The sequence below is a fragment of the Anastrepha ludens genome, chromosome 4 (assembly GCF_028408465.1).
Source record: "Anastrepha ludens isolate Willacy chromosome 4, idAnaLude1.1, whole genome shotgun sequence".
Lineage (NCBI taxonomy): Eukaryota > Metazoa > Arthropoda > Insecta > Diptera > Tephritidae > Anastrepha > Anastrepha ludens.
In genome coordinates, this window is record NC_071500.1 from 60,962,274 (window position 1) to 61,200,150 (window position 237,877).

Sequence of the window (237,877 nt, forward strand, 5' to 3'; positions counted from 1 at the left end):
GAAAATACGGATATAGGAGGTGGAATAGTCTAGCCACTTGCAAAACCGAGAAAATCATGTGTACACAGAATGCAGACAAATACACCAGATACACCCTGTCTAGAAAGTAGTAGAACTACCGTAAGTATGCTGACAGGCCAAAATTTGCTAGCGACACACTCATACAAGATGGGAATTACAAACAATTATAGCTGCCGATTTTGCAATGAACTAGAAGAGAGGGAAACTCTTGAACACCTTCTATGTTCTCTCCCTGCATTAGCTAGAACTCGAATAAAATGTATATGAGCTCTACAATATGAGAGATTAGAATGTCTCCCGGGGTTAGAGCTTCAGAGCTTACTTAGATTCGCAAAAGACACAGGCTTATTACAAAAAGCCTACTACAAGGAAACGTAAGGGTCAAGCTGCATCTGGTACCACTAAGGACCAATAGGTCTCTGTGATGGCTTTCAGCCAGCCAACCTAACCTAACCTAACCTATCCTAACCTAAAAGCAGTTTTTCTTTTAGCGCATTTTTGGCGCTGCTGGAACCCCTTAAAGTAGACAATTTTTGTTATGCAAATAATCGCTCTTCGCGCCCACTTCGATCGGAGCTTCGAATGTCAGAATCTCGAGTAGTCAGTTAAGATAAGATAAATGTTCTGTATCACAGAAACATACAGGCACTGCTGCTATTTTATATCTCCAGAGATATTGAAAATATTAAATATTTGTTACTTAACCTGCAGAATTTCAATTTACAGAATCTAAAAATTTTAACTGATTTGAAAATAAAAAAATGCAGTACCTTTTTGCCATATACAACAATTCTAACCATTTTCGGACCATCCTAACTAAACAAATGCTTAAAATATTTCCTCTAGCACCACAAATTTTGTATTGAAAGAGTAGTTTGGCCATATCCCAGGTGTGCGGTTATTTTATGCAACCTTTGTTGCTAAGTGGCTTAGCGGTAAAGATGGAATTGCAAATAGGTAAGCAGGATGTGCGTGTATGTGTGCATACTATACATATATGTATGCTAATAAAAAAATTCACACCCTTACTTACTTCATACTTTATGGCTTATAAACGGCGCCGAGTGCTAGATTTTTTTCTTTCAAAGATGTTCAGCACCTTCGACAGTATTTCGGTTAAGTTACGACTTACGCACAACCCTTATCTTCTAACAAATAGAAAAGTAAAATATCTTAACGATGAGCAGTTTATAGCCGACCTTTGCAAATAATCAAAGAACACGAAAATATTGTAATAAATCCGCATTAAGTAAAATCTTATCTATGTATAACAATCGTAAAGAAAATTTCAAACTGTTGCACTAAAACAATATGAAAACTAGGCAAATAGAAAATAAGCTGGAAAGTTCACCAAACATGTAAATTTGGGTTTATTTACCTTTATAACTTCATATTAACTTTTAAGCATAAATTCGAGTTTATTGTTTCAATAGTGGAACAGTTGAAGCTTGTTTACATGCCTGTACATGTACGCGTATGTGTAGGTATGTGTGCGAATATTTATGCTTCACAGCATATCACATGACCATTCTCGGATATTGTTTACAGTCAAAAGGAATGGCAAGAAAGCCACACCGTACGTGATTCCATTTCAGACATTAACGCGCTACACCACGCCACACATGCATACAAACACCCACACAAACAAAGTGTTACACAACAAATACCAGTAGTAATAATCGGTGAGTGTAACCTGCAGGGAAAAATACTGGTTGTGAACTGGAATACTACCAGTACACTTCTCAGCTCAACCAGTTTGTGCTCTATATTTTCTCCATGAGAGGAAGTGGCACTTCTCACACGGTGATGTCCTACGAAACGTCAATTGTCCGACAATGCATCGGCTAAATATCAGTTTATACTAGCTAAAAATTCTAGTCGAGTATATATTTCTAAAATAAAAGTTTTTGACCAGTTAAAATAAATAAAAAAATCATCCAATCCATTCCATTCCAAACTTTTAAAACAAAATATTAAAAGTGTAGAGATTTTGTTTTTTCTTCAAATTAAATTGAACTTTCTTCAGGTACAGTCATTGGTTAAACTTTCAAAAATTGGTTCAAACTTACTTCCTAACTAAATCCTAGAAAAATTAAAACGAGTTCTTAAAAAAACTAATTTCTAAAGGGCGTTTAAAAAGATGCCTAGGTGGCTAGATGTTATTTTAAAATAAAAGATGAAGGAATTTTATATTCTTTCAGATTTCACTATTTTTATTCAAAATACAGCTTTTAACAATTATTTATGAAAAATTATCATTTAAAAATTCACCATGAGCTCAACTACAGGTAAAATCCGCTAAACAGTCGATTTCGATTCCTGAATGCCTAATAAATGAGAATGTCTTGATATCGCTGCTGAAGGTTGTTCAGCAATTTGCGGTCCTCCAGTCCTTTTTCTATCCTCGACAGAACCAGTTTCTTGAAATTTTTGCCCCAACCTCTGAATTGTTGACTCATTCGGAAGATTATTTCCATCATAAAAATTACGCATTTTCACATATTTATATCTTAAAGATCGACCATTTTTTTATATGTACTTTCATAAATTTTCAACAACGCGTTGTTCTGCTTCTAAATCTGTCTACTTTCTGTCAAAAAAATAACGGGAATTGTTCATTTAGCGGGCGTTACACATATGTCTACATTTTTTTTGCTGGAATGCTGGAACAACTGTCCTCTATAGTGTCACAGAGCTTCAGCTTGATCTGTCAATTAGCTTGTTTTTGGCATTTAATTATATCAGTCAACCGCAGATGTACTCTGCGATTTTCACTATGGATAAAAATATCTCACAAAGAACTTGTCTTCAATTTTATGTTTTGAATGGGATTTCGTATGCCAAATCATTGAAAATGTTGCAGAAAGCCTATGGCGAGTGTACTTTATCAAAAACACGGTGCTACGAGGGCCGAGAAGTTATGAAAGATTTGCCTCTATTTGATCGCCCATCAACGTCTTCAACGGATGAAAATGTCGACAAAGTCAAGGAAATGATGCTGAAAACCCATAATTTAAGTTTGGGCATGAGACGCGTGGCTGCTCGACTCGTTCCAAGAAAGTTTAATTTCTTTCGAAAAATTCATCGGAAGAAGGTGATTTAAGACATTCTTGTGCAAGTGAATTCGGACCCAACGTTTATCCAGCGCATCATAACAGCTGATGAGACGTGGGTATATGAGTTTGACATGCAAACCAGTCAGCAGGCGGCTGAATGGCGTTATCCGAGTGACTCGAAACCCAACAGACCACGTCAGAGGCGGTCAAAAGTGAAAGTCATGTTACTCGTTTTCTTTGATCATCATGGTGTTGTGCACTCGGAACTCGTTCATAATGGTTCTACGGTAAATAGAGAATATTATCTGGAAATTTTACCACGTTTGAGAGAGAATGTACGCAGGAAGTGGCCCATTTTGTGGAATGAAAACTCATAGATCTTGCACCATGATAACGCACCGTCTCATAAGACTCATATTGTAAACACTTTTTTGAACAAAAACTCGACTATTTTGATGTTTTCTGTTGTTATCGTCTCATTTGATACCACTGCGTTGTGCATCATTGGTGTCTCTACGACCACATTTGAAGTCAGCAAACAACCGTTTTATTGTTGTTTCTGATGAAGCGGAGTCCCCATAATACTTCTCAAGCCAATGCTTCGCTTGAACGGTGTAAAATTAAAACACGGAATTCTTTTTGATCCTTTGTGTTGAAAATAACAAAAGTAGCGACACTCTTAGCATAATAACTCACGAAGTAATGGATACAATATCATGAAATTTTAGCAGATATATTTTTAAGCCTAGTACTAACTGAAAAAGTGGTTAATGCTATAAAAGAACCGTCATACATGTGCTAGATCCGGTTAGGTTAGGTTAGGTTGGTATGGTTGCCCAAGGAATCAGCACACTTGAACGAATATAAACGGATTCGTACTTTGTGATACCATTGTGAAGGAGGTGAGTTGAAAGAGAAAAAACCGATGGGATGCAAGGAGAGGGCGGGGAGAGGTGGTGGTGGGATGCTTAGCAGGGTGGGTTTAGAGTGTGTGGATTACGAAGCGTTTGCGTCAACTGCTTTGTGCTGCTGATGAAATTCATCAGAATTTTAATGTCAACGCCAGCTATATCAGCAGGCGCAGCAAATAAATAAGATCAAAGATGCCTGGATCTTAACCCCGCCAGAGCAAGGCAACTAAGGAGAATGTTCTGAGATGATTCCACCTCATCCTTCATACATCCAGCGCAAAACGGACTCAAGGTAATTCCAAGTCTCACAGCATGCATTCCTCGCGCATAGTGTCCTGTGAGAAAACCTACAAGATTCGAGAGCTGATATTGTGTCAACCTCAGAAGCTCGCCCGAGCGTCCCCGGTCCACACGTGGCCAGGAGGATTTCGCAGCTTTACAAGTTTGTGTACTTGCGCAACGCTCGCTGAGTTCGAAGCCCATCTTTGCAGGAGCAGACCGCAGGTAGTCAGAGGGATCCCAATTATCTCCCTTCGCGGGGAAATTACCTCACATGTCCCTTGTCTGGCCAGCTCATCCGCCTCACAGTTTCCCACAATGTCGCTGTGATCAGGAACTCAGATGAGGCATATGTCAAAGAATTCGGACGCAGTCGAAAGCGAGGTCAGACATTCCCTGACCAGTTTCGAATGCACCGTCACTGACCCGATGGACTTTATTGCCACTTGTCTGTCGGCCCAGAAATGATCCTGCTGTTGTTGTTATTGCTGCATAAACATTTCCCGCACATGTTTGGACGTATGGAGTGACAGACCGCACTCAGTTCTACATCAACTTCGTCATCAAAAATTTATAGGAAGATTGTTTGCTCTGATAATATACCGCAAGCGCTTACTGAATTTACTTAAAACCCACTTTAGAAATCCACTTGTCAAATGTTTCATATTTTTTCAGAGCACTTAAAAAACGCAAATTTTGAGTTGGTGCTGTTGCCGCCAAACTACATAAAAGCCAGGGTTCCACATAAACTGCCAAAGTGAATAAATAAACATCTTATCGCCCTTTTTATACTTAATGCAAATTTTTAATGCAATCAAAAACCTAAACACTGGATGCAGTACAAAAATTAGGGCAGACGGCGAATATATTTATGACATACCACGTATGTATGGAATTCGCCAGGACGGTTCACTTATCCCCGTCCTTTTCAGTGTTGTGATGGACCACATAATAAATGAGGTCAAGCAAGTAGAAGGTTACCGAATGCAACACTCAAGCATGGCGAATGACGCCAACCAGAGGATGACCTACAACGTCGATGACACAAATTTGTAATCATTCTAAAAATATTTAATATGAAAGTATCGCCTGAAAAAACAGAGCTTAGTGATATCAAAAATTCACTAAGGTACAAACTGGAAATAGATCGAACTGTTGCTGTACAAGTGGCGAAGTTTAAATACCTTGGGGTGGATACCTCCAGTGACCAGTCACTAAAGAAGTCCGACAGAGATGTTCTCAAGCGGGCACGGTATCAGGATGTCTTAAGGACATAATATGGAGGAATAAGTACTTAAACACGGAAGTTTAAAAACGAATATTCAAATCTGTGATAAGACCCATTCTGATGTATCCGAAAAGGCAAAAACAAAACTACGTACTATAAAAATGCAAGTTTTTGTGAACGTTACAGAGTCTTGTGAGTATATAGCAACATTTCATACGTAAATTGTTTCAAATAATAACTTCTTTTTCCCCTTTAAATCTTAAACTGAGCTGGTGTAACGATTATGTAAATCCACTATTCTAATCTTACTGACTTGTGATGCGAGGCTACACATAAATTGAATAAATTTCAGGCAAGTATTAATTAATTGATGACTTTATAAGTTCACCTTGGATGTGGTGTTTTTTAAATAAATGCTTTTATTTGTGCCTACTTTCATATAATCTTTAAGCATCGACTAACTATCAAACACTATTTTTGAACTTTCTTACCAAAACAAATATCATATAATTCGCAGACAAGTTTATCATTTTACTACGCGCCATGAACATCAAATAAAGAAAAAGTTAATTTCTAATAGCGATCGCCCCTCGCCAGGCAATGCCAAACTTCCGAGTGTATTTCTGCCATGAGAAAGCTCCTCATACAAGGTGAAGTCAAAATAAACAAGACTGGCGTTATAAAAATGTTTTTGATGGTGCCGTCTTTTTAATGAGCTATTGCGTTGGAAGTTACTCCCTAGCTGACCTCCAGCGAAAACTTGGTGACATTCGGTTCAGTCGGCGCGAAGTTATTGCATCTAAAGTGTCAGTATGTTTGCGTCATCGGTTCAAAAATAAGTTTCGAATAAAGAGCTAATATCAAATTTTGTTATAAAATCGGTAAAACGTTTACCAAAATATTTGAATTGTTTGATTGTCTATCTTGAGCCAGAGTTCATGAGTGGTTTACACGTTTCAGAGATGGTTGTGAGGACATAAATGACAATGAGTATACGGGCAGTAATAACCGAAAACTCCATCGAAATTGTTCGTAAATTTATCAAAAATGAACAGAAATTTTCTATCTTAGCATTTTCAAGCGTTTATTGCATCGCATTCGTCGAATTCGCCCTGAATACCGCGAAGGAGGAAGCTCGTACTTATTGTATGACAATGCACAATCTTATCGCTCTTGTGATTTATTTTTTGACTAGAAATCGCTTTTTAACAATCTTTCACTCACCGTATTCGCCTGATATGGCTCCCTGTCACCTTAGCCTATTTGGAGAATTGCATTTGGGTATGAAAGAAAAACGTTTTGCGTTCGGAGAGGCCATCCAAAAGGCTTGTACCGAATAATACAAAACAGAAATATTGTTGGAAAGAATTTTTTTTAATCTGCTAGACAGTTTAATAAATTTAAATGAGCCCAGTCAGCAAAAAGGCTATGCATGTCAGCCAAGATTCCTACGCAAAACTTTCCACGTAGTCGAAGCACAACAGCCAACAAGTTAAGAATAACGCCGAATCAACATTTCGGCGTCTTTTTCAATACTTCGCTCTATGAGGTTCGCGAACAGTTTTTTTTTTTCAAAGTAAATTTCCTCAATTTAGAAGCGATTACTATAAATATGAATGGTTTAAATGTTAAGGATGCACTCAATGAGGATCAGTTATATAGAAATGGATATATGACTCACACTTTTTCTTCTTTTTGTCCTTGATCAACTAGTTCATTAACTGTATAAGCCGCATACATAGGCTGTCAATTGACTTTTCATCGCGCACATCGCCCTGTTGAAAATATCAGTTGCTAGCATTGCAAAAATACAGAAGACGAACTGCTTCTGGGGCAAAGCAAACTGGTGGTGAGATGGCTCAGAACTAGTAAGTTTCTCTACAGGGTATGTGCATGTGCATGCATGTTTGTATGAAGGTAGTGCAAAGTGTACGCTGACGCACCACAGCTCTAAATAGAGAAGGATACATTCTCATCTAAATGTAGTACACCGCTAGAAGGGAACATCCACATACATATATACATACACATGTTGATACGTTGGTGCATAGAACCATACATAAGTCGTACAGTCTCTTACTAGGTGGCAAATTTATGTGTCAGCAAATGTGAGCATCTTCCGCAGGTATCTGGTTATGGATATGTGAGCAAACTTTTTAGCTCAACTATTTTTAGAACGTCTTCTTATCCTACTCGCTACCTATTTTTCCACATCCGGTTGTTGTTGCTTTTCTTCTTCTTTTTTTACGTGTCATGCTCGTAACAGTTGCTTTGTAGATTGGGTGTTACTTTATGGATTCGTTGTTTGGGTTACATGCTCGGTTGCTTTCCCACTTACCTGCTTGCTTAATATCAGGTAAAACTGCGCTGTCATCACTAGATCCGATTATGTTGATTATGCAATAAATAAATTAAAGTATAAACATACGCACGGGTACACGCATTTTGTGGCTATAAAGTATTGTATATACATGGAAGCATATTTATAAGTATATATTTACACATGTAAGGGAAAGCGATGTAGCTCGAAACATGGAAGCTCTCATGCCACGCGTATTGGTAAGAGCAAACCTGCATCGCAAAGCTTTGCTACGCACAATCAATACTTTACAAGATGCGTACGTATATAATAATGTAGGTGCACATTTCACTTAATAAGTGTGCGAGAATGGAACTGATACGAAACCTACGCTTCAAAATGAAGAAAATAATTCTTTAAGTATATAATATTGATTTTATTAAATCTATTTTCCACAGGATAATACAAATGAAAAAGAAATTGGCTTACCACAGAATACACTCAAGCTAATATATCTCTTACCGCCAAATACTTAGAGAAGAATTTTTCTCTTTTTGAGGTTGAATTTTACATTGCAGCATGCAACAGGAAAAACGCCAGGCTCTGATAGGATCGCCTATACAATGTTTTCCAATTTGCCAGAAATAGCCAAACAAGGACTGCTAAAACTTTACAATACTATTTACAATGTATCTGTATTCCAACACGTATGGAGGTCTGCCAATTATGTTCCAATAGCTAAACCCAAAAAATCACATCACTTTACAACACCTCACTACTAAGCTGCTTGAGTAAAATACTGCAAAAATTGGTGGCTGTAAGATTAATGTGGTTCATAACAAAAAATGGCTTTAACAGCCATAATCAGTTAGCTTTTAAACGCAATCATAGCACAATGGATTCTTTGACACCAATTCAACGCTTTGTTTCTGATTCACTAAGTACTACACGTCATATTACCATTGTAGCAACCGATTTTTAAAAGGCATTTGATCGTGTGGGAATACATGCTGCACTGAGGCAGCTTCCTACGTGGAAGATTTGTCAAAAACCCTTTACATTTGTAAAGGCTTTTATGATACAACACCGGTTTTGTTTTTTTTTAAGGAGGTTGAAATCAAAATGTCAGAAACATCTCAAAGGGGCCATCACACCAATGGCATGTGGGGCACGCTCCCACTAATACTATAACAGTCCTCGGCTAATTCTACCCTGGGACCACAAAAGTATAACTTCTGGGTAGAGCCGCGTTTATGTCCGAAGACACAACAGGTACCTGCCTGTCCAGGTTCCTCTCCTGTAGGCCTATGAAGGCTATACACCGTTGATAGTCCCAATTACTTCCACTATGTTTATAGGTGGTTCCAAAGTAAAGGAGGCATCGGAAAGCTTGCAGTATTGTTATCTTAACTCACTATATCCTGTATGATGACACTTGTCTTCTGTATGATACTGTATTGAGTGTTTCACTCAAACGTCTGTGCTTGTGGTTCGTCAGAGACTGTCCGCCTTCTCTGTTGCTGAAACACTTTGCGTTCCCAATCAATATGGCCAAGTCGCATCATAATCTTACCTTGCGCACATATCTCGTATGATGGTGCTGGAGGACGGTTGATGATCCAGGGCTTGCTCCAGTATAGCTCGTTTCTCTCTAAAGCGGTCGCAATAAAACATGACGTGTTCTGCGTTTTCGTCTGTATTCGGGCAGTTTGGACAGAAAGGGCTATCTGCCAGCTTAAAACGGTGCAGGTATTCCTAAAAACAGCCATGTCCGCTGAGCAACTGTGAAAGGTGATAGTCGGTGTATTCATGTTTTCTCATTAACCACTCAACACGTGGTTTGAGTTTGTAGGTACAACGTCTGCTTTGTGACTCATCCCACCGTTGCTGCCACCGGCCCATTGTCAGCAGTCGCTCCGCTGCTTTTTCTCCTGGTGTGGGCCGCTGCCAAGAGGTTTAGGGATATCTTTCTCGCTATTACGCAGATTGAATCTTCAGACACCGTTCTATATGCGCAAGCTACAGGCAGCGCGCTTTGCCTGTATGTCTGGGTGGCTTCCCATAGATTAGACTTTTTGGACAGCACCGGTTTCGAGTTCGTGTGCACAATAATTTATCTGAATTCTATGATATGTCGTGAGACATTGTCACGTCATTGATCCAACCAACATTTTACATTCCTTCCCTGGTAGTGACAGAATAAAGTTGGTTGTTGCCATGTTGCAAGTTCGGAGCATTATTTTGGCAATCCTGTGGGAGCTAAAGCCTTCCCATATAGACAGTGCTTCCAAAGTTAATTCCTTGTCTAGTTCCGTCTTCGAAACTGAGAATGAGGGTGCCTGCCTTAGCAAGCTCGTCAACCACTCTCATTTCCCTCTAGTGCCCTAGTACTCGGTAAACCTGTGACTATCTGTCTGTTCTCGCAGGGCTCGTCTATTTTGGATCTTCAGGGTTGCACGCATTCCGAGCTAGCTTTATAGCCAATATTGCTTTAATAGCCGTTTGTGCTAGTGTCAAGGAAAGTAATTTCCAACGTTGCTGTGGTTACAGCATAGTTTTCAGCTTAAAATATGCTACAGTGAATAGGAAGCCTAAAAGGTTTTGGAGATCGAACTACGGGCATTAGACAGCCGCCTCTACTCCTTCCGTCATTTTGGATCCATCGGTAAAGAAATTGCATCTGCCACCAGCCATTCTGTTCTATTACAAAACCAGGTTTGTTACCAAAGCTTACTTTTAGAGTAACGTAGTCTGACCCCCATTTTATATGCTGTGACCATAAAGCCTCTGAGAGAATTGACCAGTCATCTTTTGTTTTGCTGCAGATCTTTCGGCTGAGTTTCTTACTACTAATTTGATTGGATGCCAGTCGAGAAGTCTCTCTGTTGCCGCTGCTGGAGTTGTCCTCATAGCGCCGATCGATTGCACAAAATCGATAGAGAAAATAAAAAGTAGAAAATAAAAAATAGTTTAAAAAAACTAAAAAACACGCTTTTATTGCCAATCGAACTAAAAAGTATAAAATAAATTTTAATGACAAAGAGACCCATAATGAAGTAATAGCAAATCGAACGATCAGTCATAGTCAACTACCTCAGAACAGAATTATAACAAAAATTAAGATACAATTAGAGTAATACAAATTAGAGTTAAAAGCGTGGGATGCTTGATATAGTAAATATTACAATCATTCTATTGGCAACTACCTATGTACAGAAGGTTATGAAAGTGAAGCAAAATGCATCCCACGCTTTTAACTTTAATTTGACAACAACAAAGGAAGTGAATAATATTAGCAGAATTTTGTAGGAGTTTTCATTCAAATTTCATAATGAAATAAAACAAATAGTTTGACTTTTAGGTGGCTACGCAGCCGAAGGGGGGCATTCCTAAATGAGCGCGTTTAGAGCGGCAAACGTCTCACGACTCCTGCTTTTGTTCCTCAATTCACTCACTGCTTTGAATTCACGGTGCTTTGGATCCCTTGGGTTGCGAAGCAAAACAACGACCGCCTCAAATCATGACGCCTAAGCAGCACCCATTTTTTTTAGTTTTTCGGATTACAATAAATTGAGCACAACGCAAATTACTTTGTTACATATCTGCCAAAAATAGTAATTCAAGTATTAACCCGCTCTCGGTGTTTGTGTTTACGCTCTTGAATGGCAAACTGTACTAAGTACTTTTGTTTTTATTGTACCAAAATAGAAACAAACAAAAACTGGAAGGCCTTATTTCAGCGTAAGCTGGTAAAAGAGTCAAGTGAAAAATTGAACTCGATGCAAGAAGATCCAGGCAAAACAAGGAAGCGGTTGGCCGAAATGAAACTGAAGAAATTGTGTATGGGGTGTTAGCGCAACTATTTCTATTTCATGTTATTTTGTTTGTAATGTGATATCGCTCAAATTCCTGACTCTGCTTTGTACAATGCTAAGGATCGAAGACGTCCTATTGCAATGAGTCTCCTGCATGTGCTGCTTAATTTTGCAATTAAATAATAACCCACGTCATTGCTGATAGTTGCTGAGGTTATTAGACACTTCGTTTATTTAGGAACCAGTATTAACACCGATAATCATGTCAGCCTTGAAATCCGTCGTAGAATCTCTCTTGTCAACAAGTGCTACTATGGACTAGGTTGGCAATTGAGTAGTAAAGTCTTCTCTCGACGAACAAACCTAACTCTCTACAAGACTCACATCATGCCCGTCCTAACGTATGGCGCAGAAGCGTGGACGATGACAACATCCGATGAGGAATTACTTGGAGTGTTTGAGAGAAAGATTCTGTGGAAGAATTTTGGACTCTTGCAGTTGGCGATGGAGGAATGAGCTGTAAGAGCTTTACGACAATGTAGGCATAAAGATCCTACGGCGGATAAAGATCCAACGACATGGGTTATGTCAGCCGAATGGAAAAAAAACGCTCCGGCAGGAAAGCCTCCTCTATATTGGAGAGATTCAGTGTAGAAGCACTTGACTTCACTTGGTGTGTCCTACAGGCGCCAGTTAGCATGAGAAAGAAACGACTGGCGCGCTTTGTTAAACTCGGCCAAAATCGCGTAATCGGTTATCGCGCCAATCAAGACGAAGAAAAAGATTAAATAATGAACAACAGATTTGACAGATGCTGCCACAACAAAATGGCTGCCACAACCTTTCAACATCAATGCGTCGTTATTAGAAAACCCTTTACAAAATATTAATCACCCTTTCTGAAGATTTATAATTTAAAACAATGGCGTCGTACGTCAATCGCATTTGAACATCTGAACTACTTATAGTATGCGAGGGTTGTTCAATAAGTACCCGTGTTTGATGACAGATTGCGTTCCCGAAAGAAGTTGATGTTAGCATTGGGTGCTGCTATCTATCAAACGACGGGAAAACAAATTTCAGACTTAATGATAGGTTAGTTTGGATTTCACAGCTATTCGAGTGAGAAGTGTTTCGTGATTTTCGCTAAGCTGGAAAAAGAGCAGTATCGTTCGGTATTTCGCTTTTTGTTTTTGGTGTTTCTGGATGGGAAAAAATGCGAGCAGATAAAAACAAAGTTAGATGCTGGCTATGGGGACGCTGCGCAATCTATGACCACAGTTAGATTATGGTTCAACGAATTTTAACGTGGCCGAACATCCGTTTTTGATAGGGGCGGCAGACGTGGTTACTGAGGAAATCATTCAAAAAGTTCGCGACATGATTCTCGCGCTGATCGGCGAACAAAAGTGCGTGAAATAACAGAGCCCATAGGTGTGTCCACCGGACAATTAAAATTTTACATGAAAATTTGGCGATAAAAAAATTGTTGCCACGATAGCTCACAAGCAACAACTAGCGGATGCTGCTGTTAACTTCGAAGCAGTGTTTGGAGCAATTTAAGCGAGATTCGAAGGCATATTTGCGTCGAGTTGCCACCATTAATGAAACCCTAATTCATTATTACACACCAAAAACAATCCAAATCATGGATTTTACCCGGTGAATCAGCTCCAAAAAAGGTGAAGACAGTTCCATCGACGGTAAAGTCATGGCGCCGATTTTTGGGCGTCATCCTCATGGATTTTTTAGAAAAAGGAAGAACGATCACTGAACAATACTACAGTGAGTTATTGGGCTGCTTTCACAAAAAATTGAAGTGGACACGGCCGCATTTGGTGAAAAAGGAGGTGTTGTTTCACCACAATAACGCGCCAACAACTTCATCTGGATTTGTCGCCGCCAAACTGCATGAATTGCGTTATGAATTGCTGTCGCACTCCACGTATTTACTCGATGTGACTCCCTGCGACTTTTTCTAGTTCCTTAACATTAAAACAAATTGCTCGCGGGAAAAAAATGTTGTTCAAACGAGGAAGTCATCGTCGAGACGGCGGCGTATTTTGGAGAGTTCGATAAATCCTAATTTTTGGGATGGTTAAAAAAAAGGACAGGAGCGTTGGGAGAGGTGTATATTTATAAAAGGCGACTGTGTTGAAAAACAAAAAAAAAAATGTTTGAAAAAGTGGTGTCCCCACGTGCTGCAGTATATACTAGGTAAGGTAAAAATAAAAATTTGCATCATTCAAAGTAAGTTTCAGTCTTATTTAGTAAAAAACTTTTAAAATAAAATTTGATTAATTTTGCGCCACCAAATATCACGTATACAAAGGGATGTTTACTCACGCCACCCAGTACGTATAAGCAACGGTAAGGCAAGCGTGCGCATGATATTTGTATTGGATTACTAAAAACCTAGCATAAAAAGAAGTTTAGTTCGGGTCATCTAAAATATGTTCACTGCCAAGTCAAATAATATGTAACACATGCAAAAAAGCAGCGGTTAGCCTTAAAAGTTTTCCTTTTTTTGTATCCTAAAAGGTCAATGCCTGCAAAAGTGTGAGTGTGTGTATGTGTATGTATAAAATGGCAAAACTAAATGGTTTTTGACAGCCACACGGCTGATAAATATTTGTATACATTAGTGCATTGTCATTTTTTGTTTCGCTCCTCTTTAATGGCCCATAGAGTGCTCAAATGACGGACAACAGTTGAGCTTTATCCCCGCAGAGTGTAACTTATTTGCCACAATATACAACATTGCATAAATGTTTTCCCCTTCGGCAACTTTTGACTACCCTTTGGATATTTTCCCTTTAGTAAATTTATTTTTTATACCAGCGCGCAGTTGTACACAAAGGAAACCAAATGTTTTTCACATGTGTTGTGTGTAATGGCATAAAGGAATCGAGATAGATAGAGGCAAATATAAAGTGCACGAGTATATACCAAAATGCCATAATGAGAGCAATCGATTACCCGTTTATCGGTTTGTACGCAAGATGGCTGGAGGAAAAATTAAAAGATATATTCAAACTTGGTTCTCATTTGACTATTTGTCTAAGTTAGGTTGATATTAAAAATGGGCGAAATCGGTCAGTAAGCACACTCATCTACCATATAGCGGTAATTTTCCAAAATAAGCAAAATACATGATAAATGATATAAAGTTACTTATATTTACTACAAATTATGAACTAAAAAAAGGCATTGCGAATGTATGACTGGCGATATCACGCCCACTTTTAGTTAAATGCATGTATCTCGATAACGACTTAATAAAACTTATCCGCCATCGTCGACGCATTGCTCTCCACCTCATTTCTACTCATTTCGACCTGAGTATTATTGAAATCGGATAAAAGCAATGCTCACTTTTTTTACGTTAACAATTTTCGTCCGTCCATCTTGTGTTAACCGCAACAACTCCCATTGTCTAAGAGTTCGTTTGATTCCAAAAATTAACAGCCAGCCCAAATGAAATTTTACCAATACTAAAATGTGCGCGGGTATATAAAGTTCGGTCCGCGTCGAATTTTCCTCTTCTTTACTTGTTTTTCTTTATTCTATTTTTTTTTTCTTTTTTTTTGTGATAAGCCAAAGGTCGTCCTTGGTTGTCCTGGCTCGAACCTCTTTTATATGCATTAATGTTTGGAATTTGTGTAAGGTTAATGGCTGTCAGAAACTTTTTGACAACATACTTGTATGTGCATGTACGTTTGTATGTATGCTGGTACATAAATCAATCGCAAACAAGTTGAAAATGACAAGTTGACTGTTAGCATCCAGCACATGATTGGCTGTGTGGTCCATTTAGCAGTCGGGCATTGTGTCTGCTAACTGTCGGCTTTAATTTTTTATTAGCAACTTTGCCATCAACGATCGTTAAAAGTGGTTACTTTAGCCTTTCTGCCAACACTCATTTGACAGCTAACCAAATAAGCGGCTCCAGAGTGATTGCTAAGCACAGTAGTTTGAAAAACACAATAGCACTCGTGCATTATTGATTGACCCCTCTTTTAATTCATAAATTCTGTGAAGGCCGAAGTGTTTTCGTAAGAATTTATTGATTCTACTTTTTTGTAAATATTTTTAAATTGCACTTTAATTGTCCACGCAAATTGGATATATGTAAATGTTTAAGTAGTTCGATGTCTATCTATTTACTTATTTATTCTGAAAACCTATAAATCACTGTTCTTCCTGACTACTTACTGCAACTACTTACTTCGAGTGCCGAAGTGTAACCAATTAAAAAGTCTATAAATTTTGTTTGGAAAATTACTTTTGTTCAATTCAAAGCAAAAAATTTGTGAAAACAATACAAAATTAAGAATCAATTTACTTTTGCTCCATATTACCACCTTCTACCTTGACCATGGTTTTCAGATGGTCCAGAAACGAATCGCAAGCTGCTTGAATATGACTTGCAGCTACTTTGGCTCACACGCGGACAATGGCTTTTTTCAGCGCCTCCAGACTGGTGAATCTTTCTGGTCGGACCTTTCTCTCCAAAATGGTCCGAAGATAGTAATCTCTCGCATTCGCGTCTGGTGAATTTTAGTGCCATTGTGCGGACGTTGTACGAACGTTGTTTTTTAGCCCTACTTGGTTCACTCGACCTTTGTAAGACGGTGCCAAGTACTGTCGAAACGTCCATAGTCTCCTACTGAAGTACTTGTATGCCCACGGCTTCAAAGCAACCTTCAGAGTACTGTCCCAATAACATTTCGCATTTACTTTGACACCAGGCTCGATGTAAACAATTGGAGAGCGTCCATCTCCGATTACAGCGGTTCAAACCATTACCTGTGGCGGGTGCTGTCTCCTGGTGGCCAATCGATGACTTAAATTTTCGTATGAAGGGTCGGTCAAATAAACCTTATCGTTTTGGGAGTTAACGAATTGATTAATTCGAATTTGCTCAGAAAACACAATGTTCGGAAATTGGCCGCTTTCGGCCGGTCAAGCAAAGCAACTTCGTCGTTCTCTTAAGCCTGACTTGTTGCTGCTTTGGTGTGAGATCATGCGCCTTTTGGGTCTTGTAAGGTTTGACTTTCAGATCATTTTTCAGTATGCAGCGGATGCTACGGTCAGATATTTTCAGTTCTTTCACCATTTGATTGGCACTTCTTCGGGGATTTCGCCTAAGTGCCAAGTCACTTATTGAACTATTTCACGTGACGTTGTAGCTTTTTGATGACCACCTCCATGGCCTTTGCGATGCTACCAGTATCATTGTAACGAGTAATGGTGCGATAAATAAAAACTTCATTTACTTTAATGTGATCGATCTCAGGAACAATCGCTGATTGTGATTTTCCAGCCAAATATTATGCAATCACACTATTACGTTTGAAATTCATTACTGATTTTCTTTTTTCGCGTTTACTCTCGGCAAAATGCTGCCGCACGCTTGTAACAAATACTCTGGACTGCCATTTAGCCAAAAAATTGAACTGCCATGTACAGTTTAATTGAGTGTGTGAGTACGGAGTACGTTTTAGATGGAATAAAGTCTGTATGATTACGAAATGTAAAACATGCATAAAAACGAAGCCTAAATTTTATTTATTTTTGCGTTCTACAGTTTGAAGTATATCATCACCGATGTTATAAGTTACATGTAGGAATAATATTAGGTGTTTTTCAATACATGAGTTTAAAAGTTTTTTGAATATTAAGCGATAATCGAGAGTTTCTGCCCGTTTAACTAATCTCTTAACATCAGCTTGGAGTTTGTGTAAATCTGCCGAGTTGGAAACAATAGAATATACTTTTAAATGATTCCGATAAAGAAAGAAGTTGGTAAAAGAAAAACAACATCATTGATAAATGAAATAAGCAAAAGATCCAATGCACTTCCTTGATATTTCACCCCTCTAAATAAAATGAAAGGAATTACTAAAGAACGACTGAGCATCAATGCTTAGGCCGATTTTAAGACCGCCATTTTAAAGGGTCCAAGTAATAAACATTCTTCTACGTACTTCTCAATCGTGTTAATTTTTTAATAATTAAAAATTATTAAAAAAATATTACATTTTTAGAAAAAAATTGTTTTATATGTATATGCAGATGCTCATGTAATAATGTTTTCCCGGAGGCAATCACCAGGTCTCTGGGTAAACTAGGAGTCGGAACTGAACTTATAAGGCTTATCCAAATGATGCTTAGCGATAGAAGGGTCGTTGCAGAATGGGGCGACACCTCTCTCCGCCGGCATGTGAACAAAGGCACTCCGCAAGGCGGCGTTCTCTCGCCACTACTCTGGATTGCCATACTTAACGGTCTGCCGGAGGAATTGGAGATGAGGGGCTGTAAGGTGATTGCCTACGCGGATGACGTGACACTTATTATCAGAGGCAAGTTTCTAGATACTCTGATGGAACTGATGCAGGGTTATCTGAATCTGGAGCTCGTCTTATTTACGAGGAAATACAAAATACCTAGAGTGTTTCTCCCCTCAATAGCGGGCGCTCCATTGGTGCTCTCTGACAAGGTGAAGTACCTGACACTTATCTTTGACAGAGGTCTTACGTGGAAGCCAAGCATTGAGGAGAGAATTAAGAAGGCAACAGCCGCAGGGTTGCAGGGGCGCTATCGGCAAAAGATGGATCCTCTCGCCTAAAGTCACTTTTTGGCTATATAACACGATTATAAAACCAATCTTGCTATACGGAGTCCTTGTCTGGTGGGACTCGATAGAAAGGATGGTATCCGTTAAGCAGCTGGAGAGGGTACAAAGGTCTGCCCTCATTGGAATCAATGGGGTGCTCCGTACCACTCCTACTCTAGCGCTTAACGCTAGGCTCGGCTACTTCTGCTGGGAACACACTATGGCGGTCCGGTAACCTGAACCTGAACTTGATTCTCTTCTTATAATAAGGAAAAATTTTAGGTAACAAAAAACCAGCGTAATGTTTTTATGGTGCTTTAATCGTGATTAGGCTCTACCCGTTAATATTCTTACGACCGTCAGTGTTCATGTGCTGTATACACTGCTGTTTCTATTGTTGCACTTACATACAACTGACGTTTTAATTGTTAACTTTTATTTGCATTTATCCTTAAAAGCATTTTATTTGTTTTATTTTTCCAACAAACTGCATTTTCCCTCTATTTATATGTTGCCGCTCCAGCAGCGCCATCCACCCTCGCACACAATGACACTGTACATACAAACGTACTGCTATACATCACTTAAAGCTCATAAATAATGAGGCTGCGCTTGGCCAGCTGGAGGAGTGTTTATCATAGGAAGTGTTAACATACGCGACAATGAATGTGAGGTGGCAAAATGTCATGCAATTTGATCCAGATGTCAGCGGTGAACCGCAGTAGTGTCAATAGTGTATCGGTGGCAATAAACAAAAACTGGATGTGTTAGTCGGCTAGCAAATTAAAAACAACAATGTGAGTGTGAAAAAAAGAGCGAATGAAACATGAGCACGAAATAAACAAAAATAATTTTTTATTGCACTTTTTCTATCCTCAAGCGTCCGATTCTATCAAATTGGAAAATGAACAAAAAATTACGAATGTGATTATTATTTTTAACTCGCACATAAAGGTTTGACCACATAAGTGATGTTAAATTAGTTTTAAAAGGTCTGACATTTTAATTTATTGACCCTTAACATTGTAATTTAGTGTAATTAAGGGTAATTTTTAACTGACGTGAACATAAGCCCAAAATATATTTATGCCCGCACATTTTTAACACTAGATTTAGCAGTGCTTTGAATAAACATTTTTCTGTTGAAGTCAATCAAAATGACTGCTCTTTAGAAGAGGTGTTCAGCTTTTATTCACCTTTCAAAGTGGCAAAATATGGTGAATAATATTCATTGTAATACATAAATAGATGCATTTATTTGTTTACTTGACTTGGAATGGATACATTCATACAGACTATGCTAAGCTAATGTACAATAGTTCAGTAATTCCTAAAAAACCGCTTAAATTGGTTGACTGAGATACCATACGGCCATCTAAAACAGCACCAAAAGAATTGAAACACAAATTTCAATCTACTCTAGAAATCGAAGCATTCGCCGGCTTCTCGGTGAAACACCAAAATTAAGAAAATGTTTTTTCTATTAGAGGTCGCCACTCGGCAGGTAATGGCAAACCTCCGAGTGTATTTCTGCCATGAAAAAGCTAATTGCCGTTTGGAGTCGGCTTCAAACTGTAGGTCCCTCCATTTGTGGAACAACATCAAGACGCAGGAGGAGAAGCTCGGTCAATCACTCAAAAAGGGTGTACACTTCAATTATATAAATGGTGGTTAAGTTTTAATTGTCCTTTCTCTTTATTATGATAATATTGGTATAGCTCAATTACGTATAGAACAAAATATCGGCCAAATGGCCGTCCATCCGATGGTCAAAATTTTCGATGACGCTGAGGCATAATTGAGGTTCAATGCCGTTAATGTGCCGAATTGTATCATGCTTTAGCTCTTGAATTGTTGCTGGCTTATCGACGTACATCTTTTCTTTCAAATAACCCCAAAGAAAGAAGTCCAACGGTGTCGTTGACATTTAAGTGTGGTTCACATTGAACATCGGCCCTGAAATTTAACCACCCTTTATAATAAGCATCGAGAGCGGTACGATGGTAAAGGCTCAGAAAAGTTTAAGGATCGGAGCAAAAACCAAAAAAAAAACTTTTTGAACTCTCTCAATCCGGTTAGAGATTGGTCTCCAAATAACAGCGGCATACTCTAATATCGATCTAACAAAAGCACAAAGAATGGTTTGAGAGTGTGTGGGTTTGAAAATGCAGAACACTTTCGGCGTACGAATGCTAGCATCGAATATGGCCGTTTTATGATGCCATTAACGTGGCCAGTGAAATTCAGTTTAGAGTCAAAAATAAAGCCTAAGTCTTGAATTTTTTCAACGGATTGCAGGAGTGAGCCAGCAATATTACAGGGTGCGTAATCTTTTATGTCGGCATGAAAACATTGAATAAATTTGAAAACAAAAAAAACAACTGAATAAGTGAGGTATTTGTATTTGGTTTGGTTATTTACAATTTATTAGAACTATTTTTTGAATACAATATCAATCAAGTGACCACCTTTATTCTGGAAGGCTGAAATTGGTGACAATAGATCGGCTTGCAACAAAACCGTGCCGGTTGGTAGATATTAGGCCTTTGACAGCAAAGTTATATTCATAGTTATTTCAAAAAGTTGTGAAATAGACAATAGCTTCGAAATCAGTCTGTAATTGCTAACATAGTTTTTATTTTCACTCTTAAATATAGGGGCAACGGATGTTAATTTTCAGTCATCAACAAAGATACCAGAGAACAATGATTTATTAAATACAGCAAGGCAGAGGCAGCTCTTAAACAAGATAGCTGAGAGGCCTTGCGAACCAATTTACGATGTAAACTGGAGCTTCATAATACCCTTGACAACATCAGTAACAGAAGACAGATGTGGGCTTGGGCTCCATAACACCCTTGGTGACATCAATTTCATATACTCAATGCTGAAGCTTCCAAGCGTGATAAATATAGGTATATATATTTATACCAAAAGTCGAAGTGAACTTAAGAAAAATGTTTACGATGCAAATAAAATGTTGAAAAATGGGCGGTCTTTGGTTGAATAAATGTGGGTAACTCGACGCAATGACGCAGCATACATATTATTGATATCGGATAAAAACCAAGCTCACTTTTTACATGTTAAGGTCTAGTTTCCATCCATCTTCTCGCTCTCATCTAGCTTTTATTCTTTATGAGTTGGTTCGATTCCAAAAATTAACAGTTAGCCGAAATTAGATTTTACCAAAACAAGCACAGATATATAAAGTTCGAACCGTACCGAATTTAGACTCCGTTACTTGCCTTTGTTGATTGGTTAAAGAGGTGATTGATCCATAATTCAACTAGAGCTTCCGCACTATTTTGTAAGACTATATCCGGTCTGTGCGATTTAAGAACGTAATTAGGTTGTTGACGTCTAAGCCAAACAATTGTTCGAGACTCCCGAACAGCGGTTTGCCCAAGGTTAACATTTGGTTCTTCCATTGGGCGGGCATTCACAGAGGAAATGAAAGATTGTTTCCTTTTTCTCCGTTTGTTTACAACTGTGACAGTGTGTGTTGTGAGGTATGCCCATTTTGGCTGCTTGTTCTTCGATAGACCAAAAGTCTATGACTGCAGTTTGTCTCCAGGCGTCCCGGCGTTTCATGTTTACTAATATTGACGATTGCTTGAGACTGTAGGTGGGCCATAACGTTCTGCCAATTATGAATTTCGTCCCGTCTCTCTATCTGCAATCCGCGATTGTCTTAATTAAAAAGAAAAAATTAAACGCAGAAAAGATTATTCAAAATATTATTTTTTTTTTTTTCAAATTGCCGATCCACATTTATTGGCGCAGTTTTAGTAAACCTTGGTGTGCTTGATTTGTTAACATCAGAGCTGGGCGATGCAATTAATGAAGTTTAGGACAGCCGAATGGGTTTGTGTCTGGCTACCATCCATTCAGTGGGACTACTCTAAATGATGACTAAGACTATTTGATATATAGATCATTAATTACAATTACAGTAAACAAAATCTTGGAATCGTAATTAGATATGTTGATTGTAATTTTAAAGTCTTCGATGAATGATTATAAAAATCTGAGTATTGGGACCTTCGCTTGAGATATCCTTTGTGAGACTTCGCCAGAATTTGGATAAAGATTAAAAAAAAAATTTATATCAAGGGGATTTAGCTAAAAATATACATTTTTCTACTTTTCTTCAAACTTTCTCCATATTTATGTTTGAGTTTTTTACTAACGGTGACAGGCATATACTCACGCGAAAGATCCCTAAGACCCCTTAAGATCCCTTATAAGATCTTTCTGATTTCTTTGTTTTAGACTTCCCAATCTGGGAACTCAATTTTGGCACCCTATATAAAATATTAAAAAAACAGAATCGAAAACTTTTGCACTTTCAAATATTATAACCTTATTATTGTAAAAAAAATCAGAGTAGCGCTCAAAAACAATTCTTGAATTTGGGTTTTGGATCTCTCTTAGAGTAATAAGTAGTATCTTATGGCAGATGGTAGTTTATAGATGGATGCATTCTTTAAATATTTTTACATAAGTTTACGTATAGGAATATCCGTCAGATGGGACATTTTTCTCTTATTTATATAAATTTATTGTTGACCAAAAAATACTATAAGTAATATGAATCTACAAACTAGAACTCATGAACATGTATATGAATTTCTGATAGGACCAGATTGATGTTATAGGGGGCTCACCTTGTTTGTGTTTGTCAAATTTATTTATTTCCAGTTCAAATACTGATATCACGGCGGCACATGCAAACGAAAAATCTTTATTATGAACGATTTAAGGGAGTGGCTACCTCTCACGGAGAGACTAGAATAGGCTGGCGATGCGTGCGATTTGACCCCACCAGATCTCTCCATGTTTTATTTTTGGAGATGGCACAAAGTCAGCATAACCAAGGCCATTGTTCAAATTCAGCCTAATCTATTCTTAATCTAAGCTTGGGCCTCTGGTATCCGTACCTCCACTTCAACATGCAGCAGCTTTTTAAGCAATATCTACATGCACATATACATGTAAGCAATTCTACCACCTTTATCCAAAAGTTCCCGGAATGTATTCTGAAAATTTAAAATACAAATTTATTCCTCAAAAGTAATTAGTACTTAATTCCTCCTTCAAAGTACTCGACAGCAACTGCAACGCATTTGATCCCACGTTTTATCCAGCTCTGGAAACATTTCTGGAACTTCATTTTCGATGTAGCCATCAGAGTCGTTTTCGATTTTTTTCATTTCCATTACTTCCTTTCGGCTGTTAAAACGCGTTCTCCATTGTGATTGACTTGATCGAACAGAAAAAAATTGCAAGGAGCCATATCAGGTGGGTTCTATGACTGTTGGATGGGATTCGTTGTGTTTGATGGTATGATCAAAAATTCACGGATAACGATGGCACTGTGCGACGGAGCGTAATTATGGTGCCCTTCGCGTGAGTTGTTTACCCAACTTTGCAGCAACTCGACGCAAAGCCAAATTATTAATTACAATGTCCTGAACGGATCCATAAGCAATGTTCAAGACCACTTTTCCTTCACTTTGGCTGTTCTCTTTAGGCTATCATTACCGAAATAGTTTTCACATATTTGTAAGGCTTTCACCCAATTGAATCTACGTCGTATTTTTAACGCAAAATTTAATACAGACTCCTTCTTGTAAACTCAGATCCACTATTAAAATTGTAAAAAATCGAAAACAGGTGTAGATTATTCAAGACGACGTAACTTTTATAAACGTTAAGCAATGGCTTTAAAATTTACGAATGACAACCTAACAAAAATTCCGAACTCAAATCAATTGTGTTAGGCGTCACTTGGCGATTGTTCCGGGAACTTTTTTACAAAGTGGTACATATAAGGCAAGTATGAGCCTGAATTTTTCTTTAGCAATAGAGGCAGCGGATAGAGGAAACTAAAATACATTTCGATCAACGTCTTTTTTGCACTTTTTGAAGAACTAATAACTCTAACACATATAGGTAAGTATTTATAAAGAACGGACGCATTTCAACGGAATAACATTTTTTTTTTTAGATTTTTTTTTTTGTCTAATCTTTCATCATTTACACATTTTATGACTAAAATTATTTCTGTTAGAAAGGACAACAGAGGTCACCAATTCTATCGTCCGGGATACAAATGCCATTAGCCGTGCACAGTAAGATGGTACGTGCACTGAGCAGCCCATATATGTCATCTTCGGCGACCTCCAAACGATCACGCAACCAAAAGAGTAAATCATTCGCGAATTCAGGGTATGTCGGAATATTCTGTGAAAATAGAGGAAATAAGGTTAAATGATAGCATTTTATGTTTTTTATAATATAATATTTAAATATTTGTGAAGTTCTATCAAAGTTTTATGTACAATGGCGGATATCTCCGCATAGAGGACTGAGTAAAAAAGTTAAGCTTTCTAATGCGTATGAAATAATAATAATAATATAAAGAAAGCCAGATCTGCATAAAAGTTTTCGTGGATAAGAATTCGATTTTCAGATGAATGATGTTTGGCCTCTTTGAAGGAGTAAATTATATAAATATGAAATCAGATAAAGATTATGGGGTGACCAGACGGAAAAAATTATTCAATATTTTTGGTATTTTTATTATCACTTTTGTTATTCTATTTATTATTTGTTAGACTAACTCACCGGAAAAGTGTTTAAAGTACATTTGGACGTATGAAAAAGTAATAAATTTAAATGCTAAAAACCCAAAAACTTTGTATGGTTCATTTGTGCATTTAAAAAATGCGCAACTGATTTCTTTAAAATAGCTCGGTAAAAGATTTTATAAACAAAATTCTGAAAGTGAAGTCAAGAATAGTAAGCCTTTTTGGAAAGAAAACACTGGCCCCTGTCAGACATACCACCAGTTGTCGGAGCGGTGCGCACTGTTCTCGATGCCAGTGGTCAATCGGGTGCCTTTCGTTAGCTGCGGTAGGAAGTAAGATGTTTTGATCCCAGATAGAGATCAAGACATAAGTCCAGGGAACCTATTAACGGGATATCAGCACACTTTCTTCGACAGCCTGGGGCAGTGCGCCAACCTAAATCCGGTCAATCTTCTCCATTACATCAACAGCTCTGGCTGACTGTAGATATCTTCCTGTTAGAGGTCTAATAATGGTATTAAAACGGTGCAATATTGGGGAGTGCCAGAGTGGTACTTCAACCATTTCACCTACACACATTTCTTAGGTAGACCTAGAATATAAATATTTCGGCTATATATCAAAAACGAACCTAAATTGGTGCTTTTAACACTTTTTTAACGAAGTACCACTTTTTAAGAAAATGTTTGTATGATAGTGTAATTGAATGTAAAGTTAATTACGTCACAGTAAAATACAAGAAACATTGTTTTATTAAAACTAATCCAACTAGCTTTTTATTTAAATGTCTGTATTTAGCACAGACAAGTTATACATGCATAAACTCATTTAAAATTTAGCTCTGAAATATTTGGCAACTAAAATTTCCTCAGGCATTTTTAAAATGTTAAGGGTTACGGATGTAAAAACGAAACGAAGGATTCTGAGACTTTCTAAATATTTAAGAAAGTACTAGAAAGTATTATGTTGAAATTTTGAAAGTGAATAAGGATCAAAAGGGTCGCACATGTTTTAAAAATGGGTGAAATATGATACATAATATTTTCGAAAAACTGGATGAACTCCAAAAATTCTCCAGTTGCGAAAAATTAGTAAAACTGATGGAAATTATGTACAAATAAAATTTAAAAAAAACTGATGCTAATGATGGCCAAATGAAAGAACTTAACTTACTCCAAAAGAAGATGGTTTGAAAGCCTACTCAGGCTGGGAGTATGAGAGGGGAACCATATATTATTTGTATGCATTTATGTATAATTATTCCTTCCGCTCCACAGTGAGGCATAGGGCACGCATGTAGTACGTACGTCGGTACAAATGTGTGAATAAAAAAACTATTATTTAAGAGCGCATGGAAAAAATTGCATAGTCCAATGACTGGACGTTGACTTTGCAAGCGTCAATACCAGTATATGGTTAATAGTGAACAAAGAGAGAAAAAATACGCATTGACTCACAGATAACATATGTATACCAGCAAGCTAATATAATATCTTCATAGATGCAATTAGTTTAGGAAACTTGATTGTCTTTATAGAGATATTTATAAACAACGCTATCATCTTAACCAAATAAATATTCATCGACATAGCAAACATAAATCTTCAATGTCAAAAAACACAACACTAAACGAAAGTAGAGAAATTTGTATTTTCAATAAAAACTATTTCAGTGATTTTTTGATTATGGCGTGTATACGTCTGTGCGCTCTACAGCCGCTTAATACTCGCTATCTATGTAATACTCATTATAAGCATTGCGCGCATTTAATGCTCTTTCAGCCGCTCTCTGCTATCAGCCACGTGAGCGCCATAGCTGCTGATGACTACTTTAGTGACCAAGCAACACTATTAAGAGTCAGTTGCTCAGCAAGTGCTGAATTAGTGAAACGTTTTCGAAGGTTGTTGCGCTACCACTCGCTCTTTCAACGAACAGCAAGCAATAACAAAAATAGTTTGAATACAGTGCCAATACATGAAGTGCTAAAAGTGTTAAATTCGCATAATTGTGTTGAAGAAATTGACAACCACAACATCACACATAGCAACGGCATTAAGCACAAGAATATTTGTGAGCGATCAAGCGAAGTGACAACTAAAGAGAACGTCATGAAATCGGCAAGAATTGTTGTTATCGGTGCTGGTGCAGCGGGTATAGCTGCAGCGACACGTCTCTTACAATCTGGCTTTGAAAATGTATTACTACTTGAAGCCGAAAACCGTATTGGTGGGCGCATACACACCATACCCTTTGCGGATAATGTGGTCGATTTGGGTGCGCAATGGTGTCACGGTGAAAAGGGTAATGTAATCTTTCAGTTGGTGAAATATTCAGATATGCTGCAGCGGACTGGTACAATCTATGATGACTACAAATGCGTGCGTTCCAATAAGGAAGTGCTCTCCGAAACAGTCGCTGATACGCTCAAATCGGTGGCTTTTAATTTAATACCAGCACGCCAAGAAGGTTTGAAAGACTTCGAAGGTTCTTTGGGCACATATCTCACAGAAGCATTTTGGCACGATCTGCAGCAATCACCGGAGATCGATAGGACTGTGGCGCGTGAATTTTTAGAGAATTACAAGAAATTCGAAAGTTCCATTGAGGCATCAGATCATCTATTCGAAGTTTCTGGTCGGGGTCACCTTGAGTATTGGATATGTGAAGGTGATTTGCTACTCAATTGGAAAGATAAAGGTTTCCGCTCCTTTTTGCAATTCCTTATGAGAGCTAAAAATGCGGAAGATTTTGGACTACTCGAGAAGCGTATACAGTATAATTCACGCGTCCAAAACATTGAATGGAAAAATTCGAAAGCGGGTGTGCGCATACGCCTTTGGAATGGTGAACTGATTGAAGCAGACCATGTTATATGTACCGTATCGCTGGGCGTGCTAAAGGAAAGGCATCAGCAAATGTTCACACCTGCGTTGCCACCTGCCAAGTGTCGTGCTATTGACGGCCTCAAATTGGGCACAGTCGATAAGTTTTTCATAGAATTTAAGGAACCTTTTCGGCCAACTGATTGGTCGGGCTTTTGTTTTCTTTGGCGTGAAGAGGATTTGGCAGAATTACGAAACTCTGACTACTTTTGGTTGGAAAGTGTTTTCGGCTTTTATCGCGTCTCTTGCCAGCCACGCATACTACAAGGCTGGATAATTGGCCCACATGCGCGTCACATGGAAACACTACCCGAATCAGAGGTGATCAAAGCTTTACTATGGCTTTTCGAGAAGTTTTTCACATTTGAAGTGCCTGAGCCGGTGAAATTTTTACGAACGCATTGGCACATTAATCCCAATTTCCGCGGCAGTTACTCGTTCCATTCGATGTATACAGAAGAGCTTCGCGCAAGCAATGGGGATTTAGCTGCGCCGCTCATTGATGAGAAAGACGGAAAGCCATTGCTACAATTTGCCGGTGAAGCAACGCATTCACACTTCTATTCGACGGTGCATGGTGCGGTGGAGACTGGATGGCGTGAGGCGGAGCGCTTAACTGCCTACTATCTGGGCTATACGGCGCAACTGTAAAAAGGGTGTTATACAGTTACTACGAAGGTGGTTTTATAATGATATTATAGATATTGATAGCTTTAAGGCACCTAATTAGTTTATTGCATGAAAAAAGTTTATGAGCTTACATTTTTATGATGTGTTGCATTTGATGTTGTATTTGCTTTGAGCCAGAGAAGCTAAAAAAATGCTACACTCGGTTAGCTAATTGAATAATAATAATAAATATGTAAAATTTAATTTCATAAACATTTTAAAGTTTGTTAATTTTTTCCACAGATTAATAGTACAAACATTCATAATCTTCTATTGTTTTCATGAAACTAATGACTCGAAATAACGGATTTGAACTAAGAAAGGGGATCTCAAAAGTAACGCCTAGATGTCAACAATGAATAATTCCTAGACGGTAACTTTTCTATGTCTTTTTTGATATTCAAGTAGAGAGATGCACAATTTTACGCGATAGAACAACTCGTTAAAAATATTGAAACTTATTATGAAAAGGATCGATCTTTAAGAGCAACATATCGCAAAATTCGAGATTTTTTTTTGTGGAAATAATCGACCGAATGAGTCGATAATTCAAAGGCTGCTGAAAAAAATCAAGAAACTGGTTTTGCCGAGGATAGAAAATAACTGGCCGACCAAAACCTGGACGCTCTGTTCAGAATATTGCTGCTGTATCGGAAAGTGCTGCTGAACAACGTTCAACCTCGACATCGCAACGCTCTCAACAATTAGGCATTCATGATACGAGTCTTTGGCGAACTTTACCAGTAGAGGTGCTTATGGTGGGCATTTAAATGACATCACTTTTCACATATAATTGTTAAGATCCGTATTTGAAATAAATATAGTGAAAACTGAAAGAACCCACATTTTTACATGTCTTTTTTTAATAGCCCGAATCAAAAAGGATGGTCGAAAATTTCTCATCTGAAAGAACTGTGGTGCTTAGCACCCATATTCGGAGGAAAATATTACTGGTAGCGTACAGCATCTCTACAATATCGAAAGATCAGGCATAAGAGTGGTAAAGAAAGTTTAAAGCGAACTCTAGACAAACATCCAGAACATCGCAATTGTTGAGAAAGTGGTATTCGTATGAGCAGCAGAGAAATACCAGGCGTGCGAAACAATAAGCTTCGATCAGTGATCAGCCCTTTTTAGATAATTTTTTTATATGATAATAAATCCAAACTCACAGTTGTAGACGCATCTATTCGTTCTAAAGCTTTAAAGCTCATTTGAATATCGTAAGCTTTTCTTTTGCTTGGTTCTTTCGTTGCATTCTTCAAATGAAACTTCTTTCTTACAGTAGAGTTATTCATAACTACAGGATTTATTGGAACGAATTTTTAACAGAGAGATGAAAATGAATGTTGAAGAATATTTCATCCGGTCATTCAATTTTTTCCAATTTTCATACGACGTTCTAATGTCATCTTTCATTTCTTCACGTAGGTTACGGTGGTTGCCACTCTCCATAGGGGTAAAGGCCCATTCCAGTTCCTTGTTTAATTTGCAACGTGGTGAAACCACTTCGTCTCTACGATAAACGGTAAAATACTGTAGATAGTTGCAGATGTTTGTCATACTTCCAAAGAAGTAAGAGTTTAACTAGCGATATCGCGTTCTGGTAAGAGCCGAACCTTAGCAGAGGAATTGTTCAACACAATACGGTTCGTTCCTGCAGCTGCGACAAAAGTCATTTGAGAGAAACCACATTCGTCCACCTAAAAATTTAAATTTAGCTTTGAATTGGTCACAACCAGATTTTTTCATCAGTCCATAACCACCATTTTAACCATATTAGCTCATTCCAATGAAGAAAAGAATAATCATTTTATACCTTTGAAGTCATAGTCATTGTCTGTGTACCCGTTTACCCTATATCGTCTAGTTAAAATCCACCATCACCATCGTTATGTCGATTCACCACACGTGACATTTATGCATCGAAAAGCAACATTATAAGCAAAAACAAACGTCACAATTAACACTAAAATATGCAATCTCAATCTTCATGGTTTCACACATACCCTATAAAATATTATAATATTACAGAGATGCTAAGAATATCAGACTATTAACCGGTGAAAATTCTGCACGAGTTTGTGAAGATATTTTAATGATTTAATAAAAAAAAAATTTACTTGGAGAAGCGCGAAATTAATTTTATTGCCTGTGGAAGAGAAATTAGAAAATTAAACCGCACTCGTCCGATTAACATTCAAAAGAGTCTTTATTTTCCATGTTCTGTCCTTATATTAGTCCTAAAACTAAGATAAAAGAAATAGCGGAAATGGAAGAACAGTACGTGGAGAGTTAGAGAGAGTATGTAATTAAGTAAATAAAAATAGAAAGAACGGAAAGTAAAGCTGTAGAAATATAGTCAATGCTCGAAAGTAAATAGAAACAGGTAAAGAAGGTAACGAAAGCGAGAAACAGTAATGTAAAAATAGAAAATAACTTAATATTAAGCTCAAAAATAATTTACATTTACATATTTTATTTTATTTTTATCAATTATTAATTTATTATTAATTTTCATTTATTAAATTCAATTTTAGATTATTTTATTATATTAAAGTAATTTGTCAGAATCTGGCTTGATAACCGGGTCTCAGCGATATTGAAGGAATCAGCTGATTTGCTGACGTAAGCGGGGATATAACAGCGGTTTGTCCAAAAACAAAACTTAGATTGTATTGGTGATATACGGAAAAAATTGACGCAGCCAACATTAATGATATTTCATTGCCTTCTAAACAACGACTGAATAGACGAGTGTATGTGTGAAAAGAGGGGACAGAATTCTGCCGCCGAGACCCCGGTGATGTGGCAGTCGAAGTTACTCTCACAGATTTGCTTTGGACGGCCCAACTTCGTAATCTAACAGCCTTGCACAGCACTCAGCCTACTCTTAATGAAATACGTGTACACCTACCTAATTGATATGCCGTATGTAGAGTACAAAATGAACAATCAGTAATTGAGCAAACAACAAAGACAATAACAATATAATTTTCTTGTTTGTTTTGTACTTAGTTTGCACTTGTTATATTTGTTTTTGTTCTGCGTCGAGAATTTCGAGTATAATTCACCAACAAGGTTATAGTTATTAGACGTATATGAATCGATATACCTATGTATGTACTCAAACAATGTGCAGAGATGCTTGGACTCTGTTTTGGTTTGAGAATACAGCTATAATGCCTATGGCGTATGAAAATTTAAAGGATTTTGCTTAATTTCAAGTATGTACTTTGCGACTATATAAGATTATTCCGTAATATTCATTAGATGAGAAATATTTTTTCTTTCGCCAAAAGGGGTTATGTTATTTTCCTATTTATTATTATTTTTCTGTTGCCAAGTAACAGTTATGACGCTGGATAACTACTAACATGCAGAGGTATTCAGTATTAGCCACTATCAGTAATATCAAGTGCTAGCTTTACTTAATCCCACATTGCAATACCACATACAGTTTGTCAAGAAAATGTTTGGGCATACAAAATTCTAGTTATTTACATTTTTTTAACTAAACCCATTGGCTTAATAGGTAGGTAGGAGGGTATAGTGGTTGACATTGTGATAGTACCAGGGCTGTCCCCTCTCCTCACTCTACATTGCTTTCATTGACCCAGCTTGTGGCTTAATATATCTACCAAGGCTTGGTATTTTTATATTGACTACTTCTACCAAGTCATTCAGGAATTTTTTTCCTTAAATATTGAACCTTCTTCTATACAGAGCCATGCACCCGCATAGAAAGGGTTCTGTAGTCTCTTCTTCTTCAATGCCGTTACAGCTTCTGCAATAGGGGGCTCCCAATCTACTGGCATGCCTGCCAATCAGACAATGCCCTGTTAGGACCGCAAGAAGATTTCTCATGTTCTTCCTGTTCAGTTTCAACAGTCGGTTTGTGCGGCTCATATTCCATTCTGACCACGTCATTCTACTTGTGGCACAGGTCAGGAACTGAGACCATAGCCTGTTGGCAACACTGATAGTGTGTTTGTCTGTAAGCATCTTACAGCTTGCTAAAGTTAGAGGTACGTTCGCTTTGTCTGATTGGATCGGTAACGTAACCCAGAGCGGGCATATTACAAAGTACTGTGAGAGTTCTGTCAGAACGTCGATACATTCTTTTATTGCCTTCGAGTTAATATTAGGCGATTGTAAAGCTTTCAGGGCCGATTGGCTATCTGAATATATATTTGTATCTCTTGTGGTGAGAACACTTTTATTTAGGGGTAACAGGCTAACCTGAATCAAATTTATGGCATTTCCATATTCATATTACAATTAGTTAGAAACTAGCGATTATAATGAAGAGATAAAAAAAATGCTATCAGCAAATAGCAAATGTTAGCAACAAATTAATAAAACCTTTATCTCTTTGATAACACATTACTTACTCTTTTTACTTGAAGATAATACAATTCAATATTTACGCATAATTTTAGAGAGAACTGTTTAGGAGATTACTGGGAATATGAGTATGCGTCGATAATTTAGCACTTTCTGAGATATTACTACATAAGAAGGAGTGGACGATATAACGGAGTGCAAAGTCATGTTATCGACCCCCGGTAATGCAACTATAGTTAACAGAAGAAGAAGAAGTACAGTACATGGGAATGTTTTCAAAAAAGATAAGGAGATAGTATTCAATAACTTTGGACCGCCAGTCAAAGTGTTCTTAGCATCTTTCATCTGAAAGCCTGACTTAAACCAGGTATACTACATACGAGTACATACTTTTTTTCTGCGATGACGCCCGTGAAGAAAGAACTCTCCTGAGTACGGCTACATCAGCATAGCAGTGTGCACGACTTGTAGCCTCACAGCTGCACCCTCGTACTAAACAACACTCCACAATCCACTACTCTCTCCGCGGAACTGCCAAAAAGGTATTAAATCACGGGGCTGGTTAGCTCAAAGCTCCTAGTTATTGTTGACGCCTACGAAGCTCTGCGCATCTTATGTTGTTATTAGTCTCTGTTACATGCACGCAGATTCTCTCCCAGTTATTAGCTGATATCAGCATAAAATCTGCAATATTTTCTTTGCATAAAATTTCAAAGGTTTTGTGAGCACAGCGTAGACTTTGGAACAAGACGTAATTAACATATTCTTTCCTCTCCTTGCAGATTGGGCAATTTCTTGAACTATCAGGGCCAAATCTATGGAGGTTTCCTGCCCAGAAAGGAATTGGATTAGGTGGTAGTTTACCCCTATGGTTCCTTTCTAGCTACGTCGTAAGGATAGGTATTAGCTCATGCGTCCATCTACCCTTAGGTGACCTATTCCCACCAGCCAGTGGGTGATTGAACGACGCTTTTTCCTCTGCTGCAATTTCTTTGCGCCTTGTTCGGATAGTCTTATGTATTGTTATGTATTGAACGTATGATATTTATTAAAGTGAAACTGTATAATTCTGGTATACATATGTATGTAGTGTATGTGTAAAATATTGGAATCCGCGGGACAACTTGTTCGGTCGGTGTCTCAATTACGTCTGTCTTTTTCTCATACATGACACCCCTTAACACCCAGAGGCGGAGTAGAATTGTGGGGCCTGTCGGTCGCGCTTCGATCTGCGTGGTTCTTCTGGTGTAGGCGATGACGAGGCGACAGGCTGTAGATTCGTTGATGGCCCTGGCGATTGAGTCTCCACGACGTGACCAGAAGTACTTGGATCAACTTCATCAGATGATTGGATTGTGCTGGCTTCGACGTCTTCGGTTGACAGTATTTCGCAGTCGGAATCTTCTGATGCCATCCGACTACGAAGCTGGTCCTGATGTCGTTTGATGACCCTAGAGTCGTTCAACCGAACCTCATAAGATATAGGCCCAGTCTGATTTTCCACCAGGCCTTCGATCCATCTCGGGCCCGTCGAATGATTACGAACCCATACTGGACTGCCTGAAATAAAAGGTTTAGTACTGACAGGGTCGGTGACCTTACCGTAAACCATTTCGTGAGGTTGAATTTTGTCGAAATAAGTTTTCAGCTCACGATTGAACAGTAGCTCTGCAGGCGAGCGGTTCGTTGTTGAATGCGGGGTGGTGTGTTGGTTGAACAAATATCTAGCCAGGCTGAGATCGATGTTTATGCCAGGCTCTGCTTTCTTCAAATAATTTTTGGTACTTTGAACCATTCGCTCCGCCTGCCCGTTTGTAGAAGGATGGAACGGTGCAGAACGGATATGTCGAATTAGATTGTTCTTCATAAAGTTCTTAAACTCCTCAGATGTGAAAGCTGTTCCGTTGTCCGACACGAGCTCATCAGGTAGCCCATGCGTGGCGAATATTTGGCGTAACACCTTAATAGCGGCCGCTGAAGAAGTTGAATTGACGACGGCCACTTCAAGCCACTTAGAGTAGGAGTCGATGAGTATGAAGAATAATTTGCCTCGAAAAGGACCTGCGAAATCCACATGCAGGCGGGACCATGGACGTTTTGCAGATTCCCAGTGGTGCGTTGTTGTTTGGGGTTGATCGTTGCGATTTTGTTGACATGAACTGCACTTCTTCACAACGAGTTCGATTTCCGCATCGATGTTCGGCCACCAAACATAACTTCGAGCAACGGCCTTCATTTTGACGATGCCAGGATGTGGTGCATGAAGAGTTTTCAAAATAGACCCTCGAAAAGTAGACGGGATTACAGCGCGGTTTCCCCAAACTAGACATCCTCTATTTGCACTGAGTTCAGTTCGACGGCAAAAGTATTGATACAGCTTATCGGAGCGGTTGATTTTGCTGGGCCACCCCCTTAACACCCAGTTGAAAACTTTGGAGAGCTCCGGATCCTTAGAAGTTTGAGAGGCAATCAGCTGCGCGCTGACAACTGGTTTTGCCGATATTTCTACCATGAGAATGTGTTCGGTCGTCGTAGACTCTGCTTCAGACAGCATTGGACAACGGCTCAAAAAGTCTGCATTGCCCATTCTAAGACCAGCGCGGTGTACCAAATTGAAGTTGTACGCGCTGAGAAAAATTGATCGACGAAGCATTGTGTTCGAAATTACGTTGGGGACCGGTTTTGTTGTGGTGAAAATTCCCAAGAGTGGACGGTGATCGGTGACAAGCGTAAAAAATCTGCCATATAAGTAGTTGTGGAATTTCTTCACTCCAGAGACGAGGGCGATTGCTTCCCTATCTATCTGTGCGTAATTTCGTTCTGCCTTCGACAGCGTCCTTGAGTAGAATGCAATGGGTTTCTCCGACCCGTCTGCTAACCTGTGGCTGAGAACTGCTCCGAGTCCGTACGGCGATGCGTCACAAGTGAGCACTAAGGGCAATTTCTCATTGTAATGGATAAGCACATTATCTGATGCGATCAGCTTTTTAAGCGTATTGAAAGCTGTTTCGTGTTGCTCTTTCCAAGTCCATCGAGCACTTTTGTCGAGCAAGCGGTGAAGCGGCTCAGCGATTGTTGCTTTGTTGGGTAAAAAGGCGTGATAAAAGTTGAGTAAGCCCAGAAACGCTTGGAGTTGCTTCTTGTCCTTTGGCGATGGTGCTTCATGAATGGCCTTGATCTTGTCATTGAGGGTCGTATACCGAGATTGTCCAGTTTAAAGCCTAAAAATTCTATGGATGACACACTAAACTGGCACTTGTCCTTGCGCAAACGTAGTCCGGCCTTGTCGAAACGTACAAATATTTGTTCCAGTCTGTTTGCCAGCTCATCTTCCGATTTACCCATGACCACGATGTCATCAAAGTACGGCAAGACGCCAGGAATGTTTTGCAAAACGTTTTCGATGCAGCTTTGGAATATACCGGGTGCTGATGAGATGCCAAACTGCAGCCTGGTTACCTTGAATGCGCCTTTATGCGTTGACACGGTTTGCAGGAGTGATGAACGCTCATCAACCACGAGCTGTTGGTATGCCTGTGCCAAATCAATTTTTGCATAAATCGATCCACCTTCAATCGAAGCCAAAAGCGTGCTAACGGCTGGAATTTGATGACAGTGTGGCTTAATTGCCTTATTCAGCGTCGATTTGTAGTCACCGCATATACGTATGGAACCATCTTTCTTTACCACGGGCACTATTGGCGTTGCCCAATCGGAGTATTCCACAGGCTCCAAAATACCTTGACAACATAAGCGATCGATTTCTTCTTCCACGAGGCCCTTAATGGCGAAGGGTATACGGCGTGGAGGCAGTCTCACGGGCGGCACCGCCGAATCGATTTGTAAAGACACTGGTGGTCCTGTGTAGCGACCAAGATCTGTTGAGAATAAATGATCACATCGTATTTCTTCAGAATGGCTTTGATGCTGAGACCACTGTTGACGGCAAAAACTCCTTCTATACGTATGCCCAGTGCATCGAACCAGTTACAACCAACAAGATTAGAGCCACCACTGTTTGCGATGATTAGCGGCAAGTTGTCAATTTTACGGCGGTTGTAATAAATTGACACATCGATGATCCCCTTGACTTGGATGTGGTTGCGTTGGTAATCGCTAAGATCCAAATCACACTTGGAAAGATCTGGCCTTCTGTTGGACCAGACGCTATTGAACGTAGATTCCGTCATGATGGTCACAGGCGACCCAGAATCCACTTCAAAAATACATGTGCTGCCATTAATCGTAACTGAGATCGACTTCTTCTGATTGACCAAGGGCGTGATCTGATTGACATTCTCTCGACGAGATGATTTTTTCCGCATTGAAACTGAACGAGCATTTGTTGAGTTGGATGAAGACGCTCTGTGTGAATTGACATTCGACGCGCTCCGGCAGGCTCGCTGCAGATGCCCCTTGACTCCGCATGCGTTGCATAGTGATTCACGATATGGACACTGTTTACGAGGGTGTGATCCACCACAACCATTGCATGACAGCTGCTGGTTTCTGTTGACGGCGTTTTTTGTTCGTGTACGAAAACGATTGTCGTTGACAACATTAACTGGTTCGCTGGGGTGCCTCATAGCCACAGCACTGATGGCTGCTGCCTCATTCGAAAGTGCACGTTCGATAACCTGTTAGATCCTTTTCTGCCAGTAAGCTTTTCTGCAATCCTTCGTCCTTCATGCCACACACAAAACGGTCGCGAAGCATGCGGTCGAGCGCCGTACCGAAGTTGCAGTCCACTGCCAATGTGCGCAATGCTGCGATGTAATTACTGACAGACTCGTCCGGATATTGATCACGTTTGTGAAAATGATAATAGGCCGCAATTTCGGATGGACGTGGTGAAAAATGGTTGGTTAGAATCGTTTTTATATCGGGAAGATTCAGATTACTAACCTGCTTTGGTGACGCCAATGATGCCAAGAGGTCGTAGAGTGGCGCTCCGGCCAATGTGAGGAATGCTGCCTTTTGACGACCTTCCTCTTGTACATCATTGACCAGAAGGAACAAATCGAAACGCGCCATATACTTTGACCATTTATTTGGATGATTTAAATCAAATTCCCAACTCCAGCCATGTTGACTCGTTTGACCTCTTGCAAAATAACTCGTTCAGTCTTCACAGTGAATGTGCTGCTATCAGTTGAGGAATGCGAATCACCGCTACTTTTTATTTGTTTGCCGTTACGATCCATGTGCTCTCAACGAGAGCTGACTTGCGACTTTTTGCCTGATCCAATTTTTATGACCTCAAAATATTCTTTGCGAATAAGGCGACTTAACACAAGGTTGTGTGAATGTCAGTGCATTTTTGTATTTGCAAACGGTTCCTGCACATTCAATGTCCTTGTTGTTGTGCGCGGGTAGGTTTTGTCGTTATACTTTGTTTCACTTTTCGAGTGACTTACGCGCAATACGTACGTATAGTATATATGTATGTTGTTTTTTATTATATTATATTATGTATTATACTATTCTACACATCCCATCCTCGTCGCCAGTGTTATGTATTGAACGTATGATATTTATTAAAGTGAAACTGTATAATTCTGGTATACATATGTATGTAGTGTATGTGTAAAATATTGGAATCCGCGGGACAACTTGTTCGGTCGGTGTCTCAATTACGTCTGTCTTTTTCTCATACATGACATGTATACTGACTTCATTTATTTTGCCCGAATATCTATCGGAATTAGTCCTGCTATGAGGAAGGAGGCGGCATGAGATATTGTCCGGAAGCCACAAATATTTCGCAAAGGGCTTAGCCAAGCCTGCTTCATTGCTATTTATATACAATGCATCAGCCCAGATCCGTGCCGCGTACAAAAGAACCGACTGTATAGAAAGTGTATGTCTCAAAGTGCTATTGAAATCAAAAATATTTTGATTGGAGTGCCCTGGTTTTTCATTTCACACGCAAAAAAAGAACAGTGAAAAGTAATTATTTTCCTTTAAGACTGTTCATATTAAACCTATCAAGTGTTATAGTAAAGCGCATGAAAGGCTCACATTTTCATACTGGGCCGAATGCCCTGAGAAAAACGATGCCTGGTATTGCGCCACCCAGGATAGGCCTCAGGATATCAAGACTAGATCGTCATTTTACTATGGGACTTTTATTACAAATATCTGCAATACCAACATAAGACTAACTTGAGTATAGTGTAGGATATTAAGAATTGGCTTGAGTCACTGCAAGTTGGTATACAGGGTTGCCAATATTCGACTGACCCATCTAGCAACCCTGTATCTTTTGACAGAGGCGTCAGATCGCTTAACGACATACCGCGTTGGAAGCGTCAGTCCAAGCAAATTTTTAACCATGGAACAGTACACGCCACGCGAGCGCTCCCAAATTGTTGAAATTTACATTCAACAAAAGAAGTCAAGTAAAAAATTAAAGATTGTGAAAAGTGCGCCTTCTAAGAACACCATTAAACGTTTTTACGAAAGGTTTTCGACTGGTGATGCTCTTTCTAATCCAAAAAGGCCAAAAAACCGACCAAGGCGTCGCCAAGGACATCCCAAAATCGCCGTTCTCAGCAGTTAAGCATCGCTCGGACCACTTTACAACGAGTTATCCGCCTGCGGACAAGCCTCGTCGATTGGAATGGGCTCAAATAGTCATAGAAATCCGTCGGGTCCGTCGAATATGGGAAATCCTGTAGTTTAGATCACTGAAGCTGAAGAAGTCGTCATCGATTCGATTGCAAAATCTACAATTGGCAAATGATTGAAAGCAATGAAAACACGATTGAGATATTAAGAGGAAGATTGGCAAACGTCTCTGTTGGGTTGGATCCGTTCTAGGATGGCGGCATGAAGGAGACCTTCATGGTCGGGTGGACTTGTGTTTGAGTACCCTTTCGTCCACCTGGGTTTGAAAATCACTGCGGGCATAAAGTATTCCATCATAGAAAAAACTTTCCCTAAAATAGGTCTCCATTGAACAGCAATGCCAAAACTCCTAGTCCAAGACATACAGCGCAAGTGAGAGGAGAAAGTCGGGCAAGCCTGTAATAAATAAACTGCAACGACATCCACAACAAGCTTATTGTTTTATTGTCTTCAAATTTTACATTATTAAAAATTAATAGATAAATAATTGGCGCGTACACTTCTCTGTTAGATGTCTGGCCGAACTTCTCTTTCTATGTGTGGCGTGGAGCCAAATGGAAGAACCTACAATTTTAAGCCAATTCCGAACTGCAAATGGTTTTCTATGAGGGGCTTTTTCACTTGGGTGTTTGCCATTGCCTGCCGAGGAGTGATCTTTACTCTCTTGTGATCTTTACTAGAAAACACTTTTTCTATCAATTATGATTTGATATTTGAGGCACGGAGATTCGAACCTGCGCACATCCGAATGGTATTGGAAAAATAAATCCATTATTTTTGCGTAAAATTTTTGCGCAAATGGTTTAAAACTCTTTATGGTCGATCTTTAACTCCTTGGCGTTGCTATGACTACGAACACACCGGTCAACTTCGATTTTTCCCATGATTTTATCGACATTTTCTTTAACATCAAAAACACCCGAACCGAATCGACGAAACCAAAATTGCACGGTCTTAGCTGATACATTATCGACACCAGCATCTTTCACAATTTCAGCGGGCTGGCTTGAATCTTGAACTTTATTAAAGAAAAACTGTAAAATGTACCGAGTTTTCTCATTGATGCCTTCCATAGTTAACCCCCTGTAACTCACAACTGAAACGAACACACAAGAAACAGCATTTTTTTAGTAGGAAATGTCACCTTGACAACGAATATAAACTTTAAATTTTTTGATCGATACTTTAGGAAATATCGATCACTACAGCCATCTACCAAAAAATAATGGATTTATTTTTCCCAAACTTAATATGCACTTTGCAAAGAAAACAAGAGATGATGCTCGTATTGAAATCGACGGACGGTATATAGAGAGTGTTGACCAGTTAGGTACTTCATTAGTACGTATCAGTAGGAAAGCGGACTTATCTGTAGCAATAAATAAGCAAGTAAACGCGCCAAATAAAGTTTTCTTCGCTCACTTTCAACTATTCAAATCTCGGTTACTATCAAAAGTTCAAAAGATGAAAATGGATAAAGCGCGAAAGGCCTTTACTATCGTACAACAGTGAGAAAGGGATACTTAAGGCGGCAGACACCGACCGAATACTGAGATTTTGCTTCCTTGCGACTGGTTGACGAAATATATCGAATCAGATATAATGACGAGATCGGTGCATTGATGCATCAAGGAAAAGCGATGGTTTCATCAAAAGTCGAAGCGTAAGCTAGTGCAAAGTTCAGAATGCCCAAAAACAGCGTAGTTCAATTATAGCGTTCCATGGACTACCGGTTGGACGCAGAGGACGAGGGAGGCCAAGAAAATGCTGAATTGAAGAGGTCGCAGCTGTGCAGCGGAAATTACGAATCACAAACTGATTAGACGTAGTAGAGGATCCACTGACCAGGAACACTGTAATTCCAATGATGATGCATATAACATACAATACAAAAAATTTTAAATATGTATTAATTTGAAAAAAGTGGAAAAAATCAGCTCATTCGATTTGTCAAAAGCCGCATTAAATAAAATCGTCCGATAACTGATCGAAAACAATATTCGCAGTCAAAGTTTATTTAATTAAACAAACGTGATAAATTACAAACACAGCAGGCCCAGGCAATTTGTCGGCTCGAATAAATTAAGAAATAAGCAAGTGATTAATTCAGGCACGCAATATAGACATTCTAAAGTACTGGTAAGCATTTATATCCAAAGCCTGTAAGTACTTGTGTGTGCTAAGACATAATGGCATTGACATATACCTATATTTTAGTGGGTATGAATTATTAAATCCATCTTGCTAAAATGCGCAACCAAGGCATATCACAAGCATCTAATTTATAGCACACATATTTGTACACCAAAGCGCAAAGGTATGGTTATGAATATTTATGAGGGCATATATGTATATTGTTGAGGACGACAAGCACAACAAATCAACTATGAGCGGCAGCGTTTACCTTTTAGGTGCGGAAGTAGCGCAAATCACGTTAGTTAAAAGCAATAAATCCCGTACGCACAATCTAGTCAAATGCATGGCATCATTACGTATACGCCGTGACAAACCGTTAATGGCACATCTACCTATTCACGATACATCGGTAGACATGGCATGCGTGTGTTTGCACACATACAATTTCATTGGAGTGTCTGTGATTTTATATTTCGCATCAATTGTTGAGGCTTTATGCACTTTTAACCAGGATAACCAGGCGAAATTAATAAATTATTTGTTTGTGCGTTCATCTGTTTGCACGCTGTCATGATATCTATATAGAAATGATAATATATTTTTCAGTTATTGTCACTTATTTTCTTATAAAAAGGCTATACAAGGTGGGGCAATATTAATCACCCTATCGGAAGATTTATAGTTTTTGCAAACGACGTCGTACGTCAATAAGAATGATCGAATAAGAGATTGCGTCTTCCAAATTCGAAGTGTCATCAGACTACGAGAGCATACAAAAAACAGAAAGGGGAATTACTTGTTTGTGAAGGTGAAGTAGCTTGGCGGGTCATCAAAGAAGTGTGACGACGAGCGTTGTCCTGGTGGAACACAACACCATTCCTATTGACCAATTCTGGCCGCTTCTGGTCAATCGCCTGTTTTAAACGGTCAAGTTGCTCACAGTAGAGAACCGAATTAAGGGTCTGGCCATAGTTGAGCAGCTCATAGTGGATAATTCCTTCCAATGCCACCAAACACACAGCAAAACCTTCCTGGTGCTCAATCCGGGCTTGGCGATGGTTTGGGCCGGCTCGCCGCTTCTCCACCACGACCTTTTTTGCTTGGTGTTGTCGTACGTGATCCACTTTTCATCGCCAGTCACCATCCGCTTCGTTCCGTTTTAGCAGAGAATCGCAAGCGTTGATTCGGTCCAAGAGATTTTTTTGCGTCAACACGTGTGGCACCCATTAAGATTTTCGTTCAGCAGTAAACTCATCAACTTACTTCACGTTTGGCGTTAAAGCACCACACTTATCCACAGAGAAACGCTGGTACAAGGGTTCCACTGTCTATCTTGCAGAATGAATTTCGTTAAGGCCGTCCAAAAACTGTCGTTGTGCCAGAAGCAATCGATGCAGTGCGCCAATCGATAATGCGAGATCATCACGTAACATATTGCGGGAGAGAACCATCTGTGGGCTTTAATGGAACCAGTATATTTTTAATATTGCATGAGCATTTGGTCGTCAAGAAGAATTCTTCTCATTGCATGCCGCATATTTTGTCATTGCCCAAAAAGGACTCCTAAAGAAATGCTGAAGAAATTAAGCGGATGTACTTCAAAGCACGTCTATAACTGCGTAACAGGTGACGAATCTTGGATCTATGCACATGAGCCGGAAACAAAACAGCAATCGATAGTTCCCAGTTGTTCCAAGACGAACGTAATCCTACAAAATTTGTTCGCTGAAGAAGCACCTCGAAGCAAATGGTCGGCTGTTTCTTCGAAAAATCTGCTCATGTGGCAAACGTATCACTAGAGACACTAAAAACAGTCAACTCAAAAGAGAGTTAAGGAAAACCAACGCCAGAAGACGCATCGTCCTTCACCACGACAATGCGGACCCTCACGTATAAGCTCACACAAGAGAATTTTTGCACATTCAGAAGATCTAATAAGTGAATCATCCACCTTACAGCTCTGATTTGGCACCCAGTGATTTAATTTGGTTATTGAACATCAAAAAACCTTCAAACCAAATAGCTTCGTCGCAAGTGGTTGCAGAATCTGATTGGTGTCAGAATCAGAATTCAAATCGAGAAAAAATTATTGTTGGTGTAATGCAATCCAATTTTCTCCGTTTAGTTTATGAATCGCAATTAATATCGATTCAAGTGTCACAATAATTGACCGATGAGGGAATCACTTACAGAAGTGCACAGTTTTTAGTTTCAAAGTCGGTTTTAAACATTTTTATATTGAAATGAAAGTGAATTTTACTTTCCTTGGCAAAAAGTGTTGATTGGTGTACATCAACTTAAATGAGAAAGCACAAAAAAAATTTATAATATAATTGACGCTTACACCATGCAAATAAAGAGACCTACAGTTTTATGCCGCCTCCGAATGCCAAATGGTTTTTATGAAGAACTTTTCATAGCAGAAATACACTCGAAGGTTCGCCAGCCTGCCGAGGAGTGACCGCCATTAGGGGTCTCGAACCCGTGCACTTCCAATCGGAGTTCCATACCAACCCATTCGGGTACGGCAGCCGCCTTCAATTACAAACACAAACAGAAGCAAAGATATACAATACAAAAGAAAGTACTTTTGGAATTTACGGAACACAATCCGGATACAGCAAAACGATTTACAAAAATGGTGGAATTATTGTGGCAGCAGCTGGCGGATTTTTTGCACCTGCACTAGTCCGTCATAAAAGGATCAAAATGCTTGAAGGAGAGTAAGTTTGAATATGAATATTGAAATAAAATGCATCAATTTTATATATCCTCTTTATTCCTTACCAAGCCAATATTGGATAACGACGCTTGGAATCTACGCCCTTTCAAAAGATTAGCGAAAGATAAACAGCAAAAATCCAAATTAGGAATGATTCTGGCAGGTTGAAAGGATTGTTGTGGTATTTTTTTTTTTTTAAAAAAGATTAGTAAAAGATAAACAGCAAAAATCCAAATTAGGAATGATTCATGCAGGTTGAAAGGATTGTTGTGGTATTTTTTTTTCATCTTCTCAAAAACTTACTCCTCTATAAAGACAATCTATTATTGCAACAATCAGTATTGCGTTTTTTTTCTTTAATTTGTATTAAAATATGTATTTTTTAATGTTGTGTTAAAGTAATATTGATATGAAGGCAAGATTGACGAAATGTAAACACATCATTTTTTTATTTACGAGCAGAACCGCTGTTTCGAGCTCATACGCGGCTAGCATCCGGAAGTGCCTAGGTTCTAAACCTCGGGCATGGCCACCAACCAATAGAACAAGTTTTTTCTGTATGGCGGTCGCCCCTCGGCAGGCAATGGGAAACCACCGAGAGTATACCTCTTATGAAAAAGCTCCTTATAAAAAATCATTTGCTTGTCGGAGGCGGCATTAAATTTGTAATCCATCTATTTGTTGCAGGATGCGCACCACAAATAGGAAGAGAAGCTCGGCCAAACACCCCATAAAGGTTGTAAAGGCCAATTATGTATAATAAATACAAGTATAAAGTAGTATGTGCTGAAACATTTTATATTTCTCTATCTGCCAGAGAGAGTCTCATGCAATACGATTTAGCTCGAGCAACCAGACAGACAAAAATAAAATTATGTTTCTGGCGCAAAAATTTAGATTAGAAATAACATTTTTCTTAGTAACGTCCATCCAATTTGTACTGAAGAATAACTCTTTAATATGGGTTGAGGTATTTTGGAAATTTGTAAACTAAATTACTTTTGAAATCACAGTGCAACACTTAAATTTTATTAAGTTCTAAGCCTGATTTTCGCGCATTGCCTTTAGTTCGATTTTAGTGAATATTTTCCTTCCCTTTCTTTGCGAAGCCACGGATCACCACTACTTCCCAGTTTAATAACCATCTAAGTCGTTACTGTATGCGTGGCTGTTGACGGGAATACAAAAGAAAAACAAATTACAAATCCTGCTCATTTAGCACTCAAAGGCGCAGAAATAAACAAGACAAGTAAGTGGCTGCTGAATGGTACTTGAAGATGGCAGAAAATTAAATTCAATTAACGGCAACTATGAGATTGAGCACCGCCACACAATAGCAGTGATGAGGAAAATGAAGAGGATGTATTCGAGACCGGCGCTTCCGTGCCACATACAGAGCACACTGAATAATTTCTCAATTTAATGGCAACTTCCAATGTGACGCTTGACGACAACATGCAGTAAAATGTTGAAACATTGAAGCAGCACAGCAATGAAGTCTGCTGTCGAAGATGGCGATACAGGGGTGGTGATGAGATTGCATTTATACGTTCACGTGTTTGGTGAAGAGTCGGCAACTGTAGCTGGCGTATTATTAACTATGACAGCGCACAATGATAATAACAACAACTATCGCATGCCACACAGTATACCAACACCTAGATAGTTAGCGGAAACGGAATTTCTCAATGTCTACGTAATTTGATACGTTTCCGGTGATATAAAGAAGAAACTGTTGATGGCGTCGAGATGACAATAATGACGATGAGCAAAATGGAAAGACAACAAGAATAAAACGGGATTTAAGGGATGATAGTGAAAATGCTGAAACAAGAAGGTAGATGTGGCAAGGTGAAAGTACAGCAAGTGGAGTAGCTATATAACGAGAAGTGCCTGCTGATGTCGCGAAAAGCGAGACAAATGAAAACGAAGATGTCTCTAAGATGAAGCCACAGGAATGCAGAAAATCACAAACGAAACTGCTGACACATTGCGCGAAAGCATCGAAGCGATAATAATTATCGTACATATGTATGAATTTACCTGCAGTTGTTGATGGATATAGGTATGATTACTTGAGCAGAAAGCGATTGCTGGCGAGCAGAGCAACAGGGCAGAACTCCCACTCAAGTATCGCTTTAGATCATTACAGCCACTCAAGAAGTAAAGTTGATTATAAGTGAACAGGTTGAAAATACTATAATGTATTTTTTCTTTTTTTTTCTTGAGGTAGCAAAAAGCATTAAAAGCCGATAAGTGTGTGAAATGTCTTTCGACTCACCCACTAAAAAATCCAATCCAGCCCCGTTGCTCTCCCGTGGGGCAACCATTAGGTAGTACTTCACGGGAGGGGTAGCGGCCAATTGCCTCTTTATGAAAATCTGCGCTACTATGGGATAATGTATTTATATGAATGTGCGTGTGCGAAAATATGTGTGTGTACTAGGGCGGGTCGATTTAAAAATCGCTCATTGCTCTGTGAAAATCGTATTCTAGGGATCAAAATAAGAAACTTTGCCGAAGGAACCATACCTCTAAAACGAATTCTGATGTCCTCCATCAAGACGCACGCCACAACTATAAGGAGGAGCTCGGCCAAACACCTAACAGAAATTTAAGCGCCTCTTGTTTATTTATTTTTTTAAACTTATACAAAAATTTCACATCTTAGCAAAACAAAACATGTTATCCCTACAGGCATACATATGTGTATGTATAAGTATGCACGTGGATATCGCACTGGAAAATATAGAGAGCTGCCATAGCAAAAACTGCCTCTGGGCGAGATGACATTTAATTTCGATGCTTTCACCAAACGCACAAAGTGCTGAAGTGAAGAAAATTATGAAAACAAAAAATTTAACTCACACAACTTCATTGTAAGATGAGCCCACACATACAAGTACCTACGAATTTGACAAGTCAAGATGCTGGAGCGTAACGAATTGGAAGAAAATTACATGTGTAACAGGACTTGTGTGGAATAGCTCACGACTGTCCAATCTCAATCATTGTATGAAAAGCACAACAAATAACACTGGTCAACACCGGCTTTAGTGCCATGTGATCTTAGCTTAAGGCCCTATGTTGGTAATGTTGGCTAATGTAATAGAAAAAAATGCACTTTCTAGGTATAACTTTTAGTTCCCGATTTTAATATACAAAAGTATTTATACTAAAGAAGTAAGGAAGACTACATTTAGTCCGGACCAAACTTTATATTGTCGCGCACGTTTTGGTAAAAATCAATATGACCAGGCTGTTAATTATTGGAATCAAAAAATACGGGTAAAAAAAACGGCATTTATTACCAGATACCGAAATAGGCATTAATTTAAAATTTCCAATAAAATAACAAAACATTAAAACCTTCCAATGTTTTTACGAATATTGTACGAATTAAGAAATCTTTTTACGAAGTCTATAAAAAATAATGGAATTTCCTATAAGAGGTGTTATTTCGATAAAAGATCAAAGGCTTCGTTGCTTATGTGACCCGTAGCGCCGTCTTGTTAAAAATAAATATTGTCCATCCAATTCCGGCCATAAAAAATTGTTAATCATCTCTCGATAGCGCAATCCATTCACCGTAACTGTTGCTCCAGCTTTATTTTCGAAAAAGTAAGGTCTAATGACTCCAACGGAACATAAACCGCACCAAACAGTCACACGTTGAAGATAGAGAGGCTTTTCAACAATAACTTTTGGATATTCTGAGCCCCATATCCGACAATTTTGCTGGTTGACGAAGCCACCAAGGTGGAAATGGGCCTCATCACTCTAGATGATTTTTTGATGGAGTTCCGGATCATTTTCATACATTTCAACGACCCAATCAGCAACGACGCTGTTGATGATCGGCCGGCTTAAGTTCTGATATTACCTGGACCTTACAAGCCTTAAGACCCAAATCTTTATGCAAAGTACGGCGTTATGACGTTTATGGAATGCCTAATTCCAAAGAACGACGAGGAATGGACAAACCTGTGTTTTCTTCAACACTTTCAGCTACAACAGCAATATTTTGCGCTGTTCTTGAACGACGTGCATGGGTTGTATTCTTCACATCACTAACTTATCCCAACAGCTCGAATTTTTTCACCAATTTCTGTATTGCGGTCCGACAAGGTGCTTCACGATGACCCAAAAATGTTCGAATTTTACGAATCCTCTCTGCTAAATTTTCACCATTTTTATAGTGAATTTTAATAATTTCAATGCGTTGTTTAAGCGCCTATCGTTCCATTTTTTTTAATGACGTAGTTTCTACTGTCAAATATCAAAAAATGACAGCTTCAAAAGTGACATCTACCAAAATAATGGGCTATTCAAAATAACACCTGTTATTGGAAAACCTTTTATTATTAAGAGTCAAATGTTTTGATCAAAAACAAAACTCATTTCTTGAATGCTAAATTTCTTGTCAGAAATAATATAAAAATTAATAATTTTTTTACTTTGAATTGAATAAAAGTAATTTTCTAAACTAATCTTATGGCCTCTTTAATTGGTTACGCTTCGAGTGCCGAACCCTGGACATTTTGTCAAAAAAATATCGGGAATTGTTCCTTAAAAAAGCGCGCGCTACACATGTGTCTAATTTTTTTTGCTGGAATGTTGGTATAACTGCCCTCTATAGTGTGGCAGAATTTGAACGCGATTTGTCCAGTAGCTGGTTTTTGGAATTTAATTATATCAGTCAACCTCAGGTGTGCTCTGCGATTTTCGCTATGGATAAAAATATCTAACAAAGAATTTATCTTAAATTTTGTGTTTTAAACGGGATTTCGTGTGCCAAATCATTGAGAAGTCATGAAAGATTTGCCCCGATCTGAACGCCCATCAACGTCTTCAACGGATGAGAACGTCGACAAAGTCAAGGAAATGGTGCTGGAAAATCAACATTTAGGTTTGCGGGAGGTAACTCATGAGCTAAGCGTACCTCATGAACCAATTCGCAACATTTTACACCATCGATTTGGCATGACACGCCTTGTTGCTCAACTCGTTCCAAGAGCGTTGAATTTCTTTCAAAAAATTCATCCGAAGAAGGTGGCTAAAGACATGCTTTATCCAGCGCATCATAATAGATGATGTGACTTGGGTATATGAGTTTGACATGCAAACCAGTCAACAGGCGGCTAAATGGCGCTACCCACATGAGTCGAAACCCAAAAGGCCACGTCAAAGGCGGTCAAAAGTAAAAGTCATGCTACTCCTTTTCTTTGATTCTCATGGTTTTGTGCACTCGGAGCTCATTCCAAATGGTTCTACGGTAAATAAAGAATATTGTCTGGAAGTTATGCGACATTTGAGGGAGAATGTGTTTAAGTAACGGCCCAATTTGTGGAAAGAAAACTCATGGATCTTGCACCATGATAACGCACCGTCTCACAAGTCTCATATGGTGAACACTTTCTTGAACAAAAACTCGACAAATATTATCAAATAACCACCGTATTCACCGGATTTAGCCCCCTGTGACTTTTTTCTTTCCTCAAAACTTAAACTCCTCGGACGCCGCTTTGAGTCGGTAGAGGCCATTAAGGCGAATTCGCTGAAGGAGCTGTAGAAGATCTGTTGAAACGCGTTTAAGAGGTGATTTTAAGACTTGCTTTGATCATTGGCATACGTGTATCGCTTTGAATGGAGCCCATTTTAAAGGCGACAAAATAAATTTTGATGATTAAATAATTATTTTGCGTTTTATTGAACAATTCCCGCTAGTTTTTTGACAGGATGTAAGCAGGGAGCTCGCAAATGTAGTTCGAACTTTTGACACTCGTTTACTATAATCTACCGTATTAGAATCGGTGTACCGTTAGAATCTGTGGTGCTGCTGTGACAATATTTTGTCGCTAGCATGACTGCGACTATAGTAAACAACGAATATGATGAATTTATATTTGTAGTGAGCTCACCGATAGAATTTCATTTAAAACATTTTTTCTTTGAATCGGAGAGGCATAGAATTATTACACACAGTGCATGTGGGAAAATGCGCAGAATGATGATAGAAACCACTTTAGCCATGTTTGTCTGTCCGTCGGACCGTCAGACCATGAGTACGACAACTCGAAAATAGTTTATAATATATATTTCAATGAAAATATCTAATATAACTAATAACCACACTCCCCTCCTACATACCGGTAGTTTTCAGAGAAGCAAAAATTGTGAAAAAGTTTTTTGTTGACCTGTGTAAATGTTTATTCAATGTAACATATAAGTATATTATTTGCAGGTGCGCACACCATACTCAATGGAGTCCTTTCGATTACAGGGCGGAAATTATACGCTACAGTTAATCGGGGCACGTAGCCACTCAAACAATCGCACTTCGAGTGCGGAAATTAGCCAGCGACATGTCAGAGTGCTATAAGTATGTATGTGCACGTGTAAAATATATTACCACTTGTGATGAACGCAATACATATGTAATATGATATTTTTTAGTAGATCCATAGGAGTTGTTTCTTTTGCTCTTATCTCATGAGTAAAATTAAATTGATTTTTGCAATAAAATTTCATTAACATGTGCAATAATCCATGAAGCCTGAAGGAAGATAAAATAGGCAGGTGCCATTGAACAAACAATAACGTAAAGCGAACAATAATAAAAACTATGGCAGCGAGAGTCATAGGGATCATTTTTTTATGGGAGAAGGTCGACTGAATAATGGCTGAAATATGGTTCGTTAAATGGTTAAATAAATCATAAAATTATTCAGTTGGCTAGTATCTAGACCTGCTATATTCGCGGGCATAGTAAAGAAGTGAGTGCCAAAATTCCTAAAACTTAGCAAAACCAGCATAGCTACCGGGAAGATGATGAGATGATTCTACCTCATCCACCAGATAGCTGCCGCAAAAAGAACTCGAAGTAATGCCGACTCTCACGGCATGCATACGTTGTGAACAGTGTCTTGTTCGACATTCGAGAGGTGATACTTTTTTAACTTTAGAAACTACTTCGGGTGCCTTCTATCCACACCTGGTGCGACCCAAGCTTGTGTACTTCCCCATCACTCGAGAAAAAACCAGCCCGAAGGTGCCCTGTTTATTTAGTTCATACGCTTACCAGTTTCCCGAAATTTTCTTGTCACTAAGAATTCAGATGTGAACGAAAGTGAAGGGAGGCATTCGCCAGTTTCATTGGCATTGAGTCGAGTGCCCTAATTGCCGCTTGGCTGTGGGAGTAGATACTTATGGTATATATTTCCCTTAGACAGAATAACAGCCAATCAGTTGCTTCTTTGATTGCGGCTACCTCAGCTTGGAACAAACTGCAGTGGTTCGGTAGACTGAGCTTGAGTTGAATGCGGAGCTCCTAGCGGAATACTCCTCCGCCTTTCATCCTATTTTAAGCTATGCGTGAACAGAACCACGAGACCTGTCTCATGTCAATTTAATATACTCACAGTTTTAAGCAGGGCAAAAGGAGGAAATTCTGTTTTCCAGTAAGTGTGAACCATAGAACAGGACAAGCCGATTCATTAACGCTTTTGTGCTAATTGTAATGTCTTGTCAACGACGCTCTCACTTAAACCATAAACACATCTATAACAACAGAAGTAAAGCATTTCTTTCTGATAACCAGGAAGGAATCGAGGGCATCAAAATTTGTGGCAGGGTGGTTTTTTAAGCTGAATACATAAGGCCAATTAGGTATGTATTCTATGGATTGAAAGGCACATAGAAATTACTGGGAGCGAAACCGTAGATAAATTTGCCATGAAGAGAGCGACCAACCCATTTATAGATCCTGTGCCATTTTGTGACCTGGGAAAGAATAATTTCTCCACTCTCATTCAGAAATTGGAGGAAACGCAAAGAAGATCAATTTGTGATAATTTACCGGACTTATCGCAATGAAAATGAATGATAGGTAGCTTTAAACTTAACTGATTTGAAGGTTATATGGAATTAAATAGGAATAATTTTAGAATCATCACAGAGATTTTAATAGAATGGGGTGGCAATAAAAATATTAATATTAATAATATAAGATTTCAAACAGGCGTGTGCATAAATTTATATATTGGGTTGGGGAATAAGTTCAGAGCATCTTTATATTTTCTTTCTTTTTACAACGATTTGTTTGCTATTTCGCAAAGGGTAAGCATTAGGGCGGGTCGATTTTGCCTCGACCCGGCCTAGTAAGCATTCATTCGATAAAACTCTTTCGGCTCTGCAAAACTATGTGAAATGTACAATATATTTGAGTTATTTAATCTTTTATTAGTTTTGAAGCTCAGTAATGGATTACCCAGGAGGCAAAAATCAACATTTTCGTCACCTGCTCTTCTTTGCTTTTCATTGAGGTCAAAAAGCTGCCGATGCAGTCCGTGCATTTGTGACGTTAATGGGGAAGGTATCATAGGCGAGTCGTTTTTTTCCGCTCTGTTCACACCTTTCGGGAGCATAGCGCCTCGACAAGACTCTTCCGTCGCGCACGGTTCTGTGCTGTTGTTTTTGCACCCTTCATGAGATGTCGGCATCTGCTAGTTCGCGCAGCATCGACCTTCTCCAAGTGTCCCTTGGTCGCCCGCGGCCTCTGCTCGCTTGCGGGTTCCAGTCCAGTGCCACTCTCGTAATGCTATCTGGTGGTTTTCTCAATGTGTTACCTGTCCATCGCCCCTTTTTTGCGTTTGATTTGCCTAAGGATAGGTTCCTCGTTCGTTAATCTCCACAGTGCGTCGTTACTGATGGAGTTTGGCCAAAATATTATGCAGATGATACGGAGACATTTGTTAATGAAGGATTGTAGCCTCTGTAGGATGTTGTTAGAGACCCGCCAAGTTTCGCTCCCGTATAACAATACTTTACGCATGGGCCGAATATTTGTAGTTTAGTGCGCCTAAAGATTTGCGAACTCCCCCTTACTGTGTGCATTCGCCCGAATGCCGCCCTTGCTTTGTTTAGTCTGCAGTTGACATCTTCATCTGCTCCACCATCTGCCGTGATGATGCAGCCAAGGTAGCAGAAGCTTTCGACAAACTCAACAGGGCATCCGTCAACTAATACCTGCTTTGCGTTATTACGGTTAACTCTCATAGCCTTGGTATTGGCGATGTTGACCTCCAGTCCGACAGTGCGTACCAGCGCAACTAGTCTGTCCACCGTCGCTTGCATGTCAGAGAGTTTGTGAGAGAGGAGGCAGATGTCATCGCCGAAGTCCAGGTCTTCAAGGTGTCTGGTGAAACTCCATGTGATGCCTTTTTTGTGAAGGATCAGTTGGCTCACTACGTCATCAAGAACGATGGCGAAGAGAAGGGGCGACAGGGGACAACCTTGCCTTAAACCTGCGTTTGTAGTGAATGCATCGCTGATATCGCCTTTGAGAAGCACTGTCACTTCGGAGTTCTTGTAAAGGGCTTTGATGAGGCGGATTATCTTGGCGAAAATTCCCTTTCTGCTCTCTTTCTGCTCGTCTCGTTTGATAGTGTCGAACGCCTTCTTAAAGGCTATGAACAGCATGAAGAGCGCGGACCGTCACTCAACTGATTGTTTTACTATAATCCGAAGTGTGTCGGCTTGGTCAACACAGCTTCGGTGAGGACGAAAACCAGCTTTCCCGTCTCTTAAGGAGCGTTTGATATCTTTGAGCCTGCTTTGTATGATTATGGCTACAATTTTGTAAATGATGTTAAGTAGGATTATTCCTCGCCAGTTGCCGCAGTCACGCAGGTCGCCTTTCATGCGCAGCTTTACTATGATGCCTTTTGTCCAGCATGGAGGCAGCGTTTTATTGCTCCAGACGGCGGTGATGTGGGGATGAAGAATTTCCGCAGGATGAAGAATCGCCCGCCGCTTTGTTGAGTTTCAGCTTCTTAAGTGCATCCTTAATCTCCGCTAGGCTGGGGCAGGATGTTGTTATTGTATTGCTGGCTGTAGTTGTGCTGCCCACTTCAAAACTAGGTATACTGTTAAGAGCAATGTTGCGGATCTGGTCATCATTGGAAGTCAGCAAAGCACCATTCCGATCTCTGATCGGCTGGTTCCTGTTACTCTACGGGTTGGTTAGGAGGCCAACTATGCAGTACAGCTGTCTCATGTTGCTTACTCCTGATGCCGCTTCAGCATCGCTAGCAAGGTCTTCAACGATCTCCTATTATTTCTGGCCGATTTTTTTACTTGTTTCGCCACCTCTCTGTAGGCTGGCCGAAGGGAGCCATCGGTGATAAGTAGCCTTTAAAGAATGATGCCCCAAGTGGTGTCAGAGATCCATGGTTTGCTGTTGGTGGTCTTTATTGTGCCTAGTTTTTCCTGAGCGATCTGCCTGAGCGTGGCGTTAGTAACGTCCCAATCAGTGTTGTTGTGGTTGGTCAGCAGCTTCTCGCGAAAGGCGGTAGTTGTTTCTTTCTTAGTCATGGGATCGTTGAGTCGCGAGTCTATTGCACGAAAATGGCAAAGTTCAAAAACGGCGACTTTGACGTCGGTGATACATCCCGCAGCGGAAGGCCTTATAAATTCGATGAAGAACTTTTCAAGTCACTTTTCAAGGAAAACAGTTGCTAAACCAGCCGTTAATTGGCGGAAAAAATAAACTGCGATCATAAAACGATTCTCAATCACCTTCATTCAATGGCATTTACCAAAAGACTGGGAGCCTGGGCGCCTCACGAGCTCAACAAAAAACACAAAGCAGATCGCCTTAAAATTGCTTCTCAGTACCTCCATTGAGCAACACGTGGTCATAAACAGCGTTTCACAACAACGCCAGACCCCATGTTCCACAAGTCGCCAAAACTCCAAGAGCTCGAATGGGTAGCATCCGCGTATTCTCCGGACCTTGCACCAACCGATTATCATCTTTTCCACTCCCTTTCAAATCATATGCAGCGGGCTACTTTCGATTACAAAGAGGTCCTTAAAAACTGGCTCAATAACTTCTTTGTTAAAAGACCAAGCGATATTTGGCAGAACGGCTTCAACAAATTGATCAAGAAGTGGACAGAGGCCGTAAACCGCAACGGCGAATATATAATTGATTAGCTTATTGGTATAACTATTATTCTTTGTTTAAATAAAAGTGTTCGGCAAAAGCGCTACGAACTTATTCCTCAAACTAATACTTAAGATATGGAGGCTAAGAATAATAAAAGTGAGGATCTCTGTAGAATTACACGCCAAAAAAGCATCGGAAACGAAATTAAGAAGAGGAAATATGAATCGATAGAGCCAACTCAGCGGAAGTCTTAATATGAAATACCGCGTATCGCCTTGAATTGGAACCCGCAAGTAATGAGAACAAAGAGCAGAACACTGATGACAAAGGACTATTCGCATTGAAATTGAAATATCGTTTAATGAACTGAGACTTATGGCTTAAAATAGAAATGTTAGAATCTGACACCAGCTCAAAAACTTAAATCTTCTTCTCACAATGTTTATTTATTATAATTTTTTTTTTTACTGTTCTATTCGAAAAAAAGTTTGACATGATTTACTTACATTATCTTTCAGTGCTATTTTTGCTTACCTGCTTATGTACATATCTATGCATTTAAGTATTCTTAGTTTTGTTTCTGTACAGTTCAAACGGCTGTTAGAATTTTCGACATCATCACCAAAACTACCGTCTGACACTCTAATAAATTTTGCTTGGTACTTTTAGCCTAAAATTGTTTTGTAAAATTGTTATGAGTATTTACCTCTGCATTTTGTAATTAAAATATTAACGATGTGTATCTTTCCCAAACATACCTACAAACTAAAAACATTTCTGAGCACTATTGCTTGCAACCTGCAATTGCTACTTGCATTTGCTGCTTGCTTTTCCATTCAGTTGGTCATTTGCCAGTAAAACTATAGCAGAAGAAGAAGAAAAGGGACGACTGACGTCTGGCTGCATGCCGTTGTGCCTAATGACCTTTGTGCCAGAGCACAGTTTACCAACTAATTATGAAAATGACTCAACTTAATTGAAACTTTTCAGCAAAAACAAAAACAAAAAAAAGCGAGCAAAAAATGTCGCATGTCTACACAGAAATAAAATTCCAGTTACGTCAAACAAAGCAAAGAAGTACCTACCGACTATTTGAAAGTTAGCAAATGGCAGAAAATTGCAAATAGAGAAATTACGTGAATGACAAGCGGAAATGAGTAGTTGTGGAAATTGCATGACCTTAACAACGCAGCAGTCAGGTGAAGGAAAGTAGGGAAACGCATTCAGGAACGTCGCATTATTTGAAAAAGAATTTTGCAATATTTATTTTTTGCTTTATTAGCCGTGTTGATATGCCAGGTGGATAATTTTAATTTTATAAATGAAGTGGATTGTTTAATAGTTTATTTACACAAGTTTCTCGATATGGGGCGGGTTTCCGATGTGCTTTTTGTGCGGTACAAAAGTGCCTATCTCGTCATGGTTTTGAGAAAATTGGAGGAAAAAGCCGATCAAAACGTGTTTTCTTTTAAGCAGCGGAAATTTTACACTAATAACCCAATATGCAAGCTCACCAAAAACAAAAGAATAGAATCCTGTTAACCCTTTAATTTGCAGAGATTACGACCAAATGGCACATTATTATTAGCTAAGCTTTTAAAAACGACTATTCGGAAGTATTTGGGGTCACTGATTACAAATCCGACGCCAATTTTTCAAAGTTAAAAAAGGAGCATAAAATGAAAATTTTCTTTACCTGAGGATCCCCGGGGGAGCCTGTAATCCCTAGAGGGTGCGTGCCCAAGTGGTGGATAGGGGAACACCTTCGTTAAAAAAAACTCCCTCAACCCAAGGTATGATGCGACACATGCCTATTGGGTCGGTTTGGCAGCCGGGAGACTACATAAATAAGGCTGTTTTCGAACGGAGCTCTCCTGATATCAGGCCGCCTCAGGCTGTAACGGTGGTGGTCAACCGGATATTTCCCCTTCATCCTCTTTGGTCACCTCACATGACGACATGCGCAGCTCCCTTGGCGGGGCAGGTGACCGTACGAACCAGATGTAATGTTTAAATCAAAAAATTAAAATTGGGATAACGGAAAAAAACCATGAAACAAACGGACAAAATTACGGGAAAATATACGGACGCATTGACAGCACGGACTGATATATAAACAAACACGCGGACAAAGCCGCAGGACAAGCAAAGAAATAGACGGGAAAAAGGGGCAGATGCACTTAATAAACAGTCGGACAAATGGACAAGACGTACGAGCAAGGACGACCCATCGCAAAGAGTTCCCGTTATTTTAAATTTTTCAGTAAGGCGGATTGCAAGCAGACTTTTTCGCGTAAAGGGTAAAATATTTCTTTATATTTTTTTGGTATATTTTTAGCAAACAATTTTAGTGACAAGTGTTTATTAGTGCATAAGTGGGTTAGTAAGAAAAACATAAAAAATTGTGAAGTTTGCTTCATTATCAAACATTTACTGTAGTATTTAGTTGTGGCGTCCGATATATCGAGCCTTATGCATAGCAGGCTCTAAGTGGTTTGGTTTTTTGCGTTTTCCAGATTTACTGTAGATGAAATTTTGAGCCTTTTGGAGAGCGATGATGGAAATATTAACAATGACGGAAAGCACTACGCTAAACAATTTATAAGGGGAAAGGTTTGGATTTAAAAATTGCGCAAGCACTGGATATATGGTTGCCTTTAGTTTATATACAGGAAAAAGTGCTGAGAAAAAAACCTTTGGGCTAGATGGAGATGTAGTCCTCACCCTTTTAGACCTTGCAAAGTTACCATCTAATAATGGGATCAAAATGTATTTCGATAATTTCTTTACATCTTTAAGTTAGTTGAAGCACCTCTGAGAAATAAGATTTTATGCAACAGGTACTTTATGAGCCAATCGCACAGAAAATTATCCTCTGAAAGATGTAAAACTGTTTAAGAGTGAAGACCGAGGCTACACCGATTTCAGGACGGCCGACGAAGTATTTGTGTGTCGCTGGAAATATAACAATGTAGTTACGGTCGCAACCAATTTCGAAAACATAACAATGACAACTGCCACGCGGTGGTCACACGTGAATAAAGCAAAAATTGCACTCCCCCAACCGTCTTTAATTTCTAACTATAATAAGTATTATATATGGGTGGAGTGGATAAATGCGATCAGGCGATTGCAAATTTGCGTACAAGGCTGCGGATAAGGAAATGGTGATGGCCAATTTTTGCCTATTTCGTTGATGTTTCATTTGTAAATGGATGGTTACTTGCGAAAAAAGTTGGCTGTAATAAGGATACTGAGTCCTTGTTCGCATTAGGAGGCATGTGGCTCGAACTCTGCTTGTGACACACGGAACACCCCCACATCAAGGACGAAAACCAGCTACACCATTGTCCACTACACGGTTTGATTACCTCAACCATTGGATTGTTCCAATACATTCCGAACGCCGTTGTGCAAATAAGTGTGGTGGGAAATCAAAATACAAATGCCAAAAATGTGAAGTAGGCCTCCATCCTAAGTGTTTCATGGAGTATCATGTAGAGCCCAATACCTAAATATATTTTATATATAATTAATTTACTTGTATTTCTTCATTTTCAGTAATATTTTAAATACATTTTGCTAGAAGCATTCGGTTGTTTTTATTTCTCATGAGATAGCTTGGGGTGCCGGTATGCATAACGTTCGATAAATCGGTCGGCTTGTTTACAACAAACTACAGACAAATGTGTAACTTTTCTTTCACCACTCGATTTATGTGATCTCCATAACCCGAAATTTTCACAGAAATTCAATATAAGTATAAGGACAAACTTTATGCAGTAATGGGTTAAGCAAAAATACAAAATTGCCATTTTTAATTAAACATTAACAGAAAGGAAACGATAACAGTAACGCTAATTAACACTTCATAAATTTAACGCATCCGAGAAAGCGTAAATTGAACATTATCGTCAGGAAGGGCTGTATGCACATATGAGACTTGCCTGAGTAGGTGTGGACATACATACGTACAAATTAATACATATAGCTCACATTTTGCGCACTAAACTCAAACAGCTCATAAATGAAGTTAATTAAAATGCCATAAAATGTTTATCGTTGCCAATTAAGGCGAGAAAAAGTCAAGAAAAGTTTCAATTCGACTACATTTATAAGACAATATCGCGTGCTGTATTTATGTGCGAAAGTCAATACTTAGAGACGCTGCTGTTGTAGAACCCTTGCCAATATATAACGACCGCTGGGTGAATTTAAAATCTTTATATCGGCCCCCCGGCACTGAAAATGTAACCAACTTCAGGCCGCTCGCACAGCTTATGCCGCTGGAAAATCACAACCAGCGATTGTTCCTGGTTGGACCGTCTCAAGGCCATGGACCGTCTCAAGGCCGTCAAGGCCATAGTTAAGGCAAAAGGTGGTCATATCGAGCAAAAGTAAATTGATTTTTAATTTTGTATTATTTTCACACATTTTGTTCTTTGAATTGAATTAAAGTAATTTTGTAAACTAAATTTATGACCTCTTTAATTGGTGGTTACACTTCGAATGCCGAACCCTGTAGTTCCTTCTGGTGATATCTTAAATCCAGGAAATTTTGCTCAAGTAGCCCTTCCGTTGTCCATTGTAATGAAACTCTAGCGAAGCTTTGGGCATATTTTTCCGCTCAAATTTTGAAGTAGACTCAGATTTGATTCATGAGTGCCAATTGATCAAAAAATCCTCAGTTAATATTGGTTCGTTAATCTTAATGCTTTCTGATGTTGAAGATGGAATTCGGCAACTGAAGGCATCAACAAAATCTGATTAGAAGCTTAACTTCGTAACTTTTTAAAAACTGCTCTGCCTATCCAATTTTATTAATGTTCTACAAATCCGTTGATTGAGGATAGTTTATAAATTCCCGGAAAGTAACAATTTTTAATCCAGTATTCAAAAGTACCAATATTGCCAATTATAGACCAATCTCCAAACTATCCACTGTTTTAAAATTATTTGAACTTATGGAGGGGCCTACAGCTTTAATGCGAGTTGCTGAACTGCCTTCAACATCGGTATCTCGACTTATTCAACAATTAGGCATTCATGAATCGACTATTTGGAGAATTTTATGTGTAGACATGCTTATGGTAGGCATTTAAAATATGCAAATTTTCACCATTCAGTTTTCCATTTTCCATTTGTGGAACAATAACAAGACGTTCGCCACATATAGGAGCTCGGCTAAATACCTAATAGAAGTGTACGCGTCAATTAATTATTTACTTTTTAATTTTTCACATATAATAATTAAGAGACTTAGGTAGGTTAGATGGCAAGAGTATCACACTATAAGTAGCACTTACATGCCATTTTGATACCATAAGGTGGACGACTACCTACGAAAAAATTTAGGGAAGAGAAAACCGTTTACAGCCATCCAGTGCTGTCGAAGTAGTGGAGGAGAGAAAAGGAATCTAGGCTGGAGAATTTCATTAAGCCATCCTTAAAGGGCACGCTAAGGAATCTCAAGCGCCTAGCCGCCAGAGCCGGGCAATTGCAGAGAAAGTGCTCAACAGTATTTTTCTCTGCAGGATCCCCACAGCTTCTGCAATATGGATTGTACAGACTTTTAAGCTTCTCCGCATGTGTACCGATCACTCAGTGACCAGTGAAAACCGGAAAGAGTTTCGAAATTGAATGATCCCCCGCCATAACTTTAAACGTTCCGTTAATATCGTATTGAGGCCATAGTATTTTCGAAATAGCACACGACGAGACAAACCTCCATCTGTTTTGCGCTTTTTTAGAAAGAAATTCTGTAATTTCCCTTTAACAATAGTCAAGGGGACACCAATGTCTGAAAAGCAGACAACTCAAACCGGTTCTGTCGACCCTTTCCTGGCACGCTAATCGGCAATTTCAATTCTCTCTATATTCCTGTGCCCAGGAACCCAGATAAGGGAAATGTTTCCTGCACGCTCGAGACGTTTGAGCTCCTCCTTACAGGAGTTTACAAGAATAGAGCTGCAATACGGCGACGACACGGCCTTAATCGCAGCTTGACTATCGGAAAAAATATTTATGTCTCCTTCCCAACAGCGATCCCTAAGCATTTTTTATGCTTACAGAATGGCGAAGACCTCTGCTTGAAAAAAGCTCCTCGTTTCCGGCAGTTTAAAGGAGACCGAAATATTGGCTGGTTTAGAGAAAACCCTCGCTCCCACTCCAGATTCTATCTTGGATACGTCAGTGAAAACAGAGGTACTTATATCCGTGCCGACTCTCCCCTCTTTCCAATTTTGCGTGCTCGGAAAGATAGCCCTAGCACAACCCTCAAATCCCAGTTTGCGGGTGGAGAGATCAGTGCGAAGTACAGAGAAGGAGTTCATGCAGTTCTCTGCACTCTCTCTAGTTTAGTGGTGTTGTAGCCCTTCTGAAGAGCTACCCACCAAACTAGACAACCATATGTCAAAATTGGCCGAACCACTAAGCTGTACATCCAAAGTACGACATGTGGCTTGAGACTTCATGTTTTGCCGAACATAGATTTCCAGGCGTAGAAGGCTATACTGGCCTTCTTAACTCGATTTTCTATGTGCAGCTTCCAGTGGAGCTTGGGGTCAAGTATTACACCAAGATACTTGACTTCCAATGAGAATGTAAGACACTGTTTGTTTAGTTTTGGAAGCTTAAAAGGTGGAGGCTTGTATTTCCTGGTGAATACAATCAACTCCGTTTGTCAGAGTTGACTCTGAGACCGCAACAGGCAGCCCAACTACAGAGTGTAAGAGACGTATTTTGAATAAAAATAGTGAAACCTAAAAGACTCTAAATGTTTACTAGTTTTATTTTAAAACAACGTTTAGGCGTGTCGTTTGAAATGCCCAATTCTTCTCAAGAATTTTGAGTGCCTTAAATTGATTGCTTCTTTGGCAGTGTGACTGTCTTATGGAAATTAAATATCGTTAAAAAACATTAGCAAAACATTTTTCATTTCACAATCTGTTAAACGTAATACAATTTCAGCAGACTTCTGATCTTCTTCAATGTTTTCTCACACAGGAGCGTCATTTTCAGTGGTCCTGAATGAGCAAATAGTGGCTTTTTATGTCCTGTACCGAGCCTGGACTCAAAATTGTAATTTTGATAAAAATTGAAAAAATGTTAATGAGAAAAACGCATTTATATTGTAGTTTTAGGAGCACTTACTAACTAACTGGGTGAACAAGAATTTCGCTTTTTTTTAGTATGGCCTTTTATTTTTGAATTAATATGACAAGCAACACATTACACTCACCTAATTTTAAATAAAAGTAGAAATTTTAATTTCAGACCAATACCCAAAAATACGTTTAAAACAAGTCCTCTTCAACAAATGCAAGCGATTATGCATCCATCAACCTGGCATATTAATTACCCAAAGTGTCACGAAAAATTCGCTTCGCTAAAATAAACGATTAAAAATATCACAGAGTTTTTCATTTTAGATACGTACAAGCAAACAAACCAACATAGAAAAGCAATACCTAAGTACCACAGACAGCAAAAGTCCTGCGCGCGCTGCTATCATTTTAAAATATTTTGAAATTTATTTATAAGCCCCTGCTGCTAGTGGGCTGGCAACAATTACACGAACAAGAGTAACACCGCACTAGCACACGAATTAATCATAAAGCAAAAATGACATCAAAGCTTTTGAAGATGTCGTCAGCACAAGGAAGTTATAAAAATTGCTGCAGCTTCCCATTAGCAGCATCGTCAGCTCCCAACTTACAAATGCTTGTAGTTTGTCTGCATCTTAGCTGTGTGTGTGTGTTGTTGTTGTTAGCAACTGTTAGGCAATGATAAATTCCTGCTTTATAAGACACAAATACTTGATAATAGGACAATGGCAATAGTAGCAACAACAACAATGGCAATGGTATAACATCCACAGCTGTAAATAATGACTGCAGCAATAATGAAGAGTTGCCGCGAAAGCAAAATTTCTGTAGTTAGAAAAGCAAGCACTGAGTACATCCCTACGAGTACCTATAAGAAAGCAGCGCGGCATGAATACAGGTATGTTTGTATGTGCTTTATTTTCCTGAAATATAGCCATTTTCTCTCACTTTGTCACATGTTTCGTTTGCTGTATATAAATGCGAAAGAGAATAATATAGACTTTGCAAAATTTAATGAAGTGTCCGAGCTGCGGAAAGCCAATTAAGCATTTGTTTAAAATGTGGCCCACCTGGAAAAATTTAAAAAGCATTTTTAAGCATTTGAAGATTCAAGAATTCAATTTAAGATTCTCTTAGGGTATTTAGTGCAGCTATGCAGCTAAAGAGGAAACATTCTAGACTTGAAGTAGCAAGCTCGCAATTTCGAAATTGGAAAATTATTTTCGAAAACTAACATTTGTGAGCTAAAAGACTAAACACATGTGAGCTAAACAGCTGCAGTATCCAAGGAAAGGCGTAAAGGTCAAAATAAAGATTTCAATATCTCAAAATCATAATTTTTTTATTTAGTAAAAATAATTTTTAGTTGTTTTATTTAATAGTTTTTTTATTTATAATACTACAATATATTTATATTTAGTAAAAAAATGATTGGAAATCGAAATTAGGTGATTAATCTCGCACCACCTTGTTGAAACGGGGATATGCTACCTCGAACGCAGGCGACATTTTTATCGCGGGAGAAAGTTTAATTTCAGATAAAAAGAGGTGGTCTGTAAAGTCGGTTTACTGACGATAGTTTAACGTGATAACGTCATAAGAAAATACTGATTGAATGGTTGCATTTTTCAAAAGAAAATTTTAATTTTATTTGTTTGATAGATATTTTGTATGGATATAGAGAATGAGTTAACATTAACATAACATAATATACTTTAACATAACATAACATAACATAACATAACACAACATAACACAACATAACACAACATAACATAACATAACATAACATAACATAACATAACATAACATAACATAACATAACATAACATAACATAACATAACATAACATAACATAACATAACATAACATAACATAACATAACATAACATAACATAACATAACATAACATAACATAACATAACATAACATAACATAACATAACATAACATAACATAACATAACATAACATAACATAACATAACATAACATAACATAACATAACATAACATAACATAACATAACATAACATAACACTCTCATGCTGCTGCTGGTGATGCGCCGCTCTCTTATAGCGCTGCTGTTACTAATACAGCTAAAGTGAAGCTGACGCCAATTGCTGCTGCTGCTGCTACTACGTCCGTTCTCCCATCAACATCAACTTGCAGAAAAGCGTCGGCATTGCCGACTTCTCTTGCACCTACATCAAATCGTACACGTGAATGGAAAACCGTAACTAGAGCTAATAAGAAAAAGCTTAAGCAACCTTTAGTTATTGGTTCAAACCAAAATAGTGAATTAAGTGTAGTTCCTAACATGAAGTGGCTGCACATATCGTCCTTCTCAAACACTGTGACAGCTGCCGATATTGTTGATTATGTTGCGAAACATGCAGAAATTGACCGCAAATTTCTTTCCTGCTATATGCTTATCAAAAAGGATACCCTCGTAAAGGATTTCAAGAAAATCAACTTTAAGCTAGGCGTATCTGAATTTTCCTATGATAAGCTTTTAAATGCGGATATATGGCCTACGAACGTAAAAATTCGGCCATTCACTTTTTTTCAAAAAGACGTCACTCCACCTCTAATTCCGTAACTTCTGCAGCTAACTCCATCGCTAGTAATAAGTTATTAAAATTGTATTTTCAAAATATATCTGGACTTCGGACTAAATGCTCCACGGTATATATGAAAAGTTCTTTCTTAGATTTTGATATTTTTGTATTCGTTGAATCTTGGCTGAATGAAAATTTCTTCGACTGTGAAATTTTTGACCTCAATTTGTACGATGTTTTCCGTAAAGACCGTGACCCTGTCAAATCTGGATGTTCCAGAGGAGGTGGTGTTCTCATTGCTGTTCGGAGAAAATTTCGGGCATCATTGGTTACACTTACCAATTCTGACACACTCATCGATCAGCTTTGTGTACGTGTTTATGGCTCATCTGGAACAGTTTATTTGTGTGCATCCTACATTCCGCCGAATAGTCCGGATCATTTATACTTTGCACATTCTGACAATGTTGTGTCATTAGCATCAAGCATAGCTGGTGATAGTCATCTTTGTGTCCTCGGTGATTTTAATTTATGTCGCCTGAATTGGTCCCCACTTAGAAACTCGGCTGCTTTTATGGCTTCTAATGTAAATTCTTCAGCCGAAATTCATGTCATTGATAGCTTTTTAAGCATTGATTTATCACAAATCAATGGTTTTTATAATAGCCTTAATAGAATCCTAGATCTAGTGTTCATTTCAAATAACATCAACTACACATTGTCTGAAGGCATTGCTCCCATATCTTTAACTGATAAACATCATGTTCCTCTTTCTCTTGAGTTGGAATTTTATGAGTTTTCTGAGGTATCCGATGAGCCTAACATCAAATTTAACTACAACTTATGCGACTTCTCAATTTTTAACGAAATTTTATTAAGTATTGACTGGGGTAATGCCTTCCACGACAATGATGTTACCTCTTGTTTTCATTTTTTTAAGACTAAGGTTTCTGAGCTCTGTTTGAAGCACATTCCTATTTATCATAAGAAAGTATATAAGTCACCTTGGCATACCAAACGGCTTAGGCACCTAAAGAATCTAAAAAACAAATTCTCTAAACTGTATAAAAGGTCTGGAGACCCAATGCACTTCTCAAAATTTCAATGCCATTTAAAAGAGTTTAACTGTTTGAACAAGTTCTTATATAGAAATTACATCTTGAATTTCGAAAACAATATTATTTCGGATTCGAAGGCCTTTTGGCAATTCATCAAATCAAAAAAGTCTTGCTCAATGGTGCCAAACAATGTTTTTTATAATGGTAATATAAATATGCAAATTCTGCCATAGAATCTGCCAATTTATTTGCTGACTTTTTTTTGCTCTAATTTTGAACCCGACCTAGACTCCGATTCTAGTTTGCCCTCTAATAGTTTTTCACCTCTAAATTTTGGGACTTTGTACCTATCTGTTACTGATGTCATCAAGGGTATTACGAAGCTTAAGTCTACAACGAAAACTGACTCGGATGGCCTTTCGGGCATTTTGCTGAAGAATTGCTTGTGTCTCGCTGAGCCTCTTACAATTATATTCAATAAATCGTTGTCCTCTGGTATTTTTGTTGACGACTGGAAATTTACTTCCACTACGCCTATATTTAAGAGTGGAAATAAAAACGATGTTAGCAATTACAGACCGATTTCGAAGCTTTCGTCTGTCTCAAAACTTTTTGAGATAACAGTAAATGATAAGTTATATTTTGCTGTCAAAGGCCTAATATCTACCAACCAACATGGTTTCGTTGCAAGTCGCTCCACTGTCACTAACTTGTCTATTTTCAATGATTACTGCATTTCAGCCTTCCAGAACAGATCTCAAGTTGATGCAATTTATACAGACTTCTCTAAAGCGTTTGACAAAGTATCGCACCGAATACTCTTGTCGAAGCTTGCATCATTGGGTATACACTCCACTTTTTTGTCTTGGATCAAATCATATTTGTCCAACAGACACTGCGTTGTAGCCGTCGATAATACGACATCCCGTGCATTTATTGCATCCTCCGGTGTCCCACAGGGAAGTATTCTAGGACCCCTCCTCTTTATACTCTTTATTAACGATATTGGTTCTTGCTTTTCATTTGCAGAACACTTGTTGTATGCTGATGATCTTAAAATATTTGCGGTGATTAACAGTGTTAGGGACTCTGAAAAGTTGCAAACCGACTTGCACAATGTCCGGAACTGGTGCTATTTAAACCATCTGTCACTAAATATTAGCAAATGCTTTCACGTAAAATATGCTAAATCAAACAACACTTTGCATACTTCGTATAATATTGCTGGCTTACCTTTGCAATCCGTTGAGGAAATTAAAGACTTAGGCGTTATTTTCGACTCTAAGCTGAATTTCACCAGCCATGTTAACCACGTCATAAGACGATCATATGCGATGCTAGCATTCGTTCGCCGAAATTGTTCTGCATTTACCAACCCACACACTCTCAAAACATTGTATTGTGCTTTTGTTAGATCAAGATTAGAGTATGCCGCTATTATTTGGAGACCGTACCAAATAGGTCTGTCTAATCGGATTGAGAGAGTGCAGAAAGTCTTTCTTCGTTTTGCGCTCCGATCTTTAAACTTTTCTGAACCTGTACCATCGTACCGCTCTCGATGTTTACTAATTGACTTAAAACCACTTGATAGCAGACGGTCTATTCTATCGTGCTCATTTATTATTCGTATTATTTCTGGATCTATTGATTGTCCTTCCCTCTTAAGTAAAATTCAATTTAATATACCCAATATGAGGCTCCGACAGTACGAAACCTTTAAAATTGGCTTCTCGAGAACCAACTATGGGATGAATGCTCCGATTCCTAGGGCATGTTCAGATTTAAATATGTTTTTCAATTCTTCTGGTGCTGATTTTACATGGCCGTATGGCATCTTAGTCAATCATCTTAAATCGTTCTTTTCTTAGTAACTAATAAACTATTGTACATTAGCTTAATATAGTCTGTAAGAATGTATCCATTCAAAGACAATAAATAAATAAATAAATAAATAAATAAATAAATAAATAAATAAACATAACATAACATAACATAACATAACATAACATAACATAACATAACATAACATAACATAACATAACATAACATAACATAACACAACATAACATAACATAACATAACATAACATAACATAACATAACATAACATAACATAACATAACATAACATAACATAACATAACATAACATAACATAACATAACATAACATAACATAACATAACATAACATAACATAATATAACATAACATAATATAACATAACTTAACATAACATAACATAACATAACATAACATAATTGGTTTAATTCGGTTCAAAGACACGGCGGGTCCACGTTTTGGCATATATTTCGAGACCCTAGTCATCAATAGGTATGAAAATTACCCCGTATTAAAGCACTTATCAACAGCTTTCATTTGATATCCATATTGTACAAACACATTCTAGGGTCCACGTTTTGGTCTCTATCTCGAGACCCTAGTCACGGAGCGGATGCAAATACTCTGAACTAAAGCATTCACCAACAGCTTCCATTTGAAACCCATATTGTACATACACATCCGAAGGTTACCCGGGTCCACATTTTGACCTATATCTCGAGACCCTGTCTACCAATAGGTATCCAAACTATACGGAAACCATCTTCAATACCTCCTTAACAATGTGTGTAAGTTTGGTTTAATTCGGTGCAAAGACACGGCGGGTCCACGTTTTGGCATATATTTCCAGACCCTAGTCATCAATAGGTATGAAAATTACCCCGTATTAAAGTACTTATCAACAGCTTTCATTTGATACCCATATTGTACATACACAGCCAAAGGTTACCCGGGTCCACGTTTTGACCTATATCTCGAGACCCCAGTCACAGAGCGGCATGAAAAATACTCTGTACTAAAGCATTCACCAACAGCTTCAATTTGATATCCATATTGTACAAACACATTCTAGGGTCCACGTTTTGGTCTCTATCTCGAGACCCTAGTCACGGAGCGGCATGAAAAATACTCTGGACTAAAGCATTCACCAACAGCTTCCATTTGGTACCCATATTGTACATACACATCCGAAGGTTACCCGGGTCCACGTTTTGACCTATATCTCGAGCCCTATTTCCAAAATAAAATATAATCCATGTTACTCGTGGAGGATGTAGCTTTCGAATGGTGAAAGAATTTGCAGTTCATTCAATGCAATGAGCAAGGTAACTACATATGAGCAAGGTAACTACATATGAGCAAGGTAACTACATATGAGCAAGGTAACACTAATGAGCAAGGTAACACTAATGAGCAAGGTAACACTAAAGAGCAAGGTAACACTAATGAGCAAGGTAACTACATATGAGCAAGGTAACTACATACGAGCAAGGTAACACTAATGAGCAAGGTAACACTAATGAGCAAGGTAACACTAAAGAGCAAGGTAACACTAATGAGCAAGGTAACTACATATGAGCAAGGTAACACTAATGAGCAAGGTAACTACATATGAGCAAGGTAACACTAATGAGCAAGGTAACACTAATGAGCAAGGTAACACTAAAGAGCAAGGTAACACTAATGAGCAAGGTAACTACATATGAGCAAGGTAACGCTAAAGAGCAAGGTAACACTAATGAGCAAGGTAACACTAAAGAGCAAGGTAACACTAAAGAGCAAGGTAACGACACATTTTTTCGTGCGTGCAGCCTGTTAAATCGAATTATAAGACGTTATCACGTCAAAAACCTGTAAAGTCAAGCTTGAGAAAGTCAAATGCAAATTGGATTGAGTTTGGCAAAGTAGTTTTAGAAATATGCATATTTGCAGAAAAGAAGTCAGTGGCACGCCCTTTTTTTACTGTAATCGAGTACTAACTTTCAAGATCATTGAAAATGTTAAGTCACTTCGCCCAGTTCAAGTGGCAATTTTGAACGCATTAACCGCGAACTCAAAAATGTTGACGGTACTATAGTTTTAGATATGCAATAATAAAAAGAAATCATTTGGTGCCCAATCAGGACTATAGAGAGGATAATCCAATAATTCAACGTTTTGAATGATAACAAATTCAGTTGTTTTCTCGTGAGAGCTGCCATTTTTCCGAACAATTCTGGTTAACAAGTTCAACATTCTACGTTGAACCATTACTCACATCACTACATTACTCACATCGGCTACATTTCCAATTATTTCGAAGAAACAGGACAACTTTTTAGTCACTTTCAATTAAGCTAAGCGCTTCGCTGCTATAGGACTTGCACCATAGTTGTCACCATACGATCCAACAAACGCTGCATTCCACTAGAAATGAAAAAGAACAAATCTCGCCCGGTGCTTTCGTCATTGTTTGGTTTTAATGAAAACCTTGTTCAATCAGCAGCTGTGTACCAAAACAGAATAGAGTACCAAAACAGCTGTGTACCAAAACAGAATTTACTCTCCACCATTCATTATACCAAAAATTGTGAAGGAGAAGCAAAAAACCATCGACCATTGTTTATTATAATGCACACAAAGCTGGTGTCGATTGTATGGTCACACATTTCGCATCAAAACAGCCAACAAGTTGTTGGACCTTTGCTTTCTTTTGCAACATGCTGGATGTCATGTCATTAGCAACGTTTTGTATTTGCACGGAAGTTGATGAGCTCAGGAAAAATGATGCAAGACGAAATTTTTTAATCACTTTACCGAACATTGGTTCTTGCAAGCATCGAAAATCGTATGAATAGTCCACCTATTATTTCTCAACCCGCTACTCGTTTGGCAATGGAATCCTTTTTCAACAAACCAATTACTATCCCTAGCAATATTGTAGTCAACCAACCAACTAGCGCCACTCACAGTGAAGATAGATTGTCGTCTTTGTCGGACGACATGACCCAAGCCAGCGTAGCCGCTGGATCTTTATTCGCTGCGCTCTGTCTATGTCGTCGTAAAGTTCATACAGCTTATCGCTCCATCGCTGTTGCCAACGTGCAAAGGTTCAAAAATCTTACGCAGAATCTTTTTCTCAGACACTCCAAGCGTCGCTTCATCGGATGTTGTCATCGTCCACGCTTCTGCGCCATACGTTAGGACGGGCATGATGAGAGCCTTGTAGAGTGTTAGTTTTGTTCGTCGAGAGAGGACTTTGCCTACTTAGTCCCAAGTAGCACTTGTTGGCAAGCGAGACTCTACGTTGGATTTCCAGGCTGATATTAATATAGGTGTTACGTTCTATTTTTACCTATTCAAAACGATTGATCAAAGAACCTGTATCAAATTTTGTGTGAAAAACGAAATTAAGTGCGATGCATTCCGAATATTGACTGTGTCATACGGAGAAGCTACTTTAAACCAAAGCAACGTTTATCGGTGGTATAAAATGTTCTCAGAATGCCGAAAAGATGTGAACGACGAAAAGCGCACCGGACAACGGACGCCCGAGCAACTTAACAACAGACGAAAAAATTGATGACGTGAAGAAAATGGCATTGACCAAAGGTCGAATCACCGTAGAGAAGTTGTTGAGGACCAAGACATATCAATTGGCTCGTGCCATTCGATTTTTTTCAATGATTTGGGTATCAGACGGGTCGCCGAAAAATTCGCACTGCTGAACTTACCAAAAGTAGCATCGCATGAACATTGCTAATGGGATATTGGACTCTGTCCGCGACGACCCAAATTTGCTCCAAAGGGTCATAACTGGAGCCGAGTCGTGGGTTTATGGTTATGTCGTGGAAACCAAAGTTCAATCATCTCAATGGAAGCTGCCGCACGAACCAAGATCGAAAAAAGCGCGTCAAGTCCGGTCGAATGTTAAAGTTTTGCTTACTGTTTTCTTCAATTGCAGGGGCGTTGTGCATCATGAGTTCTTGCCACAAGATAAAACGGTCATTAAGGAATATTACCTGCAAGTCATGCGCAATTTGCGCGAAGAAATCCGCCGGAAGCGCCCGGATTTGTGAAAGAACAAAAATTGGCTCTCGCATCACCATAACGCCCCTGCTCACACATCGTTGCTTGTGCGCGTCTTTTTGTCCAAAAACAACGCACTAATGATGCCACAGCCACCGTATTTCCCAGATCGGACCCCTGTGTCTTTTTCTTGTTCCCGAAACTAAAGAGGCCTATAAAAGGACGACGCTACGCTCCGATTGACGATATAAAGTCGACATCGAAGGAGGAGCTGAACAAGATAAAAAAAATGGTATTTTGAAGTGCGTTGAAGATTGGGAAAAACGTTGGCACATGTGCATAATATCTCATGGGGATTACTTTGAAAGGGACAAAATGGATATTAATGAATAAATAAAAAATTTTTGAAAAAACACAAAATTCGCGATACTTTTTAACACACCCCATATGTATATGTTTTGCTTGCCTCCATCGAGACCATAAATAAATATCATTTCATATTTTACCATAAATTTCATTATAATCACCTTTTTTTTCTTCAGCCTTCTTCAAAATCAGTCAAAATATAGAATAAAACAAAAAAAACTCTTTTTTCACAATCAAAAATATTTTCAGCTCAACGCATGCAAAATACAATGAAAAACTTAAGATATTAAAAATATATATACTTGCGGTACTTAAAAATGAATTATAAATATAGCGCATTTGCCACATATTCCCATACGTGTGCATGTAAATACATATAGTCTCCTACCGAAGGTTTTAACAAAGGTTTTCAACGGAGGGTTAATTATCTACGCACCTTTCAATTCAACAAAGTTCGATAATCGAAACTAAGAAGTTTCCCTTCTGGCACTTCAAAGAATATTCTGTCGTTGCGCTAATGTTCTTTTCAAACCATCGGGGTGCATAATAATGCAGTTCTCCTTATTTACTCATATTTTTAATTTATAACCTCAAGGTCGAAAACTATATTAAATATTCGGAGGCCAGGAAAGCAGTTTAGATTAAATTATGGGTTCTATTTCAATATGGGTTCGGATTTCAATAGAAAAATTCTCTATGCCATTGGTTTCGGATCACATTTAGCACGGCCGCTGGGCATGACTTTATAACGGCTCATGTAGCACCTGCACAAGAAGCCGTCTGATCAATATCCAGATATTATATGACTGATCCAGTGTCGGTCACTAAACGAACCTGCAATGCGTTAGAATTGGCTTTATTATGGCCGCTTACATAGCACGTTCAGTACTTGTTGAAGATCTTTCTCGATGCGAACATCTTCCAGTTTATCTTGGTGACCAGAAATGTCCAACCAATTCACCTCAGATACGAAAAATAATGTGAGAGTATTTTCATTGAGGAAAGTCCTATTATTTTCACCCCTCATGAGCCCTATTTTTTCCGCCACTCAATCTCTGGAAAGTTCTCTCTAGAATTTCACTAATCCCAGAGAGCATATCGTCCTATTGTCCGGAACTACTAATTGATTAAGAAGTATAACATTTTAGAGCCTTTCAACATCTTTTTAATTCGCGTGTGTATAATTAATGCTTTTTCCCATAATCGCCAACTAATTTTTGCCCGTCAGAGTTGAATACCATTCGATTGATTGTTCGTAGCGTCTGGGAAGTGCCTTGAGAAATTTTCTAAAAGCCGTCTACCGTTTGGAGGTGGCATAAAAAGAAGGGAGAGACCCTTATTTGTAGCACATAAAAGTACAGCCAATCAAGCACCAACCGGAAGGATGTATGTGCCAGTTATATGTAAAGGGTTTTCGAATAACAGGTGTTAGGTGTTAAACAGGGAGATGATTAACGATTTTTTATGGCCGGAATTGGGTGGTGTTGATCTGGACAACGTTTATTTTCAACAAGACGGCGCTACGTGCCACACAAGCAAAGAAACCATTGATCTTTTGCGGGTTTCCGGACCGAGAAGGTCTACGCCAACATCCCAGAGTCACTTCAAGACCTCAAAGATGGAATTCGTGAGGCTATCGAGGGCATAGGGCAGCCACTTTGCAATTCGTTTCAAATTTCATGAAAAGGATATTGTCCTGTAAGCGTGGCCGTGGTGGTAATTTGCCTGATGTTATTTTCCATTATTAACGGCATACCTTCATCTTTATAATGAAATAACCATCCGATCATTTATATTAAAAAATAGCATTTTTTTTTAATATCAAAATAACATCTCTTATTGGAAAACCCTTTATATGATATATGCGGTTATATGCATTTTCTTTCATACAGTTTCTTTATTTTAGTTTTATAGATAAAGCTTGATAATTCACTTATTTCAAATGGAAAGGCGCTTAATGTGAAGAATGGCATAGCCACCACAGTTATGTTGAGATATTTTAATTTTACTTCTGTTAAGGCCTGATTGTTGGATGGACAACAAGGGCCAAATTGATTTTTCTCGGCACTCTTATTTCGAGATAAATGGTATGAATGTACTACAGTCTTTAAAATTTTAAAGCATTCTACTCTAAAGCGGTTTACTGGCCAGACTACCTAACTAGTATAACTATATTCACCCATTTGTGGATATATGTGTCTGTATTATATTTTTCTACGAGCAGCATAAACAAGATTCCCTCACTCCCTCATTGCCTTGTTCGGCATTCATGTGACACGGTTTCCCGATTCGTTCCAAGGGAGTTAAATTTCTTCCAAAAACTTCATCGGAAGAAGGTGACTGAAGACATGCTTTATCCAGCGCATCATAACAGGTGCGGAGACGTGGGTATATGAGTTTCACATGCAAACCAGTCAGCAGGCGGCTGAAGGGCGCTATCCACATGAGCCGAAACCCATGTTATGCGTAGAGAAAATGTGCGTAGGAAGCGTCACAATTTGTGGAAAGAAAACTCATGGATCTTGCGCCATGATAACGCACCGTCTCACAAGTCTCATATGGTGAACACTTTTTTGACCAAAATCTCAGCAAATATCATCGAACAACCACCATATTCACCGGATGTAGCCCCCTGTGACTCTTTCCTTTCCCAAAACTTAAATTGCCCCTCCGCGGATGCCGCTTTAAGTCGATGGAGGCCATTAAGGAGAATTCGCTGAAGGAGCTGAAGAAGATCTCTTCAAACGACAGAAGAAATTTTGATGATTAAACAAATATTTTGCGTTTTATTGAACAACTCCCGGTACTTTTTTGACAGAATGTATATAAGTGCTGCGAGGATCTCGATTTGTTTCCATACAAATGTATATAATATGGAATATGCACCTAGGATATGTAACCCATACTACTTTTGACGGTTGAAAGCATTTACTGAGCAATAAGCGCAGTCTAGTCTCATCCTGGTATGGTCTAGAGCTGCACTGGTCCTCAAATGTATAGTTCCTTATGTGCATACTAGCTGTGCTGCTGGCATTTGAGTGTATTAAACTGAATGATAAGCTCGGTCTAGTGCTGTCTCAAAATGAACTAGTGCTGCGCTTTCTAGATACAATTTCATATCTACAGCTGGTTGTGTTCCTAGATATGCTGTTGACTTAACACAGATTGCTTATAATCTGGTTACATATATAAATCTGTGCGTTTATTTTATTTAATTATTTATTTACTTTTAAAGAAGTTAGGAAAACATAATTTGAAACTCACTACTAAAACTAATTCAGTTACAAACTTATATTTAACTAAAATATACAAGCTTACCTCTAACTAACCAAAAAATAGAGTTTAATAGTACAGAAAATTCTTTCTTAGGAACTGAGAAACACAGAAAGTTAGAAAGTTGGAGATCTCATTAAAATCACGAAGAGCACTTCAAAAGGACCATGGCAAGCATAATTTGTATTGAGCTTATTTAAATAGAAAGGTGGAGCGTTACGAAGAATTCTGCGAGGTGTAAGAAAATGAATGCATTGAAGTTGAAATTGGCAATCAATGTCGTCTTTGATAACATTGAAAACAAACGAGCGAGTAAGAATCGATCTACTACTTTCTAAAAATCAATGGTAAGCGTGATGTGTCAGATTAGACAAAAAATACATTTGTTCATACCTCCAAATAAAGGTGGCGTATTCCAACCTGAAGCGAACGAATACAGTAAACAGATATTTCCCGGTATAAGGGTCCGGAAAATTTGAGCTATTCCGTCGTAGAATAGGATTTTGATAAAATGAAAGTAATTTGGCTATTAACTGAAAAACGGCTGTCAAAATTTACGCCCAAATCTTTAGGTTCTTAACAGATTGATTTCACGTACCTACCCACCTACCAAGGCATTTGCTGTATATAAAGCTCAATTTACTACGACCCTGAATTGGTATGTTGCTGTGCTTAGTATTCTGTTTACATAGCACAGACTAACTTTGACAGCTTAAAATATTTACTGAACAATCAGCTCGGTCTAGGCTCATTCTAGAATGACGTAGTACTACATTCGTTTTGGCATAATAAAATAATTTCCCACACAATGCTAAATGTTACCACAACAAAATTGCGTGCCACTTTCCTATCCTCTCCAGTTGATTTTCTGCAGATCTACAGGTAATTTTATTCATGAAAGGAAATTAGCTCCTATTACTCTGGCCAAAAACGATCTATTTTGAACTATAGACCTATTTCGACTATAGACCTATTTCGAAGTTTTCGACAACCTGTAAATATTGGAATGCATTGTGATTCTTGTGGCCAAAAACTAAATTGGTTCCAACCAGCACGGCTTCATACTTGAAGAATCTAATATTTCAATTTTGGCTGTTTCAAGGTTATTTTATATATACAGATTTTTCTAATATTTTATATATACAGATTTTTCTGACAAAGTTTCGCATTCAATCTTTGTTAGGAACTTAGCGTTTCTTTCCAAATGTATTCATCGATTGGAGTCTCTTGAATCGTAGGTGTATGGCTGTCGATGGCAAGCAACAGTCATAATATATTATTTATTGTGTCATCTGGAGTACTCCAAAGTAGTGTTTTCTCTTGTTTATCAATCACATAATAACTGTTTTTCATGTGGCAAAGTTTTTACTTTATGCTGCCGAATTTAAAATCGATTATATCGAACGCTTCAAAAAAAACTGAATAAAGTTCTTACTTAGTGTGCTAGTATTCAATTGCTTTTAAATACGAGTATGTCGCCAACCTACTTTCGCCAAGTGCTTTTCTGATTTGAATATATCTTATTTTATCTCTAAATGTCATCTGAGATTGGGCAGGGAAACTTTCGACTTAGGAGCTTCTTTCGGAAGTAAAAAGGATCGTTTCGAAAAATTAATTTGAAAAGTACGACCCTAGTCAGAGAGATGACACTACTAGCGCTTATCGAGATTAAATTTAGTTGGTAGCATTTCTTGAAAGAACACACACCAAGTTTTAGTCAGATTGATCCATTTCTGTGTGTTTGGCATTCCTTTGAAACGAGGAAGTCGAGAGATTTCCCTTTTCCAACACGACAATGCATCAGCTCACGCCTCGGTAGTATTGATCGCAAAATTAATAGAAATAGGTTCCAACTCGTTTCACTCAGAATTGCTCTACTCAACACAATTCGAAAAAAATGGCTGGCGAGAGAAAGATTTTATTCAAACGAGGAGGTATTTGCAGAAACGAATAGCTATTTTTCAGACTTGGACAAATCTTTTTATTCGAAAGTGATCAAGTGAAAGAAGTTAGTAGACGTAGAAGTGGAAGTAGGAGTAGAAGTAGAAGTAGAAGTAGAAGTAGAAGTAGAAGTAGAAGTAGAAGTAGAAGTAGAAGTAGAAGTAGAAGTAGAAGTAGAAGTAGAAGTAGAAGTAGAAGTAGAAGTAGAAGTAGAAGTAGAAGTAGAAGTAGAAGTAGAAGTAGAAGTAGAAGTAGAATGGAAGTAGAAGTAGAAGTAGAAGAAGAAGTAAAAGTAAAAGTAGAAGTAGAATGAAAGTAGACGGAAGTCTAAAAGGAGACTATGTCGAAAAATAAATAAGGTCTACCCGAAACAATTAAGTAGTTTTTAATTTTACAAGGGCTATTCAAATGGCTCTCGTATATGTATTTTATATCTACAAATTAAGAATCAGCCAAATATGAGTAACTATGAAACAATTTTTAAATTTTTTGTATTAGAATTTAAACTTAAAAAATGGAATAAAAATATAAGACAATACTGATGATTAATTTGAGTTAAGATAACTTCAAAGCGTTTTGCCCCTCAAAGACCATTCCTAAATAGTTATAATAAAATATGGAATAATAAAAATGCAATTTTATAATATTTTTTATACCTGCATAAGGTTCCTAAAAAACGGTACATATATTCCTAAACATAAGTACATACATACCCTATGATCAGAAAGTACCGGGAATGTTTAATTTAAATGAACCGCGCACGTGGGAACCGATCCAATTTTTTTTCTTATGTTGGTAGGACTGTAAAACACACATCAGTCACTATTTATACGTTTTGAAGCGTTTGAGAGATGCTGTGCGTCGCTAACAGCTGGAAATATGGGTGAATAATTCTCCGATTTTGCATGATGATAACGCGCCATCACACCGAGCCCAAATTGTGCTGGATTATTTGACCAAACACTAAGTAAATACCATCGTGCAAGCACCGGCTTCACATGATATGGCCCCGTGCGACTTCTTTTTGTTTCCCAATTTGCAGTTACCACTTCGTGGAAGAAGATTGCAGTCGATACAGGAGATCAAAGAGAATGCAACAAAGGAGCTGAAGGCCATCACTTCGTCGACCTACCAGGGGTGCATGGAGGACTGGGTTAAACGTTGGTACATATGTGTTGCTTCAGACGGGTCATATTTTGAAGGAGATAAAAAATTTTGCCTAAAATTTAACTCTGTTTTTTTTTTAACATACCCGGTACTTTCAGATCATAGGGTAATTACACCTAATAATACGAACACGCTTTATTTTCCTTGCCATTTTTTCTTCTTCATTGCTTAGTTAAAATTATAAGCATGCACAATATTCACGCCTGAAACTCAACTTAACACGAAAGTTTGGGGAGAATATAAATTTATTTCGGGAAAGTTAACCCTTTGCAGTGCAGAAGTATTATATCAACAACAAAACAATAACGAAAGATTATTAAGTAATTTAATCCATTGGAAGCTGCTTACCTGCCAAGCCGCTTGAGCAAAACGGTTCATTTAAAGTTTTTTGGTTTTTTTTTTTTTTTTGTGGGCCGATTTTCTTGCCATAATGTAAGTGAGTGCAAATTTGTGCCGGTTTAGCAAATGTTGCATATTTCAAATTCCAAGCATATTTTCAATTTAATAGGTTCATTTGCTCAACCAAAGCTACGAGCATCTCCGCTCGCTTTGCAGTTGATGTTTGCTCAATTTAGCTGAGATGCTGCAAATACCAACTGCGTAACAAAAATTTCAAGCAATGTATATTTTTTTACATATCAGCTTCCAATTTGCTTAGCTGAATATATTGTTGTTTTTGTTTATTTTTCCTTTTTTTTGTGCTGTCTAACAACGTCACTAGCTGGCGTTCCATGTGCGCTCTTCCAGTCAAGCACTTATGAATTTTTTGCTTCTTTCGGGGTAACAGCAAACAGCAGAGTGTGTGATTTTTTTTTTTTAAGTACGCATATATGTGTGTATATATGTATGTAGTATTTTTGCCACAAATATATTTGTCTATACTGCAGCCGCATTCGGCTTTGCTTTAACTGTTGCAGATATATTAAAAACGAGCAGCCTAAATACCAGCCTTACTGAACTCAGTGAATTTTCTGCGAAAACCGGCTGTTGGAATCCTTGTCAACACGTCAAAGCTCATGACTATAACATCCACGCAGTATGAATAGAAAGAGGACGTGGTGCAGAAAAATACATTGATCCATCCATGCATGTATCCCTAGAAAAAGCCTGTTGATGGGGTTAGAAGTGGAAATTATTCAACTAAGGTGAAACTAATTTGGAAACTAAATTGTAATCGCACACAGCCTATGAGATACGCTGCATGCAAATTATGATACTTCCATTTTACAAACAAATCGCCGAGCTCTAACCGAAACCTGCCTATAGTGCTGCTCTTCGTAGTATGTACGCAGTGTGCGCTTTCAGTTTTGGGTATTATTTCATAAATTGGTTGAGAGGTGCTGACATGTGGCTAGTCGAATGAGATAATAAGGAAACAAGAGCAGCTTGGGTTTGAGAATAGCATAGGTGAGGTTGAGTGGTCATCATCCGACACGCTGAATAGCCTCATTGTGATACCACTGGAGCTCGCTTTTACACTCCTGAGTCTCCTCTGAAGCAACCAATGGTTTTAATGAATTTTGCTTATTCTGGCAACCCTATTCGAGAGACCTCTTCAATGCTGTAAAGAAAGCCGAATCCGAACATGGGAAGACTTTTTCTGTATAGAACACATAGACCGGAAAGGTTTCTTCTTTTTCAATGTCTTGACAGCTTCGACAAAAGTCATTATATGGCACAGCTAAGACACTGCGCTGTTAGTACGCCTATCGTATTTCCCATATCCTGTCTATATCTCTATCTCAAGTTAACCTGCTTATTTGGCAAAAAGATGATTGCCTCCAACTGGTATTCGCAGCATTGTTGTAGTGTCTATCTACTAATAATTTGCACATAGGGAATCGGTAGTGGTGCATTATCTGGGTGAATATTTCGCGTTGTACCTTCCCTTGCAACCTCATCTGCTTTGCCATTACCTTCTATATTTCAGTAGCCTGGTATTCAGATCAGATATATTTTAGAACACTGCGATACCTCGCATGATACTTTGTGGCATTCAACTACCGTTTTTGATGAATGTTTTACTGACTCGAACGATTTCAGAGCTGCCTGACTATCCGAGTCGACATATACTTCCTTCGTGGTTAGGAGCCTCTTCTTTAAGAGCAATCAGCAATCTCTTATGGTTATAACGTCTGCTGAAAGTCGCTACAGTGATTAGGCAAGCGAAAGGATGCACTGATGCTCAGCCTTTCAGAGTAAACTCCTCCGCCTACCGGTTGATCAAGCTTACATCCGTCAGTAAATATACTGACTCTATTTTCATCATCTACCGTACCACTGTCCCAATCCTCTATACCTACATGCGAATGAAATAATAAGCGCATGAAAAAATAACGTTCGCCTTCCGGCAGAGAATTTCCATGAAAAATTTTCTCGTAAAACTCATCTTTCATTCAAAAACTACATACAACAGTAGGTTCTTCAATGAAGACACAAAAAAAATGGAGTAGAAGTTCGAGTAAATTATTTGGAGACCTTATCACCAATTTTCCATCACAAGAATAGTACAAAAGACGTATCTTAAATTTGCACTAAGATCTTTTAAATTTTTCTGTGCTTTTTGACTAAAATTAAATAAACAAAATAAATGCCTCTCGGAGTCGGCTTGAAATTGTAGGGGAGGATTTGTGGAACAACATCAAGATACACACCACAAATAGGAGGAAGAGCTCGGGCAAATACCCAAAACGACTGTATGCACCAATTATTTTTATACATACCAATTGACTTTACTTTAGCAAAAAAAACATGAATTTGTATTTTATTTTAGCTATAATAATAATTTAAGATCAAGTAAAGGAACTCCATTCCACTGTTCAAATCTTTAGCAGGCTCTTAAGTCCGCAATCAATGTGGCGCAAGAAAAAATTCGTCTCGTTAAGACACAATTTTTCACTTCCATGCGTAAAAACTCGTAAATGAATAATAGCAGCACGTACCGACGGGCGACGAAAAAAGGACAAAAACCTAACTTTTCAGCCTTGGCGACTAAACAAACTCAAGCAAAAACGGAGCAAACACATACAGGCACCCAACAACGAACAGAAGGATCCCGCTGCGAAATTAAATTATTTCATAAAATATATGCACGTGCAGATATGTACATACATGCATACATACATACATACGTATTATACATATTCATATGTAATATAGATGGCATGCCGCAGCAACGAAAAATCAAATCCCAAATATCCTGAATGAAAAGCACCGAAATGAGTTGCATGGGAAAATTTATAAAGATTAAAAATGCAGAAGAGCAGCAAATACATGTCAGCAATAAGAGGAACCAGCGAAAAGGATGAATACCGCAGCGACTGAACATTAAATGGGGTAGACGCTATTAAGTATTCCTACACACATTTCGTAAAAAAATGTGCTAGAAGCCGGAATACCCGAAGGTGTAAATGCACGCGAGCGTACCACACTCGTACACTTGGTCATGTATGTGTGTGTAGCTGTGTAGAAGTTGGGATCGTTGATGTGCCAGTGCTTTTTAGCGAAATTGAAAAGCTATTGCCAGACAACATTGAAGTGTGTGCCAATGTGAAAAAGATGGATGGAGTACTTAAAGCAGTGGAAATCAGTTAAGCAACATTGATTTTCGCCAACATTTGCCGCTTCGCTACACCAGCTTCACTGAGCTGTGGGAGTGGCCATTTGCCGGTAGGTAAATTGGAAGGCGCTTACATATATACTATTCGGAAAAACTAAGAACTCCAACCCAGTGTTCCTTTAGAACTTGCCTCTGAATTTGAGGTTTAAGCTAAAATTTCAAGAAATAAACCAAATAACAGAATTTTTTTTTTTTTCAATGCAGTCGCCACTCGACAGACAAAGGCAACTCTTCGAATGCATTTCTGCCATCAAAAAGTTTCTCAACATAAACCATCAGCTGTTCGGAAGCGGCATAAAACTGCAGGTCCCTCGGTTCGTGGAACAACCTCAAGACGCACACCGCAAATTGATGGAGGAACTCGAACGAACTTCTAACAAAACTAACGGGTGATTTTTTAGCTACTATTTTTTTAAACTGTTGGTTCAAACAGCTGACGCACGTTTCGTGTCTTGTTTCACTGTCAAACATCTGCAGTTTGGTCTATAATTTAACCATGAATCGTCGTACAAACGAACAACGCTTGCAAATCATTGAATTTTATTATAAAAATTCGTGTTCTGTTAAGAAAGTTTATCGCGCGTTTCTTCCATTTTATGGTCAGTTTAATCGACCCACTGAAGCGGCTATTCGAGCTATTGTGACTAAATTCAGAACCAAATTTACATTATTGGACATCAAACCCCCAACACCCTTACGTAGAGTGAAAATTGAAGAAAATATACCAGCTGTATCGGCCAGTGTTCATGATGACCATCAATTATCGATTCGTCGCCATTCGCAGCAATTGGGTCTCTGTTACTCAACAACGTGGAAAATTTTGCGAAAGGATTTAGGTGTGAAGCTTTTCAAAATACTGCTGGTGCAAGAATTGAAATCGAACGACCTACCGCAACGCAGAATTTTTGGTGAATGGGCTCTTGGAAAACTGGTCGAAGATTCACCAGAATTGTCGATTTTGGAGTGAAGATCAGCCAGAAGAATTGCAAGAGCTAACAATGTATCCAGAAAAGGTCACTGTTTGGTGCGGTTCATGGGCTGGAGGTGTCATTGGACCGTACTTCTTCAAAGATGTTGCTTATCGTAACGTAACTGTGAATGTTGAGCGCTATAGTGAAAGGATATCCTACTTTTTTTTGCCCAAAATGCAAGAGCTTGACTTGCATGATATGTGGTTTCAGCAAGACGGTGCCAAATGCCACACAGCACGCGTAACAATGGACTTGTTGAGAGGCGAGTTCGGTGAACATTTTATTTCACGTTCGGGACCTGTCAGTTGACCACCCAGATCGTGCGATATAACGCCTTTAGATTATTTTTTGTGGGGCTATATTAAAGCTCACGTCTATTCAGACAAGCCTGCTTCAATTAACGCATTGGAAGACAACATTAAAGCATTTATATGTGAGATACCGGCTGAAACATTGGAAAGAGTATGCCAAAATTGGACTAAGCGGATGGACCATTTGAAGCGCAGTCGCGGTCAACATTTGCATGAAATAATCTTCAAACATTAAATTATATGGACTGTACTATGGATTTAAATAATAATTTCATGCATTTTTCTGAATTTTAGGTGTGTTTTTTTTTTTTAAACTTTACTACAGCTCTTAAAAAATCACCCTTTAGTTCCCGGAACAACCACTAAGATGCTCTATGTCAAATTATTTGGGCCATGTTTTTTTAGTTCGGTTGTCAAATCTGTGATTAACATTTCTACTAAAACTACAATATATCACCATTGCTTGATATTTGTAAAAGTTACGGCGTCTTGAGTAAATCTAACTTTGTGCGTGTTTTCGATTTTTTATAGTTTTAAAACAGGATTTGATTCTGCAAAAACGATTTTGTACATTTTGCGCTAAAAATGAGTTCGATGTTGGCAAACTGTTTCGGTGATGATATTCTAATGAAAACAGCCACTTACGCGGGGCATGAACGCTTCAGAAGAGAGAAGAGAGTTCATCGAGAAAGATTAACATAGTGGCAGGCCGTCGGCATCGAATACTGATAAAAATATCAATAAAGTTAAAGAAAAGTTAATTAATAACCACAGATCAATTAATAACCATCAGGGAGGTGGCAGAGGACTTGAACATTGTTTATGGATCTGTGTTGCTGCAAAGTTAGTCGTGAAGGTCCTGAATTTCATGCAAGAAAGAGACCGCGCTGATGTCGCCAAAATAGGATTTCCAAGACTGCATTCAACTCAAAATATATCAAACGTATCATTACAAGAGATGAGAAGTGGATTTATGAGTATGACATGCAATCCAGGTATCAGGCAATTAAGTGGAAAACTCCGCATAAACCAAGATCAAAAAAATTACGGTGTTTTTAGTCAAAAAAGAAAACGATGCTCACAGTGTTTATGGATTAAAAGGTATTATACACAACGCATTTTTGCGAGAAGATCAGGCAGTTAAAAAGGACTATTAAGACACGTTTACGTTAAGTAATTTGTCAAAAAAGGAAGGATTTTTTTAAAAAAACCTCTCGGCAATTTTGCACTATCATAACGAACCGTCGCACAGTGCCATCATTGTCCGTGAATTTTTGTTCAAGGACGAAACAAATATCATCCAACAGCCATCAAACTCACCTGATATGACTCCCTGCTAATATATTTTTATCTGTTTGATCGAGTAAAAAATCACTACGAAAAACGCGATCTAACAGCCGAAAGAAAAATTAAGGATGAATGATGGCTATACCAAAAATGTTTCGAGAGCTGGATCAAACGTTGGCATAAGCGCATTGTCGCTGATAGAGAAGGCGCTATTATTACTTTTGAGGGATAAATTTGTATTTTAGATTAACTGGATATAAAGGGCGGTTAAATTTTAAGGGCCGATGTTGAATGTGAACCGCACCTAAACGTCAAGTGTTTTTCACTTTCAGACTAACTCAATTTGAACCATGGAAAGATACATAATGGAGCAATGCGTTGAAGTTGTTCAAGCTTATTGTGAAAACGGTAGTTCAAATCAAAATGCATATCGCGCACTTCGTGAGGCACATTTTCACCTCAGTGGATTCGTCAATAAGCAGAATTGCCGCATTTGGGCGAATGATAATTCAAGAGTGATTCCCGAAAAACCAATGCACCCACAAAGAGTGACTGTTTGGTGCGGTTTATGGGCCGGCGGCATCATTGGGCCGTATTTTTTTCCAAAATGAGGCCGGTCAGGCAGTTACTGTGAATAATGTTCGCTATCGTGAGATGATAACGAACTTTTTATGGCCCGAATTGGAAGATATGGATGTGGACGATATGTGGTTTCAACAGGACGGTGCCACTTGTCACATAGCTAACAAACCATTGGCCCTTTTGCGCGAAAAATTTGATGGTCGAATAATCTCACGAAGCAGCGATGTCAATTGGCCACCAAGATCATGTGATTTGACACCGTTGGTCTTCTTTCTTTGGGGTTATTTGAAAGAAACGGTGTACATCGATAACCCAGCAACAATTCAAGAGCTAAAGGATGAGAAATTTGGCACATTAAAGGCATAGAACCTCAATTATGCCTCAGCGTCATCGAAAATTTGGACCATCGGATGGAGGTGTGCCGCCGAGATCGCGGCAGCTATTTGGCCGATATTGAGCCATACCAATATTATCATAATAAAGAGAAATGACAATAGTTACCTAAAAAAATTGTATTTTATTCAAAACTAACACCAGGCCTTGAAACTTAACCACCCTTTATTTCGGGAACTTTTTAATCAATGTGGTTTGTATACATACATATGTTCTAAAATGCTTTAAAAATCAAGACGCATAAGCCTTTTAACTTGGAAATATCAACTATTTAATAGAAGTTTAGAAGTTGTAAGCGTAGGGTGTCTGATATCAATTCAGTAGTAGATTTGCTGTAGTACATTGCTAGTATAAGTAGATACATAGGATACCTCCATCTAGCACTTAGAAGTTTATCCCTTAAGTGCAGTTAGTTATCGCATTAATCACAATCAAAACTCGCATTGTATAGCTGGAGCTCATAAACTCTCATTCAGAACGGTGACGTTTACAGTGATATCTGTATTCAACAATTATTATAAGGCACTTCCAGAGATATCATCCATTGGTAGAGTCGAACTTTTGTACGGAAAGTAACTTCTTCCTTTTTTTAGCATAAATAATTATTTTCTCTAATAAATGAGATGAATACTCTCAAAAAAGTAGACAAACAAGGCAAAAACTAACAGGTGGCCCTCTTAATATACAGACCCCGGCAAAAGATAGCACACCAATATTTTGACTAGTTTTAACAATTTTTCTTCCATATTTTGAATATTCATTATTTTTGTATACATTATTTTTGTCTAACAAAACCTATATAAAAAAAATTCACAAATTTATAAAAATTTCACCAATTCCACGGTTTTTTAATTATTGTAAAATTTCTAGAAAAATTTTTCGTATCCTGTTTTGTCAGACTTTAAGCTGTATTACAATATTTAGTAGTATAAAATCGAAGTTACTGAAGAATCTCGGGTGTGACTACTCATCGGAGAACGTCATGTTGGAACGTCCATGGTCTGCCACCGAAATGTTTGTCTGCCCACGCCTTCAAAGCGACTCCTAGAATACTTTCCCGATAGTCGGTCAAATAAACCCTATCGTTTTGGAAGTTAACGAATTACTCAATTTGAAAAATTTCCTCATCAGAAAAACACAATGTTCGGAAATTGACCGCTTTCGGCCCATCGAAGCTGCTTTGGTGTGAGATCATGCGCCTTTTGGATCTTATAATGCTTGACTTTGAGATTATTTTTCAGTATGGGGCGAATGCTACGGTCAGATATTTTCAGTTCTTTCGCCATTTGATTGGCACTTCTTGCCACCCCGTGCATCAGATGCGCGTGCGGTCTGCAGTTGGTACTGTATTAATGCTTCCCTTCGATGCTAATATTCTATCTCTTTTTTGTAAACTTTTGCGAAAGTCTCTCTGTAAGGTCTCCTCGGTCTACAATTTGACTTATATTTCAAGAACTCGTTGGCATATCAAACCGTCTACAAATTGTGTCGAAAATACAAGTTGGCCGATCGACTAATTGCCGAGTTTTTTGGGCAAAAAAATATGCTGAATTGTTTGCTGAAATTAATCTCTACACGCACCGAGCAGATTCTAAAGAAACTTCACTGGTAGAACTTGTAATACCTCTTGGTGTATTATATAGTCTATAATACTTTAATATTGGGGGCTTAGAGCCCGGAAAGCCAAGCGGTTATCAAGTGAAAGATATTTAAAAATAGGCTCATTAGGTTTTTCTAAAACTCGTGGTTGTATTTCGGCTCATACCCAAAACATGTATGAATTCTTGAACATAATAATATTGCAACGGGGTGAAATTATATATTAAGAGATATATGTACCTAGATAATTTAGAAAATATTCGACTGAGATTTCCAGGCAGAAATATATTATATCATCCACAAATGTCGAACATTCGCTAAATGGAGGAAAAAATGCAACTCAGTGCATTCTTGAAATTTGTCTAAAAATACTGTTTAAAAACGTCGAAATTTTCATAAAATTTCTAGACATTTCAAATTTATACAGATTTGTAAGAGAATGAACTATGTTTTTATGAAAAAACATCTTAGAAGTATTAGGTGCGCAACTAAGTTCCCGCTGTTTGTCAATAGATGTCACCAGCAGTGTGTGCTAGTCGATTCTAACATAACCTAAACGTCATAAACCAAGCTTAAACATATGTCAAACAAACTGCTTCGACACATTAGAGATTTTGTTTTGGTATCATATGCTTTTGCTTTGTGAAAATGTCTGATTTTGTGCCGAATAATCGTCATTTGCGGGAAGTGTTGATTTTCCTCTTTCATTCGAAAAAAACGGCGGCTGAAGCACATCGAGAGCTACAAAAAGTTGATGGAGATGCTGCTTTCAGTGAAACAACAACAGCCGAGATTGGTTCCGTCGCTTAAAAGACGGTGATTTTGATGTTGACGACCATCCGCGTGAAGGAAGGCCAAAAACCTTCAAAGACGCAGAAACAGGGGACTTGGGTTCATTATGGGTTAAAACCAAGGGATGTTGAGCATCGTTTTTTTGCCTGCGAACAACTGCTTCAGCGGCAAAAAAGGAAGGGTTTTCTTCATCGCATCGTGCAGATGGATGGATTCATTACAGCAATCCAAAGAAAAGAAAGCCATGGGGACTGCCCGGTCATGCTTCCACGTCGTCGCCTCGGTCGAATATTCACGCGGCGAAGGTTATGCTATGTATTTGGTGGGAACCAGTTGGTATTATTTTTTATGAACTGTTAAAACCAAGCGAAACCATCACTGGGGATCGGTATCGACTTCAATTCATGCGATTGAGCCGAGCACTGCGCGAGAAGCGGCCGCAATAGGCGGAGAGGCATGAAAAAGTGACAACGCTCGGCTTCACGTTGTCAAACCCGTTAAAACCTACCTGGAAACACTGAAATGGGAAATCCTACCCCATCCCGCCTTATTCTCCAGACATTGTGCCGTCCGATTATCACCTGTTCCGATCGATGACACATGGTCTAGCTGAGAAGCAGTTCCATTCATATGAAGACATCAAAAAATGGCTTGATCCGTGGATAGCCTCAAAAGATGAACAGTTTTACTGCGACGGTATACGAGATCGACCAGAACGATGGGAAAACGTAGTAGCCAGCGATGGGCAGTACTTCCATTGATTCACTCGTAACCATTTTTTCAGAATAAAGTTGTATTTTCATCAAAAAGCAACAGCGAGAACTTAACGAATTTTCAAAACTTGTCAATATGACCCCATGCTGTAGTCATTAAACACACTGCATTTGCCTACGTTTATCTCGATTATTATTGATGTTACAAACGCAAATGTTAAACACAAACAAAATTATATTATCATACCTTTGTGCACAACTGCGCGATTATGAAATAAGAGAAACAGAGTGCTAATTTTCGTCATTACCTATACTTCTCTGGCTTTAGAATTTCACTTTGAGTACAGAAAGCAATTTTTTTGGAAATTTCACTCTGAGCACAAAAAGTAACTAGTTCCAAGTACACCTCATTTCCTACAGGTTACTTTTCCAATACACTTGATGGTTATTGTAACGCTTGAATGCATCGATTGTCTAGGGCCTATAAGGCAGCCGTTACTTACAATAACGCGCAAGAATAACACTTCGATTTTACCAATTTTTTTTGTTCCCCGCTTATTTTTCTGTTGGCTGCCTTGCGCAATTCATTTGGGATTTTTACCGAGGAAGACCAACGCTGGCAGTAGCAAACACAAACGAGCATATCCTTGACGCAAATTCTTATGTTGAAACATAAGTACTCATACTTTATACATACATTTCTATCTAACTACGTAGAAGTGGTAAAGAATAGTAAGTTAGTTAGTTACTGGCGCAGTATGCGATTCTTACGCAGGAGTAGGCAGAACGAAACAGTGAAGGTGAAGTGAGATAGTTATCTTGCACCATCAATGAGCAGAAGAAAAGCTTTACCTATTCACACAGCAGTTTAATGCTAAAAGCCGGCACACAATGATAGACAACACTTCCACTGCATCAGTGTCTAACACCGTGTTGATACTAAGGGTGCGTGCATGTCGGAGCTGTGATAAGCGATAAGAGCGTCGATAAGAGCGAAGCGTAGAAAATTAATGCATGTATTTTAATAGAAGTGTGCATGTCGGAGCAGCGCGCTAACTCACTCTTCGCTCGCTATCATCGATAAGAGCGTAGAAATTGTAGGCTAGTAATTTCTTCGCTATTATCGATGATGGACACAGAAGATTTTATAAGTGCAGTATTTTTAAAACCTGCAATTTGGGATCAAAAAGATCCAAATCACCACAACAGGTTCATTTTGGATAAATTGTGGCAAAGTATTGCAGCTGACACATGAACTGGTTAATAAATCAATACCTATTCATATTGAATGTAACACTGAAAACACCACGGCTAGATGTGATGACAATGCACAAAACAATGAATATCCGATTTAGATTCACAATATTCTAAATGTTTAAAGTATTTCTTTCTTTTGTTATTTACCAATGAATACGTTAATTTTTCTCCAATAAAATTATTCTTAAGTATTTACCTTATTGTAAGCATCAATCGCTCCTCTTGCAAGATTGGTCTGTTGTGGCAGTTTTGCCAATTATGCTGCAGTCGATCCGAAATTTGAGACAGAATATAATCGAATGTATCGCTTGTCATTCTCATATATTGGAAAAATTTTTTTTGATCCTGTCTCAAACTGTTATAAAGATGGTGAAATTCTCCGAGTTCAAGTCTTTCTTCGTTTATTGGATGCGCTGAAAACTGAGGTTTTTCCCTTACAGCATTATTTAGATGATAATATGCAGCAGTAGGCGTCAACAACAACATAGTTTCTTCCTCTGAATCACTCATTCCGCTGGTCGTCTTTAAAAAAATCTAGATTAATTAATTAAACGTGGTTTTCTCTGGAGAAAAAATACTCACTTGTTGTTTGCTTGAAAATCAGATCAGAAAGAAAGTTTGAGCGCGTCGTTGTTCCGTTCTGCATTTGCATAGATGCGCTCCCCTTTACACATAAACAACAACATCAATCGTATGATACATACACTTCGTCGTGTACGAAAAAGCGGAGAAGGAGCAGATAACTGTTCTATTCCCCTCCGCTTTAACCCAGCTATGTGTTCAGGTGCAAATGACTTTTTTGCGTGAAGTCTGATATAAAATAAGTTCTATTTACTCTTCTTAAATTTATATAAACTTTTCCAGGCGAAGTAAAAAAACTGACATATATTTGCTTCAACCGTATATTTGTGAGTACACAGGTAATACGTAAATATATGAATGATATAGGTAATATCTCATATTAGCATAACCTTTCTGCAAAAAATTAAGGAAACGATCACCAATCACGCCGGCAATGATACAATGAATTTTTCACTATAGCTGACTGCAGATTAACGTTTATATAATAAGTGTATATGTAACATTTTAAAATTTTTTAGAATTTTTTTTTTAATTTTTAATAATAAGTGGTCTTCCTCTTTCTCTTCCTCTTTCGCTTCCCCTTCCTCTTTCTCTTCCTCTTCCTCTTTCTCTTCCTCTTCCTCTTCCTCTTCCTGTAGCTATTCCTTTTCCTCTTCCATCTCCAGCTCCATCTTAAAAGCTTTCATCAACAGCTTCCATCTGATACCCATATTGTACAAACACATCCAAGGGTACCTTGGTCCACCTTTTCGGCTATATCTCGAGACCCTGGTCACTCAGAGATCTAAAAAAACTTAAATTTCAAAAGCAACTAACGCTCTTATCGCAGCTCTGTTGTATACACCACACAAAACTAAAGCTCGACGCTATGCTTTTGTCGCTGCTCTTATCGACGCTCTTATCGCTTATCACAGCTCCGACATGCACGCACCCTAAGAATTGACGCCTTAAAGTATGCTTCCTGCCGCCATCTATGTTCCGCTCTTGAGATTTTTCTCGTTGTTTTTTGTTTTGTTTTTTGCTTCCTAGCTGCTTTGTCTTTTTCTTTTTATTTTTTAACTGATAGCACTTTCAGTGAATGAGTCCTCTCACTCACTTCACTTCTATTGTTAATGAAGCATAACATCTCTGAAGCGAAGTTGTGTTAGAATAGCGAAGAAGCCAAAAGATAAGTTGATGAAAAAACAAACAGCTTGGGAATGGTTAAACAAATGCAACTGGTAATCAGTTTAATGCAGGCATCACGTCTTATACATATGTACATACTCCAGCTCCGCATAACTAAGGAGCTGCGTTAAAACAGAGAGCATATCAGCTATTTGAGGTTATTTATGCTTGTAGTTATGAAGCAGTGATCAAAAAGAAAAAATATATGGCTTTAGGACTTAAAAACTACTAGAATGTTCTACATTATGTTCAAACTAAAATTCATTCTGTTAAAAATCCGTGCAACATTTCACAAATATTATCATCTATTGGCTAATGCACTCCATTATGGATTTATGTGTAACTTCCATTTGGTTGATCAGCGAGCTTGAAGCCCACTGTGGGGCAGTAAATAAAAAGTATTTTTAGTAGCGCTTGCGCCTCGGTCAAATACATGTATGCCCATGAAAAGACCCTGCATGAAATAAAATCATCAGGCAATCGGAGGCGACATAAAACTGCAGGTCAACATCAAGGCGGCCAGCACAAATTGGCGGGGTCCAAAAAGTTCGCGATATGGAGGTTTCCTGCACTATTCGGCGAAATCAGTTCCCAGGAACTATTCAGGGAAAACAATAATGTATGCACAAGTGGGAGAGTCTATTGGCGCAAAGCTTCAGTTATTATTGAATAAGACAAAAATGTATTTCTGAAATATGCACGTTACAAAAAAATCCGAAAATGGTTATACTAATATATATTATTTCAAACTTCCTACACGGCCAACTTGCTATCTCCAATGTCAACGGCAGATGGGTAACAAGACGCCCACACCAACTCAGAAGCAACAGCACGTCGAGTGTCTCACAAGCTTTTGAATCTGTATATCGAGAACAGAGCTGAATTCACGAACTACAGTGCTACTGATTACCAAACTTGGGCTCATCACTAAGAACCTCAGTTGAGGGAGAAATCGATGGCTAGAGCTAGAATACGGTTGATCGATTATAAGGAAACAAAACTCACTATTAAAGGAAAATATATTATCTTTGGTCTAAATTTTACCTCTTTAAATTATTATTTTTTACCGAACTTAATATAAGACTTGGAGGAAAACAGAAGATGTTCAAGTGAGGTGGGTTAGGTTAGATGGGGTCATGGTGGTAACCACTCTCCAGTAAAATGTAGAGGGTTACACTGAAGCCTGGAGGTTTCTTGTAATACCACTCGTTTCGAGCTGAAACAATTTGTGCTGTTACAATGACAAAAGCCCCAATGAAATCTCATTTTTTAAAAAAGGCCCAATACTCCCGTGGTCTTTGCTGAAGTTAGAAACTGTACTTTGGTACACCCTGCGCTTTGTAAGACTCCACAAATGTGCGTAGAATCAACATATTTTTCGTCCTTGAAGAATATTGCTGACAAAAGGCTGAAAGGCTTGTTACAAATCGCAAAGACGTCCATTAAGAATTACACAAAAAGATATCTTCTTCTTCTTCTTAATTGGCGCTATAACCGCTTACGCGATTTTGGCCGAGTTTAGCAAAGCGCGCCAGTCGTTTCTTTCTCGTGCTAACCGGCGCCAGTTGGACACACCAAGTGAAGCCAAGTCCTTCTCCACCTGATCTTTCCAACGCAGAGGAGGCCGCCCTCTTCCTCTGCTACCACCAGCTGGTACCGCATCGAATACTTTCAAAGCCGGAGCGTTTGTATCCATTCAGACGACATGACCCAGCCAACGTAGCCGCTGGATCTTTATTCGCTGCGCTATGTCTATGTCGTCGTAAAGCTCATACAGCTCATCGTTCCATCGTCTGCGATATTCGCCATTGCCAATGTGCAAAGGTCCAAAAATCTTGCGCAGAATCTTTCTCTCGAACACTCCAAGCGTCGCTTCATCGGATGTTGTCATCGTCCAAGCTTCTGCGCCATACGTTAGGACGGGCATGATGAGAGTCTTGTAGAGTGTTAGTTTTGTTCGTCGAGAGAGGACTTTACTCCTCAGTTGCCTACTTAGTCCAAAGTAGCACTTGTTGGCAAGAGAGATTCTATGTTGGATTTCAAGGCTGACATTGTTATCGGTGTTAATGCTGGTTCCTAAATAGACGAAGTCTTTTACAACCTCGAAATTATAACTGTCTACAGTGACGTGGGTGCCGATACGCGAGTGCGCCGACTGTTTGTTTGAAGACAGGAGGTACTTCGTTTTGTCCTCGTTCACCACCAGACCCATTCGCTTTGCCTCTTTGTCCAGTTTGGAGAAGGCAGAACTAACAGCGCGGTTGTTAAGGCCGATGATGTCAATATCATCGGCATACGCCAGCAATTGTATGCTCTTATAAAAAATTGTGCCTGAGCGATTAAGTTCTGCGGCTCGTACGATGCTCTCCAACATCAGGTTAAATAAGCCACACGACAGCGAGTCACCCTGTCTGAAACCTCGTTTGGTATCAAACGGCTCGGAGAGGTCCTTCCCAATTCTGACGGCGCTGCTGGTGTTGAGCAACGCCATCTTACATAGCCGTATTAGTTTTGCGGGGATACCAAATTCAGACATCGCGGCATACAGGTAACTCCTTTCCGTACTGTCGAATGCAGCTTTGAAGTCGACGAAAAGATGGTGGGTTTCGATTCTCCTTTCATGGGTATTTTCCAAGATTTGGCGTATTGAGAATATTTGGTTGAAGGTAGACTTTCCAGGTCTGAAGCCACACTGATAAGGTCCAATCAGTTGGTTGACGGTGGGCTTCAGCCTTTCACACAATACGCTCGCTAGAACCTTACAGCCAATATTTAGAAGGCTAATCCCGCGGTAATTGGCACAAATTGCAGGATCGCCCTTCTTATGGATTGGGCAGAGCACACTTAAATTCCAATCGGCAGGCATGCTTTCATCCGACCATATTTTGCATAGGAGCTGATGCATGCACCTTACCAGCTCCTCGCCGCCATGTTTGAATAGCTCAGCCGGCAGTCCGTCGGCGCCCGCGGCTTTGTTGTTCTTTAGCCGCGTTATCGCTATTCTCACCTCGTCATGATCGGGTAGCGGAACGACAATTCCGTCGTCAACGATTGGGGTATCGGGATCTTCACTTTCTCGGTGGCATGCGCAGCTGTCACTGTTTAATAAGTTCGAGAAGTGTTCCCTCCATAATTTAAGATTGCTCTGTACGTTAATCACCAGTTCGCCGTCTTTGTTCTTACAGGAAAACGCCCCGGTCTTAAAACCTTCTGTAAGCCGCCGAACTTTCTGGTAGAATTTTCGGGCGTTGTTCCTGTTGGCCAGCATCTCAAGCTCTTCGCACTCACGTATTTCGGCCTCTCGTTTCTTCTTTCGGATAATACGTCTCTCTTCCTTTTTCAGCTCTCTGTAGCGATCCCACATGGCTCGCGTTGCGCCCGATCGCAGCGTGGCTCTATAGGCGGCATCTTTTCTTTCGGCGGCAGCATGACACTCCTCGTCGTACCAATTGTTTTTTCGGGCTCGCCAGAATCCGATTTCTTCTTCGGTGGCGGTACGTAGAGAACGAGAAATGTTGCTCCATTGTTCGTGGATGCCGGTTTGTTGGGCAGTACTCTCTGAGAGCAGGAGTGAGAGTCGAGTGGCGAATCTTCTGGCTGTCTGTTGTGATTGTTGTGCTTTTCGATGTCGAACATTCTTTGCGTAGGTAGATGCACGTTTTTTGCTGCACGGAAGCGTGTGCGTAGTTTGGCTTCAACAAGGTAATGAACCGAGTCAATGTTGGGTGCTCGGATCGTACGTACATCTAATACACTAGAAGCGTGTCTTCCATCTATCACAACATGATCGATCTGGTTTCGTGTTTTTCGATCAGGAGACAGCCAGGTGGCTTGGTGAATCTTCTTATGCTGGAATCTGGTGCTGCAGACTACCATGTTTCGGTCCCCGGCGAAGTCGATCAGCCTCTGTCCGTTACCGGATGTTTCGTTGTGCAGGCTGAATTTTCCGACTGTGGGACCAAAAATTCCCTCCTTGCCCACCCTGGCGTTGAAGTCGCCAAGCACGATTTTTATGTCGTGGCGGGGGCAGCGCTCATAGGAGCGTTACAGGCGCTCATGGAAAGAATCTTTGGTCGCATCGTCCTTCTCTTCCGTCGGGGCGTGGGCGAAAATTAGCGATATGTTAAAAAAACAGGGCTTTGATGCGGATTGTTGCGAGACGCTCGTCCACCGGAGTGAACGACAGTACTTGGCGACGAAGTCTCTCTCCCACAACAAATCCGACACCGAATTTGCGCTCCTTTACATGGCAGCTGTAGTAGACGTCGCAAGGTCCTATGGTTTTCTTACCTTGCCCCGTCCCTCGCATCTCTTGGATGGCAGTGATGTCAGCCTTTACTCTCACGAGGACATCAACCAGCCGGGCAGAGGCACCTTCCCCATTAAGGGACCGGACATTCCAGGTGCATGCCCTCAAATCGTATTCCTTATTTCGTTTGCAGGGGTCGTCATCAGTATAGGGAGGTCTCATCCAAGGCTTTTTCAAACTTTTCATTGGGGGGAGATTTTTAAGTGGCGGGTCCCAAACCCAACGCACAACCAGCTATCCTGGAATGTTTCGCCTTCTCACGTTAGCTCACTCCCGAACGGGTGTTCTGAAGCTACCCAGAGGATACGTGGGCTAATCCCGGACGTTGTGAGCTGCTTGAACCATATGCAGAAGAATCGTCCTGGCCATTCCCAAGTGAATGGCGATCAGTAACTTTCCCCACTTGCGTGGACTTCTACACAGGGAACCATCCTCCAGCATTGCCAAAGTAAGAGTTAGTATAATTCTCTCATTGTACATAGCTTTTTTTTTATTTTTTGACAGACATTGTATATGTTACCCCATGCAGTAAATGTGTGAGTGCCTGTACATCTTCCTTTGCCAATTTAAAACTGAACCAAATTCTTGTGCTCGTTAATTTTTCCATTGTTTAGAGGTGTTTGTTTGTATCCCAAAGGTGTTTTAAATTAAATTCATTTCTACTTTTATGTTTGCATCTAACTTTACTATCAACTTTTTATTTTAATCATTTGTTTTTGTGCGCTTATATACAAAGGCCATTTGATTTACGAATATTTGATGAAAAATTTCACATAAACTGATGCGTATCTCTCTCTGAATTATTCGCATTCTGCTTGCTGATTCTTTCCTCTGCACTTTATTATCTCTCATTTTCCTTGCTGGTAGAATAAAACGGATACTGTTAGCTACAATACCTGAAATAATGGGCGCAGGGACTGCGGTTGCTGTTACTGTTAAGATTCATTGAAGGTTGGTACAGATGCTCCCTCGAGGCCTTCGCGTTCCTTCGAGATTTAAGCTTTTCTTTTTCAAATGCATGTTTTAGTTGGAAACAAAATAAAATTACACTTCATATTAACTTCATAGAAAGGTAAAATTAAGTCATACAAAATACTCTCATTTTGCACAAGTGCACGCTTGGAAGTCATTCCCTTCGTGTTTTTGCAATTACCTTTTGCCATTTAAGTTTTCATGTAGATGATGCCTTTGGGAGCTTTGTAAGGCATATCTAAAATATTCAAATTTATTTTCAAGTGTGAAAGTTGTGGAAATAGTAGAAGGTAGAAGAACACTCAACCCAAACAAGTTGGCAAACTTGCGTACAGTTTTTATGGCATTTTAGTTGCCTTTTTGACGACTCCACTTGACCACGTATGCCGTCCAATATTTTATGTGTCTAGCCTTTTATCACCCCACCCAAAACCACTTGGTATGGCACGCGCTGTCCAACGATTATAATGTTCTTGTTCACTTGTGTGTTTTTACTTATTGTTTGTGTCCACTCTTGCCCCGCTACCTCTCTCAGCGCTCAGTATTGTATTAGCCAATCCCTGTCGTCTACACCTTTGGGCGATCCTTTGGAGACATTGTCGCACCAATTGTATAACTTTGTGCGTCAATTGTGCTTTGTAGCGTGCGCCCTTTTCGAACTGCACGTGTCTTCAAACGAATTGCAAGTCACTCAAAGAAATTGTATCCTTACGCTAACCGTCTTGCTGCTGGCGACATGTGCCAGGCGCTGTGCGTCAAGTCTAGTTTATTTAGTATTCCGTATGTTGTGTGGCGCAACGCCCACAAGAATGTTTGGCATAAAAAATATATACCCAGCTATGTTAAACATGTGTACGTATGTAAGTATGTATGTGGGTACACGCAATGCCAATATGTCAATACACCCACAGAGCGTGGGCAAGGATAAGTTTTGTCAAAAACATTGTATTTTAGAAAGCTCGTAAATAAAATCAACACTTAAGGAAACAGAAATTGCCTGTGGGCATGTACGTGTGCGTGTGTGTGGGTGTATATGAAGAAGTCGAAAGGTGTTGCATAAATTAATTTTTTTTTGCCATTCTCGGCAATCCATTTGGGCGCATAATGGTCAATTTCGTAAATTGACAAGCAAATTGGTTTCATTTTATCGTCAGTACTACATACAGGGTACATACGGTATTTGAAGACATGCTTATATGTATGTGGCTATAGCTTCGCGAAACTTTTATTTTCTTTTTGCTCTTTTTCAGATGAGACATGAATGACTATCGGACAATTATCGTTGCTATTTGTACAAATCACGCCGATTTATAAATCTATAATTTTCTTAAGTGCGGCCGTTCATTCGTTCACAAAATTTGCCGTGAATTGGAAGCAGCAGACGGCGACAGACTCCCTGTTTCAAAAATCAAAAACAAAAAAACGAGAAAAGTTCTGGCACTTTCCGATCTATAGAATTTATCCAATAAGCGCAAGCGATCATTGACGAAGACACTTCAAAATCAATGAGGACTCTTTGGAGGGAGTTTAATATTTCTTAGGATCTTATCTGTCGAGTTGTCCATGAAGATCTCCGGAACAAATACTACGTTATACGCAGGAGACTGTTTATGTCGAAGCAAACACGACAACGGCACATTGTCCGATCAAAACGACTTCTAAACAAAATTAAATACCCTAAAGTGGCTCAGAAGATATGATTTTCTTCTGACTAAAAAATGGACGCAACACCAAGCGCAGAAATAACCAGAATGACATATAGCTTTGTTCCAATCCTACAGAGATTCCTGTTGTCATGCACATGAAGTTTCCAGCCGATATTATGATTTTAGGTGCTGTGAGCAACAAAGGATATGACATGCCACCACACTTCTTTACTCAAAGATTTCGTGTGAATTCTGTTGCACTTACCGAGGTTCTAGGGACAGTAGTGAAACTCTGAATTGATAATGTATGCGTTGATAGCCCATACATCTTTCAGAGAGAATCTGCTGCTTCACATAAAACGGTCAAGATACAAGAATGACTGGCTAAAAAATTTCCATGACCACATAACACCGAACTTATGGCTCTTAACTCTTCAGACCTTTATTCACCTAGAATAAGTAAGTATGAGGCGTAATGGAGCGTGAAACCAATATCTCCTTAACACCATTTCTTCTTACTTCTTCTTCTCTTCTGAGGATTACTGTCAATACCGTAATGGTCAATATGAATAAGGAGCAACACATAGTTGTTGAGCTGGATCGTGTTTAAAATACCACTAAAAACTGAGTTTTTAATAAAACAAATACCTTAAATTTTTTAAATAAAAAAAATCGTTTCAGTCAATGAACAAAAAATGTAAACTTAAAAGTTTTTCAGCAAAATAAAAGCAAAAAAATGTCCTCTTATTCCAAATTATGAGATCTTTAGAAACACAAGTACTTTCAACACGATTCATCTCGGAGAGAACCCTACATTGAGCAAAATGTCACTAAATATTAGTTTAGGGAAAAAGAAATCCATTATTTTTGCGTAACATTTTTGCGCAAGTGGTTAAACCACTATTTTATGGTCGATCTTTGACTCCTATGACTACTAACAGTTGACCGGCATGCTAATTACTCCTACAGTATCGACACCATAAATATCATTCACAATTTCAGCGGCCTAACTCGCATTTTCGCCTCTGTCAAAGAAACACTGTTAAACGTACCGAATTTTCTCTTCGTTGGCTTCTATTGTTAACACCTTGTAACTCACAACTGAATGGAACAAAAAACAAATGACAAATGATTTTTTAGTGTGAAATGTCATCTTGACATAGAATATAAACTTTAAATTGTTTGATCGATTCTTTATGAGATATCGATCACTACAGCCAATTACTGAGAAATAATGGATTTCTTTTTCCCCAAACTGAGTATAAAGTTGTGTGATGGGGTTGGAAAAACAGCAACGTTTGAATGAGACACCAATGCATCCACTACCAGAGTATAAATCATACTTAATTAAAAACTGCGCCACTTCGACTTGGTCCATTTTCCACAAAAAATTTTATTGAATTATGCAAAAAATATTACTAAAATCCGGTTATTTGGAATAAATTGTGAAATAATTTAAAATCATAGAAAAAAAGTAAGTAAAAAATTTATTTCTCAAAAATATAAGCTAAATTTGGTCCGGTCGAAACTTTATAAACCTGAACACATTTAAATAAAATTTCATTTTGGCTGGCCGTCCATTTTTCTATTTAAATAGATTCACAGACAATGCGAGTAAAATGAGATTAATGGGCGAAAATCTAACCTTAACATATATATGCCATGTCGAGTCTAAATGAGATGGAGGTAATACGTGTATAAAGTTTGGGCGAGTTTTAATAAGCCATTAAGGAAATAAATGCGGTTACACAAAAATAGGCGTGGCATCGATCATTTTTTTTTAAATTTACTCCCGTCGCATTTTTTTAGTTCAAAATGAAGAATATATTTTGAGTAATTTTGCATAGAAGAGATATTCCTGACTAATTGTTGCACTTGCAAGGGAGAGCTACAGTGACGCAAGTTGCTACGTCCTTCATAAAGGAAAACTGCCGGACCCTTTGCGCGCACTAAGTGATGTACAACAAGGCGTCCTTCTGTCACCAATTCTCTTTCTTCTTGTCATCGAAGACGGAGCTGGTACAATTCATAAGCATACTTAACAATCAATAGACAGCGTAGGGTGCACAATAGATCAATATGGTCGCAGTGCTAAAGGCACATACCTTAACCCTTTACTACCATTAACCATTATGATATCATACGAGTAAAATGAATGCCAGTTAACACTTGCATGCTGTTTAATTTAAATTTGCTATGAAATATGTAATTGGCGTGTAGCTCTATTTGGCCGAGCTCTTCCTGGCGAGCGTTTTGATATTGACTCACAAATGGAGGAACCTACAGCTTTATGCTGCCTCGGAACGACAGATTTTTTTTTATGACCAGTTTTTTCATGGCAAAAATATAAACCCATTAGACAACGAATTGCCATTTCGATGTCATAGTAACAAGATAATTAAATGCAGAAGATTGTGTGAGTTTTGGAACTTTCCTGCCAATAGTGTACTTAAACGCCCTCAGAGTGGTATCCACTTTCTTTTTAATGCTGGTACTCTATACAGGAACTGCCCATCTAACTTCTGTTGAGTGACTTCTCTATAAACTTTTTATTATTCTGTAGGCTACACTCAGCTTTTTAGCATAACTGCGATAGACGAACTCCCAGTATGTACGCGTGAAGCCTTGCCACGTCAGGTCGGTGCTTCACTAACAGTTTCGACTCTATCTTTGGTAATCTCCAATCTAAAGCAGGATGCTTTGATGTATATGAAGGTTTATCTGAAGGCTTATCTTCTCTGGCAATCATATTGCGGTTGGAATAGATTCGTGGATTAAGATCATTAATTAGTACATGTTTGCCAACCTTTCAGAAACCTCATTTTCTGGTTTTAAATAAAGTATACCGAGAACTATTTATAAATGTTATCTAAACTGACCCTGTATTATTAAAGGGTGTAGATTTAACTGTGTAAGATGCCAGAGTCAAAATGGTAGACCAACTATCTGAAAAAAATTCGCGGCAATCGGAAATACTTCTACCTATAAAATACTCATTCAAAATCAAGCAGATGCAAGGTTCCACTTTCAAGGATTAAGAGAACCTCCTGCTCCAAGTACATGTTGCTTCTTGGACCAACATTGCGTTGTAATTCAAGGCAGACATATCAAATTCTCTATCCAAATCAGCTATTGTTGGAAAAAGAGCGTCAAGGGTGAGTGGTAACTCTGCTAAACGCCCCTGATAGTGGCGACCAAATAATTTAATTATTCCGCTTCATTATTTTCCTCTGTAAACCCAACAATGGAAAGAAATGTGCTATACGTTGAGGGCAACTGATCACCCTAATATACATACATTAAATTTCATACTCTTCCCCTAAAATGTGCTTTTTCCAACATATTTTAAATAAATTTAATCTGGTATTACTAGTCCCCAGCACAATGTAAGGCACTTGCATCAGTCTCAGCGCATTGACAAATCCCCATAAATTACGTAATCTTCCAATGCTCAATTCTCCTAATGCTTAGCTGTTTTGAGTGGCAGAGAGTAACGCAAGCATTTTACGCAATCGAGAGCGTTTGTCAATGCATTTCACTTTAGAAAATGCTGATGAAGATGTAGTTGCACTAAGTGAATTCGATTTGAGAATTGCAAGCAAATTTACTTATGCAATTTACTGCTTACAGCAATTCCCATTCCACAACTTTGCACAAAATGCCACACAAACATTTTTTTACAAATTGACACAAAAAATTCCAGCTTACCTCGAATATCACTAATTGGGTGGGACTCAGTAAAATGTTGGGATCCAGAAAGAAACGTGGATTGATTGCGCGGCCAGTGCTATTGTTAGCAGTAAAATTAGAACGTTGCATAGCCTTAGACAGTTCATAGCGAATAAAAGCGGTGCGATCTGGAAAGATGTGAAATTATATTTGAAATATATTAAAATAGGGAATAAAATTATTGTGAGTATTGTTATGCTCATATATAGGGTTATTCAATAGGTGCGCTTCAACCTTTTTCCGATAGGGAGGGCGAACGACGCAATATTTTTTATTTTTCGCTTGTCATTTGTAAACTTCATTAGTATACATTTCATCATGGAACGCTACACACTTGAGCAACGATTGCAAATCGTGCAAATTTTTTATGAAAATAATCGTTCTGTTGCTGCTACTTTAAGAGCATTACGGCCATTTTACGGTCCATTTAACAAGCCGTCCCGTTTTGGGGTTATGTGAAGTCATTGGTCTACAGTAACAAGCCGGCGCGGATTTGCGAGCTCAGAGCCAATATTGAACGCGAAATTGCTGGAACGCGGTGGTCATGCAAAAGAAATCGAATTTCATACTTAAATGTATATGTTCAAACTCGATAATAAAAAAGAAATTAGTTAAAAAAGTCAAACCGTTTGTGTTTTATTCAAAAAAGTTCAAAAGTTGAAGCGCTCTTACTGAAAAACCCTATATGTGTGCTTGCATACACTAGTGTATATAAATATATACCATATTATGGAATTCTTTTTATAAAGCTTTGATATTTTTATAACAAAAAAATTATTTTTGTTCTCAAAATATTATTTAAAGTTTAACAAATATTCTGTATTTTGCTGAGATCATTAATATTTGAAATGAGCTGATATGCGGCACGTAGATAAAGTAATTGGGGAACTATCGTTTGAAATTAAATTTTATAATGTGATTTTCCTTTAAACGAAAAGCGAAATGAAAGCCGACCGATTCCCAAAGGTTAAGCTACAAAACCAAGCTCTGAAAAGCCTGCTTGTGGGGAAGCGATTAATTCAGCACTTATTTTAATGATTTCACCTTAGCGCAAAAGAAGCCAAAATTAGATTTCCCCTCCTTTATTAGGTGTTTGGTTGAGTTTCTCCTTTGGTGGTCTGCGTTTTGATGTTGTTCCACAAATGGAGGGGTTTACAGTTTTAAGCCGATTCCAAACGGCAGATGGTTTTTTATGGCAGAAATACATTCGGTGGTTTGCCACTGCCTGCCGAGGGGCGACCGCTGTTTGAAAAAACATGGAGATTCGAACCTGCGCACTTTCGAACGGCAGTCACGCATCAACCCATTAGGCCACGGCGAACTAACTACTACTTTATTGAAAAATCACGTAAAAAGCAGGCATGCAGGAAAACAGGGGACGCAGTCAATTGTGCGATGAATATCTCCATGACACACAAGTTCAAATGACATGAAATACCTATATGTTTAAGTGGCAACAACTGGCACTTTACCTTCACCAATGCTCTACAGCAAATCTTATATGCCTTCTTATTCGTGCAAATCGTATTCGTTTTTAATGTAAATTTTCGAACATGTCTTCCAAGATACGCTGCTCTAACTTATCAGCTGTTGCTGATGTACAGTATGCAAAATTCGTATTAGTACACCCCCTTATAAATAAAAAAACCACGTATATTCTCAAATTAATTTTAAAACAAATGCTTGAAACCGCTTTATTTTATAGATAATTAACCAAAATAAGGCCAAATAACAAAACCGTTGTAAGAGGGTGTACTAATACGAACTTTGCATACTGTGGGTATCACAGGAAGAGTTTGTTGTTTGTTTGTTGTTCGCTAGATAACAAAATAACAACGTCAAATATGCTGTTTTTTCACTATCTAATAGTGAAGCCACTGCACCAGTTGAAGCAAGATCCAAAGTACTTTCCTTGTAAGACCGAAGGGCAGCCAAATCAAATTAATAAGAAATTTGTTTCCAATATCGCCAGGCACATGAAAGAAGGGCAGACCACTTCTGATATATAACACCACATTTGTAATTGTGTTCTAATTTTCGGAAAGCAAAAGCTTTGCGCATATGGAAGTCCTCTCTTCTGCCATTCAATCGCGTACATCCAACTCCGAGTCCCAATCACCTGTCAGGACGAAATATTTTTGTTCTTTTTTCATGGCACTAGACCTTTATATGCTGCGAGCAATTCGACTAATGCATCATCTATCGAAATTTTAACCCGCCTATATTTTTCCCCAAATAAAAATAATAAGTTGACAAAATTTCATCGAAATCAGATGAACGCTAGGAAACAAACAAGAAAATATTAAGTCTAAAATATGAGATATCTGGCTGATGCTGAATATTTTTTGCAATAATTTGTGTAAGTTAAACTACCCGGCTACGGGGCTTACCAAAAAAATGGTTCCGGATCTTTCCGGTCTTTATTGGTTGCTTGATATTTTACAACTGAATTAAAAAATTATTTTATTTCTAAGTCTAAAAGTTAAGCCCGTATGCTTGCGACGTAACCGATATTTTGCTGAGTAAGCGTTTCCCACGGGAACGTCAATAGGCGTATTTTGGTATTTCCTCAATGACTTTTTGGTTGTGCTTGTGAAGTGTTAGGTTACCGTCGTATTTTGACTGGGTTGTGTGAAGTATTCAGTTAGCTTATAAATATAACGTTTGCCAGTCAAATATATAGGTATATATAATTGGCGCGTACACCCTTTTTGTGTGTTTGGCCGAAGTTCCTCCTCCTATTTGTGGTGTGCGCCTTGATGTTGTTCCACAAATGGGGGGACCTACAGTTTCAAGCCAACTCCGAACGGCAGTTGTTTTTATGAGGAGCTTTTTCATGACAGAAATACACTCGGAGGTTTGCCATTGCCTGCCGAAGGGCGACCGCTATTAGACTTAAACTTTTCCTGCATTTTGGTCTTTCACCGAGATTCGTTCTCTCTCTGAAATCCGAATAGTAATCACGCACCAACCCATTCGGCTACGGCGGCCGCCGTCAAAAACGTACTAGTAATAATAATTGGCGCTTACACTCTTCGTTTGGTGCTTGCGACCTATAGCTTTATGGCACCTCCGAACGGCAAATAGTTTTTTATGACGGGCCTTTTCAAGGCAAAAATACGCTCCATTGCCTGTTAAGGGGCGACCGCTATTAAAAAAAAACTTGTTTTGTTATTTGGTGTTTCTTGTACGAAACTTCGAACCAAGGCACAATATAATGGCAGTTACCCATACTTTACTACCAGTAACCGGTACAACGCGTGATCTCCAACCGGATAGGACGCTGATACCCATGCCTATAGCCGCTTGTAAATTACTTATAGACAGGGAAACCATCAAAAAGGTAAATACGAGACGGAAAACCCTCATAACTTGCGAACTAAGCAGACAGACATGGCCGAAATGGAACAGTGGTCGATCAAGAATCTTGTTAAGATTTAACAGAGAAGCTATTATATAATAAAAATGATAGGGGTATTAACTAGTCATTGTTTAATATGCAGTCACGCTAGAAGGTTAGGACTCCCATGCTTCGATTTCTGTAGAAGCCGTCTTAATACAGAAGAAGAGGAAATATCCAGACACCTTTTATGTGAGTGTGAAACCTTAGCTATGAGCAGGCTGCGCACTCTTGATACATCATTTTTAACCGATGTAGCGGACATAGCGCATCTAAAACTAACGAAGCTCTGCTCGTTTATTAAAGCTACCGGGTGGTTTGAAAAGGTATACGTAGGGTAAGGATAAGTGGTATCACAATGGACCTGCGAAAGGTCTAAGTGTGTCGGTACGACAACCACCCAACCTACCTACCTACCAACTGCTGAACAAGACCCTTTTCATTCCAAAGTATTATCTTTAAATTATTTTTGATTTCATCAAATTCAGTGATAAGAAGAGTTATATACCTGAGCTCACGCTGGACATGTAGGATAATTTAATTTTAGGATTTTAAATAATTTATTGTTAGATGTACCATATAATTTTGCATCCGCCGTTGCTTGGTTGATAGCTGCAGTGGTAAGCGCTGGTCGACTGGACATTTTTAATTTGTTAATATAACCCCAATAGCACACGAGTGAATTTCTGTTTCTTCATAAATTGACTCTCAGACACCTTTTCCCCGAAGTTTCTTCATTTGCGAGAAGTTTTTCTTTTCTGCTTCTACAATATTCAATCCTACTCTATCACATTCAAAGAGAACTGCGGCTGAGTTGTGTCGAATGTTTTTACCTACAGTGAGACCGAGTGAAATCATCACAAAAGCCAGTAGGTAAGGTTAGGTTAGGTAAGGTTAGGGTAGTAGTCGGTTTGTATGCCCAACTCACTTACACCTTATAGGTCCGTTGTGGTACCATTGCGCTGAACGGGAAACTCATTTACTTTCCTTCGTGGAACCATTTTGTTGCTCTTATGAAGCGTAGAATTGATCCTTTCCCAACACCAGACAGCTCCGTAAGAGAATTGAAAAAGTATTTACCTAGAAGAACTGCTCTGATTTTAGCTAGGGCAGGACAATTGCAAAGGAAGTGCTCAGCTATTTTTTTCTCTTCCTCATCTCTACAACTTCTGCAATATTCATGGGAAAAACTCCTAATCTCGAGAAATGCCTGCCAAATAGCGAATGACCGGTTATACAAGCCACGACCTTCAAGATATCATCTCTTCAGAGGCTAAACAATTCCTTTGTCTTTTTCTTGTTTATTTGCGGCCATAATAGCCTACCAAAAACCAGTAACGAATTTAGTTTGAAGAGTTTGACTCCAGCCCTGAAGGAAAAGAAAGGTGCGACAAAGTTATCCACCACAATACGAATAAAACGCTCATTCCCATCCGATCCTTATTCTTTCTGATCATGATTTATAATAAAACCAAAATCATAAAATATATATAAAATAATTTAACGAAGCTGGCAAATTATATTACGAAGCTGGCAAATAATACAAAATTTTGTCAAAATATTTATACCTGTTTCGGGGAAAATAACAGGTATTCACTGCGCATTTATGCTCAAAATGATAACTGAAAAGCATCCTACGAAATTACGCAACTTGGTCGCATAAGCGATAAAAATCCTTTCAATCATTTCAGTCTGGAAATCAAGCGTATGAAATTGCGCACGCGGAGGTGTAAGACAACAAAAAAATACATTCAGAAGAATTTGCTTTGAAAAAATATCTGCAAAGATCATAGCCGCCGCCACAAAATCAAAAAATAATTCACTCAGATTACATTCAAGATGCACAATGCATTAGTGCACAAACAATATCTGGAAATCTCCTTCACAACAAGTAAATAAAAGTAAAATGAACATTGAAAGTGTTTTGCCATTTTCTCAATGCTTTGGGTATAAAATACTGATTGTGTGATATTCACTAAAGTACCCTTCAAAGCTCCACATTTCACAGTTACTACAAATGGTTTGTATTTTTGTATTACTAGCGCTTCAATGTCACTGTTTACTTCAGTAAATGATAAACATCTATTGTACCGTTTAAACATACACACACATAAAGAAACTCAATTGAAATGCTGTTTAAGTGCATAGACTTTTATGGATTCTGTGCCTTATTTTGCCATCAAGTGTTTATGAGTTAGAAATTTATTGGCATTAGATACCTGCTAGCAAAGGATTTTATGCTGCATGTTATTAAGCAATCAGGTGCATAAATACGTTTACAATAATTGATTGATGGCTTTAGATTATCTGTTGCTGACATAACAGCCGTCCGGAGGATATGGTGAATAAGCATAGCCAGACTACCGTAAGACTTCAACAATAAATATTTAGGAAATAAAGGATTGGAAGTTTGCTCGAGAGCGAAAATTTGAACTCCAGTATTGGATCCCATTTTGAAGAGAGTACGAAAAAGAAGATTATTAAAATGCAACTGATATATATATATATATAATTGGCGCTTACACCCTTTTTGGGTGTTTGGCCGAGCTCCTCCTCCTATTTGTGGTGTGCGTGTTGATGTTGTTCCACAAATGGGGGGACCTACAGTTTTTATGAGAAACTTTTTCATGGCAGAAATACACTCGGAGGTTTGCCATCATTGCCTGTCGAGGGGCGACCACTATCAGAAAAATGTTTTTCTTAATTTTGATGTTTTCACCGAGATTCGAACCAACGTTCTCTCTGTGAATTCCGAATGGTAGTCACGCACCAACCCATCCGGCTACTGCGGCCATTGATTTAAGTTACATAACTAAGTTGATTGATTTAAGTTACTAACTAACCAACATCGGCTCGGATCAGAATTCCATTGTCCACAATTGAGCCAAAATACCTGCAAGTCACATTCGGACAGCCTGCGATTCGTTTCTGGACCGTCTCGAGGCCATGCTCAAGACAAAAGGTGGCCATATCGAGGAAAAGTAAAATGTTTCTTAATTTTGTATTAGTTGCACACATTTCTTACTTTGAACTGAATAAAAATAATTTTCAAACTAAATTTATGGCCTTTTAAATTGATTACACTCCGAGTGCCGGACCCTGTACTTGCATGCACCTCTTTATGTATTATGCACATGTAATGAAACAAAGTAAACAAGTAAAGCAAAAGGAAAAATAATTTACATACGTTAACCACCCCTCTTCTATTTCCAAACCGGCGTAGCGTTTTCGTCTAAAAGATATTCCAACTTGTTTTTGCTGTTATATCAGCTCGAACTCTTTCTAGCTGGCTCTGATTTATCAGTATTTTCGATAAAATCACAGCTGCAGCTTTTTACGACTACTTTTTTTTATGAAAATACAACTTTATTCTGAAAAAATGGTTACAAGTGAATCACTGAAAGTACTGCCCATCGCTGGCTACTACGTTTTTCCATCTTTCTGGTCGATCTCGTATACCGTCGCGGTAGAACTGTTCATCTTTTGAGGCTATCCACGGATCAAGCCATTTTTTGATGTCTTCATATGAATGGAACTGCTGGTCAGCTAGACCATGTGGCATCGATCGGAACAGGCGGTGAGGTAGAATTTTCAATTCCACTGTTTCCAGGTAGGTTTTAACGGGTTTGGCGATGTGAGGCCGAGTATTGTCATCCTGTAGAATCAATTGTTCATGCCTCTCCGCGTATTGCGGCCACTTCTCGCGCAGTGCTCGGCTCAATCGCATCAATTGAAGTCAATATCGATCCCCAGTGATGGTTTCGCTTGGTTTTAACAATTCATAATAAATAACAGCCACTTGGTCCCACCAAAAACATAGCATAACCTTCGCAGCGTGAATATTCGGACGAGGCGACGACGTAGAAGCATGAACAGGCAGTCCCCATGACTTTCTTTGCTATCTTTGGATTGCTGTAATGAATCCATTTTTCATCCTTCCTTTTTTGCCGCTGAAGCAGTTGTTCGCAGGCAAAAAAACGATGCTCAACATCCCTTGGTTTTAACCCATAAGGAACCCAAGTCCCCGGTTTCTGAATCATTCCTAAAGCATGCAATGGCTTGGAAATGGATTGGCGGGTAACTCCTAATACTGAAGCAAGCTCTTCTTGCGTTTGACATGGATCCTCATTGAGTAATGCCTGCAATTCCGCGTCTTCAAGGGTTTTTGGCCTTCCTTCACGCGGATAGTCGTCAACATTAAAATCATCGTTTTTGAAGCAACGGAACCAATCTCGGCACGTTGTTTCACTTAAAGCAGCATCTCCATAAACTTTTTGTAGCTCTCGGTGCGCTTCAGCCGCCGTTTTTTTTTTCGAATGAAAGAGGAAAATCAACACTTCCCGCAAATGACGATTATTCGGCACAAAATCAGATATTTTCACAAAACCAAAAGTATATTATACCAAAACAAAATCACTAATGTGTCGAAGCAGTTTGTTTACCATATGTCTAAGCTTGGTTTATGACGTTTAGGTTATGTTAGAATCGACTAGCACGCACTGCTGGTGACATCTATTGACAAACAGCGGGAACTTAGTTGCGCACCTAATATATAAAACAAGGAAAAAAATTACTCTGGAGGGTTTGAATCAAGCGATCTTGCAATTCATAACACAGATGCGTTCTAACCATCTGCGTGGAAAAGTTCGGTGTAAATTCCCGCTACCGGCAGTCGCTAAGCTGGCACCAGATTTGTTGCCTTTGGTCCAAAAGAATGTCATTTAAAAGATCAGAAAGTTTAGGTAAGCAGCGCCTGTTACACTGGTTCAACGGCTAGCTTGTGAACTCATAGTTACCAAGAGTTGTTTGCTGCTTTTGGTCCACACGATTATCTCTTTAAATATTTTATATTATTTTTAAAAGTCTGTATAGAAATATTTTAATGACTGCAGAAACGTGCTGATATATATAGCAATGTGCTCGTGTAATGATGCCAAGAGTAAACTTGACTAAAAATATAAATTTTTGAGGACGAAGCGAAGAAACAAACAAAAACTTTCCACTTCTTTAGTTTGCTGTAGCTGTTGTTGTTGTTGACAAAACAAGTGAAAACAGCAATAAACATGCGTGGCAAAAATAATAGTTGCACTTTGCCACACTTGGCTCACATGATGCCAACAACGTGACGAAGGCAACGACAACGACACAAGTGACAGGCGACAAATGACAAATGACACTGTAGCTGTAACAACTACACTACACAAAAGTTGTTTTCTGGCTGTTCGCATGTTTGTGGGTGTTGGTACATAAGCAAGTGAATATTTGCACAACCACATACGCAAATGTACTTATACTTGCACATACATACGTACATATCTGCTTATGGAAGTCAATGTGTGGGGCGTGTCACTTTGCTGACGGCAGTGACATACAATTTGAAGATATGCTCCCGCTGCTGCAGCAAAGTATTGCACTTGAACATTACAACGGCAACAAACATATGTATGTATGTATGCACGAGTGCAAGGGAATTGAGATGGGAAGAATTTTATCGAAAGGAGCACGCGCTTTCTTCAGTAGCAAAAGTTAACGAGTACGGCAAGGAAAATGACTGCGTTAGCACGCGTATGTGTGGTGAGTCATCAAGACCAGAACGAAAGTGTTGGCAAGCGCAAAATGTATTTTTGTCGCTGAAGTTATTGAGTCAAAATGTGCTCAAGCGCTTGGTTTATGGCGTGAGAAGAACACATCGTTGGTGCGCTATTGATGCCGCCATTGGCGCAGCAGCGACACGCAGTGTCATCTGAAGTGTGCCAGCTATAACGGTTTGATGTAACAATTTTGTTTCTCCTAATGACTTTAACATAAATGTGAAAATTATTCAGAAAATCGACATGCATAATTTCAGGCGCACAAGACGTTCTGATGCGCCGACAAATTTTCAAAAGAAAAAAAACAAAGAAGAAACTTAAATGATTTAAAACCGGCGAGGAGAAACGAAATGGTTTCACTACTTAGGTAAACTACAAAGTTTTAGCAATGCATTTGCAACATAAACGGAATTGAATTATTTAAGTATATGTAATTCAGAAAAATAATGACTACGATTGTTAAGGTATTCTTAATGAATAAGTAATTAAATTTTAGCCACAGCCGAAAGGGTTGGTGAGTAACTACTACGTACGTAGGTAGGTAGGTTCGAGTTTCGGTGAAAGAAAAGGTTTTTTCTAATAACGGTCGCCCCTCGGCAGGCAATGGCAAACTTTCGAGTGTATTTCTGCCATGAAAAAGCTCCTCAAACAAATATCTACCACTCGGAGTTGGCTTGAAACTGTAGGTCCCTCCATTTGTGGAACAACATCAAGACGCACGCCACAAATAGGAGGAGGAGCTCGGCCAAACACTCAAAAGAGGGTGTACGCGCCAATTAAATATAAAGCGTGGTTAAATTTCAAGAGCCTATGTTGAATGGGAACCACACCTAAACGTCAACGACACCGTTGGACTTCTTTCTTCGGGGTTATTTGAAAGAAAAGGTGTACGCCGATAAGCCAGCAATAATTCAAGAGCTAAAGGATGAGATAATTCGGCACATTAACGGCATAGAACCTCAATTATGCCTCAGCGTCATCGAAAATTTGGGCCATCGGATGGAGGTGTGCCGCCGAGGCCGCGGCGGCCATTTGGTCGATATTTTATTCCATACGTAATTGAGCCGTACCAGTATTATCATAATAAAGAGAAATGACAACAATTTCTTAAAAAAATTGTATTTTATTCAAAATCTACACCGGCCCTTAAAACTGAACCACCCGTTATATTGGATTTGCAACTAAGTAATTGCGGATTTTCTTTAGAAACTCAAAGACCATTTTTTCATGGAACTAAAAAACTGTATTCTGTAGTGTATTGCCCATTTTGATCAATGACCTTTGGCATCTGTAGGCAGCATTATAATCCCACGTTCATAAAAATTTTGGTTTTTATTAGCAAAAAAAGTGAATCACGTACGATTTCAAATCATTATCATTATTGAAATTTTTACCATTCAAAGAGTTTTGTAAAGATCGAAACAAAAAGGAATCAGCTGGTGCAAGGCCAGGACTATATGGTGGATTTGGCAAAACATCCCAACCAAGCTCCAATAATTTTTGCCAGTGGCCAAAATATGTGTAGCCAACCTTGCATTGTCATGATGGACTACAATACCTTTCAGATTTGTCGATTGGGGGCGCTTTTCTTCAACTGCATTTTTTAATTTCGTTACTTGTTCAATGTAGACATCAGAATTGATCGTTAGGTTGCGTGGTCATTTGGATAATTTTCATTACGTTTCTTTAGCAAATCGCAGCTGTTAATGCGTTGCGTTAAATGCGTTTCCTTCAGTTGGTGAGGATCCAATGCAATCGAGTGGTTTTAACTGATTTTTCACGTGTTCTAATGTGACGATCCGAATCGATTATTGCTTTGATTGGGGCGTCATCAACTTCAACTGGACGACCAGAGCGTTTTTCATCTTTGAGTGAAAAATCACCCGAACGAAATTTGGCAAACCAATTTTGACACTGCGGTTCTTTTAGGGTTTCGTCACCATAAGCAGCACATAACGTTTTATGAGCTTACGATCCGCAAAAACTTAGTTGCCAAGCCAATAAAACTAAATTTTAGTGGAATTCTCTTCTACATGGAATTATTTTCTAGAATTCTTTTCTACCTCATAAAGTGCTTTGTCTCGTTGTTCTTTACTTCCTTACGGCTTTCTAAACATATACATATCGGGTGTCTATTTATCTGCATGAAAACTATCGATATCGATTGACAGCTGATAATGGCAAACTGTGTTGACATTTATATTTAGTAAAGCTTGTCAAATCATCATGACTCGTTGAAATTCATAAAAGCGCTTCCAGGTTATAGAACTTTACTGTGAAAAATAGGAATTTGTTGGCGAAATTCATAGAGCGAAGTATTGAAAAAGACGCCGAAATGTCCATTCGTCGCTGTTCTCAACATGTTGACTTTTGTTTTTCGACTACGTAGAAATTTTTGCGCAAGAATCTTGGCTGACGTACCTATAAACCACAGCTCGTGCAAGAATTGAAGCTAAATGATCCTCGTTTTCGTCGCATTTTTGCTGATTTATTATTCAGGTTTATTAGAAAAAGCAGTCGAAAAAAGGGCTAATCAAGTGAACAATGTAACGCGTAGCCGCGGCCGGATATCATATTCATACAATAATGCCAAGAAATTATTCACCAGATTATAATAAAAAAATTCATTACAACAATATTTCTATTTTGTATTATGATTTCAAAATTTTAAGCTTTTAAAAATCACCCGATATACCTATATACAAATTTTTGAACATTATAAAGGGGGGTACGTGGGTACAAAACTCTTAAGTACACTAAAAGAAACCTTAAAGAAAATAGCGTGATATGTTATATATATATATATAAGTATATGTATGTGTTAGCAGTAATAGCGACCAGCGAAAGCTGTTCTACTATACTGTCAATTACATACATAGTCCTGCAATTAATATTATTGTTTGTATATATATACATATGCATATATGTTACCAGTAGTAACGACCAGCTCATCACCAATCTATTACACTGTCAACAACACAGTATATATATATTAAATATTACCAACAACAGTAATAGCGACCAGCGAAAACTGTTCTACTATACCGTTGTTAGTTGACTTACCTCTCGAGTGGACGTATTTCGCAAAGTGGACGACGATCACACGAGAGCGCTGTTTTATACCTTCGGGCATAGAGCTTTTGCCTACAGAGCTTTTGCTTACAGCTTTTGTGGATTACATAACATCGTGTAGAATGTAATGCTTATCTCTATTTACAGTGTTGCCATTGCTACAAAAGTAATACATACTTAATGCTAAATTATACGTATGCTACAACATCCTTTTATATTTGATTCGCCCCTTCTGTATACACTGAACGAAAAATTTTAATGTAAAAATTTTGCTGCTAGCGAGAATCGTTATACATCATAAAACTGGTACAACTAACTTTTCAATGCCGCCAAATCTCTTTTCTGATATTACGAAATAGACGAAGAGTAAGAATGATAATATTATAGAAAAGGACGCAGAGATTTGTAATCAACTTTTAAGAAACCAATATTTCTATTCATTCTTCATCTCTAGCACTAATTTTAAGATATAATCAGCCTTCTGGGGTTGGATATCTACGTCTTTCGCCCCGAGTAAAAAAAACTTTATGCAGAAGTAAGGTGTAAGGTGATTTTCTAACTCTCAACTCCCTAAAAGCGGGCACTGTAGCAATAATAAGCAAATTATTTCCACCTAGAGGCACTGGAGTTATGCGTTTTTTTTTTCCTTTGAGCAAGCGTGCACTTATTTGACTGCACATAATCGAAATTAAATTAAATTTAATTAAATGTAGTTTCTCCAACATGAAAAAAATTATTGCACACCTTTTTAAAACAGAAGCACAAGTGAGGGAGAAATTAATCGCACCTGCCTGATCGCCCGCCCTGCGTTGAGTCAATGCCATAAGGCAGTAATTAAATGTTTTAATTATTTTTATTTGAATGCACATCAATAACATAAATTAGCTTTCTTTATATGTAAATATACAGTCCGGTTCACTTGGTTAGAGGCAATAATTTGTATGGAATAAAATGGTTATTAAAACAGTGGATCTGGTAACACAAGGGATTCCAATAATGAAAGCGAAGACTGTACTTTTCTTACATGTTAGCTTACAATATTTATGCATAAAAGCTGTTGAAATGGATCATTCTTTTTAGTATTCATTGTGCTTGGTCGAAAACGTCTTATTTCTAATAAAATTGGAAATCAGAAAGGTTTAGCAGATTGGGAAAAAGGACAAATCGACATTTTGACCTGAAGGGATTTTAAAATCGCCAAATTGCCAAAAAATTGGTAAAAGTCTAAACATTGTGGATTTTTACGTGAAAGAACGTGTCTTCTATGGTGAGAACTACGAATGCAGAACTGCAATGGCTTTGACATCGAAGAAAACCCGAAAAATTGCAGGAAAAATTAGGATTGCATCGAAGTCCGTCTTTTGTGCAATAAAAATTAAAGAAATGGCAAACATTGCAGCCATCAAGTCCAGTGTTCGAAGGGCTATTCTAAAAGCGCCAAATCTGAAGCATAAATAATTCTAAAAACATAACACGAATAAATTTCGCAAAGAATGGCGCTTCGATTTTGCAAGGTACCATATGGCTTGGAGTTCTGTTGCAAATAACGGCCCCAATTACTATTTCCGTGACTTAAGAAAGAAGGAAAGATGCTTGAGTCGGCATCACAGCTGTAAATGTGGTGTTATGGTATGGAGAGCAACATCATACTATGGAGCGTTCGAATTGAAATTTGTGGACTACAAAATTACGGAAAATAACTGTAAAGCTCTGTTGGAATCATCATTTTTTGCGATCCATGAAACATTTGGGCCTATCAGTTGGATCTTTCAGTAGAATAATTCACCTTCAACTGTGGTGAAAATTTGGATTGCGTTCAAAAGTGATAGAACTTGGGCACCGCATACCTCAGATCTGAATATTATTAAAAATCTATGGAGATGGCTTGCTCCTAAGGTTTATTAGGTTAGCTTAGGTTAGCCAGGTTAGCACTAAGTCATGCATAGACCTTTTGGTCCCTAGCGATACCAGATGGAGACCGACTTCTATGAATACTGAAAGTAAACATTACGTAGGATGTCAGCGCTTTTGGCGAATCTAAGCAGAGCTGGGAGGTCCACTTTTGGGATGTCCTCCAGACCCTCAAACAGTGGGACTCCCAGCCATTTTAAACGTGTTGTTAATAATGCTGGACAAACGCACAGTTTCCTCAACATCCTCTCATTCCATTTCGCATTTCCTGCATTTGTCCCCGTTGGCAATCCCTATCTTGAACGCATGTGCAGCCAACAGATGATGACCTGTCAGCTTACCTATGATAGTTCCGCAGTCCTTTCGCGAGAGTGTACGAATGAATTGAGTCATTTTTTGTCCTTAGTTCTACACATAACTTTTACTATTTTGCATGTGGTCAGATTACTCCACATAGCTCCACTCGGTTTTTCATGTAGTCATCCATTTCGTTGTATATACAATAGTATTTAGCGGTTTTAGTATGTCATATAACAGCACTTTTTGCTATTTTCCCAAAGAATTCAAAAAATGTATACAAATCTATAAATTTTTTTTTTTATTATTATTAGCTCCTTCAAAAGCGCAAACATTCCCTTTAGACATATATGGAATACGATTTCTTTCATGTAAATACCTTGGCTGGCATCGCAGTAGCGTAACCTGTTAACCCAGTCTTCCAATACATTTGTGACAGTTTTTGGCTATACCCCAAATATGGCTTGCTCGATATTTCCCATATGCTTATACTTATTATTCTAACTCAATTTTTTCATAAAAAGGGCAACTTCAGATATTGCTTAACAGAAAAACTTATAACTTAATTGCTGAAACTTAATCTGATTAAAAAAAAAACAATAGGCTTATGAAGAAATAATAGCAGAATTTTAAGATAATAGTACAGATGTCAGGACTTTGTGGAAATGATAAAATCCACAGCCAATTTGCAGCAGTTTGGATTAGATTCCAATTTTAAATTATTAGGCAATGAGTTCCACAACTGTAGACTTAAAATAAGGTACAATAAATTGCATGCACGAAATGACTACGTAAACATTAAATTATGGAAAACATAATTTGGGCACCGGGTGTACGTTAATTTAAGCATAAATATAACTAAACGCGGCCAAAGAAATTAGATAAACTGCAGTCCATAATTTGAGTCGAAAGCTGAGACGTTTAAGGTCCCGGCGTGGAATTTCCCAAAGCTAGGCAACACGGTACTACTTTTCAAAGATCATGCAAGGTACCTCGGAGTAATACTGGACAACAAATTGCTGTGCGAGTACAATGTTGAGCAAAGGGTGAAAAAGACCAGTAATGCGCTGTACGCATGTAAAAGAATGCTGGGTGTTGTTTAAGGTCTATCGCCCTCACTGATGCATTGGTGCTACACGGCAGTAGTTAGACCGATATTGCTATATGGGGCCTTAATATGGGGGACTGCAGGACAAAGGTGCACTTTGCTCTTGGAATGTATGCATCTGTGTTTCAAGCCGAAGTGTATGCAGTTCAAGAAGCAATGAACTTTGTTGTGGAAAACCGATGGAGAGGCAGATCTATATGCGCCTGGAGCGACAGCCAAGCTGCGCTCATGGGGGTACACCACATCAGGGGTAGTCGAGTCCTCAAAATCCGGGCTGAACTGTCTGGAAGCTGCACTTGCTAGTTGTCCCGAAAACAAAAAACTAAAACATGATGAACTGCGACAAGAAAACTGACATACTTAATGCCACTGGAAAGGATTCAGCGACTCGATGCTCTGTGCATACAGGAGCGATGAAAACCACTCCAACGGCGGCACTGCAAATGATACTCAGCATGCCACCTATTCACCTTTTAGCGGAAAATTTTGCAGCGACATCTGCGGGAGGTTAGTGGCTGCTGGAGTATTCACTTGTAGACCCTTCGGACATAGCTTAATAGGAAAGAGGAGTTCAGGTTGCACAGACTACATGACTCCGTACTTCAATTGGGAGAGAAGGTTTCATACTACACCTGAAGAGAAGGGACTTTTTACATCTACAAAGATGGATCTAAAACTTTGGACAGAGTGGGAGAGGGCGTTTATTGCTGAAAACGAGAGCAGTATTTTCCAGAGCAGTATTTTCTAAGCGGAAGTTTTTACTGTGCGGAAAGCCGCGGAGCTAGCCTACACAAGAACAAGAAAGAACTCAATAATTAATATATACGTGGACAGTCAAGCAGCAATAAAAGCAATAAGCTCATATTTGAACAAGAGAACGACATACCAAAACCCCTTAATCCTATATACAACGAAATGGATGACTACATGAAAAAACTAGTGGAAGCTAAGTGGACTAATCGGACCACATGCAAAACAGCAAAAGTTATGTGTAGATGTAACGACAAAAAACTGACTGCAGAACTACCATAGGTATGCTGACAGGTCATAATCTATTGGCTGCATATGCGTACAAGATAGGAATTGCTAACACGGAGAAATGCAGGAAATGTAGAGAGGATGTTGAAGAAACTTTAGAACAACTTCTATGCATTTGTCTGGGATTATTAAAACGCGTTTAAAATACCTCGGAGCCCCAGTGTTTGAAGGTGTGGAGGTCTGGAGGATTCCCCAAAAGCGCTGACATCCTACGTCATGTCGACTTCCAGTAATCATACTAATCCATTAACATGATCTGTACAGACAAGGGTTTTAACAACTTTCTCAAATCTTGAAGAAGCATCAACTAGTTTGTAGGCAAAATGTCATGTGCCTATATTTTGGATCCACTAAGGTCAACCTTATTATCTCATTAATGGATTGCTGGCACAACATTGGGGGTTCATCGCAACCTACAAACAATTCCAGCTGGCAACGCCAAAACGGCTGATAACACGATCACCGAACTTGGCGCGCAAATAATCCACTGTACCAGAAGCTTTATGGCATCATACGCCATCCTACTGAAATCAAGAATATTTCATGTTCATGTCGACGTTTATAATGCATCTGTAGTCCTCAGCGCTGACCGAAACTGCGTTCCCAACAGCATTTGCAAAGAAAACTGGGCTAATGAAGGCAACAAACTGCCACTCTCTGAGGACGCCTTAGGCCCTCGACGATCAAGTGCGGATTTGCCAATCCTCAGATTGTGCCGTTTTGCCTATTAACATATCGGCTGAGATGAAATTGAGCATCGTATAAAAACATAATTTCGACTTTTTTCAATAAACGCTCTTTTTGGTAAACACACCTTGACTTTGGAGATAAGTTTGCAGATTAGACCAACGTTATTCAATAGTAAATCAATTAATTTCGTTTTGCGGGGATACGACACTGACTCTCTATTTTCCTTTCCTTTGTGAAAGAACTGTCACTGTCAAAATAGCATATAATTGAACAAAAAATACTACATGGACTACCCTGTATATGCATGTTTTTCAGTTGCCCATTAAACGTTCATTACACACACCACCTACTGCTACTACTATCCAACCTCCCAACCCCCCCTCCTATGCTCTACAATTCTACATAAAATTCCATAAATATTTAATTGCAATAAATCATTTCTAAATCACTTAATTGGATTACCCCAGCGTCACCAAATCAACGATGTAAGCTTACCTGCCATGGGTACCATATCAATTACTGCTTGTCCTCGCAACAAAACATCACCCCGCACACTGCGTTGGTCTGCCGGTAAATTGTTTTTCGGATTCACGGCATTAGCTAAGTCCTCTGTCATTGGTATGTTTGCCGCTTTCATTGGCGACGCAGTAAATAAGAGCACAGCGATTGCAAATAAATGCCACAAGGACAATGCAGATGGAGTGAGGGCCTTGTTGAACATTTTGGTTGTATGTACTAAGTAGTACAAGCTGTAAAAGTAATGTGAAATTTTTTCAAGGGGATCAATACGAAATAAGCTGAATTTGTATGTCTAAGCAAATAATAACAAAATGAAATGTAATTTTTTGTGATATAAAAAAGAAGTACAATGTGCGATTGATTGATTTGTTAATTTTTGAAATTTACTGACCGATATTAAGCGCTCAATAAATTTAAAATGTTTTTTGATATTTATTTTATTTTATTTTTTTCATTCACTTTATTGCAATTAGATTGTAACGGGTGATTTTTAGCTACTATTTTTTTAAACAGTTGGTTCAAACAGCTGACGCACGTTTCGTGTTTCGTTTCACTGTCAAACATCTTCAGTTTGATCTATAATTTAACCATGAATCGTCTTACAAATGAACAACACTTGCAAATCATTGAATTTTATTATAAAAATGCGTGTTCTGTAAAGAAAGTTTATCGCGCGTTTCTTCCATTTTATGGTCAGTTTAATCGACCCACTGAAGTGGCTATTCGAGCTATTGTGACCAAATTTAGAACCAAATTTGCATTATTGGACATCAAACCCCCAACACCCTTACGTAGAGTGAAAATTGAAGAAAATATCGCAGCTGTATCGGCCAGTGTTAATGATGACCATCAATTATCGATTCGTCGCCGTTCGCAGCCATTGGGCCTCTCATAACAACGTGGAAAATTTTGCGAAAGGATTTAGGTGTGAAGCCTTTCAAAATACAGCTGGTGCAAGAATTGAAACCGAACGACCTCCCGCAACGCAGAATTTTTGGTGAAGGGACTCTTGGAAAGTTGGCCGAAGATTCACTTTTTTATCGAAAAATTGTGTTCAGCGACGAAGCTTCTTTTTTGGATCAATGGGTACGTAAATAAGCAGAATTGTCGATTTTGGAGTGAAGATCAGCCAGAAGAATTGCAAGTGCTACCAATGTATTCAGAAAAGGTCACAGTTTGGTGCGGTTTATGGGCTGGAGGTAACATTGGACCGTACTTCTTAAAAGATGCTGCGAATCGTAACGTAACTGTGAATGGTGAGCGCTACCGTGAAATAATATCCAACTTCTTTTTTGCCCAAAATGCAAGAGCTGGACTTGCATGACATGTGGTTTCAGCAAGACGGTGCCACATGCCAAACAACACGCGCAACAATGGACTCGTTGAGAGGCGAGTTCGGTGAACATTTTATTTCACGTTTGGGACCTGTCAATTGGCCACCCAGATCGTGCGTTATAACGCCTTTAGATAATTTTTTGTGGGGCTATATTAAAGCTCATGTCTGTTCAGACAAGCCTGCTTCAATTAACGCATTGGAAGACAACAGTAAAGCATTTATGTGTGAGATACCGGCCGAAACATTGAAAAGAGTATACCAAAATTGGACTAAGCGGATGGACCATTTGAAGCGCCGTCGCGGTCAACATTTGCATGAAACATTAAATTATATGGACTGTACTATCGATTTAAATCAAAACTTCATGCATTTTTCTGAATTTTACGTGTGTTTTTTTGAAAAACTTTCCTATAGCTCTTAAAAAATCACCCATTTGCAAGACTTTCGAGTCTTTTACCAGCGCGGGTTAGACTCCAGAATTACAATTAGATTTCTTACAATATTGTGGCATCTTAAATTTAACACAGAACAAATAAGGGACAACAATAAGTTTAAATAAATAAAAAAAGTTCTACTTAAAAAATAAGTTTTTGTAGTATCAAATAGCAGAAATTATCATTCATTAATTTATAGAAGCTCAACAATATAGTTTATATGAATACCATATCCCGACTAGAAATTTTGGTAAGGCGGTGATTAGGCGCAAATAAGGCAGACAAACTAGGCCCAAGTTCCGAAAGTAACGTCCACATCTGCCTCATTAGGCGCAGGTTCGAAAAACCGAACTTCGGTAATACTCTGGATGCCCTTCTACAAATCAGTTAGGGATTCCAATTTATGCCTAAGTGAGACACTGCCACAGATTTTCGTGACCACAACCAATTTTGGTATTGTTCTGGCATGCCAGTCTTTGCCTTGCCTAACGTGGGCCTGGTAAAGTAATAGTGAGGCGTGCCTCAGTAAGGCCTGCCTAATTCGGGCCTAACTGATTCTTCGCCATGCCTCATTGTAATTCTAGTCGGGATATTGTATACAATTGGCGCTTTCACCATTTGTTGGGTATTTAATGCAGCTCCTCCTTCTATTTTTAGCGTGCGTCTCAGGCTTTTCCATAAACGAAGGGCCCTGCAGCTTTAAGCCGCCTCCGAACATCAGATGGTTTTCATTAGCTTTTTCAGGGCAAATATACACTCGGACGTTGGCCATTGCCTGCCGGAGGCGACCGCTATTATAAAATCTTTTTTCCATCATATGGTGTTTCATGATCGGCGCCTCGAACCTGTGCACCACCGAATGCTAATCACGCACCAACGCAGCAGAAGAAAGCTAAGTTATAATCAAATATGGAATAGTTATCACGATTTCCATATTTCGTCTAAAAAATTAAATATCATTTTCGTGGAGTTTTAAAATAGCTGCTTGGTCTTTGTCATAATCGATTGGTGTAAAGAAATGTTGAAGAAAATTTCACCGCGGTTGTTCAAAGCACGTCTGCAATATCGTAACAGGTGAAAAATCTTCGACTTATGCATATGAACCCGAAACAAAACAGCAATCGACAGTATGGGTGTTCCAAAAAGAGATTAATTCAACCCAAGAAGCACCTCAAAGCAACTGGTTCCCTTTTTATAGAAATTGTAGACATTTATCAACTATAGCGTAAGAGAAATTTAAAACAGTAAATTCTGAACTGTACAAAAATATTTGTTTGCCAGAAGTTTTCGAAGAATTAAGGAAAACCAGCCGCTGAAGTCGAATCAGCCTTCACCAAGGCAATGCGAGCTCTGACGTATCGACTCACATAAGATAATGTTTGGGAATTGAAAGGATCGAATTAATGGGACACAGACCTTACAGCTCTGATTTGACACTTAATGATTCTTTTTTGCGAAGTCAAAGTTTTACAATGCTTAAAGAAGCTACTGGCTTCAGCTTTATGTATCCAGCGCGACATGCTTACCTGAAAGGGAAATCCACGGAATCAGTCTTATACCAGGTTGTAGGGACTGTGGAAAAATCTCTGGAGGGCAAACAATTCACTTTGGCAGCTCTAATATATATAAAGGGTGCTTTTAAAAACATCAGGGCGGATTCAATTTTCACTGTTTTATATAGACTAGAGGTGGAAAGGCCTATCTGTTTCTGGATCTCGTTAACGCGGTGGCAAGTGGGGCTAAAGTCACTACATTCGTGCCCAGGGGGACGCCACAGGGTGGTGCCCTTTCGTCTCTACTTTGGCTAGTTGCTATTGACGAAGTTCTGATAATAGTAAATAAGGGTGGGGTTAAGGTAGTAGCATACACCGATGACTTGGTCCTAATGGTATCGGGACCGTTTCCCTCAATCAAGGCTGAGTTTCGGAAAGGACACTGGCTGTACTAAGTCGCTGGCCCTCCGAGTCAACTCTGGCAACACGGAGCTGGTGGTTGGTGTTGTGGTTCTGCCAATTTTAACGCATGAATGTCTGGTTTGGTGGGAAGCTCTTCGGAAGAACTATAATAATACTAAACTGGGGAGGGTGCAAAGAACTGCATGCATTGGCATCAGTGGAGCATGTAAAACGTGATCTAATGCTGCCTTGAATATCGTTTTGCACTTACTTCCCATCCACTTTTACGTTATTCCCATCGCTGCTCGAAGTGCAATCAGATTAAAGGAAATTGACCCCTGGAGGCAATCTCTCAAGGGGCATGGTAGCATTTTCGGTCAGTTAACACCGCATTCATCCACACTTCCAACGGATCTCTTTATCCGCAAACTGGAGTTTGAGGGTCGTGTCAGGACAATATTTCCAAGTAGGCAGGATTGGACGGCTAAAAGATGGAAACGGGAGTCGGAGCAGATGTTTTTTCAGACAATTTATCTATCTCCTTTAAACTGCCGAATACTGCTAGTGTTTTTCAAGCAGAACTGTATGCGATCCTGTGGGCATGCAAAAGCTTAGGGAACGCGGGAGCGGGGGGCACATTAACATTTTCTCCAATAGTCAAGCCGCTATCACGGCACACGCCTTGGTGTACAGCGAAATTAGAAAACTCCTGTGAGGAAGAGATCAAATCTCAAAGAACTCTTACCCGGTCATCGGCATCCCCCTGACAGTTGGTAAAGGGGAACTACACAAAATTATTTCTCAGGAAGGCGCAGGAAATATGGAGCTCCATCTCTCCATGTGCTATTTCGAAAACCCTTTGGCCCCAGGACAATATTCGAAGGACTGAGAAAGTCCTATGGACTCCTCGCCATTCAATTTCCAAACTCGTGGCTGTATTTACCGGTCACTGGACGATCGACACAAACGCGGAAAAGGTAGGAATGTAGAGCACTTTCTCTGTAAATGTCCGGATTTGGCAGCTAGACGACTAAGGTCACCGGGTGCTCCTTTCTTCGACAGCCTGGGGCAGTGCGCCAACCTAAATCCCATCAATCTTCTTCATTATATCAACAGCATAATTAAAAAAATCGTAAAATTTGAATACTGCTGAAATTTGTAAATCAAATTAATTTTTCGACTAAGCCAATAAAGGTGAAGTTCAATAAAATTCAAGTGACCTCTTAGCGTTTTTTTGTAGAGACTCCAATTCTAAAGAGCTAATTTTCGATGACTTTTCAGCCCATTCGAATGCCCTTTCAAATGCTTCAGAGGTATCAGTTTGTTGGAATAAACAAAAATTTAAACGAACTTAAATCACACGATCAAATTATGCATCCTTCAAATTATTTTTGTGATTTCGTCACATTAAGTGGCCCGTCGCCGTGCTACTGAAGCCAAGTATGATCAGAATTCATATCTTCGATTCCTCGACAAAGGTAGTACAGAAACACTTTCAGCTTCTAAATAATGACTATGAAAACCTCGCTGACTGGCCGGAGCCACTGTCTTTTGTATATAATTGTTGTAGTGCTATAAAAAACGAAACAAAAACACATCTACAGTTAACAATGTAAAATCACGCCATTCCCTAGCACTTCTGAGATGTACATACATATGTAGGTATGTGTAATTACCCTCACGTTTGTCTTATCCTTGACGCTTGCATCAGTTTCTGTAGCAGCTTTCAAATAAAGCTAATACAAAACGTCATTGTTGTGCTGTCGGCAATCACTGGCTGACAACTGCAACTTCCTTTACTTTCGAGTTGCAAGCAAAAGGAGCTGTCGGAAGCTAAACGTAAACTTCGTGAATTTTCATACTAAATGCTTGTTTGTGTGTGCGAAATAAAGGCAAAAGCTTCTTAAGCAAGCAGCGGCAAGGAGACGCCAAGTCAATTGAATTTCTTTTGTTATGGCAATTGAAAGGAGCTAACTCCTGTTTGTTGCCTGTGTTGTAGATATACAAGGTGAAGTCCAAAATAAACAAGGCTGAGATAAAATAGAAATGATAACTTCGAGTTTATTTATTCAAAATAATCCCCTCTGACCTCGATACACTTTTGCGCGATCTAAAACCTTTTCGAAAGAATGTTTCAGGTCATTGACAGGAATGGCGGTATAAGTATGTCGGTACAAGCCTTTTGGATGGCCTCTACCGACGCAAAACGTTTTCCCTTCATGGACAAATGCAATTTTCCGAATAAGTAGAAGTCACAGGAAGCCATATAAAGCAAATACGGCGAGGGATTGATGGTTAAATGCCATTTCTGGTCAAAAAATCGGTCACAAGAGTGGATCGATGAGATGGTGCATTGTCATGCAATAGGCGCCAGCTTCCTCCTTCGCGGTATTTAGGGCGAATACCACAACAACAATGCAACAAACGCTTCAAAATGCCAATATAGAAAATTGCATTGACGGTTTGGCCCGTTGGCAGGAACTCCTCGTGGACAATTCTCTTAGAATCGTTAAATCAAATGATCATCGACGTGTTTTTTTGGGTGGTGGCTCGTCTGGGGCCTTCTACTCGGCACTTTCACGCTTATTTTCAGTTTCATATTGGAGACACCACGTTCCATCTCCAGTTAAAATGTTGTAAATTAAGTTCTCGCCAATTCTCGCCTATTCTCGCCTCTTTAATGAGGTCTTTCGAATTTTTAGTTCTGATCAATTTTTGGTCCTCAGTTAACGTGTGCGAAGCGAAACGTGACAGACCTTTCGTAAGCCCAAATGATCAGTTAAAATGCGATAAATCGATGTTTTGCAGATATTAGACTGTGATTCCATTAATTTCAACTATGATTTCGGTTCATTTTTGATAAATTTACGAACAATTTCGATGGAATTCTCGCAACCATCTCTGAAACGTGTAAACTACTCAGGAACTCTGGCGCGAAATAGACAATCATGGCCATAAACTTTTTTCACCAATTTAAATATTTCGGTAAACGTTTTATCGACTTTAAAACAAAATTTGTTCGAAACTCATTTTTGTACCGATGCCAGAAACATAGTGACACTTTAGACGCAATAACTTCGCTTTCACCAAACCGAATGTTACCAAGCTTTCACTGGAAGTCAGCTAGGGATGTAACTCCAACGCACAAACTCCAGTCTCCAAACTTGTTTATTCTGGACTTCACCTTGTATATTGCCATTATACTAACAATCTAAATAGTTTCCAATTTAATTTCTTAACTTAAAGCTTTTATTTACTACTTTCTTGATTTTGACTTTTAAAAATTTAAGAACTGGAAGAGTTATTCTGACTCCATGTGACAAACGGTGTACTACGCTCGCTCTTTTTATTTACAAACTACAATATGGTTATAGCTGCTTGGGAGGTGCCTCTACATCAGAGGTTGGCAAAGCTTACTCGTGCGAGCAGTAAGTTATTCAAACTTTGCTGAATTTTTCTGGGCTTATCATTCCATTGGAATTTTTTTTATTTTCGTCGGACAGACTAGCAAGTACAGCACTCAGACACAATTAAGTTCATTGTACTGCACTCGGATTCCCATTTTTTTCTGCGTTTCTTAACACATCAGTGCCAAAGACCTCAAGCCAGACGCACAGAAAGTGGCCCGCCGCCTCATGCTCCTCGCCACATGCTGGGCAGAGTGCACTGTCTGAGATGCCTACCTCTCCCATGTGCTTTGGCCATAGAAAGTGGCTCGTCATCAGTCCAACCAGCCTCATACAGTCCCCTCTGCTTAGTGACAGGAGGAACTGCGACAGTCGGTCGGAAATGACAGGTAACATCAGTTTGGCCATCTGCAGCCTTTCTCTGCCTGCCAAGCACGCTTGTGGGTTAGAATAATCCGTTTGCTAACCGTAGCTTTGATGGCTGCACAAGGAAGTGGCAGAATAGGATCCGGGCCAAGGAGTCAGAGATCTCGTTACCGACATATTTTAGCCTGGATTTACAGGTTGAAGTGGTTGGGGGGCTATCTAAGGGGCCATTTGTTTTCCACAACAAAGCTCAGCATACACCTCCGCTTGAAACACACCGCATGCATGCATTCCAAGAACAAAGTGCAGCTTTGCCCCGCTGGATTCCACGTAGGTCCAGAGCCGGAGCCGTGCTCGGTCCTGGAGCCATCCGTGAAAATGCGAGAACAATGTTTGCCGGACTATGGATGATATGGAGTCAAGGGGCATGGCAAGGATCGTTGGATCGAGATCCACGCCTACTCTGTTTCCCCAGCCGGACAGGGGTCGTGCCAATTCCCATTGTGTTTCAGCCTGCAGATGGCCTTCAAAGCCTCTCCTTGGATGAAAACATCAAGTGATGGCAGATTAATCAGAGCATCTAATGCCGGGCCGGAAGTAGTCTGAAAAGCTCCGCCACAACATAGTGCGTTGTAGTCTCCATAAGATCCTGCTGATCCCCACGAGAGGGAGTCCACTCATCCAGACCACTGATGCTCAGGTAATAATAGGTCTTCTGGTGAGGAGGACAATGCCAGCCTTGGTGAGGTTTGCCGATAGCCCATTCGCCCAGCACCAAGTATCAATCATATCCAAACTTTTCTGCACTTTCCTACAGATGTTCATAGGCGAAGGGCCTATTGCCAAACAGGCAACATCGTCCGCATATGCTTGTGTGTAGACTCCAGCATCATTTAAGGTGGCGAGTAGAGGATCAATCACCATGCACCAGAGCAATGGAGACAGCACACCGCCTTGGGGGAACCTCTATTCACCCCGGATGACACCAGCAGAACTTTCTCTGCTCGCACCGAGATGATTCTTTGCGCCAGCATAGAATGAATCCAATTCACTAGCATCCGGTCTAAGCCATACCTACTAGCAGAGCTGCACATACTATCAAAAGTGGCATTATCAAACACCCCCTGTATGTCTAAAAAGATGCCCCTAGCGTAGTCCCTCCTGTAACGGACTCCGCGCCTTCCTTCAGCATGACAGGATATATGCCATCTGGTCCGGGTGACTTATAGCCGCCAAAAGATTTGATGGCAAATCGAATGGCGGCCTCATTCACCACAGATCGGGTAACGTTCCACTCATGCCGAGCAGGTGCAGCAGCTCTGACAAGCGCCTCTATCATAAAGGCCTGTTGGATTTAAAAACTCGTAAAATTCTTCCTCTGAGATATTCATACTTTTACAAGGTTTTAAAAATTTTGTATAAGGTGTGACTAGATATTAATTGTTCTGTTAAATACTACTTGAGAAACAATCTACAAACTTTGGTTCCCGTTCCTTCCAGGAACTATATTGTCGTAACTTCTACCTTTTCGTATAAAATAAGTTTTTTAACGGTCTTCGTCCTAATATACCAACCATAAGAAATCTGCGAAAATCTCTCCAGCCTATGATGTCGGTCTCCGTAGCCGAATGGGTTGGTGCGTGACTACCATTCGAAATTCACAGCGAGAACGTAGGTTCGAATCTCGGTGAAACACCAAAATTAACAAAACATTTTTCCAATAGCGGTCGCCCTCGGCAGGCAATGGCAAACCTCCGAGTGTATTTCTGCCATGAAAAAGCTCCTCATAAAAAAATATCTGCCTTTCGGATTCGGCTTGAAACTGTAGGTCCGTCCATTTGTGGAATAACATCAAGACGCACATCACAATAGGAGCGCGACCAAACACCCGAAAGAGGTGTACGCGCCAATATATATATATATATATGTACTTAATAATTGAATAATTTTGCTACAACCAGTCATTTGATAAATTATTAGTCGATTTTTATTTACTCCGTTGGCTACTTAAGATTGTTTTCGTCTTTGTTTTCGTCATGTTCGAATGGAATATTCTCCTTGGGGGACAATTTTCTGCTTTCGCTTGAACCAATTTCCAAAGTACTTTCGCCACTCGAAAACAAATAACTCTAAAACGAATTGTTTAAAGCTGAAGCCAGCAGCTTCTGCAGGCGTTTTAGATTCTTCAGGATTGTTTCGGGCCCAACAACAGGATCGACAGCCACGTCGGAACTCATTACACCAAAGTTTCACGTGGTATAAGTGCGGTACTTCAACGCCAAAAGTCCGAATAAGTTAATCAATTCACTCCTAGTTCAATAATTAACGCCGAAGATCAAAATAAATCATAGCACGAAAATTTTCACGAGTAAATTCCATCTTTTAGGCGAGTTGAATTTGTCAACTTGTGAATAAAATTATTAATATGTGTAAACGAAAAACATATTTTGACACAATCTGGGATATAATAGGCATTTATACCAGAAGGTAATAATGCTGATAGCGTAACATTTTGGTCGATTTTAGCTAAAATGAACTTCACCAGAATTTTTTTTTAATCCAGTGATAATCTGAAGATTAGAGATTTTACCTTGAAGAATTAAAAGTTCAAAGGGCATTATCCACATGTTCTAAAAATGATAAATGTAAACAAGTCATACTTAAAAATTTAAATGTGTACTAAATTTTTGGAATTCGATTTTCGGTTTAAAATTTTATACTGAAAAATTCAGATTTACTAATAGGACTATGAATAAGTTCGTGCGGTTTTTTTCGAAATTTGAAACTTTATTGACGTAAAATGGTTACAAATTTAATATTCAAAATATTGTCCATCGCTTACTACTACTTTTTCCCATCTTTCTGGCAATTCACGGATTCCCTTTGTGAAAAATTCGGTCGGTTTTGCCGCAATCCACGAATCGATCCATTTTTTGACTTCATCGTAATTACGGAAGTGCTGGTCAGCCAGGCCATGTTGCATCGATCGGAAGAGATAGTAATCGGATGGCGCAAGGTCTGGACTATACGGCGGGTGGGGTAGGACATCCCATTTGAGCGTTTCTAAGTATGTTTTGACCACTTGTGCAACATGTGGCCGAGCATTGTCATGTTGCAAAATAACTTTGTCGTGTCTATCGGCGTATTGCGGCCGTTTTTCTCGCAGTGCTCGGCTCAAACGCATCAATTGTCGTCGGTAGACATCCCCCGTAATCGTTTCATTCGGTTTCAGTAGCTCATAATACACAACACCCAGCTGGTCCCATCAGATACACAGCATAACCTTCAGGCCATGAATATTCTGCGCCGACGTCGATGTTGAAGCATGGCCAGGGTATCCATACGTTGCCCGACGTTTTGGATTGTCGTAATGGACCCACTTTTCATCGCCAGTCACAATTCGATGCAAAAAACCCTTTCTTTTGTGCCGTTGAAGCAGTTGTTCGCATGCCATAAAACGGCGTTCAACGTCTCTTGGCTTCCATTCATACGGCACCCAATGGCCTACCTTTCGGATCATTCCCATGGCTTTTAAACGTTTGGAAATGGTTGATTGATCAACTCCCAAAGTTTTTGCAACCTCTTCTTGCGTTTGAGCCGGATCTTGATCGAGCAATTCCTCCAATTCGGTATCCATGAACTTTGGCGGCGCACCCTCGCGTTCTTCGTCTTCCAAGCCAAAATCACCACTTTTAAAGCGTGCAAACCACTTCTGGCACGTTCGCTCAGATAGAGCATGCTCACCATAAACTTCCACCAAGATACGATGACTTTCGGCTGCTTTTTTCTTCATATTAAAATAATGAAGAAGAATTCCCCGCAAAAACACATTATTTGGCACGAAATTCGACATTTTCAAGTGTGGTAAAAATATTGTTGTTTACGCTTCAAATAAAAAACTTATACTGACGTTTGTGCCTTACGACAGTAGCTCTCCAATGAATGTTTGGAAATGTGGATCGATGGAATAATAATCAAGTTACGCCATCTGTTGTAAAACCGCACGAACTTATAAATAGACCTATTAGAACGAGCCCTGGTATAAAAGTCTAGTATATTAATTTATTTATTATTAATTAAATTGTGTTTTGCACCGCCACTTATCCTGGTGAACAAATTTTATTGGACCTTAAGCTGACTGGGCACATCAAAATGGTAGTACCCTCCGTTTCAACTGTTTCAACCCAAGCCTATACATATAAGCATGGGAAGGCTGCGCCATTGACCCACAACTCACACAAATATTTGTTTTATGCCTACTATAAGTTGCACGGACTTCTTTCAACACACGGATATGAACGTGCATGGCAATATGTAGATATGTATGTACATATATAACATCGTCATAACGTCATGCGCATCCTTTTGATCTACATATTTTTATTTTCTTGAAACTTGTGCCAAAGCAACTCTTAGGAATTCTATGAATGTACGAGCGAACTGCGTTTATATTCGTAATTTAATGAATAAAGTAGTTATCGTATGCATGGCGAAACAAATTTCATGAATGTCAAGTTGCGATGCACTTCAGTGAAAGGCAGCAAAAAACGTACTTTACATATAATAGGCGCTTGCACCTTTTATTTCGTATTTGGCACCAGCTCTTCCTCCTATTTGTGCTGTGCGTCTTGATGTTGTTCTATAAAAATGGGAGAGCTACAGTTTTACGCCGACTCGAATGAGGAGCTTTTTCATGCAGAAATACACTCAGAGGTTTTCCATTGCCTACCGAGGGGTAACAGAAAACAAAAAAAATTAAACTGCAAGCAATTGAAACTGTAGCCAATGGAACAATTGAGCAATATGTCTCGGTGAAATTGCAAAGTCATATATATATACAGATAACACCGGGCGACAGTAAAAGTTGACCAACAAAAATTTCATATGCACGTGAAACTACAGATTGCATTTAGAACTACTGCATACTCGGCTTTTCATTTTCTCATCAACTTAATTTCAATTTAACTTAAAAGTTTGAAAATAGTAAATATTCAATAAATAATTTAAAACACTTATTCTCACTCTGCGATATTTAAATGCGTATCAAACGAGAGTGCATATATCCAGCTACTAAACATTTATTTTTTTACTTTTTAACTTCGTTCCTGCTGTTGCTGTTTTATAAAAACGTAACGTAAAACGTAATAGTTGGGCTTTCGTCCTATGAAATAAAGTATTCACAATGGATACTATAAAATATAAATTTGTCCTGGTTAAAAATAAACAAGCTCTTATAATTATAAAAAAAGTCGTATCCAGAATTAACTTCGCCGAAGACTGTACCAGTCCAGAAAGTCTGAGTTTTTTACAAAGGGTTAGACTTGGCAAAATTTGAATAAATATAACATCAAATATAAATTCTGTGCTCTTCTTCTTCTTAATTGGCGCGATAACCGCTTACGCGATTTTGGCCGAGTTTAACAAAGCGCGCCAGTCGTTTCTTTCTCGTGCTAACCGGCGCCAATTGGACACACCAAGTGAAGCCAAGTCCTTCTCCACCTGATCTTTCCAACGCAAAGGAGGTCTTCCTCTTCTTTTGCTTCCACCAGCTGGTACCGCATCGAATACTTTCAGAGCTGGAGCGTTTGTATCCATTCGGACGACGTGACCCAGCCAGCGTAGCCGCTGGATCTTTATTCGCTGCGCTATGTCTTTGCGTTGCCAACGTGCAAAGGTCCAAAATCTTACGCAGAATCTTTCTCCCAAACACTCCAAGCGTCGCTTCATCGGAAGTTGTCATCGTCCACGCTTCTGCGCCATACGTTAGGACGGGCATGATGAGATTATTATAGAGTGTTAGTTTTTTTCGTCGAGAGAGGACTTTACTACCCGTCACCATGATGATAGGGCGGTGTGTGAGGGTCAGCAAAGTAAAATCGTCTTAAGGTCGACATAGAAACTGCCTTATTCAAAATTTATTTGACAGAACAACGTCTGTCGGGTCCGCTAGTATGTATATAATGTCTACTTAAATGATATAAAGTTTGCTACACCAAACGTAAAATTTCAGTGAAACCTGAACGAAAATGAGGTACAAAGAGTAGGTACAATTACTAATCTGAAAAGGTAACTGGCCCAAAATTAATCTTCCCAGTTTACGTGCTTCATCGCTTCTCTGTTTGAATACTGCAGTACGAGGCCGTTTACAAAAACTATAAGCCCTCAGATAGGATGATTAATTTTGCGCCACCTTTTATAACTAGAACCACTTTTGTTACATCAATTCTCTTAAACCAATTACTTTATCTATACATAAACATAGCAAAAATTATTAATTTTCTTAAATAACTATCCTTACCTGAGAGCAAAAATGTTGCCTTTTTTTAGTCAATTTCAAGAATTCTCCCAAAAATCCGATTGAAGTGCTCGAGTAAGAACTTTTAAGTCTTATAAGTATTTTTAACCTCCACAGTAGTGCTAACAAAATGACAACAACTCAACTCACCTCTACAGAAACTTACAGACTGAATGGCCATTTCGCTTGCAGATCTAGCAAATACAATAGCAACAATACCAAAAACTGTATTATTGCGGCAAACTGCGGTTCTGCCGTTTCGCATAATTGGAGCAATCAGCGCGTTGATAATAATGAAGCGTGTTGATAAGATGATATTGATGAGTACACAAAAACAAAATATGCTATATATACACAGACGTATATATGTATGCATGTGCCTGTCTGTACTTTTGTACATATTAAAAAAAAGCAAACAGTTAGTGCGTAGAAAATGTCAATTAGTCGAAGAGTGTACTTTGGTAAGCTATGAGTTGACATGCTTGTGTGTATGTATACATTAGCATACACATGCATAAAAATCGATATTAATAACACTAAACACATTTTGTGGAAAGAATGCAACTCCAACAACTTTACGTCCTGCTTCTTCTACAATTTTCTCCCGATGTTAAATTCTACAGTTTGATTTGCTTCTAATCACTAGTTTGTTTATGCGAGATATATATATATATGTATATAATTGGCGCGTACACCCTTTTTGGGGGCTTGGCCGAGCTCCTCCTCCTATTTGTGCCGTGCGTCTTGATGTTGTTCCACATATGGAGGGACCTACAGTTTCAAGCCGACTCCGAACGGCAGATATTTTTATGAGGAGCTTTTTCATGGCATAAATACACTCGGAGGTTTGCCATTGCCTGCCGAGGGGCGACCGCTATTAGAAAAATGTTTTTCTTAATTTTGGTGTTTCACCGACATTCGAACCAACGTTCTCTCTGTGAATTCCGAATGGTAGTCACGCACCAACCCATTCGGCTACGGCGGCCGCGAGATGCGAGATGCTTTATATGTATTTCGGCAGTACATTCCATTCTGATTTCATCATATGCCCTTGGCGGCAGTTTCGATTTCTGACTTCATAGAAAGATAATATGAGTACTTGATTGGACATGCAAACGTTTACTTGCTAATTATTATTTTGTTAGGTTTTTACACTATCGCGCATTTGTTCACACAGCGGTTGTATGCATCAGCATAAAGAAATCGAGATGGATATATACGCATGTACTTCTATATATCAGAAAATGCTCAGAGTGAGGAGAGGAGTCGATTAAGCCATATATGTTCTTCTGTCCGTCCATGCGTGATATGAAATGCTAAATATAGAATAAAAGTAAAAACTTAAGAAAATGTTAGTTTTGAAAAAAAAATTTGAAAAATGCAGATAAGGTCTACCTCTTCATTTTCCTCTGCTGCCACCAGCTGGTACCGCTTCGAATACTTTCAGAGTCGGAGCGTATGTATACATTCGGGCGCTGGATTTTTATTCACTGCGCTATGTCTATGTCATCGTAAAGCTCATACAGCTCGTTGTTCCATCGCTTACGATATTCGCCGTCGCCAATGTGCAAAGGCCTAAAAATTCTCCGCATAATCTATCTCTCAAGCACTCCAAGCGGCGTTCCATCGAATGTTGTCATCGTTCACGCTTCTGCGCCTTACATTAGAACGGGCATGATGGTGCCGATACGCGAGTGCACCTACGGTTTGTTTGTTAACAGGAGGTACTTCGTTTTGTCCTCCTTCACCACCAAACCCGTTCGTTTTGCTTCTTTATCACATGCAATTCCACGTTACATATTTTAAATTAATTTTGATGCAGATTTTAGCAATTCAGCCTTCAGGGCGTATTAGTAATATTTCAACCATTTATACATAAGTAAAATGTATACATACATACATACCCTGTAAATAGAAGAATTAGAGATGCTGAAAAACTAAACGTTAGACTTTCGATTTATCGAAGGATAATTTTGTAAACATGGCGTATACGCAACATTTACCTACTAAGTTAATTCATTCTAAATTATTACGTATACTACCTGTGGCACATATTTACTGTACTGAGCATACATACATTTTATAAACATAAGACCCCTTCAATTATAATAACTCGAAGTTTATTAAAAACAAAGCAACCTCAAGTTTTTCGATATGCTCGTACGTAATTTCCCTTCTCAATTTATCATTTTTTTGTTATGTTCGTACACATCTCCCAACATATGTCAAGCCATTTACCACAGTGTCAGCCATTTACGACTTTTAGTATTTTTAGTTTGGTTTAACGACTTCAAAGGTGTTAGGCGTTGTTGCTTCTGGCGTTTTCCTATTGTATTACTTAGATATGGAACCAATATAAAGCGCTAGCTCTCATGATTCGTGATTTTTGGGCACACAAACTGGCACTTTCTCCGTTCCCAAAACTGAAAAGGTCCATGAAAGCGCGGAGATTCGCCACCACTGGAAAGTTCATGGCCGCGCCAAGAGTATTATTTCTGTACAACTAATTTGAAGGAGTCAAAATAAAAATTTATTTTAATATTTATAAATATTTTTCGATGGGTAAACCGAAACCTCGTATAAGTTAAAGCAAATGCCAAATATTTTGAATTCATAATTGGGTTACATCTTTAACTAAAGTGTTCTATACCTAGAGATCGCAATGTTTGTGCCATAGTGAAAATTATTATTTTCGTTCGTATTACCATTTGTAAGCGGATAATTCTTTAAAACGAGCAGCTTAAAATTGGATCCTTCCCTCAGTAGGATTTGCTGTTTATTCAAATAGCAAATCATATTTCTGGTGTTAGCATCAGCTGAAAGCGTCACATAGGGCTCTCATATGTGGCGACTGAACGTCCTGAGGCATTCCAAAAGCAATCCATCTATTCCGAAGATGTTTGTCGTAGAAAAATGGCATAACAAATAGGCTATGAAGCGATGATGAAAAACCTTTATGCCCACTAGAGGGCGTAATTTTAAATACAGAGTTTTAACGAAGAAGATAGATATGAATGTGGTTTTCTCCATTTTTTTTTTTAAGTAAATCATATGGTTGCGGTACTCTCCATTCGTAAATGTATTGAGAGGGTATATATATGGTATTCTTAAAAAGCTTTTAGTGCTAGAAGACACATTGTAAATATCGAAGAATGGCAGAGCTAGGTAACTCATTCTTGTATATATAAGTATATACCATTCAGTCTTCTATAAAAGCAAGACGGAGAAAAAGAAACGAATATACCTCCGTATTATGAGGCGTATACTCTATTGATTCCATTTAAAAAAGGAAGGAGAAGATAAGATACACCATTTGCTTGATAAAGAAAAATTTCCTTTGTGGCCTAGTAACACTAGTTCACAAATAGTTGGTTACACTGGGCAACAAAATCGAGTAAAACAAAATAAAATAAATAAATAATTGGCGCGTACACTTCTGTTAGGTGTTTGGCCGAGCTCCTCCTCCTATTTGTGGTGTGCGTTTTGATGTTGTTCCACAAATGGAGGGACCTACAGTTTCAACCCGACTCCGAACGGCAAATAGTTTTATGAGGAGCTTTTTCATGGCAGGAATACACTCGGAGGTTTGCCATTGCCTGCCGAGGGGCGACCGCTATTGGAAAAATGTTTTTATAAATTTTGCTTTCACCGAGATTCGAACCAACGACCTCTCTGTGAATTCCGAATGGTAATCAAGCACCAACCCATTCGGCTACGGCGGCCGGCGAGTAAAACAATCAACAAAAATTTAACTTCCTTATCGAACTGTCACAATTTTTGCTTATGTAGTTCGATCTCCAAAGGAAGAAAATTAAAACAAAAAAGTGTTTCTATATTTGTTCTTTTCTAAATTTTTTCCCATAAGTAGTTTAAGCTCCGCCGAACTGATTCCCATGCTTAGTTTGCACAAAGTAAATACAAAGGATCGCATCAAAGAGAGAGATACGATTTTACAAAAAATAATGCCTGAGCACCGAGAAATTTTTTGGTATCTTTTTTCAACTTTGACATAATTTTTACGATATTATCCGATATTGAGGAATTTTTTTTAGTACTCTACTGTTATAGTAAATTAAATTTTGCGTCGAATGAGCTATATTTGCTGTAATTGAATTAAAATTAATAGAGTTGTGTGAGTTTTAAGATTTATTTTTTTTTTTACCAAAGTATAAAATCACTGTCGCACAGTGTAATTCATGATATTATGTGAAGTACGTGCCATTGGAAGCTAAAACTTTACTCCATCTTTCAGGCAGAATAAGGATTCCTCTGACGAAAAATGCAAGTTCTTTTTGGTTTGATCCTTTCATTGAGCCAATTTTCGATGCTCTCGTGAGAAGTGAATTGCTCTCCAATAAGAGCTGACTGCATTGATAGGAACTGATGGTAATCCAAAGGTGCAAAGTCTGGGGGATACGGTGAGTAGGGCGAGATTTCCTAATTCAGTCCCTCTAAATATTTCTGGTCTGGCGTTGTCATGCAGCAAAATCAGTTTATCATGCCTACCATCGCATTCCGGCCGCTTTTCTTTGAGAGATCGATTCAAACGCATTAGCTGCAGTCGGTAACGAACGCCAGTGATGTTTTCAGATGGTTTAAATAATTTATAATAGATGACACAACATAACTTTTGAAGCATGAATATGTTTTTTCGCAGTCGATGGAGCTGATTTACCTGGCAGGCTCCACCATCTTCGACGCTTATCATAATAGACCAGTTTTTCATCGCCAGTGATGATGCGATGCAGAAAACCTCTTCTTTTCTGTCGTTCAAGAAGCATCTCAGACATCACCAAACGTCTCTCGATATCCTTCTCCTTCTATTGAAGTGGCAACCAGTTACCTGCTTTCTGGACCACTCCCATCGCGTGCAAATGTTCACCGACGGTTGATCTATCAATATCCAACTATTTAGGCATATCATTGAGACTTCGACATGCGTCTTTATCCAATAATTGTTGTGCTTGAGTATCTTCGAATTTTTTCGTTGCCTCTTGGCGATTTTTCTCACTCACGTCGAAATTGCCACTTTGGAAGCGTCGAAACCATTCTTTACAAGTTGTATTAGATGGAACGTGATTACCGTAAATATTGGTCAATATACGACTTGTTTCAGCTGCACTTTTCTTTAAAACGTGTTAGTGAAACATGCCTTCCCGCAAATGCTCTTTTTTCGGTTCGTTTTCGGTTATGTAATTACCCACGTATGTACAGTTTGTCAAGGAATTGTTTCGACATCTACAGTCAGCGAAACTCGGACATATTGCTAAAGAAAATATGTATTTTTAATGAATTTCTTTCACTCTTTGGTTTTATTTAACTAATACAAAAAATTAACAAGCGAATAGTAGAAAATACAGTTATTCCGTCTAAAAATAACACGACAATAAAAAGCAAAACCAAAATACACTTCAAACCTAACTGTCAAGAAGGTCATTTTACATTTACATTTCGAATCTCCGTCAGACATCTAAATTATAGAAAAAGTTTTTTCTAATAGCGATCACCGCCTTTCAGGTAGTGGCAAAACTGCGGGTGTATTTCTACCATGAAAAAGATTCCTTCTTTGGGGACCTACGAGGCAGAGCTCGGCGAAACAACCAAAAAGGGTGTAAGCGCCAATTATATATATATATACAGATACGCATCTCTTTGATAAATACAAAGTTAATTGAAGATTCGTAAAGGATTTTCCAATAAGAGGTTTTATTTTGATAAAAGTCAAAGGCGTCTTTGCTTATGTGACACGTAGCGCCGTCTTGTTAAAAATAAACGTTGTCCATCCAATTCCGGCCACAAAAAATTGTTAATCATCTCTCGATAGCGCAAGCCATTCACCGTAACTGTTGCTCCAGCTTAATTTTCGAAAAGGTAAGGTCCAATGACTCCGTCGGACCATAAACCGCATCAAACAGTCGCACGTTAAGGATAGAGAGGCTTCTCAACAATAACTCTTGGATTTTCTGAGCCCCAGATCCGACAATTTTGCTTGTTGTCGAAGCCACCGAGGTGGAAATGGGCCTCATCACTCAAGATGATTTTTCGATGGAATTCTGGATCATTTTCATACAGTTCAGCGACCCACTCAGCAAAGACACGACATTGTTGATGATCGGCCGGTTTGAGTTCTTGTGTTAACTGGACTCTATAAGCCTTAAAACCCAAATCTTTATGCAAAATACGATGTAATGATGTTTGTGGAATGCCTAATTCCAAACCTGGGTTTTCTTCAACACTTTCGGCTACAACAGTAATATTTTCCGCTGTTCTTGAGCGACGTGCACAGGCTTTATTCTTCACATCACAACAGCTCGAATTTTTTCACCAATTTATGTATTGCGGTCCGACAAGGTGCTTCACGATGACCCAAAAATGTTTGAGTTTTACGAACCGTCTCTGCCAAATTTTCACTATTTTTATAGTGATTTTTAATTGTTTAAGCGTGTATCGCTCCATTTTTATTAATGGCGTAGTTTCTACTTGTCAAATATCAAATGACAGCTTCAAAAGTGACCTCTATCGAAATAGCGGGCTATTCAAAATAGCACCTGTTATTGGAAAACCCTTTATTATGATGGTTGTTTTTTCATACAAACTCGTGCTTCGGGATTTCTGTATACAAAAATTTATTTTTGATTACTACTTTTTATTTAAAAGATCAGAAATTGGCGCTAAAAAACAACTTGTTTGTAATTCTTTAATATTTTAATTAGATACAGTAATATTTCTATATGTAAATCTCTACAGTCATATTTATAGACATTTATACATTTGTGTGGTGTATTAGTTCAGCAGAAATATCATTGGGAATACATAAAAATGAAGTACACTTTTATATACAATACAATTTTGTATTTTTTTCCTTGTTCACTCCTCTCTGAAGCATAGAGCCGCGACAAGACTTGTTGTCTTGGGTTGGTTTCATTAATCTATTTGATTTCTGACAGGGTGGGTGATAAGCCTGCCGCTATATACAATATTAAGACTAAATGTCGGTCGCTCAGCCTGATGATACAAACAACAACTCTCATTGCTGCAAATTTGTTTGCTTCTAAAAATTAATAGTCAGCCCAAACTAAATTAAACTAAAATGTGCGCAGGTATATAAAGTTCGAGCTCTAACGAATTCATCACGTCCTTTTTTACTTAATTAATCAACCTCACATAATTTTTTAGTGTTATTAGTGTCAGTTTTAAATATTTTCGAAATTGGTTTACAAGATTTCTTAAAAAATATTATAGGAAACCGGTCTTATACAAATTCTTCAACATATGGTTGACTAGTGCTGGAACGTAGGATAATAATAAAAAAAAAATTTAATAGAGGTCGCCCATCAACAGGCAATTGTAAACCTTGTCTTATAAAAAACATCTGCATTCCGCAAATTTGCGGATCCCTTCATTTACAGTATTTTTATATTAAAACTCAAACCACAAATAGGAGGAGAAGCTCTTACAAGCATTTAACAAAGAAGTACGCAGAATTATTTCACGTACTTACACATCCCCATTAATGTAAATGCACTTGGCACCGAACATATAAACCACAGCATTGCAATAAACCTGCCAATACCTACAAAGCTAAGACAACAACCATTCCCAAGCACAGCCAACTTCACGGCCCACACACTTGAATAGGTAAACGGAAGCACATAACGGATTCACCACTGACAGCGCCACTGTGGTTGGAGCACAAAACGTAGCGCCAATGATAAAGCAAATAATGTCGACTAAGTAGTATCATGTCGGCAATAGCGTTAACACTGAGCTGTCACTTTGACGCAGTGCTAGTTTAGTACCCCATCGAAAAACGAAGTGTTCTGTGAATTCCAAAGCATAAGCACACAAAAATACATAAGAAATAAAGAAAATACGACATAAGTAGCCAGATAAAAGGAAAAATGAAACGATGGAAAATAACGCAACAGCAGTTAGTTAAGAAATTCTAAAGAATTTCGACGTTCAACTAAGTGAATATGTAAATTTGAGAATCCAAAAAAAATATATAGTTCTGGCCAGGGAGCATTTAGAAGTGCCATCATAGGTAATTCGGTGAAAACGAAGTCGACCAAATAAGCAGTAGCAGAAAGAAGAAGAAGAGACGAAGTGAAGTGAAGTAATGTCAGAAAAAAATGAAACTGCCAGTGAAAAGATTTCTTAAATTTCCTACTAATATTACCTGTTATGCGCAACGACCAGAAAGCAGTTCTTGAGCGAAGAACAATGCCACTCACGGTTAGTAGATATTTGTTTTGGGGGCTCGCAACAAAACAGCAACAACAAAAGCGAATAGCTACAGTGGTCGGTGAGGTAGAGAGAGGAGCGGATAAGTGAATAAGCTATAGCAGAAGCACATACGCAGTGCCAGAAGCAAAAAACGTAGGCAACCGTTTGCGCCGAGAAAAAGTGCCGTCAGCGACGCGCATACCTACATATAGAGAGGTGCATTTTTATATATACATAATATATGTATGTGCTTATGTGTGAGAAATGCAATAACAATTACATACACAGTCAACTACAATAATGCATAATTTAGCCAGCAAGTAGTTGCCACCAAATCAAGCATAAATTGTTGGCACAGGCCATAACCATCAGCAGCAGCAATAACCGCAAGCCAAAAACTCGACGGGGCGAAATCAGTCAACAACACCTAAGGCATGGTGTAGGTATGCGGTTGTATGTGTCATTATTCTCATGCGGACAGAAAAAACGGGGTCGGCCATTCCGTTTATCGCTTAGATGTGATATTGCACAAATGCTCACCCAAAAGCTCGGTGGTTTGGTAGGTGTGTCGGTCGGTGTCTCGATGGCCTGTGTCAGTGGTGCCTGTGCCGCAGCGCTCTGTTATTTTTATAAATAACGAAAAAGCAATGCAACAACTATAAGCGGAGTGTAATTTTTTTGTTTGTTTGTTGTTTTTTTTTTCGTTATTACGCCTCTACAGCCGCTTTAACCGCCACTGTTGCTGCCAATAAGTTGCTGTATTTTTGTTGTAAATATTTAAGTGCAGAATTATAGCGCAACGCAATAAGCAGCGACCCACCATTGGCAAGTGAACAAACGAACGCACGAACGAACGAACGATGTTAATATAACCGGCGACGACTTCATCTGCATTTGCGACTGCGTCGGCATCGTCGTCGACGACGGCATACAAATTGTGTGCGATGTGTAAAACAACGATTTTGTGAACAAAAAAACAAAACAAAACAAAAACAAATAATGCAGTGTCTTCTTCGGAGTGCTAGTCGAGCGATGCAGTACGAACGAAGAAACGCATAGTTGTCGTTAGGTGCGTATTGAGCCGACGGCTGCGTCGTCGTCGGCACTGTTGCAGAAGGAGGTCACAGGAGTCTTTAAACGGGAAAGTGCGAAATGAGATACTTTAAAATCATATTAAAATTAGAAATAAATTTAAAGTGAGGATAGAAATGCTTTAACTCCAATGAATGATAATGCTGCGAACAAGTTCAAAGTAACGAAGAAAACCTGAGTACAACTACAATTGTTGCTTTTACAGGCAATCTGGTAAACAAAACAGTAAATGAGTAGTGAAACAAACGAAGTAGAGAAATACAGTGTGTGTGCACAGTGTGCAAAAACAAAGGCGAAACAATTGAAAAGTAAAAAAGTGAAAAAAGTGTCAGATATAGATTCTAAGCTGTGAAAATACAGGGTTGTTCAAGGCAACGTTTTTGTTAGCAGTGTTTTGTTTTAACAACTGTCACAGTTCGAAGGCATCGCTTTTGACATACCTATGTTTAACAAGAAATAAAATCTTGGTAATAAGCATATGAATATGTACGTACACGCGAGAATGTATATAAATAACTAAAATCCACCACGAAAATAATGAATCTGTGAAAACTACAAACAGAAAATTTTAAAATTACATATGTATATGTGAAGAGAAAAAAGAAGACAATTTTTTACTTCTAGGATGGATGTATAAATACCGAAAATATACACGTGCAAAATAATTAATGGAAGAATTTGAGATACTTGAAAAATTTGCAAGACATAAAACCATCAGTGCACTATCTTTCGATCGAAAATGCCGCAGCTATCAGTGAGAGTATTGAAGCAAAAATTCGCTTACCGTTAACAGATTGCGATATCCAGATATATACATTAAGAAAGTTTTGTTGTTGATGGTATGTATTGGCGATAGGTGGTTGTAAGAAGAAGGTGCGACAGGCCAGACAGCCAAGAAGAAAATTATTTGCTGCAAAGCAAATTCCCGGAAAAAGTAAACTATTTGCCCTCTGAAAGATTGGGTTTAATATGAATAAACCCTGAACAATTGAAGCTTTGAAAGATAATGTTCGCCTAGAAATCACCGAAATAGGATTTTAATTATCATTAAGCGTGTACTCTTCACTTTACGCTACACTACAAATAAACAAATAATTAAATTCTTCTCAAAATTTATATAATATACTTCATTTGAATTAAAAAAAGAGACTCGAACTTGAAATACTCTGTATGTACGAACATGTATGTAGGTAAATAAAAAGATATGAAGGCCTTTTTGGAAAATTTCGAAAATTAGTTGAAAGTAGTTAGAAAACAATAAAAGGAAATATTTCAGGTGATTGCACAAAACGGGTAGCTACAAATGCAGTAAAGCATGGAAGAATTTGGCATAGTTGGAATAAAATAATTTATTAAAGGTTAAGTGAGATGGCGCTTTTGAAGGCACCATTTACGCGCCATTAAATAAAAATATTTGGAAACAAACTTTCGGTATACAAAAAAACATTTCTTTTGCAAATACATGCATAAATTAAATACACAAATGTATTTACAGTAATACCTCGGTAATTCGGACAGCCAGAATCGTGCAGCCGTGCGGATAACTAGAGTGTCTGGATTATAGATGATGAATGATAGTAGGAACATTAACAACATGGTTTTCAGAACTCGATTTTACTGAAGAAATCTAGCATTCATAAGGTGAAAAAAAAAATTAAAAGTTAATTAATTCATTTAAAGCTTTAATTTTTATTTTATTTTGGGGCTGTAACATTTTTGAACGTTTCAAGAACATTTTATCTGCATCGCATCTTATAAATCTGCCTTTTTCGAGGCGATCTAGTATTTCATATTTTTTTTTTTTAATTTTTAGTATTTTCTGAGTGCGTTTTGCTACTTTATTGCTCAGATTTTGTTACGCCAACTCTAATTTCACGTCCACCAATTATGACAAAAACTAATTGCATACGAAAAATTACTAACAAAATACCGTTATTTAGCAGGAACATACAAAACAGAAGAAAAATATGCATTATTCAATTTAGTGCCGAATTATGCAGGAAAAAATGTGAAATTGTTCGATTGTACGACTGCAGCGTCCGGCATACGAAGATAGCACTGTATTATACATATACACACATACCTATTTACATATTGGTGTTAAAGGGCTCTTTAATAAAAGACTGCGCGAAAGTAAGTTTAAAGCAAAATCACAATTAATTTGTTGTATTTAAATGTTAAAAGCAGGTTTGACAACAAAAACGCAAACATCATCCTCGCAACCAAATGCGCTCAATGTGAATTCGAACGAAGTGTTTGTGGTTGGTGAATGAAACGGCTATAGCAAAAATATTAACGTAATCAAAAATTCTCTGGAAACTAATGAACTCATGATTAAAAGTGCTACAAAATACAACAGTTGTTCTTTGGCAACAAGTAAACAAATTCGTATGAAATCTTATTAGCTAAAACTAATTACATTCAACAAGCGAGCTAACAGGTTAATATGAAGTGCAAGAAAATTGTGAATAACCACAGTGGCGTAGAAGCAGCATAAATAGCAAAAACTAAAATAGTTAATACAAAAATAAATAGACAAGTGATCGAATAAGCAGTGTGAGCGTCAAAAAAAAAATACATTGGTTTTATCAGTCGCTGCTTTCCTTACCGCGCAACACCACTTGCGCCCTCATGCGAGTAACGCGCGAAAACGCCACATACCGCATAAAAATATATTAACACATACAAATATCTGTACATATGTACATACGTATTCGAATACAAAGCAGCGCAAATCAAGTCACTACCACCCCTACAGCACAAACGCTTAACAAAACTCACTCCAGCACGCTCCATTCGGCGTCGCATCGTCTCACCCTCTTGTCAACAAGCCGCGGCGTCGTGTCGTGTTGTCGCTTAACATTTGATTCTTATATTTATAATAAATACATTTGTGCTTGTGCTTTGGTATGCTTTATTATTTCTCTTGAAGTTTAAAACGTATTTTTGTACATTGCCTTTCAACGTTATTCGAGGTTAGTATAGCAAAGCGTTCGAAAATAAACGCGCGCGCGCCAATTTGTGAAAATATATTACAAAAATATAACGACGGAAAAGAAACAGCAGAGGAAACGGAATTTAGATAGTTATATTTGTTGTTAACACAATATCAAAAGGTATCAACAGTTGAAGCAGAAATAGCAACACATTTAATAATAACAAAAGTGAGCAAGAGCTTGTGAAGTTGAAAATTTCAATGTGAGTATATAATGTGCCTATATAAGAATGGATATATAAGTATATATTTTTATTTACCTGCATACACATACCAACAACACATCCCACTCATCCCAGTCCACTCATTATCAAACCCACTTCATTCCGCATCATCGTGTCTTAATTGCTCGCTTCAGCATCAATCCTTTTCAAAAACTTTGTACTATTCTTAATTTTCTCATCAATCGCTTGCGCTACAGCACCTGTTAGCACCTGGTAGTCACAAAAACGTTAGTTTGACAATTTCAAATACACCCGTACATTTTTACCTTGAAAACGATTCTGGTAAACAAACAAAGGTCAGAGAAACAAAGTTTATCGTTCGGAGGTAACTTAAAGTGTGTGGTGGGTTAGCTTTCCTTATGACATAAAGCTTTTGCTTAGAATATCTAAGTGTCTGGAACTAATTTAAAAATGATTATACACCAATGCTCTATGACTACTTTTTCTGTGTAAAATTAATTATATATATATATATATATATTATATAATTAATTGGCGTGTACACCCTTTCTTGGGGGTTTGGCCGAGCTCTTCCTCCTATTTGTGGTGTGCGTTGTGATATTGTTCCACAAATGGAGGGACCTACAGTTTCAAGCCGACTCCGAACGGCAGATATTTTTATGAGGAGATTTTTCATGGCAGAAATACACTCATAGGTTTGACATTGCCTGCCGAGATTAGAAAAATGTTTTTATTAGTTTTGGTTTCACCGAGATTCGAACCAACGTTCTCTCTGTGAATTCCGAATGGTAGTCACGCACCAACCCATTCGGCTACGGCGACCGCCGTAAAATCATGATATTCAAACCAAAAACAAAAAAAAAATCGAATTTAACCCATTAACGACTACAAATTAAAATGAACCGTTTTGCAACAATTAATGTAAACGTGACAAATCATTAATTTTTTTAAATTATAGAAAACATTCTGATCAATTATTTAAAACTAATTCATTTCGTAGATTTATTTTAAATATAAAATCTTCACTCTCATTAATTTCATCGTCTTGGCTGTTAAGACTAAATTCTTAGCAACATAGGTAATATTTCAATTACTTCTGAAGGAAGGAAGTGTGGAAGGTTTGCGCTTTTGTAAGCTTCTATTTAAGAATAGTGTGGAAATTAATGGATTTGAAGTATCGACAACCCTATTAAATACGTCTAACAGACTCCGTGCCCTCTTCTGCCATTACTGCTTGAAAAACTTCTTTTTGCATCTCAACAATTCTTTCAGCCGCATGCTCTAAAATAGACTGCAACGAAACTTTTACAAGGGTATCACTTGCTTCTATACCCTGACGTCGCCATTTGAATTTAGCGGCTGTAATTTTAGTATAGTGTCGATTAATGTCGCAGTTTCTTAACTTATTTTCGTAACGTATTGCGTTGTACTGCTCTTTTGAAAAACTATTTTCAAGAAGGAAAGCTAAAGCCTTATCGGCAGAAAGTTGAATTGGCGATTTGGTAGCTTGAGTACACATCTTGGGGGGCCTTGTTGGGTTTTCCATACTTTTTTTCAGGATTGCAGCCAAATCGGTATCTCCTTGCTTACGAGCCGATGTTGCTGCTGCACGAACAAGAAGATTAGTATCAGCTTTCTTAGTTAAAAGGTCTGCGGCTTCTTTTCTTTAGCCAAATTCTGATTTTTCGCTGAACGACCAACAATGGTACTAGTTGGTTTTTTGGGAATGCTCTTTACCACCAACTTTAACTCCGAATTTAGCTCCAACTAATTTTGATCCTTAAAGGCGTTTATCTTTCTATAGCATTGTAGAAATGTATTTTTTGCATTAAATCCTTCTTCATTTCATCAGAAATAGTAATGTCCTTAATTTTTCCAAGAACATGATTAAAAACGGCATCATATTATTATTATTATTTTTTTTTTGAACGTTCTTTTCGGCATATTTCAAACATATCGATTTTTTATACCGAGGATGCCAAAAGAAAAAAATGGAATTACTCTTAAAACGCAAAAAATCGCAACTTGAAATAAATTGTCAATAACTCATTAAATAACATTCAATCTATTTTTTGTAATTTGAAAGAAGTCAAATGGGGTCAAAATTGTATAAAACTTCCAGAAAGTCAATGTGGAAGATAACTTGTACCACTTCAAGATTATGTAGGCTAATAAGTTATTTACAAATATAGCAACATAAATATAAAGCGTTTTAATTAAATACATACATATACATACTTACATGTCTCTTTATTTTCCATTTTACACTAATGAATTATTTTCAACACAATTCGAGAAACGCGGGCTCAAAGTTCACCAAGCACTGCTGAACTCGCAAGCAAATTTACACGACAAATTACGTCGATTGACTTGGACGCGTGCCTGTGTAACGGTGTTTTTTATTAAGTGAAAATAAAATCCACGCACCTTTGTTTTAAAGTATTTCTAATTAGAAAACAACAACAACAAAACTAAAATGCCACTTTCATTCTCATCACTTTTGCACAGCAAAAACGGTCATTTGACCTAATGTGCAGTGGTACAAATTTTATCGAAAGCCCTGAATACATCTAGGAAGGCAGTGGAGCACACTTTATTCCTCTCGAAGGCATTTTCTATAACAAATCGCAATGTAGTTTGTAAACGTCGTTTTCTAAACGATAACCATGTCGTATATGTGTAATCAACAGAATCGCATAACGTCAATTATGTAATAATTTTTTTTTTAGGTTTTTACCATTAAGTGATGTAATCTTTGAGGATGGTTCCATATGTAGAAGTCCACGCAAGTGGGGAATGTTACTGATCGCCATTCACGTGGGAGTGGCCAGCACGATTTTTCTGCATATGGTTCAAGCTGCTCACAACGTCCGGGATAAGGCCACGTATCCTCTGGGTAGCTTTCGAACACCCGTTCGGGAGTGAGCTAACGTGAGAAGGCGAAACATTCCAGGATAGCTGGTTGTGCGCTGGGTTTGGGACCCGCTACTTAAAAATCCCTTCCCACTGAATAGATTAAAAAAGCCTCGGATGAGACCTCCCTATACTGATGACGACCACTGCAAACGAAATAAGGATTACAATTTGAGGGCATGCACCTGGAATGTCCGGTCCCTTAATGGGGCAGGTGCCTCTGCCCGGCTGGTTGATGTCCTCGAGAGGGTAAAGCCTGACATTACTGACATTCAAGAGATCCGATGGACGGGACAAGGTAAGAAAAGCGTAGGATCTTGTGACGTCTACTACAGCTAAAGGAGCGCAAATTCGGTGTTAGATTTGTTGTGGGAGAGAGACATCGAAGCCAAGTACTGCTGTTCACTCCGGTGGACGAGCGTCTCGCAACAATCCACATCACAGCCCTTTTTTAACATCTCGCTAATTTGCGCCCACGCCCCGACTAAAGAGAAGGACGATGCGACCAAATATTCCTTCTAATAGCGCTTGGAACGTTCCTATGAGCGCTGCCCCCGCCATGACATAAAAATCTTGCATGGCGACTTCAAAGTCAGGGTGGGCAAGAAGGGAATTTTTGGTCCCACAGTCGGAAAATTCAGCCTGCACAACGAAACATCCGGTGGCGGACAGAAACTGATTGACTTCGCCGGGGCCGGAAACATGGTAGTCTGCAGCACCAGATTCCAGCATAAGAAGATTCACCAAGCAACCTGGCTGTCTCCTGATCGAAAAACACGAAACCAGATCGATCATGTTGTGATAGATGGAAGACACACTTCTAGTGTTTTAGATGTACATACGTAGGATCCGAGGACCCAACATCGACTCGGATCAGTACCTAGTTGAAGCCAAACTACGCACACTCCTCTGTGCAGCAAAAAACGTACATCTACCTACGCAAAGAATGTTCGACATCGAAAAGCTGCAATCACAACAGACAGCCAGAAGATTCGCCACTCGACTCTCACTCCTGCTCTCAAAGAGTACTGCCCAACAAACCGGCATGCACGAGCAATGGAGCAACATTTCTCGTTCTCTACGTACCGCCGCCGAAGAAGAAATCGGATTCCGGCGAGCCCGAAAAAACAGTTGGTACGACGGGGAATGTCATGCCGCCGCAGAAAGAAAGGATGCCGCCTATAGAGCCACGCTGCGATCGGGCGCAACGCAAGCCATGTGGGATCGCTACAGAGAGCTAAAAAGGAAGAGAGACGTATTACCCGAGAGAAGAAACGAGAAGCGGAAATACGTGAGTGGCCGAACAACGCCCGAAAATTCTACCAGAAAGTTCGGCGGCTTACAGAAGGTTTTAAGACCGGGGCGTTTTCCTGTAAGAACAAAGACGGCGAACTGGTGACTGACATCCAGAGCAATCTTATATTATGGAGTGAACACTTCTCGAACCTGTTAAACAGTGACAGCTGCGCTTGTCAGAGAGAATGTGAAGATCCCGATACCCCAATCATTGACGACGGAATTGTCGTACACTACCCGACCATGACGAGGTGAGAATAGCGATAAGGCGGCTAAAGAAGAACAAAGCCTCGGGCGCCGACGGACAGCCGGGTGAGCTATTCAAACATGACGGCGAGGAGCTGGTAAGGTGCATGCATCAGCTTCTATGAAAAATATGGTCGGATGAAAGCATGCCTGCCGATTGGAATTTAAGTGTGCTCTGCCCAATCCATAAGAAGGGCGATCCTTCAATCTGTTCCAATTACCGTTTAATCTTCTAAATATCCCCTATAAGATACTAGCGAGCGTATTGTGTGAAAGGCTGAAGCCCACCGTCAACCAACTGATTGGACCTTATCAGTGTGGCTTTAGACCTGGAAAGTCTACCATTGGTATCCCGCAAAACTAATACGACTATGCAAGATGACGTTGCTCAACACCAGCAGTGCCGTCCGAATTGGGAATGACCTCTCCGAGCCTTTGGTACCAAACGAGGTTTCAGACAGGGCGACCCGGTGTCGTGTGACTTATTTAACCTGATGTTGGAGAGCATCGTACGAGCCGCAGAACTTAATCGCTCAGGCACAATATTTTATAAGAGCGTACAATTGTTGACGTATGCCGATGATATTGATTCATCGGCCTTAACAACCGAGCTGTTAGTTCTGCCAGCTCCAAACTAGATAAAGAGGCAAAGCGAATGGGTTTGGTGGTGAACGACAAAACGAAGTACCTCCTGTCTTGAAACAAACAGTCGGCCCACTCTCGTATCGGCACCAACGTCACTGTTGACAGTTATAATTTCGAGGTTGTAAAAAACTTCGTGTATTTAGGAACCAGCCAATAACAATGCCAGCCAGGAAATCCAACGTAGAATCTCTCTACCCAACAAGTGCTACTTTGGACTAATTAGTCAACTGAGCAGTAAAGTCCTCTCTCGACGAACAAAACTAACACTCTACAAGACTCTCATCATGCCCGTCCTAGAATATGGCGAAGAAGCTTGGACGATGACAACATCCGATTAAGTAACATGGAGTGTTTGAGAGAAAGATTCTGCGCAAGATTTTTGGACCTTTGCACGTTGGCAACGGCGAATATCGCAGGCGACGATGAACTGTGTGATCTTTACGACGACATAGACAGGCTACGTTGGCTGGGTCATGTCGTCCGAATGGATACAAACGCTCTGGCTCTGAAATTATTTGATGCGGTACCAGTTGGTGGTAGCAGAGGAAGGCCTCCTCTGCGTTGGAAAGGACTTGGCTTCACTTGGTGTGTCCAATTGGCGCCGGTTAGCACGAGAAAGAAACGACTGGCGCGCTTTGTTAAACTCGGCCAAAATCGCGTAAGCGGTTATAGCGCCAATTAAGAAGAAGAAGAGATGTAATCCTTAAATTATCTATCTTACATACGCTGAAGCTATCTCAAAAGATCTGGAAAATCGTTTAATGAACTGAGACCTATGGCTACAAATAGAAACCTTTGTTAAACGGTGTGAATCGGTGTGAATCGGGAGCAGTTAATTCTGATTCAAATTTAGTGTGACTGACGGTTGTTAATTAGTGAATAGCAGAACAAATACGGGTACTAGCTACTCTGCTACTCAATATAATTATTAATTTTAAAAAAATCTTAAATTGCAATTTCACAAACTGCTTCGAAATATCAACACAATTCATTTTATTTCGAACGTTTTAGTGCAAACTTGCAATGCATGCAGTCTTTCTTGTTCTTCTTTTTTGAAATTGATTTATCTGATTATTTTTCATTCACAATAGATATTAACTGTAGTTTTTCGGCAATATTGCCATCGAAAACCTACCTAATCAGCTGAAATTATGAGAACTAAGACCAGTAGTTAAGGGGTTATATACAGTTAAAAGGCCGGAAAAAAGCGAGTTTTCCAGAATTTTTTCTAAGAAACTTTTCGATTTATTGAACAAAAAATTTGTACACATATCTTCTTATCTTTTAACTGTATTTTGAGACTTAGTATCAGTAAAACTATTTATTTGGAAAGGAGCCACAGCTGATCTCCAGGAGCTCCTTTCACAAAAGACGTTTTGCTGTGACCACCTTATCTCTGAACTGGATCCTCTGAAATTAAAAAAAGCACACAGATTTCGTTAAAGTAATGTTAAGTCTACTAATTAATCAAAGAAATAAGGAAATAATTTTTTTTTTGACAAAATGGCGGCTTAAAAAAATCAATTTTTGACCAAAATTTCGGCCTTAAATTGTTTATAAAAAAAAAATGTATCGGTGGGAAAAAATCTTCGATTAATTACTAAAAACTATATTTAAGAAGCTCGTGTTAAATTTTGAGACTAATCGGTTCAGCCGTTTTCGAGTAATGTTGGTCACAGACGTTGAAAACACCATTTTGAGAAAAACGCGTTTGAAGTTTAAAAAGCACTTTACATTACTCTGCAACGCCTTTTCAAATTTGCGTGTAAGTTTGAAAATATTCACCGGAACGATATTAAATTTTCTGTGTGTATTCTTAAATATATGTAGATTAAGAAAATAAAATAAAAAAATCGATTTTTTGAAAATTCTAACTATATTGTAAAACCCTTAATCTTCATTAGATGCCCTTAATACCTAAGATATTTCCGAATTAAGCCATTAATCGCTATTAACTCCACCGTCTGTCTAGGTCATTAAGCTCCTAAAGTAGTATGTAGTTAGTTAATAATAATTAAGCCAAATAAACGAAAAAGTTCCGCCTTCTTCGCAAAACTTTACATCCCTTTCAATAAGTCATTGAATCATTTCTGTGGAAAACAGTGTTGGGTTTTTCAGGAATTTTGGGTGATTTCCCCTTTACTTTACTTTTACAGTGCAATTTTCCCAGTATTATCAAGAAATTGTTGCTCATTCGTCAAGTCATTCACTATGCAAGCGAACCAGGGCGCGTCTTGTATTATTCATCGCTACAAGAATATTGAATAAAATAATCTACACGATTTTGTGCGAAAATTTTCCAAAACTGAGTTTTTTGCATAAATTAACTCAGAGTACACATTTCTAACTGCTGCAAATGTTTCGTTCACATAACTATCTTCTTTAACTAGAAAAATACAGTTATGTCTATTTTTATGTCAAGTGTGTTGCTTTTGCACGATCAACTAAAGAGAATTTTTTTTAGTTGCATTAATGGACTCATGAGCAGCTGATTACTTTTATTACACATAAAGAGTTTTATTTTGAGTTCTGCCTCTATAACTGTAAAAAGTGATAAATTTCGTGTATTTGCATTGTGCCTCTTTAGTTGTGAAAAGTGAGTTCAATTCACAGTATTATTTATTTTGTGCCTTTTTTGATTAAATAATCGTGAGCGTCGTAAGTTGTATAATTTTTTTTATTTTAAAGTAGAAAAAATAATTAAATGTTAATGATATTGGTACTGGTATTTTGTTTGTTTACTTATTTTGCATGCCTTTTGTAAAATCTTAAATAATTTGCAATACAAAATTGAATTTTTAGATGTGATCCCTTTGATGAAAATGTCTTGCCCAAATCTTGAACATTACGCAAGCACAATGAGAACTGATTGTAGTGTGCCATGTCACAATGATGATAGTAGTACTAATGCATTTAGTGACTCAGGGAGTGAATTTTGTGCGTCCGGAAAAAGCAGCACCTCGGAAGAATACTCAGAAGAAGAAGAAGAAGATATAAAAAGATTACGTAGGAAGAGAACACGTTCTAGATATACATATCAAAACAAGAAACAACAGAAACAAAAATCTTTAAGAAACTCTGGAGCCTCTTATACATCACTTTCCAAGTCGAAAAAAGAAGTAAATGCCAGATGTATAAGGCCACCCTGCGGAGCAAAGTGCCAACTTCGATGCAATGAACTAATTTCTGAATCGATGCGCCTTGAAATATTTAAAAAATATTGGGCTTGCAGTGACTTGCAGAGACAGAGAGAGTTTATAGCCAGGCATATGAAAGAAATTAAACCAAAATACAGATACACCTGTACAGATGGGCTTCGCAAACTTAATAATGCTTTTTTCTTTGAGCTCAATTCACGGCCTATTAGAGTGTGTAAGACTTTTTTTAAAGCAACCCTTGACGTAAATGACAAAGTTATACGAACAGTTATAAAAAAGAAGGACGAACGTGGTTTCATTGAGTTGGATCTTCGTGGAAAGCATGATAATCATATTACAGTAGCCCCAGAAATCAAAAACAGTATGAGAGAATTTATTCAAAATATTCCAAGCATCGAGTCGCATTATTTACGTGCTAAAACTTCTCGCAAGTTCATTGAAAGCAGTAAAAGTATAGCAGATCCATACCACGACTACAAAGAATCTCGTGAAGCTGAAAATTTGAAGTTTGGGAGTAAAATTATGTTTTATCGAATATTCAACACAGAATTTAACATTGCTTTTTTCAAACCAAAGAAAGATCAATGCGATCTCTGCGACTCTTTCCTAAATGCTAATGAAAATGAAAAAAGAGATTTGGTGCAAGCTTACAACACACACCTTGAAGAAAAGGAGCTATGCAGAACCGAAAAAGATTTAGATAAGAAAAAAAGCAATGTAGCTGTGTATGACTTAGAGGCTGTTTTACCATTGCCAAGAGGCTTTACCTCCTGTTTTTACTACAAAAGTAAAATTAACTGTTACAATTTTTACTGTAAGTGACCTCAGTGCCAAATATGTAGAATGTTTTTTGTTGGACTGAAGTACAGGGAAAACGTGGGAGTAATGAGATCGGCACCTGTGTGCTTTTATATATCGAAAATCTGGTACAAAAGGCAAAAAATTCTCAAGTCTTAGATCTAATTTTTTATTCGGATAACTGCTGTGGACAGCAAAAAAATAAATACATTCTTTCAATGTATGCATATGCTGTACATAACTATAATCTGAAAAGTATTACGCATAAATACCTTATTAAAGGTCACTCTCAAAATGAAGGAGACAATGTGCACAGCGTTTTTGAGAAGCAAGTAAAAAGGCATTTAAGTAGTAATCCCATTTATACGCCAGACCAATACACAAGTCTAATAGCAACTGCAAAAAAGACTGGCCCCCCATATAAAGTTCGAGAATTGTCATATGAAGCGTTTTATGATTTAAAGGCTCTTCAAGAAGAGTGGGGTCACAATTTTTCTACAAATAAAGACAATCAGAAAGTGATATGGCGTGATATTAAAGTTCTCCAAGTCAATAAAGAAAACCCACATTCATTTTTTTATAAAACATCTTATAAAGATATCGACTTTCAGGAAGTGAGTTTAAGAAACAACTTAAAGCCTTGGAGTTGCATCAAGTAAGAATTGAGAAGCATAATACAAATTGCTTTATTTTATATTGCTGTTTTTATAAACATTTTTTTACCAATAATATTTTTAGCTTATGTGCCATTTATTCGGAAAGGCTATCGCTTCCACAAATAAAGCAAAAGGACATAAAGTAACTAGTGGATAAAAATCATATTCCAAAAAACTTTTATGAGTCATATTACAAATATTTATTTATTACATAGTTTCAATGGCCTTTAAAAACGTAAAATTTTGAAGCTTTTCTTTTTTAATATAGTGAACTATTTTGATTTCTACTTTGTGCTACTTTGATACATATTATGTGTTAATGAAATGAATAAAGCTTTATTTCAAAATAGAAATATTTAAATAAAAACATACATTTCATCACTCCTTTGAATTTTCGTATTATTCTTATTCTTCTATTCAGTCGGCGGTTAGGAAACTTATAAAATTAAAACATTTGATCAGTTAAAAAGGCACAACTTAAGATAATATCACTAGTTAATCGAAAAAATGTTAGTTAAAGAGTCATAAATCAAAATTTTGTTTTCTTTTCGCAAACATAAAATAAAATTGAAAAAAATATAGTAGAACCTTCTTCAATGTTGTATATTTGCATGATGGAACAATATTTTCTTTAAATATTACAATAATTTTTACATAAAACGTTTTTCATCTCTCCTGAAAATCTTATTTTGAGTTGTGACCCTTTTCTATTTAGGGTGCGATATGTAAGAAATATTTCTACTTCAGTCAACTTGTGGTTGTTGTTGTTGTTGTTGTTGTTGTTGTTGTTTAATCAACAACACAAAACAATTCTTAGGACAGAACGAAATGCCCTTTCCGTACACAGCATAAAGGAATTGAGATAACTACAAACATATTATATAAATAAACATATAAGTATACCAAAATTGTAAGAATGCAAGGATTAGATATAACCATATCTGTCCGTCCGTCAATAAAACTTGGCTAACTTATTGCTTTTTACCCTAGGTAATTAGAGTATTTGTATTGCAAGAAATCGGTCGATAACCGCCTCCACCTCCTATATAACAGTAATTTAAAAAAAATACCGTGAAATATAAAATGTTGGGTAATTGTGTGTATCTCAATAAGGACTTCTTAAATTTTATTAAAATGTAAGCGGGTATATAAAGGTCAGTACGGACCGAAATTTTCACTTCCTTACTTTTTTTTGCAAAATTTTAAGTCGTTTTCGCGCATCTTTTAATTTTTATTCAAGTAAAATAACTTTATTGCTGTCTTTGTTATAGTTTTTGTTGTTTGATATTTGATATTTGACTGCACTCTCTTACACAACAAAATAGCAGAAAATACATTTTAATGAATTCACAAATGGAAACACGATCTAAATAAAAATTCAAAATTACAAACGACAAACACCAAACTACAAAGGCAAAAAGAAATATGCGAATAGAAAACTGGCTAAAGTGTATTTGGCATATTTTATTAAGGCTGCTTAGAATGATGGAAGTTTATGAGTTTATGTGAATCCAAATTTAACAGCCAACCCACATTAAATTTTGCCAAAGTTAATCTTAATGTGGTAGTTCTAACAACTGTTCATTAAGATCGCCAATATTACCCACACTGTCTAATTGTTTCATTTGGTGATTAAATGGAAGTCGACATGGAATTATTTTAACAATCATTTCGAAACGAACTAAATCTGTGGAAATTAAGTGCCTTCCTACCATTCACTGTGAGCTGTGCATTATTCGTAGTGATGGCTTTGCCTGCAGTAGGAATACCAATTTACATTATTATTCGCAATAAGCAATGAATTTGTTTCCGTTCATTACTTACTATATATAAGTATACTCAAATTCCAATACGTTTTTGACGAAAAAAATTAATTAAAGCAATGAAGTTACGCAATCTGTTTCAGCTTTATGATACTTCTGTGATCTCTTAAATAAGACAAAATTCTACTTTGACTGACCCTCCGATGTAATCCTTACGATGCACGTAGTACTTTTTTCTAAACGTTTGCATAAACAGTAGCCGAACGGGCTGGGGGGGTGGCTACCATTCGGTCAGGTGCTGGTGCGAAAGCCAGTATGTGTATGAAGCACAAAATGATAGAAAAGCTTCTTCTAAAAACGGCCACCTCTAGGGAGGCTATGGCAAACCTCCGAGTGTATTTCTGATATGAAAAAGTTTCTCATAAAAAAACATCTCCGTTCGAAGGCGACATAAAAGTGAGGTCCCTTCATCTGTGGAAATTACACATCCTACTAACAAATATTATAAAGTAAAAGTATCGGAGTTTGAATGTTTGTGACTCAATCACGCGAAAACGACTCAGCGTATTTGCATGGAATTTTGTACGAAAATAGCTTATAGATATTCTGGATTAAAAAATGGTATGTTTTTTTAAAAGAGATGCCACCGGTTAAAAAAATTAAATTGATAAGTTGACTCAAATGAAAAAGTGCTTAATTTTGAAAATATTTTTAAAGAAGGTGGCGGCCTGTTAAAAAAGTGAAATTAAATTAATAAGTTAAATGAAATGAAAAAGTGCTAAGTTTTGAAAATATTTTTGAAGAGAGTTGCCACCTGTTAAAAAAGTTAAATTAAATTAATAAGTCAAATGAAATGAAAATATTTTTGAAGAGAGTTGCCACCTGTTAAAAAAGTTAAATTAAATTAATAAGTCAAATGAAATGAAAATATTTTTGAAGAGAGTTGTCACATGTTAGAAAAAATTTGCCACTTGTTAAAAAATTGAAATGAAACTAAATTAATAAGTTGAATCAAATGAAAAAGTGCTTAATTTTGAAAATATTTTTGAAGAAAGTGGCCACCTGGTAAAAAAGTTAAATTAAATTAATAAGTTAAATGAAATGAAAAAGTGCTTAATTTGGAAAATATTTTTGAAGAAATTAAATTATTGTAATTAGTCAAATGAAATGAAAATATTTTTGAAGAGAATTGTCTCCTGTTAGAAAAGAGTTGCCATTTGGTAAAAATTTAAATGAAACTAAATTAATAAGTTGACTCAAATGAAAAAGTGCTTAATTTTGAAAATATTTTTGAAGAAAGTTGCCACCTGATAAAAAAGTTAAATTAAATTAATAAGTTAAATGAAATGAAAAAGTGCTAAGTTTTGAAAATATTTTTGAAGAGAGTTGCCACCTGTTAGAAAAGAGTTGCCTCATGTTAAAAAATGAAATGAAACCAAAGTAATAAATTCAATAAAATAAATAAGTGCTTAATTTTGAAAATACTTTTGTAAGAGAGTTGCCACCTATTAGAAAAATTAAGTTAAACTAGTATTAATAAAATAAATCATAAATAACAATATGGGTGTCAAAAGCACTTGGCTTGAAAAATTTTGAACTTGAATATATTACATAATAGGATTGCCAATTGTTTGAGAATTAAATTCAATAAAATAAACAATTAGTAATAAATAATTTAATTAATTCATTATAGGAGTCAAATAAAGGAAAATTAAAAGGAGCTCATTTTGGAAAATATAATTCAAGCAAGAACTGTTACTCTAATTTAACCATTTACTGCATGAATACCTAAAGCGTTGAAAAAAATGTTTCACGGTGGAAATAGCTTTATTTAATCATCCATAAGGCAAATTAAAAGTATAGTAATGAAAGCGTTTTATATTTTGGTTTTAACGCGGAACCAAATGAGCCGTTTTCTTTGAAATTGGTGTAAGTCCATTTTGACAAAATATTAGTTAATGATAAAAATTAATACAATTCACTATCAACTTTTTATTTATAAACCTTTTCCATCTGTTCAATCAAACCTTTTCAATCAGTTAAAATTTTCATTGTTTTTATCATTAACTAATTTTTTGTCAAAATGGACTTGGACAACTTTCAAAGAAAACGGCTCACTTTTTTACTTTTTGCTGATTTTGAAAGTGATGTAAGTCCTTCTGAAGTCTTTAAAAGTATATATTTTTGTTAATCACACTTAAAAAATGATTACATTATAAATTTAAATCAATTTAATATTTAAAAAACATGAAATCAGTGCTTTAACATATTCCAATATATTTCAAACCATTCAAATGCAAACCCTTAAATATCTCCATATAACATAAAATGGACTTACACCACTTTCAAAGAAAACGGCTCATATATAAAAACTAAATGTAAAGTAAAGAAAAAAGTTGAAAAGCGGAAAAATTACACAGGCCGACAAAATTTAACCAACATTCAGACCCAGAAACCAGACTATATATTTCCGAAGGTTTATGATGCGCTGAATCCAAATCTGGCCTCAGAATTGCTCTATTAGTTTGAGTTTTCGAGATATCCTAACCTAAAAGTGCAAAAACCCAACCACACCATAAGTGTGCTGACTCACCACATCCCTACACTATCTAACCTTTGGGTACCGAGTCACACACAGCCCTAACCCCTAGAAACCACCCCTATCATACCGCGAGCAGGCTAACCCACATAACCGCAAGCAGGCTTTCCCACAAACTCCAAATTTACATACTATTAATCCATATATTTCAGGCCCTCAAACCCAAGAAAATTAGTAAGCGACTATATCATGTCTATGTTATCTTAATCGATTTTCAGGTGTAGGAAAATTTCGAAACATGAAAATTTCAAAATGCGATATCTCTGCGAAAAAAAATGATATTTGAGCAAACAAAACGCCATTTGAAAAAAGAAGGATTGTATTTAAAGATGCATCCTTTAATTTTGGTGAAAGAAAACATCTGCAAGGCTACATAACCTCAAATATGGGCAAAAATGGGGTTTTTTGCACTTTTAGGTTAGGATATCTCGAAAACTCAAACTAATAAATTAATTTTAGTTATCAATCCGAATTTTGCATGGACAGAGTAGCAGATATTAGTTTAAATTATTTCGGATACTTTTCCTTGTAGACTAGTGTTATTATCCATCGAGAAAAAATGAGCATTTCTACTCCATGAAAATATTTTCTTTTGTCAAGAAGTACTTACGTTTTACCCTGTTTTCATTTTTTGAGAATAAATCACTCGCACCCCAATTCTGCTGCTTCGAAATGTCATAAAATTAAAGACAATGCGTTTTATTATTGTCAAGTATATATTTAATGAATTGAAATAGTTTGAATTATTATAATACTTAATTTGGAATTGAAATGGAACCGAAACTACAATACAATAGTATATGGGCTTATGTGCGGTAAAGAGTCAATAAATAAGTTAATGAAAACCTACTATCACATACCATTTGGAGGTCCCCAAAATTACCCATAGCGTTGCATGTATTGTATATAACAAAAGACATTTTAATAATGTATATAGAGCAATTATTAAGTTGTCGTACTTCCTAATGGTCATTTCAATAGTAGTACCCTACAAAATATGTATACTTATATATGTGTGAAATTAAACTTCTTTCAATGTTTCGCTTAAATGTTTTCTGATATTCTACTAATTTCGGACTGTGCAACCATTAAGACCTCATTTACAAGAGATGTCAATTTAAAAAAGATTTTTGGACATTTGTTCGTTTTGGTATATACCAGGTAAACCAAAATCTAATTCACTAAATTAATTCTTCACACGGTCAACATATGGTAACTTGCCCTAATTTCAAGGATTTCATAGACAAAACAAACGGCAGCAGAAGCAGCGGAAAATCACAGAATTATCTTATCTAAGCATAGCCTTCAAAAAAATTTGGATTGAACTTAAAAAATATTTATTTTGGGGAAGCCCAACAATGTTGTTTATCCGCTAAGTTGAGATAAAAAATTAACAAAAATAATTCAGTTTAATACTTTTTTTATTGGTTTATTTTACTTTTTTATTGAAATGTGGCAATGTATGCCAGATTGTAGCTAGTATACCTAAATGTACTTATATATATTAAACAATACATAAACCGGAAAAAAATACGTCAAGAATCCGGAAGTCAATATTTTAAAATTAAAATATGGCAATGGTCGCAAAAGTCTGAAATCCGCTACCAACGTCATCCTACTATCAACTATTGAAAGTTATCCAAAGTGATGATAAAGATGAATAATAGTAATTATTGAAATAAAATATCATTGCTGGGGTTAAATGCATTCTCATACAAAACGCAAACTGAATTTTATAGCTTTTCCTTTTGGGATTGCCTCACTTCCGTTTTCTTAAGCTACCCCATTATAATAATATCCATCGCTGTTTGAAAGCGAGCGATGGCTGTTCCTCCTCTTTCGAACCTGATAAGCATTTGGAGATCTACTAAACCCAACTTTGCTATTGATATTCCTTACACTCATCATCATCTACACACTACATTTTTACATCTTAGTGTAGTGTAGTGTAGATTTCCATTTCACCGCTCTTTGGCCATTTTTTACTACTTTTGGCATTTTTTTTGACTAACACAACTATACACTTAAAAGAGCTCTCCAGCATTTATTTTAATGAAATCGTAAGGCCTCTACTTCTATTCAAAAAAACTAATCAATTTTATTGACCCATCGTAATTTTCACAAAAAAAAAAGAGGTTGTCTGTAAAGTCGGTTTACTGACGATAGTTTAACGTGATAACGTCATAAGAAAATACTGATTGAATGGTTGCATTTTTCAAAAGAAAATTTTAATTTTATTTGTTTGATAGATATTTTGTATGGATATAGAGAATGAGTTAACATTAACATAACATAATATATTGTACTTTAACATAACATAACATAACATAACATAACACAACACAACACAACACAACACAACACAACACAACACAACACAACACAACACAACATAACATAACATAACATAACATAACATAACATAACATAACATAACATAACATAACAAATTACCCCGTATTAAAGCACTTATCAACAGCTTTCATTTGATACCCATATTGTACATACACAACCAAAGGTTACCCGGGTCCACGTTTTGACCTATATCTCGCGCCCTATTTCCAAAATAAAATATAATCCATGTTACTCGTGGAGGATGTAGCTTTCGAATGGTGAAAGAATTTTTAAAATCGGTCCAGTAGTTGTTGAGCCTCTTCATTACAAACAAACAAAGTTTTCCTCTTTATAACATTAGTATAGACAACATATCTTATAAGGTATATGGTAAATATTACCATACATTTTTTCCTTCATATATAATAAAAAAATTAATAATAACATTAAAGCAACAGGTATTATTAACAAACTTGGTTTTATTTTAAATTCTTCAAGTGAATCAAATTAATAATAATCAATAAGAAGGCATATGCAAATACAAATACGTGAATTTATATATGTACATATGCGCATATACATACATATATATACGCTCACTTAAGTAGGAGAGAGCAAGATGTCGAACGTTGCCGTTCGTTTGCTGTGTCGTTCGTTCCGCGCTTTCGCTTACAGTTCATTCAATGCAATGAGCAAGGTAACGACAAATGAGCAAGGTAACTACATATGAGCAAGGTAACACTAATGAGCAAGGTAACACTAATGAGCAAGGTAACGACACATTTTTTCGTGCGTGCAGCCTGTTAAATCGAATTATAAGACGTTATCACGTCAAAAATTAAAATCAAGATTCCAATATCTCTGTTATAAATAAAGCAGAAATACTCACATTTTTTACCACTGATGAGACAAAACAAGGTTGGCGCAAGAAACAGTTTGAAAAGACTCGCCCAAAATTGCTCCACATCTCATTTACATGTGACATAAATATATACATAATACTGAAACGGACACAAAACACACGCCGACTCTTTAAATGTTAAGACTAAATATCCGTCCGTCTGACTAATATTACAGGCTATAACCCTAAATAAAGCTTATTGGATTCCAAAAATTAACAGTCAACCCAAAATAAATTTTGCTAAAATGTTCGCTGCTATAAAAAGTTCTGTCCGGGCCGAATTTAACCTTTCTTACTTGTTATATACCGTACATTTGCGTTTTTCACGACTTGAATATTAATGTTGTAATTAAATGTTGCAAGTAAATATAAATGAAATGAAATGCCAGAAAAAACACATATATATGCATGTACATGCATTCATAATATTATATATTTATATCAGCGCCCTGCACTTTGACGTTTTCTTTATACAAATCAGCACACAAATAGTCGGATAATAGTTCTATTTGAGTCATCTGCCTTATCTGCGTAATGGCTTATGGCAGCAGTTGCCCATATAACAAGGAAGGGGGATACATATACGTATATACATATACGTATTTGGGAAAACAACGCTACTTGCGAGCTAAGCTTTTGCAGCAGTTGATCAAATTATAACTTTTGGAAAAATGCCTGAAATTTCAAGCAACTTTTTTATTAACAAAAAAGAATATGTACATATTTACATATATTACATACATAGCTTTGAGGAAAAGTTCTCTGCGCATTTAATAATTTTTCGCCTTATATCAATGAATTTCCGGTTAGGATCACACACCAGGGTTGGGGAATCTCCCCCTTCTGTGGAACTTGACTCAGAGTAATCTTCCATGGGAACTCAAATAAATGGGAAGACAAACTTTTACAATCACCAATGATATTGTAATAGCAATCACTGATAAACACTTTCCCACATTGTGTGATTAGAAGTAAATCCGGTAAATACGGACCTAATACTATTTAGCAGAAGACATAAAACAGCTTAAACAGTAGACATAAAAGATCTTAAATAAATACCCTATAGAGAACACCCCTTGGAGTAAAAGAAAGAGCCTTGCCCTGGATAGGAAGCTAAACTTGGGGTTTACAGTTACAGACAGAGTAGGCAAAGCAATGACAGCTTTGTACTCCTGCGGAAGCTAATAGGAAAAAATGGGTGTTGAAACCCAGAAAAATACACTGGCTCTGCACAGTGGTACTTAGAGCGATTCTTTACTATTGTATTGTACACACCATCGAAAACATTATATACGACATTAACTCTTCTTCTAGTGGATATGCAGCCAACAAATATTGCTCGCAGTGCGGCAATGAGCTTGAAAACTTTAAGTAAATGGTCAAACATGGACTATGGTCGCGGTAAAATACATTTCGGAGCTTCCTAGACTGGATAACTATGCATGCCCGCTTACGTGCATGACCCTCGTACCATCAAGGGAAGTGTATAAATGGGACTATGTAAGACAGGGGGAGGCCATCTCTGTATACGCAAATTGCTCAAAGCTCAAAGGTATGATGGGTAGAGGTGTATATTCTGAACATCTTGGAACTTCTTTCAGTTTACGGTTTCCCGGCTACTGCACTGTCTTTCAGGTTGAACGGAACGAAAGCCGTGACATTGGTACAATGCAATGCGGTACCGGTAGATGATATCTACATTTTCATTGATACCCAGGCGGCGATAAAATACCTCACTAGGCAGTTCATAACATTAAAGTTAGCCACGATGTGCCGCATTTCACCTAAAGGTAACACAGTTTTTTTTTTTGGTGCGCCTGGTAGGGTTCAAAAGGCCTTCGCACTTACAGCGGCCGTCGTCTACTGCATCGTCTGGCGCGGCCACTAAAACAATCCCTCCTCTACTTCTGGAGAGACACCCTTCCTGGAACTGCTTTCTATATTACTTCGGGAGGGCCCAGAACGACATCCATAAAGGACCAATTATATTCACCCACATCTGGGTCCACAATATTTGCAGCCAGGATTCATGCTATAGGCTCGTCTTCTTTTGTCTCTATCTGCGCGGCTCAGCTTTGTTACACTCCGTCGAGGTCAATCTTTTTTTTTCGCAGTACGTTCTCTATATATTTCTTTATCGCATTCCAGCTGTCCTGGAGTTCAAGCATTTTGCTGTTTATGTTGATTGGCGCGTTGCCATCTGTCGCAATTAAGGAGCCATTGAGGCTGATAATCTAGTGAGACTCGGCACCAAATTGACTACGCAGATAATAACATAAGCATACCCTTATAAGCATGTAAGCTACTTATTTTTGAGGAAATTGTAAGAGCAGATCCACCCGACAATTGTGGCCGACTCTCAATGCTAAATGCACAGAATCTCTGCAAAACCAAAATAAGCATAGTCTTAGCACACTGATTTTCAGAGGAGGGGCTTGCAAACACATGACTTCTGCGGAAGCTGTCTAGATGACGAAGAGGAAGAATCGTTCCTGCACTTCCTAAGCCATTGTCCTCCTCTATCCAGATGTAGATTTACCATTTTAGGTAGACAATTTTCTAATGAATTGGAAGATCTGTACTGTGTACTAGTACAGTGGAAATCAGGCATCTTTTAGAATTTTTGAAAAGTACTCACTGGTTTTAGGAGAGATAAAGACAAGAACTCCAACGGCAGCACAGTGGGCTATAAACCTTAGCATCTCGCATAGTGGACAACCGCTTCAACCTACTTTACAACTATGCAGACTTGGTGAATTTGGTGATTGATTAAAGGTTTTGATAAAAAGGTGAAATATTTTGAAAATTTTTAATATATATTTATATAATTGGCGCGTACACCCTTTTTGGGTATTTGGCCGAGCTCCTCCTCCTATTTGTGGCGTGCGTCTTGATGTTGTTCCATAATTGAAGGGGCCTACAGTTTCAAGCCGGCTCCGAACTTTTTCATGGCAGAAATAAATACACTCGTTTGTTTGCCATTGCCTTTTGAGGGCCGACCGCTATTGAAAAAACTTTTTCTTCGTTTTGGTTTTTTTCTGATCTCTGGTGTTTCTCAACTCGGCAGCTATGTTGACGTCAAAATAATAGTGATTCCAATTTTATGCCTTCTTTGTTAAATGGAGTTAGAGTTTTATATTGGAAATTAGCAGTTCTCGTATGATGCATTTAGTATTGAAATAATACGTTATATACTTAAATAGAAAAGTATTTAATATATAAACAGGGTGACTCATATAGGGTTCTTTTATTGTTATTTTAATAGTGACATCACTTTACCGGCGGAAATTTTGGCAGAAAGTCAGTATCCGCAAAATTACAAACTTTTACAAAGTCAATGTTGTGTAGCCTAAATAGTGCGCCTGTAGAAAAGAAGTCAAAGAGAAATCATTTCTTCTTCAACGACTACGTTCGGTGCGGATTTAGAAGCAGTGCCTTCATTAGCCCATTTTTCTTTGAAAATATTACAGTAAACGCCACTTTGACCTACAGTGGGGCATGACAATTGATTTCTAGTGATCAAAGATTGAAGACATGCGATGTCAAATAGTCACCTCTGAACTGCAATTTGACGCCGTTCGACTATTTATTGTGGGACGCTCTGAAGCATCGATCTGCTAATTCACTAAAATAGTATTTTTACTGATAGCAGTCCTACTTTTATTATTTTAATTAAATACACTATAAAGTTTCATTTGAAATTAAACAAATTTTTAATTGTGGTGTGTTTTTTACACACTCTCTTCTTCAGTAACACACTGTTTCTGAGCCTCTGAACCGTCATACCATCGTTTAAAGAAGCATTGCCCAATCCAAGCATATATTGAATGCCGATATTTCCCCCTCCGATATAATTTTATTCGTAATTAGCATCACGTCGTTAGTTCTATCACTGTTTTCTCAACTGTTTCGTCGTCTTCATCACAGTATTCTTCATTTAAAGCTGTGGGTTTCGAACGAGATTCAACAATTCATTGCCGCGATTTCAGATTGGGAGACTTGCTGCTAGAACCATTGCACATTCGCGAAGCAATCATTATCAGCCATCTGTAATCGTAACTCGGCAAAATGAATGCTATCATCACAGTCCCAGTCAGATGTTTCTTCAAACAGGTGTTGAAATGCTGGCGGCACTCGCTAAAAATCATATTGCATTTCTCAGATCGATATTTCGCAATGGGTCAACGATAGTTTCCCCACGAGAAACAATTTGACTTAAGACAGATTTTCTGTAGTGCAATTTTGTAAGCTTTCTAATATTTTAATCAATGGGCTATATTAGAGCCATTCATTTTGTCGGAAAGCACATTACCGATACTTGCCCATCGTAGCTTTTTAACTCGCCGTCTTTCGGTAGGTGGAGGAAACCCACAGTTCATTCATTCATTTGCGAGTCTCACTTTTCACAAGGCAACTATTGGAGGAAGCGCTCTTTTTCAAGTGCATGGATGCATTTCCGCATTAAATATCGGGATAAGTGCTTGCAAAATAAATGTTATATTACAATTCATTAATCTCTATTATCTTCTTCAAAATTTGAGGTATATCTTCTGCTCAAATATGAACGAGACGTTATCAATAAAACGGTCCGCGGATGATATATGGCAAAAATAAATTTTTTGTTTTTTTGGTAGGACTGTTATAAGCTTATAAGGCAAATTTCAGCGTGATATGTCACTTAGTTTGTTTTCTGTGCTACTATAAAAAAGTCAAGCTCGAGTGTGTTCTTCGAATTCTCTTTTATGACTTCAATTGTCTCAAAATGTTTTCCACGGAGCGGCAACTTGAGCTTGGGAAACAGGAAAAAGTCACATAGAGCCATATCAGGCAAATACGGTGCTTGCGGAACGTCTCGTTCATATTTGAGCAGAAGGTATTATTACTAGGCGTAACGATTCGGTGAGTCCTTGCTAATTTGTCTTGAACTCGAATACCACTTCATGTGAGTATAACGAATGTAACTTTTTTTTTTCGATGTGAATAAAATGCATAATAACATCAGGGAAAAAAATACCAAACGCCAACGAGAATTTTGAGCCACTTTAAAATTTCATTTTATTATGCTAAAATTGACTGAGCTATAAAACTGCATACATACATACATACAAATCTGGTTCAAAGTTTGAAACTTGAATTAAGCCCGTAGTTTTTTCGTGGGCTGTACTTGAAATGGCTGGAAATTTCGTATTTTTATATTCCTTACTCTCCCTTTCGTCAACAATCGTTGCAACTGTCTCATTTTGATGTTTAGAATGAAGTCAAATAAGGGGCTTAAAGTGAATGGGCAGTGAAGAAAAACGTTAAAAACATTTCAAAAACTGTTGTTGAAATTTGTTGCAAGTATGCCATTCGCATTTTAAAACAATTTATATGAAAATTATAACATTTTATAACAGGTACAAATCTGTACAATCGTTGTCCTAAGCGCTCGTTAAGGTCGTAGTTTTAACCCGATTGCACCTAACTTCGGCAAATTAGATAATCTTATCAAAGGTCTTATCTCTCGTTTAAAAAATTTCGGGTAAGGATTTTTTGAGATAAACCATTTTGTTAAAGATGGGCGGTACCACGCCCTTTTGAAAAAACCTCATTGAAGTGAACTTTTACTTTTAAAAATCTATTTAAATATCAAAACAGACTATTCACGCTTTAATAGCAACGAAAATAACGCAGTTTAAAAATTATTTCCACCCACTCTGCGACGTGTGGATCTGGAAGCTTTCAGAAAATGAGCTCTACACTCGAGCAATGAATAAGATTACGACAACACGAAAAGTATTAGCAATTTCAAAAACCTCACGACTTTTCTTGGTTGCCTGACATAATTCAATTAGTGCTTAAGTCAACTTACACCGTTATTACTTGCGATCACAGATGAGTACATATGCAGATATATTCATTTGTACAATTGTGCCCACATACTTATACGTTAATGTATGTATATACGAGTACATATCGCACCCTAAATACAAAAGGGTCACAACTCAAAATGAGCAGAAGCTCAAATATGAACGAGACGTTATCAATAAAACGGTCCGCGGATGACATATGGCAAAAATAAATTTTTTGTTTTTTGGTAGGACTGTTATAAGCTTACATGGCAAATTTCAGCGTGATATGTCACATAGTTTGTTTTCTGTGCTACTGTAAACAAGTCAAGCTCGAGTGTGGAAAATTTTGAGTTGTGCCCCTTTTGTATTTAGGGTGCGATATGTCTTAAACAAATACAATTTCTATTGCTTCACATCTTCCTGCTACCGCATTGTAAACATTTTTAATTACTCGTTTAACCCTCCTGCAAAATCTTATCAATATTGTCATTGATAAAAGCCGTAAAAAGAGCAAATCTTATAATACTACGATATGCACACATACATAAACACACGTACGTATAAGTGCCCACATTCATATATGTGCATAGGATACATAAATATGTATGTAGGTATGTACAATAGGGCACCGACTCCTAGCAGATTCGGATAAAAATCTCAGAAAAAAATCCGTTAGAGCAAAGCTCTAAAGTCAATTTCGAGCCCCCAAAATTCAAGAGAAGCTATATTGAACTAATACAAAGTGAATGTGAAAGCTAATACAGGGTGCGCACGGTATTTGAGGACCATCTGAGAGTAAAATTAATTAGCGTTTATTTTAAACAAATTTAATGAAACTTCACGAATTTTTTACACAACATTAACTTATTATATATTTATAAAATAATTCAATAAAATTTCCATTAGCTGCAAAAGCCTCCTAGGTCCGGGACGGGAAACAACTGCACGCCCGCATCAAATGCGCCTTATTCATATTGACCATACAGGTTTTTATTTACAGTCTTCAGAGAAAAAATGGTGTTATAAGTATGCTTACTGATTTCTCGCTCAACTACGCCCCATACTTAGTAATCCATAAGCTCGGTGTTATGGGGTAATGGAAATTTTCAACCACACAAGAATGCTTGTATCTCAACCGTTTCATTTGAGGCAGCAGATTCTTACTGAAAGATGTGTGGGCTGTCACTGCGTACACTATCAGTCTAGAGTTTCACTACTGTCTCTAGAATCTCGATATATGCAGCAGAATTTACTCGAAATCCTTGGGTGAAGAAGTGCGGCGGCAAAACTATTCCTTTGTGGCACACAACACCTCACAACTAAGCATAACAGTGGCTGGAAGCAACATGTGCACGACAACAAGAACCTCTGTAGGATTTAAATAGTCATCTCAGCGGCTGGTCTTTTATTCATGGTCAATTTTTTTTTTTTGTTAGAAAAAGAACCGTGATATTTCAGGCCCTTCAGGATGTTTAACTTTGTTTAGAAGACGTTTTGATCGGATAACTCGCCGTTGTCGTGTTTGTTCCGACATCAACTGTCTTCTGTGCATAACTTAGGACTCATACCGAAAATCTTCATGGACAATTTGACGGATAATACCCGCTGAGACATTAAGCTCACTGCCAAGGGTCCTCATTGATTTTGAGGGGTGCTAGTCAATGACCGCTTGCACTTGTTGAACAAATTTTGTAGATCCGACAGCGTCAGAATGTTCCTCGTGCCCTTTGCGTTATGTAACGGGTTCTGCATCGCCGCCTTATGCTTTCAATTCACTATGAACAATATGAATGAGTGAATGGGCGCACTTAAGAAAAACTAAGATTTCTAAATCGGTGTGATTTGTACAAATAGCAACGATAACTGCGTGTCTCTTTACTTCTTGAGTTAATTTTTAGTCTTCCATGTCCTATCTGAAAAAGTGCAAAAAGAAAAATCAAGATTGCGGAAAGTTAGAGGCTCATATATGTATGCATGTCTTCAAATGCCGTACGCACCCTGTTTCAATTAAAGTGTGATGAATGTTATCTTTGCTTAATACAAACTAGCACTTGGAAATTTTTGGTACGAAGAACTTATTTATACCTGTTTTGTATTTATTTTCATTAGTATTTATTTTTTATTTAATTATTTTATAGCTAATGATTGTGATTTTTTAATATTGTTACTACATCTATTTTTTTATATGTAAATCCGACTAAAACTTGCAAAAAACAAAAAATATTTAATCAATCATTAATCAAAAATAAAAAAAAAGTGTTTTGGCGTCTCTTTTCTACTTTCTATCTGCATAGCCATAACTGTCTCTCTATTTGCTTATTCATTAAAAATAGGTTCTTTCAAAATTTGGGGGCTTTGTTTGGACTGTTTTTCATAGAATTTCGTGTAGCATCCGAAAATGCTAGAATACGAAACTGCTCGTCTTGAAAAATCGTTTCCTACGTGTACAGTTAACAAACCAACTATTCATAAATCCCAGCCAACTTGTCTGCCATAGAGCAAATGAAGCAGGCGAAGAAAGCAAAATCCGGCGAAATTCCTTAGCAGATCTAAAAAAGCGAATAGCAACAAAAATCTAAAGGCAACACTTGAGGTGCCTGAAATTCCCAGCAAAGAAAAATATTTGTGGAATTTATGCGCATCACTGCCTATCGGTTAAATAGCTTGAAGGCGGCAACGCGAAAAATACCAACACAACACCCAATTCAACGCGGCCGCAGTCGCAGTCGCAGCCGCAGCGTCAGCTATAGCAAAACAACTGCCCACGTGTGCGTAAATTGAATGCATTAGCGTTAGGAGAGTTGGACCACTCACAGAAAATGTGTGCCAAATCTGTGCAGCAGGAATTCCATTCACAGCTACATATATATTTTTTTATTTATCTTTTGCAATCTTTGTACATATATACACATACATACATACTTAGAATTTTTAAAATATGCACAAAGCTAAATATAGACTCACAGGGTTGATCAACCTTTTCTGTATATGCAGTTTCTTCATATTACGTATTTTGTATTTATGCTATTTCTAATTTGCATTTTTTTTATTAATATCCTTCTGCTTTCATATGTTCCAAGGTATTGTTTTAAAAGTTTACAGTTAGCGCTATTCGGCAATCATATTGCGAAAGAGCATGGCTTAGTCATATTTGTGCTATGACCCAATTGAGTGATTCCAAGTCATGCGATCCAAGTATTTCGGGCATTTTTTTCCTTGTTCACTCCTCTCTCGACAAGAATTGTTGTGCGTTGATTCAGTTAATCTATTTGATTTCTGACAGGCTAGGTGATTAACCGGCCGCTACCAGTCCTAAATAGTGAGAATGCCCACCTATCGTTTACTCAGGATTTTGGACATTATCGGTAGTTATTCCAAAAATGAATACTTGTAAGCTTGAGTATAATTAGATTTAATTTAGTAATTATGGGATTTATTCATAGTTAATAATTTCGGAATAGTGTTTTTTAAACTGAGATGTCTTCCTTCGTTTTTTCTAATATTTTTGGAATAAATTTTACTAAAAAAGTTCAGAAAGAAATTATATTTTTTCGTTAATAATTTTGTCGCGAAAGTTTCTTTTTGTCATTTCTGAAAAACTCCCCTCTCAAATTACTTTCTTATTTTTTTTTTCTTTTAATAGCTAAAACTAAGCAAATCATTAACTTTTCGAGTTATATTCAAGTACTAATAATCTGTAAGAAATTTGTGTTTTCCAGATTAAACTTATTAATTTTTTTCTAGACTAAAATATAAATTAAATTAATAAAAAGCATACACCCAATGTAAGTAGCGACGTAATATGTACACGATCCGTCAAACGTTTATGCATTCCAATTTTATACGATTTTTAATAAACTTTAAAAACCGATCAAGTTTCACCTCTTTACTACGCAAGTAACCGAAATAAACCAAATGCCGATGTTCAAGTGAGCTAAGAAACGAAGGAGAATATTCCCGCTGCCGCCGTAGTCGAATGAGTTGCGTAGACTCGAAACTCTCCTCGGCCGACAATGGCAAACCTCCAAGTGTATTTCTGCCATGAAAAAGTTCCTCATAAAAACCATTTGCCGCTCGGAGTCGGCTTAAAACTTTAGGTACCTAGCTCCATTTGTGGAACAACATCAAGATGCACATCACAAATAGAGGAGGAACTCGGCCAAACATATTTCAGAAGTGTATGCGCCAATTATTAATTTTTTGTTTTTATAGTTTTACTGCTTGAATGTATCGTTAGCTCAAAAAATATTGCCTTATTTAACTTAAGGCCTCTTCGATTCGCCAAGAGTTATCACGTGGGTGAATAGATGAAACAACTGGTATAAATAAACATATATACATACATTGTTAGCACTGAAAAAGAGCTGCCAAAAATTATATTTGTTTGGAAGCACTTAACGAGTATTGGTAAGACCGCATTCATACCGGATAACATTTCTTGCTTCAACTCATTACTTGTGAAGCTCGTACTCTGCCTTTATGTTCTTGTTCTTCTCAATATTGTTATGGACTTTAGACTGAACACTAACAATTGCATGGTGTGGGAACACAACGGACAACATCAAAAGAGAATTCATAATTTTGAAGCAACAAAAGTCTCCATGTATGAATGTGGCCTAATGAACTTCTTAAAAGAGAGTTGGCAACATTGAAAATAATGGGTTAAACCAGTTTTATGAGGTATAACCATACGCGCTAGCAGCGAATCTTGCTCCTTAACTTTGTAGTAGCTTTCACATTAAAATTTTTCGTGAAGTGAGCAGAGCCCAAAGATATAGAGCAGAGAAGTGCAGAATCAAAGGCGCCTATAGTTTTCTATCATAACTTATTGCTATTTTGAAGGCATTTCCATTATATCTCTCACATGGGAACTATCGTGCCTATTGGCAAACTAGAACAGTCGCAATTCAAAAGATTCCCTTAAGCTGAATCATTCGCCATACCTGTAGATAGGAACAGATTGTAATTACTTGCGTGCAGGTTCGGACAATATGGTGATTGCAAAAAAGCCTTTCAGTAAAACTCATGACAAGTCACTAATGCTTTGTGAACTGGCATAGCTCTGATGGAAGACAATTACTCTACTTTCGACTAAAGTTGATTATTTCTGGGCGACTTCTTCCTTCGTGCGTTACAATAGACCACGTAGGGCAATAGTAGATGATTCCCTGTAAATCTCATTTTGGTTTTCGTTTGACGTTATCCTAATTGACTCATCTTTCATTACCAATTACTGTCTACTGCAGGCAATGAGTAAATTTTATTGCATTTTTTCAGCGATTCGCAGTTGGAAATTCTGTCTGTGATTTCTTTCATACATCCAACTTGGTTTTATATCTAACCTAATTCAAATAATTCCGAACGAAATTTTTTGAAATTTTCTGCAATGTGCCTTCCTTAGCGTAGTGCAGCAAACATAAGATCAAAATAGAACCGCATCGACGAAATCAAAACTGCGCATGATTAGCTGTTAATGTACTTACACCATAAACAAGTTTTTACCTTTATCCAAGAACAAAAAAATGTTTAAATGATATGGCACATTTTCTCAAGCAGTCACAAAAATGCTTAAGAAGTTATTTTTATTTATTTTAATTTTCTAATGCCATCTAGCGTTACCCGATCGCTTCTATACAATGCAAGCTACAGATTACTAAAAAACCTTTGGGAAATATAATACGTAGATTTATTTTCACGACACATTATATCATGGGGACTATTATTTCCCAGGCTATACTCAAATGGAAATACGATCTCAGCTTGAGGCTAAAACTACACCTACATGGCACATGACACATTAAGGAGTTCAACCACGTACTCTCTTGCCGAAAACTGTTGATGATAAAGGAAATTTTACATCTCATTCAATCAAGAAGAATCGCACAGCTGTGCCCAGAAAATCATTGATTTGTAATCGACAACTTCTATCTACTATTAAACATCCAGTTAATGTTTTGGCCGTTTATATGTGTTTACCGCCAATTGAAATGCTGCCTTGATGAATAAAATTTACCAAATAACATAATTATTGTCAGCTGCGAAGATCTTTGAAAGAAGTAGTCAACCTTGGATTTTATAAAAAGATAACAATCCCATCAACAATCACATCAAAGCCGAAGGTATATAGAGCGGAAACAGCAGAATAGGTTTGAAATGTTGGATTGGGCTTCACGGTCACTTGATGCCTACCCTATTGAAAATGTTTTGGCAAAAGTTAATGGGTTAGGGGTAGTCAGATGCCTTAAAAAATAGTGATTTTCATTAATTTTTTTTTTTTTGCTAGTCAATTGCTTTATTTTACAAAAATAAAAACATAGCATTAATACATCATGTTTCGACTTGACTTTAGCAAAAGAAGTTAATAATTGTAAAAGTTATTGCTGTTTGTGTGGAGCCCGTTTCTCTAGAAGTCCCTTGCCGTGATCATCACAAGTCATTGGAGATTCACCTAAAATCAATCGGACAAGTGAAATTAGTTTTATTAATAAATAATCTTGTGCCTGATCGAAGCTTTTTTCAAAATAACAATATGGCGACCACAAGATTTTTCAGATTTTCGAGAAAAAAACTGAGAATTAATTGTTTAAAAAATCGAAATTTTGAAAAAAAATCCTTCGATCAGGCACGAATTTTTATGTTCTTCAAAAGCGGTATAAATTTTATTGAAATCAAGCTGTTTTTAGGTTACAGTGATCACCTATACAAAAAAAAAATAGCGCTTTTTGTTAATTGTTGAATAACTCGAAAATTATTTGTCGGATTCACTTCAAATTTTCACACAATATTTTTAAGATGTTATGTTTTAAGAAAATGCAAAGAAAAAAATCCAATTTTTTGAAAATTCTCTTTTTGAAACCCCTTAAACAAAAACTCAAAGAAAAAAAAATTTGGACAGTGAAACATTTAGCAACTCAAATTCGGCTGATTTGGAGACAATTTCCGCCACAGCTTGCGCAAAATATACACCAAGTTTGACCGGACATATGAAGCTATTAAAGCTAATGATGCTTACTATATATTTTTTTCCTTGTTCACTCCTTTCGGGAGCATAGGGCTTCGACAAGACTCTGTCTTGCGTTGATTTCGTTAATCTCTTTTTGATTTCTGACAGGGTAGGTGATTAGGCTAAACAGTCCTAAGTAGTGGGAATGGCCACCTGTCGTTGCTGGAACAACGCCTTCTTACTGCTTGGAGCGCCATCTGTGTCTACAATTTTTCTGGCAGAAAGATCGCACAGATGGTTGAGGACTTCGCTAAATTTCGTGTGTGCGGGAGTAAGAATGGGAAGGATAATTTTTTGGGATTTAGAAATGGAATTGGAGTATTTTTTTTTAGGGAAAGTCGGTAGATTTGGAAAAGTGCGAGGACCGTGCATTACGTGGGACTCGAACCCACACCCTCTGGAATGCCAGGCTAGTGCACACTTACGCTAGACTACCGAGCCGATGACTATATATTTTATTGATTGTATTGCGCAAAATATATATTATAAGCTCACACAATACAGTTTGTTGAAATTGGTCAAGTAGTGTCGAAGTTATGGCGGTCATGCTTTCATTAGACAGCCTGTATATTCACGAAATCGGGGAAAAGAATGGTTTAATTTTTCTCCAAAATAGTTCGCATTTCTCATGCTACGTGTTTTTTTTTTTTTTATAAAAACGTTAGCAAATTTGATGGGGGTCGACGAATGCGCAATGTTCGAATCTTGATAGCTCTCTTATTTAGGCTGTTAACCTTTAGCCCTGCATTGCTTAAACTGCAATGCATTTTTTCGGTGTCATTCATACAAGGAGTCTATGGAGTCTATTGGTATGGGTAATAAAAATTATAAATATTGAAATTGAATAGATATCTTTGAGTGTTTAATGAAATCAAATATACTATTTTACCTCTTCTTAGTATTTTCATATTAATGTGGCAAACATTTTTTATATCAGTACTTCACAAAATTAATTAAAACAAAAGTAAGTAATTTAAATACAAATTTCTTACTTGCCTTTTTGCATACAAAATAATTACACACAAAGCATTTTGCGTACATACATGCGAACGCGTACACACGCAAACAATTTTCGCAATAATGGTATTTCATGTGAGTAACCAAAGGACCAGAGCCATTTGCAGGAGCCCCCACCCATCATTAATCGCCCATAAATTAATTATAAGTATTTTAACCTATTAAAATTTTAAAATTCTTTGCACGGCCGCATCCATATTCGCTTTAATTGTCGTTGTGCATCTACCTAGTTTGCATTTACACTGCATTCTTCCTCTTTCACTGTTAATATACACAAAAATGTGCCTTCTTTGTCTAATAAATGAATGTTCTGCTTTTCTTTTTATATCTTTTGCCACTCTTCACAATGACAACGGCGTATATAAAAAACGACAACGACATCTATAAAAATAATAATCACTTTCATGGATATATGGGGAAAAAATTGTGCCACCGCATACATTTACCGACGCGCGCCTTCGCTTGGTACAACCGCCGACACAACAACCATATTCGTGGATTCCCTACTTTTGTGCGCTTCGCTTCGCTACGTGTACCCATTTCGTCTTTTGTGTTATCAATGCGTCGGTTGTTGTCGTTCAATACGGTTGTGCTTTAAAAAAAATCAATACCGACCACCATAAACGCCGGCTACCGCACGCCAGATATTGATGCTTTCGCAAGCAGCACAACAACACAGACGAACAAACATAATCCATTAGAGGGAAGCGGCATAAGGCCGACTCACGCGTTTATCCCACAGCGGCAATAGCAACAACTATCGACGACCTAGCGCAACCGCTGGCAAGTGCCACCGAGAGAAGATGGCCAATCCGCGCAAATTTAGTGAGAAAATTGCGCTACAGAAGCAGCGCCAACAAGAGGGCACTGCTGAATTCGAACGAATTATGAAAGAGGTTTACGCAACTAAAATGGATGATACTCAAGCGAATCAGAAGATACTTGAATGTTGTTTAGTAAATACTGACATTGACAGCAATCACACCACAAATGCTAGTTTAGTAAGTGGTTCAGGTGTAGGTGGCGGAGGAGGAGGCGGGAATGGTGGCGCTGGTGATGGTAGCACCAATGGTCCAGCTGTAAATACTGCAGGTAGTGGCAGTGGTGGTGCCTCACCAGATAGCACCAGTATTGGCAGTGGTGGGGGCACAAGTAGTAATAATGTACGCGAGTCTAGAGGGCGCAGTGTAGGTGTCGGTCCCATGCGACGCCCCTCGGAGCGTAAACAGGACCGTTCGCCATATGGCAGCAACGCTGGCGTCGCAGTCGGCATGGGCGCGGTCTTGAACAACAACGCCTATCTCAGCCCGCCAATGGACAGTAGTTGGCGTCGCTCAAATTCAGATTCGGCACTTCATCAAACACTCAGTATGGCGGTGGCGGCGGAAGGTGGTTTTGGTCCGGGCGGCATAGCTGGCGTTGGCGGACTGCCCGGTGATATGAATGTGCTGCATGCAAACTACCAGCATCACAACCAACGATCTCATTCGCCAAATATTGGCCGCAGTTTTAGTCCACAAGCACAAAGACGAAAGGGTCAAATGATGCATCATCATCAGCAACACCCTCAGCAACACCTACATCATAGTCAACAACACTTGCAATTGCAGCAGCAACATCAACAGCTGCAGCAACACTTTCAGCAGCAGCAGCAACAACAGCAACAGCACCAGCAGCATATGCATCAACAAGCACAACAGCAGCATGTCCAACAACACCATCCGCAGCAACATGCGCAACAGCCAGCGAGTAGTGTTAGCCAACAGCAGCAACATCCACAACATTTCAATGCCAAATACACAAACTGCAACATGCCAATAAATAATATATTCAAGTCCCTACAAGAGCAATCGCTGGCGCTCGCCAATACGGGTTCATTGCCGGATCTGACTTCATTACATTACTCGCCTGCACAACAGCAATTGATCCACCAGCAACAGCAGCCGCAGCACCAACAGCAAACGCTTTCGCCAATACTGTCACCTCACAACAATGGCCGCGATCGAGATCAGTCTTCAAGTCCCTTCAGCCCTGCTGCCGGCAATGGCAATGGAGGTGGTGGGGGTGGCGGTCCGCCATCGCCATATCAACAGCAGCAGCACTCACCCACATCAGCCGCCAACACACCGACAGCTGCGCAAACATCGCCACATTTGTCTTTCACAAATCTCGCCGTGCAATCACCCACAGGCAACGGCCCCGCCACACAAAACGCCGCACAAAGCGGCAATTTCACCAACCTGCCTACACTGGGTGCCGCCAGCTCGACGGGCAATCTTACAGACTACCGCCAACCACTGAATCCACCCAGTCCAGGCTCCTCTCCGGGATTGCTGACGTCCGTATCGGGAAACGATGTGGTACATATCAGCGCGCCTGCCAGTCCAATACGGCATCCGCAAGCCGGCGTCATCGGCCAAGGCATACAGGGCTATAATGAAAAGAATATTCAGACATTCGATCGTTACTCTCCTGCTATTCCTGTGGGTGCGCTAGAAGCGACTGGGTACAATAGTCTGAATCCCTCGTTTCACAACCATTTTGAGCAATTTACGCTAGGTGACAGCAATTCCTCGCCCGAGCAACAACAACAGTTGCAACAACATTTTCAGCGTCAACAACAGCAGCAGAATAGCTTCACTACGTTAGATTTTGATGACTTCGTTAGCGGTGGGAATGGTTCGCCATATTCCCAGAGCCTAACCCAGAACAAACAATTAGACTTTGGTGATCTGGCAGGCGTGTCGACGTCAACGGCGACGACAGTAACGCATAGCAGTAGAAGTGACGATAGCAATTGTAACTCCAACAGCGGTAACAGCACAACCAATAACAATAACACTCAGCAACAACAACTGCAAGCGACACGTATTATGACGAATCAACTGTTAAATAATAATGGCACCGGTGGAGGCAACAATGTTAACAGCAACACAAATACAAACGGTCCATGTCGCATTAGCAACAATAATGTAAATCTGACGCAAGCGAACGAAGTGAACTCGTCACCCATACCTTCACCCTTGGGTTGCTTGCCGTCACCCTCGTCTCCACTACCGATTCCTATAAATACACAATCGCCGCATCATCAACAACACCAACATATGACGCTGTCACTGCACTCACACTCTGCACAACCATCACCTCATCATTCACCACTGCATTCGCCGCACCACGCCTCCCCACTGTCATCATCGTCGCCGGGCATAACAACATTAACTGGCGGAGTATCCCCATCGTCACATGGCGGCGGTAATGGCGGAAACAATGCGTCGTCGCACCACCATCAACACCAGCCGACAACGCAACACCAACAACACCATCATCATCAACAAAATCACGCTAATACACCGACCAACACCAACATACCGGCGATCATATTCTCTGACTATTCGTCGCGTGAAATTTTCGACTCACTCGATCTGGACCTGGGTCAAATGGACGAGACTGCACTAGATTTACTAGCAGATCAGAACTCGATAATGATTGCCGATGCTACAATCGAAGACAGTTTTCGAAAAGATCTTAACTGATACTATGAGGAAGCTGTTGCAGCTATTGAGAGTGGCGTACTACTCGACGACACCTTCGATCCGCTAGGGCCCATAGTAGACGTCACTGAGGTACTGGGCAATCCGCTGGCGGATACAATGAAGTACAAACAAGACGAAACAATAGACACGGCCACGCCCACCAAATCTGCCAACAACACAAATACAGACTCCATACCACCCATCAAACTTAATATTAGCGGGCAAGATAATATCGAAGATGAGCTTAGTAATGTCGACGATAACATAAGCATTGGATTAGGTATTGGTATCGAAATCGGTATTGGCAGCGATACTACTGAGAACAACGGTGATGTGGAAGATTTTTTCTTCTAAATGTGGTCGCGACGATGGTCAATAAGCGGACTGTTATGAAGGTGAACGATGGAGAAGAGAAGCACAACTATCTATGGTATGTCGATTGATGGGACGGCGACAGAGGTAGTTGGAACGACGCACATAGCTAAACACAATATACATTCAAGGATGCGTATATACGATGATATACATACACACACACGCACACACACCCAAACGTACGTATGAGTTGAAGTGCACGCGCAAGCAACAGTGGTAGCAACAGCTTTTAAAACTCTAAGCAGTAGTTAGGACTCTTTAAATAAAATATACAAACGTAATTACCTAAAACATATACAAATGTGTTTATTTACATACATACATATGTAAAACAAAAAACAAATTAATGGCAGTGGAGCATTTGTAAAAGACCACGAAACGTATGAATTGAGTTGTAAGACTGAATTGGGTTTTTTGTAAAAGAGTTTTCGAGTATACCGAATGGTAATTTTTCTTTGAAAATTTGAAGTTTTAAAATTTTATTTTATTTTCTTGCGCAATATATTTTTGCTTACTTATTACAAGACTTTTCTCGCTTAACACTAAATGACTACGCAGTACTGTCGTAGAAGTAATAACTTAGGAAAAATTTTTTAATCTGTGGATTTCCCTAAAAACATATGTAGGTCCAATTTAAAATGTAAGAAGTCTATTTTCGGCTCCCTTTTTCCTGAATTAATTATTTGAGATACTTTATTCTCTATATATTCGCAATTGCTGCAATACAGTGGATTTACGCATGCCCATCATTCGTTGCTTGCAGGTTCAGTGTCTACTGTGGGCATGAAACTTCAAATTATAGAAAAAGTTTTTAACTACTTAAAATCACCGGTAAGGTAATGGCAACTCTTCAAGTGACTTTCTGCTATGAAAAAACTTTTCATAAAATCCATCTGCTTTTCGCAGGCGATATTAAATTGTAGAGTCCTTTATTTAAAAGACAACAAGAGGTGCGCCCAAAAAATTGGAGTAGAAGCTCGCCCAAACATCTCCAATTATACACCGATTATTCAGGCATAATAAAGGGTGTTTTTTTAGAGATTAGGTTTTCAAGATGAAATAAAACGTATATAATTTAATGTTATGGCCAAGAATTTAGCTTTATTATAAAGATAAGGGTTTGCCATTATGTTTTAAAAATGATTTCGGGCAAGTGGCCGCCGCGGCTGGCTCGAATAAATTCCAGCCGAGAGGCCCAATTTTCGACCACTTTTTGCAGCAATTGGGCCGTATGTCAACAATAACGCGCCGAATATTCTCTTCCAAGACGTCAATCGTCTCGGGCTTATCTGCGTAGACAAGCGACTTCAAATAGCCCCACAAGAAATAGTCCAGCGGTGTTATATCGCACGATCTTGGAGGCCACGCCACAGGTCCACGGCGCGAAATAATGCGCTCACCAAAAGTTTCCTTCAATAAATCGATTGTTGCGTTGGCTGTATGGCATGTAGCGTCGTCTTGTTGGAACCAATGGTCGTCCACATCAACATCGTCCAATTCAGGCACGAAAAAGTCATTAATCATGGCTCTATAGCGCTCTCCATTGACTGTAACATTATGGTCGGCTTCATTTTTAAAGAAATATGGACCAATGATTCCCTCTGCCCATAGAGCACACCAGACAGTGACTTTTTGAGGATGTAACGGCGTCTCAGCAATGGCTTGTGGATTATGTTCACTCCAAATGCGACAATTTTGCTTATTGGCATACCCATTCAACCAAAAGTGAGCTTCATCGCTGAACAAAATTTTCTTGTGAAAATCGGGATCGGTGGCCATCTCGTTTTGGGCCCAAATTTGCACGATTTGCAAACGTTGTTCAGGTGTAAGTCTATTCATTATGAAATAACAAACCAAACTGAGCACAAATCAAGTGACAACTGTCAAAAAGACCATCTACGAAAAAAGTAGTGCCAACTTGAAAACCTAACCTCTAAAAAAACACCCTTCACCATAAAAATTTGAGCAGTGCTCTTGTTCTACTCTCAAGTACTCATATCTGGTGGGTTGGTTGGCAAATAGTAGAAACTATTGCCTGTGGAACTCACCTAGGACTGAATTGGCGCACAAAGTGCCACTTAGCTGCGCTTGCTGCTGGAATCTCTCTAAAGTCCGTCGGTGCAATTCACTACTATCTAAAAAACACTAGAACTTGCCAATGAACCTACTTCTCTTTGTTTAGGAGGGCTCGGAAATCTCAATTTGCTTTAAGAAAATGCAAAACAGAGAGTTATAAACGTCGCTATTAGCATAGAAATATACATAGAAAGCCTTGACTATTTGATTTGTTGTAATCGAAATTTGATTTATTCCATCTTAATTCGTAAGAATTTCATGTGTAGCTCTCTCTTAACTTAGCTCGACATCGACTTACAGTCTCTGACTATTCTGGAATTTATAGTTGGTATTACCAGCAGTAGAAGTGTTGCTGGGCTACCTGAAAGATATATTAAAAAATATATATATATTATATATGTATGTATAGGACTCTGTAACTCCTAGTTGCAGCATAGGCCATCGACGATTCGTTAGCATATTGTGTTTTAGGTAAGTAGGTTGCTAGCCATCCTACTCTAGCTTGGTGATAATTGAACTATCCATACCTCCAAGCAGGTGTTCATTAGTTTTAGTTTGCGAGTGGTAATTTATTTCCCCCTTACCCTGCATGATACCGAGCCCTTCCCGATCTGTCGCCTGGGGACGCGTCCGATGGGAGACAGACAACTCTGAACAGAGATATATGATACCTATGCTTCTATTACTCCACGGTACTTCTTTGCCAGGTTCAATAAAAAATTTGGCATTAGTTTTCGAGTTCTTTCAGTAGCAAAGAGATAGTCGTCAACCACATATTTTTAGAAATCTCTACCGCAGTTCACAGAAGAGGCTTGGGTTTTTCTAGGCATCCACTATACTAAGTTATAGCAGCTTATAGTTAGAGATATGGCGACTATGTTCTTTATACGTATATGCTCTGATAATAGTTCTTACAGGTTATATAAGTGGCACTGTACTAAGGAGTTATCAAAATGAGGAAAATGTGCAATGTGAAGTTTCCCTGTGCGCTACTTTCTCATTTCATATAACGCCTTCCTAGTATAACTAGACCCTTATGCCTACTTCAAAGTTGGCTGCATGACAGTATACCGCATTTTCAGCTACAGCATACATATACAGTTTTTGCATACATATATACATACATATGTATATCACGAATTTAGTAGATAAGTTGAATCTGGTTAGGTAGTAGCCGGTAGTGTTGACTCTCTTTTATTTTTCCTTTGTATTTTCAGTAGGTAAATTACTTTGGTAAGCTTATTACTGCTTTTGCTTTCATCTAACAAGTAGGCGTGTCATGCCTTAATATTTTTTTAACGCTTCCGGCAAATCAAAGTCACATCCTGCGTTGCAAGTTCGTTGCACAATGTCTACCACCTTGCATTGTAACTGCTGCGCAAGTGCTTGCTTACATACGATTTTCTTCGGACGCACTTCAATAAGGAAACACATAATTGAATAAAAAACTCTTAGCTGCAAATGTAATCTAACAAAGTTAAAAAATCAAAATGTAGTAATGGGAAAACCAAAGCAAGTAAGCGTGAGAATAAAATGATAAAGTGTCTTTAACGCATGCGGCCAATTTACGCCACACAGGCAAGTACAATTTGCCATATCCGATGCTAGTGCCAGGCGTAGGGCAAGTTGTGCAGCGCACACGCATCCTTGAATGCCTACAAAGCGCTGTTAACAACACCCACATGCGTACTTAGCTGCAAAAATACACCCACATCCATATATATGTATGTATATGTGAGCATACTATATCTGCTGCTTGCATAAGTAGCAATGCTGAATGTCTACCAGGATGGCATTGGTAAATGTGTGGGTGTACAACAATTGGCTGTAATTCGTCGGTTATGACAGCAGACAAAAAGGAGACAGTAGCCTGCAGGTAGTGGGTGATAAGAAATATGCAACCGGCGGTAGAAAGTAGGAAGTGTACGAACATGAAACTCAATTAGTCATTCAACTCAATTCGAACGTTTACAGCTCGGCCGGATGCTCCCGGCAAGCTTCCTTAAGTGTAGTTTATGTAATAAATAATTTTTTTTTCTTCTACTCCGATTTAACGTTTCCATTTTGCTTTTACGACTATAGACGACAAAAATTAATAAATATGCAAATAAATGCGGCGTTCAAAGCAATTTCCTTTCATTTATGTGCATATGTATGTACATACATATATGAATGTATGCCCACAACAAAATTACCATATACATTTACTATAATATTATATTTGACATTTCTGCTTACATTTATTTTAAGTGTTATATTTTTTGTGCGTTTCCAGTTTATCGTTTTTGTGTGAAAGCAATTAGTAGTTTTTAAGCGAAGAGAAATGTGCAGAAAACAGTTTTTACTAGAATTTTACTTAAAGTGTCAAATTTAAATTATTTTCGAATCCATCAAAATAGCTGAAAGGAAGTGCATACCTTGCAAAGCTTGCAAGCGAAATTTTTGATTACAAAACAATAAGCAAAATCAACAATTAGTAACTACCATAATAATTGTAAGATGGAATGATTCAAAGTAAAAAACCAAAAAACAAACAAATATAAAATGGGCAAAAAATTAAAAAATGTGAATTAAAACAACAAATTAAAACAAAAACTTGATAAGCAACAAAAACTCATATGCAACATACCCAAGTATTTAAAAAAAATGCAGAACTTATAGTACATAAAACAAGTACATATTAAAATCAATTCAAAACTCTCGCCGTTTAGCAACTAATATCAAAACATGCACTTACAATAACAATAATAAATTATAAAAACAAACATACATACATATTTCAAAGCAATGCACACTTTTTATCAAATAATTGTATTACAAATTATTTAATTTATACATGTTTACTGTGCTTATCTACTAAGCGCCCCTCTGCACTTAATCGCTCACCGCCAGCAAAACGTTCGAGAAAAACAAAAAACATATAGCAAATACTTAATGGAGATCCGGATTTCGCTTCTTTTTTGCAATTACACATTTTGCGAGTACCTACAACTATCCATATTATAATGAAACAAAAGGACCTTGAACTTCGCACTCCATGCGCGCAATTATATGTACTGCATACATGCGAGTATACGAGTATGTATGTACGAATATATTTTTTGGTCGCATATAAAAAAAAAATCCCTTGTAAAATATGTAGCGCCGTCTCTTGGCTACTGTAAAATAATTGCCTTTGCAAAATGTTTAATAATGTCATACAGTGCACTTAAAAATTGTGTATACCTTCATAGGTGCACGTCTGAAAACTTGTAAAGTCACCGTAAGTTCATATGTATTTATGTTACATTGTATGGAGATTCATTTAAACGGTAAAGATTGTGCCGTTTACATTCATGATTTCGTTATGTTGCGCGATTTTTTAGATTTTTTGTAACTAGTTATTATATTAACCAAAGTGTGAAATTGTAAATGAAGTAATAGTTTTAGCAAATTAATTCTAGAAAATGTTATTTTTAAGAAATTTTGACAGCTTTACGAAGGGTTCAATTACGTTTGATAGCGAGAAAGTATTTTTTTTTTTGTTTTTTTTTTGTTTTTTTTTTGTTTTTTGTCATCAAACTGTACTTGTCCAACATTACTTGCCTGCCTGTTATTACGGCAGCTTGTACTAACTGTACTCGCCTTGCAGCTCCTTCTTAAACTTACAAATCTTCAAAACGCTGGGTCGCAATACGCGACTGTTGCTTCGCGACTGGCATGAAAGAATTAATCTGTAATAACATCAGCTAAGTAAAATTGTAATATAATTATTATACTTTTGTTTTTGTTTGAATTCTAATCCCAGCAGCATAATATTTTCACGTTATATTTTTATTTTAATATTAAAAAACATATTCGCCAGCCAATGCGAATCTATTAAAGTTGATGGCAACAGACCAACAACAATGTTTTGTACGTTTGATTGTCAAAGCTAAGTATCGGCAAAGTAGAAAACAAATAATTAAATCGCCTTGTTTGACGGCACGGTGAAAGGCCAAAAAAAAAACAAATCAGCTGATTTACCGGTACCACCGAAGACTGATAGAAAACACAATTGCGCCTTACGAATTCACCGTGTCGTAAGAGGAAATGAATAAACAAGCAAAAGGAAGGGAAATTACTTGTTTGTGAAGAAGAAGAGTAGGCGCAAGCAATGGAAACAGCCTAACCAAGGTGGATTTATTAAGGTGACAGCATTCACCCAGCTGAATTTTTCACCGTAGGTATGGCTTACGTCAAAATGATATGCTTTGTTTGTATGTATTGGTATGTTTACATTCGTATGTTTACATTTGCTTGCTGATTTTGACGTTATGGTTGGACCAAACGCAACAACAAATACATGTAGGGTTTTACTTATATGTGTTTGCTGTCACCTGTAATAAATTCGCCTTGCAGCGTAACAGAAGAAATTATATGCACACACATACATACTTTGCCACGGCGTCTTCCGCATAAAAACGCAATTTGAATTTGGAGGCTTTATATTAATTTGAGCTTCGTTTTCATTAATTTTCTCACAAATTACAATATTACCAAGCCATTCACTGAATTTTCACAAACATGAAATTTCTCCTACTTTTGTTTGTTTTGTTCGTTTGTTTCGTATTGCGAAGGGAGCTGACGGCAGAATCGCGAAAAACAAAGTAACTGTTTTTTAATGACGCCACCTTAGATACTCAATTCGCCTTGGGTACCACCTTTAATAATTTCACCTTATTCACCAGCCCTAAGATACAAGCCCAAAACACGCTTGTCGTGTTTGCTTTTCTCCGACACCTGTCAAAAAAGAATACAAATATACTGAAATATGAAATTCGACGAGATGGCAGATTTGCTTCACTCGCTTGAAGGTTTTTAAAGTTTTGAATAGCGACAAGAAGAAAAAGAGAGCTGCTCTCCTTCAGCAAATTTTGACACACATGAAACTAGTTGCAAGAATTTAGAATTAATTCAACACAATGGTGAAATAATATGGTGAAATTTCCCAACCCTGATTATGATTAAAAGAGTGATTGGTTAAGTCTCTCGATGAAGAGAGTACAGAAGTTGGCGCCATGCGAAAAGCTTTACCGTAGCTTTTGGCAGATTTGACAGCTGAGTGTCGTTGGTATGAAAATAAACTAGCCTTGGTGTGCAAATGTACGCACGATTAATTTTATATTCTTGGCTTTCCACTCACTTTCGCTTATTCTTCCTTTTTGTTTAGTTTGTTTATTTTCCGTACTGACGTCACAGTACTTGGGAAGGCCAAATCTTACACTGCATAATTCTTGGACAAGTCATTTGTTCTTCAACTTGTATGCATTGGAGTAAAATTCCAAGAATGGCATTGTGTACCTTCTCATAAGTTTTAACCCTCTACTGAAACCCGCCATTCAGCAAATAGGCTTGTAGACCATTTAATATTTATGAATTGCATATGCAAGCCCAACAAATGATATAAGCAAGAATTGTTTGATCTGAACAACCATTGGCACAGTATAACACTCAGACGGTATCTAAACTGAACTGTGCCCTAGACTTCAAACAGAAAATCAAATCTTAAATTGCGTTCGCTTCAAATTTGGATATGGCCAAATTACCGTCCCAGATAATCACGGGCTATTCCCTTTTATGTACGGGGAATGCTGCTGGAGTGACTGTCGGTGACGTAGAACCGACTGTCGTGGGAAAGGCATACAAAACATAACGAATCTTCTATATTCCAGGCCTCTGTAGAACTGCTGAGATTTTAGGAGAGTAGAATAAATGGATGCTTTTAATAGTCTTCAGTAGGTTAAAGGGGGATTGGATATGCAAAGTTTATCTTTATAGCTATTGTAACAACCTACCTATCTGATAATTAATACACATCAATTAATTCTTATTTTTGACCGCTTGTCTCTTTATTTACGTGTTCGCTTCGCCACTGTCTGACAACGAATACCACTCTCAATACACTCTTTATCGACTCTGACCGCTCTGCACATACAAGTGCATACATACAAGGTGACAGATGTTATTACTTATAAAATGTCTAAACGTCGTTTTCATTTACGGATCTCCACATCCCTCCCTCCTTATAAAGTTTCAAGCGCAACTTGGATTCCTCAGCAGGGGCGTCGATTCCGGGTCGGTGGGTGGCGAGGTGGTTTGGGGTTCCTGAAGATGTGTTCTTTGATGGCGCCGATGTCGGTGCAGCTGAATGTAAAGACGTTCCCGGGGCAGTGGATGGAACGGTGTCTTCAACAGTAGTAGTTACATCGTCGGGGTTGTGTGACGTACAATATGGCAGCTTTTTTACCTGGCTTATATTTCGGCGAACTCTTTTCCCATTCCCCATCACTGTAACTTCATTTCCATCCCGATCTAAGACCTCATACTCCGTGGGGTCAAACGTTGGTGTTAGCTTATGTGAGAAAACGACATTTCGAAGTAGTACTTTATCCCCCGGAGCTATATCGGACGGCTTTGCTTTCCTTGCCATATCCCCTTTCTCTTTCCCTTTTTGCTTGTTCATTATGTCGAGGTCTCTAGCTGCCGAGTCCAGCATATCATCCGTTATGTCGTGTATTCCAGGTATTTTGTCTCTAATAACGCGATTGTACATGAGTTCTGTTGGAGCTGTCCCTGTGGTGCTCAAGTACCGTTTTTACACATGAATCGTGCTCTTCTTTAGTGCTTCCATATATAATCACGTCATCAATGTAATTTAAACAATTTCTGCATGTTGATAATAACTCCTCCAAAACGCGTTGAAAAATCTCCGGAGCAGAGCTAATGCCAAACATAAGTCTCTTGTACCGAAATAATCCCTTGTGGGTTATGAAAGTGGTAATCTCACGACTTGATTCCTCAAGCTCCAATTGATGATAAGCCCATTTGAGGCCTAGGCGAGAAAAGAACTTGGCTTCCTTTAACTTTGTCATGATGCTATCGAAAGTTGGGAGTGGGTAGTTTTCGCGCAAGACCGCCTGATTAGCCCTACGCATATCCACACATAAGCGTATTTCTCCACCCTCTTTGAAAACAGCAACAATTGGTGAAACCCAACCGCATGGCCCCGTAACCGGCTCAATAATGTCTTTGGCTAGTGGTTCGTTTAACTTGTCTTCGACCTTTCTCTCAAGTGCAATTGGGATACGACGTACTGGTTGCTTAACCGGTTTTATGGCCGGATCCAACGACAATTTGATTTTTACATTTGAAATTTTAGGAAACGGCTGCATCATCTCAACGTTGTTCACCCCCAGACCCAATTGTAATACTTTAAGCTGGATGGCAGTATCGCGACCAAGCAAAGATTGCTTGCCATCTTTAATAACGTAGAAAGTGGCGATCTTTTCTGATTGTTTTCTGACCCCCACTGGTGCCTCAAAAACATAGAGAACTTTCAAAAGCTGATTGGCCGCGTATGCTTTAAATTGATTTACAGTTTCAGTGCGAATGTTCCACCTAATTGCTTTGCTACTTTCCAATTCGTCCCAGGCTTGTTGACTTAACAAATTAAACCGCGAGCCCGAGTCTATAATCATAGTGACTTCGTGCCCCCCGATGTTGCATTTTATAAATTCATTCATTAACGTAGAAGTTTCTACCTGAAGACAATCATATTCACCTGAGTTGTCTGAAAAATCGTCTTCGAGTTTCCCAATACACCTTACCTTTGATGGTTGAAACTTCCTTTGTTTTGAGGCACCCGACCCCGCTTCTTCATGTTTCCGCTTTAAGCCTTTAGTTCTGCATTTCCGAGCATAGTGCCCCGCTAACCCACATTTGTTACATTTCGATTTCTTTGCCGGGCAGTTTGTGTCAAAACTCACATGACCAAGTTGACCGCATCTGGAACACTCACCACCACCTCGTCTACCCTTTTGCATAGTTGAATATACTTTATTAACCACTTCACTATCCTGCTTAGAAATCATGCTTTGCGATTGCTTTTGGATTTGTTCATTAATCTGGCACGTCTCAATAATTTCATTTAAGCTTTGCTCCTTTTCAAGGAGACGTTTCCTTAAATCTACGCTAGCCCAAGAATCAATAATTTTGTCCTTCAAAGCAATGTCTTCGATTTCACTTTTGGTTTCACCAAAACAACATTTAGAGGATTGGTGTCTTAAACGCAATAAAAATTTGTTAAATGGTTCTCCTTCCAATGGCGCAATGCTTCTAAACAGATGCCGCTCGAACGTTGAATTTCGCTTTGGTGTAAAGTAATTGTTCAACTTTTCGACCAAAACCTTGAACACATCAACTTTATTTTCAGCGTCAGCTTCTACCAGAGCGCCAGGAGTATTGAAAATAACTTCCTGCAGTTGAGGTCCACCTAAATGAAGGAGTTTGCTTTTTTGTTTAACCGCGTCTTTTATATCTTCTGATTGAAGGTACAAAGTGAAGGACCTTAGCCATTTTTCCCACTCATTTCGTAATAACGACTTGTCGATGCTATCGCAAAGTAATGGTCTCATTTCAGTTGTCATATCGCCTAGGAAATAATAATTGATTGAGAAATTTTTTTTTGTTAATTCCCTTGCACCGAAATTCTCACTTGATTTTCCGATCAAATTTGGTTCACAGTTTAACTAACTGCGCCCTTGTTATTAATGCGACCAATTGAATGGATTGCCCCCTGCTCCTTCTAGGACCAATTTAATGGACGCATTGAATTATCTACAACAAAATGTAAAGTTTTAAAATAAATCTTTGCATAATATTATTTCCAATTTAATGGAATGACATTTACCAATTGAATGGTCGATTTTCTAATAATCTTTCGCTTGCTTCACTTTTCGATTTTTCCTTTTCTATTGCGTCACTCTCGTTGCTTTGCGTTTGCACACCAAACCAAAATGGCTGATGCAATAGTATTCGCTTTGTCGGAAAATAAAATTTTTACCACGTGGATTCTTCTTTTTTTTTTTCTCATTAACTATCTAAAAGAAAGAAGAGTTAGTGGTTTTAATGTTTTACATATACCTTTATTGTAGAAGATCCCATCCTCGTCGCCAATGTAACAACCTACCTATCTGATAATTAATACACATCAATTAATTCTTATTTTTGACCGCTTGTCTCTTTATTTACGTGTTCGCTTCGCCACTGTCTGACAACGAATACCACTCTCAATACACTCTTTATCGACTCTGACCGCTCTGCACATACAAGTGCATACATACAAGGTGACAGATGTTATTACTTATAAAATGTCTAAACGTCGTTTTCATTTACGGATCTCCACAGCTATGATAAACAAAAAACACTCATGTTCTGGACTCTCTGTCTTAAAATTATATGTAGAACCGGAATCTGACAAAAACAAAGTCGAGAAAAATCCTTACATACAAATTGGGTCACCCTAACGTGTATACATATGTATATCGAAAGAGCTACACCCTAGTGTTATTAATAAATAAATCTTTCTTGCGCTTGAAAAATGTGGCTGTCAATTTCTTTTTTATTCTCCATTATAAAATGAATTTATTAGTGTCCGATGACAGCATAACTCATTTATTTATTACAAATTAAAGGTAAATAAATTTTCAAATGATTTTCATTGGGGAAACTGACTGCGTTTCGAAGTTTTTCTCTAGTTTTTTAGGAAGTTTATAAATATATTTTTATTTATTTTTTTTATAAAAGAATATTGCGGTGTCTCATGTTGCTTCCTGCGCATCTCGCTCTTGTTATAAATAAATCTGTTGCGGCGCTAAAAAAATTTGGCAGTGAGTTTCTTGTTTTCTCATCCTCCATTATCAAAATTAATTTATTACAGTAAACAAAATAGCCCTAGATGGCGGAGATAAACATACAAAACAGCAGGTAAATTACATACAACAATTTCAAACAAAAATCAGCTAATGTAAAGTTTTCGTGTACTTATAGTTTGTTTTTAATATTTTTTTTCTAAAATATGCGCAATGATAAAAGTAACCCGACGTACGCTAACCATAGAGAACGAGCGAACTTCGGGCTCGGCCATTTTCGGATACAAAATTTCTATTCGGTTTCGGCCAAAAAATAACCGAAATCGGCCGAACGTTTCTTACAACTTTTTTGTTTAAAAAATATCTGAGCAAGTTATAGTTTTTGCCACATTTTTGAGTGATGTTTTCAAAGCGCACACTTTTTTAAGTTGTTTCGAAATGTCAGCTTCTTCTACATCGCTTGTGGCTAGTGAGCAATTATTCAGTGCTCCAAGTCAGTTCTATACCGATAGACGGTGCTGCCAGCCAAGTGAAAATTCGGATAAGCTAATGTTTTTACATTACAAGATAAAATTATTCAACTACGAATATTAAACAATTAATGCATGTTTTTTTCCTTGAAAAATAATTTCTGTTTTTTGTGATTTTAATAACATAAGCACATAGGTTTGTGTATGTTATGAACAGAAGTTAATGTGATTGATATTTAAGTACCCTTTTGGATTTTTAAAAAGTTGTTGCCTGCTTATTACTTGTAACCTTTAAAAAGTTCGGTGCAGCTTCGACTGAGATTGGCGGTAGTTCGGTTCGGTTTTGGCCTTAAAAATCGGTGTTCAATTGTTCTTTAGCTAACCAGGTCTTGATGAAAACGAAATTCTTGCTTCGAGCTGTCTAACTTCGGATTAAAGTCAATATTAACTAGACATTGCGAAAGTTTTTCTTAGCGCTACCCATAAGTCACGATATGGTTGCAGCACACAGGTACCAAGCCCGACAGTTTGTGCCAGCAAGCACCGAAATACTTTTGACAAATATCCAAAAGTTACTTTTTCATTTATTAAAACTTATAGGAATGGTTTAGGTTCACCTGTTTATTGATTGAAATGTAGATGTAGCAAAATTATATAGGTCAGTACAATACCCAGCCCACAAACCACTTCGTATTCCGTACTGCTCTAGAGGCATAGTTTTCCTAAACTATTTGAATAGATCCATCCGACATGCCAACAGCACCAACAAGGTAATGGACGATTGTTGAGGACCAAATCTTTGATTCGTTGACACGTTGGACATCATTCAAAGTTTTTGGCCAATATCACACTTTTATTTATATTTTTTGTTTAATATTCATTAAACTTAAATAATGAGCTGCATAAAAAATCTTACCCAGTACCTTTTATTTATTAATTAATTAATTTTTTTTTTTTAGAAATCTTTTTTTTCGAAACAAGCAATAAAATGCAATTTTTCTTCGAAATCCTTTACGTCTTAACTGTCAGCATTGTACTTTTTTTGCAGAAGGCTTAAAAATACCTAAACCCATAAAACTAAACATGCTGATGTATATGTTAAGTATCCCTCGTTTCATAGCTTTTCAGAATGGTTTTTACATCGTCTCAAGTGAGCAATTCGAATTTAGTTTACAGTTTGTCCAACTTAACGGGTCCAATAGGAAGTATTTTCTCTGCTGTCAAATGTAGTTGAAGCTTTGCTTGACTCGATTTCTATAGAAATATATATATAAGTAATTCCTAAGCAAACTAAAGGAAAAAACTTTAAATATAAAACAAAATAAATCGTTCAAATTCAATAAAAAAGCCTGAATTTATTTTATCACTAATTAATATACATATAAATATTATTATAATTGCATAAAAAATTAATAAGCGATTTTTAAATTTTTTTATTAATTATACACTAATGTCAAAGTATGAAAACGGGAATATATTAAATCAATTGATGTACCTAGAATTAGATTTTAAATCTTAAAAAAAAATTTTAAATAATCATTATTCTTAATAAACATAAAAATATGTACGTTTAGTGTTAAAATGTGGAGTATGTGGACCATTAGGATACCTACAAGAACGAAAATGAAAATAAAAGTGCTTGGGTATGTGTATACAAAGTAGGAGTTGCTAAAATTTTTGTGAGAGTAAATGTCAAAAGGAAACTGATCTGTAAAAATGAATAGAAAATCCAACGCTGAAAATATTTACATATGTCAATGGGATATATAATATACAAAACAAAGGTATGAGTATGTAAATAATATATAAGTATATATATATATACATATATATATACATTCATATATATGAAAATTTATAACATAAAAATTGAAGAAAGCCAAAAAAAAATAAAAAAACAAAAATTAAAAAAATAAAAATGCATCATTAAAAAGAACTCTTTAAGAAGTAAAAAACTAAATTTATGAAATAAACCCTTAAATGTAAATGTAATAACACACAGTTATTTGTTTCAAATAAATCTTTAATTATATTTAAACAAAACAGTCTAAATGTAAAGAAGTGGTCAATATTTCATGGTATAAAACGAATGAGGTAAGTCCACAGATGGGAAAATTTGAATAAAAAGTTAGGGCGCCAAGGCACTGCTTCAACTACATTTTTCTACCACCCATAATACGAGGGGTGCCTTTTATATTTCGGGATTTGGCAACCCTGGTGTTGCAATCTGGCAACTGACAGCTGTATCGCAAAGTTTGACATTTTTTGGCTTTTACGTACTCAGAACGTCTTGAAATACCAGCGGTATTTGTGCTGTTTACAGTAATTTAAAAGATTCATCTCGGTCCAGAAATGGAATTAAATCGTGAACATTTTCGTGCGATTATTTTTTACAACTTTCGACGTGGATTAACTCAGCAACATTGCATGGATGAACTTAATTCATTTTTTGCCGATGAAGCTCCATCAAGGAGCAGTGTTTATCGATGGTATGGGGAATTAAATCGTGGTCGTAGTTCACTCCAAGACGAATTTCGTGAAGGTCGTCCAAATTAGGTGTTGTTCCGAAAACCATTGATGGTGTGCGCGAACTGATATTGCAAGATCGTCATGTGACCTATCGTGAGATTAAAACAATCTTAGACATTAGTGGGACCAGCATACATTTAATATTGCATAAACTTTTGACTGTCAAAAAAATTTATTCGCGTTGGATCCCACACAATTTGTCAATCGCTCAAAAAAAGGCTCGTGTCGATTGGTCGAAGGAAATGCTCGAAAAATACGACCGCGGGGCTTCGAAACACGTCTGTGACATCGTGACAGGTGATGAATCATGGATTTACGCGTACGAGCCCAAAAATAAACAGCAGTCGACGGTATGGGTGTTTCAAGATGAGCCAAATCCAACAAAAGTTGTTCGCGCACGAAGCACTTCCAAGCAAATGGTCGCCTGTTTTTTCGGAAAAACTAGACATGTCGCAACCGTACCACTAGAACAACGCATAAAAGTAAATTCTGAGTAGTACACAACCATTTGTTTGCCAGTTGTTTCCAAGAAATTAAGAAAACCAATCGCCAAAGACGGATCACTCTTCAGCAGGACAATGCAAGCTCTCACACATCGGCTCAAACAACTGCATTTTTGAGCACCCAAAACATCGAATTAATGGGTCATCCGCCGTATAGTCCTGACTTGGCACCGAATGACTTCTTTTTATTCCCGTACGTAAAAAACAAACTGAGAGGTCAACGTTTTTCGACACCTGAAGAAGCGGTTGCGGCATCCAGAATGCATGTTTTGGAGGTACCTCATTCAGAGTGGCAAAAGGGCTTCGACAACTGGTTCAAACGCATGCAAAAGTGTATAGATCTTCATGGAGAATATTTTGAAAAACAATAAAGTGCTTTTCGATGATTAAAATTTGTTTTTGTTCTCTAATCCCGACATATAAAAGGCACCCCTCGTACAGTCGCCTTTTTGAGACGTAGTTTAATGAGTTTGTGCGTGACTAACATTCGATTGACCCGGGTTTTAAACCCAAGGTGACAATAATTGTGGAGATGTGGCCAATGTGACACCGTTAACCGGTTCTCATCGAATTTAAAGTAATCATCTGATTTGATCCCGTAACAGGGGATAAGGCGGTGGTTTGTTTGCGACAAAACTTAGATTGTGTTGTTGATACAAGAAAAAGCAAGACAGCCAACACTTACCTATGTCAGTTCATTGCCGTATAAACAACGAGTGATTGGACAAATAGATGAATACGTGTAAAATGAGCGGGCACATTCGGTTCTGCAGCCGAATCCCCGACGGTGCGGAAGCCCCAGTTACTTTCATATTACAGATGCGCATGGTCAAACCTTGTAATCTATCATCTTTGAGTACAATACCTACAATACCCTTGTGATTATTTAGACGCGGAGAAATTTTCTCATATGACATATTTTGCTGTCAGTCTCTCGTATATCAACCCTCCACGGAGCATGGAAGATTTAGCCAATTCAATATCATTCAATTTCATTTTGTCTGGATCATCCCAACTATATCGCCATTGCTTCACATTTGTAAAAGTTTCGTCGTCTGGAGTAAATCCACCTCTGCAAGTGGTTTCCAATTTTTACAGTTCTAAAAATGGATTTGAATTTGCAACAACGAGTTTATATTAAATTTTACGTTTAAAAATGTATTCAATGGTGCGAAAATCTCAGAAATGTTGTGAAACTGTGTCTGCAATGAAACTCTATAGAAAAGGGCCGCTTACGAGAGGCACGACGCCTCAGGATCAATCCATCAAGGATGACGAATGTAGTGCAGATCGTCGGCATCGAAGGCCGATGAGAGCAGCAATAATGTGGAAGAAAAGTTTATCAATAATCACAAACTAACAATCAGAGAGCTGGCAGAGGATGGACCATTTCATGATATTGTATAAGCATATATTGATTTGGGTTTGCGCTGTGGTGTTGCAAAGATGGTTCCTAAGGAGCTAAATTTAATGCAAAAAAGGGATCGTTTTAACATCACCAAAGACATAATATCCAATATTCATTGTATCCATCATTACTTGAGACGAGACGTGGGCTTATGAGTACTACACGCAATGCAGGCATCAGGCGAGTACGTGAAGAGTTCAGAATGGACCAAGACTAAAAAAACACGTAGTTTTGAATTAAAAAGGGAGCGATGGTCCCGGTTTGTATAGATTTACGGATTACAACGGTATTGTACACTTCGAATTTTTGCTTTAAGGTCAGTTAATAAGGACATGCGCATTATGCTACGTTTACATGAAGCAATTCGCCAGAAAAGAAAAATTGGTTTTGCACCATGATAACGCAGTCGAAAGGACATAATGGAAATACCGAAAATAAAGTTCCAAAAATGTATCGAGAGCTGGATCAAACGCTGGCATAAGTGCGTTGACTATTGCCTTCAAACGGTCAAAAACTGAGTTGCATGCTGCACGAATGTGATCTTGAAGTATTTTGGCCCATTCTCGTATAATCGCTTTTTTCAGCGCATCCATACTGGCATATTTTTTAGTCCTCACCTTGTTCACCAAAATGGACCAGATGGAATAGTCCATCGGATTTGCGTCTGGCGAATTCGAAAGCCATTGAGACGGTGCCGAGTACCGTTGGAACGTCCATGGTCTACGACCGAAATTTTTGCATGTCCACGACTCTAAAGCAGCTTCTAAACATTTTCCCGATAATAAGTCGCATTCACTTTGACACCAGGCTCGATAAAAACAATTGGAGAGCGTCCATCAGCGGTCACTGCGGCCCAAACCATTACTTGCGATGGGAAATTGCTTCGAGTGGCCATACGTAGGCTCAAATTCTCGTATGAGCGTCCGGTCAAGTAAACACGATCGTTTTGAGTGTTTATTAACTGTTCAATTGGGAAATTTTTTTCATCTTTCGCACCGAACTTTTTTTTGCTGGGGTGAAAGATCGTGTGCTTTTTGGAACTTGTAATCCTTGATCGTGAGCTCATTTTTCAATATGATTCGATTGCTGTCTTGCGATATTTTCAGTTCTTTGGCCATTTTTCTTCCACTTCGACGTGGATTTCGTTCAAGTCGAGCCTCCGAACGATTTCTGTCGTTTTGGTCCACCTCCATAGGGTTTTGCAATGCTACCAGTATCATTGTAACGTTTTATAGTGCGACACACAAACATTTTATTCACTTTGAGGTGACTGAGCTCACGAACAATGGCTGGTTTTGATTATCCTTTAACGTTTGAATTCCATCACAGAAAAAAAAAGTCAACAAAACTGAGGCGCAAATGCTTTTGATGGCTTATAAACAATATATTGAACTGTCATTAGAACAGTTTTGACGTTGATGTCGTGAGCTGTTTTACAGATACAAGCAGTGTGAAGTTGGTAACACTTCATATCGTTCACCAGGTATACAGATAGAATATGATTACCCATTATAAAGGGTGATCAGATTGGCGGTACATTTTCCACAAAGTTTTTTTAGACAGATCACGCGGGACTACTGTCATACTAAATATATAATTTGTTAAATGCTCACTGACATTTAATCATGGCAAGACTTACTCCATGCTTACAAATCGTACTATTGAATGACGGAAATCGGCGCTATGTGAAAAGTGTTCATCGCGCAATCAGGCCAACTTAGGGTGTACATAACCGTTCAGCGGTGATGCCCATTTTTGGCTTTATGGTTATGTGAATAAGCAAAATTGACAGATTTGGGCTTAAGAGAAACTACTTATAGAGGCCATTCAAGAATAGCCATTACAACCATTGGAAACAGCCGTTTGGTGCGGCCTATGGGCTGGAGAAATCATCGGCCCGTATTTCTTCAAAGATGAGGCTGACGCCAATGTTACAATGAATGACGAAAGATGTCGCGCCATGTTAATTTATTTTTTTAATACCTGAAATTAAAGCCCGTGCTCTTCTCAACATTTGGCTCCAACAAGACGGCCTTACTTGCCATACAGCCCGTGAAACAACGAAGCAATGGATTTATTGCGTCGTCGTTTTAGTGAGCAATATAACTCTCGTCTCAGACCTTGAACTTTTATTTGGAGGGGTATATAATGTCTAAATGCAACTTTGATTGAGGCATTGGAAGCCATCATAACTAATGTTATTCACGAGACACGGACGGTCTGACCAAAGTCCTCCAGCGAGTTATTCGGATGGCCGAATTACGGCCCAGTTGCGGCCAACATTTCAACGCGATTATACTACATACATATATACAAAATAAATGTGCAAACTGATTCATCACAAAAATAATAAAGACTGCCCAGTCAATTTGAATTTTGGTTGTTTTATTTCAATTTAAATCCGATACATCTAAATTTATCACCCTTTGAAATTTAAATTGAAAATTGAATAGGACGAACCAAGGAGCACCAAGAGATTTGGTGGCTCTTAAAACACTCAGGCTAAAAAACCAGCCCATTGTATTTAGAGCTCTAGAAAGAGGGTAGATAGTCAAAGAGGGAAGGAAAAAAGTATCAGAGAAAGAGATAGGAAAGAATAGAGACAGAGATAAAGGTAGTTAGTCTTTTGAGAATTTTCCAGATTCTTTGACAAATCTGTAAATATCCTCCAGTTTTAGAGAACGAATATTACTCATTCTCACGACATCGGAACCCAAAATTCATAGCCTTGCTCTAGTAAATGCAGGACACTCACATAGAAAGTGTTCAGTGCAATCCGACTCTTACAAGCAAGACGGACACATTGGGTCCTCAATGATTCCAATAGTGGTCATATGCTGATCCCATGGCTTATGTTCTGTAATAATACAGACCATCAACCGAACGTCTTCCCTTCGAAGTTTTAGTAGAAAGTTTGACAGTTTTCTCTTCGGACTTGCCACAAAACACTTTTTAGTTCCGCAGCGTTCTAGACCGGACCATCGCTATTTATGTAAATTGTATACATAATCGCAGATCCAATTCATGATTCCTGCAGAACTAATTCCGATTATTGGTTCTGGCCCTTGTGGGCCGGTTCCGGTCCACGTTTGGCCAATTCATAGGAAATTTCGTTTCCTTGAACATCGGGCTGTCTGAAACCCATATAAGTACAAGCCGGTTATGTCTTGCGACAGAATTAAACATCTTATTACATTCTTGAACAATCTACGAGGTTTGCTTCCAGTTCTCCAGGGTCTTCAGTGTAGCCTGGCTGTCAGTGAAAACTCCAATCTATTTCCCGCTCCATCTCCTCACCCTTTACTATGTAAAACCGACATTTTACTAGTGGTTGTTGCATTCAATACTTCCCAAACTAAATAAATAATGCCTATAACATTTTTTTCTTTTTACAATTTATTTTTTATTTTAGTTAGTTAGGCAAAGTATGTTTTTTTATCTGGTTCAATATTTTAATAATTCCAAAAAGAAAAATAAATATATATTTAATATTCGAATTAGACGAATGGAAATTGTGTGTGTTGATAAACATATCTGCATACATATAAGTAAATTAGTTTACTTAATTAAGTACTTGCAGATATTTTATCAGTTCAGCCCACTTCGTATTTAAAAAGGTGTTTACCATCAGACGCAAACATACTCAGGTACAGCGACCACCAAATGTTGTACTAATTCTTCTCTTACAAAAGTTGTTGGCCATTGAGTTATAATATTAATGTGGGAAATATCAATCAATCGATATTGTGTTGACCATACGCTCCACCACTCGTACGTAGGAAGAATTAAACTAACCACGGAAGTGTAACGTTAGATGCCAACATAATTAATGAAAGTAGAATAGAAAGCATAATAAAAACTTACTAGTACTTTCCAATTCGGGTATCGTACCACATACTGATGGAGTAATTCCAGGGAAAATACTGAAACATAATTATTGCTTTGTATGTTATATGTATCCAATTATACTTATGTTCGTGTAGTGTTTATAACTAGGAACAATTTTATTATACGAATGATTTGGTGTGAGACTACCATTCGGAATTCGGACCAAAATGAAGAAAACGTTTTTTTGTAATAGTGGGCGGCCCTCGGCAGGCTATGGCAAGCCTCCGAGTGATTTCTGCCATGAAAAACCTCCTCATAAAAAATATCCGCTCTTCGGCTTAAAACTGAATGTCCCTCCATTTGTGAAACAACATCAGGACGCACACCACAAATAGGAGGAAGGTGTAAGGTACAATTGGGTATATATATAAAAAAAAATTTCAGCGCACTATCAACTGAAAACCAATGGAAAAGAAATCTATAAAAAGTATGCCCTGAAAGTTGTTTTATCTTTCTGTTTGAAAGCACTTTGTAAACTATGAACTATTGTATGAACTAAAACTTCAAAACTTTTGTCCCCACCACTGCACCAACTTTTCTTAACATTTAAACATATTTGGCTGATAGATGACTAGAACATTGCGCAACTCACAATAAAATTCGGGGATCGATTGGGGACGCTTTTTTACGTGGCTATTTGATGTACATAAATGTACACAAAGTGCATCATATATTCGTACTCAGCAAGTGTTTTTGGTGATATGTCCTTGTGCTAGTCATACAAATATATTCATTATATGTACTTGTACCCTTTGATCAAAAAGTGCCGGGAAGGTGATGTTGACTGTTTTCTTCGATTGTCAAGGCGTAGTGCACCATGAGTACCTTCCAGCGGGCCAGACAGTCAATAAAGAATATTATTATATTTATCCGTTTTAAGTTTTTGAGTGATGGGCAAACAATTTTTTGATTTTGCATGATGAAAACGCGCCATCGCACCGAGCCCAAATTGTGTTGGACTATTTGACCAAACACCGAGTAAATACCATCGTGCAAGCACCGTATTCACCTGATATGGCCCCGTGCGTCCCCTTTTTGTTTCCCAAGTTGAAGTTAGCACTTCATGGAAGGAGATTTCAGTCGATAGGGGAGATCAAAAAGAATGCAACGAAGGAGCTGAAGTCCATCCCTTCGTCGGCCTACCAGGAGTGAATGGAGGACTGGGTTAAACGTTGGCACATGTGTGTTGCTTCAGACGTGTCATATTTTGAAGGAGATTAAATAAATTTGCCTGAAATTTAATTCTGTTTTTTTTAAACATTCCGGGTACTTTCTGATCATAGGGTATGTATTACTTTAAGCTCATTTGGAATTGTGTGGTATGCAAACGCATTGCACTCTTGGGCGGATGAGATGCAAGTCGTGTATGTAGTTTGGCTAATTATTAGTATATATGGACAGTCTACCAACAAATTTATAGAAATCGGTTTTGCTCCTGTTAGATTGTCAATCAGTATTAATCTTATTCAATGTGAAAATATCCTAGCAGACATTACAAGAGCATTATTTATTAATCCCACAGAAATTAAATTTCCTGTATAATCAATGAATCTTAACATCAGTGAGTGCAAATGAAGAAGTAAACTTCAAAGCTGTAGTACTGAGAGTAGAATATTCTTGGTGTATAAATCCTCAGAAATTTTAAAACTTTTTTTATCAGAATTCTAAGCTCAAATCAAAATATTTCTAACGGCTGCTACTCAGTTATTTAAAGTGCAAATGGGGTCCATTCTCACTGTGTTTCTAATCCAATGTATCTCTATTCCTCCAATTGTGTCATTAACTCAGACATATTGGTCACAATCACATTTACTATTTTTTTACCATTTGGTTTTGATCAATATGACTGAGTTAATATCTGAGTAATATCTATTTATTAAATAGAGTGAAATCTATACAAAACCCGGTGGTCTAAAGCTCGAAAATTTAGGGTGTTTTCAGGATTTTTTTTCTTTACAGTAAAAAGAAATCAAAAACGACATTTAAATTTTTTAGGCTTTTTATTTAACTTCTTTTACATACAAAAATAGAAAAAAATGTATAGTTAGTTTCAATAATTTTAAAAATGGCGCTGAAGTTGGCCCTCCCAAAAAATTTGACCTTGACGGTGTTGTCCATTTTGGCTCTTCTATTTATCTGAAACACAAAAACCAACAAAATTATTAATCTATGACTGTAGCCATGTCCCGTACTAGAATAGAAAAAAAATTGACAAAATGGCGTAATTTTAAATTTGATATTCTAAAAATCGGGTTTTTTTAGTTTTTTAATAAAAAAAATACGAAATGATTGCAATAGTAATCTAATGCTAGTGATAGCCATGGATGTTGTAAAATTTCAGACGATTCAGTTAAACAGTTTTTTTTTTTTTTGACATCACCGAAAACATTCGTTTCGAGTTAAATGAGTTTAAAGTTTGAGATACAAGTAGTTAATGGGCTGTAAAAGCTATAATATTTTGCATTTGCGCATGAAAATTCGAAATATCGAAAAAAACAAAAAATTGCTTTTCTTCTAGACCACCTTAAGAGATTTTTGAAGTGATTCGTTGGAGTTGTAATTCTTTCAAACAATAGTCGTCTAAAAATCAGCAATCCTAAAAGTCTTGCTAGTCGAATCAGTTCCGCAGGAATGATGAATTGGATGAGCGATCTACATAAGGAGCGATAGTTCCGTCTAAAACGCTGCAGAACTGCAAAGTTTTTTGTGACAAGTCCGAAGAGAAAACTGTCAAACTTTCTACTAAAACTTCGAAGGAAAGACGTTCGGTTGATGGTCGATATCATTACAGGACGCAACCCATGGGGTCAGCATATGACCACAAAAGGAATCATTGAGGACCCAATGTGCCTGTCGTGCTTGGAGGAGACGGATAGCACTGAGCACTTTCTCTGTGAGCGTCCTGCCTTTGCTAGAGCAAGGCTACGAGTTTTGGGTTCCGATGTCGTGAGAATGAGTAACATTCGTTCTCTAAAACTGGAGGATATTTACAGATTTGTCAAAGAATCTGGAAAATTCTCACAGGACTAACTACCTTTATCTCTGTCTCTATTCTTTCCTATCTATTTCTCAGATACTTTTCTCCTTTCCTCCTTGACTATCTACCCTCTTTCCAGAGCTTTAAATACAATGGGCTTTTGTTTGAGTATTTTAGAAGCCACCAAATCTCCTGGTGCTCCTTGGCTCGACCTTTACAAATTTCAAATTTTTTCTTGCTAGACATAGAAAACGGCTAGGAATAATTCATAGTTATGGCAAAACTGCTCGCGGGTCAGCATATTTATTTTCTTTTCTAAAAACCATGTTAAATGTATTATTGTGTTAAAATACCACTTCAATACTTATATCATCTTATGCCTTTCACCGGTAAGAAAACGGCACACATCCTCTCTCTTATAATTGGAGCTTACATCCTTTGTTGGTTATTTGGCCGAGCTCCTCTCCCAATTTTTGGTGTGTGTCTTGACGTTATTTCACAAATGGAGGGTCAAAAGTTTTGTGCGGCCTCCGAAAGGCAGATAGTTTTTTAAGAGGATTGTTTTTTTTTTGGCAGCAATACCATCGCAGGTTTGCCATTGCCTGTCGACCATTGCGAGCACTAATGGAAAAAGCTATTTCTATAATTTTGGTATTTGATGCGGTGTTTCACAGTGAGTTTCGAAGCTGGGAATTACCGAATGGTAGCCTAGCAGAAACCCATTGTAAATGCTGTTAATTCACCTGCTGAATTCTTTCTGTAACTGAAGAGTTTTAGAACTTGATGTTTAACAAAATCTTACTTTTCATGGTTTGACCTCAAAACAAAAATGATGCGTACGTCATGAAGACCGCGCCTCTCGTATTGTTTAACGAAACCAACGCAAGACAAGAGTCTCCCGAGAGTAGTGAACAAGGAAACAAAAATTGATTGTGGTAAACCTTTTTTTATTTTTCGGCATAGCCTCCTTTTAGGCTTATAACATACACTTCGGCCAAAGTTCGAGAGTCTCGAACAACTGTCTAGCTTAGACGTCAACCACCTAATAGGGTTCTTAAGCGGGGTAGGGCGGCCTTCGGGTTATAAAAATTGTGCAACAACATTTTGCAATTTTGCCATGGGTATTTGTTATGTAAATTTTTAATCTGTAAAATTTGTATTAATGCTAACTTGTACTTGCTTTCACGACCTAGCTTCATTGCGGATATAAATGCGCCCAGTTATGGAACCACTGGCATGCTTTTTGGCATTTTTCATAAATGGAGTGAGCTGCAGTTTTAAGCCGACTCCGAACGGCAGATGGTTTCTTATGAGGAGTTTTTTTCTTCTCAGAATTACAATCGGAGGTTTCCATTGTCTGTCACGGGACCACCGCTATTAGAAAAACGTTTTTCATCACTTGGTGTTTCATGCACGGAGAAACGATCCCGGGTGCTTCCCAATGCTAGAATCAACACATTCGGCTACGTTGGCCGCTAATTTGCTAATTTAAAAAAAGAAATAAATAAAAAAAATATACACCCGCAATATTGAATGACATTTTTTTTTTAAATTTACTTATTTTATTATTCAAGTAATTAAACTATTAGCTAAATGAGTTACGTCTTATTTAATTACCTCGAATATATGCATAGGTATATATATACACATATATCAAAACTAAATCAATATTGTTAATAGTATACGATTGGTGCCTTTTATATTTCGGGATTTGGCAACCCTGGTGTTGCAGTCTGGCAACTGACAGCTGTATCGCAAAGTTTGACATTTTTTGGCTTTTACGTACTCAGAACGTTTTGAAATACCAGCGCTATTTGTGTTGTTTACAGTAACTTAAAAGATTCATCTCGGTCCAAAAATGGAATTAAATCGTGAACATTTTCGTGCGATTATTTTTTACAACTTTCGACGTGGACTAACTCAGCAACATTGCATGGATGAACTTAATTCATTTTTTGGCGATAAAGCTCCATCAAGGACCAGTGTTTATCGATGGTATGGTGTATTCAATCGTGGTCGTAGCTCACTCCAAGACGAGTTTCGTGAAGGTCGTCCAAAATCAGTTGTTGTTCCGAAAACCATTGATGCTGTGCGCGAACTGATATTGCAAGATCGTCATGTGACCTGTCGTGAGAATGAGACAATCTTAGGCATTAGTGGGACCAGCATACATTCAATATTGCATAAGCATTTGACTGTCAAAAAAATTTGTTCGCGTTGGATCCCACACAATTTGTCAATCGCTCAAAAAAAGTCTCGTGTCGATTGGTCGAAGGAAATGCTCAAAAAATACGATCGCGGGGCTTCGAAATACGTCTATGATATCGTGACAGGTGATGAATCATGGATTTACGCGTATGAGCCCGAAAGTAAACAGCAGTCCACTGTATGGGTGTTTCAAGATGAGCCAAATCCAACAAAAGTTGTTCGCGCACGAAGCACTTCCAAGCAAATGGTCGCCTGTTTTTTTCGGAAAACTTGGACATGTCGCAACCGTACCACTAGAACAACGCAGAACAATAAATTCTGAGTGGTACGCAACCATATGTTTGCCAGTTGTCTTCCAAGAAATTAGGAAAACCAATCGCCAAAGACGGATCACTCTTCACCAGGACAATGCGAGCTCTCACACATCGGCTCAAACAACTGCATTTTTGAGCACCCAAAACATCGAATTAATGGGTCATCCGCCGTATAGTCCTGACTTGGCACCGAATGACTTCTTTTTATTCCCTTACGTAAATAACAAACTGAGAGGTCAACGTTTTTCGACACCTGAAGAAGCGGTTGCGGCATCCAGAATGCATGTTTTGGAGGTACCTCATTCAGAGTGGCAAAAGGGCTTCGACAACTGGTTCAAACGCATGCAAAAGTGTATAGATCTTCATGGAGAATATTTTGAAAAACAATAAAGTGCTTTTCGATGATTAAAATTTGTTTTTGTTCTCTAATCCCGACATATAAAAGGCACCCCTCGTACTATAAAAAATTAACTCAATCACGCATGTGGACTAAATGCGTTGGACTTAGGTTTCAAGAGGAGATAGCGTTTGTAAGTATGTAAGCATCAAAATTATGCTTATTAAATATCGGAGTATGATTGGAAAAGCATTTCTATTAGGCAACCTTTACAACAGCTGATAAGCAAATATCTAAAAATACTAATAAAGCAAATAAAACATATTCAAATATACTCGTACATATGTAACAGTTGCCAAGTGGAAAAATAGACCATTCAGAAACAGACATACTAGATATATCTCCCTAATATAACCTGGAATAAAACAAAATCGTTTTACGTTAGGCAGGTGGCTTGTCTTTATTTGATTAGCGAAATTCCGCAGTGAATTGACAAATTTGTGGCACTTTGACAACTCACAACTTGGAGACATTACAATGACAGCGCATGTGGCTAAATACAGCAAGCTTCCGTAACCTGTCTGTTTAAGAAGAATTATATAAAGATCGTGCTTGCTAAATATGTAAATATGAAGCAGAAGACAGTCAATATTATACAAATATGCTATATATTCACGTATCTACATGCACACAAACATGCTTACAACCATAAATGGCAACCACACACATAGGTAAGTATGTGAAGAAGAAAAATATGCGAAGAGCTCCTACTGCGAACATCGCAAGACAAATTAGCGAAATACATTTATATGTAGGTAAGTACATACATATACATAAGATGCTATTTATGTATCTTTATATGAGAAAGAAGAAGAAACCAAGTTAAAACTGGATGAATCAAATCGTCTATAATTAAACCAAAATTGAAATATATTAATTCGAAATCAAAGCAAACACGTTGGCATACTCATATATGCTTGTATGTATGTACATAAAGCCTAGAGAGCGCGAAAAGTCAAAAGCTATCGGCTAACTTCTCTTAAACCAGTTGCCAGTTGCCAGCTCACTACTAAACACTGCAGCGGAACTTGTTTGGGACGTGGATCATTAAATTTTTTGGTGCAGGTATTAACAAAATTTAGATTGACTTATTTTACTGCCACTGGTCGTTGGCGCCAATTTTTCAGAAAGATTTCCAGCCTAAATTTAGAGAGCGGCATTAAGGACAGCAATAAGGGTATCTCGTATGGCAATACAGGCATATATTCACAAATATAATACTTTTAGCTGATTTTTCGTTGAATTTTTGGCACTAATACAAGAAGATTCCAGTTGTGCAAAGTGCGAGACAAAGTTGCACTTAACCCGATAAACATTTTTGTTCGATCTCAAGTTGAGAAGCATTTAATAATTAATTATTTCCTCGAACCGCAAAACTTATTGAACAACTTAGCATTATTTAAAAAAGTTTTAACAGACCTAATCTCAAATATTGTATTTAAATTCACTTTCGTATATTAAATATCAATTATTGTTATAATAAATTTTACAGAAGTTTGTATTGTACGCCTGAAAGAAGATAGCCTTGATTGCTCGTGCGTCATAACACTTATTGTGAATGAATTTATAATAAATAAAGAATAATAATTATAATAAAAACGGGGTGTGATAATATTTTAGCTAAATTTTTCAAAAGCATTGAAGGTATAGTGAAGGTTCTGTATATAAGTACTTCATATTTATAAACTTAACCATACCTACTCATGTATCGGGTGATTTTTTAGCTTCATGAGAATTATCGATATAGATAACTAAGGTTTGACAGCTGAGAACGACAAACTGTGTTAATGTTTCTGTTCAGTATGGTTTGGCAAGTCATCATGAATCGTTTAACACCACAACAACGCTTCCAAATTGTGCAAATTTACTTAGAAAAAAACAAAAAAAAAATCTGATCGCGACGTTCATAGAGCACTTCGTCCATTTTATATGCGGTTTGAACGCCGATGGCATCATCGCTCTTCATTTGTTTTGAAATGCGGAGGGATCTGTCGTTTTGGTGGATGATGAGCGGTGACTGAATTGACCGAAAAGTAATCAGTAATCAGCTGGCGGTCGCCGTAGCCGAATGGGTTGGTGCGTGATTACCATTCGGAATTCACAGAGAGGTTAATAAAAACATTTTTCTAATAGCGGTCGCCCCTCGGCAGGTAATGGCAAACTTCCGAGTGTATTTCTGCCATGAAAAAGCTCCTCATAAAAATATCTGCCGTTCGGTGTCGGCTTGAAACTGTAGGTCCCTCCATTTGAACATCAAGACGCACACCACAAATAGGAGGAGGAACTCGGCAGAACACCTAACAGAAGTGTACGCGCCAATTATTTATTTATTTTTTTTAATCAGCAAAAATCGACGCTATTTGGTTCCAACAAGACGGCGCAATTTGCAATATTCAAGCCACCATTGACGCCATATGGCCAAATTTATTGGAAAAAGTAGTCAAAAATTGGACTGTCCGTGGCGAGCATATGCCAATTGACATATCACTTAAAAAATGCCATGATAATAATAACAAAAAAATTCCTTCCAACAATATTTCTGTACTGTATTATCACTTTAAGTTCTCAAGCTCTTAAAAAACCACCCGATATAATATGTACAATGCTTCAAAGTAGTTCAATCGAAATATTTACTCATTTCTGCTGCTACAATTAAATTACAACGTTAGCATTCGTAATGAGTAAAAAGTAAATAGTAAATGCTGATTATTTGTGTATGCTAATCAGTAATGATTCGTTTACTGCGATAATTAAGAGTCATACGATTATAAACAATAATTCTAAACGTTTAAGACCTAACAAGCAAACAACAATGGGTAAATATTGTTATTTTTACGTTTTTTAAATCAGTGATTAACCACAATGACAGCAACAAAAATGATTATTACTGGACACAGCGGTTAGAAGATAATATAAATATAATATATAATTAGAGCTTACACCTTTTATTTGAGATTTGGCCAAGCTTCTCTTCCCATTTATGGCGTGCGTTTTGATGTTTTTCCCCAAATGCAGAAGGTATTTTATGAGCAGCTTTTTCATGGCAAAAATACACTCGGAGGTTTGCCATTGGCTGCCGAGGGGCGACCGCTATTAGAAAATCCTTTTTCTTCATTTTGCTGTTTCACCGATACTCGAACCACTGAGTTCCGAATGGTAGTCACACACCAACCAACGAGATACTAAAGAACACAAATATTTATTCCGATAATAAAATTTAAAATTGAACGGCCATATTCTCCCAGATTTTCATTGAAATTATTTAAAATGAAGAAGTCAATATATTTTTATCAAAATTGGCAAACAGTTTATTTATACATTAAAATAATATATATTTTTTTTATTTTAATCATTTAAAATGGCGGGTGTACACTCAATTCTTCCAGGAAGGTCGCAGCAAGGCTTCTTAATCGGCGAGCATCGGCGTCAGTGACCTGAATACAAAAAAACAAAAATTTTTTTGTTTATAAATGTCATAATTTCTATATGGTTTAAAAACAAATAGAAAAAAAAAATTCGCGGAATAAAATGATTAAAAAAAATGAATTTTGGGGCGAATTTTCCTACTATTTTTGCTTTGAAAAAATTATTTGTTCGAAAAATTTTAAATTCACATAGAAAGTAATATCATAAAAAAGATGAGTGCAAAATTTCAGAGAGATCCATCAATAACTTTTCGAGTTATTGTGTACGCCAATTCGAAAAATATAGTTTTGAGAAAAACGCGTCTAAAGTCGGCAACATAATATTCCTAAAACATTATATTAACACATTTTTTTCGAAATTTTACAGGTATCTGTCGCCTTAAGAATTTCCAAACGTAGTTTTTGCGTACTCTGTAAAAAAAACTATTTAAATCTAATTATAATAAATTCATATGGTTTAGTTATAGTATCTAGTTGGGACCCCCTTTGCCTCTGCTACTATCCTTAACCTATTTTCCGTTTTAGCATTAAAAAGCTAATTTCATTCTACTTCATTTGTATATAAGCCCCTGATTGGGAATCTTAAAGGCGCATAAATTATTTTCAATATTTGATATTTTTCGCCGTTTTGTTTTGCTTTTATCAAATGTAATTAAATTTTTTCCACATCGTAATCACCAAAAACGCCTATATATAAGTATCGGGTGTTTTTTTAAGAGTACAAAACAAAAATATTCAAGGTGGTATCATTAGAAGAACTGATTAATTCGCCTTGGACGAATTGGCACTTCTGTCAAAAATTTGTGCCAAAGCGAGTTCGCTTTGTTTATATATTTTTTTGTGTCTACATTGTTATACAAAATATTTGTAGCAGTTATATTGAAACGCCGAATATAAAGATTATAATATCATCTTATTGCGTTGTTATTTACAATGAAAATATGGTGAAATGTGTATTGTGTATTGTGCGCAAAACCGGTGGTAAGCAAAATTGGTTATTTTTTCCTTTCCTTTCTTTTTGTCTTATGTGTTTCAATTTATGTTTCAAATCTTGAAATATTGAAGTCAACCAGCAGTAGACTGGACCTCTTTTCCATGCAGTGAAGCATGAAAACTCCACTATACCAGTACCGGTTATGGATTTCATTAGTCCCGTAACGTTTGAATAGAACGCAAGCCCTTTGATGTGCGGTGGCTTCAATTCTGGGTTACATTACAAATGGATCGCTTTGCCAAGAGGCACTTTGAAGGAAGACGAACATTTTAAACGCCAATCCAACAATGGCTGGTTGCTTATTTGGTGGTTATAGATTGGTGCTTACGATGACGGAATGGATATCTAGGATGGGAAAAATATTGAAATATCCTTTCGTGTCTGGCAATATTATGGCACTGAAGAATATATCCGTGTTTGGGTATAGGACACAATTTCTGCAAAAGACGACCCCATTCAGCGCCCGATGGTAAAGATACCAAGAAGCGCAAACCCTTACATCCAAAATCTAAGTATCATAGTTATTAGTTTGAAATAAACTACTTTAATGTGCGAACAAATCCACTTTTAATCTGTAAATTAGCAAATAGTTTTCCCCTACATGTAAACCAATCTATGATATTTACATGTCAGGCATCTATATTATATTTTTGGTACATCTGTATATATGTTGCCCATATTCAACGGACCCATCTGGCAACCCTGTATCTTTTGACAGAGATGTCAGATCGCTTAATGACTTACCGCGTTGGAAGCGTCAGTCCAAGTAGATTTTTACCATGGAACAGTACACGCCACTCGAACGCTCCCAAATTGTTGAAATTTACATTCAACAAAAGAAGTCAATTGTGAAAACTCAACGCGCATATAAAAAAGAACACCATTAAACGTTTTTACGAAAGGTTTTCGACTGATGATGCTCTTTCTAATCCAAAGAGGCCAAATCAAAACCGACCAAGGCGATCGGATGAGAATATTGCTCTTGTACGGGCCAGTGTTGAGACGTCGCCAAGGACATCCCAAAATCGCCGTTCTCAGTAGTTGGGCATTGCTCGGACCACTTTACAACGAATTATACGTATAAGATTCAATTGATGCAAAGATTGTTGCCTGAAGACAAGCCTCGTCGATTGGAATGGGCCCAAAAAACACATGGGTCCGTCGAATATGGGCAACCTAGTAGTTATATCATTATACCGCTAGCTTTGTGTAGTACAGAAGGAATGTAATTCATATAGTTATCCGACAATTTCATAGTCATAGTCAACATCAAGCCTATAAGCTAAGTAAAGACATTAAAATAAAAAATACAAAAGTAGTTTGTAAACTTTAAATCTTAAATAACCTACTAATTCGACATTTTAATTACATCCTTTTTCCAAACTTTTCCGAAAGAAATTATTTGCTTCTTTTGTATTTTAAGAATACCATTTTATTTCGTGTTTTCTTTTCCATATACATACATACATAGAGTAGAATGGGGTAAGATAGGTATGGGGGCACAATAGGTAGGTGGGGTTTTCGTCGCACTGTTTTTGCAGAGGTCATCCGTCTTATGTGAATTGAATAGGTGGTGGGGAACAACGTTCGCGACTGTCATTTCGGCCGTCACCATTGATTAGTTATCCTAGTTCTGGCGTCGTTTAGTTTTTTGTGAGCTTTTCTCCGATATAGCATTTTTTTATTCTACGGGGCAGTGCATTTAATGTATGTAAATATTTGTCAGGTGAGTTTTATTTTACGTAGAAAATAATGCTGAACACGAATAATGTGTTAGTTTTTTGATATTTTTGTTTTTAAAAAAATATATCGACACTAACATAAAACATGTGCTTGGGGGCACTATAGGTCAGCCGTCTGGGGGCATTATAGCTCACTACTTTTAATTGAATAAAATAAATTTTAATTGTTTTTGCAGCAAAATGGTGCGTAATTATGTGCGAAAAACGCCGAAACGAAGTGAAGAGGACGCAAAAAACGCAATCGCGGCAGTCCGAGATGGCGCTAGTGTTCGATCAGCCTCTAAACAATTTAAAATTCCGTTCGAAACATTACGTGCTCGCGTGATGAATTAAAGAAAAATTCCTAACTTTTATAACATGTGCAGTATTCATACTCTATAAATAAAAGTTAAAACGTTAATTTCCAAGCCATGCACATTGTTCTTTTCCCCTCACATATAGTGACCTATCGTGCCCCCCGATTTTGAAAATATCGAAAAAAAAGTACCTTTGTCTTATTGAATGCAGCTTCCAAAATATTTAGCCAAACATAAGTCAGTATAACCAAAATGTTAGCAGATAAATAACCTTTCAAAATCTTGCTTATTTTTCAAAATCAATGCAAAAACACCGTAGCAAAAGCTCTCCAAAAAGAAAATGACCTATCTTACCCCATTCTACTCTAGTATGTAATAAATTATGGCTTTAATTTTTTTTTATATTATTTTATAACGTAATAAAAAATTTCGCCGCTGATATAGAAAACAAAATAACATTTTTTTGGGAATTTTTATAGCATCCTTTTATTCACTAGCTTTTCAATTTGGGAGTTATAAAATCCTCATAGCAGGCGCTGCATATAGGTGGAAATACTATCAATGGAAGCAGAGGTAAGTATTCCCTTACTCACTTGCATTTGCATGTACATCCCCACAACCCAGACCCACAAATGATGATGATGTATAATTTGTGTCTGCAAGATATTAAGGGGTTAGGGGTAGTCAGAGGCCCGAAAAAATGATGATTTTCACGAATTTTTTTTTGCTACTTAATTAATTTATTTAACAAAAATAAAAACATAGCATAAAAACATCATGTTTTAACTTGACTTCACCAAAATTTAAAAAAAAAAAATTAATAATTGCAAAAGTTATCGCTGTTTGTGTGAAGCCCGTTTCTCCAGAAGTCCCTTGCGGTGAACATCACAAGTCCTTGCAGATTCATCTAAAACCAATCGGATGAGAAAAATTATTTTTATTGATAGATAATCTCGAGCCGGATCGAAGCTTTTTTTTTTTTTTGTCAAAATGAACAAAATGGCGGCCTCAGGAAATATTTTTCAGATTTTCGGGAAAAAACCAACAGTTAATTGTTAAAAAAAAATCGAAATTTTTGAAAAAAAAAAAATCCTTCGATCAGGCACAAGTTTTTTATGTTTTTCAAAAGCTGTATAAATTTTATTGAAATCTACGTAGCGGTTTTTAAGTTACAGTGTTCACCAGTTTGAAAAACATAGTTTTGAGAAAAACGCATTTAAAGTTTTGCTATCGGCTCCGGAGCGGCCGAGCGCCCTTTGTTAATTGTTGAATAACTTGAAAAGTATTTGTCGGATTCACTTCAAATTTTTACACAATATTTTTAAAACATTATACTATAAGAAAATGCAAAAAAAACAAAATCGATTTTTTGAAAATTCTGACTACCCCTAACCCCTTAATAAAATTCAAAATGTATTTTTATACCTACATATGTATGTCTCCGCAAATTTAATTTTACCTGCTCTCCATTTTCATTTAATTACAAAATTGAACACTTTGTTATTATGAATGCTGTAAGTTTTTGCTCAGGAGTAAATAATAATCCTAGTTGTTAATAATTTTTGCTATTAATAACACAAATGTACTCCGAATAATTTAACGCGACACTCCGAAAACTATGTTTGAGTTTATTTAATATACTATTCACAATCCAATTCGCTTTGGAAATAATTATTTTGACAATTGTGCCAAAAAAGCAAGAGCGAAATACATGTAACTTTTTGTTTTTGTACAACTGCTTTCACCTTGTATAGATATGCCTTGAAAATATTGTTGGAATGAATTTTGTTTTTATTATAATCTCGTATCCGGCATCCGGCATATATTCGCCGTAGCTACGAGTCACGTAGAGTTAATAGTTCTTCGAATAAATCTGACCATATAGTGTCAATGGTGGCTTAAATACTGCAATAAATCGATTACTAAGCGCGCTGTATGGCAAGTTACGCCCTATTGTTGGAACCAAATATTGCGAGGCTTAGCTGATTAATTTTTGGAAACGAAAATTCAGTCAACATAACGCATCAACATTTACTTTCTCATTTCGAAAAAAAGTAAGGACCGATGATGCCGCCAGTGCTCTATGTACTTCGCGAAGAGATTGATTTTTTTCAAAGTAAATTTCCACAATTTGGAAGCGTTGTTGTGGTACTAAACGATTCAAGACGGCTTGTCAAACCTTACTGAACAGAAACGTCAACATAGTTTGCCGTTCTCAGCAGTCAAAACATAGTTCGATTTCGATATTTCTCATGCAGCTAAAAAATACACCCAATATTTGTATGTAATTATAAATTGAAAACAATAGCAAGACACTGGATCTGATATATTTTCGAATAACAATAACAATTGATGATTGCATAAATAAATAATCCTGCAGCAATTCACGGGCTTGGGCTGTATTTTTTTTCAAATTTAGGCAGAAAAGCAAAGCTTCCCGCAAATTGCGTTTCGACGGCACGAAAGTTGACATACTCGGAGCACGAAAACACTGCGTTGTTTATACTTCAGCGAAATGACAGATACTGATAAACAAAGCCTAGGGATGAGGCTTTGTCATGAATATATATTCAGTATTGCCAACGCGATAAAGTGATAAATAGCGCCATCTGTGTGTCACCTTTAAAACTAATTCAACCTCCATAATATTTAAATATACTTTTCACATACATGTGTATGTATGTGCATTAGCATTAGGGCGGGACAATTTGTTCTCCAAATGTATTACCTTGTTATTTTCGGCGACTGAAGCAGTCAACTGGCAATACTAAGTAAAAAAGTCCGTGCATCCAAAGTAATAAAATGGATAGCAAACTTCTTTATATATCTTCTTCTTCTTCTTTATCTTTTATTATAGGCTTTGCCGGTTTCTCTTTACTCAATAATTCGGATACATACATATTTATACATCAAAGTTTTCATATATACATTGATACATAAATACATTTTAATATTTAGGGATATTAAACATAAATTGTTGTACATTCCTGTACAAATATAGATTTTCTGCTGTGATAGATATCCAACTTCCTGTCCATCGTGGTCTTCCTGGTCGTCTTCTTCCTTCTGGTATCCCATCTTGAGCTATTTTTATCAACCGATTGCTAGGGGCTCGTGTCACATGTTCGTTCCGTGCTCGTCTTCTGGCTCTTATGAGTTTTACAATGTCGGTCACTCCTGTCTGTGTTCTTATCTCCTCGTTTCTTATATAGTCTAGTCTAGTTTTTCCAGCTATGATCCTAATGACATGCACTTCAGTAGTCCAGAGCAGTTGTTTCGTTTTCATGTTTTCAATACGAGCTTTTGCTCCATGAGTCAATATCGGTCTTACAATTGTTTTATAGAATCGTGTTTTATTTTCCATGTTCATGTACTTGTTTTTCCATACGATTTCTCGCAGGCACCCTGATATCCGTGCACCGTTTGCGCATCTCTCTCGCACCTCTGTTATTCTGTATATTTCGATTGCTAGACACATCTACATCCAAATATTTAAATTGCATTACTTGTTATCGTATGGCGGGCAGTCTCCAACTTGCATCTTTTAGGTTCTTTTGATATTACTAAAGATTTAGTTTTTTCAGTTGAAACTTCCATATTGCATTTTTTGCAAGTTATAACAAAGCGATACAAAAGCCTTTGAAGATTATCTTCGCAATCAGCTATCAAAACATTGTCGTCTGCTTAACATATTACTGATAAGTTTTAATTGTTCATTTTGTATCCAGATAATTGCCTTAGCTCTGAAATAATTTTATCTATAATAAGATTGAAAAGTTGGGGACTTAAGGAGTAACCTTGCCGTATTCCGGTAGTGCAATTTATACTTTTGGTATATTTACCATTTACCATTATTTTTGTTGAGCACGTGGTATTGAGATCGCTGATGGCTTGTAGGATTTGTCGAGGCGCCTTTCTTTCTTTTAATATTTGCAGTACATCCTCAAGTTTGACGTGATCAAACGCTTTTTTAAGATAAACAAAACACATAAAAGCAGAATTTTCGAACTCAATTGACTTTTCCATAATTTGTTGTAAAATAAATACACAATCCGTTGTGGACCTGTTTTGACGAAAGCCTTGCTGCTCCTCTCGTTCTTGTAGGGAAGGACGGAGTTGGCAACAAAAACGGTTCATTTATTAGAGAGTTAAAATATTTATTTTGGCGTCCGCCGTAGCCGAATAGGTTGCTGCGTGACTACCATTCGGAATTCAGAGAGAATATAGGTTCAAATCTCGCTGAAACACCAAAATGAAGAAAAACATTTTTCTAATAGCGGTCGCCCCTCGGCAGGCAATGGCAAATCTCCGAGTGTATTTCTGCCATGAAAAAGCTCCTCATAAAAATATCTGCCGTTCGGAATCGGCTTGAAACTGTAGGTCCCTCCATTTGTGGCTCAACATCAAGACGCACGCCACAAATAGGAGGAGAAGCTCATCCGAACACCTAGAAAGGGTGTACGCGCCAATTATATATAAAAAATATTTAACGAAAATGTTTCGTATTTTTTTTTCAAATGCTAATGTATCCAAATTAAAATTTCGTTTTTGAATAACTTTTTCATTAAATGAAATTAAAATAAATCATTTTGAGAGATGGAAATCTTTAAACGCCCTATTACTTGTCTGTTTGTATGCTGCAGCTGTCTGGTTCACGAGAGTCAAATATGATTGATGAACAAAGCAATTTGCAAAAATTATATATCTTTCGATAGGCTGCTTAATTTTATTATAAATCTTCTATAAGGCTCCCATAGTTGGTGTTGTACAGTGTAATTAGACGATTCGAAATACAGTCAAATATACTATTGTACTATTTAGTTAATTGATTGTGGCACCTTCTACATTCTAATGACCGACTATTTCGTCATCTATATGAAACATTACAGCCAAGTGGGCCACAGACCTCGACTGGCAGGTTAGCACCCCAATTGGATTAATGTGAAAAACTGCAGGTTGAAACTGATGCCCTGCCCTTTAGTGGAGGGTTTTGAGTAGAATAGATATTAAAAACTTATTTCTCGTTATCGAAAAACTACATGCATACATATATTTTCTTTCAAAAAAATGTAATAAAACCAAAAACTCAAAATTGTTTGGGGATAAATAACTAAAGTTAAAAATAAAGAGGCTCGAAATCAATTTTAGATTTATGTTTACAAACTCTTTTGTTCAGAATTGTCAGTAGAAGACTTCAGTTGCTAAAATAAAGTAGAGACAAAATGTAGCCGTCCTATGGACTGAAAGCCTCGTAGCCAATGTTGTTTACATAATTTGTACTGTAATTTGCTAATGTATAAATTGATATGGAAAAAAAATAAATAACCCGTCCTAATGTTCATCGTATGTATTTGAACCTAATTATTTGTCAAATGCTAATTTTTTTAATCCTACAGGCTTTGTGAAACTTAGTCATGCAGCGATACTCAGCCGAACAATGCTTAAATGTCGCTTGCAAGAAGTGCATTTCGCGTATTGGGCATTGAACTTTGAGGCACATTAGCGCCGATTAATATTATTTATTAAACTTATAATAAATTAAAGCTTAATAAGATTATTAGAGCAGTACTGCAAAGGTCATCAACTCATTATGGTATTAATACTATTTGAGTTAAATTATTTGGTAAAGTTTTTAAACTACTTAAATTTGTTTAAATTAAATTAAAATTAGAATTCGATTTTATACAGTGATTTTTAAAGTAGTAAAAATTCATACAATTGGTTAATATGGTTTTCAGATATAGTTTTCAATATATCCAGAATAGTTTGTATGCCGAAATGTTTTTAATTATTGCTGCTGGAATAGTCGTTGATTTTCTCTAGCAAAAATAAGTTGGCCGAAGTCTAAATCTTATGAATGTTTTATTTGGATTATCTGGCGGACAGAAATTGTATACACGTATTTGTGTATAAACTAATTGCATTCAACACTCCCAAATACCTTTACGAGAAATTAAGATTGATGAGATTTGATAATTGTTCCCAAATGTTCCTACTTATCTTCATCAAGGCTGCTGCTCCTCATTAATATTGTGTCTTCATTAATATTCTGTCATTATTCATTAATATTCTGTCTAGGTTGTGATCAGTAGGAGTAACTACAAAGGGGTATTACACGATGCTTTAATTCTATTTCGTGAATGTGGCTGTGATTAAACTGTCACCATTTCTCTGTCTCTCTAATTTCTACAACACTATTAATCCTCATTTGCATGTTTCTATTTATGTGTCTCACTAGTTCTATATTTATCTCTAAGTATATTTTGATTTTATTTTTACACAATTAGTTTTAAGTTTGTTTTGTATAAAAATATTTAATTTTTAATTTTTTAACATAAAACCAGTTGATGTATCGTAAAAGACTAAAAAATTGCTGAAGCCGTAAAAAAATTTAAAGTTTTTTCTTGCTTATAGTAAGAGGATAAAAAGGTGGATTATACAGGGTTCGGCACTCTAAGTGTAATCAATTAAAAAGGGCATCAATTTAGTTTGGAAAATTACTTTTATTCAATTCAAAGTAAAAAATGTGTAAAAATAATACAAAATTAAAAATCAATTTACTTCTGCTCGATATAACCACCTTCTGCCTTAATTATGGCCGTGATACGGTCCATAAACGAATCGCAACCTGCCCGAATGTGGCTGGCATGTATTTTGGCCCACTCGCGGACAATGGCTTTTTTCAGCGCCTCGAGATTGGTGAATATTTTAGTTCGGACCTTGTTCTACAAAATGGCCCAAAGAGAAAAATCCATCAGATTCGCGTCTGGTGAATTTGAGAGCCATTGTGTGGATGTTATGAATTTCGGAACGTTGTTTTTTAGCCACCGAAATGCTTGTCTGTTCACGGCATCAAAACAAACTTCAGAGTACTTTCCCGATAATATTACGCGTTTAACTTGACGCTAGGGGTAGAGTAGGTATAGTGGTTGTCGGTTGACACACCTAGGCCTGGCATCCTAAAGGATGTAGGCCCATTGTGATACCACCGGGGTTGTTCCCTCTCCTCACTCTACATTGTCTTCATTGAACCAACCTGTGGCTTTAATATATCTAACAAGACTTGTTATTTTTATATTGGCCAAGTTATTCAGGGAACTTTTTCCTAAAATATTGAACTTTTTTCTATCCAGAGCCAAGCACCCGCATAGCAAGTGTTCTATAGTCTCTTTTTCTTCGATGTCGTTACAGCTTCTGCAGTAGTCGTTATAGGGCGCTCCCAGTCTGCTGGCATGCCTGCCAATCAGACAATGCCCTGTTAGGACCCCGAGAAGATTTCTCATGTTTTTTCTGTTTAGTTTCAGGGATTGAGACCATAGCCTGTTTGCAGCACTGCTAGTGTGTTTATCTATAAACATCTTACAAGTTGCTAAAGTTATAGGTACGTTCGCTTTGTCTGGTTGGATCGGTAATGTGGTACCCAATCTCGCTAGTTCATCTGCTTTACAGTTGCCTTCTATGTCTCTATACTGTGATAGTTCTGGTAAAACGTCGATACATTCTTTTACTGTCTTCGAGTTAATATTAGGCGATCTAGCAGACACGCATTAACATATTCACTTCCATTGGCATCACCACCGTGAAGGATTTTAGATGCCTGCTAGACATTAAGACCATTTGGGCTAAATAAAAAAATGGATTTGCGCTGAAAAGGGGATAAGAAATCTCGACACTATCTGCATTAAAGAGGGTTACCCTAACTCTTACAACGAAGGTAAACTAGCAAAAGTTGCTTTAAAAAAAACCTAGATAGGTAGAAATGTGGATATTTAATTCAGCTGTTTCCTTCCCGAATAACTCATAATCAAAGTATCACGGCGAAAAACGACTGAAAGCTAAATGGCTGCAAGGCTTTAAACTACTGAAAGCTTTTGAGAGCGAGAGCTATTTGGAGAACAAATGCTGAACGTTAGAAATGTAATTACTCTGTTGCTCGTCGTGAGTTCTTTCCATTATAACGACATCATGGAAAATACTGAGTTGAGAAAGTCATTGCGTTCCTGCGAACAGAAATTACTGGAGGAATAAGAAAAATATAGGCGAGTAAAAAGAAACGAGCGGCAGATAAACTTGGGTATGAATAGCTAAGATGGTCACCACATTATGAGCTTGTGACATCCGAATCATGCTAAATAAAAAAAAAAGACAAGGGCTATATTGGAGCGTAATTTCGTTCACCCAAAAATATTGTCTAAGTATATTTATGTATTAAATATGTACAATACATCGATATAACCTTATTTTAAATACAAAACAGATCTTTTTAAAGTGTTCCAAAAATTAAACTGTTCCAATTTACCATCTTGCCATTTTAAAGCGTCTGTTGCACCGCATTCGTTGACTTCGCCTTGAATACCACGAAGGAGGAAGCTGGCGCTTATTGCATGATAATGCACCATCTCAACGATCCACTCTTGTGACTGATTTTTTGACTAGAAATCGCATTTAAACCATCAATCACTCACCGTATTCGCCTGATATAGCTCCTTCTGACTTCTACCTGTTCGGAGAATTGCATTTGGGCATGGAAAAACGTTTTGCGTCCGTAGAGGCCATCCAAAAGGCTTGTACCGTCATACTGGAGAACATTCCAGATTCCGGTCAATGACCAGAAACACTCTTTCGAAAAACTTTTAGATCACGCAAAACAGTGTATCGAGGCCAGAGGGGATTATTTTGAATAAATAAACTCGAAGTTAGCACAACAAAGCTCCTGTCGTTTCTATTTCAGCTCAGTCTTGTTTATTTTGAACTTCACCTTATATAGGGTGGGCCATGTAAAGTTTGCTTTTTGAATCCGCTATAACAAAAACTAATCAATATTTTTTCAAACTTTTTTTTTATTTTGAAGATTGAACATTGTCATTTATGAATGAAAAATAATATCGTTCAAATGACTGCCACGACTGGCTTTACAGTAGGCCATTCGATCAATTTTTAAGCACATTTTCGATTGTTTGGGCTCCAATTTCATGAATGGCAACTTCGATTTCGTGTATGGATGGTTCGCATAGCATTTGTTCTTAACGGCTCCCCACAAAAAATAGTCCAACGGGCTTAAATCACAGCTCCGAGGCGGCCAATTGATATCGGAATTCAAAAACGATAGCCAAAAGTTCAAGTGTAACTTTGGCAGTGTGACAAGTTGCACCATCCTTTTGAAACCAAATGTCGTCCATATCATCCTCTTCAATTTTTGGAAACAATTCGTTGAGCATGTCACGGTAACGCTCGCCATTTACTGTAACCGCGGCTCCTCGCTCATTTTCGAAAAAATGGCCCGATGATGCCGCCAGATCAAAAACCGCACCAAACAGTGACTCGTTGTGGATGCATTTGCTTCTCTACAGTAACGTGTGGATTTTCTGAGCCCCAATTCCGACAATTTAACTTATTGACGTAGCCACCGATGTGAAAATCAGAAAAGAAGAAGAAGACTCGCGACTTTGGAAATAGGTTTTCAATATTTCCCAATTTTGTTCAAGCATATAGCGACCCATTTCGTAAATGTCAAACCTTTAAGTAAATTATGAACACATTTGACATGTCATTTGTGTTACCATTCTCAAAAAAATAGGTGGTTCAAAAAGCAAACGCTATATGGCGCACCCTGTATATGTTATGCCAAAAATTGTGCACGCGTTGTACATTTTTTTCCGAGGTGTGAGATTAGTCCGGTTCATACCAGATGGTGGATAATTAGATCCTTCAATCTGAACACTATATCGTTTCTGGCAAAATCGTAGCAAAATTTGTGGTGCTCTGTTAAGTGAAAACACTGATAAGTAAAATTATGTGATAAGCAAAATCGAAATAAATGTTTTATGATATTCTGCTAATTAAAATTACTTTTTTTTGCGTAGCACATCTTTTTGAAATACAAGTGACTGTAAGTGAAAAGACAAAAGCGGTAACATATCGCAAAAATAGCAATTTGATTCTGGCTTCGAACGATATACGGGTTGTGAGCATGATGTCGACTTGGCGCAATGGTGGAATGACTACCGTACAAAGGTTTGAACGAGGTGGTGTTGAAAGTTCTGTTAATAAACCAGACGTTATTCTAAAATATATTGAAGTTATGGTAGATTACCGACAAGACTTGGAACTGGCCGTGAGTCTACATTTGCAACTACCGATAACAACCGCAAAAAAGATTGTAGAGAGTGTTCCGACCGAACGAAAAAGAAAAACGGAAGACGTGAAACGGTGTATTACTGTGACACATGTCCTGAAAACCCTAGGATACACCTTGAAGAGTGCCTCCTCAAATATTACACTAAGGAAAATTAAAAAGCTTATTGTTCAGTTATTGGGTAGTCCAAAAAGTCTTTTCGTATTTCTAATCAAACTTCAACTCATTTTTTTTATATTTATAATGAACTTTATTAAACCAAATACGTACCATTTTGGTCGACCACCTTTTGCATTTTTTCTTCTAGAGACATTATTCCATCAGTGTAAAACTTTTGTGGTCTCTCTTGAAGCCATCTTTATCCATTAAGGGAGTTCTGCATTGACCGAAACAAATGATAGTCCGATGGTGCAAGGTCAGGGCTATATGGCGGATGCATCAAAACTTCCCAGCCAAGCTCTCCCAGTTTTTGACGAGTCAAAGATGTGTGTGGCCTAGCGTTGTCCTGATGGAAGACGACGCCCTTTCTGCTGATCAGTTCTGACCGTTTTTTTCGATTGCTTGCTTCAATCTCATCAGTTGTTGACAGTAAAGTGTAGAATCAATCGTTTGAGCAGGCTGGAGTAGCTCATAGTGGATGATTCCTTTCCAATCCCACCAAACACACAGCATAACCTTTCGAGGCGTCAATCCTGGCTTTGCAACCATTTGTATAGCTTCACCACCCTTGCACCATTATTTTTTTCGCACATTATTGTCGTATTTGATCCACTTTTCGTCTCCTGTTACCATTCGCTTCAGAAATGGTTCGATTTCATTTCGTTTCAGCAAAGAATCGCAGATGTTAATTCGGTTCATTAAATTTTTCACGGACAATTCATGTGGTACCCAAACATCGAGTTTCTTTTTGTAACCAGCCTTTTTTAATTGGTTCAAAACAGTGCTTTGGCGATATCATGGTAGCTTATGTGACGGTCCTGGTCAATCTTTTCCATAATTTAATCGACTTTTTTAACGATAGGTCGACCGCAGCGAGGTGCATCTTTCACATCGAAATTTCCAGAACGGAAGCGAGCGAACCATTGTTGTGCTACATGAACTGATACAGCATCGTCTCCGTAAACTTCACAAATTTCATTGGTGGCTTGCGTGGCATTCCTCCTTTTTTTGTAAATTTTCAAAATATAGCGAATTTCTTCATTATTTTCACTCATTTTTGAACAGCTATAACTTTTTTTCATCTTCTCCGAATTTAATTTTTTTTTTGGTTAATTGAAGCTTAAAATGTCACCTTTCTAACACCATATGATATGACACAATGTGATTGGTAGTACTGGAGATAGATGACTCCAACGACATCTATTGACAAAATGCGAAAAGGCTTTTTCGACTACCCAATATTATGCGTGTAGCTTGTAAATAAAAATGAAACATACAAATAAACTATTTTTGTTTAAAGTTCTTATGTTTGATGTATTATATTACAATTTTTGATTAAAATTACTGTCGGGTAGTAATGGGTTACGGTCACCTCCAGCAAACGTATTTTATCTTAGTAATCAGCCCTATCATGTAATTCATCGTAGACTGTTTTTCGTAGAAACCAAGAAATTGTACTCATATAATTCGAATAGCACCAAACGTATATTCAAAATTCGCAGAGTAGCAACCACCAAGTACACTCGTAACGTCAAATCTTAGAGTTTCGTACAATTATTCTACGACGACGTTAGACTAGCGGACAAAAATTAGAACGAGTAATAAAAAGAGGATTTAAAAAGAAAAAAAAAAACAGTAAAATCCTATTATTAACTAAACTATAAATAAAAATAAATTTTTGAAGTTCATGTGCTTTTATGTGACTTCCACAGGTGAAAAGTTGTAACAATACGGCAGCAGTATGCCACTTTGTTGGTGCTAATAAAGGAGAAATCAACCATGGCATTGATACCTTAGTAGCCCTTCCGGTTGTAGTAGACGACGTTTTCTTTAGTGGGCGAAATAAGTTTTATGTGCGTTCCAACTGCACACTAAATGATACCAGGAAATCTATATTTTTGATAGAATACCATCCTGTTTTGCCGTAAACCCACAGAGGACACAATCGTCTTGTAGTGACACCAATACGTCTTTTAGTACATAGCTAAATGTCGACTCCCCATTGGCACATCGAAATCCGCAAGAAACCGTAAAACAGAGGATAGCCGGATAATTGGAGTTATGGACGACGACCTCGCTGAGCTTGCGCTGTCTTCAATAAAACTCAAAACGTATGTAAATGCAAATTTATTTAACCGGTAATTTTTGATAAATCTGTTTTAAACCGTAGTTAAGTAAACTTTTTCTTTAACAAAAATGCGAGTATTTACATTGATTCGTGCATACCGAGAGGGTTGCCTGCATCTCTCAATATTTTTCGCTCAGCTCTGAGACTGTTTGCTTCTCTCACTTTCCTTCTCATTTTAATTTGAAAATTCAGCTAACTTGACAAAAAACTTAAAGATTATTTGCTAAATTGTCTTGTTTACATTGAAGTGAGCTGTTGTCGAAATATCAAAATTTGACATTTGAGTTTCGCAGCACTGTTTTTGTGTTCACATGAAACCCACGATTACATTTTTTTCGTATTCGTAATAGACATATTCGTATTGGAAGGTTTTCTACGATGGAGTCTATGATAAGGCTGAATGGTATTTTAGATCTGGCAACCCCTTCGAACTATCCATACCAGATTTACGATAGGTAAATCCTAGTATTCTTATGATTTCGTTAAATAGATGCTTGAGAGTACACATAATTAAGTTATATATAGGGTTTTCCAATAAGAGGTGTTATTTTGATATTCACAAAAAATGCTATTTTTTAATATAAATGATCGGATGTTTTTATCATTATTAAGAGGAAGGTATGCCGTTAATAGTGGAAAACAACTACCACGACCACGCTTACAGGCAATATCCTTTTCATGAAATTTTCCATAACCGAATTGCAAAGTGGTTGCCCTATGCCATCCATAGCCTCACGAATTCCATCTGTGAGGTATTGAATCGACCCTGGGCTGTTAAGGTAGACCTTCTCTTTCACGTGGCCCCAAAGAAAAAGTCACAAGGTGTTAAATCAGAAGATCTCGGTGGCCAAATGTGATCACCTCTTCGAGAGATAACACGGTTCGGAAACTTTTCCCATACAAGATCAATGGTTTCGTTGCTTGTGTGACACGTGGTGTCGTCTTGTTGAAAATGAACGTTCTGGATTATCAATACCATCCAATTCCGGCCATTAAAAATCGTTACTCATCTCTCGATAGCGCAATCCATTCCAAAATAACACCTGTTATTGGAAAACCCTTTAAGTTATACAAGGTGGCGGAAAATGTTAATCCTATCGGAGAATATATATAATTTTTGCAAATAACGTCGTACGACAGACAGCTGCAGTATACAAACATACAAATTCTTCAAAAACCAGATCGGATGATTAACTTTGCGCCACCTTGTAGTAAGTAGCCACTAATGGAGCAAACTTTCAAAGAATTTCGCGATTGCCAACTAGGGAGTGCAGGGAATTCATGCTCGGTCTATTTGACAGATGGTTAATGATGTTCATATTTCTGTCGGCAAAAAAAGTCCGACCTTGCCTAAACTGGAGAGATCATATAATCAAATCTCAGGCTTAGCTATTTTGTTTACATAAATTGCGATAACTTGAATACAAACTTATTTTTATAGTACTTTGCACACTACAAACGCATGAAATGATTTATATTAAGATATTTATGTGCCATTTGTATTTTGTTTGCTTGAATGCTACTTATTACGTTATAATTGAGCTTAAAAATAAAATACGTATGTATGTGCATGCAAAGTAAACATGAAGTATAATGAAAATGCGAGTGTCTGTTACATATATTGTAAATACATAAATTGTTTTTGCTAAAATTTTGTTTTGACTCTGACCATACGTCTACTTGATAATACGCTCATTTCCATGGGTGTGTCAACGCAGATTTTCTAATTATAGAAGCCAAATGCATATGTTCATCAACAAAACATTAAAATGAAAAAGCAGCAACATTTGCATAATCAACAGCAAAAAAATCCGACTACAGTGATACTCGTACTTGTCGAGGAAATCAACAATCAATGGCTTTGGTGAGTAAATATTAATATTATATGTAAGCATATGCCCATAAGTATATAAGTATATAAGTATATAGGTAATGTATCTATATACGAGTTTCAATAAAATTGAAGTTTCTGTTGGTGATTATCAATTTGGCGTGAATTTTTGAGTTTTTTGTGACGACAACATTAGTGATTTTTATGAAATCTATATTTCTGAGTAGCTAGATACATACATATGCATAAATATACATATATGTATACAAATGAATGCTTGTTCATGGTAAGCTCTGAACACGCTGCATGATCGTGGTAACTGACTCAGCGCAAGAGATATGCAAACCACATTCTATTAAGAAGCAGAAAATATTGATTAATTAAGTCACAGAGCAAATTGCTGATCCGCTGAACCTGAAGAGCCGCTTTCCGAAAAAGCACAAAAAAATATTTCAAACACATAAATTGTACGGGTGTCAGAAGGCAATAAATATATTTTAATGCATTTTATAACTTTTTAATTTCGCAATTTTTTCTAACTGGGTTGCCAGCAATTTAATATTATATTATATATAACATTATACACAGGGTCCGCCACTCGAAGTGCAACCAATTAAAAAGGCCATCAATTTAGTTTGGAAAATTACTTTTATTCAATTCAAAGTAAAATATATGTGACCTGGTCTACGAAAAGGTACATTACGTGCGAAAACAAGTTTTCGAGAAAACAGCAGTTAAAGTTTAAACTTCTAAAAACCCTTCTAACGTTTTTAAATATTAATATTTTTCAATCCGGTTTGGCTTATTTTCTTCAGCATAGATCACAGTATCAATAAAATCACATAGGCAGTGAAAAACATTTTTTTCATATATAAATAAATAAGAAAAAGTTAATGCAAATCGCAGAAATCGGTTTAAAAAATAAGTTAGCTTTGGACTATTTTGTATATTTTGCACGTATTCATTACACCTCAGTCTGTCCAGGAATGGTTCAGTTTTTAATTTGCACAAATTATTGTCTTCGTTATTCTAATTTGTATCATGACAAAAAAATCAGTCTTTTCGTATTTGTACTTTTCTGTTTTTTACTTGTAACAAACTTTTAAACAAATTATGACTTTCTGGTTTTCACCATTTTAAAGAGCCTTTCACACACTATTCGATCAACAAAAAAGTGAAAAATGATTTTTTGACACGTAAGGTACCTTTTCATAGACCAGGTCACATATAATATATGAAAATAATAGAAAATTAAGAATCGATTTTCTTTCTCTTTACTTTCTCCATATGTCCTCCTTTTTTCTTGACTATGGCCTTGAGACTTTCCAAAAACGAGTCGCAAGCTGCTTGAATGTGTCTTTCAGCTACTTTGGCCCACTCGCGGACAATGGCTTTTTTCAGCGCCTCGAGATTGGTGAATATTTTAGTTCGAACCTTGCTCTCCAAAATGGCCCAAAGAGAACAATTCATCGGATTCGCGTCTGGTGAATTTGAGCGCCATTGGGTGGATGTTATGAAGTTCGGAACGTTTCTTTTTAAGCCATTCTTGGTTCACTTTTAGAGCTAAGAAAAACCGTGGTAAAAGTGCAAGTGAGATTTACGAATTGCTGAAAAACGCGAATGTTTTTACCCAAACGTCTGAAGTGACAGACAGAAAAAGAAATGGTCACCCTCGCCTGGTTCTAACCCGTGCAGCCAAAAAAGCTGTTCGAGAAATAGTTCTCAAAAATCCCCTTGGTAAGCAGAAAGTCATGTCCAAGGAAATTAATATATCGATCAAACCCATGTCAATTAGAGATGATCTTTACATGAAAGCCTTCCGTCCCCAACTAATCATCCTTTTATAATGCACTGAAAAAAATTATACTTTACACAACAAACAGCTTTCTAGGTGGCACGCGGTCAATGGCCAAGAAAATATTATTTTCACGGACGAAACAATTTTCACTGTTGATGAAGTTTTTAATCTATGCTAAGATTTCTAAAGACCCAAAAAATGTTGTTCCAAGAGCTCAGCGTGGACAGCATCCAGCTTCCCGAATTCTTTGGTGGGGAGTGTCATGTAAAGGCGATACATCTCTTCATTTCTGCAAAAAAGGGGTTAAGACCGGGGCAAAACTGTATCACGAGGATGCCTTAGAAGGCGTAGTGAAGCAGTGGATGGAGAGCGTTGTATCTTCCAGCAAGATTCCATGGAAACCGTGCGTGCTGCAATGGATGAAAGGCGTAATCGAAAGCAAATGGTGACCATTTCGTAGTAAAATTGAATTTTTTCTTTAATATTTACAGGTTGATTCTTAATTGGCGCGATAACCGCTTACGCGATTTTGGCCGAGTTTAACAAAACGTTTCTTTCTCGTGCCAAGTCCTTCTCCACCTGACCTTTCCAACGCAGAGGAGGCCTTCCTCTTCCTCTGCTACCACCAACTAGTGCCGCATCGAATACTTTCAGAGCCGGAGCGTTTGTATCCATTCGGACGACATGACCCAGCCAACTTAGCCGCTGGATCTTTATTCGCTGCGCCATGTCTATGTCGTCGTAAAGCTCATACAGCTCATCGTTCCATCGCTTACGATATTTGCCGTTGCCAACGTGCACGGGTACAAAAATCTTACGCAGAATCTTTCTCTCAAACACTCCAAGCGTCGCTTCACCGGATGTTGTCATCGTCTAAGCTTCTGCGCCATACGTTAGGACGAGCATGATGAGAGTCTTGTAGAGTGTTAGTTTTGTTCGTTGAGAGAAGACTTTTCCGAAGACTCCAAAGTAGCACTTGTTGGCAAGAGAGATTCTCCGCTGAATTTCAAAGCTGACATTGTTATCGGTGTTAATGCTGGTTCCTAAATAAACGAAGTATTTTACAACCTCGAAATTATAACTGTCCACAGTGACGTGTGTGCCGATACGCTTGTGCACCGACTGTGTGTTTGAAAACCGGGGGTACTTCGTTTTGTCCTCGTTCTCCACCACACCCATTCGCTTAGCCTCTTTATCCAATTTGGAGAAGGCAGAAATAACAGCGCGGATGTTAAGGCCGATGATGTTGGCAGGACTCTAATTACCCCGAATACTACTTTGAGCAGCTCCAGAATGGTTTATATCCAAACTAATACAAATACCAAACATATAACAAATACCAGTAATCAACTGCTATCTCCGACGGGTATCGAGAAAAAAATTAATTTTCTTGCGGAGTACATGATCTAATCAAATTGCTTTGGGACTTGACCGAAACTATTGGGCAATTTTGAAATCGAAACTGTGAAAGTATCTCCAACTTTGTCGAACACTTGAAGGATCGAAGGTTTTAAAAAAAAACACATTCAGGTGAATTCAATTGAGTAGAGCTGTGCAAAAAATTATGAGATTTTCAACCGAAATATTTGATTCTAACTGCACTTAAGTTTTAAAAATGAAATTTCGGTTTGCCTATTTTTTTAAAATATAGCAGATATTTATTTCCCTAATAGTTATTCTATCCAAGGCAAGGCAGAGATCCGGTAATCGGAGCTTCACGGGGATCTCTCACAGAGTACCGAATTTTCTTTTTGTTGGCTTCCATTATTAACACCCTATAACTCATAACTGAATGGAACAAACAAAAAAAGCAAAGCAATTTTTGTAGTGTGGAATGCCAACTTGACAACGAGCATAAGCTTTAAATTGTTTGATCGATACTTTATGAGATATCGATCACTACAGCCATCTACCGAGAAAATACAGCCCGTGCCAGAAGAAAAGAACCGGTTATTTTCTTGTAACTTCAAGACATATTTCGTTCTGCTATCTGCTGCGTAATAGTCCCACTGAAGTGCTACGACGCCCGTGCTAACTCAGGTTAGTGTCGTACGAAACTTTCCCCTAAACGCAACCAAACAAAAATTTATGAGAAGTACGCAAAGCGTTTCGAGGCGGTATTTTTCTGCACGCATTCGAAAGGGCCGAAATTATCTTACTCCGCGGCTGCAAAAGTTATTCCAAATTCAAAAAAGTTTGTTGTGATGAGGAATCAGCGGTATAAAGTGTACAAAAATGTTGATGACTTTTCCGAGCGCGGCTTGAAGCGAGTGACGACAAAAAAGAAGGATAAAGTGATCGTCCAACTTCTTTGTGATTAAGTCAAGCACGATCAGTTCTTGATAAAAAGGAAATAGATGTGACTATCAACAGCATCGGACATCGACTGAATGAGGCGACCATATCCTACCATCCCACATCATCAAAACCACTGCTTTTAGAAAAACACATTGAGAATGGGCTGGCCTTCCCAGTCCCCAGATGCCAACCCCATTGAAAATGTGCGGTGAATTATGAAAACGCATCTTGCCGAAAAGTCGGTCCACTATTTAAAGCAACTCGTGCATCAAATTCGCAAAATCTGGCCCACTTTGTCGACGAGCTACGGAAAAGCTGGTTCAAAGCTTGAAGAAGATGCCAGGCTATACTCGACAACAATGGACACTACGCGGCTTATTGAGTAATTGCGATTCGTAGTTTGGTACATACTTTCATGTAAAAAAAATTTAAATATATAACTTTTATACTTCATGAATAATTGCGGTTCTGACACAGACTGTAGTGCATTTCTTTTCCCCCAAACTTTCATTTCAACCACCCACAATCTCTTATCCCTTACTTTTATATTACTAAAGGGTTTTCCAATAACAGGTGTTAGGTGTTAAACAGGAGAGATGATTAACGATTCTGTATGGCCGGAATTGGATGGTATTGATCTGAACAACGTTTATTTTCAACAAGGCGGCGCTACGTGCCATACAAGCAACGAAACCATTGATCTTTTATGGGAAAAGTTTCCGGACCGTGTTATCTCTCGAAGAGGTCATCACAATTGTCCACCGAAATCTTCTGATTTAACACCTTGTTACTTTTTTCTTTGGGGCCACGTGAAAGAGAAGGCTTACGCCAATAGCCCATGGCCGATTCAAGACCTCAAAGATGGAATTCGTGAGGCTATCGCGGACATAGGGCAGCCACTTTGCAATTTGGTTATGGAAAATTTCATGAATAGGATATTGTCCTGTAAGCGTGGTCGTGGTGGTTATTTTCCATTATTAACGGCATACCTATCTCTTAATAATGAAATAAACATCCGATCATTTATATTAAAAAATAGCATTTTTCTTTAAATATCAAAATTGCACCTCTCATTAAAAACCCCTATATAATTTTTGTGTACTGAAATTACTTTTTACTCATTACCAAATAAAGAATTAGACTGCTACTAATTATTTATCAAGTCCCCTGTGTTTAACTACCAATTAATATAAACATTATTTTACTTAAAAAGGTTATATTATTATTATAATGTTTTATGTACTCAGTATGCAGAAGAGCGCGATGGGTAGAAATACTACATAATTTGCGACAGTATAGGAATGTATGTACGAATGTATGTACGAGTACCAATAATTATAATTGATATGCAAAACGGCGAACAAACACGCGCTTTGTCATACGATTGAACGCGCAGACGCAAACAGGAAAATAATCCATACAAAAATACGCAAACGCCCTAGTCAAACAGAAAAACAGCTGCGTTGATTTAATCATTGGCAAAACCGACTATCTATCTATCGGTGGGCGAAAGATTAAGTTCCTGGAATAAATATGAAAATGTAGGTAAGCATGTACATATGTAAATAAAAACATAATATCGTCGTTGTGAAAAGGTATAAATTACGTTACTACCTAATTCTGAGTAAAGCTCATACAACCGCATTTTTACGCCCCTTTCATATGGCAAATGAATACATACATACAGTAAACGTTTAATACCTCTACCCATACTAATGAAAAATTAGTTCACATGGAAATCATTTTATTTTACTCAAAGATGCTCAAGAAACATTCCCAATGAATTTCCTAGCGTCTCATCTGCATTGGAGAAGAACTTGGCTGCACTTGGTGTGTCCAATTGGCGCCGGTTAGCACGAGAAAGAAACGACTGTCGGGCTTTGTTAAGCTAAGAAGAAGAAGAAAGATACAAAAACAAAAATAAATAGTGACGCCAGACTTCTTTAACGTCCATTTATATAATTTTACATATTACTCCTGCCGTAGCCAAATACGTTTGTGCGTAACCACCATTCGGTAAGGCCTGAGTTCGAAAATCACTGTGGGCGTCAAACACTAAAATGATACGAAATCTGTTTTCAGTTGCCCCTCGACGGCCGGTTTGTCATTTATGCCATGAAAAAGCTCCTCATAAAAAATCAGCTGCCGTTCTGTGTCACCATAAAACTGTAGGTCCCTCCATTTATGAAACAATGTCAAGACGCAAACCACAAATTAGAGGAGGATCTCCGCCAAACACCCAAGAAAGGATGTACGCGCCAAATATACATATATAGTACGAGGAGTTCCACACGTACTTGGCGCGCATGAGAAATTTTAATAACTTTGTTAGTTGTGGCACGACTTGCTTCTTTTAGAAACGTGAAAAATCGCGGAATTTTAGCTCAAAAATAACTCTACGAATATCTTAACATAGCGTGCGTATGTACCGGCGAGGCACATTTACTGTTCACCAGAGGGGTAAATAAACAAAATTATCGGTTCCAGGGCGCTAAAAGCCGTCGCCTTCAATTTTCGGCAGTGAAAATTTACGAATTCGCATAGCAAAAATGTAAAATTATCTCACCACAGAACTTTTCTACTAATTGACTCAGACTCTGAATATTAAGGGGGCAGATACCTGGAAACGGCCATATTTTCCCTGATTTCCATTAAAATTATTTAAAATGAAGAAGTTAATATATTTTTATCAAAATTGGCATACAGTTTATTTATACATTAAAATAACATAATTTTTTTATTTTTATTTTAATCATTTAAAATGGCGGATGTAAACTCAATTCTTCCAGGAAGGTCGCTGCGGGGCTTCTCAATCGGCGTCAGTGACCTAAATACAAAAAACCAAAAATTTTTTTGTTTATTAATGTCATAATTTCTATATGCATTAAAAAAATGGAAAAATAAAAAAATTAATTTTTTTGGGCGAATTTTCCTACTATTTTTGCTTCAAAAAAATTATTTTTTCGAAATCTTGGAAATTCACGTAGAAAGTATTATCATAAAAAAGATGTGTGCAAAATTTCAGGGAGATCGGTCAATAACGTTTCGAGTTATCGTGTACGCCAACTCGAAAAATATAGTTTTGAGAAAAACGCGTCTAAGATTTGAATACATGAAAATTTCTCTCCCCGCGCTCGACCGCAAAGAATAGAGTCGTCACGGTTGACGATCTATAATATAAAAATACTTAAATTTACGTTCTAAAAATTTGTTGACATATTCTTAAACGATTATATTAACGTTTTATAAAAAAAAAAATTTTTCCGAAATTTTACAGGTATCTGTCCTCTTAACTTACTTACTTTTCTTTAGCCACTTCAATTGCACAGTGAACATCTCGAATTTCTATAATAGAAATGAGAAACAGATTGCCAACACCTTTTTCATAGAACTCGCGATGTTGCCAATCTTGCCGGATTTTTTTATTAGAACGTGATGCTGCATACTCTTCTCACTAAAAGTGACATTGCTACAATTATTCATGCTGGAATATACCCAATGTTTCAGCCATACAATACCGTGAATATCTGAGATTGTCATATTGAAGACTTAAAATCCCGGAATCTGCTTGGGTTTCAGTGCCTTAGTTTATACATAACACTTCTTGTATCGAAAAAAGAGCCAAGCAAAATACGCACTATTCCACCCACATACCTGGATTGCGCAACATTTAGCAACCATCCGATTTTTACTGCTGGGTTTTGTATTAGACGTGTTTGTGGTAATAAGCGGAAATTCTTTCTATACCACAATTAGCAAATATTTCAACATCAAACAATTTCCTCGTTCCACTGTATTGTATAGTAGAAAGGCAAATAAGGCATAGAAGAAAAGCGCGACTCGAATAGATAACCGACCACTTTTGGAGGGAGAAGCGATTAAATAGTTCAGATGTGTGTACATTCACACTTAGTCATATTTTTAGCGCCTATCTGCATATATACGAGTATAAGTACATAGATCCACACATACGTTCATACATACAAACATACCGACATGTCAATAAGCATGAGAAGTATGTAGAGAAGCAGAATGAAAATCAGCAGATAATTATTTAACGCAAATCAAATGAGCCAAATGCATTTGCGTCGCCATGTGGGGTGCAATGCCACAAAGCAAGGCCTGCCTCCTTTCAAAAGCCTATCTGCCTGAATGCCTGATAAGGACTGATTGATTTACTGCGTATAGATGTACGTATGCAAATAAATGAAAATATGAAGTATGTGCGGGCATATTAATGTGCACAGGTATACACATTAGGGTGCTTCATTACTTTTTCAGGTTATGTCGTTTTTTTTTTAATACTGAATTAAAATTGTTCTAAGGCAGTGATTCTCAAAGTAAGTGGCCACCAACAAATGGGCTAAAAAAGATCTCGAGAAGGCCAAAACATTTGCTCGTCACTTGACTCGAGTGCTCTGCCCCAACGAAATCGAACCCTCTCCAAGCACTGAATAAAAAAATTAAAAAAAAAGAAAGCTCCTGCATATAACCTCATAACAGGAGAGGTACTGAAACAACTCCCAGAAGAAGGACTCACTTTCCTTAAGTATATTACATATATAATTCTGTTACATTATCTGGTTCTGTTCCACATCAATGGAAAGTAGCTCAAGTAAAAATGATCCACAAACCAGGAAAAAGCGCTGAACAAGTCGAAGTCCTCAAGAGAATGATGCCCATAATTGAAGACCGAAATATAATCCAAAATCACAAGTTCATTTTCAGGAAAAACACAGTACCGTCGAACAGTTCCATAGACTCGTATACAGCATACACGAAGCATTTGAGCAAAAACAATATTGCACAGCGGCTTTTCTCGATAAATCGCAAACCTTTGACCGTGTTTGGCCTGATGGCTTAGTCTATAAAATAAACGACACTCTATCAATAAATGATTACATATGTATTTATTAAGCTTTAAAACCGATATTTCTTTGTCAAACAAGGCGAAGAACAGTCTGAACTACTTTAAAGTTTGGCTGGTGTAACCCAAGGTAGTATTATGGGCGCCACCCTATACACCCACGATCTATCAGCTTCTGAAGAAAAAATAGTCGAAACGTTCGCGGATGACACTGCCGTACTCACATTTGACTCCCACCCCCATGTGGCCTTCCAAAAACTCCAGAAAGGACTTGATAAAACAGCTCCTTGGTTGAAAAAGTGGCGAATTAAGCCAAACGAGACAAAATCTTCCCTTTTCACTTTTACAATAAATTATCCCCCAAACTAACGTCACAAAATATGTCGGCATTCATATTGACAGTAAAATCACATGGAAAGCTCATATTTTCAACAA

The 237,877-nt window shown here is 37.8% G+C and overlaps 5 protein-coding genes across 6 annotated transcripts; 3 read left to right on the forward strand and 2 right to left on the reverse strand.

Annotated features, from left to right (window-relative positions):
- Window positions 1-24,222: 24,222 nt before the first annotated feature.
- LOC128862589 (uncharacterized) lies at window positions 24,223-133,938 on the reverse strand. 2 transcript variants are annotated; one of them, XM_054101312.1, is made up of 4 exons: window positions 132,490-132,545; window positions 120,006-120,259; window positions 102,383-102,531; window positions 24,223-24,477 (listed from the first exon to the last, which is right to left on the reverse strand). In XM_054101312.1, the coding sequence occupies exons 1-4, from the start codon at window positions 132,543-132,545 to the stop codon at window positions 24,301-24,303; spliced, it is 636 nt and encodes a 211-aa protein (XP_053957287.1). In that variant the 3' UTR covers window positions 24,223-24,300. The 2 variants fall into 2 exon arrangements, with proteins under 2 accessions (XP_053957287.1, XP_053957288.1); XM_054101313.1 differs by lacking the exon at window positions 132,490-132,545 and adding an exon at window positions 133,766-133,938 and having other exon boundaries at window positions 24,226-24,477.
- Window positions 26,495-28,588, forward strand: LOC128862588 (spermine oxidase-like). Its single transcript, XM_054101311.1, has one exon. The coding sequence runs from the start codon at window positions 26,510-26,512 to the stop codon at window positions 28,355-28,357; it is 1,848 nt and encodes a 615-aa protein (XP_053957286.1). The 5' UTR covers window positions 26,495-26,509; the 3' UTR covers window positions 28,358-28,588.
- Window positions 133,939-141,525: 7,587 nt separating the features above from the next.
- Window positions 141,526-181,294, forward strand: LOC128862590 (uncharacterized protein DDB_G0283357). The gene is made up of 3 exons (XM_054101314.1): window positions 141,526-141,997; window positions 145,268-146,278; window positions 178,065-181,294. Exon 3 carries the CDS (start codon window positions 178,224-178,226, stop codon window positions 180,951-180,953), a length of 2,730 nt encoding a protein of 909 aa, XP_053957289.1. The 5' UTR covers window positions 141,526-141,997; window positions 145,268-146,278; window positions 178,065-178,223; the 3' UTR covers window positions 180,954-181,294.
- Window positions 155,487-156,172, forward strand: LOC128862591 (uncharacterized). The gene is made up of 2 exons (XM_054101315.1): window positions 155,487-155,971; window positions 156,055-156,172. Exons 1-2 carry the CDS (start codon window positions 155,535-155,537, stop codon window positions 156,116-156,118), a joined length of 501 nt encoding a protein of 166 aa, XP_053957290.1. The 5' UTR covers window positions 155,487-155,534; the 3' UTR covers window positions 156,119-156,172.
- Window positions 181,295-189,958: 8,664 nt separating the features above from the next.
- On the reverse strand, window positions 189,959-191,851 carry LOC128861850 (uncharacterized protein K02A2.6-like). The gene has a single exon (XM_054100226.1). The coding sequence runs from the start codon at window positions 191,849-191,851 to the stop codon at window positions 189,959-189,961; it is 1,893 nt and encodes a 630-aa protein (XP_053956201.1).
- Between the last annotated feature and the right edge of the window lie 46,026 nt (window positions 191,852-237,877).

Coding starts and splice junctions, on each gene's coding strand:
- LOC128862588 (XM_054101311.1), top strand. CDS start 26,510: ATGGCGTGTATACGTCTGTGCGCTCTACAGCCGCTTAATACTCGCTAT.
- LOC128862589 (XM_054101312.1), bottom strand. CDS start 132,545: ATGTTTAGTAGCTGGATATATGCACTCTCGTTTGATACGCATTTAAAT. Junction 120,260..132,489: donor ACGCATTTAAATATCGCAGA/GTGAGAATAAGT, acceptor TTACTTTTACAG/CTTGTACTACTTAGTACATA. Junction 102,532..120,005: donor TGATATGGTACCCATGGCAG/GTAAGCTTACAT, acceptor ACATCTTTCCAG/ATCGCACCGCTTTTATTCGC.
- LOC128862591 (XM_054101315.1), top strand. CDS start 155,535: ATGTATGCATATGCTGTACATAACTATAATCTGAAAAGTATTACGCAT. Junction 155,972..156,054: donor AAGCCTTGGAGTTGCATCAA/GTAAGAATTGAG, acceptor TAATATTTTTAG/CTTATGTGCCATTTATTCGG.
- LOC128862590 (XM_054101314.1), top strand. CDS start 178,224: ATGGCCAATCCGCGCAAATTTAGTGAGAAAATTGCGCTACAGAAGCAG.
- LOC128861850 (XM_054100226.1), bottom strand. CDS start 191,851: ATGACAACTGAAATGAGACCATTACTTTGCGATAGCATCGACAAGTCG.